This window comes from Sorex fumeus, unplaced genomic scaffold (genome assembly GCF_029834395.1).
Source record: "Sorex fumeus unplaced genomic scaffold, SorFum_2.1 ptg000195l, whole genome shotgun sequence".
NCBI lineage: Eukaryota > Metazoa > Chordata > Mammalia > Eulipotyphla > Soricidae > Sorex > Sorex fumeus.
The window spans coordinates 672,250-954,805 of NW_026606252.1; the positions used below are offsets into that span (position 1 = coordinate 672,250).

General features: G+C 58.6%; 1 protein-coding gene and 1 non-coding gene across 2 annotated transcripts; both read left to right on the plus strand.

Annotated features, from left to right (window-relative positions):
- Positions 1–3,789: 3,789 nt before the first annotated feature.
- CACNA1E (calcium voltage-gated channel subunit alpha1 E) lies at positions 3,790–182,840 on the plus strand. The gene is given in 49 exon segments (XM_056108143.1): positions 3,790–3,921; positions 32,451–32,719; positions 51,975–52,081; positions 53,081–53,220; positions 83,751–83,854; positions 84,720–84,872; positions 85,425–85,610; positions 114,834–114,936; positions 136,232–136,347; positions 141,767–141,820; positions 143,736–143,825; positions 145,098–145,307; positions 146,817–146,929; positions 148,595–148,707; positions 149,824–149,955; positions 150,194–150,266; positions 151,009–151,126; positions 152,533–152,600; positions 152,748–152,845; positions 157,082–157,562; positions 157,564–157,620; positions 157,622–157,701; positions 158,917–159,221; positions 160,389–160,572; positions 160,701–160,830; positions 161,079–161,138; positions 161,544–161,650; positions 163,876–163,887; positions 164,368–164,464; positions 165,481–165,641; positions 166,266–166,403; positions 167,740–167,941; positions 168,056–168,220; positions 168,319–168,429; positions 169,705–169,788; positions 170,139–170,264; positions 170,825–170,890; positions 171,897–171,988; positions 172,095–172,260; positions 172,365–172,492; positions 174,008–174,104; positions 175,880–175,985; positions 176,261–176,368; positions 176,480–176,580; positions 177,858–177,964; positions 178,233–178,335; positions 180,593–180,770; positions 181,790–181,974; positions 182,374–182,840. Coding segments are annotated over 49 exon segments (6,732 nt in total). The 5' UTR covers positions 3,790–3,817; the 3' UTR covers positions 182,818–182,840.
- A 29,963-nt stretch (positions 182,841–212,803) lies between these two features.
- Positions 212,804–212,910, plus strand: LOC130017448 (U6 spliceosomal RNA). The gene has a single exon (XR_008791407.1). It is a non-coding gene; the product is annotated as a U6 spliceosomal RNA (small nuclear RNA).
- Positions 212,911–282,556: the final 69,646 nt, after the last annotated feature.

Genomic DNA, 282,556 nt, shown 5'->3' on the forward strand with positions numbered 1-282,556 from the left:
CACGCACCCCGTCATTTTTTTTTCTTTTTCTGTATCATGATACACACAGGTTACTCCTGGCAGTGCTCAGGGGACCCTATGGGATGCTGGGAATCGAACCCGGGTTGGCCTCGTGCCAGACCAATGCCCTCCCCGCTGTGCCATTGCTCCGGGCCTGTGGAGCCCCGGAAACTGTCCCACAGGTGAGATTCTCCCCGCAAAGGCAGATTTTTATTCTCCGGGAATTCTGTGGCTTCCAGGCAGGTTAATGACACTATCATTATGAGTCATTAAGTGATAAAAGACGCAGCTGGTGACTGGACTGAGGGAGTGAGTTAGCAAGCACAGAGCTGGATGCAGGGGGGAAGGGGGGAGGGACCGAGCCTCAGGGGCTCATCTGGAAGCTTCCGGCTGCTCTTCCTCCTCCTCCCTCTGGTCCTGGCCCTGCCCTGGCCAGCCCTGGGCAACTGGGAACAACCCAGCAAGGAGATGACCAAAGGATAAGGCAGCGTCTTAGTCCAGTCAGTACTCTCTCTTTGCTTTTTTGGGTCCCACCTGGTGATGCTCAGTGCTGACTCCCAGTTCTGCACTCAGGAATCACTCCTGGCGGTGCTCGGGGGACCCTAGGGGATGCCGGGGATCGAACCCGGGTCAGCCGGGTGCCAGGCAAACGCCCTCCCCGCTGTGCTATCGCTCCGGCCCCTCTGGCCTATTTCATTGTCCAGGGTCTTTCCGTCTCTACCTGCCGACATCAGTCTGTGCCCAGCAGAGGGGCATGGGACGAGCCCTTTCTGGCCTTCTGGACACTCCAGGCGCCCACTGTGTGCCCCCGTAGAGCTCAGTCGTGGGAGAGAAACAGGACCTCCCCACCCCTGACCTCCAGGAGCAAAGGGGCCACCAGGTCATCGGGGCAGGGAGGGGGCACTTGCAGTGTCCGGCCGCCTGCGCTGGATGGATGCAGTTCTGGCTCTTCAGAACCGGGGCTGGCGGCTTGTGGGTGGCGGGGGAGACGTGTTGGGCTGATGAGTGTCTGCCTTGATGATGGAAGGCTTGTGGCTCAGGGATTCTCAGGGAAAGGAGATAATTCCGTGTTTTGATGTGTGTAAAATTGACTGTGTGAAAACTGACGTTGTCGGGGCTGAGCGATAGCCCAGCGGGGAGGGCGTTGGCCCAGCACGTGGCCGACCCGGGTTCGATCCCCGGCATCCCATAGGGTCCACCGAGCACCGCCAGGAGTGATCCTTGAGTGCAGAGCCAGGAGTTAGTCCCCTCCAAGAAAGAAATGAGAGATCAGGGGCTGAGATATAGCCCAGCGGGGAGGGCTTTTTACCCTGCACGCGGCGGCTGACTCGGGTTCGATCCCTGGCATCCCATAGGGTCCCCCGAGCACCGCCAGGAGTGATTCCTGAGCACAGAGCTGGGAGTCACTCTCCAGGCGTGATCTAATGCCTCCCCTGTCCCCAAAGAGTAGGGGACCCCACCAAGGGGGCCAGTGGGGGTCAGCCCCAGGGGTTTGCTTTGGGGGGGTTCTCTCTCCTGCACCCGGGGACTGTTCCCTCCCATCCCATGGTGAGTATGAGGGGCCAGCCGTGGGCGTCTGACACTCTCAGCACTTGGACCCTTAAGGTTCCTGCCCTCAGGGTCACTCCCGGAGTCTCTGGGGGACTGGGTGGGCCTCCCACATGCATACAAAGACACAGGGGTCAGGGGCCAGCCCCAGAAGGACACCTGGTTGTGGGGGCCCGGCTGGGGGAGTTCTGTGGCCTGGGGGGTGTGGAGGGGCTGGGGTCTGAGGGGGGGGCGGCAGGTGGGACCCCACAGAGGTGGTTGGTGCCATCCCTTGGGGCTCCCTGTTTCCAGAGGGGAAAATAACCCCCACCCAGGGCCACTTCCTTGTCGGCCTGGAGTGAGCAGGCAGACAGTGCCCCCTGTGGGTTTGGGGGGCTGATGGGGGCAGTAGGGGCACGGACCCTCTCGGGTGGGCCAGTTGGGTGGGGGTAGGGACCAGAGATGTGTGTGTGTGGGGGGTTTCCTCCCGTCTCCCGTGTCAGAGCCCCGCAGTGCCCCTGTAACCTGGTCTTGGGCACTGGGGGAAGGTCGCAGGGGTCCCCGAGGGGATAGAGCCTCCTGGGGTTAGCGCTGCAGCCCCCCTGCCCGCATTTTGGGGCCCGCGCGGCGCCCCCTGCTGGCAGCCGGCTGGTGGTGCAGGACATTAACGTATTTTTCTGTCTCCCTCCCGCCCCGCCCTGTGTCCCCCTGCCGCCACCCACCCGTGCCCCATCTCGCTTGCTCCAACCCTGTCCCCTGCCCTGTCCCCCGTCCCCCATCGCCCGTCTCCCATCCCCTGTCTCCTGTCCCCCGTCCCCCTGTCCCGTCCCCTGTCCCCTGTCCCCGCCCTGTCTCCCGTCCCCTGTCCCCTGTCCCCTGTCCCCTGACCCCCTGTCCCTGCCCTGTCTCATGTCCCGTGTCCCCTGTCCTATCTCCTGTCCCCGTCCCCTGTCCCCCCGTCCCCCTGTCCCCGCCCTGTCCCCCACCCTGTCACCTGTCCCCTGCCCCTCTGTCCCCGTCCCCCATCCCCTGTCCCTCGTCTCCTATCTTCTGTCCCCCTCCCTGTCCCCCGTCCCCGTGTCCTGTGTCCACCATCCCCTGTCCCCCATCCCGCTGTCCCCTGTCCCCGACCCCCTCCCCCTGTCCCCCGTCCCCTGTCCCTCGTCCCCTATCCTCTGTCCCCCACCCTGTCCCCTGTCCCCTGCCCTGTCTCCTGTCCCCCGTCCCCTGACCCCTGTCCCCTGTCCCCACCCTGTCCCCTGTCCCCTGTCTCCCTGTCCCCCTGTCCCCGACCCCCTGTCCCCGCCCTGTCCCCTGTCCCGTATCCCCTGTCCTATCTCCTGTCCCCTGTCCCTCGTCCCCTGTCCCCTGTCCCTCGTCCCCTATCCTCTGTCCCCCACCCTGTCCCCTGTCCCCCATCCCCTGCCCCCTGTCCCCTGTCCCTCGTCCCCTATCCTCTGTCCCCCACCCTGTCACCTGTCGCTCTGTCTCCCTGTCCCCCGTCCCCCATCCCCTGTCCCTCGTCTCCTATCTTCTGTCCCCCTCCCTGTCCCCCGTCCCCGTGTCCTGTGTCCACCATCCCCTGTCCCCCGTCCCGCTGTCCCCTGTCCCCGACCCCCTCCCCCTGTCCCCCGTCCCCTGTCCCTCGTCCCCTATCCTCTGTCCCCCACCCTGTCCCCTGTCCCCTGCCCTGTCTCCTGTCCCCCGTCCCCTGACCCCTGTCCCCTGTCCCCACCCTGTCCCCTGTCCCCTGTCTCCCTGTCCCCCTGTCCCCGACCCCCCTGTCCCCGCCCTGTCCCCTGTCCCGTATCCCCTGTCCTATCTCCTGTCCCCTGTCCCTCGTCCCCTGTCCCCTGTCCCTCGTCCCCGATCCTCTGTCCCCCACCCTGTCCCCTGTCCCCCATCCCCTGCCCCCTGTCCCCTGTCCCTCGTCCCCTATCCTCTGTCCCCCACCCTGTCCCCTGTCGCTCTGTCTCCCTGTCCCCCGTCCCCCTGTCCCCTGTCCCTCGTCCCCTATCCTCTGTCCCCCTCCATGTCCCCTGTCCCTCCGTCCCCCTGTCCCCGCCTCTCTCCGCAGAGCGATGCCCCGCGCTGGGCCCCGACATGCCCGGACTGCGCCCCTGCCCGGCCGCGGGCAGCCCTGAGCGGGGGGGTCGCGAGCCCCCGGCACGCGCTGGCGCCGCCGTCGGACGCGGCCTGGCGGGCCCCGGGCCGCAGCGCGCTGGCCCCGCTGGACCCGCCGGAGCCGGACCCGGGCGCCGAGGCCGAGGGCGCCGTCAGCCCCGACGTGATGCGGCGCCGGCGCGGGGGCCTCGTGGAGCAGCGCGACGTGGTCCGCGCCCACCAGGCGCACAAGCTGCAGAGCACCCCGCAGGCGCGCCGGCGCGAGTGGGAGTGAGTAGGGGGCGGCCGCGACCCCGACCCCGACCCCCGGACCCCCGGACCCCGGGCGGACCCCCGACAACCCACCCCGGGCGGACCCCCGACCCCGGCCAGACCCCGCAGGCGCGCCGGCGCGAGTGGGAGTGAGTAGGGGGCGGCCGCGACCCCGACCCCGACCCCCGGACCCCCGGACCCCGGGCGGACCCCCGACAACCCACCCCGGGCGGACCCCCGACCCCGGCCAGACCCCGCAGGCGCGCCGGCGCGAGTGGGAGTGAGTAGGGGGCGGCCGCGACCCCCGACCCCGACCCCCGGACCCCCGGACCCCGGGCGGACCCCCGACAACCCACCCCGGGCGGACCCCCGACCCCGGCCAGACCCCGCAGGCGCGCCGGCGCGAGTGGGAGTGAGTAGGGGGCGGCCGCGACCCCGACCCCGACCCCCGGACCCCCGGACCCCGGGCGGACCCCCGACAACCCACCCCGGGCGGACCCCCGACCCCGGCCAGACCCCGCAGGCGCGCCGGCGCGAGTGGGAGTGAGTAGGGGGCGGCCGCGACCCCGACCCCGACCCCCGGACCCCCGGACCCCGGGCGGACCCCCGGCAACCCACCCCGGGCGGACCCCCGACCCCGGGCAGACCCCGCAGGCGCGCCGGCGCGAGTGGGAGTGAGTAGGGGGCGGCCGCGACACCGACCCCGACCCCGACCCCCCGGACCCCCGGACCCCGGGCGGACCCCCGACAACCCACCCCGGGCGGACCCCCGACCCCGGCCAGACCCGGCAGGCGCGCCGGCGCGAGTGGGAGTGAGTAGGGGGCGGCCGCGACCCCTGACCCCGACCCCCCGGACCACGGACCCCGGGCGGACCCCCGACAACCCACCCCGGGCGGACCCCGACCCCGGGTAGACCCCGCAGGCGCGCCGGCGCGAGTGGGAGTGAGTAGGGGGCAGCCGCAACCCCCGACCCCGACCCCCCGGACCCCGGACCCCGGGCGGACCCCCGACAACCCACCCCGGGCGGACCCCCGACCCAGGACAGACCCCCGACCCCGGGTAGACCCCGCAGGCGCGCCGGCGCGAGTGGGAGTGAGTAGGGGGCGGCCGCGACCCCCGACCCCGACCCCCCGGACCCCCGGACCCCGGGCGGACCCCCGACAACCCACCCCGGGCGGACCCCCGACCCCGGACAGACCCCCGACCCCGGCCAGACCCCGCAGGCGCGCCGGCGCGAGTGGGAGTGAGTAGGGGGCGGCCGCGACCCCGACCCCGGGCGGACCCCCGACAACCCACCCCGGGTGGACCCCCACAACCCACCCCGGGCGGACCCCCGACCCCGGCCAGACCCCGCAGGCGCGCCGGCGCGAGTGGGAGTGAGTAGGGGGCGGCCGCGACCCCGACCCCGACCCCCGGACCCCCGGACCCCGGGCGGACCCCCGACCCCGGCCAGACCCCGCAGGCGCGCCGGCGCGAGTGGGAGTGAGTAGGGGGCGGCCGCGACCCCGACCCTGACCCCCGGACCCCCGGACCCCGGGCGGACCCCCGACCCCGGCCAGACCCCGCAGGCGCGCCGGCGCGAGTGGGAGTGAGTAGGGGGCGGCCGTGACCCCGACCCCGACCCCCCGGACCCCCGGACCCCGGGCAGACCCCCGACAACCCACCCCGGGCGGACCCCCGACCCAGGACAGACCCCCGACCCCGGGTAGACCCCGCAGGCGCGCCGGCGCGAGTGGGAGTGAGTAGGGGGCGGCCGCGACCCCCGACCCCGACCCCCGGACCCCCGGACCCCGGGCGGACCCCCGACAACCCACCCCGGGCGGACCCCCACAACCCACCCCGGGCGGACCCCCGACCCCGGCCAGACCCCGCAGGCGCGCCGGCGCGAGTGGGAGTGAGTAGGGGGCGGCCGCGACCCCCCGACCCCTGATCCCGACCCGCCAGACCCCGGGCAGACCCCACCCAGATCCCAACCCTTGACCCCGCACCCATCCCCAGCACACCGCCTGCCGGCCCGTGGGTGGAGGGGGTCGTGGGTGCATCACTGCCCTCCCCAGGGAGACCTCTTGAAGCCCAGAGACCCCTCTCCCCTCCCCCACCCATCTGCTGTTCCCCCCATGGTTGAATTTCAGGAGAGTCTTCCATGGATGGAGTGGCCCGACCCGGGTTTCTCTCCCACCCCCCCACAGTGCCCGGGCGGGCTCGAACCCCGCAGTGTGGGAATCGGGGTCCCAGGGTCCCCACGGAGGGGGCATGGCCCTGCCTTAGGGCCCAGCGTCCAAGGATTGCATTCCTTGCCCCTCCCCCCACCCTGCCTCAGTGTCTCCATCACGATGGGAGACCGCCGGGTCTTGTCACAATAGGGGCGGGGTACCTGGGTTTTCCCATCACGATAAAGAGACCGCCGTGGTTTGTCACGATACAGGGGCGTTTCTGTCATGACAGGGGTGTGGTGTACAGGGTCATTGGGCTAGGGGGGACGTGGTGTTTCCATCATGATGGGTGGGGGGGACTCAGTATTTGATACTTCTGTCATAATGGGGAGGAACGCAATTTTTTCGTCACCACGGGGGACGGTGTCACTCATAGAGGGACACTTGGGGTTTCTGTTGTGACAGAGGGTGTGGCATTTGTGTTACGATAGAGGGGGACTGGGTAGTCCCGTCACGGGGAATTCCAGCATGGAGTAGGCGTGTTTGTTATTATTTTTAAAAATTTTTATTAGTGAAACACCATGAGGTACAGTTGTAGACTGAAAAAATTTTGTGCTTGGGTTTCAATTGTACAATGATCAAACACCCATCCCTCCAACAGTGCCCATTTTCCACCACCACTAATCCCAGTATCCCTCCCACCCACGCCCCCCGATCCCACCCTGCCTCTGTGGCAGGGCATTCCCTTTTGTTCTCTCTCTCCTCTTGGGTGCTGTGGTTTGCAGAAGAGGCATTGGGTGGCAATCATGTTTGGTCTATAGACGTGTTTTTTTGCTTACTGGGTCCCACCCGGCGATGCTCAGGGCTGACTCCCAGCTCTGCACTCAGGAATCACTCCTGGAGGTGCTCAGGGAACCCTATGGGATGCTGGGGATCGAACCCGGGTCGGCCGCGTGCCAGGCCAACTCTCTCCCTGCTGTGCTATCGCTCCGGCCCCGGAATAGGCGTTTTCAGCACAGAACCACCCCACCCCGATTTTTATATCTGTGGTCCCACTAGGCTGGCCCTGAGATATGCCTACCCCCCCCCCCCCCAACCCCTGTGATGTCACTGACCCTTGCTACCGGAGAGCGTAAAAGGCAGTGACCTGGGACTTGGGCACCTCCCTGGCCTGAGTCGGGGGGTCCTGGCCTGGCGCCCGCGATGGGGGCGGGCAGGAACCTTACCAGAGGGTGTCGGGGATTTGGGCCACCTCCCCTGAGCCTGTCCCCAGGCTGGCCGTGAACCCCAGAGCCTGCCGCAGGCAGCCAGGACTCACCCATGTCCATGCCGGGGACCAAGCCGGTCACCAGAGCGGAAGGTGCCAACACAAAGCTCCAGGCCCCGTCCAAACCCAGCCGGACCCCCACCCAGCCCTGTCTTTGGGCCCCCCAACCCGCCCGCCAACCCCTCACTTCCCTGCGGGGAATTGGGGTCCTGGCACCCAGGCCTGCCCGGCCTCTGTCTGTCCTTTCTCTGGCTCGGTGCCCACTGCTGCCCTGCAGCGCTGTGTGGGGGCCGAGTGTTGGGGTCTCTGTTCAGGGGGATGGACCCCCCCTGCTCCCCAAGGGGTCTGGGGTCCACTCTGCCTCTGGGTGCCGCCCCCCGCCCCCCAGAGCAGGCGTTGGAGTAGGGGGCGCAGTGAGCCCACCCCTCACCGGACCTGGCCGGTTCGGGTGTTTCTAGGCGTTTGCACCCCCAAATTTTCGCCCCCCTGCGACCCCTTTGAGGAAAACGGGGCTCACAGCGCCCCCTGGTGTCCGTGCCCGTTGGTCGCGGCCCCACGGGCTCTCCAGAGCGTTTTCTCCTGTTTCGCGGCTCCCCCCGGCGGCCGCCGCCCGGTACTGCAGCCGCGGCCTCTGTCTCGGAAGGGGGCTCCCGGGGGTCCCCAGCGCCCCAAGATGCCCTGGTCACGGCTGTGCATCCTTCCTATGAATGAAGAGAAGGAACGGACAGTGCTGTGAGCCCACGGCACTCACACACACTCACACACATGCATACACACACACATGCATACACACACATACTCACATACACACCACATAGACGTACTCACACATACTCATATGCACACATACAGTCATGCACCCACAAGCACACGCTCACACATACTTATGCACACTCACACTCTCATGCACACACACACTCTCATGCACACACATGCATTACACTCACAGTCACACAGTTGACTCGCAGACCTGTGCACACAGTCATGTGCGCATTCCCAGACACACTCGTTCACACACATTCATGCACACACACTGAGGCACACACACTCATGCACACATTCTCAGACTCTGACCCACGCCCTCACACACACTCTTACACTCACACACTCAGGCACGCAGAGTCTCAGATACTCATTCACACTCACATACACATGTGCTCATGCAGACACACACGCACACATGCACACACACTCGTGTACCACTCACACACACTCACATGTTCCCCTATGCACTCGTGTACATAAAAGCACGCACACACTCACCTGCATTCGTCCGCACGAATAGACACAGTTCCATATGCGCTCGCACACACAGACACAGTTCCATATGCGCTCGCACACACGCACCAAAACTTACACACTCGTGCGCATTCTCGACATATACCATACGTACACTCATGCACATTTATACACACACACTCATAGATACACACGTACTCACACTCATACGCTCAAACATACACTGATAAGTTCTGCACACAGACAGACACATAATCCTACATTTATAACACACATACACTGACATGCACTCATATACATACACCCTCTCCCTCTCACATACCACCCCCCTACAAAAAGGGCACTACACACACTCACACACACACCCACATACACTCACACTCACCCGCACACACACACACTCACACACCCGCACACCCGCTTAACGCTCACACCCCAGCAGAGCCGTCAGCACAAGCCCTTTGCTTCTTGGCCGGAGCAGAGGGAGGCACGGAAGCCCCCCACGTCTCCGGGGGTGCCCACCCGAGCTGCCACCCGTCCCCGCGGGCTGTCGGGGCCTCCGTGGCAGGTGGGCTCTGCCAGGCGGCTTCCGGCGGTTCCCTCCGGCGCGGGCCCATGAATTAGTGATGGGCCAGCAGGGGCCGGAGCCCAGAGCCGCTAATTGGCCCCAGGAGCGGATGAGCCTGCTGACAGCCGGGCTCTGACCCCGGGGTGCCGAGGGCCGGCGTGTGGCATCCGGCAGGGGGGCACCCCGGTGCCTTCCTGAGCCTGCAGGGCCCCGTGTCTGTGGGGGCCTTGGGGAACCGTGTGTGGGGAGAAGTGGGCAGGGCCTGGCACGCGCCGACCCGGGTTAACCCGGCCCCCCACAGGGCCCCCAGCCCTGCCCGCAGTGACCCTGAGTGCAGAGCCCGGACCCAGCCCCGAGCCCGGCCCCCCCAACCACCCCTCCCCCAAACAAAGAGAAGTGGGCGGGGCGGGCCGGGCCGAGGGGCGGGACCGGCCTGCGGGGTGGGCGGGGCTGACGCTGCCACCCGGCCTGGCCCTGGACCTCTCTGTGCCCGCTGCATCCTGGGGTGCCCGCGACCCCCGCCCCGGGCGGCGGCGGCGTGAGGAGAGATGGCTCAGGACTCAGCCTGGGGAGGGGCTGGGCCTCTCTGTCCCACCCCCTGAGTTTGTCTCCCTCAGGGGCCAGTGCTCAGGGGGTGGTGCTCAGGGGCCAGTGCTCGGGGGCCAGTGCTTGGGGGTGGTGCTCGAGGATGGTACTCAGGGGACAGTCCTCGGGGATGGTGCTTAGGGGCCAGTTCTCAGGGATGGTGCTCAGGGTCCAGTGCTCAGTGGATGGTGCTTGGGGACCACTGCTCGGGGATGGTGCTCGAGGGCCAGTGCTCAGGGATGGTGCTCAGGGGACAGTCCTCAAGGATGGTGCTCAAGGGCCAGTCTCAACGGATAGTGCTCAGGGGCCAGTGCTCAGGGATGGTGCTCAGAGGACAGTGCTCAGGGATGGTGCTCAGGGTCAGTGCTCGAAGCAGCTGGCTCATTGGTGTTTCCGCTCTTGCAGTTTGGATGAAGCAGCCCAGAGCTCAGCTCACAGCCCCGTGTGGTTCCTCCTGGGCTTCTCCCAGCGTTGTAGGTTTGTCAGAGCCGTCCCACACGCAGCCACGCTGGGTCCCATCTCAGGCACCACCGAGGGGGTCCCCACTCCACGGTCCCCCTCGTGAGCCACCAACCCGGTTGTCTGAGAATGGCCAGGAGGGGTCTCCAGGTCTCCTGAGCACCAGTCGCGAGCCCCCCTGGCATCTCACCCCAGCATTCTCCTTTACGTGGCTGCCTGGTCTTGTTCATTTGTTCCTGGGTTCCACCCGGCGACGCTCAGGGCTGACTCCTGGCTCTGTGCTCGGGAATCACTCCTGGTGGTGCTCGGGGGGCCCTATGGGATGCCGGGGATCGAACCTGGGTCGGCCGCATGCCAGGAAAACGCCCTCCCCACTGTATTATCCCTTGCCCGGAGTGATCCCTGAGCACAGAGCCAGGAGTAAGCCCTGGGCATTGCCAGGTGTGACCTCAAACCTTCTCCTTCCCTCCCAATTAGAAAGGACAGTAAGTGTACTTCTATTTTTGGATAGAAAGAGCCCCAAGATGTGTTTCTGAAACGTTATTGTTGACAGTGGAGGCTGTCATTTGGGGGACACTTTATTTTTCTTCTGGTTCGACTATTCATTTTATTTATTTATTTATACATTTTTCATGAATCACCGTGAGATGCAGTTACAGACTTACAAACTTTCGTGATGATGTTTCAGTCATACAATGCTCGAGCACCCATCCCTCCACCAGCACCCGTTCTCCACCACCAATGTCCCCAGTATCCCTCCCACCACCCCAACCCCATCCCCCTATCCCCCCTGCCTCTGTATTTATTTATTTATACATCTTTCATGAATCACCGTGAGATGCAGTTACAGACTTACAAACTTTCGTGATGATGTTTCAGTCATCCAATGCTCGAGCACCCAACCCTCCACCAGCGCCCGTTCTCCACCACCAATGTCCCCAGTATCCCTCCCACCACCCCAACCCCATCCCCCCATCCCCCCTGCCTCTGTGGCAGGCACATTCCTTCTTACTCTCTCTCTCTCTCCCTTTGGGTGTTACTGTTTGCAATACAGGTACTAAGCGACCATCATGTTTGGTCCATAGTCTACTTTCAACACGCATCTCCCATCCTGAGCGGGCCCTCCAAGCATCATTGACTTAGTGGTCCCTTCTCCATCCCAGCTGCCTTTTCCCTCAGCACGTGAGGCCACCGGCTTCCAAGCCGTGGAGCGATCTACTATCCTTGGGTGTGAGTCTCCCATTCTGTTATTTTATATTCCACCAATGAGTGCAGTTCTTCTATGTCTGTCCCTCTCTCTCTCTGACTCATTTCACTTAGCATGATACTTTCCATGTCGATCCGCTTATATGCAAATTTCATGACATCATCTTTTCTAGGGCTGGAGTGATAGCACAGCGGGCAGGGCGTTTGTCTTGCACAGGCAATTCCTCTGCTTTCGATTCCTCGCCCCTCTTGGAGAGCCCAGCAAGCTACTGAGAGTGTCTCACCCATGGCAAAGCCTGGCAAGCTCCCCGTGACGTATTCGATATGCCAAATACAGTAACAACAAGTCTCACAATGTTACTGGGCCTGCTGGAGCAAATCGATGAACAACGGGAGGATAGTGACGGTGACATCTTTTTTTTAACAGCTGCATAGTATTCCATTGTGTATATGTACCAAAGTTTCTTTAACCCGTCATCTGTTCTTGGGCACTCAGGTTTTTTTTTTCCAGATTCTGGCTATAGTAAATAGTGCTGCAAAAAACATACAAGTGCAGATGACATTTCTACTGTATTTTTTTTGCATCTCCGGGATATATTCCCTGGAGTGGTATTGCTGGGTCAAATGGGAGCTTGATTTCTAGTTTTTGGAGAAACGTTCATATTGTTTGTTCAAAAAGGCTGAAGCAGTCGGCATTCCCACCAGCAGTGAAGGAGAGTCCCTTTCTCCCCACATCCACGCCAACACTGGTTGCTTTTGTTCTTTTGGATGTGGGCCAGTCTCTGTGGTATGAGGTGATATCTCGTTGTTATTTTGATCTGCATCTCCCTGATGATTAGTGATGAAGAGCGTTTATTCATGTGCCTTTTGGCCACTTGGATTTTTTTCTTTGAGAAAGTTTCTGTTCATTCATCGCCCCATTTTCTGATGGGATTGGATGTTTTCTTCTTATAGAGTTCTACCAGTGCCTTGTATATCTTTGATATTAACCCCTTATCAGAAGGATATTGGGTGAATATCCTTTCCTATTGTGTAGACTGTCTTTGTATTCTTTTTTTGCTTTTTGGGCCACACCCTGGCGATGCACAGGGGTTCCTCCTGGCTCTGCACTCAGGAATCACTCCTGGCAGTGCTCAGGGGACCCTATGGGATGCTGGGAATCGAACCTGGGTCGGCTGCGTGCAAGGCAAACACCCTACCTGCTGTGCTATCGCTTCAGCCCTGTGTCTTTGTATTCTGGTCACTGTTTCTTTGGAGTTGCAGAAGCTTCTTAGTTTAAGACAGTCCCCTCATTTGTTTATCTCTTGTTTCCACTTGATTGGCCAGTGGTGTGTCACCTCTGAAGACACCTTTAGATTCAATGTCGTGGAGGGTTTTGCTGATCTTTTCTTCAGTGTACCTTATGGATTCTGGTCTGATGTTGAGGTCTTTAATCCATTTTAATCTGACTTTTGTGCATGGTGTTAGGTAAAGGTTTGAGCCCATTTTTTTTTTGCATGAAGCTGGCCAGTTTTGCCAGCACCATTTGTTAAAGAGGCTTTCCTTGCTCCATTTCACATTTCTTGCTCCCTTATCAAAGATTAGATCATCCTATATTTGAGGATGTGTTAAGGATATTCAACCCTATTCCATTGGTCTGTGGATCTATCTTTGTTCCAATACCATGTTGTTTTAATTATTACTGTTTTGTAGTAGAGTTTGAAGTTGGGGGAGGTGATACCTCCCATCTTTTTTTCCCCCAAAGAATTGCTTTGGCTATTCATGGGCGCTTGTTGTTCCCATATGAATGTCAGGAGTGTTTGATCAATTTCTTTGAAGAATGTAATGGGTATCTTTATAGGGATCACATTGAATCTTCATAATGCTTTGGGGGAGTATTGCCATTTTTTTTTGCTTTTTGGGTCCCACCCGGCGATGCTCAGGGGTTACTCCTGGCTCATGCACTCAGGAATTGCTCCTGGCGGTGCTTGGGGGACCATATGGGATGCTGGCAATCGAACCTGTGTCGGCCATGTTGGCTGCATGCAAGGCAAACACCCTACCCACTGTGCTATCGCTCCAGCCCCAGTATTGCCATTTTGACAATGTTAATTCTCCCAATCTATGAGCAGGGGATGTGTCTCCATTTCCTCGTGTCCTCTTTTATTTCTTGGAGTAGTGTTTTGTAGTTTTCTTTGTACAGGTCCTTTACCTCCTTAGTTAAACTGATTAGAGGTACTCACTTTTCTGAGGCATGATTGTGAACGGGATTTTTTTTTTCATATCACTTTCTTCTCTCATTATTTGCGTATAGGAAAGCCTTGGACTTTTGGGTATTGATTTTATAGCCTGTGACTTTACTGTACAAGTCTATTGTTTCTAGGAGCTTGTTGGTAGAGTATTTAGGGTTCTTTAAATATAGTATCATGTCATCTGCAAACAGTGAGAGCTTGATTTCTTCCTTTCCTATCTAGATGCCATTAATATCTTTTTCTTGCCTAATTGCTATTGCAAGTACTTTCAGTACTATGTTGAACAGAAGTGGAGAGAGTGGGCATCCTTGTCTTGTCCCTGATCTTAGAGGTAAAGCTTTTAGTTCTTCCCCATTGAGGATAATGCTTGCCATGGGCTTGTGGTAGATGGCTTTGACTATATTGAGGAAAGTTACTTCAGTTCCCATTTTGGTGAAAGCTTTCATAACAAAAGGGTACTGGATATTGTCAAATGCTTTATCTGCATCTATTGATATGATCATGATTTTATCTTTTCTTTTATTGATATTATGGATTACATTGATTGACTTGCAAATATTAAACCATCTTTGCATCCCAGAATGGATCCCACTTGATTGTGGTGTATGATCTTCTTGATGAGTTGCTGGATTGTATTATGTTGAGGATCTTTGCAACTGTGTTCATCAGGGATATCGGCCCATAATTTTCTTTTTTTCTTTTTGTGGTGTCTCTGTTTGCTTTGGGTTTTAGGGTAATACACACCTCATAGAAACTGTTTGGGAGTGTTTCTTTTTCTTCAATTTCCTGGAAAAAGCTTGAAAAGAACTGGTCCTTTTTAAATATTTGGAAGAATTCGCTGGTGAGTCCATCTGGACCTGGGCTTTTGTTTTGGGGAAGACTTCTGATTACTGTTTCAATTTCCTTGATCGTAATAGGTCTATTCAGGTATTCCAAATCTTCTCAGCCTTGGGAGGTTGTAGGAATCCAGGAATTTATCTATTTCTTTTAGGTCTTCTTATTTTGTGGCATACAGACTTTCAAAGTAATCCCTGATGATCTTTTGAATTTCTTTGGTTTCTGTTGATGTCTGGGGGACATTTATAATGGGCTCCATTGAAACCTCAATTTGCGGGCCCATTAAGTTCCAGCTGTCACCCACCCCGCCCCATGCATCCCCTTTAACTCCCGTGGACCCACTTCCTTCCACCCTGAGTTGTACACGTTACCGCTTTGCGTTGTCTGGTCCAGAACGTCTGAGTTTCTGAGTGTGCTCCTGTCCCTTCCTCCCCGGGGTCACCCCTGTCTTCTTCTGGAGGGGCTTCTGCTCAGACAGGTAGCCCAGGCACCGAAGCTTGGGGACTGGAAACAGAGGACCCGCGAGAAAGCGCACCTAGCTGTCCCCAGAGCTCTTCACTGTGGCCCCTGCGCTGCCAGGATCCTGGGGGTTCACCAGAGCACGTTAGGGGGCCTTGTCCCAGAATGCACCCCCATATGTGTAGTTGCAAATTTCCAGGGATTCCCCCTTGCCCCAGAGCTGACTGCGGGCAGGACCTGGCGCCGAAAGTTTTGTCCTTTACTCCCAAGATTCCTTTTCTGTTCTCTCCTTCTCAGCCCTCATCTTCTGCACCCAACTCCTTCTGCTCTGACCAGGTAGTCCCCCTGGTGTGGAAGAGGGCCCCCCCGTTTCAGGACTTGCCACCCGGCTCCTGGCCTCGCGCCCCTCTTGACCTCCTGTTTCATTCCCGCCCCAACCGCAAAACTCGCTCTGATTTTTATGTTTGCCTGTGACCCCCGGCATCTCACCTGTTCTCCGGGATTCACAGAAACCCACGTGCCGCGGCACCCCCGTTCCCAGTTCCTGTGCCCACCTCCACTCTGAACACCGGGCGCTTCAATCCAAGTAACCTCTGCCAGCTGGGGCCACCTCATGGGCCCAGAGCGGCACCTCCAGAGCCTCCTTTTTCAGCTTCTTCCTTGTCCTACCTGTTTGTCCTACTTCCTTGTCCTACCTGCTGCTGAGGCCCTTCTCAGGAGTTTGGGGTCACTTGCTTCAAAGGGGAGATGGTGCAGACAGCAGTGGGCGGGACTTCCTGTCCGCAGGAGGCTGTGCAGGCAAGAGTGGGCGGGGCTTTTCCGTCTACCTGCAGCTTGTGGCAATGAAGGGGGGCGGGGCTGCCTGTCTTCAGGAGGCTGTGCAGGCAGGAATGGGTGGGGCTTTCTGTCTACCTGCAGTTTGTGGCAATGCAGGAGGGCTGGGGTTGCCTGTCTTCAGGAGGCTGTGCAGGCAGGAGTGGGAGGGGCTTCCTTTCTGCAGAAGGTTGTACAGGCAGGAGTGGGTGAGTCTTCCTATCTGCAGGAGGCTGTGCAGGCGGGAGTGAGTGGGTCTTCCTGTCTGATGGAGGCTATCCAGACAGGAGGGTCGGGTCTTCCTGTCTGCAGAAGGCTGTACAGGCAGAAGTGGGAGGGGCTTCCTGTCCTCAGGAGGCTGTGCAGGCAGGAGTGGGGGGCTTCCTGTCTACAGGAAGCTGTATAGGTAGAAGTGGGAGGGGCTTCCTGTCCTCAGGAGGCTGTGCAGGCAAGAGTGGGCAGTTTTCTGTCTACAGGAAGCTGTGCAGGCAGGAGTGGGAGGGGCTTCCTTTCTGCAGGAGATTGTACAGGCAGGAATGGGTGAGTCTTCCTGTCTGCAGGAGGCTGTGCAGGCAGGAGTGAGTGGGTCTTTCTGTCTGCTGGAGGCTGTCCAGGCAGGAGGGGACGGGTCTTCCTGTCTGCAGAAGGCTGTACAGGCAGAAGTGGGAGGGGGCTTCCTGTACTCAGGAGGCTGTGCAGGCAGGAGTGGGCGGGGCTTCCTGTTCACAGGAAGCTGTACTGGCAGGAGTGGGAAGGGCTTCCTGTCCTCAGGAGGCTGTGCAGGCAGGAGTGGGCGGGGCTTCCTGTCCACAGGAAGCTGCATGGCAGGAGTGGGTGGGACTGCCTGTCCTCAGGAGGCTGTGCAGGTGGGAGTGGGCGGGGCTTCCTGTCCTCAGGAGGCTGTGCAGGCAGGAGTGGGCGGGGCTTCCTGTCTGTTTGCAGCTTGGGCCAGTGCAGAAGGGGGCGGGGGCCTGCCACTGGGCAGGGTGACCCCAGGTCTTTGGGAGGCAGAGCAGGACCTGGGATGCGAGTTGGCGCGTTTTAATAGAATTTCTTTCAGCCCTGTAGTTTTGTTCCAGTGTCCTTCTCCTCTGATGGTTCCTTTTTTTTTGTATTTTTTTCAATACTTCTTTTATTTTTGTCTTCTTTGCCTTGATCGCCACGGGTATTTTGGGGGGGAGTGGGAGAGTCTCAATCAGAGGCTGTCAGTCAGCTGGTGTTTGAAGCGAGAAATCCCCCGAGAGAAATGGAAACGGGAAGCAGCCCCGCCGCCCTCGCCCGCCCCGTCAGCAAGGGCCCAGTCGGAAGGGGCGAGGCGGGACCCTGAGCGTGGAGACAGGAACTCTCAGATGTTGGGGAGGGGGCGTCGCTGGTGGCAGTGGGAGCTCGGATTGGGCAGTTCCGAGGTCGAGGAGACGGAGCACATTTGTGAGTCGGGACCCTGGAAGGATCCGGGGGTAGAAGCCTTGGGCAGAGCCCTTAGCTGGGTTAGCAGAGGGATGGGCCGCGGGCGGCCCAAGGGTCCACGTCTGTCTTGCAGGCACGAGTTCGATCCCTGGCACGGCCCCACCTTGCCAGCGTGATCCTGGCCCTGCAGGTGTGAGAGCCCCGGACCCCGCGCATCCCAGGGAGGACCGCGGGAGGGGGAGAAGCAAAGAAAGGGGGCTTGTGGGGGGCGGGGAGCCCCGAGCTTCTCTCCCGCTGGCCCCTCAGGTGCTCCGCATTGTGGGGTGTGCATTGTTGAAACCGGGGTGCTCTCAGCCGCCCTCTTGTCTAGAGAATGAGTCTGTGCCTGGCTGCCCCCAGCACCCCTCAACCCGCCCAAGGAGCTGAGCACCTTGCTGGCCCCTCACTGGCGTCTAAGACCCTCTGCTCCGGGCACAGTGCTCCCCCCTGTCCCAGAGGAGATGCCGGCCCATGCGCACCCAGCCAGACTTTTAAACCTTGGCCGTGGTCCTGTGGCTTGGGGACGTGATTCGAAGCCGCTGAGTGTGGGGGGCGGGCGGGGCTCGTTCCCGGGTGTGTGTGTGTTGTGTGTGTGTGTGGGGGGGGTTGTCTCTCGCTCAAGTGGGCGTCGGCGTCTGTACATCAGGACCAGCCCTTTGTGCCCGGAGAAGAATGGGAATAATAAGGATTTACATTTATAGAAGCTTTCTGCCCCGCAAAAGTACTTTCTCACCCATTATCTCAGCGTGTTCCGTGGCGACCACGGGCCCCGGGCAGCACCTGGGGACAGGTGGACTTTTTTTTTCTTTGGGAAAGAGTGTGTGTGTGGGGGGGTGCGTGAGTGGAACGGGGGATGGAGCCTTTGTCTTCCGCGTCCAGGGGAGGAGCGAGTTCCCTCCCTGCCATGAAACCTGACATCAGCCCCGACCCCCTCACACTCTGGCGTGCCCCAGGGGGCCGCACAGCTCTTCAAAGCCAAGTCGCTGTCATTCACTCCAGTTTTTAAAACGCTCCGAGGTTGCGGGCAGGCAGACTGAAAATGTATCCCAGGAGCTGCTAGTTAGGGGGACCCTGCCAATGGGGGGTGCGGGCTCCTCTCCCCCTGAGGGAAAGGTCCAGGCCCTGGACTGGGGCCATCCCCCCCACCACCACCACTTGTTTGCTCTTCTTCCTCCTGGCTGCCTGACACAGCCCTGTGCCCCAGTGGTTAGCGTGGCCTCATGTGGACAGGACTTTTTTCTTTCTTTTTTAGTGTTCAGCTCACACCCGGCGATGCTCAGGGCTGATTCCTGGCTCTGCGTTCAGGGATCACTCCGGGCGGGGCTCGGGGGACCCTAGGGGATGCCAGGGATCAAATTAGGTCAGCTGTGTGCAAGGCAGACGCCCTTCCCGCTGTACAATTGCTTTGGACCCTGTTTGTTTGTTTATTTATTTTTATTTTGCTTTTTGGGTCACACCCAGTGATGCTCAGGGGTTCTTCCTAGCTCTGCACTCAGGAATCATTCCTGGCGGTGCTCGGGGGATCCTATGGGATGCCAGGGATCGAACCCGGATCGGCCGCATGCCAGGCCAATGCCCTGCCCGCTGGGCTATGGCCCTGGTCCCACCAGGATAGTTTTAGATTGCTAAATCGATGCTTATTGTGTGTGTGTGTGTGTGTGTGTGTGTGTGGCGGCGCGGGGGGGGGTTTGGGGGAAGAACCTCCCAAGTGATACTCAGGTAGCTTTGGTGGTGGTGGGGGACCCTGGGATTTTTTTTCTCAGTTGAACCAGGGCCGCTGATTCAATGCAACGAGCTGGGAATGTGGGGCTGGCCTGCACCCAGGGGGGCTTGGGGTCCCCCAGCATCACCTGCTCATGGGGGCTCTCCATCTCACACCCAGCAGTGCTTTGGGGCCCCTGGCGATTTGGGGGAGCTCGGGGTGGGGACTAGAGGCAAGGTGACCGCATCTATGCTGCTTCCCGGGGTGCGTTTCTCTTCCGTGTTGTGCTGGGGGGGGTCTCCAGGGCCTGGGTGGGGTCCAGGCCCTTGGCCATGCGTGGTTTGTGGCTGCCCCTCGCGCCTGCTTGCTTGTATGTCTGTCACTGCCCTGAGAGCCGGCAGCTGCTTCTCGAACCCGGGGCTGTTGGTGTCTCCTTCCTCGCCCCAGACACAAGGTCTCCCTCACCGGCTCCCACCCGTGGGGGGATGAGTCCTGGCCCCTGGTTCACCTCCCACCACCATGGGCGGCAGACTCGGGGGGTGGTGGTGGGCTTGGGTTTGGGCTGGAGGCAGATGGTTGTGTTCTGGGGTCCCTCAGCCCTGTAGGGCAGAAAAGGAGGCAGTAAAGGTGGCTGCCGGGGGAGGTCTGTGTGTGTGTGTGTGTGTGTGTGTGTGTGTGTGTGAACTCTCCTTGGAGGCTTCTATGTAGTATGTGTATGTGAGAGAGAGAGAACCCTCCTTGAATGCTTCCTTGTCGGGTATGTGTGTGTTTGTGTGTGTGTGTGTGTGTGAACTCTACTTGGATGCTTCCATGTAGTGTGTGTGTGTGTGTGAGAGAGAGAGAGAGAGAGAACTCTCCTTGGATGCTTCTATGTAGGGTGTGTGTGTGTGCTTGTGTTCATGTGAATGTGCACGCTCGTGTGCGTGTATGCGTGGGTATGTGCGTGTGTGTGCGCGTGTATGTGCTTACTTGTGTGTGTGCGCGTGTGATGTGCACGTGTGTTTGAATGTGAGTGTGTGATGTGTGTATGTATGTGCATGTGTGTGAATGTGTGTGCGTGCACGTGTTTGTGTGCATGTGTGTGTGTAGGAATGTGCATGTGTGTGTGTGAATGTGTGAGTGTGTGCAGGCATGTGTATGCATGTGGTCGGTGTGTGAATGTGTGAGTGCAGGCATGCGTATGCATGTGTGTGCATGTGTGCATGTGTGCGTGTGTATGCATGTGTGCATGTGTATGTGTGTGCGTGTGTATGTGTGTGTATGTGTATGTGTGTATAAATGTGAATGTAGTACATGTGTATGCTTGTGCGTGTACGTGTGTATGTGTGTGGACGTTGTGAATGTGTGTGCATGTGTGTGTGCGCGCTTGCATGTGTGTGTGACTGCGCGGGCTCCGGTGGTGGCCCAGCCCTGGGGAGGTGATGGCCCTGCAGCCTGTCCCTGGGTCACCGCGGGGCCCGCGGCCAGCCTGCGTGTTGGGGTGACCTGAAAGCGATGCTCCCTTAGGCCCCCGTCCAGTGTGGCCAGCGCTCCCATATCCGGTCTGAGTATTCATGTCCTGGCAGCCTCTAGCTTGCAGAAGTCCAGCGCTCTGGAGACGTGAGGAGCCTGGACAAGTGGACAAGACGGAGCCCTGGGGCCCCCAGTGCAGTGAGAGGCACAGGAGAGGGCCCTGGGCAGGGGCAGTTCTGAGCGAGGGCTTCTGCAAGGCCCAGGGCCTGACTGCTGACCACCACCAAGTGCTGACTGATGGGCAATGGCCGCTGAGAGAGGAGAGGGACAGCAGTGACCATCTCCTCGGCTGAGTGCATGTGAGGGAGAGGTGCTGGCCACGGGGGCCTTCCCATGTCTGTGCACATGCGCCCTGGAGAGTTGGTTTGTGTGGAGAGTTGGTTGCTGAGGAGAGCTGGTCGGTGCAGAGAGTAGTTGATGTGGAGAGTGATGTAGAGCATTGGTTGGTGTGGAGAGTGGTGTGGAGAGCTGTTGGTGTGGAGAGTTGTTCGATGTGGAGAGTTGTTCGATGTGGAGAGTTGGTTGGTGTGGAGAGTTGGTGTGGAAAGTTGGTTGGTGTGGAGAGTTGGTTGGTGTGGAGAGTTGGTTGGTGTGGAGAGTTGGTTGGTGTGGAGAGTTGGTTGGTGTGGAGAGTTGGTTGGTGTGGAGAGTGGTTGGTGTGGAGAGTTGGTTGGTGTGGAGAGTTGGTTGGTGTGGAGAGTGGTTGGTGTGGAGAGTTGGTTGGTGTGGAGAGTGGTTGGTGTGGAGAGTTGGTTGGTGTGGAGAGTTGGTTGGTGTGGAGAGTTGGTTGGTGTGGAGAGTTGGTTGGTGTGGAGAGTTGGTTGGTGTGGAGAGTTGGTTGGTGTGGAGAGTTGGTTGGTGTGGAGAGTTGGTTGGTGTGGAGAGTTGGTTGGTGTGGAGAGTGGTTGGTGTGGAGAGTTGGTTGGTGTGGAGAGTGGTTGGTGTGGAGAGTTGGTTGGTGTGGAGAGTTGGTTGGTGTGGAGAGTTGGTTGGTGTGGAGAGTTGGTTGGTGTGGAGAGTTGGTTGGTGTGGAGAGTTGGTTGGTGTGGAGAGTTGGTTGGTGTGGAGAGTTGGTTGGTGTGGAGAGTTGGTTGGTGTGGAGAGTTGGTTGGTGTGGAGAGTGGTTGGTGTGGAGAGTGGTTGGTGTGGAGAGTGGTTGGTGTGGAGAGTTGGTTGGTGTGGAGAGTTGGTTGGTGTGGAGAGTTGGTTGGTGTGGAGAGTGGTTGGTGTGGAGAGTGGTTGGTGTGGAGAGTTGGTTGGTGTGGAAAGTTGGTTGGTGTGGAGAGTTGGCTGGTGTGGAGAGTTGGTTGGTGTGGAGAGTTGTTGGTGTGGAGAGTGGTGTAGAGTGTTGTTGGTGAGTTGGTTGGTGTGGAGAGTTGGTTGGTGTGGAGAGTTGGTTGGTGTGGAGAGTTGGTTGGTGTGGAGAGTTGTTGGTGTGGAGAGTTGTTGGTGTGGAGAGTGGTTGGTGTGGAGCGTTGGTTGGTGTAGATAGTAGTTTGCTTCTGAGTACTGATGGTTTGGTGGTGGATAGCGGTTGGTTTGGTTTGAACTGGCAATCCTTTTGTGCGGATGGTGGTTTGGTTGTGGATAGCGCTGGTGATTTGGGGGTGCATATACCGAGGGAAGGTGGAAGGTGGCCCAGGTCTCGGTAAGGTGGCTGCGGCAGGAGGCAGTGCAGCTGAGCAGACCCCCGAAGACCCCCGGGCTTTCTGGGGGGCCCTGCGCCCTCCTCCCAGCCCCATTGCATGCTGGACTCCGCATCGAGCCAGCTGCCCCGGCTGGCCGGGTGTTACTGGAAGTGGCCCCCAAATTCTCTGAGATTTCTTGGGATTCTCATCGCTCCTCCTCAAATTCCCCGAAGTGGGGCTGGAGCGATAGCACAGCGGGGAGGGCGTTTGCCTTGCACACGGCCGACCCGGGCTCGATTCCCAGCATCCCCTAGGGTCCGCCGAGCACCGCCAGGGGTGATTCCTGAGTGTAGAGCCAGGAGGAACCCCTGAGTATCACCAGAGGGGACCCAGAAAGCAAATAATAACAATAATATAATAATAATAATAATAATAATAAAATAAAAATAATAAAGGCTCCAGGGCTGGGGCTGGAGCAATAGCCCACAGCGGGGAGGGCGTTTGCCTTCCGCGCGGCCAACCCGGGTTCGATTCCCAGCATCCCTTAGGGTCCCCTGAGCACTGCCAGAAGTGAGTCCTGCGTGCAGAACCAGGAGTAACCCCTAAGCATCACCGGGTGTGACCCCCCCCAAAAAAATTCCCCGAAGCAAATGAACTCTTGGTTTGCACAAATACCCAGCATCGGGTGGAAGAGTATAGGACAGACGGGGACAGGCAGAACCGTCCTGTGCAGGGGTGACACGAGACCCCTCTGGGAGGGTCTGGGACCTGGAACCCAGGACAACACTCACCCCTCCCCCCCCATCTGGTGCGGGCCCCAGGCTCCCTGGAGAGCTTGGCAGAGGCTTTCCCGGACAGAGCAAGGCAAAGAGCCCATGTGTGGGGGTCTCACGGGGCATCCGGGGGCCAGGGGCATCACGGAGCCGAGAGCCAGGGAGGGCCGGAAGTCGGCTTCCAGGCTGGGGGCGTCCAGGGGCAGGCAGGAGGGGGTTGGCATGGCGGTGAGGACCCGAGTCTGGCATGTGGGAAAGGAGATGGCCACGTGCTTGAGAAACTGGAGGGTGACCTGCACGCAGGGGCTGGCGGACTGCAGTGGGGAAATCGGGGCAGCTTGGCCCGGCCCCTCTAGCCGCACCCATCCCGGGAAGCCACCCCCACTCTGCCTGCTTTATACACCCCGGGCCGGGCCGAGGCGCCCCCTCTGCTGCAAGGCCTCACCCCTCCCTGCTCCGGAGGGAGGGAGCTAATATTTACCTGCCCTTAGCGGCTCTGTGGAGGTGGCCGCAGGGGCCGGCGGGCTGGGACTCCCTCCCCATACGCCTGCCTGTCTTGCCCTCCGGTCTTATTTTTTTAATTTTTAAAAAGTTTTTGGCTCTTTGGGTCCCACCCAGCGATGCTCAGGGCTGCCTCCTGGCTCTGCACTCAGGAATCACTCCTGGCAGTGCTTGGGGGACCCTGTGGGATGCTGGAAGTCGAACCTGGGTCGGGCACGTGCAAGGCCAACGCCCTCCCCGCTGTGCTCTCGCTCCAGCCCATTATACTGTTGATTTTGCTTTTTGGGTCCCACCCGGCGATGCTCAGGGCTGACTCCTGGCTCTGCACTCAGGAATCACTCCTGGCGGTGCTCGGGGGACCCTAGGGGATGCTGGGACTCGAACCCGGGTCAGCCAGTCCATGTGCAAGGCCAACGCCCTCCCCTCTGTGCTATCACTACTGCCCATATCTGTCTGTCTCTCAATCCAGCGGTGCTCAGGGCTGACTCCTGGCTCTGCACTCAGGGATCACTCCTGGCGGGGCTCGGGGGACCCTATGGGATGCTGGGGATCGAACCCGGGTCCAGGCCAACGCCCTTCCCGCTGTGCTATCGCTCCAGGCGCTATTTTTTTTTTTAAGATTTGCCATGGTCATGACGTGTGTGAACGTGCCATCGATTATTTCATTCTCCCATGAGCCTCTGCAGGGCAACACCTAAGCTTCAACGCCTGGTGTTGGCACGCCCAGCCCTGGCAGGGGTAGGGAGCTACACGTGGCCTCGTAGGGGGGTCTGTGCTGGCCGCACGGCCGCCATCTGCCGAGTTCCTGTCCCTCAGCACTTCGGCATTTGCTTGCTGACATTGGATGGTCGGAGTGGGGGTGGGGGGTTGAAACGGGCTCTGGTGACTAACGTTATGCATGTTCCCAGGATCCACACCTGTCCCTGCATCCCGGGTGCTTCTCGGGTGTTCTCTGCCTGTCTTTCGGGCCTCAGCCTCCCCCCACCCCCGTGTTCCCCTGTCCCCGCGTGTTTCTCCTGATTTGTGAGAGTTCTCCATGGAGCTGTGATTTGTGGGCCGTAAATACCTCTTCCCCCGCGCACGGCTTGTCGGCAACTCTGGGTTGATGGCACTTTTCTGTCATACACGCTCGCTCCTACTAGGGTGGTCAAATTTATCTGCTCTTCCCCTTCCCGGTGTTGGCTCATTTGGGTCTCTGTTTTAAAAATGTCTTCCAGGGCTGCTGGAGCGATCGCACAGCGGGGAGGGCGCTGGCCTGGCACGCGGCCGACCCGGGTTCGATCCCCGGTATCCCATAGGGACCCCGAGCACTGCCAGGAGTGATTCCTGAGTGCAGAGCTGGGAGTCAGCCCTGAGCATCGCCGGGTGGGACCCAAAAAGAAAAATAATAATAATAATAATAATAATAATGATAATATAATAATAATATTCATGGAACTGGAAAGATAGTCCAGCAGGGAGGGCGTTTGCCTTGCATGCAGCTGACAGGGGGTCGATCCCCGGCATCCCACAGGGTCCCTGAGGCCCCACCAGGAGTGATTCCTGAGCGTAGAGCCGGGAGTCAGCCCTGAGCATTGCCGAGTGTGACCCTAAAAGCCATATAACAACAACAACAAAGCAATAATAATAATAAAGAGGAAAGGGGGCTGGAGTGATAGAACAGCAGGGAGGGCGTTTGCCTTGCATGCAGCCAACCTGGGTTCGATCCCCGGCATCCCCTAGGGTCCCCCTCCCCCACTCCCTGAGCACCACCAGGAGTGATTCTTGAGTGCAGAGCCAGGAGTCAACCCTGAGCATCTCCGGGTGTGAGCCCCCTCCAAAATAAATACAAACAAACAAAACAAAACACTCTCTTCCCATTGTTCATCGACTTGCTCGAGCAGGCCCAGTCACGTCTCCACTGTGAGACTTCTTGTTACTGTGTTTGGCATATTGAATACTCTCTGTAGCTTGCCAGGCTGTCCAAGAGGGGCGGAGGAATCGAACCCGGCTCGGCTGGGCTGGCTGCGCGCAAGGCAAACGCCCTACCGCTGTGCTATAAGTTTAAAAAAATCCCTTCCACTTCCCTGGTTATAAAGTCACCTGTCACTGTCCTCCCGTTGTTCATCGATTTGCTCGAGCGGGCCCAGTAACGTCTCCATCGTGAGACCTGTTGTTACTGTGTCTGGCATATCGAATACGTCATGGGGAGCTTGCCAGGCTTTGCTGTGCGGGCGAGATCCTCTCGGTAGCTTGCCGGGCTCTCGGAGAGGGGCAGAGGAATCGAACCCAGGTTGGCCATATTGGCTGCGTGCAAGGCAAATGCCCTACCGCCGTGCTATCGCTCCAGCCCATAAAGTCACCTACATTGCTTTAAACTATCACATCACCCCACCCACCCCCGTATGTTTTTGTTTTTTTGGTTTTTTTTTTTTTTTTTTTGCTTTTTGGGTCACACCCGGCAATGCACAGGGGTTCCTCCTGGCTCTGCACTCAGGAATCACTCCTGGCGGTGCTCAGGGGACCCTATGGGATGCCGGGAATCAAACCCGGGTTGGCCGCGTGCCAGGCAAACGCCCTCCCCACTGTGCTATCGCGCTGTGTGTACATGTATGTGCATGTTTGTGTGTGTGTCTGTGCCCGTGTGCATGTGATGCTTCTTCCTGTACCCCTTTTCTTTTATTTATCGTCTTTTTTGGCTCATCCTTTTTTGGGGGAGCAGGTATTTGTGGATCCCTTCGGCAGTGCTCAGGGCTGACTCCTGGCGTGCCCGGAGCGTACCACAGAGATTATCATGGCACACCCGCTCCATGGTGGGTGCTGGCAAGTGAGAGGGTTTGCATGGGGGCGTCTGCAGCTCAGCGGGCAGCGCCCACAACGGTGAACACGTTTAATCCTATGGCTGGCACTTGCCCATTTCTTTCTGTTTTTTTTTTCCCGTCGTCCTGAAATGGACTGACTGCATGAAATCTAGACCTGTCGGGTGCAGAGGCGGCGGGGGCGGGGGATGGGGTGAAGCCCAAGACGCAGTTTGCAGGTTGTAGACCAGGGACGGGCACTGTGATGTCGGGGAGGGGAGGGGAGGGGAGGGTCGCTTGGCAGGATGATGGGCCCAAGTGATGGGGGCACCACGTGGAGAATGGAGCACAGCTTGAAGGGAAAGGGTTAAGCTTGTGTGTGTGTGTGTGTGTGTGTGTGTGTGTGTACGTGCACATGCCCCCTTTCACCCGTCCATCCGTCCGTCCGTCCATGGTAGTGCCTTGTCACAAGTCGCCGCGCGGCCGTTTCAGAAACTCTCTCCTGATGGAGGTCTGCGTCTCCACGTTTCAGTTTCCTAAAGGCGTCCTTGGGGGTGATTCTGGCCCTTCCCGGAATGCTGCAGGTGCCCCGTTGGAGCAGTCGTGTTAGTACCGTGTCAGCCCGTGTCTGAAGGCTCCTGGCGTGGTTGGATGCTTGGCGGAATGAGGGACTGGGGCCGACTCGGACGTGTACCTTTGTGTTGAAGGCAGTTCTGTGTGGGTCTGTGTGGAACCCTTCCCGCGGGGCAGAGGGGCGCCAGGCCTGCTTGCTTTGTAGAGGGGAAAGAGAGAGACAGAGACAGAGACAGAGAGACAAGAGACAGACAGAGAAAGACCAATTCAGACTGTGGGCAATGGTTTAGTTTTCTTTTCCTTTTTTTCCCCCTGCTTTTTGGGTCCTACCCAGCGATGCTCAGGGCTGACTCCTGGCTCTGCACTCAGGGATCACTCCTGGAGGTGATTGGGAGACCCTATGGGATGCCGGGGATCGAACCCGGGTCGGCCGCGTGCCAGGCCAATGCCCTCCACACTGGGCTATCGCTCCAGTTCTCTCATGGGGAGGCTTACGGGTGTGAGCAGCTGCGGACAGGTGGGGGCCAGAGAGGAGAGTGGTGGGTGCCCCTGCTCCCGGACAGCCCTGCGGGGCCGCGTGGGGGGCGCGAGGGGGTCGAGACGGCAGCCTGGCCACGCCGGCAGTGGGCACGAGCTTAACTCCTGGATGAGGTGTGTGTGCGTGTGCGTGTGTGTGTGTGTGTGTGTGTGAGTGTGGGTGTGTGTGGTGTGTCCTGTGGCTGCATCATGCACGCACGCGTGTGTGTTAATGGCGTGTCTCGCGCCTGTGCCTGGCCCGCGGTTTGCAGGGACCAGCAGTCAAAGGGTCGCACTGTGCTGAGAGTCGGGGTTTGGGACAAGAGGGACCTTGGAGTCCCCCATTCAGCGCTCGGGCGCCGCAGTACCCACAGTGCCCAGTAGATGGCGCCGTGACAGCAGGAAAACGGGCTCCGGGCAGGAAAGTTTGTGTGGAACCTTCCGGGCCACCAGTGGGACCAGGCGCTGATGTCCACACTTCCGCCGTGGCCTCTCAGGCGGGCAGTGGACTGCGGGCAGCGGGAGGAAGGAGCGTGGCCGGGGGGTCTCCTCGGCCGAGCGTCATAGCTCTGACCAGGCCTCAGTTTTCCCTAAGGATCCTGCGTTTTGTGTGTGTGTGTGTGTATGTGTGCGTGTGTGCGCGCGCGCATGTGTGTGTATGTGCATGCATGTGTTTGTGTGTGTGCGCGTGGGTGTGAGCGCGCACATATATGTGCGTGTGTGGTTGTGTGTGTGCCTGCATGTTGTGTGAATGTGTGGTTGCATGTGTGTGTGCATGTTGTGTGTGCATGGGTGTGTGTGCGCGCGCGTGTGTGCATGCGTGTGTTTGTGTTTTTGCATAGGTGCGTGGATGTGTGCATGTGCGTGTGCCTGTGTGTGCATGCATGCATGTATGTGCGTGTGTGCTTGTGTGTGTGCCTGCATGTTGTGTGCGTGTGTGGTTGTGTGTGTGCGTGCAAGTTGTGTGTGCATGGGTGTGCGCGCGTGTGTGTGCACACTTATGTTTGTGGGTGTGTGCATGCGTGTGTGCGTGCGTGCACGCATGTATGTGCGTGTGTGGTGGCTATGTGTGTGCCTGCATGTTGTGTGTGCATGTGTGTGTATGCATGCGTGTGCGCACACATGCATGTGTGTGGTTCCATGCATGCTTGCGTGTGTGCATGCATGTGTGTGCATGAGTGTGCATGTGTGTGTGCTTGTGTGTGCCTGCGTGTCACGTGTGCATCTGTGTGGTTGTGTGTGCATGCGTGCATGAGTGTGTGCACGCATGTGTGTACATGCATGTGTGTGTGTGTGCTTATGTGCATGGGGGGGCTGTCACAAGCCGACAGGGCCTAGCTTGGCCCCACCATCACTGGGCCACAGGGCGAGTGTACCCGGAAGCCCTCGGTCCGGTATTCCCACCGCCTGGTGCTCCTGGCCCCTGAGCACTGGGAATTCACGGTCCACTGAGGCACGGAGGGGCCAGGGCCCGTCAGATCCCAGGTCCTGCTCTCATGCCCCGACCCACTGCGGTGGGCCAGCCCTGGTGGGCCTCCGAGGTTCCGATTCCGGGGGGCGGGGGCAGCAGTGGCCAGGGGGCAGTGGCGGGTGGGGGGCGGAGCTTCCTGTCCGTTCCCGCAGGGGGACTTTCAGGGGGCCGCGCGTGTTTTTTCTTTTGTTTTATTTTTATTTCCCCTGCACAGGCTGCAGGAGACGAATCGGTGTGTCCTGTGGGCTCGAGTGAGGCTTATGTAACTGCAAATGATTCAACTCGCAGCTCGCACAAATGGCTAATTCGGCCCTTAATGCCGTAGCCCCCCCGGCAGGGAGACGCTGGCGTGGCTGGGCACCGGGGCCTCGGGCCCTCTCCGGAGCTGTGACAGCCGTGGTCAGCGGTGCAGGGGGACCGTGAGAGTCTGGCTCTGCATCCGGTCCTGGTGTCCAGCCCGGCTCCAGGGGGCAGGAAGGCCCACAGGCACCCACACCCCCGAGGGGCTCTGCTGGCTCGGGGTGTCCCCGGCTCCAGGAGGATGGGGGTCCTGCCGGACGTCCCCACAGCACAGGCCAGGGCCCAGTGGCTGCAGGGGCCAGCTAGCGGCCATCAACTTTCGGAACTGCACCGGCCGTGGGCCCGGCGTCTCCTGCCCCCGGCCTCAGAGGTGTCCAGTCTCGACCCCAGGGCCAGGGTGGGCCGATGTGGTACCCAGGCCGCCCGCAGACCACGCGGGTCTGGAGTCGCCGGCCGATGGGGCTTCCGGTCCCTGGTGCCACCGTCCCTGGGCGTGTGGGAGGAGGCGGAAAAGGTGCCAAGTGGGAGAGATGAAGTCACCGTCCTTGGGAGACACGGGGCGCCATGCACCCATGGCCCAGACCTGCACCACGCACACGGACACACACGCACCACAGCTCACGCGCCCACAGAGAGCACACACACACACTACGGACACACACACATAGACACACATACTGTGGACACACACACCATGGACACACACACCATGGACACACACATCATGGACACATACCACAGACACACACCACAGACAGTACACACATACACACACCCCACAGACAGCACACACACACACTACAGACACACACACCACGGACACACACACCACGACACATACACATCACAGACACACAGACAGCACACACACACCACAGACACACACCACAGGCACACACACAGACAGCACCCCCCACAGATAGCACACACATGACTGTACACACACACAACCAGATAGTACACACACACCCCACAGACACACACACACCTCACAGACACACACTTCCCACAAACACACACCCCACAGATACCCCACAGACAGTACACACACCCCACAGACATGCACACATCCCACAGACACACACACTACAGACATACACCCCACAGACACATCCCACAGACACACACACCACAGACGCACTCCACAGACACACACCACAGACACACATACCACAGAGTCCACCGACACACACCCACACCCACACCCACACTCTCCCTCCCACAGGCCTTCCTTCAGAGACACACAGAATTCCTCAACCACCCTGCTCCCACACTCCCTCACACACACATTCTCACACCTTTGTTCGCACGCCCTCAACCACACACACCCCACCTACAAGTTCTCACACCCTAATGCACACACACACCCTCAACGCCCCCTCCAGTCTTCACAAATTCTTACACATTCATACGCACTTCCGCAACCACACACCCCTCACCCCTCCGCACTCCTCACGCCCCCGCACTTTCCCCTGCGGTCCTCACACTGTCCCTTACAACACACTCACACGCCCCCTCCACACATCTCCCCCACACTCCCTCATGCTCACCCTCACCCCTCACACACACACGCACGCACACACGGTGCCTTCACAGCCTGTGGGCGCCCGAGTCCCCTGACTCCATGCATGAATCCCAGTGTCACTCAGCTGTCATTCCTTCCCACGGCTGCATCACACACAGACACGCTGCCACCTGCCCCCGTCTGTGTGTGCGTGTGTGCGCGCGCATGTGTGTTGACAGGGAGAAGTTGGTGTGTGTGTGTTGGTGGAGAGGGTGTGTGTCTAAGTGTGTGTGTGTGTGTGTTGGTGGAGAGGAGTGTTCTGTATGTGTGTGTTGGAGAGGAGTGTGTGTCTGTGTGTTTGAGTGTGTTGTATGGGTGTATTGGAATGTCTGTGTGTGTTGGAGAGGAGTGTGTGTGTTGGGGTGTCTGTGTTGGAGTGTCCTTGTGTGTTGGAGTGTGTGTTGTGTGTGTCTGTGTGTTGGGGAGGAGTGTGTGTATTGGAGTGTCTGTGTGTTGAAATGGGTGTTGTGTGTGTTGGAATGTGTTTTGTGTTTGTATCTGTGTGTTGGAGAGGAGTGTGTATATTGGAGTGTCTGTGTATGTTGGAGTGAGTGTTGTGTTGTGCTGGAGTGTGTTTTGTGCGTATCTGTGTGTGTATTGGAATGTCTGTGTGTGCTGAAGTGTCTGTGTGTTGAAGTGTGTTGCATGTGTCTGTGCGTTGGAGTGTGTGTACTGGAGAGGAGTGTGTGTGTCTGGGAGCATCTGTGTGAGTGTCTGTGTGTTGGAGAGGAGTGTGTATTGGAGTGTCTGTGTGTGTTGGAATGTGTGTGTGTGTGTGTGTGTGTGTGAGTTGTGCGGGGCGGGGGAAGGAGCCTCGGGCAGGCTATGGGGAAAGGCGGGGGTCGCTGCCAGGCACAGGCTGGGCCCCCTCAGGCGCGGTTTTGGTGGGCTGGGGGCAAAGTGAAGGGTGTGTATGTGTGTGTCCGTGTGCGTGTGTGTCTTTGCGTGTCTGTGCGCGTGCAGGATTCCTCGCAAAACTTCCCCGCGGAGGGGCCCCTTCCCCGCGGTGCCCCGACAGCCCCGGGGAGGGGGGCCGCGCCGGGCGCGCGGAAGCCCCCCGGGGCGGGGTCCGAGGGGCGCCCCCGGCAGGCCCCGCGTGCGCCTGCGCGCCCCGCGCCCCGCGCCCCGCCTGCGCCCGCCTCCGCGCCCGGCCCGGCCCCGCGGCCGCTCGGGGGGCGGCGTCTCCCCGCGGGAGGGGGCCCCCCGCGGCTGCAGCGGCCGGCCGGGCCCTTCCAGCGCCTTCCATCCCATCCCACCCATCCCCGCCCCGCCGCGCCGCGCCCCTGCCTCGCTCGCTCGCCCGCCGCTCGCCGGGCCGGGCCTGCGCTCCCTCCCCGGGGGTCGCGCCGGGGGGTCGCGGCGGCGGGGGCCGCGGCTGCAACCTGTTCGCGGGGCGCGGGCGGGCGGAGGCGGAGGCGGCCTGGGGGGTGGGGGGCGGCCCGCGACCCCCCACCCCGCCCCCGCGCCGGGCGCCGCAGCTCGGAGACCCCCGCGCGCCCGCGCGCGCGCGCGCGTCACCCCAACCCGAGCCTGGCCCACCCTATATTTTTTCATTATTGTTTTTTTATTCCCCGCTTTTCTTTCCTTTAAAGTTCTTTTGTGCTCCTTCCCCCCATCCCCCCGATAAATCACCAAACTGTTACCTAGCGGGGCGGGAGCGCCGCGCCGACGCCCCCCCGCCCCCAGCGCGCTCCGAACGCCGCCCCTCATTGGCATTTGCAGGGGTGGGGGGAGAGGCACCGCCTGGGAGCGCCCTGCCCCCAGCACCCCCCAAGATCTTTTCTCTATTCTTTTTTTTTTTGGCTTCCTTTTTTCTCTCTTCCTTTTTTTTTTTTTGTTGAATTCTCCTTCCCCCCATTCCGAGGCATGGGGCTCCGTGCGCCGCGCTTTTAGGCTTTTAGATTCAACAGCTCGGAGGCGGCGCGGGCACCCCCCGGGCAGCCTCGGTCTCCTTCCAACTTTGCAGGATGGCTCGCTTCGGGGAGGCGGCGGTGGTGGCCAGGCCCGGCTCGGGCTCGGGCGACTCGGACCAGAGCCGGAACCGGCCGGGGACCCCGGTGCCGGCCGCGGGTTCGGCGGCCGCCTACAAGCAGACCAAGGCGCAGCGCGCGCGGACTATGGCCCTGTACAACCCCATCCCGGTCCGGCAGAACTGCTTCACCGTCAACCGCTCCCTCTTCATCCTCGCCGAGGAGAACATCGTGCGAAAATACGCCCGCAAGCTCACCGATTGGCCATATCCTTCCTGGCCCGGCTCGTGGGGGGGAAGCCCCCCGGGGCGCCGAACGAGGGCCCCGCGACCCCCCGGATCCCCCCGGGCCCCATTTGGCCAAGCGCTTGCCACCAGGCACCGAACCGGGGTCCTCCCCCCATCCCCAGGTAAGACTTTGCATCGTGCGTCTTTTCCGTGGACCCTCCTGGGTTGCCCCCCACCCCCACCCCGTGCGTGGTGACCCTTGGGGACAGCAGGTGCAACCCCCCATGAGCCCTCTGCACGCTGCGTCCTGACGGCGGTGGCGGCGGTGGCGGTCTCACCCCCGCAGAGCTGCCCGGGGCGAAGTTCAGGCTCCCGGCGGGGGTTGAGTGGTCCATGAACATCCAGGGATGCTCCGGGCTGAGTGGTCCATGAGGATCCAGGGATGCTCCGGGCTGAGTGGTCCATGAGCATCCAGGGATGCTCCGGGAGGAGGAGGAGGAGGAGGAGGAGGAGATGCCTCGGACCCAGCCCCCCCCCCCCCCAGGACAGGATAACGGCCAACTCTCGGCGGGGATGGGGGGCACGTTTAAGTTCGGGCGCCTGGGAGTGTGTGTGTGTGTGTATGTGTGTAGGGGGGGTCTTCCCGCCGTGCCTCCCTGCCTGGCAGAGGGGCTCTGCAGGGCCCTGGGCACGCATGTGTGTTGGGGACTCGGGGTGGGTTTTTTTTTTTTCTGGCGCTGGGCTGCCCTGGATGCAGATGGAAGGGGTCCCCTGAGTTCACCTGTGCGCTGGGTCCCCCATGTGCCCTGGGCTGCCACCGGGGAGAGTTAGTGGCTGTGCCCAGGGCTGCACCCCACTTCCCCACCCCCCCTGAGGCCCCGTGGGGTGCGCTCCACGCCGGCTACTGCTGCTTGCCAAGAACCCAGGCTGGTTAGCAGAGCTTGAGGGACGGGGGTGTCGCGCGGTGGCGAAGCGGCGGGCAGGTGGAGAGGGGGGTGGGGGGTGGGGTGCTGCACCTGCGGGGCTCCCACGCTCCAGGTGTGCCGCGGCCAGGCAGCTGGAGGCCCCCCAATCCCCCCGGCACCCCACCCCGGGGTCCTGCCTGCCCGTCGCCTCCCGCCTGGCGGCGGTTGGTTGGCTCCTTGGAAGCGGGGACCGTGCTCGGCTCGGCGGCGCGCGGCCTCCCCCGCCGCGTCTCCCCGCCTTCCCTCTCCCCATTGCCCCCCGCCGAGGGGTGGGGGGCGCTGCAGTGCGTGAGTCGGAGCGTCTGCTGGGGAGGGGGCGCGGGTCCGAGGGCGGCTCCACGCCCCGCAGTCCGGACGCGCGCGCGCGCGCGCAGCGAGGCTCATTGTGTGCGCGCGCGCGGGTGCGGCGAGCGCGCGCGCGCGCAGCTGCCGGCCCCGCCCTCGGCCGCCCCCGACCCTCCAGGGGCGGGTCCCACCCCACCCCCCAAGGGCTGCGGGGGCTCCGCACCCCGGCTGCACCCCGCGCTCCGCTCCGGAGCGTGGCGTGCCGGCGCCGCCCTGCCCGCTACAGAGCGCCTGCCAACATCCCGGGCGGCCGCCGAGGGGTCCCTCCACCCCCTCCCCCTTTCCAAACCGGGACCCCCCCCCCTTCCTCCCTGGCACTTCCGGCCACCCAGCCCCGGGCCCCCTGAACACGTTTCGCGCACCACGTGGCCGCCTCCGCTCGCGTTCGCGTTTCCGCTGCTCCCCGGGTCCCGGTTGCCAGCGCCCCTTTTCTTGTCCGGGGCCAGCACGGGTTGGGGGAGGGGCGCCCCCATCCCCCCTGCACCCCTCCGGGCAGCTGTGGCCCCTTCCGCCCCCCCGCCGCCCCCTCCCCGAGTTCCGGGAAGCTTCTGCAGCGCTTCACGCAGGGCAGAGATGGGCAGAGATGCCAGGCCCAGCTGGTGCCAAGCTCACGCCCCCTCCCCTCCCTTCCCCTCCCCTCCCCTCTCCTCCCCTACTCTCCCCTGCCTTTGTCCAATAATCAATCGATTCATGCTTGTTTCCCCCACTGGTAACCCCCTCCCCCAGGGAGGATCCGGTTCCCCCACAACTGTCTTCCCTACCCCCCCAAACCTCCAGTGCACCCAGATTCATCTTCCACCTCCTTCTTTAGGGTGCCACCCTGCGAGGTGCCAGGGATGGGTGATCAGGCGGGCTTGGGGTGGGGGGGCTGCGCCGTCCGGGTTCAAGTCCTAGGGGCTGCGCTGTAACCTTGAACAATTATCTGCTTCCCTTGATCCGTGCGCGGGCTGGAGTTCCCTGGTGGGTTCATTGAGTTCCTACGTGTCCGGCTTCCTGGTACCAGCTCTTAGCGCCAGGCCGTGGTGATTAAGGAGAGGACTTTGCATGCGGCCCAGGAGAAGGGGGTGTCCCAGTTCCCCCCGGGGGAGCTCCGGGCATTTTTAGAGGCATGGAAGGGGCTGGGGGCTAGTTAAGAATTTAGACTCCTCCAGAGGCTGGAGCAATAGCACAGCAGGAGAGGACGTTGGCCTTGCACGCGGCCGACCTGGGTTCGATCCCCAGCATCCCATAGGGTCCCCCGAGCACCGCCAGGAGTGATTCCTGAGTGCAGAACCGGGAGTCAGCCCTGAGCATCGCCGGGTGGGACCCAAAAAGTAAAGAAAAAAAAAGAATTCAGATTTCTGGGTCCTTCTCCAGACTCGGTGAGGCCTTCCTTCTTTAGGATGGTTTTGGACGGAAGTTTGGGTCGCCCCGCTCAGCCCGAAGCACGTGAGACCCGGCCTTGAAGGGAAACGGGCGGCTCTGTGGGCCTGCCGCCTCTTGAGTCCTGGGCATCTTTGCTGGCTGTGTCCCGCCGTCACGTTGGACCTTTTGGTCCAACCCGGGCACTGACACATCCTCGGAGACGCCTGTGATCTGTGGGTGCGGGTGGGTGACCGGCCTCACCCGGTTCTTCATGGGAAAGATCTGGATCTTTCTGGAACGGATGCCCGACACAGCCCGGGTTCGGTGGGGCTGGCGGGGGTGTCAGTGGGTTGGCAGCTCGCTCTGAAGGCGCCGTGTTTCGTTTTATCTTTCCTTCTTGCAAGCGTCATCTGCAGAGAGAGAGAGAGAGAGAGAGAGAGAGAGAGAGAGAGAGAGACAGAGACAGAGACAGAGAGATTCAGAGAGAGATTCAGAGAGAGACAGAGACAGAGATTCAGAATCAGAGAGAGAAAGAGAGAGAAAGAAGAGACAGCGAGAGAGAGAGAGAGAAAGGGAGAGAGAGACAGAGAGAGACAGCGAGGAGAGAGAGATTGCGTTCTCCTGCTGGGCTCCGGGCGGCAGTGGGCCCTGTAACCTTTTGGAAAATGCTAATTTAATTTCGGAGGCGATCTGTACGTCTCCAATTCCTCTTTTTCTCCCTTGCTCATCTGAAGGGCCCCTCAAAAGCCTTCCAGGGGGGCACTTGCTGTTCAGGAATGTTTCCTATGGTCTGGGCTGGTCCGTCCCAGGTTCTGGGGCCCTCAGGGGTCCCCCTTCCTGTTTGCAAGGCTGGTGGGGTTGGGGCCCATCCCCGATGCGGGGGGGCAGAAGCCGCACCCCCATCCCCTAATCCACTTTCCAGAGATTCCCCCCATTTCCCACAGTGCTCTGATCTCTGGAGGAGAATTGTTGAGATCTTTTTTGGGGGGAGGGCTTTCTGGGTGGCCCCCCAAGTATTTCTGGCTGTTCACGGTGAAGCAGGGGGTCCCCCAAATCCTCACCCGGGGCCCTCCTGCCTTCCTGAGGCGGGGGATTCTCCATGGTCCTCCCGGGGACACACGGGCGGGGGTTTCGGGCTGGGTGACAGTGATGTTGACCCAAACCCTGGCTGCGGAACGCAGATAAAGCCAACGGGACAGGCAGGTGCCCAGCTTGGGGACTGCGGGTCCGGCGCTATGATGCTCCGGTTCCTGTTTGGCCTCCGTCCTTGCTCCGCGCACGCGCCCAGGGGGTGGGGTTGTCTGGTGGGGACACCAAGGGGCCCGCAGGCCCGCCAGGCCCTCCTGGAAAGCAGGCTGGAGGGGAGGCATTTGAGAGAGACGAAAATATCTCGGAGGTGATAGGGTGTCATGTCCCACCCGCTCGCCCTTCCGCAACGGCTTTCTGAATGCCGCAGCCCAGGTCGCTGTGAATTAGAGGAGGAGGAGGAGGAGGAGGAGGAGTGGGAGGAAGAGGAGGAGGAAGAAGAGGAGGAGGAGGAGGAAGAGGAGGACCCCAGCAGCCTTCCTTAGCTGCAGTTCCCGTAAAACCCAGACTCCCCGCGTTCTTGGCCTCATCCTCAGTTTCTTCTCTCCTTGGAGCGGCGGGGGTCGAAACCAGAAGTGTCTTCTCCACCCCCCTGAACTCTGCAACCCACCCACTCCCCTTTCCCGTTTTTTATTTTATTTTATTTTATTTTATGTTATAGCAACATCTGCCTTCGTTCCATTTTCGTTCTCCCAAAGTGTTAAAACCCCAAACGCTCGTCAGCCCAGACCCGCTTGGGTTCCAATCTCCCCGCGTTGTTGCTCTTCTCGGGGGTCCACGACCCCCTGCCTCTCTCCCCCTCATGCCCTAGCTTGCACTTTCTGCCCCAAGGCGAGGTGGGACGTGGCCCTGTGAACCCCCCTTTCCTCCCTGCCTCCTGGGCACCCCAATTTCTCCGTTCCTTCCCTCTCTGCCCTGGTTCCTTCCCCCCTCCCTGCCCCTCTGTGTGGTTCTATATTTCTCTCTCTCTCTCTCTCTCTCTCTCTCTCTCTCTCTCATTTTTAGGTTCAGCCTTTGTGAATAATTCATTATCTGTGTGGGCTTTTCCTGGGCTTTTCAGAAAAGAGAGGTTACTTGTCTTCCACCGGGAGAGGGAAAGGAGGTCTTCTTGCCGCGGCCGGCCCCGCGAACACCGCCTCTCTTCCGGCCCGCTGTTCCTCGCTGGCCGTTGCTTTGGTGGGTGGGTGGGTTGGTTTTGTGGTTGCGGGGGCCACCCCCAGCGCGGCTCAGGGTGTCCTCCGGGCTCTGCGTTCAGGAATCACTCCTGGTGGAGCTCGGGGTGTTGGTGGCGGGGATCGACCCCGGGTCCGCAGCGTACGAGGCAAGCACCTGCCCTTCTATGCCCTCCTGGCCGGCTTGGTTTTTTTTTTCTTTCCTTTTTGGGTCCCACCCAGCAATGCTCAGGGCTGACTCCCGGCTCTGCACTCAGGACTCACTCCTGGAGGTGCTCGGGGGATCCTAGGGGATGCCGGGGATCGAACCCGGGTTGGCCACATGCCAGGCCAACGCCCTCCCTGCTGTGCTATCTCTGGCCCTTGGAAAAAAAATTCAATTATAACAATTGCGGGGGGAGGGCGGCACCCCATGGAGTGTCGGGACTCGAACCCCAGGCCTCCCCTGTGCCCCACTGTGGAACCTTTTATCCACCAGCCCTGAATCCCACTCTGGCAGCGAACTTGGTCTTGGGGTTCAGGTGACAAGGCCTGACAGCTGCCCCGTGCAAAACGCAGGTGATCTCGGGGTCCCCTGGGGTGAGTGATGGGTCCCTCCCCCCAGGAGTGGCTGGGACATGCCCCCCAACTCCCCCCCCAATCTCCCCCCAATTCCCACTGCCAGCATCGAGCCGGCCCTTGGGGGCTGAGTGATTCATTTTGGGGGTCAGGGCAGACAGGGCTTCCCCGATGACACTTAGGGCATCCGGGTTGCTCTTGGCCAAACCTGCCTTTCCGTTAAACGCCGGGGCCTCGCTTGCTGTGTTTGGGGTGTTGCTTGTAAAATCGGGGTCCCCGAGGGCCCGTCAACACTGATGCATGTCCCCGCTTCCTCTGCCCCACGTCCCGGCCTGAGTGATTTCTTGCTGCGGGCACCCCTGGCAGGCAGCGAGCCGGGGCGCTGGCCTGTGTCCCCTCAGCCCAGGTGCCTGGGTGCTGGCAGGTGGGGAGGCTGCTGGGAGGGGCGGGGCCCGGGGCGCGGGGTCCCGTGGGGACTTGGAAGTGGCTGGGCCAAGCATTTCGTCCTTCCACCTCAAGCAGTTTCCAAGGGTCACGCCTACCTCGGGGTGCTTGGGAATGTTTGGAATTGGCCAGCAGAGGAAGCTTCGTATAGCGCTGGGGCCGGTGGGATTTGGAGGAGAAAGCAGGGAGTGACAGAGAGAGAGAGAGAGAGAGAGAGAGAGAGAGAGAGAGAGAGAGAGAGAGAGAGAGAGAGAGATGGAGGGAGAGAGGGAGAGAGGGATGGAGGAAGGTAGGAAGAGAGAAGGAGAGAGAGGGAGAGAGGAGAGAGAGGGAGAGACAGGGAGAGAGGGAGGGAAAGAGAGAGAGGAAAGAGAGAGGGAAGGAAGGATGGAGGAAGGTAGGAAGAGAGGAGCGAGAGGGAGAGGGAAAAAGGAAAGAGAAAGGGAGAGGGAGAGAGGGGGAAAGAGAGAGAGAGAGAGAGAGAGAGAGAGAGAGAGAGAGAGAGAGAGCCCTGCAGGGAGGTGCCAGCTATGCACTCGGCTGACCTGGGTTTGGCCCCTGGCATCACCTAAGGGTCCCATGAGTCCCAAGTGTGGTCCCAGAACAAAAAAAAAACGTTTTTCTCCGCATCCTTGGATCAAACACACCACCTGGAGCCTTGCCCTCTGACCCCCGTTCGCGACTGGCTATGTAACGTTCCCCGCTTGCGCGGGGCGGATGGTGGGAACCCCCCCAAACCCCCCCCACACCCCAGACACCTCATTGCCCCCGAGGGCCCCATCACTCCTCCTGACCCTGTTCTCTGGTGGGTGCTCAAGGCCGCCGCCTTGAGCTGGGCCGGACCCTCGGACCCTCGGAACCCCACAGCCCTGTGCCCGTCTCCTGCCGTTGGAGGGCGTTTCCGAGCGGGTCCGCTGCTCTGTGGGGTCTCCATCCACCCGTGGGCACGCCATCCACGCCACCGTGTCTGTTCCTGGTGGCCGCAGCGCACGGGATGGGGGTGGACGCCTGCCCTAGGGTCATTCTGCTCCCCACTCCTTCCCCCCGCCCTTCGGTGACGCTTGGCGTGTGGGACGTTGTAGTGGCCAGAGCTGCCGTCCCCAAGACCCTTTCCGGAGTGCGGGGGGAGGTGACCTGGCCATCCACACGCTGGACACCTGAGTCGGCTGCAAGTCGGATCTGTCCAGGGAGTGACCACGTGAGCGTGAGGGGCAGGCCTGTCCCCCCTCTTGCGCAGGGGCAGGCCTGTCCCCCCGTTCCAGACAAGGGCCCCTTTTCCTGCCCACCCCGGGGTGTCTTGGGATGAGGGCAGCTGTTTGCGTCGGGCTGTCCACTGTGGTAGCCCAACTGGCCAGGCCGGGCACCCCGAGTCCCTCGGCTTAGGGTGGCAGGGCAGAGGTGGGGAGGCTGGCTCCGTCTGGCGGGGCCTGGTCGTTGGGCAGTGTTTCCCCCCAATGAGTGACCGACATCACTTTCTCCCTTGGCGCCTGCCTGGTCCCTTCCTGGTGACACCGCCCCCCGGGTCCCCTGATGGGAGGCCGTGATTCAGGGTTCCCTGAATCGCTCACCCAGAGATCCGAGCTGATGGACGGCGGCGTGGACACTGGGGTTTAAGCTGCTGAAAAACAAAACAAAACAAGGGGCCGGAGCAATAGCACAGTGGGGAGGGCGTTGGCCTGGCACACAGCCGACCCGGGTTCGATCCCCGGCATCCCCTAGGATCCCCTGAGCACCGCCAGGGGTGATTCCTGAGTGCAGAGCCGGGAGTCAGCCCTGAGCATCGCCGGGTGGGACCCAAAAAGCAAAAAAGAAAGAAACAAAACAAAACTCAGAAAGTGAGGGCATTCGATTTTGGATCCGAACGGAGTCTCTTGCCAGAAACTTTCGTGTCTTAGAACGCACGGCCGCCGCCTTTGACCCCATGACTCTTCTCATTCACGTCTCTCTTTTTTTCTTTGTGCTTTTTGGGTCCCACACGGCGATGCTCAGGGCTGACTCCTGGCTCTGCACTCAGGGATCACTCCTGGTGGTGCTCGGGGGACCTTAGGGGATGCCGGGGATCGAACCTGGGTCGGCCGCGTGCCAGGCCAACGCCCTCCCCGCTGGGCTATTGCTCTGGCCCCTAGAGCAGTGTCTGGCTGGCACCAGTGTCCCCTCAAGCTGGTGCCCACCGGGGCTGGGGCAGGCGGGGCCTGTCCACTCTGCCGGTGACTATTAGCTGCCCTCCTGGAGGCAGGACTGAGGCCCTGGGCTCTCAGGGCTCGCTTGGCCTGCAGCGTTGCGGTGACCTGTGAGAAAAGCCCCTCAGTAGCAGCCTGCCCCGGCCAAGCCAGCACGCAGGCGTCGGCAGGTAGAGGGAGGTGCCACCTGCGGGCATCGGTGCTGTGTGGGGGCAGGCGGCTCAGGGGGGCCCGGGACGGGCGCCTTCTCGGCTGAGGGTCCCTGAGGGGCTGATGCCCGCGCCCGGCTGGCTCCTGACACCGTGTCCGTCTCTGTCCTTCTGTCAGTGTACCCTGCTTACCCCGTGTCCACCCCACACACTGTGTCCATCCCACATACACTGTGTCCACCCCCCACACACCGTGTGCACCCCACATTCACCGTGTCCATTACACACACTGTATTTAACCCCCACACACAGTGTCCACCCCACACACAGTGTCCACCCCACACACCGTGTCCACCCCACACACAAAGTGTCCACCCCCCACACAGTGTCCACCCCACACACATCACGTCCATCCCAACAACGTGTCCCCTGCACACACCATGTCCGCCCCTACACACCCTGTCACCCCACTCACACTGTGTCCAGCGCCCACACTCTGTGTCCACCCCAACACCACGTTCTCCTCCACACCCTGTGTGTCCCTCAACACCAGGCCCCTGCCCAGGCCCGACCCCCGGCTCCCCATCCCCCCGCTGGCCTCTGTCCCCCTCACAGCGTGTCCCCAGCTGTCCCTCATCACACTCTCCTCCCGCTGACCCCCCCCTTCCACTCCCTCACCACCCCGGCTCCTTCCCCCTCGCTCACCCATCTCTGTGCCGTCCCCCGAGCGTGGCAGCTGGCCAGGTGTGCGTGATGTGATGGAGCATGGCCGCCGGCCGTGGTCACTCGGCACGTGGCCCGGGCGGTTCTCGGATCAGTGCTCCCTCAGGGCCGGGTGCAAGGGGCCAGGGGTGAGGCCGGGGCTGCTGGGGGCCCTGACTCCCGGCTCTGGAAGCCTGCACCCCTCCTTCCCCTCCCCGAATGGTTGGGGTCAGTGCCCACGGAACTGGGCAGTCCATGGGCCCCCGCCCGCCCGTCCACCCTCATCTGCAGTGGTGATGAGCAACAGAAACAGCCATGTATGCATGTGTGCACGTTTGCATGTGTGTGAACATGTGTATGCATGTGTGTGTATGGGTGCGTGTGTGAATGCATGTGTACACACCTGTGTGGGCACATGGGTATGCATGTATATGCATGCATGTGAGTGCACATGTGTATGTGTGTATGTATGTGTGTATGTATGCATGTGTGTGCACATGTGTATGCGTGTATGCACACCTGCATGTTTGTATGCGTGTGTATGTGTATGCATGTGTGCACATCTGCATGTGTGTGCTCGTGTGTATGCATGTGTGCACGTGTGCACATCTGCATGTGCACGTGTGTATGCATGCATGTGTGTATGTATGCATGTCAGTGCACATGTGTATGTGTGTATGTATGCATGTGTGTGCACGTATGTGTGTGCACACCTGCATGTGTGCATGTGTGTATGCATGTATGTGCACATGTGTATGCGTGTATGCACCCTGCATGTTTGTATGCGTGTGTATGTATGTGTGTATGCATGTGTGCACATCTGCATGTGCACGTGTGTATGCGTGTGTAAGCATGTGTATGCATGTGTATGCACACCTGCGTGTGCACATGGGTATGAGTGTATGTATGCATGTGCACGTGTGTATGCATGTGCATGTGTGCATGTGTATGTATGTATGCGTATATGCATTTGAGTGCATGTGTGTATGCATGTGCATGTACACACGTGTATGCGTGTGTGCACATCTGCATGTGTGTGCAGTGTGTGTGCATGTGTATGTATGTGTGCATGTATGTATGCATGTGTGAACATCTGCATGTGCACGTGTGTATGCGTGTGTATATATGCATGTGTGTATGTATGCATGTCAGTGCACATGTGTATGTATGTATGCATGCGTGTGTACACATGTGTGCACATCTGCATGTGTGTGCACGTGTGCATGTGTGTGCACATCTGGTGTGTGCACATGTGTGTATGTATGTGTGTATGTATGCATGTGCATGTGCACGCCTGCGTGTGTGTACATGTGTGTGTACATGTGTAGGCGTGTGTGTGTATGTGTGTGTGCTGGCTTTGTCCAGGTCATGGTGCCCCCGGTGTGGAGGGCCTGGTGGTGGGATCGTGGCTCCCACCCCCCCTCAGTCTGGCCTCTGGGGTTCCAGCCGCCTGACTTCCCGTGTTTAGGGGGTCCCCAGCCATGGGGGGCAGAGAAGGGAGTTGGGATTGAAGGTCGCCAGCCGAGGGGTGCGGGGATGAGGGTGGGGGATGCCGGGACGCCCGCTGGGGGATGCAGGGTGGGGGAGACGGGGGTCCCAGGAGTGCCCTGCGGGTGGACACTGAGCATGGGCACCGAGGAAGGGGCCGCCAGGAGCGGAAGGAGGCGGACCCCTCCTCATCCCCTGCCACCTTGGGCCGAGACTGCCAGGAGCTGGGATAGACATGCTGTGACATCCGCCTGGGTGGGGACACGTGTCCCCCGGCTTCAGGGGGGGTGCTGGCAGGAGCGTGGTCACGTGACTGGGGACACGCCAGGCATCCGGGCGCTTTGGCGAGAGAAGGCAGCTTCCCTAGCAGTCGGGCCCGCAGGTGTGCACATATGTACGCTTGCATGTGTGTTCGTGTGTGCGTGTATGTTCATGTATGTGTGCGCGTTCATATGTGCGTATCTGGGTTCCATCTGCCCCCCAACCCCTTGTCTAAGGATGAGGCAACCTCAGGACTAGAGCAATAGCACAGCGGGGAGAGCGTTGGCCTGGCACAGGGCGGACCCGGGTTCGATCCCCGGCATCCCATAGGGTCCCCCGAGCACCGCCAGGAGTGATTCCTGAGCACAGAGCCAGGAATCGGCCCTGAGCATCGCCGGGTGGGACCCAGACCCCCACTCCCTCCCCCAAAAGGGATGCAGCATCGTCTCTGGGTGATGAGCAGAGAGCGGCAGTCGCCTCGAATGTTCTGGAAGATCCAGCCCCTTCCCACCTTGACCCGCCAGGCCTGTCTCTTCTCTCCCTGAGCCCCTCGGAAGGGACCAAGAGAACGAGGCTGGACCACGCTGTGGGGTGGGACCGGCCTGTCTGCTGTCCCTGCGACCCCCTGTGCTGGCTGAGGTCACTGTCTCTGTCACTGACCAGTGGCCATACCCCCATCCCCGGCTGGGCCCCTTGCCCATTCTCCTGCCCCTTGGCACGTCTTCCCAGATTGTTCCCGGCAGGTGGTTGGTCACCCTGAGGTGCCCTGGGAGGTGCTGCTGCCCTGGCCGATGCTCTGAGGTGCAGTGGAGCCCCATGCCCTGCCATCCGCCTCTGCTACACACATGTGTGCATGTGTGCACATGCGTGTGTGTATGCATGTTTATTTGTACTCGTGTGCACGTCTGCATGTGTATGCATGTCTGCGTGTGTGTGAGCCTATGCATGTCTACTTGTGTGAGTGTGTGTGCACGTGTGTGCATGTGTGTATGCGTGTATGTATGTGTGTGCACGTGCACGTGTGTATTCATGTGTATACATGTGCACATGTGTATGCGTGTGCATGTGTGTATGCATGTGTGTGCACATGTATGTGTGCACATCTGCACATGTGTGCACGTGCATTGTTTATGTGTGTGCGTGTGAACATGTGTGTATGAATGTGTGCATGTGTGGGTACATGTATGTACATGTGTGTATGTGTGTATATGTGCATGTGCACATGTATGCATGTCTGCGTGTGTGTGAGCCTGTGTATGTCTACTTGTGTGAATGTGTGCACGTGTGTGCGTGCATGTGTGTATGCGTGTGTGTATGCATGTGTGTGCATGTGTGCGTGTGCACGTGTATTGTTTATGTATGTGTGTGCATGTGCACATGTGTATGTGAATATGTGTGCGTGCATGTGTGTATGTGTCTGTGTATGTGTGCATGTGCACATGTGTATCATGTGTAAGGTCTGCATGTGTGTACGTGTGCACATGTGTATGCATGTGCATGTGTATGAGTGTGCATGTGTGGGCATGTGTGCGTGTGCACATGTGTATGTGTGCACATTTGCACATGTGTGCGCACGTGTATTGTTTATGTATGTGTGTGTGTGCACATTTATCAAGGTGTGCATGTGTGGGTACATATATGTACATGTGTGTATGCGTGTGTGTATGTGTGTGCATGTGTGTATGTGTGTGTGTGTGCATGTGTGCACTCCCGTGACTGAGGCCATGGAAAGGGCCTTTCTTGGGCTTGTCCGCGGGCCGTCCCGGGAGCCCATGTGGAAAGGACTTTGCTCCCGCCGATGTGACCCGTGTCCCCCCGGCCGCCTCCCGCAGAACCCAGTGCACCGGCCACCCGGGTGCCTCTGCCCGCCCGTGTGCCCCCGGCATGTCCTGCGTTTCCGGTGGGCACGTCCCAGCCCGCCGACCTCCTCACTCCTGGCACCAAAACCGCCACCTGCCACGTCATCGCCATCCCCCCCCCTCCCCTTCCTGTCCTAGTTGCCGTCAGCCGTGCCTGAGCCAGTGTGAGGGCGGGAGTGGGGGGGTCCCGGGAGACTCGGCCGGGGCCTGTTTGCCCCCTTTCCTGAGGGGCTGGACGTGGGGCCGCGCACCCTGCGTCACCTGCCCCTCCGTCCCCCACTGTCCCCCACGGGGCTGCCGGAGTGTGTGCAGAGGTGGCTGACCGCAGGGACCGGGGCCGGCGAGAAGGGGCGGGCGTCCGTCCCCCGGAAAACCCAGGGTCCTGCAGGGCACAGAGGCGGGAGCTCGCGAGCAAGTTTCCCCGAGCTCTTCCCTCAAGAAAACACCAGCCTGGCGGTGCTCTAACCACTGAGCCTCACTGCCCGGGAAGCTGAAGCCTCCTTCTGGGCTGGGGATGGGGGAAGGTTGCAGATGGCAGCGTCCCGGCCTCCCACAGGGAATTGGAGCAGGGGGAGCCAGGCAGATTGATGGGGCAAGCTCCAGGCTCTGCTGTGGGAACCTTCCAGCCGCCAGCCTCAGTCTCCCCTGTCTGGGAAATGGGCTCGTTCAGTAGAACCCAGGGCCGATCTAACACGATTCTCCGATGTTAAAATCAAGTTGGGAAACACCTGAAAAGGCTGCATGGCCAAGATCCACGGAACCAGATGGCGGGTCTTTACTGCTTGTCGGCCGTGCTGTGTCCCACAGCGCAGGTTCTCTGGACCCCGAAGGCTCACGCGGGGGCGATGCCCTTGACAGCCCCGAACCTCGGGGGCGTGTCAGGTCTGAGTCTCTCCTCTTGTACCTGAGCGTCTGCCGTGTCCCGAGCTGAAGAGCCTTTTCTCTTTTTTGCTTTTATTTATTTTTTGGTCCCACCCGGCGATGCTCGGGACTGACTCCCGGCTCTGCACTCAGGGATCACTCCTGGCGGTGCTCGGGGGGGACCCTAGGGGATGCCGGGGATTGAACCCGGGTCGGCCGCGTGCAAGGGAAATGCCTTGCCCGCTGTGCTATCACTCCAGTCCCTATGGATGGATCAGATATTGATCAAGGTGCTGAACTGGGTGATGGACCCGATATGATTATTATTATTATTATTATTATTATTATTATTACTACTACTTTGGTCTTTTGGGCCACACCTGGCGATGTTCAGGGCTGACTCCCAGCTCTGCACTCAGGAATCACTCCTGGCGGTGCTCGGGGGACCCTAGGGGATGCCGGGGATCGAACCCGGGTCGGCCGCGTGCAAGGGAAATGCCTTGCCCGCTGTGCTATCACTCCAGTCCCTATGGATGGATCAGATATTGATCAAGGTGCTGAACTGGGTGATGGACCAGATATGATTATTTTTATTATTATTATTATTATTATTATTATTATTATTATTATTACTTTGCTTTTTGGGTCCCACCTGGCGATGCACAGGGGTTACTCTTGACTCTGCACTCAGGAGTCACTCCTGGCGGTGCTCAGGGGACCCTATGGGATGCTGGGAATCGAACCAGGGTCAGCCGCGTGCAAGGCAAACGCCCTACCCGCTGTGCTATCGCTCCAGCCCCTATTATTATTATTATTATTATTATTATTATTATTACTACTACTTTGGTCTTTTGGGCCACACCTGGCGATGTTCAGGGCTGACTCCCAGCTCTGCACTCAGGAATCACTCCTGGCGGTGCTCGGGGGACCCTAGGGGATGCCGGGGATCGAACCCGGGTCGGCCGCATGCCAGGCCAACGCCCTCCCCGCTGTGCTATCGCTCCAGCCCCCCCGGGACGTGTTTGCTGCCCAGTAGTGGCTGCAGGCCTGCGTGTGACCACGGTGGCCTGCCAGTGACCCCTCACCCCACCGCCAGCTCCACCTGCCCTCCCCCCACACAGGGGCCACAAGCCCAGGCAGGGCCCCCGTCCCTCCCCCCGCTGTCTGCCTTCTCTCTCTGTGGTCTCAGCATCCCACGTGGGGCTGCCCCTGCGTGGTGGCTGGTAGCAACTCCGCCCAGGGCTCATGCCAAGGGGTCCACAGGGGCTGGGCCACCCTGGGGTGCTGTGTGTGTGGAGGGGGGTCTCCCCCACCTCTCCCTGAGAACTGGGGTCAGCAGCTGGCTGGATGAGTGGAAGCCGGGGGGCCGGGGGGAGGCCTTTGTTTGGGGTAACTGAGTTCACTGGCGTCTCCCCCACTCCCTGGTACTGCAGGGTGTGTTTCTGCCGACAGAAGCCCCCCACCACCAGGGACCCTTGCTCCTGTGCACCCCACTTTGTCTTTCATTCACCAGGCTCTGAGGGGGCCCCTCCGTGGCCCCCCGAAAGCGAGCAGGAGGCAAGGCAAGGGCTGGGCCCTGCCTTTTCGCTCCCTCTCTGCCTGTCAGCCGGGGAGGGGGGGACTTTGCACAGAGGCAGCCGTTGCCATGACGACGGCAGGTCGCATCCGCACCGCCATGGAAACCGAAGTTAAGAAACTGATGCTGATGGGGAAGGGGGGGGGGGGAAGGCTGGGAGGTCACGTGGCCGCGTTGTGTTTTGTTTTGTTTTAAAAAAAGAAAAAAGGGGCTTGGTTTTGGGGGTGGATTTTTTTTTTTTTTGCCTCTCATCGGTCTCACTTTTTTTTTTTAAAGGGTTTTTTTTTTTTTCCCCACGTCCCTCCACCCCCACCCCTGGCTGGGCTACTCCTGCTGGGTGCTGGGTGCTGGGTGCTGGGGGTGTCATTCCTGGTGGTGCTTAGGGGACCTCGAGGTGCTGGGGAGCATCCTGCCCCCACACCCCCAAATTTCATGAGCCGGGAACTTGCCGCACGGAAAGGCCCCTGGGTGCGGCCAGCCAGGCCTGGCCCAGGGGTGGGAGAGGGCTGGGGTGTGCTCCCACCCTGCTCCCCACTTCCGTGGTGCCCCCTGGCCCCCAGCACCAGGACGGAACAGGCCTGCGGGCCCAGAGCCAAACTTGATTCCCCCCGAGATGCACTCAGAGGCCAAGACTGACCTCAGGGAGGGGACAGTCGCCCCACAGGACCCCGGCGTCACCAGCTCTCCGTCCGAGGCCTCTTCTTCTTGCGTGGGTGTTCTGGGAGGTCTTGGCCAGTGCTCCAGGGAGCAGAGTCTGGGGGAGCTCCCTGCCCGGTGCTCCCTTCTCTGCTGGGGCGGGGGTGGTGGGGTTAGGAGGGTTTGTGGGTGCAGCAAAGCCGTTCAGGGCTGTCCTCATGGAGGGGAACGGGCGTCCGTCCGGGTGGGTTGATTTTCGTGCAGTCCCAGGGACTGAGACAGACAGACAGGCAGGAGCTGGCCCAGACTGAGGGACAGGTGCTCTGCTGTCCCCCAGGCTGCTAGGACGGTTTGCGCTCACTCGTCTGACGGCTTCACTGCTGCCCTCCCCCCTTCTGTTCCGGCCTGGCCGTTTCCCGCTGACCTCGGGGAGATGGATGGAATGGACACAGCCCACCCCCCCGTCCCCGGGCACCGGCTGAGTTTCATGGCTGGACAGAGCGTCCCTCAGCGGCCTCTGCTCTTGCCAACCCACATCTGCTTCTTCCCTCCTGCCCTCCTGCCGAGTGCCCAGCTGCCAAGCTCCTGTGGTGGTACCGGGGCTCGAACCCATGACCTCAGGCTTGCTCACCGAGCCTCGCGACCCTGCAGATGCCTGGAGTCGGCTGGGTGGGGGACGGGAGCATCTTGGTCCTCCCCACCAGGGGGTAACTGGGATTCTTGGTGTGGTTGGCTTGCTCTGTGGGGCTGCCTGTGTTCTGGAAGATTCTGGAAGATTCTCGAAGATTCTGGATGATTCTGAAGCTCCTCGTGGGGGAAGGGCCGCCTGCACCCTGGCTTCCGGCACCCGTCTCTGGCTCCTGCTTGAAGACTGGCAGACAGGCCAGGGTGCCCCTCACCCAGACCCCAGACCCCAGAGCCGTCAGCTTTATCCCTGCACATGTGTGTCACATTTCTGAGCTGTATGGGGGTCACCGACCCCCCAGCCTGGGGTGGTGAGTGACCAGGGACCTCGGGGGCGGGTGAGCTCTGCATGTGTTCCCAGAGTCCGTCCTGCCACGCAGGTGTTACTGAGGCATGAATACATGCATGTCGGCCTGCACGTATGAGCATGGATGGGTACACACGTGTGTGGGCACAGGGACGCACGCGTGTGCATGTCCGCGTGGGCCTGTCCACGGGCGTGAGTCCCAGCACCCGTGTGTGGGTTTTGTACTGTGTCCTCATGGCTGTGGGTGACATACCACGCCTGAGGCTGTGCGACTCACCCAGGCTCACCCAGAGGGGGACGGTTGCTCACGCACGTTGGCCGGAAGCGTCACGGGCTACCTCAGTTGTGGCGCTAGCCGGGGGTGGTGCCAGCCTGCAGTACTGGCTGTCACTTGCCACATTGGGGACGGCAGAGCGCCCAGCTGCCAGGCCTATGCTTCTGTGGTAGCACTGGGGATCGAACCCACGACCTCAAGCTTCCTGGGCAGGTGCTCTGAGCCCTGAGCTGTCCCCCCGTCCGCAGGGCTCTGACGCCAAAGGCTTTGTTGGGAGCAGAGGGGACACTGAGAAGCAGTAGGTGGGCGCTGAAGCAACTCTGAGCCCGAGTATCTGCACACGCCAGATTTCCCGATGAGGCCTTGAGCTCTCCGTAACTGCATTCTCCCAGGCACGGCCCCTTCCAACGCCCCCAGAACCCCAGAGGGCAACCCAGCCCATGCCCTGCTGCCGGGGAAGAGGCGGGCGGGCGGGCAGGGAGTGTGGCTCACACCAGCCGTGTTGCTAAGGAGACTCGCCGCCCGCTGGAAGGGAGGTGCCGGGGGTAAGGCAGATAAATCAATAAGCAATCCTATTTTTATCAGTTCCCTAATGATCACTGTGAACCCGCCAGATGAGAGAGCTGCAGAACCCAATGGGTCCAGGAGCGGCCGTTCCGCACCGCTCCGTGGGTGTTTGGGGACAGTGCCAGGGAAGTTCATGAAAGGGAACCCCTGGGAGGGCAGGAGCGGGGGCCTCGCAGCTTCTAGATCCTTCTCCCACCCCTCCACCCCCCAAGTTTCGCCAGTGCAGCCCCCTCTTCCCCTCCCGCCCCCCCCCCCCCCCCCCCCCCCCCCCCGCCGGGCTCATTCCCTTAGATCAGGAAGCGGCTCTGGGCTGGTTGTTTTTCTGTTTGTTTGTTTTTGAATTTTTCAGAATCAATGTGGCTGTAATTGATGTTCTAATTTAGAAATTAAACGCATGCTCCCGGGAACACTCAAGACTGGAGCCCAGGAGTAGCGGAGAGAGGGAGGCGAATTCCCCCCCCCCCCACCTCGGGGGAGACGGAGTGCCCTTCCAGATCCCTTATTCCTCGCCGACTCTAGAACGTTATTAGAACGTTGTCACCGTCTGGGGTTTAGGGAGCTGGTCTCTGCACGCTCCTTTTGCCTCCAACAGCTGCTGTGTGTGCCCTGCATGGGACGTTGACATCGGGAGATGGTCTCTGTTCACGGTGATCAGGGCAGTTTTCGGGGACCCCCTTGGGCTGGGCAGGAGGGGCTCAGAGGTGACTTGCTCACAGACCCACATGCAACCGGCTACCAGGATGGAATCATGCCCTTCCGGAATATTCGGCGTCTGGCCGCGGGGGTCAGGGCATCGCAGCCCTGGGCTTGCAAACTCATTTCGTTCCTGGTTTAGGGGTCACACCTGCTGGGGCTCAGGTGGCTTGGTGATGGGGGGGACCCTGCAGTGCCGGGCATGAAACCCCAGGCCCTGGCATACAAGGCGTGTGCTCCTTGTTCTTTGAGGCCTGGACAACTTGGGGAGACCCTGGCCTGCCCCACCTGTCTGGGGCTCTCCTGGACGGTGCTGGGACTGGACACTGGGAGGAGGGGCGGAGTCTGGGGCGAGGGGCGGAGTCTGAGGCGAGGGGGCGGAGTCTGGGATGAGGAGCGGAGTCGGGTGAAATCTGAGACGAGAGGTGGAACCTGGGACCAGGGGTGGAGTCTGGTGCTGGGGGTGGAGTCTAGGATTGGGGCGGAGTCTGTGGCAAGGGGCGGAGCCTGGGATGAAACCTGAGACGAGGGGTGGAACCTCGGACCAGGGGTGGAGTCTGGTGCTGGGTTTGGAGTCTAGGGTTGGAGCAGAGTCTGTGGCAAGGGGCGGAGCCTGGGGTGAAATCTGAGAAGAGGGGTGGAACCTGGGACCAGGGGTGGAGTCTGGTGCTGGGGGGTGGAGTCTAGGGTTGGGGCGGAGTCTGTGGCAAGGGGCGGAGCCTGGAGTGAAATCTGAGACGAGGGGTGGAACCTGGGACCAGGGGTGGAGTCTGAGATGAATCAGGTTGGGGCGGAGTCTGATGCTGGGGCGGAGTCTAGGGCTGTGGGCGGAGTCTGGGGCTGTGGGCGGAGTCTGGGGCTGTGGGCGGAGTCTGGGGCTGTGGGCGGAGTCTGGTGCTGGGGGCGGGGTCTGGGGCGAGGGACGGAGTCTGGGCTAGGGTACAGTCAATTCCCAAGGCAGGGGATGCTCTGTGTTCTGCATCCAGTCTGAGGACACGCTGCCCGTTCTGAGCGCCCTCTGCTGTCCTCCCAAGGGGCAGGGGTCGGAGAGTGTGTGTGTGTGTGTGTGTGTGTGTGTGTGTGTGTGCGCGCGTGCCCCCACGGGCCCCTCTCTCTGGTGACTGCCTTAACTCGCCTGCCTACGCCCTTCGAGTACATGATCCTGGCCACCATCATCGCCAACTGCATCGTCCTGGCCCTGGAGCAGCATCTCCCGGAGGACGACAAGACGCCCATGTCCAGGAGGCTGGTACGTGCCCCTTTGCCCGTGCCCGTGTCCCTCCACCTCTTCCCCCTGGCCGCCTTCCTTCCCCCGTCCTGCCGCCGTTTGGAAGGACCAAGAGAGACGAGGGACCCTTGGAAAGGGCCCATGAAGTGTCAGAGGCCTGGGACATGGTTCCGAGGACGGGTTTGGTCTCCACATGGCATCACTGATACCCCCTTAGTTGGGGGAGTCCCGGGGCGGGAACTCACCTCGGGGCTCTGTGCATGCTGAACTCGCATGCAGTTTCCCCCGGCTCGGAGAGAGACCTCTTGCAAGGGACCCGGTTCCAGCACACGGGACATGCTATGTGCCACCACCAGCCGGGAAGTCTGGGATTCTCTTTCCTCGGGGACTTGGCGAGGGAGTGGGGAAAGCGGGGTGCCGGCTTCCGTCAGGAGGGTGAGGTCACATCCTCCTCCTTAGCTTGCCCTTCCCCGTCCAGTGCAGTTCCAAGAGACACACCACAAGTTTAGTGTGTAGACATGCAGCTGGGCAGGCGATGGCTCAGAGTGGGGGGCGAGGGGGTTGCAGCTTGGCATGTGGCAGCCCCGGGTTCTGTCCCCAGCACTGCATGGTCCCCCAAATACCTCTGGAAGCTGCTCCTTAACTCCCGAGCACTGGGCCAGGAGTAGCCCAACTCTGCCCCTCCCCCCCATTAGTAGGAAATTAACAAATCCAGATGTGTGGGGGAGTAACTTGGGTAATTGAGCCTGGCTGGGCAACCTAGAGCCGGTGAAGCCCGCTGACCTCCGGGAGCCTGGCAGTGACAGCCACTTGCTGGGCGGGGTGCGCTCTGGTCCTGGGGACCCGCCCTCCTTCCCTCCCTCCTTCCTGCCAGCTCCCTGCCCCGGCCAGCTCTGGCTGCTGGCGGCAGGGGACCTGCAGGAGAGGCCCAAGGCGGTGGTCCGGGCTGGCGTCTCCCTTCCTGTCTTACCTCCCTGGACCCCGACCGGAACCTGACCGGTTCTCCGGTTCCTTCCGCAGGAGAAGACGGAGCCGTATTTCATCGGCATCTTTTGCTTTGAGGCGGGCATCAAGATTGTGGCCCTGGGCTTCATCTTCCACAAGGGCTCCTACCTGCGCAACGGCTGGAACGTCATGGATTTCATCGTGGTCCTCAGTGGGTGAGTCATTGCCCCCCCCCAGGTCACCATGGCAACCAGCAACCTCAGAGCAGGGCCGAGGAAGGGGTGAGGCCCCAGGGATCTGACCTCGGGACCCACCTCCCGCAGGGCCAAGCTCTGGGCGCCGGAGGGTGGTACCCTCAAAGATGAGCCCCTTTTGGGGGGTCGAAGAGGGCTCCCCCATCATTTCCGAACTTACCCTGAAGACAGATGAGCGGGCGCAGAGAACTCTCTTCCTTCCGTGCGACCCCAGGGTCAAGACGGGGGGGGGTGTTTTCCAAGGATTCGGGGGTGGGTCTGAGCGTGGAGGAGACCCCAGTTCCATCCCAAGTGGGGGGTAGCACCCCCACCCAAACCCCACTAGGTTGTGACCCCTCCCACACCCACCCCAGCGTGCTAAAACCTTGGATAAAGGATTTATTTGGAAATGAGCAAAATGGCGTGTGCAGGGCTGAGGTGTGTGTTGGGGTGGGAGGGGGAGGGGAGACATCGTGCTAGGGGCAGGGGACACTGTGTCAACATTAGAGGGGGCATGGGCACATGATCCATCCATGTTGGAGGCTGGAGGGACACTCTGTCTGGTGGGTGAGTGGAGGTACGCAGTGTCACCATTGGGGATCAGGGGGACACGATGCCCGGGTCCACCCTAAATGTCCCCGCGAATGGCTCCTTCTGGAATGTTCCAGAATGGCTCCCTTCTGGAATGTTCCAGAATGGCTCCTTTCTCGAACATTCCAGAATGTCTCCTTCTGGAATGCTCAGAACACACCTGGAGTGGGTGACCCTCGGCTACTGAGGGAGTCCCCAGGGCACCCACTGCCCGACAGAAGACACCTCTGAAGACCAAGAGCGAGTCTGTGTCCGGCGGCACCGTTTCTGCCCGCGTTCTGTGAGCTCCCGAGCTAGAATCTTCCTCTCTGCTGCCGGTTGGTTGTCATATCGGGGGCGTTGCTGGGGATGAAACAGGGAGCTGTCCTCCGCGGGAAGCAGGGGTGTGACCATTGGGCCACCTCTCTGGCCCCTTGATTTTCAGCTTCCCCACAAGCCTCTGTCTTTCCCGCACTTGAGTCTGGGGGATCGCTAGCTGCACGATCTGCAGTTTCTTTATCTGTTTTATTTTTTTGGGGGGGTCACACCGGCAGGGCTCAGGCTGCTCCCAGGTCAGTGCTCAGGACGTGAAGCCCGTCGCCCCATCAATTCTCCGGGGGCTCTGCGTCTGCAGCTTTGGGGACACTTGGGTGACTTCATTTGGGGTGTTGGCTGCAGTCATTCAAGGCGTCCCCCCGGACTTTTCCTGGGCCCCCTGGGACAGGCCCGGCCACGTAGAAGGGCTTCCGGGCGCCCCTGGGTGCAAGCGTGTATCTGCAGCAGGGGACAGGCGTGGACAGGAGCGGTAGCCGCGGGCCTCAGGGGATCCCTCTGGGGGCTGGGCCGGCCCCGCCCGCTGCCCAGGAAGCCCTGGGCTATGGCCTTGTCCTCTGTCCGGCTGCCTTTACAGTTCCCCTTCTTGGTGGCTCTCCAGTCACCATGCCTTATGGATGGACCTGGGGCCCGTGGCTGTTGGTGGATGGACCCAGGCCTGTGGCTGTAGGTGGACGGACCCAGGGCCCATGGCTGCTGGTGAACGGACCCAGGCCCATGGCTGTTAGTGGACGGACCTGGGGCCCGTGGCTGTAGGTGAACGGACCCGGGGCCCGTGGCTACTGGTGGATGGACCCGAGGCCCGTGGCTGTTGGTGGATGGACCCAGGCCTGTGGCTGTAGGTGGACGGACCCAGGGCCCATGGCTGCTGGTGAACAGACCCAGGCCCGTGGCTGTTAGTGGACGGGCCTGGGGCCCGTGGCTGTTGGTGGATGGACCCAGGCCCGTGGCTATAGGTGAACGGACCCGGGGCCCGTGGCTACTGGTGGATGGACCCGAGGCCCGTGGTTGTTGGTGGATGGACCCAGGCCTGTGGCTGTAGGTGGACAGACCCGGGGCCCGTAACTGCTGGTGGTTGGACCCAGGCCTGTGGCTGTTAGTGAACGGACCTAGGGCCCGTGGCTGTTAGTGGACAAACCCGGGGCCCGTGGCTGTTGGTGGATGGACCCGAGGCCCGTGGCTGTTGGTGGATTGACCCAAGCCTGTGCCTATAGGTGGATGGACCCGGGGCCCGTGGCTACTGGTAGATGGACCCAGGCCTGTGGCTGTTGATGGATGGACCCAGGCCTTTGGCTGTTGGTGGATGAACCCGGGGCTCGTGGCTGTTGGTGGATGGACCCGAGGCCCATGGCTGTTGGTGGATTGACCCAAGCCTGTGCCTGTAGGTGGATGGACCCGGGGTCCGTGGCTACTGGTAGATGGACCCAGGCCCTTGGCTGTTGGTGGATGGACCCAGGGCCTGCGACTGTTGGTGGATGGGCCCAAGCCTCTGGCTGTAGGTGGATGGACCCGGGACCACGGAAACTTGTGACTGTCCCTCAGGAGTGGGGACCCTGAGGTTCACCTGCCACGTGGTGGGTTGCTTTCGTGGCACCCTGAGATTAGTCTTCGTGTCCTACCCAGGGGTTCAGGGGTATGGCAGATGCCTCGGCTTCCTGTCCATGGGATGGGGGTGCCCACAGCCGAGGGTGGAGTCCAGGTGCAGGGAAGTTCCCGGCGCCCCGCTCTGGGGCAGCCTGATTCTGCCCCTCGATGTAGACCCAGCGGGGCCCTGAGATTCACTCATTCCTCAATGCATTAATTCACTCAATAGTTTATTTACTCAGTCTCTCAGGCAGTTACTCATTCAGCCGTTTTTCATTTGGTCACTCGTTCATTCACTCCCTCACTCAGCCCCTCACTCAGTCCCTCACTCAGTTCCTCCCTCAGTTCCTCACTCAGCCCCTCACTCTGTCCCTCACTCAGTTCCTCCCGCAGTTCCTCCCTCAGTCCCTCACTCAGTTCCTCACTCAGCTCCTCACTCAGCTCCTCACTCAGCCCCTCACTCAGTCCCTCACTCAGTCCCTCACTCAGTTCTTCCCTGAGTTCCCCCCTCAGTTCCTCAGTCCCTCAGTAAGCCCCTCACTCAGTTCATCACTTTCTCACTCCCTCACTCCCTCAGTTCCTCACTCAGTCCCTCACTCAGCCCCTCACTCAGCCCCTCACTCAGTTCATCACTTTCTCACTCCCTCACTCACATCCTCACTCACTCCCTCACTCAGTTCCTCACTCAGGTCCTCACTCAGTCTCTCACTCAGTTCCTCAGTCCTTCAGTCCCTCGCTCAGTCCCTCGCTCAGTCCCTCATTTAGGTCCTCAGTCCCTCAATCCCTCACTCCGTCTCTCACTAAGTCCCTCAGTCTCTCCCTCAGCCCCTCCTCCTTCTTTCCCTCCTTCAGTGTCCCGTGTGCCGTTGTTCGGAGCGTTCGGTGGGGAGAACACCCCCAGCCCCTGCCCTCTCACTCCCTGAAAGGCAGTGAACTATCCCATCCCCCTCTGGACACTCCTGCTGGACACTGTGGGCGTTCCGCTGGGCACGTGCCGGGTGGAGCCCCTGAGCGACTCAGAGTGCCCTGGAGTCATTGGTGCGTCCCGTCATCCTTAGAAGCCTGGACCAGGTGGGGTGATGGAAAAGACGGCGAGTGTTGGGGGCTGAGACCCCAATGTTGAGATGTGCAGACATGACTGGGTGGGGGGCACTCCTCCGGGAGGAAGTGTGAGTCTCTGATCTGAGGGTGGGTGCGCCGGGGGCAGTGGTCAGCGTGGCTGGCCCGGGAGTGCGGGGGTCTGTCCCCCGGCCGAGGGCAGAGGGGAGCCGTGACAGGCTCTGGGTTCGGTTCTCCCCACCGAACGCGGGTTGGTTCTGAGTTTGCCCCATTGGGTGTCTTGTTTAGGTCACAGTCCACTGGGGTGGGATGGGGGGTGAGGGGGTCCCCAGGCTGCGACTGGGGAGGAAGGAGTGGGGGCCGGGGGTCCCAGATCGGGGGCTTTGTCGCGGCTGCCTCAAGCGCTCGGGCTGCCAACACCAATTCCCCTCACCCTCACCCGCGGGGTATTTTTAGCGGGTTCGCGCGGGGCCTCCCCGGGGAGCAGGAATACTCTGGAAAGCTCCGATTCCCCCTCGGAGCCTTTGTCTGCAGAGCTGGGAGTGTGGGGGAGGTGTTGGGAGCAGGGGGGTCCCCCCGGGAAAAGCCTGTGAGACTCCAGCGAGGAGCTGCCTGTCCTCCGGGGCCCTGCGGGGGTGGGGAAACTGAGGCTGACGGGTGGGGAGGGTCATGGGAAGGGCCAGGGAGACTCGGTGCCCAGGGGGAGACCAGGGTGTCGCGTGCAGGGTTGGGGGGACCCCACGATGCCTGAAAAGGCTGCCCCACGCGTGAGGTGCCTTTGGGGGGGCTCGTCCTGGCTTCCACCACTTGGTTGATACCCAGCTCCGAGCCTGGGTGCACAGAGCACCCCTTTTTATTTATTTATTTATTTATGTTTGGCTTTTTGGGTCCCACCCGGCGATGCTCAGGGCTGACTCCTGGCTCTGCACTCAGGGGTCTCTCCTGGTGGTGCTCGGGGGACCCTATGGGATGCCGGGGATCGAACCCGGATCTGCCACGTGCCAGGCAAACGTCCTACCCACTGTGCTATCTCTCCAGACCCTAAGCAGGATAATATTTTTAAAATTAAATTTATTGGGGGGGGGCGGGGTTCTTGGGTTCTTTAATTTTTTTTTCTTTTTGGGTCCCACCTGGCGATGCACAGGGGTTGCTCCTGGCTCTGCACTCAGGAATCACTCCTGGCAGTGCTCAGGGGACCCTAGGGGATGTTGGGGATCGAACCTGGGCTAGCTGCGTGCAAGGCAACGCCCTCCCTGCTATGCTATTGCTCCATCCCCGACCCCCCCATTTTAAACATTTTTAATTTTTTTTTATGTAGGAGAACTGCTGTTTATTCAGCCATTGATTTAAGCTGGTTGAATTGGGCATGAACTCCACAATATTTTATTTTATTTTTTTAATTGGATACACCCTTACAAAGCTGTTCCTGATCACAGTTCAGTCACACAGTGATTTAGCACCCGTCCTTCCACCAGGGCACATTTCCCACCACCAATGTCCTCAGTTTCCCTACCACCGCCCCTCAGTTCCCCACCCCCTCCCTCCAGCCTCCCTCTGTGGGAGGCTCTTTCCTTCTTGCTCTCTCTCCTTTTTCTTTTTCTTTCTTTCTTTGCTTTTTGCTTTTTGGGTCCCACCCGGCGATGCTCAGGGCTGACTCCCGGCTCCGCACTCAGGGATCACTCCTGGCGGGGCTCGGGGGGGGGCCCTCGGGGATGCCGGGGATCGAACCCGGGTCAGCCACATGCCAGGCAAACACCCTCCCTGCTGTGCTCTTGCTCCAAGCCCTCTTCTTCCCCTTTTATTTATTTATTTATTAAGCAATTTACATGGATAGTATTTGCATGTATTTGCATAATATTTGTGGGGCTTTTTTTTCTGGCTTTAAAATGCTTCTATCATGATCACGACCATCCTGTTGTTCGTTGATTGCCTCGAGCAGGCCCCAGTAAGTCTCCTTCATCCTAGCCCTGAGATTTTTTTTAAAAAGTGCCATATTCAAGGCTCTTTCGGGGTTAGGAGAATGAGACCCATCATTGTTGCTGGTATTTGGCATATTGGGTGCGCCACGGGGAGTTTGCCAGACTCTGCCGTGTGGGCAGGTTACATTCGGTAGCCTGCCAGGTTGTCCAAAAGTAAGAATGAGATAATAAGATGTCACGTGGCCGCAAATGCGGCCGCATGCTTCCGGGAGCTGGGTTTTATAGTCTCTGGGTCTTGGCCATTGATGGGATTACATGGCGCAGGGGGGCAGTTGGTGGGTGTGACCCCCGCCTACTGGAAGATGGAGGATCTGGGTGGAGGATGCTCAGCCCCGATCCGAGCAGGCTTGGAGATCTCAGCCCCAGGACCCGCATGCCTTTGTTCCTCTGCCAGTGCCTTCGTGCGTGTGGAGAGTGGTCTCAGCATGGCTGTGGCTGGTTCTGGAGGTCTTCAGTTGCCGGAGCCCTGGTCAGGGCTTCTATATCCATTTTTTAAAAATTTTCTTGAATCACCGTGAGCTATTTCCTTCTCCTTTTGTGCATTGCGGTTTGCAATACGGGAGGGACCCCCTTTCCGGGGTACTGGGTGCCAGTGAATCAGAAGGGGGAGGTGGTTTGGGGGACAGGGGGTGCTCACCCCGAGACACTCGGGCCTTCCTCAGTGGCTCAGAAGGAGCTTGGAGGAGATGCCCCGGGGGAGAGTCTGTCCATCCCCGGCCTCCCATCTTCAGGGGGTCCCCTGGACTCCGCACGAGTGGACCAGGGGGCAGATCTCTCCTATGTTGGCACGCTTGAAGAAGGGGGGATGGGGCTGGAGCGATAGCACAGCAGGGAGGGCCTTGGCCTGGCACACAGCCGACCCGGGTTCGATTCCCAGCATCTCATGTGGTCCCATGAGCACCCCCAGGAGTGATTCCTGAGTGCAGAGCCAGGAGTCAGCCCTGAGCATCGCCGGGTGGGACCCAAAAAGGAAAAAAAAAAGAAGAGGAGGAGGGGGAGAGCCGTTAGGGTGGAGGAAGCTTCCAGAAGAGACTTCCCCCCTCCCCGCCCCTGTCTGTCCCTCTGTCACGCAGGGCCCGTTGATGGGAGGCTCAGCTCGCGCCGTCCGCGCCCCCGCCCGTCCTTCCCTTCCTGTGTCTCGGCTGCCACTCTCGTACCTGGAGCCTGGGCCGCGGTGACCCGCCGGGCACAGCAGGGCTTGGTCCCGGCCTGCATCGTGCATCTCTGGCGAGGGGGCGAGACCCAGGAGGCGGGTGACAGTCTCCCGGCCTTCGCCCTTCAGGCCCGATTTACGGGATGAGGCGTGATGTGTCTCCCGGCCTGGACAGTCTTCCCCCTCCTCCCTCTCACCCCTCGCAGGGGGCTGGGTCGGTCAGCATCACTGTCGGCTGGACGGGTCTTCTGATGCCAGCTGGCATGTCCAGGCCCTGTCCATACACACACACACATACGCAGAAATGCACACACACGCACACACACACGCACATGCACACACGCACACACACGCACACACACGCACACACAGACACACATGCATATGCACACACACACGCATGAAACACATGCACACACATGCACACACATGCACACAAATTCACACACATGCACACGCACGAAACACACATGCACACATGCACATGCACACACATACACAAATTCACACGCACGCATGCACACACATGAAACACGCATGCCCACGCATGCACACACATGCACACACGCACACACGCACACACACGCACACACACAAATTCACACGCACACACATGCACACACACAAATTCACACGCACACACATGCACACACACAAATTCACACGCACACACGTGCACACACGCACACATACACGCACACACGGACACACACATGCATATGCACACACATGCACACAAGCGCACACACGCACATATGCACACACAAACGCACACGTAAATGCACACACGAACACACACATGCCCACATGCACACACATACACACATGTGCACACACATACATACATGGGCGCACACACATACACACATGCACACACACATGCACACACGTGCACACACGCGCAATGCACACACACATGCATACACATACACATATGCATACATGCACACATATGCACACACATGCACACGCACGCACGCACACACACACTGTTTCTCCCCTAGCTGCCCCAGCAGAACCTTTCTGAGTTCTGGGGCCCACGGGGAGCATCAGGGGGCCATTAACAGCCCAGAAGCCTGCAGTGACCAGAGGAGCAGCGAGTCCGCCAGGCAGAGGGGACACGTCCGAGCGCACGCAGCGGCCCCCAACTGGCCCGGGTCGGGGGTGGCAGCTATGGGACAGGGGGACGCTGAGACCCAGCTCCTGGGCAGCCGCCGGCCTGGAGGGGGAGACCAGGACGGGGAGCTGAGGCGGGGGCAGGGTTGGGGGTCTTGGGGGGGACAGATGGACGGGGGAGCTGCCTCGGGGGATGAACGTAGAGGGGGCAGCCTCACCTCCGCGGGCCTCGGGGCCGGAGGTGCTTTTGGGGGACCATCGGCACCCGAGGGTGTGCAGTGGGAGGTGGGGGGGAGGGTCCCTCGGCTTCTGGTGACTTACGGACGGTCAGAGGGCGCTGATTGGCTGGCTGCCAAGAGATTGACAGCAACTGCTGGGGGCGGGACCACGTTGGAGGAGAAGCGTCTAGAACAGCTTCCTGGCTCCGAGATGGGGTCGCAGATTCAAGAATGTTCCTCCCTCCCCCTCCGTCCCGGCCGCCCCCTCCCTGCCTGGGCCCATAGCTATGAATTTGGGAAACATAATAATAATAATTATTATTATTGCTTTTTGGGTCCCACCCGGTATTGCTCAGGGTTCCTCCTGGCTCTGCATTCAGGGATCGCTCCTGACGGTGCTCAGGGGACCCTATGGGATGCTGGGGATCGAACCCAGGTCAGGCAAATGCCCTCCCTGCTGCATTATTGTCCCAGCCCTGTAACATCTTTTGATTGCTTTGGCTTGGTGAGTAAATGTATTAAGTACCATAATTATAAGGTCCGGTGTGAGAAAGATCTATGACCTTATTACGATTCTTTAGTGTTTTTTATTTTATTTTATTTTATTTTTGGGTCCCACCCGGCGATGCTCAGGGCTGACTCCTGGCTCTGCACTCAGCAATCACTCCTGGCGGTGCTTGGGGGACCCTAGGGGATGCCAGGGATCGAACCCAGGTCGGCCGTGTGCCAGGCAAACACCATCCCCGCCATGCTATTGCTCTGGCCCCCAACGTTGAATTTTTTTTTCTTTTTGGGCCACACCCAGCAATGCACAGGGGTTCCTCCTGGCGCTGCACTCAGGAGTTACTCCTGGCGGTGCTCAGGGGACCCTATGGGATGCTGGGAATCGAACCCGGGTCAGCCGCGTGCAAGGCAAATGCCCTACCCGCTGTGCTATCTCTCCAGTCCCTGAATTTTTTTTTTTAATTTTCTTTTGGTGCTTAGGGCTGACTCCTGGCTCTGCACTCAGGAATCATTCCTGACAGTGCTCGGGGGACCCTATGGGATGCCGGGAATTGAACCCAGGTCGGGCAAATGCCCTCCCTGCTGCATTACTGTCCAAGCCCTGTAATATCTTCTGATTGCTTTGGCTTGGTGGGTAAACACATTTAGTAGCATAATTATAAGGTCCAGGATGGGAAAGATCGATGACCTTATTATGACCCTTTTGGTGTTGGGGCCATGCTTAGCAGTGCTCAGGGGTGACTCTTGACTCTGTGCTTTGGGGTCTCTTTTGGTGGTGCTCAGGGAATCATATGGTGCTGGGGACTTTATGGGGTGCGGGGATCAAGCTTAGAACCACTATGTGCAAGGCAAGTTCCCTCCCTGACTCTCTCTCTCTCTCTGTCTCTCTCTCTCTGTCTCTCTCTCTGTCCCTCTCTCTCTGTCTCTCTCTCTCTGTCTCTCTCTCTGTCCCTCTCTCTCTGTCTCTCTCTCTTTCTGGGCCCTGGAAATTGAGAATTTTCCTTCAACACATCTGTTTTTTCCTTCCGACGCTCTTCTCCCTTCTGCAATGAATTTTTTTCTAGTGGGAGTCACAGCTAATGGTGCTCAAAACTCAGTGCTCACAGCTATCCCTCGCTCTCCTGCTGAGTGTTGTTTAGTTTTTTTTTTTCTTTCTGGGTCATACCCGGCGATGCTCAGGGCTGACTCTCCTGGCTCTGCACTCAGGAATCACTCCTGGCGGTGCTCAGGGGACCCTAGAGGATGCCGGGGATTGAATCCGTGTGCCCGCATGCCAGGCCAACACCCTCCCGGCCCTCCCTGCTGTGCTATCACTCCGGCCCCTTGGGAAACTTCTTGGAGCACCACCAGCCAGGACCATAAGTACATGACCATCGGGCCGTGATCTAGAAAGTTCTGTCGGCCTGGCCCTGCCTCTGGGTTCAGCTCGCCGCCCGCTGCTATGGAGAACGGCAGGGGATGGCGCGCATGGGGACTTGTAAATCTTCAGTGCTCGGTGGAGAAATTATTTTATAAAACAAACAAACAAAAAAACGCTTTGCTGAGAACATTGCTGTATGATTATGATCGTTTTTTCCAGCTTTCGGGTAGAACAATTGTCAAAAGATCCCACCAGCCCCCTTGCCTGTTAGTGGGATGTTTCTTTCTCTGACTTGCTGAGCCCATGATACAGCGAGAGAATTACATTCGGTCTTGTCGCGCTGCGGTGATTAACCCCTACGGACAGAACTTGGGGCCTGGGGGCCCTGCTGGGAACGTTCAGTGTGCCCTTGGGTTCTGCCTCACACCCCGGCCCTGGGAGGAGGAAGGGGAGACCCCCTGGCTCCTGGTTTCTCATTGGGGGTTTGTGTGGCGGAGGCAGGTAGCCCGGAGAAGTTCAGTCCCTAGTTCTGGTGCTTGGGGGGGCCAGAAAGGCTGCCTGGCCCCCCTCGGACACTCCCCCCCACACCCTGCTCCTCGGATGGGCCAGTGCGGCCAGCCCTGTCCCCCGTGCCTGCCCGCCCCTCCTCTGACCCCCATGGTCCCCTCGGCCTTCTCGTTTCAAAGCGGAGGGTGGTGTGTGCTGGTTTGGGCCGTGAGCTTCCGGTCAGTGTCGACATTCAGTCCCCGACGCTGTTGTCTGTCCATCCTGGTCACCAGTCCGACCCCACTGTTCATGACCCTCCAGAGTTCAGCCACCCTATCACCTCTCCTTGTCCATCCACCCCCACCGTCCATCCCCCATGGTCCATCCCCCATGGTCCATCCCCATGGTCCATCCCCCATGGTCCATCCCCCATGGTCCATCCCCATGGTCCATCCCCATGGTCCATCCCCATGGTCCATCCCCCATGGTCCATCCCCATGGTCCATCCCCCATGGTCCATCCCCCATGGTCCATCCCCATGGTCCATCCCCATGGTCCATCCCCCATGGTCCATCCCCATGGTCCATCCCCCATGGTCCATCCCCCATGGTCCATCCCTCATCGTCCATCCCTCATGGTCCATCCCCATGGTCCATCCCCATGGTCCATCCCCCATGGTCCATCCCTCATCGTCCATCCCTCATGGTCCATCCCCATGGTCCATCCCCATGGTCCATCCCCCATGGTCCATCCCCCATCATCCATCCCCCGTGGTCCATCCCCCATTGTCCATCCCCCATCATCCATCCCCCATTGTCCATTCACACCCACCATCTCTCCACCCCCATTGTCCATATCCCCCATTGTCCATCCATCCCCACATCCCTCCACCCCCCACTGTCTGTTATCCCCCATTTCCCATCCCCCATTCTCCATCCACCCCATTGCCCATCCCCCACTATTCTTTTATCCCTCATTGTCCATCCATTCCCCACTGTCCATCCCCCATCATCTATTCATCCCTCATTGCCCATCTGTCCCCCATCGTCCATCCACCCCCCCACTGCCCTTCCACCCCCCCACCATCCATTCTCCACCGTCCATTCATCCCTCATTGTCCATCCATCCCCCATGGTCCATCCCTCATGGTCCATCCCCCATTGTCCATCTGCCATCATCCATTCTTCCCTTATTGTCCATCTGTCCCCCATCGTCCATTCATCCCCCACCGTTCATTCCCCACTGTCCATCCCTCATTGTCCATCCATCCCCCATGGCTAACCCCCATGGTCCATCCGCCATCATTTATCCCCCATGGTCCATCCCCCATTGTCCATCCTCCATGGTCCATCATCCATCCGCCATGGTCCATCCTCCATCATCCATCCCCTATCATCCGTTCATCCCTCATTGTCCATCCATCCCCCATGGTCCATCCCCCATGGTCTATCCCCCTTGGTCCATCCCCCATCATCCATCCCCCATGGTCTATCCCCCATCGTCCATCCCCCATCATCCATCCCCCATCGTCCATCCCCCATGGTCCATCCCCCATCATCCATCCCCTATCATCCATTCATCCCTCATTGTCCATCCATCCCCCATGGTCCATCCCCCATGGTCCATCCCCCATGGTCCATCCCCCATGGTCCACCCCCATCGTCCATCCCCCATGGTCCATCCCCCATGGTCCATCCCCCATGGTCCATCCCCCATGGTCCATTCCCCATCATCCATCCCCTATGGTCCATCCCCCATGGTCCATCCCCCATGGTCCATCCCCCATCATCCATCCCCCATGGTCCACCCCCCATGGTCCACCCCCCATCATCCATCCCCCATGGTCCATCCCCCATGGTCCATCCCCCATCATCCCCCATGGTCCATCCCCCATCCTCCATCTCCCATCCTCCATCTCCCATCATCCATCCCCCATGGTCCATCCCCCATCGTCCATCCCCCATGGTCTATCCCCCATCGCCCATCCCCCATGGTCTATCCCCCATCGTCCATCCCCCATCATCCATCCCCCATCGTCCATCCCCCATGGTCCATCCCCCATCATCCATCCCCCATGGTCCATCCCCCATCATCCATTCATCCCTCATTGTCCATCCACCCCCCACATTCCATTCCCCATCATCCATCCCTTATTGTCCATCTATCCCCCATCGTCCATCCATCCCCCACCGTCCTTCCACCCCCACTGCCCATCCCCCACTGCCCACCCCCCACCGTCCATGGACCCAGAACGGGTCTTCGCATGGACCTCGGGGTGCGCGTCTGCTCGGAGCCAGGCCGGAGCTCCCGTCTGCAAGTGGCCAGGATGCCCACTGGCCAGCGCTGGGCTGGGGGTCCCTGGCAGCCCCTGGGCTCAGTCTCCCCCCGTTGCCCACCAGCCCGGGCCGCACTCCGCCGTCCAGCGAGGCCTCACCTGTCTCCAGGAGGAAAATGGATTTTTCCTCCCAGAGCCTTGTTCAGTCGGGACGCGATCAGATTGTTTCTGGAGAGCGGAGGGCGAGCGAATGAGACCTTCAAGGGTGGGTCTGGGTGTCCTGAGATCCGCCGGAGGAAATTGGGGGACTCTTGGCAAGGCTGAGGGGGCTGAGCGGGGCAGGTACAGTCACTGAAGGGTCTTCGTCCCTTTGGCCCCGCGACAGGAGGTGAGGGTGACCCAGGGACCCAGCTCACGGGGCCTCAGTGATGCTTCTCTCGGCCGCCCCTGCCCCCGTCCCTGCAGGCGCCCCACGGCCACACACCCAGACACACCTGTCCTAACGCGCCCGCTGGCTGGATGGCCTCCCTCCCTCCCTCCCTCCCTCCCTCCCTCCCTCCCTCCCTCCCTCTCCTCCTTCCCTGCTTCCTTCCTTCTTCCCTCCTCCCTACCTCTCTCCTTCCCTCCCTCCTTTCTTCCTTCCCTTCTTCCTTCCTTTCTTCGTTCCCTCCCTCCCTCCTTCCCTCCCTCCCTCCTTCCTTCCCTCCTTTCTTCCTTTCTTCCTTCCCTCCCTCCCTTTCTTCCCTCCTTCCCTCCCTCCTTCCCTCCCTTCCGCATATATGCCTGACTTGGAACACCCGTAAAGGTGATTAGAGGCTGCCCCAAAAGCCTCCATCCCTCTCGGAGAGCCTGGCAAGCTACTGAGAGTATCCTGCCTACATGGCAGAGTCTGGCAAGCTCCCCGTGGCGTACTCAATATGCCAAAAACAGTAACAGTGAAGGTCCTCATTCTCTGACCCTGAAAGAGCCCCAATATGCCATCTGACTACACTAGCATGCGACAGGGACGAATGGAGACATTACTGGCACCCGCTCGAGCAAATCGATGAACAACGGGATGATAGTGATAGTGATGGCGAATTTATTATTATTATTATCCTCCTCCTCATCACTATTGTTACTGTAGCTTTGGAACTCACCCAGCGATGCTCAGGGCTGAATCCTGACTCTGTGCTCAGGAATCACTCCTGGCGGTGCTTGGGGGACCCTAGGGGATGCTGGGGATCGAACCCGGGTTGGCTGTGTACAAGGCATGCAAGGCGTGCAAGCCCTCCCAACTATGCTATTGATCAAGTCTTTATGGCAGACACCTCTCTCTCTCTCTCTCTCTCTCTCTCTCTCTCTCTCTCCTTTTCCTTTTGTGCATCATAGTTTGAAGTACAGGATCCAAGAGGTCATATTTGTTCAAGGCATTTTGGCTTTTGGGGTTACCCGGCGATGCACAGGGATTACCCCTAGCTCATGCACTCAGGAATCACTCCTGGGGGTGCTCGGGGGACCCTATGGGATGCTGGGGCTCGAACCCGGGTCGGCCGCATGCCAGGCAAACGCCCTCCCCGCTGGGCTATCGCTCCAGCCCCACACTTGGTATTTTTACCGGGACGGTAAGGCTGGAGTCGTTTTTCAGTTGGGTGGCCGCTTTGGGGTGTGGATGTGACCGCCAAGGCTTCCAGAAGAACCGTGGGGGTTTTCACAGAGGACCCGGCCGGCCGTTGTGAGATGGGACAGATGTGGGGACCTTCCCCGCCATCCCGGGGGACAGCCAGCACACTGCTCTCTGCTTGGCATAAGTAATTGATTCGGGTGCTTTATCAATCATGGCCCAGATGGTGGCCCCTGGGGGAGGGGGGAACGCACGTGCCCCTATGCCCCACCCCTCAGATGAGAGAAAGGTCAAAACCATGTTCTTGGCCAGGAGGGCGGGGCAGGCTGTGTGATCTTCCAGGTGGGTTTCTGGGACCGGGTGGATATTTCCTTAGGGGTCGGGGTCAGTGGGGGTTAGGCCTCTCCTTGCTCTTCAACTGACGCTGCTTTTTTTTTTCTTTTTGGGTCACACCCGGTGATGCTCAGGGTTACTCCTGGCTCTGCACTCAGGAATCACTCCTGGCGGTGCTCGGGGGACCCTAGGGGACGCTGGGAATTGAACCCGGGTCGGCCGCGTGCAAAGCAAATGCCCTCCCCGCTGTGCTATTGCCCAGGTCCCTGGTTCATCACTCCTTATTGATTGATTGATTGATTGCTTTTTGGGTCCCACCGGGAGATGCTCAGGGCTGACTCCTGGCTCTGCACTCAAGAATCACTCCTGGTGGTGCTCAGGGGGACCCTGTGGGATGCTGGGAATCGAACCCAGGTTGGCCGTGTGCAAGGCAAACGCCCTACCTACTGTACTATTGCTCCAGCCCTTTCTTTTTTCTAAAATTATTATTTTTTTAATTTTATAAGGTCACGATCACGACCACGACCATCCTGTTATTCGTCGATTGCCTTGAGCAGGCCCCAGTAACGTCTCCTTCCTCCTAGCCCTGAGATTTTTTTTAAAAAGTGCCATATTCAAGGCTCTTTCAGAGTTAGGAGAATGAGACCCATCATCGTTACTGGTATTTGGCATATTGGGTACGCCACGGAGAGTTTGCCAGACTCTGCCACGTGGGCAGGTTACATTCGGTAGCCTGCCAGTTTGTCCAAAGCAGGAATGGGATAATAAGATGTCATAATAAGATTCGCGGCCGCACGGTTCCGGGAGCTGGGTTTTATAGTTTTATAAATTTATAATTTTATAAGGTAGTTCACAATATTTGATGACATTTAATATTACAACACCAAGCCCACCATCATGATACCTTCCCACCACCCAATTCGGGATGTTTCCATTCCAGACCCCAATCCCTGTCCCAAAGCAGAACCAAAGTGAAATATTTTATATTGTTTGCTATGAAAAACCGCTGAAAATGCTCCAAAAAAATTATCCTTAGAGGAAAGAGTGGGAGGATTGTTCTATTTTTTTTCTTTTTGATCACACCCGGCGATGCACAGGGGTTCCTCCTGGCTCTGCACTCAGGAATTACCCCGGTGGTGCTCAGGGGACCCTGAGATGCTGGGAATCGAACTCGGGTCAGCCACATGCCAGGCAAATGCCCTACCCGCTGTATTACCGCTCCAGCCCCGGATTGTTTTATTTTGACAGGGGCCACTGAGACCTTCTATAAGAGATCATAACATATTGTTAAAGGTTGAACCTTTAGTATCTATATCTGTAATATATACATATATATATATATATATATATATATATATATATATATAAAACCCTCTAAGATTGGTTGCCTACTACTTGAATCCCATCAAATGTGGTGTGTTGCTCTTGGAGTCTGGGTAGGGTGTGAGGTATGAGATGTCCAGGAATAAGTTTCCTCATGGGTGAGGCTTGGCCCGAGTGTGTGGAGAGCGGCCATGAGCCTGGAGACGGTTGGGTTCTGGAGGTTTTTGGCTGCCGGGGCTGGGTCCCTTGGGATGGGGAGGGCTCTGTCTTTCAGATCACCACATAGGAGGTTGGGGGGGGGGCTTCCTGAGGCAAGAATTTCATGTTTTTTTTTTCCCAGGGCGATAGTATAGCAGGGAGGCCGTTCGCCAGGCACACGGCAGAGCCAGGTTCGATCCCTGGCATCCCTTAGGGTCCCCCGAGCACTGCCAGGAATGATTCCTGAGTGCAGAGCCAGGAGTCAACCCTGAGCATCGCCGGGTGGGACCCAAAAAGCAAAAAAAAAAGAATTTTGTGATTTTAGAATTGAGACCTTCAGACCGCACGCGCGTGTGTGTGTGTGTGTGTGTGTGTGTGTGTTGGTTGGGGGGAATGGAGTAGAGGGGACATTTACACACATACATACACACACCCTGTCCTACCCATTGGGGTTCGCCTCGGACCCCGCACGACTGTATATTTCTCCGTGCAGGGCTTAAACAGAGCCACGGAAGGGGGTGTGGGCGCCGTTTGATGCTTTAATTGCTCGTCTGAGCAACCTCACATGTCTGCATCTCTGATCAGACCTCGTGAGTGTACCAGAATGTCACTGGCGGGGTTTGTTGACGTACCCCCCCAGCGGTCTTGCCAATGTGTTTGGAGTTGAGATCGTTCACTTGAAGTTCTCTCCGTTCACTGTATGGAAAGTGACATCATCCTCAAATCACAGTTATGCTGGTGTTTACCATGCACTTACGGTGTGAATACATAGATATGTATTTTCTCTGCCCGTGCTTGTTCGACAGCTGAGGAAATGTTGACTAATGATGGGGAAAAAAAAAGATTTTCTTCTCTTGTTTCTGATACAAATGGAAACGTGATTTTAGAGCTTTCCGTGAAGGCAGATTTGGGTGATAATATTAGGGTGGAGATTCTTTTTTTTAAAATTTTTATTAGTGAAATACCATGAGGTACAGTTGTAGACTTACAAATTTTTGTGCTTGGGTTTCAGTTATACAATGATCCAGTACCCATCCCTCCACCAGTGCCCATTCTCCATCATTTGCATTTTTTAAAAAAATTTTTGTTAGTGAATCACTATGAAGTTCAGTTGTAGATATACAAATTTTTGTGCTTGGGTTTCAATTGTACAATGATCAAACACCCATCCCTCCACCAGTGCCCATTTTTAGGGTGGAGATTCTTTTGAAGTTTTTGTTTTGTTTTGTTTGGGCCACACCCAGCGATGTTCAGGGCTGACTCCTGGCTCTGCACTCAGGGATCACACTCCTGTGGTGTTGGGAGGACCCTATGGGATGCCGGGGATCGAACACGGACCGGCTGGGTGCAAGGGAAGCACCCTCTCCATTGTACTATCATCCTGGTCCCATATGGTGAAAAAATATATATATATATATATATATGGGCTGGAGCGAGAGCATAGTGGGTAGGACATTTGCCTTGCACGCAGCCGACATGGCTGACCCGAGTTCGATTCCTCCGCCCCTCTTGGAGAGCCGGGCAAGCTACCGAGAGTATCTCACCCGCACGGCAAAGCCTGGCAAGCTCCCCGTGATGTATTCGATATGCCAAACACAGTAACAAGTGTCACAATGGAGATGTTACTGGGCCCACTCGAGCAAATTGATGAACAACGGGATAATAGTGAACAGTGAATAGTGATATATATATATGTATATATATATATATATATATATATTGCTTTTTGCGTTATACTCGGAGATGCACAGGGGTTACTCCTGGCTCTGCACTCAGGAATTACTCCTGGCGGTGCTCGGGGAACCCGATAGGATGCCGGGAATCGAACCCTGGTCGGCTGCGTGCAAGACAAATGCCCTCCCCACTGGGTTATTGCTCCAGCCCCATGGTGTAATATTTTTTAAAAGCAAATCCAGAGTAATAAATGAATTTTCCGAATAGCTCAAATTGTGAATATTGAAGTGGGCGAATAGCTCCAAGGACTAGAGCGTGTACTTCTCTTGTGGGGAAGTTCTGTGTTTGATCTCTGGTGGCCTCGTGGCTGGTACCGCCGGAAGTGACCCCTGAGCACTGCTGGGTTGTCCAGATAGATGCTTGGGCAACCCACACCACCCACCTTGGTCAGTTCTCTTCATCCTCCATGAAAAGCTTCTGGGCTGGGTTTGAGTGGTTTTCTCTCTCGGCTGGGACTGGGTCAGGGGGTTCTGACAGGTCCTTGTGGGGTTTTTGGGTTTGAATTTCAGATCCCCAGTTGCGGGGAGACCAGGTCCACACGCGATCATGCAAAAACAAAGGAACTTTATCGCTAGCTCGAGCTAGGGTCCAAGTCTCATCCCACACAGGGGCGTCTTGACGAGGACCCTGAACTCCAAATCACAAGCGGTTTCTATATGGTTCAAAGTTTCAAAGTTGGGGCCGGAGCGATAGCACAGCAGGGAGGGCGTTGGCCTGGCATGCGGCCGACCTGGGTTCGATTCCCGGCATCCCATAGGGTCCCCCGAGCACCGCCAGGAGTGATTCCTGAGTGCAGAGCCAGGAATCAGCCCTGAGCATCGCCGGGTGTGGCCCAAAAGCTGAAATAAAATATTTACTTCCTGGGATCAGAGAGAGATGGTAGCAGCCTGGGTAAGGGTGTTTGCCTGGCACGCAGCCGACCCGGGTTCAATCCCCGGCATCCCATAGGGTTCCCCCAAGCACCGCCAGGAGTGATTCCTGAGCGCAGAGCCAGGAGTCAGCCCTGAGCACCGCTGGGTTCGACCCCAAAAATCAGAAAAAAAAAATCAATGGTCTGTCTGTGTGCGGAGGACCACAGGAGTCAGGATAAGCGCGAGTGAGTTCTGAGCCGGCCAGTCCCGGACTGTGCAGGGCAGGGACCGGGACCCACGTGGACGGGGGCGGAGGACGTGAGGGGAATGGTTTGGACTCGGGGAGCCACGGCACCCCCAACAGCTGCAAATTGATGTTCATCTGCAGATTAGCGTAAGAACAGCCCAATTATGCTAATGAGCACTTCCAGCCCGCTCAGAACAGCCGCCTTCCACTCCCAGCTGCAGCTGGCACGAGCCTGGTGGTCACGCCGGGGCTGCCACCACCGTCGCCTGCATTGCCGCCACCGCCGTGCCGACTCGCGACAGCCGGGCTTTCCCGGTCAGGCCTCGGACGTGCCACGGATGTGCCACGGTTCTGACAGCATTTCACGGCCACGGTCGTTAACAGGTTCGATGCCAAGTGATGTCTTTGTAAAAGAGAAATAGAGGGCGTTGGCCTGGCACACAGCCGACCCGGGTTCGATCCCCGGCATCCCACAGGGTCCCCCGAGCACCGCCAGGAGTGATTTTTGAGTGCAGAGCCAGGAGTCAGCCCTGAGCATCTTCAGGTGTGACTCAAAAAGAAAAAGAATAATAATAATAGTAATCAAAATTCAAAAGTTCCAGGGCTGGAGCGATAGCACAGCGAGGAGGGCGTTTGCCTTAAACACGGCCAACCTGGGTTCAATCCTCGGCATCCCCTAGGGTCCCTCGAGCCCCGCCAGGAGTGATCCCTGAGTGCATGAGCCAGGAGTCAGCCCTTAGCATCACCGGGTGGGACCCAAAAACCAATCAATCAATCAATCAATCAATAAAGAGTGATGAACCAGGGACCTGGGTAATAGCACAACAGGTAGGGCGTTTGCCTGGCATGCAGCCGACCTGGGTTCAATTCCCGGCATCCCATAGGGTCCTCCGAGCACTGCCAGGAGTGATTCCTGAGTGCAGAGCCAGGAGGAACCTCTGTGCATCACCAGGAGTGACAGAGAGAGAGAAAGCAAAAGAGAGAGAAAGGGAAAGAAAAAAAGAAAGAAAGAAAGAAAGAAAGAAAAGAAAGGAAGGAAGGAAGAGGCTGGAGCAATAGTCCAGCAGGTAGGGTGTTGGTCTGGCACACGGCTGATTCGGGTTCGATCCCCGGCATCCCATAGGGTCCCCTGAGCACCGCCAGGAATAAATTCCTGAGTGCAGAGCCAGGGGTAACACCCCTGAGCATCGCTGGTGTGGCCCAAATGCAGAAATAAAATATTTATTTGCTGGGATCAGAGAGAGATAGCACTGCAGGGAGGGTGTTTGCTTGCCTTGCATGTGGCCAACCCGGGTTCAATCCCCGGCATCCCCTAGGGTCCCCCGAGCACCGCCAGGAGTGATTCCTGAGTGCAGAGCCGCTGAGTCGGCCCTGAGCATCACTGGGTGGGACCCAAAAAGCAAATAAATAAATAAAAAATTAACTTACTCCCACAAATGGTTGTTTGGGGCCCACACCTGGGGTGCTCAGAGTTTACTCCTGGCTCTGTACTCAATGATTGCTCTTGGGGGGGTTCGGGGGACCCTCTGTGGTGCCAGGGATCGAACCCGCATCGGCTGCATGCAAGACGAATGCCCTCCCTGCTGTGCTATCACTCTGGCCCGTCAGAAACATTTATTGGATATCAAATGTGAAACTGTTTACAGATCTTTCTTTCTTTCTTTTTTTTTTTTTTTGCTTTTTTGGGTCCCATCCGGTGATGGTCAGGGCTGACTCCTGGGGCTCTGCACTCAGGAATCACTCCTGGCAGTGTTCGGGGGACCCTATGGGATGCCGGGGATCGAACCCGGGTCGGCCGCATGCCAGGCAAACGCCCTCCCCGCTGGGCTCTCGCTCCAGCCCCTGTTTAGAGGTCTTGAGTAAAAGAATTTACTGCTGGGCTCCTGTACCCTTTTCATAAGAAAGAAAAAGAGAAGGAAAGAAAAAGAAAGAAAGAAAGAAAGAAAGAAAGAAAAGAAAGACAGCCACTGTGCTGTCATAATGTCACAGCCATAATCTGCTCCCTTTACACCGACAAACAAGTGCCCCGTTATACTGGAGGCTTCTGGCTCTAACCCTGCTTCCTGCCTGTCCTGAATTGTGCATGTCGGAGAACAGTGACTTCGCCCAAGGTGTCCCCGGAGAGAGAAGGAGGCTGGGTCATGGGGTTTTCTCGGAGAGAGAGAGGCTGTTGTGGGGTCCCAAAAGAGATGGGGGGTTTTCATGGGGTCCCCAGAGAGAAACAGAGGGGAAGAGGCTGGGTCATGGGGTCTCCAGGGGTAGAGGAGGGAGGGAGGGAGGGAGAGAGGGGGGGAGGGAGGGAGGGAGGAGTCTGTCATGGGGTCCAGAGAGAGAGAGAGAGAGAGAGAGAGAGAGAGAGAGAAGGAAGGGGGGACAGCTGGGCCATGAAGTCTCTGGGGAGTAGGGGGTAGAGAGACTGGGTCATGGGGTCCCCAGAGAGGGGGGGGAGAGAGAGGAGAAGAGAGAGGAAGAGAGAGGAGGGGAGAGAGAAAAGAGAGAGGGGGAGAGGGAGAGAGATGGAGGGAAAGGAAGAGAGGGAGAGAGAGGGAGAGGGAGAAAAAGAGGGAGAGAAGAGAAAGGGAGAGAGAGAGGGAAAGAGAGAGAGAGAGACTGGATCATGATCTGGGGAGACTCAGTCATGGGCATCCCTGGGGTGGGCACTGGGTAGTGAGTATCCCTGGATATAGAGGCTGGATATTGTGGGTGTCCCCTGAGAGAGGCTGGGTCGTGGTCCCCAGAGAGGGAGGCCAGGCTAATTGTTATGTGTCCCTGGAGATGGGCTGGATCCTGTGTCAGCTGGAAGTTAGTCTCTTTTTTTTTTCTTTTTGGGTCACACCCGCAGATGCACAGGGGTTCCTCCTGGCTCTGCACTCAGGAATCACTCCTGGTGGTGCTCAGGGGATCCTACGGGATGCTGGGAATCGAACCTGGTTTGGCTGCGTGCAAGGCAAACGCCCTCCCCGCTGTGCTGTCGCTCCAGACCCTGGAAGTTGGTCTCTGTGGTCACTGTGGAGGGTGGGGGGGCAGACATGAATTGCAAGAGTCGGGGAAGGTGTGGAGGGTACTCAGGACAACCATAGGTGGTACCAGGGCCAGAACCAGGTCACCATATGCGATGCCAGCGCCTGACACTCCCCCCCTCCCCCGCCTCTCTCTCCGGGGACACTGACACATTTTCACTGGAGGAAATAAAATGTCAGAAAAGTGGGTGTTAAAGAGGGGGCCGGGAACGAGGTGGGGAGATGTGCATGAGGGCTGCAGGGGGGGGTATGCGTCCTAAAGAAATGCACCCCGCATAATCCCCTGAGCCCAGGAGTGATCCCTGAGTGCAGAGCCAGGAGGCAGCCCTGAGCATTGCTCCCCCCCCCAAAAAAAAAACACGCCATCTCTTTCGATCCCCAGTTCTCTGAGCTTTTTTTTTCTTTTTGGGTCACACCTGGTGATACACGGGGGTTACTCCTGGCTCTGCACTCAGGAATCACTCCTGGCGGTGCTCGGGGGACCCTATGGGATGCTGGGGATCGAACCTGGGTTGGCCGCGTGCAACGCAAACGCTCTCCCTGCTGTGCGATTGCTCCAGCTCCAGTTCTGAGTTTTGAGGAATTGATCCAGACAGAACCCTGTGCTCTTGGGGCTGCGGTCCCAGCTGTTGGCATGGAACCTCCTCCCACTGTCGAGATTGGACACACGTGAGGGCAGTCTGGGCCTCCGTGTGGACGCCGATGTGTGGACTGCCGTGGTTTATAGATGGTCTGGGGGTGAGGGCATTGGGGTGATTTGGGAGATACGCCCTGTGTGAGCAACTGTAACTTGCAGCTGTGCCATCTTGTAGCAGCTTTTAAAAAAACTGACACTTTGTATCACCTTAAAACCAACACTTTGTATCACCTTTAAAACACTGTGATACTTTATATCACCTTTTAAGAAAAAACCCTGACACTTTGTATCACCTTTAAACAATGACACTTTGTATCACCTTTTAAACATAATGACACTTTGTACCACCCTTTAAACACTATGATACTTTGTATCACCTTTTAAAACACTATGATACTTTGGTATAACCTTCAAGACACTGACACTTTGTATCCTTTTGTTTTTTTGCTTTTTGGGTCATACCCAGCCCTGCACAGGGGCTACTCCTGCCTCATGCACTCGGGAATTACTCCTGGCAGTGCTCGGGAGACTCTACGGGATGCTGGGAATCGAACCTGAGTCGGACGCGTGCAAGGCAGATACCCTACCCGCTGTGTTATCGGTCCAGCCCCTGTATCACTTTTTAAACACTGACATTTTTGTATCACCTCTTAAACACTATGACACTTTGTACCACCTTTTAAACACCATGATGCTTTGTATCACCTTATAAACACTATGACACTCTTATTTATTTATTGCTTTTTGGGTCATACCCAGCGATGCACAGGGGTTCCTCCAGGCTCTGCACTCAGGAATTACTCCTGGTGCTCGGGGGACTCTATGGGATGCTGAGAATTGAACCCTGGTCGACCACGTGCAAGGCAACCACCCTCCCTGCTATACTATTGCTCCAGCCCCACATTATGACACTTTGTATCACCTTTTAAACACTGACACTTTGTAGCACTTTTAAAACACCCCATGTTTTGTGTCACTTTTAAAACATGATGCTTTGTATCACCTTTTAAACACTATGACACTTTGTAGCACCTTGAAAAGCCTTTGTGGCTTTGGGTCACTATTTTATAGCTGTCCGCTGGACTGTTTTCTCTTTTGTTCTTCTCTTGTGTTGATCCTGTTTTCACCTTCTGCTCCGTGTGGGCACATAGCTGTTGGGTTCTGACTCTGGTGCCCAGAGCCCTTGTCCGTTTCCTCAGCTCACACCTCTGCCCAGCTCTCTTTGGCGAACTGTTCTGTCTGGACACTGCTTTTGAACATTTTTAATTGGTTTTTTTGAGGTTTGGTTTCCTATTTAGTTTTGGGCAATTCCATTTTTTCCCCCTTGACTCGTAAAAATGTGAATGACAGGATAGGTTCAAACCCTGCTCATTGTAGGGTGCGTTGATCTGAAAATCATTTCCTGAAATGGGAGTGATAGGGTCAGAGGACAGTGGGGAGGGCGTTTGCCTGGCATGTGGCCGACCCAGGTTCAATCTCCCGCTTCCCGTAGGGTCCCCTGAGCACCACATCAGGAGTGATCCCTGAGGGCAGAGCCAGGAGTCAGCCCTAAACATCGCTTGGTGGGACCAAAAGCCAAAACAAAAAGCAAAGAGAGAGAGAGACAGAGAGACAGAGACAGAGAGAGACAGAGAGAACCAGCCTTCTACCTGTCTCCCTTTCCGAGAAAGGTCCCACTGGGCTCCAGTCTCAGCCCTCTGGGCCCGCATTGGCCGAGCGCTTGATTCATCCGCACTGAGAGCTCAGTCAGACCCATGGCTGGTTGCCGAGCCACGTCCATCCAATAGATTTCCAGGCCCCTGCAAGAGGCACTGCATCCGGACGCGCAGCTTTTTCATTATTAAAAAGGTTTGTATTTCACAGAGTCAAATAGCTGCCCGGGGACGCCTGTGACTCAAACGGACTAGACTGGATTTGGGTTGAATGAGTGGAAAAAGTAAAAGGCACTTGATTTTCTGGACAACCAATCTCCCCCCGACACACACACATACACACACCCTCTCGAGCACTCCAGCTGGGGCAGTCAATATCTTGCTTTGTGGTGGCAGGAATTGTGGGCTGCCTTCTGGGCCAACTGGGGCGTAATCCGGTGGTGGGGTTTTGGGAAGTTGTTTTTGTGGTTTTTTTAATTTTATTTTTACAACTACATAGTTACAAGATTGCTCATGATTGGGTTTCTTTTTTATTTATTTACTTATTTATTTTTTAAGTTTTAAATGAATCACCCTGAGATGCAGTTACAGACTTACAAACTTTCATGGTCATGATGCAGTTACAGACTTACAAACTTTCATGATTATGATGCAGTTACAGACTTACAAACTTTCATGATTATGTTCCAGTCAGTGTTCAAGCACCCATCCTTCCACCCTTGCCCATTCTCCACCACCAATGTCCCCAGTATCCCTCCCCCCATGCCACCCCTTCCCACCTCCTGCCCCTGTGGCAGGAACATTCCCTCTCACTCTCTCTGTCCTTTTGGATGTTTTTGATTTGCAGTACAGGTATCAAGAGGGCATCATGTTTGGTCCTTAGTCTACTTTCAGCACATAACATGATTGGGCTTCAGTCATACAGTGTTCCAACACTTGTTATTCCACCAATGAACATTTTCCACCACCAATGTACCCAGTTTCCCTCCTTCTCTTCCCCTTACTCTATGGAAGACACTTTTCTTCTCTCTCTCTCTCTCTCTCTCTCTCTCTCTCTCTCTCTCTCTCTCCCCCGCCCCGTGGACATTATGGTTTGCAATACAGATACTAAAAGGTTATCATGTGTATTCCTTTATCTACTTAGAACACTTAGTTCTTGTCCAGAGTGATCATTTCCAACTTTTACTGTCATACTGGTCCCTGGGTTGTTTTTTGTTTCTTTTTGTTTTGTTTTGCTGCTTTTCCTCCTAAAAGACAGAAGCAGCAGGAGACAGCCCAGTGGGGAGCGCATTTACAAGTTAAGATTCAGTCCTGGCATCCCATAGGGTCCCCCCAGCACCGCCAGGAGTGATCCCTGATCTGCAGAGCCAGGAGTGTCCCCTGAGCATCGCCAGCGATGACCCAGAAATACTTTTTAAAGAAGCATGCGCCACTCACCCAAATCAGAGTCTTGGGCATGGGGGGGGTGTAGGCAGAACTCAGATGGGTCATTGCTTCCCAGAATGCGGGGGTCTCAGAACAAGGGAAGATCTCGTGACCTTGGGGTTCTTTTCACCCCGCTGGGAGGGGGCTCCGGACTCAGTCTGAGTCCCATGGGAACGTATCCTTGTTATGCCCGGAATTCTGGGTTCCCAAATTGCCTCGAGCAGGCCCCAGTAATGTCTCCTTTGTCCTAGCCCTGAGATTCTAAAAAGTGCCACATTCAAGGCTCTTTCAGAGTTAGGAGAATGAGACCCATCATTGTTACTGGTATTCGGCATATTGGGTACGCCACGGGGAGTTTGCCAGACTCTGCCGTGTGGGCAGGTTACATTCGGTGGCCTGCCAGTTTGTCCAAAGTAATAATGAGATACTAAGATGTCGTGTGGACGCATTTGTGTCGCGCGCTTCCGGGAGTTGGGTTTTATAGTCTCTGGGTCTTGGCTGTTGATGGGATTACACGGCGCCAGGGGGCCAGTTGGTGGGTGTGACCCCTGCCTACTGGAATTTGGAGGATCTGGGTGGAGGATGCTCAGCCCCGATCCAAGCAGGCTTGGAGATCTCAGCCCCGAGACCCGCATGCCTTTATTCCTCTGCCGGTACCTTCATGCGTGTGGAGAGTGGTCTCAGCATGGTGGTGGCTGGTTCTGGAGGTCTTCAGCTGCCAGAGCTCTGGTTATTCCAGTATACTGGGGTCAATGATCTCACCCACAGAGGGGTCTCTTGATAGCGACCCCAACTTCACGCAGCGAGCAGTTTATATAGGGTTTGATTACGCAGGCAGTACATGCCTTATTGTTCCAGAAAAATCTTACTTAGTTACCAAATCAAAGGTGTTTTGGAAGTGTCTGGGGTAATAGTGGTCCTCATTTTTTTTTCCCTTTTGGGTCATACCCGGCTATGCACAGGGGTTACTCCTGGCTCTGCACTCAGGAATCACTCCTGGAGGTGCTTGGGAGACCCAATGGGATGCTGGGAATCGAACCCGGGTCAGCCGCGTGCAAGGCAAACGCCCTCCCTGCTGTGCTATCGCTCCAGCCCCACTACTCATTCTTTTAGGGTTAATAAAAAAAACAATTTCTGGGGCATTGTGAGAATTGATGGATTGGCCCATTTGCTGAGCCCAGGAAGGGTTCAGGTTGGCTGGTTACATTGTTTCATTGTTGGGAAACTGAATCTGTTTCAGTCCCAGGAACTGAACCTGAGCCTAGCTGATGTTTCTCATTTCTGCCACCTGTCATGACTGCATCCTGGCTCTGTCTGAGCCTCACAGTTCTCTGTGAAAGGGGGGCATTGGTGCTTTTCTCGGACCACCCCGGCGTTTCTTCTTTTCATGATACAGAAAGGGGCCTTCATGCCCTTAGATTGGGCCCTGGTGCTCGTGTCCAGGTCAACTCGCGTGCCAGGAGCTCGGGCCGGGCTACCTGCCACTCCGATGTCTTCAGTGGTTTCCTGAAGAGAGAAGAAGAGAGGAGAAGTGATTGGCAGGTGCCCAACTCGGATGAGTTTAGGCCTGGAGGGTCTTTTTCAGGGTGGGAGTGCTCCAGGGAGTACTCAGGAGACCTGTGCTCAGACACCCGGATAGTGGTTGCATGCGGGGGCAGTGGGGTACTTCTGGGGACCCCCTGAGATACCTAGGATGGACTCGGGGGCTTCCTGGCGATGTTTGGGGGACCACATGGGCCCGGGGGTTAGACTGGTGTTGGCTGCGTACACGGCAGGTGCTGTAATCCCTGGGGTCTCTCTGGCCCCAAGGAGGGGCTTTTTAAGGAAGGGGTGTCTCAAAACATCCACCACCCTGCAAGCTGCAGAAGTATCTGGAGGAGGCAGATGGCAGGAACAGCAGGATCGAGGCGCTGGCGTTGGTGGGACTCCTTCCTTCCTCTCCTTCTTCTCTCCTACCACCTGGGCTCAGCCGGCCACTTTCTCCCCGCGTCCAGCTTTGTCCTGGACAAACGGAATGGGGTAGCTCCAGAGTCTTGTCAATTTTCCTGGCTCCTCAAACTCCCCGACATCCCAGAAGAGGCAGTTCCTGCCTCTCAAGTCCATGAACTGTGGCCTGTCTTGATGTCACCTAAGAACTGCTTTGGAGGGTGTTTGTCAGCAGAGGGGGGCACAGGGAGCTCAGAGTGGCCACTTGCCCTGGGTCACTTGGCATGCCAGGGGTCAGATCCTGGGCTTCACATGAATCTGATGAGACTGGCATCCGAATAATCTGCTCTGGGCTCTGCAGAGATGCCTCACAAACGCCTATCCTGGGGTAGGGGGCACCTCACTGGGGTGGTGCGCCTCACTGCAGCCTGCAGAACAACTCAGAGAACTTGTATTTCTGCCCACAAGTTCTTCCCATGGGGAATTTCTCTCCCCAACAAGTTCCGTTCCTCTCAGCTCTCGGAAGCTTCCTTGGGCACTGTTGTCAGGAGGCCCCAAGGCCCGGCCCTGGTGGTCAGCTGAGGCAAGCAAGGCCCAGGTCCTGGTGACCCTGAGTTTTCCTTGCTGCACGCAGCTGCTTTAAGTGCTCTTCTGCCAGAAACTCAGTTTCTGGGTCTGTGTCTCCGTGGGACCATTTCTGGGCCTGTGACCCGAGCCGGGCCAAGCTCACTCTCTCCCGGAGCCTCAGTTCTCAGACTCAGAAAGGGGTGGTGGGGCTAATGGTGTCTGAGTGCAGCAGGGCGCGTGGCAGGCTGGGACATGCCCTGTGCTCTTTTTTTTAAAATTTTAACTTTTATATACATATTTTTTATTTTATTATTATTATTGTTGTTATTATTTTGCTTTTTGGGTCACACCCGGTGATGCAAGGGTTCCTCCTGGCTCTGCACTCAGGAGTTACTCCTGGTGGTGCTCAGGGGGACCCTATGGATGCCGGGAATCAAACCCGGGTTGGCCGCGTGCAAGGCCCTACCCACCATGCTATTCCTCCAGCCCCCATGCCCTGTGCTCTTTTAGCATGACCCTCCCATTGCCTCTTCCATCATCATCATCATCATCACCATCATCGCTATCACCATTATCATTGCCATCATCATTAGCATCACCACCATCATCACCATCACCACCATCATCATCACCATCCATCCCCATCATCACCATCATCACCACCATCACATCACCGTTATCACCATCATCACCACCATCATCACCACCACCAGCATCACCACCAGCATCACCATCTCCATCACCATCATCACCATCATCATCAACACACCGTCATCATCACCATCTCTATCCCCATCAACACCGTCATCACTATCATCACCATTATCCACATCACCATCGCCTCATCACCATCAACACCGTCATCACTATCATCACCATCACCATCACCACCATCACATCACCATCACCATAATCACCATCATCATCACCATCATCACCACCATCACATCACCATCACCATCAACACCATCATCCCCATCCCCATCATCACCATCATCATCGACACCATCATCACTATCATCACCATCACCATCACCACCATCACATCACCATCACCATAATCACCATCACATCACCATCAACACCATCGTCCCCATCCCCATCATCACCATCATCATCGACACCATCATCACTATCATCACCATCACCATTATCACCACGATCACCACCATCACATCAAGATCACCATCACATCATCACCACCACCACCGCCGTCATCCCCATCTCTATCCCCATCATCACCATCATCGACACCATCATCACCATTATCACCATCATCACCACCATCACATCACCATCACCATCATCACCACCATCATCGTGACCGCAGCCACCTCTGCCCTTGTCACTGCCACCCTGCTGCTGTCACCTTCAGCACCCGGACTCGAATGACCGGAGCGTCATGGTGGACACATGGCAAACGTTTCCCTGGCTGTGCCTCGTGAGCCACTGGGGGAGAAACCCAGGACCATGGGCAGGAACTTGGCCCTGATGCCCCGAGTCTGGGGGAAGCAGGTCTGAGCCCTCCTCTTCCCTCAGGGAAACCCTGGGGTCAAGGCTTCCCATCACAGCCACAGGGGTCGAGCCTCCCCCCCAGGAAGTGTGAAAGGTGGACTCAGAGGGGGTGGGGTCAGCACTGGGGATGGGGTTCAAAATGATGACTTGGGCCGGAGCCATAGCACCGTGGGGAGGGCGTTTGCCTGGCACGCGGCTGACCCGGGTTCAATTCCTGGCATCTCATAGGGTTCCCCTGAGCACCGTCAGGAGGAACCTCAGCACTGCTGAATGGGCCCCCCAAAAAGCAAAAAAAATGAAGTATGGAGGGAAGTGTGTGTGCATGTGTCTGTGTGTGTAGGAGTGTGTGTGTATACATGTGTGTGTGCATATATAGGCGTGTGGAGGGAGTTGTGCGCTGTGTGTGAGTACGCATGGGCATACAGCCGCCGTAGAGGGAGGCACGCCTGTGTGTGCGTGTGTGCATATGTGCAGGTGTGATTCTGGGGCATGTTGGGGGGTGGGAATCCCATAGCCTGGTGGTGGTGACTGGTAGCAGGAGATGTCCCTGAGGAGCGAGACGGGAGTGAGGGGTTGTTCTCCGGGGCAGGGAGGAGCGAGGTCTGGTTTGGGGGTCTGAGGGCACGGGGACCAGGTTTGGGGGCAGACCTGCAGTGGGGCTGGTGTCACCCCTGGGGGCCTGATGCGTTCTTCCTCCCGGGGATGTGAGACCCAGAATGTGACTGAGTCTACTAGCCTGGGGGACCCCCGCTGAATCACCCCCTCGGCGCCCCCCTGGGAGTTGGCAGCGCCCGGCCTGTCCGAGGGTGGACCGGGCACCCTGACCCTGTGTCTCTGCCCACAGCATCCTGGCCACGGCGGGGACCCACTTCAACACGCACGTGGATCTGAGGACCCTGCGGGCCGTGCGGGTCTTGAGGCCCCTGAAGCTGGTGTCGGGGATCCCCAGTGAGGACCTGTCCATCCGTCTGTCTGTCTGTGTCTGTCTATCCAAGTCTGCCTGCCTGTTTGTCTGCGTGTCTGCCTCTCTGTGTGTCTGTGTCTGCTTGTCTGTCTATCTGTGTCTGTCTGTCTGCTTGCCTGCCTGCCTGCCTGCCTGTCTGTCTTTATCTCTGCGTCTCCGTCTCGTCCCTCTGACCACCCCTCAGCCTCTCTGTCTGTCTCTGTCTCTCTGTCTCTCTGTCTCTCTGTCTCTCTCTCTCTCTCTCTCTCTTTTGCCTGTCCATCTGTCTATCTGTTTGCTCGGGTGCGCCCTCCGTGGGTCAGGAGAATTGGGGAGGAAGAAGCCCCCCCCCCTGCGATGCCCCCCCGCGATGATGAACTATGGGGTTCAGCACGCCCACGCCTCCCGTCCTGTTTAAAAAATTTTAGCAAGGGCCGGAGTGATGGCAACAGCAGGGTGGGCGTTGGCCTGGCATGTGGCCGACCCGGGTTCGATCCCCGGCATCCCATAGGGTCCCCCCGAGCACCGCCAGGAGTGATTCCTTGAGTCAGGAGTCTGCCCTGAGCCTCGCCGGGTGGGACCCCCCAAAAAAAAGCAATAAATAAATAAATAAATAAATAAAACTTCTAGCGGCTTTTAGTTTCGATTTTTTTCTAGATCTTTCTAGAAAGTGCGAAAAGTCGGCCATACCAAGGGGACAGAGGGGGCTCCCCCACCCCCGCCCCCCACATCTCTGGGGGTGGGATGAGAAGGCGGGTTCCCACCGGGGTGGGACAGTTGTAGACCGGGGCTCAGGGCTGGGCCGGGGGGCATTGGGGGAAGGGCCGGGGTCCCTCACAGAGGAGCGCTGACCCCCGCCGGCCCCCGCAGGCCTGCAGATCGTGCTCAAGTCCATCATGAAGGCCATGGTGCCCCTGCTGCAGATCGGCCTCCTCCTCTTCTTCGCCATCCTCATGTTCGCCATCATCGGCCTGGAGTTCTACAGTGGCAAGCTGCACCGCGCCTGCTTCACCAACACTTCCGGTGCGCCCCCCACCCCTCCCCCCGGGACCCCCGACCACAGCTGAGAGCCCCCCATGCCCCCTGCGTGACCCTGGTGTCCCGGTTTGTGTCTGGGGGGTCGCCTTCCAGCCTCCGTCCTCCCCCCATCACTGTGACCCACGCAGAGACCCACCCCTGGGTGTGGGAGGCTGGGGAGGGGGGGCGCGGCGCAGAGACCCCCAGCTCTGGGGCACGTGGGCTCCTTCCAAGCCGAGGAGGGGCATGCAGGGGTGCGTGGGAGGCGCCCGACCGGCCCCTGGTGGCTCCCAGCAGGACTGTGGGGGGACCCGGGGGGCATTTTTCTGTCTTTTCCTCGACTCAAAATTGAGGCTGGGGGAGTACGGAGCTGAGACCCCCACCCTGGGGGGTGCTGTTTTATCGTTGCCCCCCCAAACGAGCAGGAAGCCCCCCAGGGGAGGCTGGAAGGGGGATTCCCCCAGGCGGGGGGCGGGGGGCGCGCTCAGGGGGTGTGGGCGGACCTCCCAGGGCCGTGCTCAGCTGGTGGTCTCCGCTCCCCCCACCCCGCGCCCACAGGGATCCTGGAGGGGTTCGACCCCCCTCACCCCTGCGGCGTGCAGGGCTGCCCTGCGGGCTACGAGTGCCGCGACTGGATCGGGCCCAACGACGGCATCACGCAGTTCGACAACATCCTGTTCGCGGTGCTCACCGTGTTCCAGTGCATCACCATGGAGGGCTGGACCACCGTGCTCTACAACGTGAGTGCGCGCACGCATGTGCGTGCTGTGTGCGGGCGGGGCTGGGGCTGCATTCTCACGCGTGCCAGGCTGCGTGCGTGCGGGGTGGGTCTGCGTGTGAATGTTGTGCGTGTGCATTGCGAGGCTCTGTGCAGGGTTGGATTTGCGTGTGCACGTGTGCGTGTGCACACGTGAGACTGCACGCGTGCGGGGGTGGATCTGCACGTGCATGTGTGCGCGTACGAGGTTGCGCGCGCACACGTGTGCGTGTGCAAGACAGCGTGCAAGGGTGGATTCGCGTGTTCATGTGCGCGTGTGCGTTTGCGAGGCTGTGTGCAGGGGTGGGTCTGCGTGTCCACGTGTGCGTGTGCATGGGCGAGGCTGCGTGTGGAGGTGGGTCTGCGTGTGCCCGTGTGCGTGTGCACACGTGAGACTGCACGCGTGCGGGGGTGGATCTGCACGTGCATGTGTGCGAGTAGGAGGTTGCGTGCACACGTGTGCGTGTGCAAGACAGCGTGCAAGGGTGGATTCGCGTGTTCTTGTGTGCGTATGCATTTGCGAGGCTCTGCAGGGTGGATCTGTATGTGGACGTGTGCACATAAGAGGCTGCGTGTGCATATGTGCATGTGCAAGGCTGTGTGCAGGGGTGGATCTGCGTGTGCACCTGTGCATGTGTATGTGTGAGGCTGCGTGCGTGCGGGGGTGGATCTGCGTGTGCATGTGTGCATGTATGAGGTTGTGTGCGCACGTGTGTATGCAAGACTGCGTGCAAGGGTGGATCCACGTGTTCATGTGTGCATGTGCATTTGCAAGGCTGTGTGCAGGGGTGGATCTGCGTGTGCACATACGAGGCTGTGTGTGCGTGTGTGCATGTGAGGCTGCATGCCTGCGGGGGTGGATCTTCGCGTGTGCGTGTACTCGGGTGGGTCTGTGCGTGCGTGTATGTGTGTTTGCACCTGGGTGTGGGCGTCTGTGCATAGGTGGGTCTGTCTACATGTGTGCGTGAGGGGGTCTCTGCTGACATACGAGCCCACGTGTGCTGTGTGTACGTTGTGTGTCTGCATGCCTGTCATGTCTGCGTGCATCCACATACGTGCACGTCTGTCCGTGTGCTCACGCGTGTGGTTGGAGGCAACTCCTCCCGGAGACGTCCAGTTGCTCTGGGTCCTTCCTCTGTCCCCTGCCGAGGGCGACCCTCCCGCCAGCTGGCTTCCTGCAGCTCTGGGACACGGGTCACACGTCGGGCGTGGCATGGGGGTCCCTGCGGTGCAGATGGGGAGCCGGGACGCCAGCCCTGAGCCCTGTGGGGAGCTGTCACCGCCCCCCCCCACCCCGGCTCCATGCACACACACAGATTTGATGGTTGGGCGGTCAAGGGCGGCCCTGGGCTGTTTCCACTCAGCTCTGCGCTGTCCATGGCCCAGACCCCAGGGGTGCCCCCTTGAGCCTGAATCCCGCCCCAGTCCCCTCTGACCCGGCGTCTTGTGTCTGCTGGCAGAGCCGCAAGGATCCAGAAGGTTCCCATGGGTGGGTGGTTGGGTGGGAGGGTGGGTGTCGGGGGGGGGTCTCTGAGTTCCCAGCAGGGCTGAGGGGGTCGGGATGGGTGCAGGGGGAGGTGGGGGCGGGCTGTGGCCGGGGGACCTGCCCCAGCCTGGTCTGGCTGTCACCTGTCTGTCCCCTCTCCTGTGCCCACCCAGCCCGCCCCATGCCCCGCTTCTTCCCCGAGGTGCCTGATTCCCTGGGACCCTGTTCTGTGGGTGCCAGGGCACCCCCCACTCAGCCGTCCCCTGCACAGCCACCCTGGGGTCACCTTCACTGCCCACCAGGGCACCTGGGAGACCTGTCCAGGGTGGGGACCACTCTTGCCTTCCCCCACGGCCGCCCCCAGACCACTCCCCACCACCCGGCCGAACTGACTCACAGCACGAGTCCCTGGCGACCGTCGATCCAGGGGAGCGAGTGGACCCCCCTGGGTGGGTGGTGGATGGGATGAACAGATGGACAGGGAGGTGCTGCTGCCTTTGGGGGCACAGGGGTGCACACAGCCCCTCCCCGCGCCCCTGCAGTGCTGAGCCAGCCTGCCTCAGCCACTCCCTAACCATTAGGCGGCACTGCCTCTCCCTCTGCCCGCCCCCCCACCCCCGCTGGGGGCTGTTTCTCACAGGGCCCCCCTCCGTTGGGTGGAGGCCACAGGAGGGTACCATGGATTGCTGTTATCGGCTTCCATCAGGGCATGTTCTAGGTGTCAACGGGGCTGCCTCGCCCCGGGGGGGGGCGCTAATAGGCGAGGGTCTCCGGGACTCCATGTGGTGTGGCCGTGAGTGCTGGTCACGAGCTTCCTTCGCCTGTGTGTGGGCTGTCACATGTTCCATGACATGCGTGAGGGACGGACCCCCCCCCCCCGAGTCCCAAGAGTCGGCCCCACCTCCCTACCCAGGGCTGCACCCAGCCACACTCCGGCTCAGCTGTGTCCCAACCTGGTCACACTCCGGCTCGCCTCAGCCTGGCCACTGTCCACCCTGGCGGCCCTTCCTGCTTGGCCATGTTTGGCTTGGCCGTTCGCCGGCTTGGCCACACTCCGGCTTGGCCCCAGTCCAGCTTAACCATATTCTGACCTGGTCACTCTCTGGCTTGGCCATGCTCGGTCTTGGCCAACCTCCACTTGGCCACTCTCCGGCTTGGCCATGGTCCATCCATCTTTCCTGGGTTCCTGCCTCTGGCTGGCAGCACGGCCAAGCACGCCCGGCAGCTACTGCCTTCCTGTGGGCTCTCTCCCCAGAAAGTCTCGACAGAAGCGCCCTCCCCCGCCATGTCCGCCCCCTCACTTGGGTCCTCACCGGTCCCCCCATAGCCTCACTCGGGCCTGGGTCGGTGTTCTCTGCCCCCGCAGACCCACAATGAGGCTGTGGCATCCACAGTCCAGCCTCTTGCCCTGGGGACCCCTTAGCAGTATCTGGCCAGTGGAGCTAGTGGCCAGCAGAGGACAGAGCAGGTACTGGGCAGTCCTGGCGCCCCACAGCAGTGCCCAGGGTCCCCCAGCAGTGCTCATAGGGACCACGCAGCACCGGGGGCTAAGTGACCTAAGTGGCTGTTCTGTGTAAATCAAAAACCGAACGAAAATGTCATGGAGGGCGGGGGGGGGGGGCTGGAGCGATAGCACAGCGGGGAAGGCGTTTGCTGACCTGGGTTCAATCCCTGGCATCCCCTAGGGTCCCCCGAACACCGCCAGGAGTGATCCCTGAGTGCAGAGCCAGGAGGAACCCCTGAGCATCGCCGGGTGGGACCCAAAAAGCAATCAATCAATCAGTCCATCAATTAAGAGTGATGAACCAGGGACCTGGGCAACAGCACAGCAGGCAGGGCGTTGGTCTTGCACGCAGCCGACCCGGGTTCGATCCCCGGCATCCCCTAGGGTCCCCTGAGCACCGCCAGGAGTGATTCCTTGAGTGCAGAGCCAGGAGTCAGCCCTGAGCATCGCTGGATTGACACAGACAGACAGATATGGGCAGTAGTGGTAGCACAGCAGGGAGGGCATTGGCCTGGCACGCGGCCGACCTGGGTTCGATTCCCGGCATCCCATAGGGTCCCCCAAGCACCGCCAGGAGTGGTTCCTGAGTGCAGAACTGGGAGTCAGCCCTGAGCAGTGCCGGGTGGGACCCAAAATTTACATAAAAGAATGGCAAGAGAGGATTTCCTGACCCCCGCCGTCTGTCTGTCTTGAAGTTCGAGTTTCAATCTGTCCAACGTCTCTCACGCCCTTTCCCAGGCCAGATGAAATGCCAGCCGCCCGCGTCCAAGCGCCAGACATTCTCTTGTCTTTGTTTCCCGATTTCTCTCGGAATCTGTGAAAGCGGAGAAAACACCCAGGGCGCTGTAGATTTTTTTTCCCCCTCTCATAATAGATGATTCGGCTCATGTAATTATAGCGATATAAATAATGTACGCGCAGAGGCACAATATTGCTATTAGCAGCTCGGAGCTCGGGGCGGCGGCTTCCGTCCCGGTGACATTGAGCACAAACGTTCCTTACTGGCGGAATTAGCAGTCACTTATGTCTGTGACTTGCCACCGGAGAATGACTTAAGAGCATGCGGCCGACCCGGGTTCGATTCCCAGCATCCCATAAGGTCCCCTGAGCACCGCCAGGAGTGATTCCTGAGTGCAGAGCCGGGAGGAACCTCTGAGCATCGCTGAGTGGGATCCAAAAAGAAAAAAAAATGGGAGCGATAGCACAGCGGGGAGGGCATTTGCCTGGCACGCGGCCGACCCGGGTTCAATCCCTGGCATCCCATAAGGTCCCCCGAGCACCGCCAGGAGTGATTCCTGAGCGCAGAGTCAGGAGTCAGCCCTGAGCATCGCCGGGTGGGACCCAAAAAGCAAAAAACAAAACAAAAAAAAATCTTCGAATACCAGTTCGGTGCATAGCGCATATACCCAAAGAAATAACATAGGGCTGGAGTGATAACACAGCGGGGAGGGCGTTTGCCTGGCACGCAGCCGACCCGGGTTCGATTCCCAGCATCCCATAGGGTCCCCTAGCACCGCCAGGAGTGATTCCTGAGTGCAGAGCCAGGAGTCAGCCCTGAGCATTGCTGGGTGTGGACCCCAACCCACCTCCACCAACCAATAATAATAATAATAATAATAATAATAATAATAAGAAAACATTGGGCAGTGGGTGGTGTTCAGAAGATCAGGTTCTGGGGTCCAGTCCAGACTTCATGCTCTGTCCCCCACTGCCCAGTCCTTGAGCTTCTGTGCGTCCCTGAGCCTGGGTCTGCCCCTGTGTCAGTCGAGATGGCTCTGTGCCGTGCGGGAACTGAGGTGGTATCTGAGGGCTGCTGGCCACATCGCCCGTTGTCAGCCCCAGGCAGGGGGTTCTGAGCGAGCAAGAGGGAGTAGTGCCCTCAGCCCTGTGTGCTTCCGGCCTGTCCCTGTCCCCGAGAGGACAGGTCTGGAGCGTGTGGTGACGCCAAGGACCTCTGGGTCCATCAGGATCTCTGCTGGACCCCGTTGGACGCAGGCTGGGGAGCGGAAGTTGCTGGGGACAGTGACGCCTGGGCGTTCCCGGCTGGGCTGGGTGCTGGGGAGTGTGCGTCAGCACGCAGATGTCCCGATGGTGTGTGTGTGTGTGTGTGTGTGTGTGTGTGTGTGTCTGGGGACACTGTGCACCAGGCAGGTTTTGGGGTTAGGGTGGGGGGCCTCGCTGTCCAGAAACGGAGGCAATGGGAGGCTGGGTGGCGTCGGAAGTGGGGGGCTGTGAGGGGCAGATTGTGAGTGGGGTGCGGGCTGGCTCTAGCCCCGCCCCCTCCCAGGAAGGAGCCGCCTGGGGCGTCAATCATCTCCCAACCCTCGTTCTTCTCCCGCTCTAATTAAATTTCTATTCTCATCTGGAAGCGCCGGCCCCTCCTTCTCGGCCGTGTTGCGGGGGGGTGGTGTGGGGGTGGGTGCGGTCAGTCTCTGGGGACACCCCCCCTTCCTGCCTGCCTCCTGGGATGGGCACCTCTGCTGTGGCCGTGAGGGCCACTACCCAGGTCCCTGCTACTGCCTCTGGGCTCCTGTGCTTAGCTGGTTTCTGGGGGGATCCCAGCTCCCCCGATTCCCGGGCAGCTGTGACCAGCCCTGCTACACTCTTGGGGGTCCACCCTCCTCGCAACACCAGCCTTGCTTTTATTTTTTCTCTTTGGGTCCCACCCGGCGATGCTCAGGGCTGACTCCTGGCTCTGGGCTCAGGAATCACTCCTGGCAGTGCTCACTGGGGGACCCTGTGGGAAGCTGGGGATCGAACCCTGGTCCGTTGCATGCCAGGCCAACTCCCTCCCCGCTGTGCTATCGCTCCAGTCCCTCCTCCCTTCTGATTTTTTTTTTTTTGGTCCCACCTGGTGATGCTCAGGGCTGACTCCTGGATCCTGCGCTTAGGAATCACCCTGGTGGTGCTCGGAGGACCTATGGGATGCCAAAACTCGAACCCGGGTCGGCTGCGTGCAGAGCAAACGCCCTCCCCGCTCTGCTGTGTCTTTGGCCCAGAAGCTGCAGCTAGAGCACATGGTGCGCCGGGAGGCTGGTCTTGGCCTCGATTCCGCCCGTGCTTAGCTGGGCCATGGGCTTTTCTCTTCAGAGGGGCAGTCGCAGGGTGTTGTCCCAGGGTCTGCCCCCGGGCGCTGCGTGGGCTTGCTTTCTGCAAGGGCTCCAGCTAGCCTCCACGCTGCTGTGGTCAGTCGGGAACCTACCCGTCCCGCTAGAGATGGCGCCGGTGAGCCTGGACACGTGTCTCGCACGTTTGTGGAGGGGCTGTGTGGCCGAGGAGACTTGCGCAGGGCCTGTCACTGGACTGCGCCCCTGACGGTCACTGCCAGCTCTGTGGCCATTGCTCTGGTGCCCTGGTGACCAGAGGGAGCATTCTGGAATATACTTTCCGGAAGGTGCGATTGAGAACAGCCAACCCAGAGTGTGTGTTCAAGAGTGTATACTCCCGAGTGTGTGTTCTAGACTGTATCTCCCAGAAAGTGCATCCTGAGCATATATTCCAGAGCAGATACCTGAGTATGTGTTCCAGATGAATATTCTAGAGTGTGCATTCCAGAGCTTGTGTTCTAGGTTCATATCCTAGAGCTCACATTCCAGAGTTTGTGTCCTAGGTGCATATTCTAGAGCATGCATTCAGGGGTGTGTTCTAGGTATATTCTAGAGTGCACACTCCAGAGTTTGTTCTAGGTTCATATTCCAGAGCGCACGTCCCAGAGCTTGTGTTCTAGGCGTGTATTCTAGAGCGCACATTCTAGAGTTTGTTGTAGATGCATATTCTAGAGTGTGAATTCCAGAGTTTGTGTTCTAGGTGCATATTCCAGAGCTCACATTCCAGAGCTTGTGTTGAAGGTGTGTATTCTAGAGCGCACATTCCAGAGTTTGTTCTAGGCACATGTTCTAGAGTGTGAATTCCAGAGTTTGTGTTCTAGGTGCATATACCAGAGCTCAAATTCCAGAGCTTGTGTTCTAGGTGTATATTCTAGAGCGCACATTCCAGAGCTTGTGTTCTAGGTGTGCATTCTAGAGTGCACATTCCAGAGCTTGTGTTCTAGGTGTGCATTCTAGAGCGCACATTCCAGAGCTTGTGTTCTAGGTGTATATTCTAGAGCGCACATTCCAGAGTTTGTTGTGGACGCATATTCTAGAGTGTGAATTCTAGAGTGTGTTCTAGGTGCATATTTCAGAGCTCACATTCCAGAGCTTGTGTTCTAGGTGCGTGTTCTAGAGCGCACATTCCAGAGCTTGTGTTCTAGGTGCGTGTTCTAGAGCGCACATTCCAGAGCTTGTGTTCTAGGTGTATGTTCTAGAGCGTGCATTCCAGAGTTTGTGTTCTAGGTGTGTATTCTAGAGCACGCATTCCAGAGTTTGTTCTTGGCACATGTTCTAGAGTGTGCATTCCAGAGTTTGTGTTCTAGGTGCATATACCAGAGCTCAAATTCCAGAGCTTGTGTACTAGGTGTATATTCCAGAGCATGCATTCCAGAGCTTGTGTACTAGGTGTATATTCCAGAGCATGCATTCCAGAGCATGTTCTAGGTGTGCACTCCAGAGTTTGTGTTCTAGGTATATTCTAGAGCATGCATTCCAGAGTTTGTGTTCCAGGTGCGTGTTCTAGAGTGCAGATTCCCAGTGTTTGTGATCCAGAATGTATCTCCTGAGCTTGCCAGGATGTACCTGTCAGAATGTTAGCAATGCAGAACGTGTTGTCTAGACTGTGCATTTTTTGGGGTGTGCATTCCAGAACGAGCTTTCTAGAAAGTGCCTTCTGGGACTTGGCTGCACAGAACCGCATCTTGGAATGAAAAAACAGACTCCTGTGACCTTAAACCCTCCCCAGGGCATCTTCTGTAGCACTGGGAAAACTGACAGAACCTGCTTGGGTTTGGGATTCGATGATGCCACAAACCCCCAAGGGCTCACGTTAACCAAAGCAGCAGTGGTTCACCATCGGGGCCATGAGGCACCTTGCAAGGGACATGAGGGGGAAGGAACTGTATTTTCAAGGGTGTTGTGTGTGTTTCACCTCCATCAGATTCTGAGCCCGGACACCAGGGCATAGCCTGACCACCATTGGGGAGAATTAGATTGCGTGGACAGCTTGGAGAGAGGGAACTTCCTAATGGAGAAGGAAGATCTCCGCCTCAGGGGGCCTCTGTTCATGTAATTACAATGGGGTGTTTGCTTAGCCAGGCACACCGCAACCATCATGGCGGGGAACAAGGAGGCATAAGACCAGTGGTCCTGTCTAGGTCAGCACCCAAAGCCTTAATCAAGCCCAGGGCACCACCGCAAACTCCTCAGAACTTGGCTTCATGCCCAAGCAATGCAGGAACACACACTGATGGCATCTTATCAGGATGGCTACAGGGAGGCCTCCTAAAATCAGCATTTGGGCCGAAGCGATAGCCCAGTGGGGAGGGTGTTGGCTTGACACACAACCGACTCGGGTTCAGTCCCCGGCATCCCATAGGGTCCCCCGAGCACCGCCAGGAGTGATTCCTGAGTGCAGAGCCAGGAGTCAGCCCTGAGCATCACTGGGTGTGACCCCAAAAGCATAATAATAATAATAATAATAATAATGGGCTGGAGCGTAGCACTGTCCTCCCATTGTTCATCAATTCACTCGAGCGGGCACCAGAAACATCTCACAACAAATTGTGAGACTTGTTGTTACTGTTTTTGGCATATTGAATACATCACAGGGAGCTTGCCAGGCTTAGCCATGCGGGCGAGATACTCTCGGTAGCTTGCCGGGTTCTCCAAGAGGGGCGGAGGAATCGAACCCAGGTCGGCCATGTGCAAGGCAAACGCCTTACCCGCTATGCCATCGCTCAAGCCCAATAATAATAAAAATAATAATTATTATTATTATTAGCATTTTCCCAGCTTGGAACAGGGAAGTTCATCCCCAAGGAGATGAGGACCTTTTAAAACTTCCCACCTGCAAGCCAAAGCATCTCTTTCCAGCACATTCTCTAAATTGATTGTAAAACCAAAGAGCCATATAGTGGCTTTCCATCGTGGCCATCTCCACGGGGCGGTTTCAGGCCAGGGATGGGGGTGGCGGGCACATTCCCTCTTTCTCTCTCCCTTTGGGTGTTATGGTTTGCAATGCGGGTACTAAGCGGCCACTGTATTTGGTCCATAGTCTACTCTCAGCACGCATCTCCCATCCCGAGTGAGCCCTCCAAGCATCCTTTACTTGGTGGGCCCTTCTCCATCCCAACTGCCTTTTCCCCCAGCCCGTGAGACCAGCTTCCAAGCCGTGGAGCGATCCTCCTGGCCCTTATCTCTACTGTCCTTGGGTGTCAGTCTCCCATGATGTGACTTTCTATTCCACAAATGAGTGCAGTTATTCCATGTCTGTCTGGCAACCCTTAGCTGTTTGCTGGAGGTGCGTTTGGTCAATCAATGCTAAGAGAACAGAGAAAAGAAGTTAGTGAGTAGGGAGACCGTGGGGGGGGGGGGGGAGGGAGGAGAGACGAGATGAGAGGAGAGATAGCATCAGTGGGGATGATGGGAACGGTTTGGGAGTAGGAGGAGAAAGGGGGTGGGGTAGCAGAGGCGGTTGGTGCCAGATTGGAGGGGGAGAACGGACCGGAGGGGGGGGGTTGCTGGGACACGCGGGGTGGGGCAGGCTGGAATTGGCTCTACCTGGCAGCGCGTGAGCGGTTTGTAAGTTAATTGCTAACAAGCCAACAGATTGCGGAGCTCCGTTTCTTCTCTGACCAAGCTCTGCGCGGCGTTCCTTTCTGCGTTCTTTTTTGTTATTGTTGTGCGTGTGTGTGTGTGAATGTGTGTGTTGGCAGGGTGTGGGTGCGACGGTCCAAATGGCACTCGAGGGGTCTGCTTGGCAAGTTTCCTCAGCCCCGTGGGCTCGTCAGAGGGAGGCGGCGAGGGCCAGGGAACCAGTCGGAGCCCACGTGCTTGCAAGGCGCAGGGTGTCAACGGCGGCCCCAGCCCCGGAATGCGGGACAGGTGCGGGCCCACAGGCCTTAAAATAAAAGGCCCAAGAACCCAGTTCCAAACCACAGCCCCGGCCCCCCAATGCCCGGCCCCCAATGCCCGAGGCTCAGCTGTGTGTGGTTAACGGGCGCGCAGCTGGTACCCAAAACTCCAGGTGGCTCTTGGGATGCTCGATTGCCCGCAGCTGCGCTGATTGGCTGCGGTGGGGACACTGGGGGCGGGGCCGCCCCCGGGCCCCGCCCACACCCCCAGCTTCCTCTGTGCCTTGCTGGAGGATTGTGTTGGGGGGTGGGCGAGGGGGCGGGGATGCAGCTGGAAAAATGGGGTGTGCAAGGCGCCCTGCGACCCCAGCGAGACCCTCACGGCCCTTCAGGCTCTGGGACCCTCTCTGAGTCTCAGTTGACACAGGTCAAGGCTGGCCGAGAGCTCCCCAGCCTCCCTGTGGCGAGGTAAGGCTCAGTTTCCCACAGGTTTTATCCGTGTATATTCGCGTTGGGTGTTTCCATCCATCTGGGTGAGTCTTTGTGAATAATGCGAGTGGGAGTTGGGGCGGAGGGGGGCTTTTTTTGGTCTATTTTTTAATGTTTTTTTTTTTTGTTTTTCCCCCCTCCTGTCTGCCTATTTATTTTGCTACGTTTCTCTGTCTGCTTGACCGAGGAGAAACTGTTTATCCAAAAACGGTTTTCGGTGACTTGTTGTCCTCACCCTGGATGCGAAGGTTCGGGACCGGCTTCGGGCCGAGTTCTGTTCCCAGGAGTCTGTCTCTGTCTGCCTGCCCCAGCTTCTCCGCGGTAACAACATTCTAATCCATGCTGACACGTGCTAATGCGATTCATCCGACTTCATCTCCCACTTCAAGTGTGGTTTCACCGCCTCCCCCCCCCCGCCCCCCCAGCCAATTTCCATTTGTTTTGATTCTAGAATCAGTTCCTGCTGGGGTCTCATTTTTCTTTTTCTTTTAAATTATTTTTTCAAATTGAATCACAGTGAGATGTACAGTAACAAAGTTGTTCGTGGTTGGGCTTCAGTCATAGAATGTTCCAACACCCGTCCCTTCACCAGGGCACATTTTTCACCGCCAGTGTCCCCAGGTTCCTTCCTGCAAATACCCCCCACCCCCTGCCTCTATGGCTCCTCTGCCTCTTCTTCCTCCTCTTCCTCCTCCTCCTCTCTTCTTCTTCTTCTTCTTCTTCTTCTTCTTCTTCTTCTTCTTCTTCTTCTTCTTCTTCTTCTTCTTCTTCTTCTTCTTCTCCTCCTCCTCCTCCTCCTCCTCCTCCGTCTTCTTCTTCTTCTTCTTCTTCTTCTTCTTCTTCTTCTTCTTCTTCTTCTTCTTCTTCTTCTTCTTCTTCTTCTTCTTCTCCTCCTCCTCCTCCTCCTCCTCCTCCGTTGTCGTCGTCTTCTTCTTCTTCTTCTTCTTCTTCTTCTTCTTCTTCTTCTTCTTCTTCTTCTTCTTCTTCTTCTTCTTCTCCTTCTGCTTCCTCTGCTTCCTCTTCTTCTTCCTCTTTTTCTTCTGCTCCTGCTTCTTTTGTTTCTTCTGTTTCTTCTGTCTCTTCTTCTTCTTCTTCTTCTTCTTCTTCTTCTTCTTCTTCTTCTTCTTCTCGTCCTCCTCCTCTCCTCCTCCTCCTCTTCTTTTTCTTTTTCTTCTTCCTCCTCTTCTTCTTCCTCCTCTTCCTCCTCCTCCTCTCCCTCCTCCTCTTCTCTTCTTCTTCCTCCTCTTCTTTTTCCTCTTCCTCCTCTTCATCTTCCTCTTCTTTTTCTTCTCCTCTTCTTCGTCTTCCTCTTCTTTCTCTTCTTCATTTTCCTCTTCTTCCTTTTCCTCCTCTTCCCATACTCTTCCTCCTCCTCCTCTTCTTCGTCTTCTTTGTCTTCCTCTTTTTCTTCTCCTCCTCCTCTTCTTCCTCCTCCTCCTTTTCTTCTTCCTCCACCTCCTCTTCATTTTTCTCTTCTTCTTCCTCCTCCTCTTCCTCTTCTTTTTCCTCTTCCTCTTCTTTTTCTCCTCCTCCTCTTCCTCCTCCTCCTCTTCCTCCTCTTCTTCCTCTTCTTAATTCTCCTCTTCCTCCTCCTCCTCCTCCTTTCTCTTTCTCCTCTCTCCTCTCTCTCTCTCTCTCCCCCCCCCTTTTAGGAATTATGGTTCGCAATACCGTTACTGAAAGGTTCTCATATATATCCCTTGACCTCCTTTCAGCACTCAGTTCTTGTCCAGAGTGACCATTTCCAAATCTCATTATCCTATTGGACCGTTCTCTAGCCCAACTGCTCTCTGCTCCCCCCACACACACTTGTGGCAAACTTCCCATCACTGACCAGTGCTCCTGGCCCCTTTTGTCCCTGGCCTTGGATATTAGTCTCATACGATTTCTTTTTCTTTCTTTTTTTTTTTAATTAGCCCACACATGAATCCCTGCTGGGCTCTTGATTATTATTATTATTATTATTATAATTATTATGGGGCTGTGCTGAGGATTATTTGGACCTGAGGCCCTGAATCTAATATACCAAGGAGTTTGCATATTCTGGAATGCAGGAAAGCCCTTGTCTGAGATGTGCTGGTCTCTCACCGCCAGCAAATACGGTTGTGTAGTTGTGTTTGGCGTAACTGTCTGATTTGGCCAGGATTTTGTTGCCCTCGTTTTTTTCCCAAGTATCTGGTACTCTGTGTTAGCACGACAGGATCGACTTCCTAAGTTGAGTTTGTAGCCAGCTATCTCGCGAAAGGGTTTTTTTGTTTTTGTTTTGTTTTTATTTGTTGTCTTGGAGCTCTCTGGATTTTTGACAGAACTTAGTCACGCTGCCGGAAATATATCGCTCTTCTTTTTTTTTCTTCACTCTTTATCTTGCTTATTTCACCGGCTAGGCCCTCTGAGTTACAACTTCAATCACTGTCACGGCCCTCCCGTTGTTCATTGATTTGCTCGAGCGGGCCCAGTAACGTCTCCATTGGAGACTTTGTTGTTACTGTGTTTGGCACATCGGATACGTCATGGGTAGCTTGCCAGGCTCTGCCGTGCGGGCGAGATCTTCTCAGTAGCTTGCCGGGCTCTCCGAGAGGGACGGAGGAATCGAACCCGGGTCGGCCATGTTGGCTGCGTGCAAGGCAAATGCCCTACCGCTGTGCTATCGCTCCAGCCAAACGCAACTTCAATAGAAATGGTAAAAATGGAAGGTGTTTGGTTTTGTTTGGGGGGTCCCACCCGGCGATGCTCAGGGCTGACTCCTGGCTCTGCACTCAGGGATCACTCCTGGCGGTGCTCAGGGGACCCTAGGAGATGCCGGGGATCGAACCCAGGTCGGCCGCGTGCCAGGCCAATGCCCTCCCTGCTGTGCTATCACTACTGCCCATGTCTGTAGTGTCTGTCTGTCTGTCTCTGTCAATCCAGCGATGCTCAGGGCTGACTCCTGGCTCTGCACTCAAGGAATCACTCCTGGCAGTGCTTGGGGGACCCTAGGGGATGCCGGGGATCGAACCTGCATTGGCTGCGTGCAAGACCAACGCCCTGCCTGCTGTGCTATTGCCCAGGTCCCTGGTTCATCACTCTTTATTGATTGATTGATTGATTGCTTTTTGGGTCCCACCCGGCGATGCTCAGGGGTTCCTCCTGGGTTTGCACTCAGGAATCACTTCTGGCAGTGCTTGGGGGACCCTGTGGGATGTCAGGGATCGAACCCGGGTCGACCGTATGCCAGGCCAACGCCCTCCCCGCTGTGCTATTGCTCTGGCCAAGACCATCTCCCTTATTCCTGCCTCCGGTGTGGGCCTGGGTGTTGGCCCAGAGTGGGGTCAATGTTCAGAACACCCCAGGACGTCTTTGGGGGCCGCCCCTCTCTCTGGGGAGGGTCTCCATCACTCTCTCCTTCTCCTCAGCTGCCTGGTGCAGGTGTGGGAGCCCCTCCGAGGGCTGAACCTGTGGGGGGGGGGGAACACAGCCACACCCACCCCTCCCCTAGCGGGGTGAGTCAGCCCCGTCACCCCAGCCGGGAAGGGGAGCGGCCCTGTCGCCATGACAGCTCTGGCAGGCGTGCCACGCCCGCTAGTGACAAGTCTCCATCACCCGTGCCGAGCACAGCCACGTGCCGAGACGGGGGTGGGCGTGGAGGGCGGCAGCACGTGCGCTCGGGCGCGCCCCTTATTTCTCTCCGGGTTCACTCACCACCAGCTGACGCCGGCATGCAGAGGGGTCTCGCATCCACCCCTTCCCCGGTCACACAGGTCACACAGGACCCTCAGGGGTTTCTGTGGCCGCGAAGGTATGTGCTCGCCCCGGGTGCAGAACCAGAACGGCCGCTCCTGGCTCACGGCTGGGCATGCAGGAGTACCCAGCTGTCCTTAGTGTGCCAGGCGGTTGGCACTGTCACACTGTCCTCCTGTTGTTCATCGATTTGCTCGAGCGGGCACCAGTAACATCTCCATGGTGAGACTTGTCGTGACTATTTTTTTGGCATCTTGAAGACGCCACGGGAAGCTTGCCAGGCTCTGCCGTGAAGGCGAGATACTCTCGGGAGCTGGCCTGGCGGAAGAATCGAACCCGGATCGACTCGCGGCTGGCACTCGCCTTTTATTTTTTTGTTTCTTTTTGGGCCACACCTGGCGATGCTCAGGGCTGACTCCCGACTCTGCACTCAGGGATCACTCCTGGCGGTGCTCGGGGGACCCTAGGGGATGCCGGGGACCGAACCCGGGTTGGCCTCATGCAAGGCAGACGCCCTCCCTGCTGTGCTATTGCCCAGATCCCTGGTTCATCACTCTTGATTGATTGGTTGATTGCTTGTTGGGTCCCACCGGACAATGCTCAGGGCTGGCTCCTGGCTCTGCACTCAGGAATCACTCCTGGCAGTGCTCAGGGGAACCTTAGGGGATGCCGGGAATCGAACCCTTTGCCCGGGCCTGTGCAGTGTCCCGGCTGGCTCACACGCCCCCATGCGGAGTCGGTTGATGTGGTTGCAAGTGGGGCTGGTTTGCAGAATCCCCACGCCGGCTTGCGTGCTCCTATCCACGGCTCTAGCAGATGGAGGACTTAAGTACTTCCAGGTGGCAGGTGCTGGCAGGCAGGGGGTCCCCTGCTGTGTGTGGGGGGGGGGGAGGGGGACAGGAGCAGAAAGCTTCCGTGCAGTCAGAAAAGGCACCTTCATTCTGGCGATGGGGCTGGAGGCAGGAAGGGACTTGAATCAAGGAAGCAGGACACTGGGGTTACCAGGGACTGAACCGACCTCACTCAGAACTGCATTGGAGACCCTCACGGGGGTAGGGGAGGTATGGGGCAAGCAGGCACTTAAGTTGAAGGAATGTGAGGGTGGGTTGGTGACGCACTGACCGTTGTTTCTGCGGGGGTCTCACACCTAGCTGCCTGGCTACTGGTTATTGCCTGTTTTTTTTTTTGGGGGGGGTCACACCCGGTGATGCTCAGGGCTGACTTCTGGCTCTGCACTCAGGAATAATTCCTGACGGTGCTCGGGGGACCCTAGGGGATGCCGGGGATCAAACCAGGGTCGGGCGCATGCAAGGCAAACGCCCTCCCCGCTGTGCTATCTGTCCAGTCCCATGACTCATTATTATTATTATTGTTAATATTATTATTTTGGCCTTTTGGGTCCCACCCAGCAATACTCAGTGCTGACTCCTAGCTACGCACTCAGGAATCACTCCTGGTGGTGCTCGGGGGACCCTAGGAGATGCCGGGGATCGAACCCAGGTTGGCTGCATGCAAGGCAAACGCCCTCCCCGCTGTGCTATCTGTCCAGTCCCATGACTCATTATTATTATTATTATTATTGTTAATATTATTATTTTGGCCTTTTGGGTCCCACCTGGCGATGCTCAGTGCTGACTCCTAGCTACGCACTCAGGAATCACTCCTGGTGGTGCTCGGGGGACCCTAGGGAATGCCGGGGATCGAACCCAGGTTGGCTGCATGCAAGGCAAACGCCCTCCCCACTGTGCTGTCACTCCAGCCCTTGGGACTTGCTTTTTTCTTTGGCTTCAGGGCCTCACTCCAGTGCTGGTTCCCTCCTGGCTCTGTGCTCAGGGATCACTTCCTGGGATTCTCCGCCGTGCTGAGGATCAAACCTGGGTCGACGGCGTGCAGGACGGGACCCTTCCTTGGTGGCACTTTCCCTCTGGCTCTGGTCCTGGCTGTCCAGCTGGGACGAGTTTGGCCATCACTGGAGTGGAGAGTCATATGGAGGGGGTGGCCGTGTGTGGCCAGGGTCTGCGACTCTGACCCTTGGGCCGGCCAGACCCCGGCTTGAAGAGGCGGGATTAGGGGATGGGGGAGTGCATTTCCAATGTGTTCTAGAAGGATCGCTGGGCTTCTGGAGAGAAAGGAAAACAGATGGGAGTCTTGGAACTGGGCTCATAGAAACATTGTATCACTGTAGCACTGTAACATTGTAGCACTGTTCTCCCATTGTTCATAGATTTGCTCCAGTGGGCAGTGCAGGGCACCAGTAACGTCTCCATGGTGGGTGAGACTTGTTGTGACTGTGTTTGGCATCTCGAAGACGCCACGGGGAGCTTGCCAGGCTCTGCTGTGCGGGCGGGATACTCTCAGGAGCTTGCCGGGCTCTCTGAGAGGGGCAGAGGAATCGAACCCAGATCAGCCGCATGCAAGGCAAACGCCCTACCCGCTGGGCTCATAGAAATGAAGAGAATCTTCTCCAAGCACAGAGCATTCAGGTGCATTCAGCCCAAGGCTCGCTGCCTCGATTGCATTCAGTTGTCTTCAGTCCCTTCTGGCCTATGTCCGCGTGCCTGAGCATCCGCTGCCCAGAGCCGGGGCCAGCAGGGAGAAGCCCAAAGGAGACCCCCACCTCCACCCCCCTCCCCCACCGCGCTCTCTGCCCTCAGTTGTTCAAAGCATCATCACGGGTGGCCTCTGAGTTCCAGCCAGGCTGTCCAGGTGAAGGGACAGAACGCAGACAGGCAGAGAGAGAGACTCAGTGATGGGGCCGGAGCCGTAGCACAGCGGGGAGGGCGTCGCCTGGGTTCGATCCCCGATCCCCGGCATCCCGTAAGGTCCCCCGAGCCCCGCCAGGAGTGATTCCTGAGTGCAGAGCCAGGAGTCAGCCCTGAGCATTGCCGGGTGTGGCCCCCAAACAGAAAACAAAACAAAATTGATTTTAAAAAATTAAGACAAGGGGCTTGAGTGACGGCACAGTGGAGAGGGTGTTTGCCTTGCTCACGGCCGACCCGGGTTCGATCCCCGGCGTCCCCTAGGGTCCCCCAAGCCCCGCCAGGAGTGATTCCTGAGTGCAGAGCCAGGAGTCAGCCCTGAGCATCGCTGGGTGGGACTCAAAAAAAAAAAACAACAGAAAAACAAAAAAGAGAGACTCAGTAATCACGGGGACCACCAACACGCATGACACCAAGTCATACTTTCTCCCTCACCCCCTGCCCAAGGGGGCCGGTGGCAATACCCCCACGGGTGGAGTGGGGGGCAGGACCACATACTGGGGGTGAGGGAGGGGGTCTCCAGAGCCTGGAAACTGTGGAGTGGTAGGGTTGGTCTCCTGGTTCCACGGGGGACTTCCTGCGCCCACGCTGGGTGGGGTGTGACCCCCTGCGAGAGGCAGTGTTGGGGGGCGAGGAGGGGGGTCCCCACCATTCCCCTCTGTCTCTAGGTGAGCCCTGGGCGCCCCCCAGCTCTTTGGGACTGTCGGACTGTAGGACACCCCAGGGCTGTGTCCTACCCACCAGTGCCCACCCGCACCCCCGTCCCGAGAGTGTCCCCTGCCCAGCATGGCCCTGAGGCCTGCCCCGGAGAGGGTCCAGCCACTGCCCCAGGGCACGGACCCTGACCTGGCGCCGCTGCCAATCCCTGCTGCGTCCTGAGAAGCCGGTTCTGGTTCTTCTGGCGCTGGGAGTCAAGCCTAGGCTGTTCTAGCATCTTCTCTGCTGGCGAGGGCACCGTTGGAGGGGTTGGGGGGGGGGGGCTTGGCTTATTAGGGGCGAGCTGACCCCCCACCTTGATCCAGCCCAGAGGCTGGAAGTCCGTGTCGTCCTCATTCTCCCGGGGACCCAAGGTGGCAGCCCAGGTCAACCTGGCCTTGATCTCCCTCACTTGCCTCACCATTGTCTGCTCCTGACCGTGAGATGTGTCGCCTCCACATGACTGCAGGAAGGAGGCTGGCCTCCTCCTTCCTGGAAAACGTCCTCCGAGATGGCTCTGAGAGAGGCTGGTCTCACGCATCGATGGTTCAGAGACTTGCGGGTGTCCCCGGTGTCACCCCTGAGAGCACACACTCTGTGGGAGTTCTCGTTAGTGGAGATTCCCAGTTCGCCAAGGCCGGGCCCGGCCGGGCAGAGCGTTTCTGACGCCATCTAAATGCAGGCAGCTCGCCTAGGGCGTGGGGCTCAGCGTGGTGGGTCTTCGACTCCATGGAGTGTGCAGTTACAGGGTGCGGGCCTGGTTCCTGTCCCTTGCCGCTCCCCTTGTCGGAAGGCCTCTAGGCTGACCGCTGGTCACTGTAGGAAAAAAGCCCAGGGGTGTGTATTTGTTTCCTAAAGTCCTCAGGCTAAGGAACGAGGGGAGTGACTGCAATGTCCAGTGGTGTCCGCTGCCCTTCACACTGACCTGCACGCGGTGTCCTGAGCACTGGGAGGGTTGGAGGAGGGACCCCAGGGCAGAGCTCTGGAGGATTCAACTGTGGAACCTGGCCTTCTGCTGAGAGTGACTTGGAGTGCCGGGGAACCTGGGGAATGTGTGTGTGTTTGTGTGTATATGCATGTACATGTGTATAGGTATGTATATGTGTGTATGTATGTGTGTATACATGTGTATGCATGCGTGTATACATATGTGTATATATGTACGTATATATGTATGTGTGTATGTGTGCACGTGTATTTGTATGTGTGTATATGTGTGTACGTGTGTATATGCGTGTATGTCTTTGTGTGTGTATGTATGTGTATCTGTATATGCCCATGTGGGTGTGTATGTGTGTATATGTGTGCATGTGTGTGTAGGCATGTATATTTGTATGTGTGTATGTGTGTATGTATTTGTGTGTACTTGTGTGTATGATGTATGTGTATGTGTGTACTTGTATGTAGTGTATGTGTGTAGTGTATGTGTGTCTGTGTGTATGTATGTATGTATGTGTATATGTGTATAGTGTGTATATGTGTGTAGTGTATGTGTGTATAAGTGCATTTGTGTGTATGATGTATGTGTGTATGTGTGTATTGTATGTGTATCTGTATGTATGTGTGTATATGTGTGTAGTGTATGTGTGCATAAGTGTATTTGTGTGTACTTGTGTGTATGATGTATGTGTGTATGTGTGTAGTTGTGTGTATGTGTGTAGTGTATGTGTATCTGTGTATGTATATGTGTGTGTATGTGTGTGTCTGTGTGTCTGTGTGTACCTGTGTGTGTATGTTTGTGTGTCTATGTGTATGCAGGGGGAGGACAGGCCACTGACCTCATGGGAGAGGAACTTGGGGCCGAGGGCCCCATCCCTGTGGTCGGACGTTGCCACGTCAGCAGTGTGAAGGCTCAGGAACACGGGGGTCTGTGGGGCCCGGTTGCCATGACCTCGGGAGGGCGGCAGAGCTGAGCCCCGCCATCCTGCAGGCAGAGGACAGGGTGCGGGAGTGCTGGGGCGGAGGGTGTCGGGGTGGGGGAGGGTTCCCATTGTCATCGGTGCCTCTCGAGTGGGGGGCAAAGGTCGAGCCGCTCTGGGGGACGGTGACGCACAGGCGTCTCCTGGTTTTCCCGTGTTGTCTTGCCAACCCACCTCTGCGTTCGTTCCATGTAGCCCCCTCCCCGTGACTGTTCCTCCCTCTCCCTCTGCTGAACGAGCGAAGCGGCTTTCTTGCCCACCCGTGGGCCGTATCCAAGACACGCGGCCCAGGGTCACAGGGTCACCCGCGGAGTCTCACTGGCCAAGAGGAAACCAACTTCGAGGGGCCAGAGAGATAGCACAGCAGGGAGGGTGTCTCTCTGGCACACGGCCAACCTGGGTTCGATCCCTGGCATGCCCCGTGCACCGCCAGGAGTGATTCCTGAGCGCAGAGCCAGGACTCAGCCCTGAGCATCGTCGTCAGGTGGGACCCAAAAAGAAAAGAAAAAAAAATTCAGGGGTTAGAGCAATAGAAGGTTGGCCAAAACATCTGCCTGGCATGCAGTTGACCCCAGTTCAACCCTCAGCATCCCATATGCCTCGGTTCCCTGAGCCCACAAGGAGTGATCTCTGAGTACAGAGCCAGGTGTAAGCCCTGAGCACTGCAGAGGGTCTCACTCACCCTCCACCACCAAGAAAAGAATTTTAGAGCTGGTGGCGAGATAGCACAGCAGGGAAGTCCCTTGCCTTGGTTGCAAGTATCCTAAGGGCCCGATGCCAGCACCATCGACAACCCCCCGAGCACTGCCAGGAGTGCTCCTTGAGCACAGAGCCACGAGTCAGCCCTGAGCATCCTTTGGTTTGACCCCAAACCCCACAGGAGAGAGGACCAAGGGAAAGGAATTCCTGGGGACAGTGTTGGCTCGGTCCCCCGAGCACCGCCAGGAGTGATTCCTGAGTGCAGAGCCAGGAATCAGCCCTGTGCATCGCCGGGTGGGACCCAAAAAGAAAAAAAAACCTCAGCCCTGGCAAGGAGCCAGACTAGCAGGGGGGGTTGACCCACAGCTATGGCGGTCACACCCGGTCAAGGGACAGCAGTGGGCATCCGTCCAGCTCCTGGGGAAGGACCCCACTAAGGACCCCTCTAAGGAAGTGCATGAGACTGGGTTTGGGTGAACAGGGGTCTCTGTTGCTGCAGAAAAAGGCTCTCCAGCACCAGATAGTTCTAGAAGGCAGTGGAAACTCCGTCTCTCAGAGCTCATCTCCTCTCTCCAGCGCCAGATGGTTCTCGAAGGCTTTGGAGACACCCCACCCCCAAGGCTCATAGCCCGGAGTCCCCCGGGAGTTCAGCCATTGGTTCCTGAAAGTTCCTTCTGGAACCTCCGAGCTTGGGGGCCGAGGGGTCAAGTGTGGTCATGTGAGATTCAACGTCATCTTATTTTTTATTCTCTATTTGTTTTTTGCTTTTTGGGTCCCACCCGGTGCTGCTCAGGGCTGACTCCTGGCTCTGCACTCAGAAATCACTCCTGGCAGTGCTCGGGGGACCCTAGGGGATGCCGGGGATCGAACCCAGGTCAGCTATGTGCAAGGCAGATGCCCTCCCTACTGTACCATTGCTCTGGACACTGATTTTTTTTTTTTGCTTTTTGGGTCCCACCCAGCGATGCTTAGGGCTGATTCCCGGCTCTGCGCTCAGGAATCACTCCTGGCGGTGCTCAGGGGACCCTAGGGGATGCCAGGAATCGAACCCGGGTCGTCCGCATGCAAGGCCAACACCCTCCCTGCTGTGCTATCATTCCGACCCCTTCGCTGGAATCTTGGCGCTCTGTTCTCCCCCGTCGACTCACCCTGTCGTTTCATTGGCCTTGACCTTTCCCTCCTGTGATGTTCAGCTCAGCCCCTCAGCGAGACACGCTCACCATCCATGCTTCCTCTCCTAAGTGCAACTCTCAGGCACCAACTTGGGGTTTCGGGAGGTGAATGAGGTGGCTGGGCAGACAGTGAGCGGGTGCACACAGGGAGGACAGCATGGAGGAGGAGGGCTGGGGAGTGGCAGAGGGTCAAAAAGGGCTCGGAGTGACACCCAGGGCCATAAAGGGTCTGCTTGGCGGATCCCGGGGTCGACCAGTTGACCAGCCTCAGTGTTTCAAAGGCAACTTCTTCTGTGGTCTTTGTTTGGCCTCTGGGGTGCCGCTGGGCATGGGTGCGAGGTTTTCTGCAGCTTCCGTGACCCCGGAAGGCCAGGGAGGGCGTTTTTCTCTCTTCTTCCTCCTTCTCCCTCCCCCCACCCCCCCACCTCTCTGTCCAAATAGCGCTTGCTTGCGTGCAGAGCTTTTTCTCTCTCTGCCTGAGAGATCTTCCTGTCAGGAGCAGCCCCAGAGGGAGGAGAAGGGGGAGTGTTTTGACACAGGAACGACGGGGTAGGGATGACAGAGGCCAGTTCCCGCAGCGAGAGAGTCCCCAGGCGGGTTGGAAACCGGGAAACGGCACAGACTGCCAGGTCCTGGCGGAAATGACGGGTGTGTGTGGGGGGGGGGCGGGGTATACACCCAGCGATGCTCAGGGCTGACTCCTGGCCCTGCGCTCAGGAATCACTCCTGGCGGTGCTCGGGGGACCCTATGGGATGCCGGGGATCGAACCCAGGTCGGCCACGTGCCAAGCCAACGCCCTCCCTGCTGTGCTCTCTCTCTGATCCCAGCGAGTAAATATTTTATTTGTACTTTTTGGGTCCCACCCGGCGATGCTCAGGCCTGACTCCCGGTTCTGCACTCAGGAATCACTCCTGGCAGTGCTCAGGGGATGCCAGAGATTGAACCCAGGTCGGCTGCATGCCAGGCCAATGCCCTCCCTGCTGTGCTATCACTCCAGCCCCATCCATGGAGCCTTTATTATTTTTATTTATTATTGTTTTTTCTTTTTGGGTCCCACCTGGCGATGCTCAGGGCTGATTCCTGGCTCTGCACTCAGGAATCACTCCTGGCGGTGCTCAGGGGACCCTAGGGGATGCCAGGGATCGAACCCAGGTCGGCTGCATGCAAGGCAAATGCCCTCCCCACTGGGCTATTGCTCCAGCCCTGACATCACTGAGGGCTGCAGAGAGTGACCCCAGGACCACAAGGCAGAACCAGGGGTCAGAGGTTGTCCAAAGCACCACCCACCCACACCTGCGGGTCAAGCGGTGGCACTTCAGACGGTCCCCCACACACGCACCCAGGCATGGCTTGGGGTGGCCCTGGGGTCCCCAAATACCACATCCTCGGGATCTCCCATTAAATCACTGACCCACTTGGCCAAGAAGCACCTCCCAGCACAGAAGACAAAAAGGCAAATAATCCAGCTAAAAATCAAATCCCGGGTGCTAGATTATCTGGACCACCTGGGGGGTGGAGGGGGTCTGTGAAATGGGGGCTGGCTGCCTGCAATGCAGGATGTGCCCTAACCACTGCACTCTCTTTCTGGCCCCCTGAGACGGTGTTGCGGAGGGCCCAGGAGTCGGACGCGCTTGGTGACTGAGGTCACTCTGCTCCACCCACTCAGGGCTGTGACCCCCGTGGGCCGCCCCTACGCGGTGAATTTTTTGGGGGGGAGGGTGTCACCCATCCCTGAGTCTCAGCTCATGCCCCACCTCAGTGGGCACCAGCGGGTCCCTTCATCCCCCTCCTGTGACGCTGCACCAAGCATGTCCCTTAAACTCGTCTCTCGTCCCCAGAGGTGCAACTGGTCACCTTTCCAATGGCTGCGCCCGAGACTGGCTTTCGTCTGTGGATGTCGATGGTGTGGGCGGCGGGGGTCAGCTTTGGGCTGTTGTAGGCAGCAGAGGTAGCTGTCCCCTCTCCAGCCAGCACTGGCCTCTGTCACCTGCTGTTCCCTGCACAGGACAGAGGCAGGGAAGGCACCAGTTGATCGGTTCATTTCCCAGCAGCCTGAGCACTGAGCCGGGAGCAATCCCCTGAGCACTGAGCTGGGAGTACCTACCCCCACCTTACTGCTGCACTTGGCCCCTGTCCCAACTACCTTTTTTTTCTCTCCTCCGTCCCCAAGTTAAAACACGAAGGTGACAGCTTGCCCAAGAGTGCAAACCTACCGGTGGGTCCCCCAAGCCGCACTCTGACAGTGCTCGGGCCCGTGGTGTTCCGGGGGCCACGGCGTTCCCGGGGCTCAGCTGGGGCCGCCCCAGCCCCCGCCAGGAACATTCAGCCGCCATGAACCGCCACCCTCTCCCTCCATCTGTCACGCCGCGAGCGTTTCCTCCCGTTCTGACTAAAAAAGGATTTTTCTGCTCGCAGGCACGCAGGCCTCTGGAACCCGCTCGGCGCCCGCCCGGGCTGCAGGGCCCAAACCTTCCCGCGGGTTGGCCGGCGCCCCCAGGAGAGGGGCTGGGACCCCCTCGGCAGCCCGGGTGCCCCCCAGGGCCAACTGGTTCTGATGTTCTGTCCCCAACCCCAGTCCCCTGGCAGGACAGTGAGGCTGGCTGGGGGTGGGGGATGGAGGGTCACCCAAGACTGATGAAGACGGGAGGGAGGGGAGGAAGGAGGGAGGGAGGAAGGAGGGAGGGAGGGAAGGAGGGAAGGGAAAGAAGGGAGGGAGAGAAGGAAGGAAGGAAGGAAGGAAGGAAGGAAGGAAGGGAGGGAGGGAGGGAGGGAGGGAGGGAGGAAGGAAGGGAGGGAAGGAGGGAGGAAGGAAGGAAGAAGGAAGGAAGGGAGGGAGGGAGGAAGGAAGGAAGGGAGGGAGGGAGGGAGGGAGGGAGGGAGGGAGGGAAGGAGGGAAGGGAAAGAAGGGAGGGAGAGAAGGAAGGAAGGAAGGAAGGAAGGAAGGGGAAAGGAGGAAGGGAGGGAGGGGAAAAGGAAGGACGGAAGAAGGGAAGGGAGGAAGAGAAAGAAGGGAGGAAGGAAAAAAGGAAGGGAGGGAGGGAAGGAAGAAAGGGAAGGAAGGAAGGGAGGAAGGGAAGAAAAAGAAGGAAGGAAGGAAGGAGAGAGGAAGGGAGGGAAGAAAGGAAAAAGAAGGAAGGAAGGAAGGAAAGGGAAGAAGGAAAGGAAAAGAAGGAGGGACAGGAGGAAGGAAGGAAGGAAGGAAGGAAGGAAGAAACGAAGGAAGGGGAAGGGAGGGAGGACAGAAGGAAGGGAGGGCAAGGGAGGCAGAGAGGAAGGAAGGAAGGAAGGAAGGAAGGGAGGGAGGGAGGGAGGGAGGAGGGGGGAAAGGGAGGGGGGAGAGGGAGGGAGGGAGGGAGGGCCAGGGGGCGTCCATCCTGACCATCCCTCCCACTGGGGCCTGGGGGTTCTGTGTGGGTGGGCGAGGTCTGCACATGGGCCGCTCGCGACTCCCCTGCGGCCTCTCCCGGTCACAGTGCAGGGGACAGGGGGACCCCAGGACGGCACCCACAGCCCTTCACCTGGACTCGCTGCACCCCTTGGCTGCCCGGGCCCGGGGTGGGCACGGCGGTCTCTCTCGCCCCTTCGTTGGCCCTGTCCTGGGCACTCACGGGTGGGGGCGGGGGGTGAGGCGTCGGGCGGAGGGGTGACCCCCGAGGAGTGTCTGGGCTGGGGTACACCGAGCCCCCGGTCCGACCCGGGGTCCCCCAGGCAGGGCAGGTCTGTGGGGGGGCGGAGTGTGAGCTCTGTGTCCGCGGGTGGGACTCCGCTTCACAGGACGCGTGGATCAGAGCCGAGTGTGGGACTCAGAGTTTCGTGGATTGTGTGTCCGTGTTTGTGTAAACACGCAAAAAATAAAAAGCTGGCGGTCAGGCCGTTCCCCCACTCCAGGGAGGTGCATGGCGATGGTCAGGCGAAGGAAGGAAACCAGGCTGGTTGGTCTTAGCAGCAGTTTATTACAGGGAAGATGTCATGGAGGCCTCAGGAGTCCTCAAGCACATGCACCCCGAGAGAGCCCCCCAAGAGCCCCGAAAATCCCCTTATATACATCATGGTACCTCTAAAGGGCCAATATAGTGAGGTCATCAAAAGGAGTTACAGAAAGAACATTGAGGCAGCAAACATACACAGTTTCTTTACATCCACAGGCCAGTAATCTTGGCCTCACCGATTTGGATTAACACACCAAAGAGGAGTCTGCGAGAGCTTGGAGCCTACATCTCCAAGATCAGCCTGCCTGGAGCCAGGCATCTACGTCCCAAAGATCAGGCCTGGCTTAGCACCTGGGATCTGCTTACCCAAGACCAGCTAGGTTCCTGTGAGATAAGGGAAACTGCCTCAATATACTGAGATCATTTACTGAAGGCAGTTTGAAGGGGAGAAAGTTCAGTCTCATCCCAGCTAGTCAGGACACGTAAGAAAACTGCTTCTAGGGCAGATTCTCACTTAGCAGATCAACTCACACTAGAACAGATGTCCCTGGATGTGTTTCTCCTCTCCTTGTCCGACCAACATATAAGCATACATGATATAAATCATTTCATATGGACACAGTAAGAAATACTTTGAGCATATAGAATTGCTCTCCTAGGGCCATCTCGATCTCAGATTGCAGTGCTCAGGCCAGATATCTGTCCTGTTCCTAGCAGCAGGGTCCTAGTCTCATCGTTTCTTTTGGATCATGACAGCATTTGCCTATGACCAAACTCTTAACCTATAGTTAAGAATCGTGGCACCTTGGCCTGGCCCCATCGCGATGCCAGGGTAGCACATAACTTACCGGCTTGCCCTGGTTCCATCCAGTCCCACGTCGGGACCCTGCCCTTGGGGTGCTAGGAAGTGAGGGCAACTGAGGCTTAAGTTGAGAAAGCAGATGCCCGGGAGCGAATAATATCCAAAGCCAATTAAATTCTAAGTTATAAAGCATAATATGAATTAATTGTCTTCCTGTATCTATACAAAAGGACACTGCATTAAAGTAAACGATTCAAAAGACATGAGGAGAGGAGAAAGGCAATATTGACTTACAGTACAGCTTCAGTGTCTAAGAAGGATGAGACCTTACAAATTGGTTGGGGAAGAGAGCATAGAAGAGGTTACAGACAGACAAAGTAATGGGAGTGACTCGGGAGCACTGTGATGGGTGCAACCTGATAAACCTAAGCCCCGTGTACTCCAACATCTCACCCTTTTCTGTTCGTACTCCAACACGTGTCGCTGTGTGGGATTCTGAGCTCGTTTGTTGGTTGTGTGTTTGTGTTCATGTGTGGGACTCTGAGCTTGCCCATGGGTTGTGTGTCCATGTTCGTGTGTGGGATTCTGAGCTCATTTCTGGATTGTGTGTCCGTGTCGGTGTGTGGGACTCTGAGCTCGTCCGTGGGGTTGTGTGGCTGTGGCTCCGTGGGGGACTTGTGGTGCTGGTTTCCCACAGCACGTGTCCGGGTCCGAGAGCCTTGTGCGTGGCTGTGTCCGCCCATGGGCTCTGACTCTAGGGGTGAGCTGGCCCCATGGCCCCCGGAGCCTCCAACCTCACTCTCACGCCTGCTCCCCACACGTGCTCCCTGGACCTCACGGAGCAGCAGTGTGGGGGGTCCCGGGGGGGGCGTGGGGGCCGCTGGGCGTGGGTTCCACAACTTCTCTGATTTTTTCTGTTTACTTTTTACTTCTTCCTAGAAGGTACGATCAGGATTGCTTCTCTCCTTCCTTCCTTCCTTCCTTCCTTCCTTCCTTCCTTCCTTCCTTCCTTCCTTCCTTTTCTCCCTCCCTTCCTCCCGCTACACCCAGCAGCGCCCAGGGGTCCCCTCCTGCCAATGCTCAGGGGCACCATATGTGGCCCCTGGGGTAGAGCCCGGCCTGCCCGCTGCCCCGCTGTCCTGTGTGCCCGCCCCCCTTCATTCCTCTCCCTCACAGGGGGCGCCCTTCAGGGAGAACCCAGGGGCCTCTCCCTGGGCGGGGGCCAGTGCTCCAGCGGGCTTCTGCACGCGAGGCGTGTCCGCCCAGGTCTGTGTCTCTGGGAGACTAACCTGGGGGTAGGGGGGGCCGTAGAGGCGGTTCAGGGACAGACCACGGAGGGGGGGGGGCCTATGTGCCCTCCAGGCAGCCCCTCCAGAGACCCTAACGCCTGCTTCTGGGGGCCCCCGAGAACCCCATTTCGGGTGCCCCCAGCAGCAGAGCTGGGTCCCCCCCCTCCGTTCTCCTTCCCCCCACGCACCCCTGCGCCTCCCCCCGGGATTAATGTGCTAATTGCCGGAGCGGCGGCTCACGCGGTGTGGGGGCGCCCGCCCGCCCCCCAAGGCAGCAGCTCCAGGAGGAACATGGGCTCCCCCGTCTGCTGCGTCGTGGTGGGGGGCTGAGACCTGAGCAGGGCCTGCCGGGCACTGGGTGGGGGGCTGTGGGGGTCTCCTGGGGGCAGAGGGCATGACCCCCACCCCCACCACCCTGCGCTCCTCCCTCAGGGTCCCGGGCCCCCCCTCTGCACCGTGGCTGCCTCTTGGGGTCCTGGTGGTCTGGGCAGGCACTTCCTGGGGAGGAGGCTGGGGGCCATGTCCCAGCTGCCCGCGCTGGACATGGGGCAGCCGCCGGCCTTGTCCCTGGTGGCGATTCACGCGGGCACTGAAGGCCGGGTGCAGGGGTGAGGCCAGACGCAGTGGTGGGCGCACGCAGCTCCCCGGCCTGTCCAGAGTCTCGGGGTGGGCGCCTGTCCCGGTCTGCGGGGCGTGGGCCTCTTCCTTGGACAAATGCTCCTGAACTCGGCCTCGGGTCCGAGTTGGTGCTCCGGGGCGCGGGCTCCCGTGCTCCCGCCCTGCTCCTCCCATCCCCCTATGGGGGTGAGGGTGGCGTCCACGCAGCTTCCGGGGCACTGAGCCAGATCCGAGCCCCAGTCAGTGCTGCAGACTGACCCTGTTGGGCCAGAGCCTCGCGGGGGGCATCTGAGCTGGCGGGGGACACACTTTCCTCCCCTCCCCACTTACCTGCCTCCTTCCTTCCCTCCTTTCTTTCTTTCCTTCCTTCCTCCCTCCCTCCCTCCCTCCCTCCCTCCCTCCCTCCTTCCCTTCCTTCTCATCCTTCCTTCCTTCCCTCCCTTCCTTCCCTTCCTTCCTTCTCTTCCTTTCTTCCTTCTCTCCTTCTTCCTTCCTTCCTTCCTTCCTTCCTTCCTTCCTTCCTTCCTTCCTTCCTTCCTCCCTTCCTTCCCTTCCTTCCTTCTCTTCCTTTCTTCCTTCTCTCCTTCCTTCCTTCCTTCCTTCCTTCCTTCCCTTCCTTCCTTTTCTCCTTCCTCCCTCCCTCCCTCCCTCCCTCCCTCCCTCCCTCCCTCCCTCCCTCCCTCCCTCTCTCTCTTGGGTCCCACCCAGCAATGCTCCTGGCTCTGCACTCAAGAATCACTCCTAGCGGTGCTCGTGGGACCCTAGAGGATGCTGGGGATTGAACCCGGGTCAGCTGCATGCCAGGCAAACGCCCTCCCTGTTGTGCTATGGCTCCAGCCTCCTTTTTTTTCCTTTTCTTATTTTTTTTCTGTTTTTTGGGTCCCACCCAGCAATGCTCAGGGGTTCCTCCTGGCTCCGCACTCAGGGATCACTCCTGGCGGTGCTCGGGGGACCCTAGGGGATGCTGGGGGATGAAACCCGGGTCAGCCAGGCCAGCGCCCTCCCCGCTGTGCTGTCACTGTGGCCCCAGCGGGCAGCATTTTGAACCCTTCTCTCTCTCTCTCTTTCTCTCTCTTTCTCTCTCTCTCTTTCTCTCTCTCTCTTTCTCTCTTTCTCTCTCTCTCTCTCTCTCTCTCTCTCTCTCTCTCTCTCTCTCTCTCTCTCTCTCCTCTCCCCTCTCTCAGACCAACGATGCTTGGGCGCCACGTGGAACTGGCTGTACTTCATCCCCCTCATCATCATCGGCTCCTTCTTCGTGCTCAACCTCGTCCTGGGGGTGCTGTCTGGGTAAGTGACCCTGGGGCTCAGCCCTCTGTCACTGTCCACTGCATGTTCCTGGCAGGGCCCGGAGCTGCGCCTGCCACCTGGGTGGGCGTCCAAGCCCTCGGCAGGCATCCGAGCCTCACCCGGCGGGCCTGGTTTAGCCCCCGGGGGCTTGTGGCCGCGTTTGGGGATTTGGGCACTGGACCCCATGGTACCCGCCCCCAGCACTGCCGGTGGGTGTCGTGAGTGGGGGGCACCGGCCAGCCCATCCCCATCGGGGAGACCCCAACTCCGTGGCTTGCTGCCAGCCTGGCTTTGAGACTTTGGTGGTCGGGTGTCTCGTTCTCCAGCAGGACCCGGGGTGGGGACTGTCAGCTGTGACCCAGATGTTGGGTCCCTAGTGCCCCGGGGGCTGGCAGAGATCCAGCCTCTCCCGTCATCCGCCGTGCAGCGGGGATGGCCCGTCCGCGGCCCCTGGGCAACCCTGCAGGTGACCATAGCCACCACCTCATCAAGCTCTTTCCCTTCCATGCCGTGGCCACCACTGCCCGTCTCGCAGCCTGCTTTTTTCTTGTCAGTCCGGAATTACCCAGCACAGAGCTGGTACCCAGTGTCAGGCACCCCATGGCCTGAGCTAAGCTGCTTTCTCGAAGCACGGCACAATCCCCAGGTTCCAGGAACCTGGGAGGGGGCTTATTTCTCTGCAGGGCTGGGGGACAGCTTTAGACCATTGCTCCCTGCTGCCAAGGCCCCGGGCATGGGCTGAGTTTCCAAGAAGCCTTGGGAACTCGTTTGTTCCCAGAAAAATGCAGGCTTGGGTTTCTTTGTCACAGGGAGCAAGTATGTCCAAGATAAAAGACCCAACACTGATTTTTTGTTTTCTTTTTGGGCCACACCCCGGCGATGCTCAGGGCTGACTCCTGGCTCTGCACTCAGGAATCACACCTCACGGTGCTCGGGGGACCCTATGGGTTGCCGGGGATTGAACCCGGGTCGGCTGCGTGCAAGACCAGCGCCCCTCCCCGCTGTGCTATCAATCTGGCTCCTCATCTTGATTCTTTGTTCTTTTTGGGTCCCACCCGGCCATGCTCAGGGCTGACTCCCCGGCTCTGCACTCAGGAATCCCTCCTGGCGGTGCTCAGGGGATCATGTGGGATGCTGGGAATCGAACCCGGGTCTGCCGCGTGCAAGGCAAATGCCCTACCCGCTGTGCTATTGCTCCAGCCCCTGAATTTTTTTTTTTTATATTTATCACTGTATTACTGTCATCCCATTGTTTGTTGATTTACTCAAGCGGGGTTCCAGTCCCATTGTTTGTTGATTTACTCAAGCGGGTTCCAGTAATGTCTCATTTATCCCAACTGTGAGATTTTATCAGCCTCTCCTTACTCGTCCTTCCCAATGCTGCCGTATTGGGGGCTCTTTCAGGGTCAGGGGAATGAGACCCATTATGGTGACTGTTTCTGGCATCTCGAATACGCCACGGGGAGCTTGCCAGGCTCTGCCGTGCGGGCGGGATACTCTTGGTAGCTTGTTGGGCTCTCCGAGAGGCATGTGTGTGTGTATGTGTGTGTGTGTGTGTGTGTGTGTGTGTGTGTGTGTGTGTATTTCCCGCTAAGATTTGTTGCCTACTGTCTGAACCCCATCAAATATGGTGTGGCAATTATAGAGAAGTGGGTAGGGAGTGTCTTATGATGTGTCCAGAAGTATGTTTACTCATATGTGAGGCTCGGGCAGAGTTGTGTGGAAAGCGGCCTGGAGTATGGTGGCGGTTGGGTAGTGGAGGTCGACTGCCAGGGCAGGGTCCCTTGGGGTGGGGAGGGCTCTCACCCGTCCCCTCTCTGGGGCGTCCTGAGTGAAAACAGCCTGGTGCAGAGTCCGGTGGCATGGTTATGGGGGCTTCATGTTATGCTTTCTTCCGGGGGGAGCAGCTGTGAGCTCTGGAGGGTGGACGATGAGGAGATTATCTGGCGCCGGGAGGAGGTGGCTTATGGGTGTGACCCCTGGGTCACTGGAGACTGGGGGAAGCAGGCAGGGGATCTCTGCTCCAGAGTCCCGTTGAGCCCAGAGTCAAAGGTCACAAATATAATATATTGGGCTGGAGCGATAGCACAGCGGAAGGGCGTTTGCCTTGCACACAGCCAGCCTGACCGAGCCGGGTTCGATTCCTCTGCCCCTCTCGGAGAGCCCGGCAAGCTACCGAGAGTATCTCGCCCGCACGGCAGAGCCTGGCAAGCTCCCCAGGACGTATTCGATATGCCAAACATAGTAACAACAAAAGTCTTCAATGGAGACGTTACTGGGCCCGCTCGAGCAAATCGATGAACAATGGGAGGACAGTGATGTATATATCAGAAAAATGTTCATGGCAGGGAACGGAAACTGTGGGAAGAAGAGAAGATCACTTATTGAAAATAAAAACTGCAGTTGAGGGCTGGAGTGATAGCACAGCAAGGAGGGTGTTTGCCTTGCAGGTGGCCAACCCTGGTTCAACCCCCAGCATCCCCTAGGGTCCCCCGAGCACCGCCAGGAGTGATTCCTGAGTGCAGAGCCGGGAGTCAGCCCTGAGCATCGCCAGGTGGGACCCAAAAAGCAAAAATAAATAAAAAGTAAAAACCGGGGCTGGAGTGATAGCCCAGCGGGGAGGGCATTGGCCTGGCATGCGGCCGACCCGGGTTCGATCCCTGGCATCCCATAGGGTCCCCTGAGCACCGCCAGGAGTGATCCCTGAGTGCAGAACCAGGAGGAACCCCTGAGCATCGCCGGGTGGGACCCAGAAAGCAGGAAAAAAATCAATAAAATAAAAACCAACAACAACAAAAATAAAACCCTGCACTTGGCCCAGGAGGGCATGCTATGCTATGGACTTGAAGGGGTGAGGGTCTGCATGTGGGGTGCAGGTTCAAGTCTGCCAGAACTGAGTGATTCCTGAGCCAAAAAAAAAAAAAAAGAAAGAAAAAACCTCTAGCAACAGGGAAAAAAAAGTAGGATCAGTATCGGCAGAAATAGGAGAGAAATTATGCCAAGCGCCAAATCACAGGTTGCTGTGTGGGGAGGGAAAAAAAAATAATAAAAGGAGAAGAAGAAGTATGTTTTGCAGTTAGCACAGCTCTGGAAATAATAGTGAAGCCGGCTGCCGCTGAAGGCAGGCTTTTCACATCAAGGTGAGAATGAGTCATCGCCATGGACTTGCCTCCCAAGATGCTAGAAAGCAAAGGACTAGAAGTCGGAAGTTTGGAAGTCGGGGCTGGAGACATAGTCCAGCGGGGAAGGCATTGGCCTGGCACGCGGCCGACCCGGGTTCGATCCCCGGCATCCCATAGGGTCCCCCGAGCACTGCCAGGAATGATTCCTGAGTGCAGAGCCGGGAGTCAGCCCTGAACATCACTGGGTGGGACCCAAAAAGCAAAGAAAGAAAAGAAGGAAGGAAGGGAGGGAAGGAAGGAAGGAAGGGAGGAAGGAAGGGAGGAAGGAGGAAACAGGAGGTGAGGGCTGGAGCGATAGCACAGCGGGGAGGGCGCTTGCCTGGGACGTGGCCAACCCAGGTTCGATCCCCAGCATCCCCTAGGGTCCCCCGAGCATCGCCAGGAGTGATTCCTGTGTTCTGTAGGGAGCTCTCTCGTGGGACCCCCCACCCTGTGTTCTTATAGGGGACCCTCTCACTGGGACTCCCACTCCCGTGCTGTGGGACCCCCATCGCTTATCCAGGATGTGGAATACTCAGGCCAGGGGTCCCGGGGGACCAGGCTCCTCCATCTGGCCTTAAGTACATCGGAGCCGCACCCAGAAACACCCAGGGGCTGTGCCGTACCAGGGAGCCATTAAACCGGAGTCGGTGGCTTCAAAGTTCATCCATTCACCAGGTCGTGTAGGGGACCCTCTCGCTGGGAGCCCGCCCTGTGTTCCTGGTCACTGAGAACGGCAGTGGTCACAGGGGACAAGTCCAGCCTGACCATATGCATCCTGGTGGTCACCCCCAGCCTTGGGTGCTCGTCCTGGCCCCCCACTGGCCTTCCTGCCCTCTCTGCTACCCTTTATTTTTTCCTTTGCTTTTTGGGTCCCACCCGGCGATGCTTAGGGCTGACTCCTGGCTCTGTGCTCAGGAATCACTCCTGGCGGTGCTCGGGGGACCCTATGGGATGCCAGGGATCGAACCCGGGTTGGCCGGGTGCCAGGCCAACACCCTCCCCGCTGGACTATCTCTCAGCCCCTGATCTATCTCATTTTTTTTTTGGACAGGGCTAGTGATGCTCAGGGCTGACTCCTGGCTCTGCACTCAGGAATCTCTCCTGACGATGCTCGGGGGACCCTCAGGGATGCTGGGGATTGAACCTGCGCAGAGGCAAACCTTGATCGGAAAATCACGGTGGGGGAAATTTGCAGCGTTTGGATTTGGGGATTTATAGGTGCATCAGTCAGAGTCACTCCTGACATTTAGCCGGACTGGGAGCTACCAGGGGTGGGGTGCGGGGAGTCCCCGGGATGTGGCAGTCCTCAGCCCTGTGGTGCCAGCAGTACTCGGGACGTCGCATGGTGCCCTGGACAGTCGCCTCTGCCGTGTTCAGCCGGGGTTGGCACATGCATGCCACCTGTGTTGGTTCAGGATGTTGCTGGAATGTTCTCTGTGTGCTCCTCTCTGGCTGGTGGGAAAGAGCCCGGGTCACCCGCAGGGTGTGAGTGAGCCCAGGTTCCCCAGTGCAGCTAGACTGTGTCCCCCTGCCCCCATGTCTTGAACTGTTGTGGGAACAGTGCCCAGGCCGACGTGCCCACCTCCTCCAGGGCCCCTTGCTTAGGCTCTGCGTGGCCCAGCCCCCACCCAGATCCACCGGCCTCATGCCTTCTGCTCCCCCCAGCCCTGTCTGTCCTTGTCCCTCAGTGCCATGGACCCCTCCATTCATTGCAGAAGCCTTCACTCGGAATGACACAGTGTAATTTGGTTACGGGTTTTAAACATCATCTGAGCAAGGACAAGCGTGGACATCCCATGAAGGCTTCACCCCTGCCCGCTGCCAGGAGCACATTATTAATATTATTATTATTATTATTATCATCATCATGTATTTAATACATCACTGTGAGATGCAGTTACAGACTCATAAACTTTTGTGATTATGTTTCAGTCATGCAGTGATCGAGCACCCATCCCTCCACCAGTGCACATTCCCCACCACCCATGTCCCCAGTACCCCCCCATCCCAACCCTCCCCCTGCCTCCCTGGCAGACAATCTCCCCCAGACTCTCTACTTTGGGGCATCCTGGTTTGCAATACAGACACTGAGAGGCCATCACGTTGGGTCCTTGTTCTACTCTCAGAACCCATTTCCCATCCTGAGCGATGCCTCCAACCATCACTGACTCAGTGATCCCTTCTCCATCCCAGCCGCCTTCTCCCCCAGCTCACGAGGCAGCTGCCAACCATGGGGCAATCCTCCTGGCCCTTGTGTCTACTGTCCTTGGGTATCTGTCTCACATTATGATATTTTATATTCCTCCGCCCCTCTCGGAGAGCCCGGCAAGCTACCGAGAGGATCTCGCCCGCACGGCAAAGCCTGGCAAGCTCCCCGTGATGTATTCCATATGCCAAACACAGTAACAAGTCTCACGATGGAGACGTTACTGGTGCCCGCTCGAGAAAATAGATGGACAACGGGAGGACAGTGACAGTGATGGCCCACAAATGGCACTTGCCACCTTCCATCCATCCCAGTGTCCTTGTGGGCTCAGGACAATCCCGGGAGACCCAGGGAGGCTCTTGTCACACCCGGTCCCTTGTGGGGGGGCTCTGTGTCCCCCGAGCTCAATGCCATGGGGTCCGGGGGAGGGCCGGGTGGCACTCAGCTTCTGCCACGTGTTCAGACGGGCCCGTCTCACCCGTGGGCTGGGTCTGGCAGGATTGGGTTTGTTTTTGTTTTGTTTTGTTTTTATTTTCAAAAATTTGTTAGTCACTTGCTCTCGGCGCATTTTTTTTCTTTCTGCCTTTTGATCTGTCCCCGTCCGACCCTAAAGCCATATACGTGGGGGGCAGAGGGCAGGTGTTCAGAGAAGACAGTGCAGGGGTGAGAGGGTGAGGGCCTTGCACGCAGCTACCCTGCTTGCTCTGGTGATTCACGCTGCGGGTACTCCGGAGCACTGCTGAGGGCCGCCCCCCAAATAAACACCGCAATCCCAAAAGCGCCTCCCTGACGTGTCGGAGGGTTTTCACACCCGGGTTTATGCCGGGCCGAGCCCTCCAGGGCCTGTTCTGCGAGTCCCCAAAGTAAGAGGGTCCCACCCTGGATTCTCCATCTCCTCCCTCCCTCATCCTCTCCTCCCTTCTCCCTTTTTTTTTGCCCCTTCCTCGGGCCATGCCCCGCGGTGCTCAGGGCTTCCTCCTGGCTCTGTGCTCAAGAGTAACCCTCTCTGGTGCTTTTGGGGGCTCCTCTGCGGTGCCAGGGATCAAGCCCTTTGTCAGGCACCTATAAGGCAAGTGTGCGCTACCCACTGTGCTGTCTTTCTGGCCCCCGTGTCTTGGGTCGCGTTCACTATCCCCAGGGAAGGGGGATGATTCCCGTCCAGCTCATCAGCGTATCTTCCTCTCTCAGGTCATGAGAACGGGGGGCTCCCACGACCCTAGTTGACCCTTTCTTGTTCTCCGGCCCTCTGCAGTGCTGGGGATCAAGCCCTGTGTTGGGCACCTGTAAGGCAAGTGCGCTACCCACTGTGCTATCTCTCCGGCCCCCATGTCTTGGGTCATGTTCACTATCCCCGGGGTGGGAGGGAGGTGACCCTGTCCAGCTCAGCATCCCAGGGGACTCCCCTCACCCCCATAACCCCTTTTCTGGTTCTCTCTCTATTCCCCCCCAGCTGATTCCTCGCAGACCTGATCACCCTAGGACCTGCCCCTCCCCCATTTCAATGATTGGGACCCCCGTGAGCTCAGGGGTTGGGGGATAATTCAGAAGTTGCGACGAGGGGCTGGAGCGATAGCACAGCGGGGAGGGCGTTGGCCTGGCACGTGGCCGACCCGGGTTCGATCCCCGGCATCCCATAGGGTTCCCCGAGCACTGCCAGGAGTGATTCCTGAGTGCAGAACTGGGAGTCAGCCCTGAGCATCGCCAGGTGGGACCCAAAAAGCAAAAAAAGAGAATTTTGTGATTTTAGAATTGAGACCTTCAGACCATGCTGGGGTGTGTGTGTGTGTGTGTGTGTGTGTGTGTGTGTGTTTGAGTGGGGGAAACGGAGTAGAGGGGACATTTACACACATACACACACACACACACACACACACACACACACACCTCATCCTACCCATTGGGGTTCGTCTCAGACCCCGCACGACCATATAAGTGTGTGGAGACCACCCCCCCCCACCGGATGGAGAGTGGGAGGCTGAGGAGTTCCACGGGGCACGTGAGGCTGGGGCTGTTGAGGGTCCCTGTGGCATCTCCGGGGGTCCCTGTGATGGCTCCCTCCGTTTAGACCCTCCACAGAGGGCGTCGGCGGCAGTGTCGGAGGCTCTGCGAGATGAGGAAACCGTTTTCTGTGATTTTCTTTCTCATCCTGGTCAGGGCTGGGGGAGGGGGTGGGGGTGCGGGTGCCCCCACGCCCGGAGATGCCGGCTAGCGTGGGCACCCCGGCAGGGGGGCACGTGTGCCCTGAACCCCCACCCCCACCTTCCCGGCCGCCCGCGTTGTCGGAGCCAAGCCCCCACCCCCCCCTCACTCTTTCTTTCCCCTCCCGATGTCAAGTGCCTCGCCACTTAATTACTGCGCATCCCAAAATACTCCGCATCTCGCAGAAATATTGAGATCGCTCCTTCCCGGGGAAGCCGCGCGGGAAGGCGCGCCTGGGGCGGGAGCCAGAGGGACCCCCGGAGCCCCGCGAGTGTCCCCCTCATCCCTCCTGGCCACCAGGAGGCAGGGCATGATCTCTGGTTCCCCCACCCACCCAGCCCTGTCCCCTTTTTCTCCAGAAGCGCCACCCCCAAGAAAGAGACAGGCCACGGGGACCTCGTGGGTGGTCCACAGGCTGCAGGAGAGTTGGGGAAACTGAGGCCGAGGGGTTGGACTTCCTCTTCGGCCAGCCCAGCCCAGGGTGGGTGCTGGGGCCCCGCCCCTCCCACCGCCATGTCCTCGTGCACCACTGGCCCTTCTTGGTCATGGCACTTTGGGCCACCCCCGGGGGCTGCAGACGCAGGCAGGCGGAGGCTGGCTCCGTCCCGCCTGTTGGGGCCGGGAGGGTGAGCCTGCAGCCCGGGCTCCTGGTGGGTCTTCATAGCTCCCGCCTGCTCCGGCTTTGCCAGCCTGCGCTCAGCGCTCACCTACTATGTGCCGTGAACAGTCAGTGCTCACCTACTGTGTTCCATGAACAGAGAGTGCTCACCTACTGTGTGTGTGACCGGTCAGTGCTCACCTATGTGCCATGAAGTTAGTGCTCACCTACTCTGTGCCCTGAACAGTCAGTGCTCACCTACTGTGTGCCGTGAACAGACAGTGCTCATCTGTGTGTCACAGTCAGTGCTCAATGCTCACCTACTGTGTGTGTGACCAGTCAGTGCTCACCTACTATGTGCCGTGAACAGTCTCTGCTCACCTACTATGTACTGTGGCCAGTCAGTGCTCACGGTGTGCCGTCAGTGATGTCCTACTATTCGCTGGGAACTGACTGCAGAAAGGGATGCGTCTTGGTGACCCAGAGGTGGGAGCCCGGGACCCGGGGCTGGCAGGGCTGGGTGTGGGCGCTCTCCAGGGGCCGGGTGGTGGTCTGGGGTTATGCCCCGGCTGCACAGGCCAGGGGGTCGCAGCCTGTCAGGACCCAGGCCCTGCCTCCTCCTCCTCTTCTTCCTCCTCCTCCTCTTCTTCCTTCTCCTCCTCCTCCTCCCCCCTTCCTCCTCCCCTTCCTCCGCCCCCACCCCTGCCCCCTCCCTGCCCTTCCCCCTCAGCCCCAGGCCCCCCTTCCCTCCCCTATCATTCCTGGCAGCCAGGCCCATCTCCTGCCCCAGGGCCTTTGCCCCTCCACCCACTGACCCTGACGTTGGAGTCTTCCCCACTAGCCCCGCTGCTGTGCTGCTCAGCTCATTGTACCTTGGGGCGCCTTTGCCCTCACAGGTTTGGGGGGCCCCCCAGGAGGCTGGTGTTGGCAGGGCGCACCCCCACCCCTGGCATACCCTCAGAGGGGCCCAGCGTGGCCCCCTGGCCTCGTCTCCGGGACTTTCCCAGGGCGGAGGCAGAAGAAACGTAACAACGCAACAAGGCAAGGCAGCACTTCGGCCGATTACATAAGCGGGAGGGAGCGAGTCTGCCTGCTTGCAGGAGGGGAGAAGGAGGTGCCTGTGTGTATGAGTATGTGTGTGTGTGTTAGTGTGAGTATGAGTGTGAGAGTATGTGTGAATGCGTGTGAGTGTGTGTGAATGTGCGTGTGAGCTGTGAGCATGTGTGTATGTGTGTGAATGGGAGTGTATGTGTGAGTGTGTGTGTGTCAATGTGTGAGTGTGTGTGTGTGTGTGTGTGAGAGAGAGAGAGAGAGGCCCCTGCCTCGTTCCCCGCCTGGCGGGGTTGTGTGGTCTCCGACCCGAGTCAGGGACGTTCCCCTGGGCCCGATGGCCGTGGCGTGTGTGTTCCTCCTTCCTCCGCGGTGTGTCTGTCTCTCCTGCAGGCCCGTGGAGCGTAGTGGGAGATGGGGGGGGGGGTGCGGGGTTTGGGTTTGGAGGGCGTGAGTGGGAGAGTCTAGTCCCTGGAAGGGGGCGCCAGGGAGAAGAGAGAAACTTCAGGGAGAAAAAAGAAGGGAAAAAAAAAGGTTCCTGGTTGCCGTGGCAACGTAATGAGCTTCCAAAAGTGGTATCTCTGGGCCCCGGGTTTTTTTTTTTTTTTTTTGGCTTGGGAAGGCAGCGGTGTGGTGGGGAGGGGCGGGGAGGGGGGAGGGGGCCGGCCAGGAGAGCGAGCGAGGAGGAGCAGCAGGAGAATGACAGTCATGACAGTCGCCGCAGGGACAGGACGAGGCCACCAGAGAGACAGGCCTGGGTGACGACGGCGCCACACGGGGCCACGGGGGTGGGGGCGGTGGGGGGGGAGGCCATGCATTCTGGGGGGCTGTCGGCCCCCTCCCCCTCCCCCCAGGCTCAGGGCTATGCACAGGCTGAGTTCTCTGTGTGCAGTTAAGGGTCCAGAAGCCCAGTGCTCCCCTCCTCCTCCTCTTCCTCCTCCTCCTCCTCCTCCTCCTCCTCCCTCCTCCTCCCTCCCCTGCCTTGTATCTCCCACCCTGCCAGCAAGTGACCGGCAGTGGGGGGTGTGCGCATAGCCAAGCCCCCCCCACCCCTCCCCGAATATCCTGGGACCAGCAGGGTCCGGGGGCTCCTGGGGGAGGAGTCCTGATCGAGGACTCGCCCCACTTATGGGCTCCCCCACCCCCGACATCCCAGAAAGCCCCCCCCCCTGCCCAGGGTCTCTACAGAAACCAGCCGGGCGGCGTGTGGGCACTGGTGGGCAGGTCACGCTCAGGGTCCGAGGGGCACCCGGCGCCCACCAGGCCCCAGGACCGGCTGCGCTCCCAGGGGGATCTGCAGAGGGAGCCCCGAGGCCCCTCCCTGGTCCCCGTGGCCCCGATGTCCCCCAGCCCTGGGCGGTGCATGACCCTCCACGTGCATCCCTGCGTGCTCGGCCATGTCCACTGTGCCAGGAAGCGTTGACCGGGGAGCCTGCTGCCCCCTTGCGCCCGCAGGGATGGCTGCAGACACCCTCAGCCTCACAGATTGCGGGCACAGCTGGGACACTGATGCAGGGTGGGAGAGAGGGAGGGAGGGAGGGAGGAAGGAAGGAAGGAAGGAAGGAGGGAAGGAAGGAGGGAGGGAGGGAGGGAGGGAGGGAGGGAGGGAGGGAGGAAGGGAGGGAAAGGAAGGAAGGAAGGAAGGAAGGAAGGAGGAAGGGGGGAGGGAGGGAGGGAGACAGGCCTGCTCTCCCTGTAAGAGGCAGAATCCCCCGCTCAAGTACAGGACCAAAACGCTAAAACAGCAGAGAAAGTGCTTGCCTGGCACATGGTGACCTGGGTTCAGTCCCAAGCACCCCATCTGGTCCCCTTAGTTGCACAGTCCTGGAGCACAGAGCCGGGAGTCAGCCCCGAGCACTGAGCCAGGAGTCAGCCCTGAACACAGAGCCGGGAGTCAGCCCTGAACACAGAGCCGGGAGTCAGCCCTGAGCACTGAGCCGGGAGTCAGCCCCGAACACAGAGCCAGGAGTCAGCCCCGAGCACTGAGCCGGGAGTCATCCCCTAGCACAGAGCCGGGAGTCAGCCCCGAGCACTGAGCCAGGAGTCAGCCCTGAGCACTGCCAGGTGTGGCCCCAGCACAAAAAAGAGAGGTTCACGTTGTGCAGACGCCAGGCAGGCGACTGAGACGCAGCCCGTCAGCTGACAGGTAGGCCTTTGACTTTCTGATTTTCAGTCGCTTTATGCTTTTGACCCAAATCTTAGAGGGATGTTCTTATAGCCTCTTCCCTAAAGCCCTACAAAGTTTACTTTCCGGAAAGCCTCTGATGAAACCTGTGGGTGGCGAATGGCTTGGGTGAGGGGATCCGTTTTTCATTGATTCCCCTGTGTCGCGAATGGCCTAGTATCAGTCAGTCCCAGGAAACTCGGAGACATTTTATTGCTCTTTGAAAACACACACGTGAAGGGCTGGAGCAATAGCACAGCGGGGAGGGCGTTGGCCTGGCACGCGGCCGACCCGGGTTCGATCCCCGGCATCTCCTAGGGTCCCCCGAGCACCCCCAGGAGTGATTCCTGAGTGCAGAGCCGGGAGTCAGCCCTGAGCATCGCCGGGTGGGACCCAAAAAGAAAAAAAAAACACACAAAACCAGTAATATTATGAGTGTGTTATAAATATATTGTAGTAATAAAAATTGTGTTTCTATATTTCAATATATTATCAGTATAATAGGAGGATTACATTATGTCCCTTGAAAATATTACTTTTTTTTAATGACTTTGGGGGCTGGAGCGATAGCACAGCGGGTAGGGCGTTTGCCTTGCACACAGCCAACATGGCCGACCCGAGTTCGATTCCTCCGCCCCTCTCGGAGAGCCCGGCAAGCTACCGAGAGTATTCGATATGCCAGACACAGTAACAACAAAGTCTCCAATGGAGACGTTACTGGGCCCGCTCGAGCAAATCGACGATCAACGGGAGGGCCTTTAATGACTTTGGGGGCCAGAGAGATAGCACAGTGGGTAGCATGCTTGCCTTGCATGCGGCCGACCCGGGTTCAATCCCCAGCATCCCATAGAGTCCCTCGAGCACCACCAGGAGTGATTTCTGAGTGCAGAGCCAGGAGGATCCCTGAGCATCGCCGGGTGTGAACCAAAAACCAAATAACAACAATAATAAAGAGGGAACAACAACAACAGTAATAATAAAGAAGGAAGGGAGCCGGAGCATTAGCACAGCAGGGACGACGTTGGCCTTGCATGCGGCCGACCCAGGTTCGATCCCCGGCATCCCATAGGGTCCCCCGAACACCGCCAGGAATGACTCCTGAGTGCAGAGCCGGGAGTCAGCCCTGAGCATGACAGAGAGAGAAAGAGAGAGAGAGAGGGAAGAGAAGAAAGAGAAGAAAATGTGAATATCTTTATCAGGTCTCCTGAATATCTGTTTGGCTTTTTACTGGGGTCCGACCCTGGTTCGATTCCTCCGTCCCTCTCGGAGAGTCCGACAAGCTGCCAAGAGTATCCCGCCCGCAGGGCAGAGCCTGGCAAGCTCCCCGTGGCGTCTTTGAGATCCAGACACAGTCACAACAAGTCTCACCATGGAGACGTGACTGGTGCCCGCTCGAGCAAATCGATGCACAACAGGAACACAGTGCTACATCCTACATCGTTTCGTATCGCGCGGTCCTGAGGGCTGGCATTTGCGACGTGAAGTCTCTTCCTGCCTAGATGCATCGCCCCATAGGGATGTTCAGAGTCCCAGAAAACCTTGCAAGTCCTTGGTCGTTTGGTGCCAAGACACCTCGTGACTTTCATGCCTCCCGCAAACGGAACCTTTTCATGACTGGTTTTCCAATGGTTCCCCGAGCCTGGCGTTTTCCTGGATGTTGGCTCGTGTGTGCGTTTGACCTCGAGGTTACAGCACGGTCGGATGAGTGGATCACGGCTTCGTTCTTGGTTCTGTTTTGGAGGTGCCCTTGTGTTTTTTTCTTTTCCCGGCTGTATTGGTGATCATTGCCATCCGGGCTGCCCCAAGGATGCTCAGGCAAAATGGGACAACCCCGGACTCTTTTGTTTTCAAATTTATTTATTTATTGAATCCTATACCACCCGGGCTGGAGCGATAGCACAGCGGGTAGGGCGTTCGCCTTACAAGCGGCCAACATGGCCGACCCGAGTTCGATTCCTCCGCCCCTCTCGGAGAGCCCGGCAAGCTACCGAGAGTATTCGATATGCCAGACACAGTAACAACAAAGTCTCCAATGGAGACGTTACTGGGCCCGCTCGAGCAAATCGACGATCAACGGGAGGGCCTTTACCTTTACCTTTACCTTATTGAATCCTACTCGGATTGGGACTGGGCCTTCTCCACCCAGACCCCTCCCCCCCATCTTCCAGTAGGTAGGCGTCACACCCACCAGCTGCTGCCAGCGCCAGTTTGGTCCCATCAACAGCCAAGACCCAGAGACTATAAAACCCAGCTCCCAGAAGCGCGCGGCCACATTCGCGGCCGCGGGACATCTTATTATCTTATTTTTTCCTTTGGAGAACCTGGCAGGCTACCAAAAGTATCCTGCCCACACTGCAGAGTCTGGCAAACTTCCCGTGGCGTACCCAATATGCCAAATACCAGTAACAATGATGGGTCTCATTCTCCTGACCCTGAAAGATCCTTGAATATGGCACTTTTTAAAATCTCAGGGTTAGGACGAAGGAGACATTACTGGTGCCTGTTCGAGGCAATTGACGAACAACAGGATGGTCGTGATCGTGATTTATTGAATCACTGTGGGAAAAGTTACAAAGCTTTCAGGTTTAAGTCTAGGTCATGCAATCACCAAACACATTTCCCTTCACCAGGATTCATTTTTCATCACCCAGAACCCCAATAAACCCCCCCGTCCCACCCCTCCCAATGCCTGTGAAGCAGATGAATTCTAGTTAACACTCTATCTACTTTGATTAGAGTCACTGTTTCGGCAAAAGATGCACCATTATTATTTAGAGTTTGCACCCCCAAATCAGACCTGCTGAAAAGGCATTGTGGAATAATTTGTTTTCTACAGCTGGTTATAAGAATTAAAAGATGTCGCACGGCCGCTATTGTGGCCACACGATTTTGGATTTCTGATATTTTACTTATTAAGCCTGGAAGTATTTCTGCCGAGAGTCAGATAATTATAAGATTGGTTTCTGTGGCTCTGGAGCCATGGCCGTGCCGGAGAGCCGGGGCAACTCGTGATCTCGGTAGGGCATGAAGGATGAGCCGGGAACGCCCCCCTTCCCATGAGGTTTCAGTTGCCCCGTCACCACCGGCTCATACCTGGCTTTCCAAAAAGCTCCGAGGCAGCTGCCATCTTGCTGTCCAGGTGGAGAAGGTGGAAGGGAGCAACACCCTTTCCCTCCCGGGCAGGCATCAACCCCAGACTCTTGGCCCACAATCCCCCTATGGTATGCAGCACAGAGAATCTAACTCGTGCTTTGACCAAATAAACTCTCTCCTTGGCCTCAAAGTAGTGCTATTTTCTTTAGCTGTTTGGGCCCCACCTGGCAATGCTCAGAGCTAACTTCTGGCTCTGCACTCGGGAATCACTCCTGGCTGTGCTTAGGGGACCCTATGGGATGCCGGGGATCGAACCCGGGTCAGCCGCGTGCAAGGCAAATGCCCTCCCCACTGTGCTATCACTCTGGCCCCTATTATTAGTATTATTATTTTTGTTGTTGTCGTTGTTATTAATGTTTGGAACTGTATTGAAGCACCGTGATTCCCAAAGTTGTTCATGACGCAGTCATTCCAGGCGTTCGATATTCCAGCACCAAATCCCACAAGTGGGTCCCTCTCCCCACCCCACCGTTGTCCACCCCCCCGTCCCCCAAGCCCATTCCTAAAGCAGGCACAAAATAATCAACTTGCTGTCGCTCATCGAACCATTTACTTCTAATAATGGTGGCATTACTAAACCATTATCTGAGCGTTTTCTGAGCTGCGTGTTGCTCCCAAAGCCCGCCCTGCTATTATTTTTTTTACTCCCTGAGCACCTGGTGGACCTGTTCACCCATCTCGTATACTGATTATGCTGTGCTCAGGACTGGGATTTGCAGATTCCGTGTGGCTGCGTATGTGGCCGCATCCTCCAGGAGCTGTGGAATGGGACAGTTGAGTGACCTGGCTTCTCAGGCCGTGTGTGTGCTCGGGGAAGCCGGTGTGGGTGCAGCTCTGTCCCTTCCAGAGGGGAACCTGATTCAACCCCAGACACAAGAAGCTTCAGAGAGAAACCCGGAGCGATAGCACAGCGGGAAGGGCATTGGCCTGGCACGCAGCCAACCCGGGTTCGATTCCCAGCATCCCATAGGGTCCCCCGAGCACCGCCAGGAGTGATTCTTGAGTGGCAGAGCCAGGACAGACCCCTAAGCATTGCCAAGTGTGACCCAAAAAGTAAAAAAAAAAAAAGATGTTAGAGACCTGGGCCCAGAGATGGGACCTTCGTGGTTGGCTCACCCGTGACGCCTCTCTCAGATGGGTGACAGAGCTGAGTCGTTTGTAGGTCGTGGAAGTGAGTGCCGGGTTATTTTTAATAAACTTATTCCTTTCTCTCTACGCCCGTGTGTGCGTGTGTGTACATACACGCCCCACCTTTTTTTTTCTTTTTTTTAACTTGCTTTTCCTGCGAACAACTTAGGCTTATTATTTTTTTTTCTTTCTGAATTAGTTTCCTCCCTTAAAGTACATCCTTCAGAGATTCCTTCAGTTTTGCACTTTGTCTAAAATTATCTTTACTTGGCCTAATTTTGTACGTTGGCGATTGGGAGGGATCTATCAGTTCAGGAGCGCGCTGAGGGTGGAGTTCGGGGTGGGGGGAAGAGTCGTATGTCTTCCGGGTTTGATCTCTGGCACTGCAGGGGGCAAAAAAAATCTGATTCCAAGGTGACAAGTGGCTTTGTTTTGGCCATTCTCGATACTTCCTGCATCCTTGGCTTCTCCATCCTCAAAGAAGCCTGTTATTCCTTAGAACTGTTTTCATCTCTGTGACTTCTTTTTTTTCTTCTTTTTTTGGGTCACACCCGGCATTGCACAGGGGTTCCTCCTGGTTCATGCACTCAGGAATCACTCCTGGCAGTGCTCGGGGGACCCTATGGGATGTTGGGAATCGAACCTGGGTTGGCCGCCTGCAAGGCAAACGCCCTCCCTGCTGTGCTATGGCTCCAGCCCTTCTGTGACTTCTTTAAGGACCGCGTGGGTTGGGTTCCGAGTGGGGAGGGAGTTGGCCTTGCACGCAGTCGACCCGGGTTCGATCCCCGGCATCCCCTAGGGTCCCCCGAGCACCGCCAGGAGTGATTCCCGAGTGCAGAGCCGGGAGTCAGCCCTGAGCATCGCCGGGTGGGACTCAAAAAGCAAAAAAAATAAGGCAGAGGAGAAGAAGGGAATGCCAGGGGTGAGGCACTTGCCCAAATAAGGCTCCTGCCAGGACCCCAAGTGGTCCCCAAGCGCAGAGCCAGGAGTAGCGAGTGAGCACCTCTGACTGAGCACCTCCGTGTGGGCCTCCCACAAAAAAGACAAAAGGCAGAGGAGGGAGCACAGAGGCAGGAGCTGAGCCGGGCGGGGGCGGAGGTGTGAAGCCGCGCTGTAATCTCAGGCGTCACTTGGCACAGCCCAGAACGAGCCCCTCGGGGCCCCTTAGCGGGGGTCCGAGGGATATTGGCCTTGTCTCGCTCTTGCGTTTTACGGCCCTGAATGGGTCTTTGAAGACCCCTTGGCCTCTTTTTTTGAAATGAGCTGATGCCGCCCGCCCGCCCGTTTGATGCTTCCCTGAGAATGAGCCGGGAGCGTTTGGAAAAGAAACGGCCCATCTGGGGGGCTCGGGCGCGGCTCACGTGGACGGAGGGAAAAGGCTGTTGCCCCCGTGGATGGCGCGTCCCTGGCTCTGCGCTGAGAATTACTTCCCAGGCCCCTCCTGGGTGTGTGTCTGTGTGTCTGTGTGTCTCTGTGTGTGTGCTCTGCAGCCGAGAATCACTTTCAAGTCCCCCCAGCCTGGGGTGTGTGTGTGTGTCTGTGTGTGTCTCTGTGTGTCTGTGTATCTCTGTGTCTGTGTGTGTCTGTGTATACTCTGCGGCCAAGAATAACTTTCAAGTCCCCCACGGCTGGTGTGTGTGTGTCTGTGTGTGTCTGTGTGTGCTCTGCAGCCGAGAATCACTTTCAAGTCCCCCCAGCCTGGGGCGTGTGTGTGTGTCTGTGTGTGTCTCTGTGTGTCTGTGTGTCTCTGTGTCTGTGTGTGTCTGTGTATACTCTGCGGCCAAGAATAACTTTCAAGTCCCCCACGGCTGGTGTGTGTGTGTGTGTGTGTGTGTGTGTGTGTCTGTGTGTGTCTGTGTGTGCTCTGCAGCCGAGAATCACTTTCAAGTCCCCCCAGCCTGGGGTGTGTGTGTGTGTCTGTGTGTGTCTCTGTGTGTCTGTGTGTCTCTGTGTCTGTGTGTGTCTGTGTATACTCTGCGGCCAAGAATAACTTTCAAGTCCCCCACGGCTGGTGTGTGTGTGTGTGTGTGTGTGTCTGTGTGTGTGTGTGTGTACTCTGCGGCCGAGAATCACTTTCAAGTTCCCTCAGCCTGGTGTGTGTGTGTGTGTGTGTGTGTGTGTGTGTCTGTCTGTTTCTGTGTGAGTCTGTGTGCACTCTGTGGCCGAGAATCACTTTTAAGTCCCGCAAGGCTGGTGTGTGTGTGTGTGTTGCTATGCAGCCAAGAATCCCTTTCAAGTCCCCAAGGCTGATGTGTGTGTGTGTGTGTGTGTGTGTTTCTTTCTCTGTGTGTCTGTGTGTACTCTGCGGCCAAGAATCACTTTCAAGTACCCCGGGCTGGGTGTGTGTATGTGTCAGTGTATGTGTGTGTTCTGTGATCAAGAATCACTTTTGAGTCCCCCCAGGCTGGTGTGTTGTCTATCTGTGTGTGTGTATGTGTGTGTGCTCTACAGCTGAGAATCCCTTTCAAGTCCCCCCGGCCTGGGTGTGTGTATGTGTGTTCCTGTTTCTGTGTGTCTCTGTGTGTACTCTGTGGCCAAGAATGCCAAGAATCAGTCCTCCAGCTGGGGTGTGTGTGTGTGTGTGTGTGTGTTTCTGTGTGAGTCTGTGTGTACTCTGCGGCTGAGAATCACTTTCAAGTCCCCTGGGCTGTTTGTGTGTCTGTCTGTGTGTGTGTGTGTGTGTGTGTGCTCTGCACCAAGAATCACTTTCAAGTCTCCCCGGGCTGGTGTGTGTGTGTGTGTGTGTGTGTGTGTGTGATTTGTTTACAAACTGCCCTTGTAGCAAAAAAGGGACATACATTCCAGGAGGTGATGTGTCATGGAGCCTGCCAATTATTAGTTTATTTTTGTTTGTTTGGGTTTTAATTTCCTTTGATTGGGGGCCACACACGGTGTCCCGGGGGCCACTGCTGCTGGTGCCTGCTAGGCTGTGTGATCCCAGGGATCAAACTCAGGTTCCCCCGTGGGGAAGCACACGTGCCCCCCGCCCCGGGCTGCCCCCCCAGCCTTGATTTCCTTTCTCTGCCCCCAGATGTAACCAGCTCCGTTTGCTCACTGCATCTCGCTTGTGATGCGTTTGTGGTTCTCTCAGCTGCAGATTCCCAAATGGATCAGTCCCTCTGGCCCTTTCCAGGAAAAAAAAAAAATGTCACTCAGCATTGCCATCCCCACGTTCCTCACAGTGCAGCCCTGGCCACGGTCTCCCCACGCCCCTGGGGCTGTGTCTCCACTTTGGAGAATTCCCTTCTCAAGCCCCTTCCACTCGGAGGAGACTGGGGGGGGGGGGGCGGTCTCTGCTCGCACCTCTCATACGTGCCTTCATGACACAGGATGCCGCCCCCCCTCCCCTCCAAGGCAGTTTCCGGCGAGCTCAGAAAGACAGGTTCTAATGCTGCCAGCTCAGTAGCCTGGAACTGCCTGGTGCTGTGGGTTTGGGGACATCTGTCTCGAAAGCATCAGAGGCACCCGGTCCGCACACACACACGCTGAGCACAAATGCTGGGCCATGATCAGGGTTCACGGGGGCCTGATGGTTTGGGGTTTGTTTTGTTTTTTTGGTTGGGGACCGCACGCCACGGTGCTCAGGGCTGACTCCTGGCTCTGCACTCAGGAATCACTCCTGGCAGTGCTCGGGGGGACCCTAGGGGATGCCGGGGATTGAACCCGGATCGGCCGTGTGCCAGACCAGCGCCCTCCCCGCTGTGCTATCTCTGAGCCCTTGATCTGTCTCCTTTCATTTTTGGAAGGGGCTAGTGATGCTCAGGGCTGACTCCTGGTGGTGCTCAGGGGACCCTAGGGGATGCCGGGGACCGAACCTGGGTTGGCTGCATGCCAGGCCAATGCCCTCCCCGCTGTGCTGTCACTCTGCGTTGCAGTCTCCAGCAGGGAGGCGATGTTGAGACGGTGGGCGCCTCAGGACCACCAGCGCCGGCAGTGGGGGTGGCGGGAAGACCCCCCACCCCAGCTATCCAGAGGCCAGAGGAGACGAGGAGAGGACAGAGACCGTGGGGGTGGACTGGGCCCCCACCTGGCCGCTCTTTGTGCTGCTGGGGGAGGGGATGGGAGGATGAGCTTGGGGGGGGGGGGCGGGCGAGGGTGACTCCACACTTGGGTTCCAGCCCAGCATGTGTGGGGGTCAGAGGCCTCGTCCCAAGCCGCCCTCTCCGCCGCTGCCCCCGCCCTTCCCCCACCATTGAGCGGAGCAGCTGCAGCTGGCCTTTACATGTTGACCACCTAAGTCCCCCGAAATCCCTTCCTGAACAAGGGAGGCCGTGCCCGGTGTACATAGCGCAGCCGGCGACCTTCAGCAACTGTTTGCCTCTTCAGAACTGCCTTAGCTCTTCTGCAGAGGCGGCATGGGGGCGGGGGGAATGCTCTGCAGGCCCCAAAGGACCTTGTGTGCCCCCGACAGCCCTCTCTTCTCTCCGTGCCCTTAGGGTCTCATACCCTGTGCCACGGAGCAGCTTTGTGGCCTCTGCTCTGGGCTGACCTGCCCTCAATTCCACTCAGCCAGGTGGTTATGACCCCTTTTTCACCCCCTGACTCTGCCCACCTCCCTCATTCTCTTGGACCCTCGTGTGTCCTCTGTGTGGCCTGTCCTTCCTTCATGGCCATCACTGCTGCCTGCATCCGCATGGGAGAGCCTGGCCCGGGGCTCAGGTCCAGAGCACATCTCAGCACTCTGATGCAGTTACCCCTGTCACTCTGATGGAGTTACCTCCATCACTCTGATGCAGTTACCCCCATCACTCAGATGCAGTTACCCCATCACTCTGATGCAGTTACCCCCATCACTCGGATGCAGTTACCCCATCACTCTGATGCAGTTACCTCCATCACTCAGATGCAGTTACCCCCATCACTCTGATGCAGTTACCCCCATCACTCAGATGCAATTACCCCCACCACTCAGTTGCAGTTACCCCCATCACTCAGATGCAGTTACCGCCACACACTACTTAGGGATTCTCCACCAACCCTGTTACTTATGGGGGCTGAGGAAGGTCCTGAGGGCTGGTGGGGAGTCTGTGCCCAGCATGGGTGCTCGAGACGGGGTGCTCCATGCTCAGGGCTGGAGTGATAGAACAGCAGGCGCTGGCCTGGCTCGCAACAGACCCAGGTTTGATTCCTAACATCCCATGGGGTCTCTTGAGCTAGGAGGGATTCCTGAGCACAGAGCCTGGAGGAAGCCTTGAGCATCACAAGGTGTGGCCCCAAACCCTACCCCCACCCTAAATAAAGACCCTTTCAGAGCTGAGCAGGTGAGGTGTTTGCACACAGCCAGGGGGACACAAGCGCCTGCATATCCCGTGATGCGGTCTTGGATGTGACTCCAAGGTCCCTTGAACCCTCATGTGTGTGAGGTCACAGTCCTGTCTCTGGCATCAAGGAGGAGGAAGGTAACGAAGCCGGGAGTGTCCGCACAGCGGGGAGGGCATTTGCCTGGCACGCGGCCAACCCGGGTTTGATTCCCGACATCCCATCAGGTCCTCCGAGCATTGCCAGGAATGACCTCTGAGTGCAGTGGACAGATTCTGTGACTCAACCATTGCCCCTGCCAGTCCAGATGCAACCCCCCCCCACACACACACCCAGGCAGACTTGGTGACTCACGCGTGTCCCCCCATCCCCAGGGAGTTCGCCAAGGAGAGAGAGCGTGTGGAGAACCGGAGGGCCTTCATGAAGCTGCGGCGTCAGCAGCAGATCGAGCGGGAACTCAACGGCTACCGGGCGTGGATTGACAGGGCAGGTGTGTGCGGGGCAGGCCCGGGGTCTCCAATGGGCCGGGGGCGGGGGCACTGCTAACCAACAGCTCTTCCCTGAGTCCCTCTGAGTCTCACTGTGAGCCCCACTGCCCGCATGCACCCCAGAGGCGTGGAAGAGAAGGTGTAACTCAGATGCAGTTACCCCCATCACTCAGATGCAGTTACCTCCATCACTCAGACTGATGAGGCCCGGCTGAGGCCGGGTCATGGGTTTTTTTTTGGGGGGGTGGGGTCCTGCTGTTTGAAATCGGGGTGTCAGGGCAGAGCCACTGAGGCAGGCCCAAAGGACAGGGGGTGGGCGCAGAGCGTGAGGCCGTACATGGACACCAGCCCCGGGGGTCTTGTACCTTGATGCGTCTGGGCACTGAGGAACAGAGAGCCCGGAAGCCGGAGGGGCTTAGCGCCCAGGACCAGATGCCCAGCGGGCAGCGTTTCTTGTCCCCGGATACCCGCCTGTCCACGAAACCACTCTCTCTTGGCCTCGTACAAAGGTCATTGCACGGGGCCCCTCGCCCTCACTGCCCCTCCAAGCCAGCTTGACCCAGACCCCTTCTGTTAGCACAGAGAAAGGGGCGTCCCACGGTGCAATTCACACAAAGGTGGCTCCCATTTCTCCAGGCAGGGACTGAGGTGCATTGTCTGGGTAGAAGTATCACCCAGGGGGGCTGGAGCGATAGCACAGCAGGTAGGGCGTTTGCCTTGCACGCAGCCGACATGGGTTTGATTCCCAGCATCCCATAGGGTCCCCCACCCCCAGTCCCCACCCCCAGGCCCACCCCAAATGTCCTTCCAGAGATGCCATTGCCCCAGCACTGCAAATCTTTCACTTTCTTCCTGAGCAAACGGATCTAAAACACCACAGAAACTCAGCAGCACCAACTCCTCCCCCAGAGAAGAGGCAGAACTCCCGAGGGCCATTGGGTGGGGCCAGAGCAGTAGCACAGCGGGCAGGCAGGACGCTGACACCCCCTAGGGTACCCCCTGGGGCCTGGCCAAGGGTGATCTCTGAGTGCAGAGCCAGAGACAGCCCCATGTGGTCTAATGCAGAATCGCCAGCGTCACCTGACACCTGTTTTCCTGGCCACCTTCTCCTGGGTGCCACTTTTTAAATTTTCCTTTCTTTTGGGGTCACACCTGGCGATGCACAGGGGTTCCTCCTGGCTCTGCACTCAGGAGTTACTCCTGGCGGTGCTCGGGGGACCCTATGGGATGCTGGGAATCGAACCCATGTCGGCTGCGTGCAAGGCAAACGCCCTCCCCGCTGTGCTATCGCTCCAGCCCCCCTGGGTGATACTTCTACCCAGACAATGCACCTCAGTCCCTGCCTGGAGAAATGGGAGCCACCTTTGTGTGAATTGCACCGTGGGACGCCCCTTTCTCCTCCTGTCGGGGTGCATGGCAGACCACCTGCCTCTCCAAGCCTCCCTCCTTCCTCCAGGGTGGTGGCCCAGTGCACTTGGCACCGGGCATTGGGGGGGTCTGCACCTCTGGGGTCTGGAGCACTGCACAGAGCGTCTCTGCCCACCTCACGCCCCTCTCGATACCCCTGAGCCCAGATGCCACCCACCGGATGGCTGAGCTCTGACCGAGGGCTCTGTGTGCCCACAGAGGAGGCATTTCTGCAAGCACCTAATCAGGCTCCAAGAAACCTACAGTGCTTCCGCCACTCCTCGGCCAGCCACGCCTCCTGATTCACTCAGCCAATCACGCCTCCCAGCTTGCCCGACCAGCCACGCCTCCTGGTTCACTCAGCCAATCACACCTCCCAGCTTGCCCAGCCAGCCACGCCTTCTGGTTCACGCAGCCAATCACACCTCCCAGCTTGCCCAGTCAGCCACGCCTCCTGGTTCACTCAGCCAATCACACCACCCGGCTCACCTGGACAGCCACGCCTCCAAGCTTACTCAGCCAATCACACCTCCCGGATTGCTAGACCAGTCGGGCCGCCCGTCTCGTTCAACCAATCACACCTCCTGGGTGACTCGGAGCTTCCCCAAAGGCTGTGCTTAAAGATAAGACAGACAAGGAAGCTCGGCACTTCCGGTTTGGCTTCCTGAGGCCTCCTCCCTGCTGCATTCCTCATCCGCAAAAGTCGTCGTGCAGTTGTCTCCCCCGCACACACAGTGTCCACTCCAGGAGAAGCGCTGGACTCAACTCATAGTCTACACCTGAGGAATCATGGTAATGGCTGAGACACTTTCCATGGTCTACACCCGAGGAATCACAGTAACATCTGAGAGAACCCCTCATGGTCTTCACCAGAGGAATCACGATAAAGGTTGAGACGCTTTCCATGGTCTACACCAGAGGAATCACGGTAACATCTGAGAGAACCCCTTGTGGTCTTCACCAGAGGAATCATGATAAAGGCTGAGACACTTTCCACGGCCTACACCAGAGGAATCATGTGAGGGCTGAGATACCACTCATGGTCTTTATCAGAGCAATCACAATAAAATTTGAGACACCCTTCATGGTCTACACCAGAGTAATGATGGTAATGGCCGAGACACCCCTCATGGTCTACACCGGAGAAAACATGGTGACATCTGAGAGAACCTCTTGTGGTCTTCACCAGAGGAATCACAATAAATGCTGAGACACTTTCCACGGTCTACACCAGAGGAATCACAGTAACAGCTCAGACACTTTCCATGGTGTACACCAGAGGAATCACAGTAACAACTGAGACACTTTCCAGAGTCTACATGAAGAACCACATAAGAACTGAGATACTCCCCATGGTCTTCACCAGAGGAATCACGATAAAGGCTGAGACACTTTCCATAGACTACACCAGAGGAATCACAGTAACAGCTAAGACATTTTCTATGGTCTATACCAGAGGAATCACAGTAAAGACTGAGACACACCCCCTCACAGTCTACACCAGAGGAATCATGATGAAGGCTGCACACCCCTTATGGTCTACACTAGAGGAATGTCAGTAGTGACGGAGATATCCCTCCTGGTCTGCACTGGAGGAATCACAGTAAAGGCTGAGACACCCCTCATGGTCTACACCAGAGGAATCACAGTAAAGGCTCTGACACCCCTCGTGGTCTTCACCAGAAGACTCATGATAAAGGCTGAGGCACTTTCCATAGTCTACACCAGAGGAAGTCACAGTAACAGCTGAGACACTTTCCATAGTTGACACCAGAGGGACCACATAAGGGCTGAGACACTCCTCATGGTCTTCACCAGAGGAATCGTGATAAAGGCTGCACACCCCTTAGGGTCTCCACCAAAGGAATGACCGTAGTGACTGAGATATCCCTCATGGTCTACCCCGGAGAATCACAGTAACAGCTGAGAAACCCTCTTGGTCTATACCAGAGGAATCACAGTAACGGCTGAGACACACCCCTCATGGTCTACACAAGAGGAATCACAGCTGAGACACCCCTCATGGTCTACACAAGAGGAATCACAGTAACGGCTGAGACACCCCTCATGGTCTACACTGGAATAACCAGTCACGATACTGCAACACTCCCTGTGGTCTATACCAGAAGAATCCCACGATGGTTCAGCGGCTCTGCTCCTTCATTTGCTCCAAGTTCCCACAACAGACCCACCTCATGACGTCTGCGGCCAGGGCTCCCCCAGGGGCTGCTGGGTGGGTGGGGGGGTGTGAGGCTCAGGCCCTGCCCCCGCTGTGGAACTCACACCCCCTCTCCCCCCACACGTGGATGGGATACAGTAAGCAGAAAGGCCCCTCGATGGAGATGGGGCCCACTGCAGGGTGCACCGCTGCCCCCATGAGAAAATGGAGTCATCTGGCTGAGCCCTGTGGACCCTTCCCTTGTGACACCAGTGTCCCCGTGGACACTGCCACCGCCCAGTGCAGCTCTGGTACAGAACCCTGGAAGTCAGCAGAAGACACAGGTCATGGAGCCTGACCCCCTGAATGGGGCGATCATTGCAGGGGCCGAAAGGCTCCGTCAAGAGAAATTCCCAGGGAGCTAGAGCGATAGCACAGCGGGGAGGGCGTTTGCCTTGCATGCAACCAACCCGGGTTCGATTCCCAGCATCCCATAGGGTCCCCCTGAGTATCGCCAGGAGTGATTCCTGAGTGCAGAGCCAGGAGTCAGCCCTGAGCATCACTGGGTGGGACCCAAAAAAAACAGCAAAAAAAAAAAAAATTTCTGGTGGTGAAAAAGGTTTCAGGAGTTAGAGCAGGAGGCCAACGGGAAATCGACATTTCTGGCAGATTAGGGGGCTGGAGTGATAGCACAGCAGGGAGGGTGTTTGCCTTGCATACAGCCGACCTGGTCGGCCCAGGTTCGATTCCTCCACCCATCTCGGAGGGCCCGGCAAGCTACCGAGATTATCTCGCCCACATGGCAAAGCCTGGCAAGCTCCCCGTGATGTATTCGATATGCCAAACACAGTCACAACAAGTCTCACCATGGAGACGTTACTGGTGCCCATTCGAGCAAATCGATAAACAACAGGAGGACAGTGCTACAGGGAGGTTAAAGTTGACTTTTTGACTTTTTCTCAGGGTCTTCCCGACCAGGGCATCAGACTCCAAGCAGAACTGTACCCCCGTGTCCCCTAATGGAAGCACTTCCTTTCTCTGTGTCCCACACCTGGTGTGCCAGGCCTCAGCCCCGTGGTCTGATTTTTGCCTGGAGCCACCGACCCAGGGGAATGGGGTGGGGGCGAGGGTCAGAAAGGGGGGCTGCATTTTTCCTGCAAAAGTGGTTGGCAGAGGGGCTGGAGCGATAGCACAGTGGGGAGGGTGTTTGCCTTGCACACGGCCAACCCGGGTTCGATCCCCAGCATCCCCTAGGGTCCCCCAAGCACTGCCAGGAGTAATTCCTGAGTGCAGAGCCAGGAGCCCTGAGCATCGCTGGGTGGGACCCCAAAAAGACACACACAAAGAAAGATGAAGGAAGGAAGGAGGGAGAAAGAAAAAGGAAGAAAGGAAGGAAGAAAAGAAAAGAAAGAAAGAAAGAAAAAAAGAAAGAAGAGAGGAAGGGAGGGAGGGAGGGAGGGAGGGAGGGAGGGAGGGAAGGAAGGAAGGAAGGAGAAAGAAAAAGGAAGAAAGGAAGGAAGGAAGAAAAGAAAGGAAGGAAGGAAGGAAGGAGAAAGAAAAAGGAAGAAAGGAAGGAAGAAAGAGAGGAAGGAAGGAAGGGAGGGAGGGCGGGAGGGCAGGCAGGCAGGCAGGCAGGCTCTTGTGGGGGAGCCATAGTCCAGTGGGGAGGGCGTCTGCCTTGCACGCGGCCGACCGGGTTCGATCCCCGGCATCCCCTCGGGTCCCCCGAGCACCTCCGGGAGTGATCCCTGAGTGCAGAGCCAGGAGTCGGCCCTGAGCATCGCCGGGTGGGACCCAGAAAGGAAAAATCAGTAAAAGTGTTTGGCAGATAACGGAAAGCCCTTTTGTTGCAACAGAGGAAGTCATGCTGGCTGAGGAGAACAAGAACTCGGGGACTTCGGCCTTGGAAGGTAAGGGCACGGGTGTCGGGTGCGGCACCGGCGTCTGGGTCTGACTGTGGCATCCGCCCGCCACCTCAGTCCCGGCTGTGTGGATGATGGTTGTGTCGGGAGGATGGTCGATGAGCTGTGAGGGGGGTCTTCCGGGGACCACGGGCATATGCTGGGGTGTGCGGCCCTGTTCAGAGGGTGTGCGGGTCACCCCTGAGCTAGAGTCGGCCCCCACGGGAATCGATCCCGGCTTTCATGAGGTGGTGGGGCCCAGAGGTGTGTCCTGTAGGTGTTGGTGGTGTCAAGAACCCCAGCTCAGGTGAATCCTGTCCACACTGGCGGTTCCCAGAGCCCTGACTTAAAACCTGTCCTGCAGACAGTGGCGGTTTCTAGAACCCCGGCTCAGATGGGGCCTGTAGGCTTTGGCGGTTTCTAGAACACTGGCTCAGATGTGTCCTGGAGACAGTGGCAGTTTCTAGAACCCCGGCTCAGATGCATCCTGTACTCGGTGGTGGTTTCTAGGACCCTAGCTCAGATCCGCCGTGCACAGTGGCAGTTTCTGGAACTCCAGATGCATCCTGTACTCAGTGGTGGTTTCTAGAACCCCAGTTCAGATGTGTCCTGGAGACAGTGGCAGTTTCTAGAACCCCAGCTCAGATGTGTCCTGTGCACAGTGGTGGTTTCTAGAACTCCAGGGCATATGCTTCCGGTAGACAGTGGTGGTTTCTAGAACCCTGACTCAGGTACATCCTGTAGGCTTTGGCGGTTTCTAGAACACTGGCTCAGATGTGTCCTGGAGACAGTGGAAGTTTCTAGAACCCTCACCCAGATGCATCCTGTGCACAGTGGCGGTTTCTAGGACCCTAGTTCAGATCCCTCCTGTGCACAGTGGCAGTTTCTGGAACTCCAGATGCATCCTGTACTCAGTGGTGGCTTCTAGAACCCCAGTTCAGATGCGTCCTGGAGACAGTGGCAGTTTCTAGAATACCGGCTCAGATGCATCCTGTGCACAGTGGCAGTTTCTAGAACTCCAGATGCATCCTGTACTCAGTGGTGGTTTCTAGAACCCCAGTTCAGATGCGTCCTGGAGACAGTGGCGGTTTCTAGAATACCGGCTCAGATGCATCCTGTGCACAGTGGTGGTTTCTAGAACTCCAGTTCAGATGCATTCTGGAGACAGTGGCGGTTTCTAGAATCCTGGCTTGGATGCATCCGCTACTCAGTGGAGGTTTCTAGAAAAACCCCAGTTCAGATGTGTCCTGGAGACAGTGGCTGTTTCTAGAACCCTGGAGGTTTCTAGAACCCCAGCTCAGATGCATCCTGTGCACAGTGGTGGTTTCTAGAATTCCAATTCAGATGCATCCTGGAGACAGTGGTGGTTTCTAAAACCCCAGGGCAGATGCGTCCTGGAGACAGTGACGGTTTCTAGAACCCCGGCTCAGATGTGTCCTGAAGGCATTGGCGGTTTCTGGAACCCCAGCTCAGATGCATCCTGCAGTCAGTGGTGGCTTCTAGAATCCTGGCTTGGATGCATCCTGGACTCAGTGGTGGTTTCTAGAACCCCAGTTCAGATGCGTCCTGGAGACAGTGGCAGTTTCTAGAACCCTGGCTTAGATGCATCCTGTACTCAGTGGCAATTTTTAGAACCCCAGCTCAGATGTGTCCCGTGCACAGTGGTGGTTTCTAGAACTCGAGTTCAGATGCATCCTAGAGACAGTGGCAGTTTCTAGAACCCCGACTCAGATGCATCCTGTAGGCATTGGTGGTTTCTGGAACCCCGACCTAAACGTGTCCTATAGACAGTGGCGGTTTCTAGAACCGCAGCTCAGAGGTGTCCAGTCGACACTGGCAGTTTCCTGTGCCCCTCTGCCCACCCTCCCCCATTCTGAGCCCCGTGAGCTTGTCCTTGTCCTCCTCACCGTCTGTCCCCTCGCAGTGCTCCGCAGGGCCACCATCAAGAGGAGTCGGACAGAGGCCATGACCCGAGACGCCAGTGATGAGCACTGCGTGGACATCTCCTCTGTGGGTGAGTGAACGCCGGGGTGGGGGGGGCCACGTCCAGGCGCCAGTATATCCCCCCGCCGGGTGCTCTGCCCAGATCCTCTTGTCCGAACCCCCCACACATGGCCCGTCTCTGGGAAAGGCCCCGGCAGGAAGCAAATCCCAGAGGTCAAGGGGTGTAGGGGACTTCAGGGGCATTACCGTGGTGGCTTCATGTCCTGGCTGGTCCCAGGATCCCACAGAGTCCGGAGGCCCCCCTCCACGGCTGGACCCAGGCCCCGCGTACCCCCCCCAGGCCAGGAAGGAGACCCCAGAGAGAACAGACAGTGCGGCCCAGACTGATGAAGGCAGGATGGAAGATGGGGGCTTGAGAGGAGGAGAGGGGGGCTCCCAGGGCAAGGCACAGACGGAGGGGGCGCGGGGCCAGGGGCCATTGGCTTCAGGGTCATCAGCAGCAGCCGTGACCCCAGGGGGCAGAGCTGGGTATGGTGATCTGGGAAGCAGAGAGGAGCTGGGGGTTCTGGGGCCGACCAGGGTCCTGAGGTCTGTCCAGGATGCTGGGGGCTGTCCAGGGTGTTGGGGTCTTTGCAGGGTGTTGGGGTCTGTGCAGGGTACTGGGGGCCACCCAGATGCTGGGGGCCATCTAGAGGGGCCATCCAAGGTCCTGGGGCCCATCCAGGGTACTGGGGCCTGTCCAGACTCCTGGGGCCTGTCCAGATTCCTGAGGGCCATCCATCCAGGGTCCTGAGGTCTGTCCAGGATGCTGGGGGCTGTCCAGACTGTTGGGGTCTGTGCAGGGTACTGGGGGCCACCCAGATGCTGGGGGCCATCTAGAGGGATCATCCAGGGTCCTGGGGACCCGTCCAGGGTCTTGAGATCCATCCAGAGTCCTGGGGGCTATCCAGGGTCCTGGGGCCCGTCCAGGATGCTAGGGGCCATCCAGGGTCCTGGGGACCAATCAGGGTCCTGGGGACCGTCCTGAGGGCTGTCCAGGATCCTGGGTCCCGTCCAGGATCCTGGGGCTCATCCAGGGTCCTGGGGCCCATCCAGGGTCCTGGGGACCAATCAGGGTCCTGGGGGCCGTCCTGGGGCCCGTCCAGATTCCTGAGGCTCGTCTAGGATGCTCGGGGCCATCCAGGGTCCTGGGGCCCGTCCAAAGGGGGCCCATTTCAAAGGACTGAAAGGGCCCTGGAGGAGGAAAACGCCCCCTGGGGAGCCCCCTGAGCCCCCGGCCTCGCGGGGGCCGTGGGAACGCTGGTCGCTGCAGCCCGCTGTCCCCTCCCCCCACCCCGCCCAGGCACGCCCCTGGCCCGCGGCAGCATCAAGGGCGCCAAGGTGGACGGCGCCTCGTACCTGCGCCACAAGGAGCGGCGCCTGCGCATCTCCATCCGCCACACCGTCAAGTCCCAGGCCTTCTACTGGACCGTGCTGGGCCTGGTGGCGCTCAACACCGCCTGCGTGGCCATCGTCCACCACAACCAGCCGCAGTGGCTCACGCACCTGCTCTGTAGGTGCCCAGGCGGGGGAGTGGGCGGGGCCGGGCCTGGGCAGTGTCTGGGGCGGGGCCTGGAAGGGGGCGGGGCCATAGTCGGGGTGGGGCGGGGCCTGGGCAGGGGCGGGCCAGGGTTTGGGGCGGGGCCTGGAAATGGGCGGGGTCAGGGTTTTGGGCGGGGCCTGGAAAGGGGCGGGGCCAGAGTCGGGGTGGGGGCGGGGCCTGGGCAGGGGCGGGCCAGGGTTGGGGGCGGGGCCTGGAAAGGGGCGGGGCCTGGCGGGTATGGCCCTCCAGATTGAGGAGTCTCGCCCCTCATACACATACACACACACACACACACACACACACACACACCCAAACACACACACCCAAACACACACACCCAAACACACACACCCACATACACACCCCATGCACCCACACACACCCACTCACATGGCCTGTAGGCTATAACACCTCTCACATATACACACATACCCCCCCAACCCCCCCATGGAAGTGTGTGGGGGTCTGTGGGTGTGGGGGGGTGTGAGGGGCCCAGACTTTATCCATGTCCTACCTGAGGGCCTTGTGTGGGCCTGCGGGTGTGTGGGGGGTTTGTGTTGTAGGGGGGGTTGAGTCTGTGGTGTGTGGGGGGTTTGTGTTGTGGGGGGTGTGGTTCTGTGGGGATGTGTAGGGTTTGTGTTTGGGGGTGTGGGTCTGTGGGGGTGCGTGGGGTTTGCGTTGTGGGGGGTGTGGGTCTGTGGGTGTGCATGGGGTTTGCGTTGTGGGGGGTGTGGGTCCGTGGGTGTGTGTGGGGTTTGTGTTGTGTGGGGTGTGGGTCCGTGGGTGTGTGTGAGGTTTGTGTTGTGGGGGTGTGGGTCTGTGGGTGTGCATGGAGTTTGTGTTGTGAGGGGAGGTGTGGGTATGTAGATGTGCGTGGGGGTTGTGTTTGGGGGGGTCTGTGGGTGTGTGTAGTTTGTGTTGTGGGGGGTGTAGGTCCGTGAGTGTGAGTGGGGTTTGTGTTGGGAGGGTGTGGGGTTTGTGTTGTGGGGGGTGTGGGTCTGTGGGTGTGTGTGGGAGTTGTGTTGGGGTGAGTGTGGGGATTGTGTTGTGGGGGGTGTGGGTCTGTGGGTGTGTGGGGGGGTTGTGTTGGGGTGTGTGTGGGGATTGTGTTGTGGGGGGTGTGGGTCTGTGGGTGTGTGGGGGGGTTGTATTGTGGGGGGTGTGGGTCTATGGGGATGTGTGGGGTTTGTGTTGTGGGGGTCTGTGTGGGTCTGTGGGTGTGCGTGGGGTTTGTGTTGGGAGGGTGTGGGGTTTGTGTTGTGGGGGGTGTGGGTCTGTGGGTGTGTGTGGGAGTTGTGTTGGGGTGTGTGTGGGGATTGTGTTGTGGGGGGTATGGGTCTGTGGGTGTGGGGGGGTTGTGTTGTGGGGGGTGTGGGTCTGTGGGGATGTGTGGGGTTTGTGTTGTGGGGGTCTGTGTGGGTCTGTGGGTGTGCGTGGGGTGTCGGGGGCCCTGACCCGGCCCCTGCCGCTCCCACCCAGACTACGCCGAGTTCCTGTTCCTGGGCCTCTTCCTCCTGGAGATGAGCCTGAAGATGTACGGGCTGGGGCCGCGCCTCTACTTCCACTCGTCCTTCAACTGCTTCGACTTCGGGGTGAGTTTTGGGACCCCCCGTGCTGGGTCCCCCCGCAGGCGGCCAGTCGGGGCTCAGGGCCATCTGCACAACGCCAGGCGGGGAGGCCACAAAGCACCGTCCTGGCGAACGGGGCCGTGCATGAGACCTGCCTGACCTGTGACCCCGGGCCCCGGGACGGTGTCCATGGGACAGTCTCCCACGCGTCCCCACCGCCCGCAACCCGGCCTGGCCTTGTGCTGCGACACCAGTTCTTGATCGCACACTTGGCTGTGATGCGTTTGTGCTTCTCCGTGTTGCCCTCATCCATGAGTGTGTGTCCGTGATGTTTGTGTCTGTGATGCTGGCCCTTGCCCATGGCACCCTCGTCCGTGGCTCCCTCTTCCGTGGCAGCCTTGTTTGTGGCTTATCCGTGGCTCCTTTGTCCGTGGCCTCCTTTTTGTGGTGCTAGTTCTTGCTCATCCGTGGCACCCTTGCCCGTGGCAGCCTGGTCTGTGGTGCTCACTCACCCCTAGTGCTCATCCAAGTCGCTCTTGTCCGTGGTGCTCCTCCGTGGCACCCTGACCGGTGGGACTCTTATCTGTGGTGCTCTCATCCACAAAACCCTGGCTTGTGGCATTCCTGTCTGGTGTCGTGCTTGCGGGAGAGGACGAATGTCTCGGGGTGTCTCGGTGACAAAAGAGCCCCTCCGGTGTTTTCCTCACGGCTTCAGTCTGGCGGGGACAGCTGCATAGGGCCACCACAGCCCTTGGGCCTTCCTGTTCTCGGGGGTCCCACGTGGGGGGACTCAGGGCCTGTGGGGGGACGTGGCACTAGCTAGCTCCTGCCTCTCCCCTTCTGCATGTGCCTCTGAGCGCCCCCTGACCTGCCCTTGGGCTCGGGTGCGAGCCCCTCCTGGGGTGGTGACGTGCAGGAAAGGGGCCTCGGAATCCCGGCCCTGAGAATGACCTCATGGTTTCCCTGGGCTCCGTGGGTGGGGTGCACTGGGCGCTAGGTGGGCAGGGCGGGGAACTCGGGCGCGTTTGGTCCTTGCCCCGGCCAGGGGCTGCTTCCTAAAGTGCTCGGGCCTGAAAAAGACATAAGAAAGGGCCAGAGAGATAGCACAGCAAGGGAGGGTGTTGGCGTGGCACGCAGCAGACCCAGGTTCGATCCCCAGCATCCCATAGGATCCCCTGAGCACCGCCAGGAGTGATCCCTGAGTGCAGAGCCGGGAGTCAGCCCTGAGCATCGCCGGGTGGTACCCAAAAAGCAATCAGTCGATCAATCAGTAGTGATGAACTGGGGGCCTGGGCAACAGCACAACAGATAGGGCATTGGCCTTGCATGTGGCCGACCCGGGTTCGATCCCCAGCATCCCCTAGGGTCCCGTGAGCCCACCAGGAGTGATCCCTGAGTGCAGAGCCAGGAGTCAGCCCTGAGCATCACTGGGTGTGGCCTAAAAAGCCAAAAAAAAAAAAAATTAAGTGCTCAGGCCTCCTGCCACCACCGGCCGCCGCCACAGTGTTTGGGGACAGGGGCGGGTGGGGACAAGAGTGACCGAAGCCACTTTCACCTGCGGGGGGGGGGGGGTGAGAGACAGCTGGGGATGGTGATGCCACCGTGTCCAGCCCGGGAAGAAAGGCTCCTTTCTCCCCGCGGCCTTCACGGGAGGCCCTATGAAGCCCCCCACCGGCCGCCCCCCGCCAGGTCACCGTGGGCAGCATCTTCGAGGTGGTCTGGGCCATCTTCCGCCCTGGCACGTCCTTTGGCATCAGTGTCCTGCGTGCCCTGCGGCTTCTTCGGATCTTCAAGATCACCAAGTAAGGGGGCGGGGCCTGAGGCGGGTGGGGCGGGGGCGGGGCGTGGTCTGGGGCTGGGGCGGGGCCTGAGATGGGTGGGGAGGGGCCTGGGAGCCAGGCGGGGCCAGGATGCGACAAGGCCTGGGGGCGGGGCCTGGGGGTGGGTGAGGCAGGGCATGGGGTGGGGCTGGTCTGGGGGCAGGGCTTGAGAGCAGGATGGGGAGGGGCCTGGGGTGGGAGGGGCGGGGCCTGAGGCGGGGGTGGAGCCTTAGTGGGGCGGAGGGCGGGGCTTAGGGTCTGGGCGGGGCCTGGGCTAAGGCGGGGCAGAGGGCGGGGCCTGGGCAGGCTGGGTAGGACCTGGGTGGGGGTGGAGGGCGGAATCTGGGGCCTGGACAGAGCCTGGGTGAGGGTGGGGCAGAGAACTGGGCCTGGGCAGGGCCGAGGGCGGGGCCTGGGCAGGCAGGTTGCGACCTGGGTGGGGTAGAGGGTGGAGCCAGGCCCAGTGAGGGGAAGCCTGGGCGGGGCCTGGGTGGGGTGGAGGGCGGGGCCAGGGATGGGCGGGGCCTGTTGGGGGCAGAGGGCTGGGCCTGGGCAGGGCCGAGGGCGGGGCCTGGGCAGGCAGGTTGCGACCTGGGTGGGGTAGAGGGTGGAGCCTGGCCTGGTGAGGGGAAGCCTGGGTGGGGCCTGGGTGGGGTGGAGGGCGGGGCCGGGGATGGGCGGGGCCTGTTGGGGGCAGAGGGCTGGGCCTGGGCGGGGCCGAGGGCGGGGCCTGGGCAGCTGGGTTGGGACCTGGGTGGGGTGGAGGGCGGGGCCTTGGGATGGGGCGGGGCCTGTTTGGGCAGAGGGCGAGGTCGGGGCAGAGGGCGGAGCCTGGCCCGGTGAGGTGGGGCCTGGGCGGGGCGGAGGGCGGGGGAAGAGGGCGGGGCCTGGGTGGGGTGGAGGGCGGGGCCTGGGTGAGGGCAGGGCTTGGCAAGGGCCGGGCAGAGGGCGGGGCCTGGGCAGGCGGGCTAGAAACTGGTTGGGGTGGAGGGCTGGTCCTGGGGACGGGGTGGGGCCTGGCCCAGGATGGGGTGGGCAGGGTGGGGCCTCCGGGCAGCCCTAGGCTGGGCCATGCCAGCCGCCGGCTCTCGCACCCAGGTACTGGGCATCCCTGCGGAACCTGGTGGTGTCTTTGATGAGCTCCATGAAGTCCATCATCAGCCTCCTCTTCCTCCTCTTCCTCTTCATCGTGGTCTTCGCCCTCCTGGGGATGCAGCTGTTCGGGGGCAGGTGAGCGCCACGACCTGTCCCCCCTGCACACCCCGAGGCACACGGGCACTTTGTTCTGGGGGACTACCCCTCCCCCCTAGAGTACTGCCCCAGAAGTGGACACAGGGCTGGCCCCAGACTCTCCCTCCCACCCTTGGTGGAAGCGGGGGCCCCCGGGGGCAGGGGAGAGGAGGAACCGTGATGGGAAGGATGCTGCTGTGGTCTTTGTGTCATGCACGTCCCCTGAACTCCGCTCCAGGTTCAACTTCAACGATGGGACGCCGTCGGCAAACTTTGACACCTTCCCTGCAGCCATCATGACCGTGTTCCAGGTACAAGGTCCCCCACCACCCCGGCACGAGGCGGACATCTGGGCAACCCTCCCCCCCAGACCCCACAGCTAGTGGGGGACGCCCACCCAAGTGCCTCAGGGCTTGCTCCCTCCTGCCATGGTTTTGGGGGTGGGGGGCTCACCCAGACCCCACCTTCACCTGCCCTGGGGAGCACAGGCCCAGACACCTGGTTTCCCAACTCTAGGGGTGCCGAGGGTTTCCTGCCCACCCCTACATGTCAAATGCTGAAACCTTGAAAAGCTAAGTTTGGGGCAGTGTGGATGGTCCTGTCTCAGCACTTAAGGAAGAGCAGGTCAGGGCCAGAGAGATGGGACAGAGGGTAGCGTGTTTACCTTGCACAGAACCAACCCGGGTTCGATCCCCGGCATCCCATAGGGTCCCCCGAGCACTGCCAGGAGTGATCCCTGAGTGCAGAGCCCTGAGTCAGCCCTGAGCATCACTTAGTGTGACCCTAAGAGCAAAAAAATAAGATCCGGGTTAGCCGCCTGTGTCCAGCCCTAGACCCCCCTGAGGCTTGGCCCCTTGGAGACCACCAGGCAGGGGCCGGAAGTTGGGCTTCCAGGATTTGGGGGCTGTTTGGCGTTTGTGAGGACCTGGATTTCACAGGCTGGGCCCCAGGACTTGAGCGCCCCTCTGGAAGTGACATGTGTCCCCTCCCTGGGGTGGACGGGAGTGCCCAGTGCGCGTCTTCCTCCGTCTCCTCCTCGTGTTCGTTGGCTAGATCCTGACGGGTGAAGACTGGAACGAGGTGATGTACAATGGCATCCGTTCCCAGGGTGGCGTCAGCTCGGGCATGTGGGCCGCCGTCTACTTCATCATCCTCACCCTCTTTGGCAACTGTATCCGCCGGGCCGGGCGGCCCCGGACCTGGTGGCCCCTAAGCCCCGTGTGTGCCTTGTGACGGGGGCCTGGGGCAGCAGAGAGGGCTGTGGACGGAGCAATGAGGGGATTGGGATTACTGGAATGGCGGGATTGGGGATACGGGGATGTTGGAATTGGGGATATTGGGATGAGATTGGGGATATGGGGATGTTGGTATTGGAATACTGGGATGGGATTGGGGATACAGGAATGGGATTAGAGATACGGGGATTGGTATTACTGGGATGGCGGGATTGGGGATATGGAGATGTTGGAATTGGGGATATTGGGATGAGATTGGGGATATGGGGATGTTGGTATTGGAATACTGGGATGGGATTGGGGATACAGGAATGGGATAAGAGATACGGGGATTGGTATTACTGGGATGGCGGGATTGGGATACTGGGATGGCGGGATTGGGATTACTGGGATGGTGGGATTGGGGATATTGGGATGGGATTGGGGATACGGGGATGTTGGGAATATGGGGATGGCGGGATTGGGATTACTGGGATGGTGGGATTGGGGATACAGGGATGTTGGGATTGGGATTACTGGGATGGTGGGATTGGGGATATTGGGATGAGATTGGGGATACGGGGATGTTGGTATTGGAATACTGGGATGGGATTGGGGATACAGGAATGGGATTAGGGATATGGAGATTGGGATTACTGGGATGGCAGGATTGGGAATATGGGGATGGGATTGGGGATACAGGAATGGGATTAGGGATATGGGGATGGTACGATTGGGGATATTGAGATTGGGGATATGGGGATGTTGGGATTGGGGATACTGGGATGAGATTGGGGATACAGGAATGGGATTAAGGATATGGGGATGGTGGGATTGGGAATATGGGGATGGTGGGATTGGGATTACTGGGATGTTGGTATTGGGGATATTGGGATGGGATTGGGATACGGGGATGTTGGGATTGGGATACTGGGATGGTGGAATTGGGATTACTGGGATGGTGGGATTGGGGATATTGGGATGGGATTGAGGATACAGGGATGTTGGTATTGGGGATATTTGGATGGGATTGGGATACGGGGATATTGGGATTGGGATACTGGGATGGTGGAATTGGGATTACTGGGATGGCGGGATTGGGATTACTGAGATGGCGGAATTGGGGATATTGGGATGGGATTGGGGATACGGGGATGTTAGTATTGGAATACTTGGATGGGATTGGGGATACAGGAATGGGATTAGGGATACGGGGATGGTGGGATTGGGGATATTGGGATGGGAATGGGGATACGGGGATGGCGGGGTTGGGGATACTGGGTGGTGGGGGTAATGGGTGCTCAGGGTGGGGAGGGGGTATCGGGCCTCTGCCCTGGCCTGGCCACCTTAACTGCCCACCCAGACACGCTGCTGAACGTGTTCTTGGCCATCGCTGTGGACAATCTGGCTAATGCCCAGGAGCTGACCAAGGTGGGCATTGTTCTTGGGGGGAGGGAGCGCGGCTCTGGCCTTTGCGGCTTGTCCCGGCTGCCGCTGCAGGCCCTGTGGGTGCCGTGGACAGCAGGGTGGGAAGGGGCCGAGCCCCCAGCAGCCCGGCCACCCCTCTGTGTCCTGCAGGACGAGCAGGAGGAGGAGGAGGCCTTCAACCAGAAGCACATGCTCCAGAAGGCCAAGGAAGTCAGCCCCATGTCCGCGCCCAACATGCTGGCCATCGAGTGAGTGCCTGGGCCCTGGGGTGGGGGCGGGGCGGGGGGAGGGGCGCCCCTTGGGACCGAGACTCAACTTCTGCCCCGCTGAGGCCTTGGCTGGGTCCCCACATCACCACACCCTCTCTAAGGTAATACTGGCCCCGTTCTTTCTGGGTTATTATTTTTTTTTCTTAAAGCTTTTGTTTGGGGGCCGCACCCGGCGATGCTCAGGGCTGACTCCTGGTTCTGCACTCAGGAATCACTCCTGGCGGTGCTCGGGGGACCCTAGGGGATGCCACGGATCGAACCTGGGTCAGCCACGTGCCAAGCAAACGCCCTCCCCGCTGTGCTATCACTCGGTCCCCTTAAGTTTTTAAATTAATTTTGTTTTCTGTTTGGGGGCCACACCTGGTGATGCTCAGGGCTCAGTCCTGGCTCTGCACTCGGGAATCACTCCCGGCAGTGCTTGGGGGACCCTAGGGAATGCTGCAAACACTCTCCCTGCTGGGCTATTGCTCTAGCCTCCCATTTTTTTCTTTTCTTCTTTTTTTTGGGGGGGTCCCACCCGGCGATGCTCAGGGCTGACTCCCAGGGATCGCTCCTGGTGGTGCTCGGGGGACCCTATGGGATGCTGGGGATCGAACCTCCTGGGTTGACTTTGTGCCAGGCCAACGCCCTCCCTGCTGGGCTATCGCTCCGGCCCCCAATTTTTTTTTTCTTTTTTGATGCTTTAAAAGCTTCCTGAGAGCCTCACACCCACTTCAGGGGCAGCTCAGGGCATCGAGTCCAGGATTGGTAGCGGCTCTGCCGGGGGGGGGGGGGGGGCGGAAAGCCAGCAGAGACCTCAGGGGGGCCTTCTCAGGGTTGTGGGCATGGGGGCGTCCCTCTGAGTTCAGCTTTGGGAACTGCACTCCGTGGAGAGGGGCAGTGGGATGCGGGGGCAGGTTTGCTGTCCCTGGTTTGGGCCCAGGGGTGCTGGGCTGTAGGGAAGAACCACCCTCGTGTCCTTTTGGGCCACAGAACCCAAGGGGCCGGTGGTGGGTCACGTGGGTTAGGGTCTGGGGGACACGCCCTGGGGGTTCCCTGTGCCCATGGGGACTCCCCTCGAGAAGGCGGGTGTCAGGTCGGATGCCCTAATAGGCCTTGGAATGGGGGTGTTGGGCAGGCCGGTGGCCACGGGACTCACAGCCGGGGGGGGTCGGGGGTCAGGACTTGGGGAAGGGGTCCTGGGGTCGGGGGTCACTGAAACCGCCAGTGGAATGTGCTGCCCCTGAGGGCAATGGAGAGGTGGGGGGACTTCTGGGGGTCCGGGAAGAAGGCCCCGAGACCCTGATGCTTGGTGCATCTGGGGGTCGGAGTGGGTGGGGGGCCCCAGTCCCAGGGGGGACGGCCACCAGCGCTGTTGCGTGGGAGGGACTCCGGGAGGGAAATGGGGGTGACGTCACAGATCCGCGGGGACCTGTGACTCCTTACCGTTGCCCCAGGGGAACTGGAGGGGGGTCCCGGAGCCGGGAGCTGTCAGACCCCTTCCCGGGCTGCCGGAAGTGGAGTGAGGAGGTCCCGGGTCCAGCTGTCTGAGACCCCTTTTTCCATCTTCCTCCCGGAGGGGCTCCGAGGGGCTCCACGCCCGTGTGTGAGACCCAGTTGGCTTGGGAGTGACCCCTCCTCCCCAAAAGCCCCAGTTCCCCACAGGCATCGGTGGAGAAAAGCAGAACAGGCTTCCTCTCCAGAAGGTTCTCTGGGCGTGGGCTAGTTTCCACCCTGCCTTTCCTGAACTCAGCAGAGTGGGTCGGACGCCCCTGCAGGTGCCCAGACACGCCAAGGGGGGGTGCAGGGGACGCCCACCCTTGCAGTTCTTTCTGACGGCCCTTTTGCAGAGAACAGACCTGGGGCTGCGGGCCGGGAGGGGACACGGGGGCCGTGAGTGCAGGGTTTGGTCCAGGTGGGAGCCCTGTGTCATCCTCACCTGGAGAAGGAGAGGGAGGGAGGGAGAGGGAGGGGCGAGGGCCAGGGCGAGGGTGAGCTCAAGCCACCCCAGGCAACTGTTCCCCCGGGTTCCATGCGTGGCGCGTGGGCTGGGGTCCAGAGGGCATGTGGGGACGTGGGGACCCTCACCGTGGACGGGGGGGAGCGTGAACGTGCGTCTGGTCTGTGCAGAACTTGGAGGGGCGCGTGTGTGTGAGGGTCTCTTGGCCCAGAGCATGTGTGCATGTGTGTGCGTGTGTGCGTCGGAGTGTGTCCCGGTTCCTATGTGCACGTGTGTGTGCGTGTCTGAGTGTGTCCCAGTTCCTGTGTGTGCGTGTCTGAGTGTGTCCCGGTTCCTATGTGCATGTGTGTGCGTGTCTGAGTGTGTCCCAGTTCCTGTGTGTGCGTGTCTGAGTGTGTCCCAGTTCCTATGTGCATGTGTGTGTGCGTGTCTGAGTGTGTCCCGGTTCCTATGTGCATGTGTGTGTGCGTGTCTGAGTGTGTCCTGCTTCCTATGTGCATGTGTGTGCGTGTCTGAGTGTGTCCCGGTTCCTGTGTGCACGTGTGTGCGTGTCTGAGCGTGTCCCCCTTCCTATGTGCACGTGTGTGTGCGTGTCTGAGCGTGTCTTGGTTCCTATGTGCACGTGTGTGCGTGTCTGTGTTCCGGTTCCTATGTGCACATGTGTGCGTGTCTGAGCATGTCCCGGTTCCTATGGGCACATGTGTGCGTGTCTGAGCGTGTCCCCCTTCCTATGTGCACGTGTGTGTGCGTGTCTGAGTGTGTCTCGGTTCCTATGTGCACATGTGTGCATGTCTGAGCATGTCCCGGTTCCTATGGGCACATGTGTGCGTGTCTGAGTGTGTCCCGGTTCGTATGTTGTCTGCATGATCGCATGCAGGTGCGTGTCTCAGCACATCCTGGTGCGTAGATGCATGTGTGTGTCTGAATGTGCCCTGGTTCCTATGTGCGCATGTGAGCATGTCCTCTGTGTGTGTGTGCGCGTGCGGATGCATGTTTGAACATGTTCCTGTGTGTGTGTGCGTGCGTGTGCGTGTGTGTGTGTGCTTCCAGAAGTTTCCCACGAAGCTTCCCAGAGCTGGGTCTGGCGTTTTGACCCGAAGGATACGCCAGCTCTGCCCACACGCTGGGTGTCCACTTTGGGGTGTGCTTGGGGTTTGGGGGTCCCGGGAGCCCCTGGGGCCCAGTCCTCTCACATCCCCTGAGTGTGGCTCTCACCCATCCCCCTCTTGGGCCCCTCTGCCCACTCGCTGCCCGTGACCACTTGAGGATCCTCGGCCACTGGTTCCCGACACTGACCCACGTGGGGTGGCGGCCGGGAGGGCGTCGGTGCTCCAGCCTGTCCGGGGACGCCCTAAGTGATGCCGCCATCGGTTCTTCCAAGTGGGGGGCAGAGGACGCCTGGGTCCGGCGAGGGTCCCGCCCCCCCCCACAGAGCAAGCCGGGCTGGGGGCGGGGGTCCCGCGCGTGGGGCACGCTGAACCTCTCCCGATTCTCTTCCGCAGAAGGAGGCGACGTCATCACATGTCGATGTGGGAGCCGCGGAGCCGGCACTTGTATGTGCATCCGCGGCGTGTGTGTGTGTGTGTGTGTGTGTCGGCCCGGCCCGGCCCGCGTGGTCCCGCGTGGCCACGGCACACCCGTGACCACGACCCGCCCACCGTGTGGGGGGGGGCGCGCGGGTGTGCGTGTGTGCGGGGGACCCGGTGCCGTGTGCGTACACGCTTGATCCATGTGCGGCCGTGTGTGTGTGCGTGCGTGCGCGTGTGTACACGCGTGTGTGCGTGTGTCCGCGCACGCCTCCGCCCGACCATCCGTCCGTCCGTCCATCCATCCATCCATCCGCTCTCTGTGTGGCCCCAGCGAGCGGCCTTTGTGAGCGGGGGAGGCTGTGCGCTGTGGACACCCCCCCTGGCACCATCACGGGGGACGGCGGAGTGAGGGGTCACCTCCCCCCTGGTGGAGGTGCCTCCTGGCCGCGTGGCCGTCGCGGGGGACTCCGCTGCCCGTTCTCCGGGGCCGTCGGCGGGGTCAGCCGGCGCGAGCGGCTGCCCTCAAGAAGGCCAGGGCCACTCCTCCGCGGACCCGGGGCTCTCGGTGGACACGGCCAGGGTGCGGGCCTCCTGGGGGCCGCAGCCTCCCCGCGGGGCCCGTCTGCGCTTTCCTGTCTGCAGGGGCGGCCGCCTCCTGCTGTCCACCCCCGCCCCTCGTCTGTGCGTCCCCTCGCCCTGCCCCTGGCGCTGCCCGCGGCGCTGACCGGCCCTTTCCGCCGCCCGCAGGAGGGAGCGTCGTCGCCGGCACCACATGTCCGTGTGGGAGCAACGCACCAGCCAGCTGCGCCGACACATGCAGATGTCCAGCCAGGAGGCCCTGAACAAGGACGACGGGCCCCCCCTGAACCCCCTGAACCCGCTGAACCCGCTCAGCCCCCTGAACCCGCTCAACGCCCACCCCAGCCTGTACCGCAGGCCCCGGGCCGGCGAGGGCCTGGGCCGCTGCGAGGAGGAGCGCGTGGGCCGCGGGGGGTCCCTCAAGGTGGGCTTCGGGGACCGGCCGCACAGCCCGCTGGCCCCGGGCCGGCGGGAGCCGCCCTGGCCGGCCCGGCCGTGCCTCGGGAACTGCGAGGCGGCGCCCGCCGAGGCCGGGGCCGGGGGCGGGGGCGGCGCGGAGCCCCCCGCGGCCTTCGAGGACCGGGCGCGGCACCGCCAGAGCCAGCGGCGCAGCCGGCACCACCGCCGCGTGCGGCTCGAGGGCCGCGACCCCCGCGTCCAGCTCCCGCAGCCGCTCGGCCAGCCAGGAGCGCGGCCTGGACGAGGCGGGACCCCCCGGCCGACGGGGAGCCCCTGGGCGGCAAGCAGCCCCCGATCCAGGAGGAGGAGCGAGGCCCGGACCTGCGGCGGTGCGTGGCGGCGTGCCTCGGTTTGCCCTTCCGCCAGGCAGGATGTGGGACCCCCCCCTCCTTGTGCCTCGGTTTACCCTTCTGCCAGGCAGGATGCGGGCCCCCCTGCTTGTGCCTCGGTTTACCCTTCCGCCAGGCAGGAGGCGGGACCGCCTCCTTGTGCCTCGGTTTACCCTTCTGCCAGGCAGGATGTGGGACCCCCCCTCCTTGTGCCTCGGTTTGCCCTTCCGCCAGGCAGGAGGCGGGCCCCCCGCTTGTGCCTCGGTTTACCCTTCTGCCAGGCAGGAGGCGGGCCGCGTCCTTGTGCCTCGGTTTACCCTTCTGCCAGGCAGGAGGCGGGCCGCGTCCTTGTGCCTCGGTTTACCCTTCTGCCAGGCAGGATGTGGGACCCCCCCCTCCTTGTGCCTCGGTTTACCCTTCTGCCAGGCAGGATGCGGGACCGCCTCCTTGTGCCTCGGTTTGCCCTTCTGCCAGGCAGGAGGCGGGCCCGCCTCCTTGTGCCTCGGTTTGCCCTTCTGCCAGGCAGGAGGCGGGCCCGCCTCCTTGTGCCTCGGTTTACCCTTCTGCCAGGCAGGAGGCGGGCCCGCCTCCTTGTGCCTCGGTTTACCCTTCTGCCAGGCAGGAGGCGGGCCCCCCTGCTTGTGCCTCAGTGTATCCTTCTGCCAGGCAGGATGTGAGACCCCCCCTCCTTGTGCCTCAGTTTACCCTTGTGCCAGGCAGAATGTGGGACCCCTCTTTGTGCCTCAGTTTATTTTTCTGCCAGGCAGGATGTGGGATCCCCCCACGTTGTGCCTCAGTTTACCCTTCTGCCAGGCAGGATGTGGGACCCCCTCCTCCTTGTGCCTCAGTTTACCCTTCTGCCAGGCAGGATGTGGGACCCCCTCCTCCTTGTGCCTCAGTTTACCCTTCTGCCAGGCAGAATGTGGGACCCCTCTTTGTGCCTCAGTTTACCCTTCTGCCAGGCAGGATGTGGGACCCCCCCTCGTTGTGCCTCAGTTTACCCTTCTGAAAGGCAGGATGCGGGACCCCCTCCTTGTGCCTCAGTTTACCCTTCCGCAAGGCAGGATGTGGGACCCCCCGCTTGTGCCTAGTTTACCCTTCTGCAAGGCAGGATGCGGGCCCCCCTCCTTGTACCTCAGTTTACCCTTCTGCCAGGCAGGGTGTGGGACCCCCCTCCTCCCGCCTGCGCCCGACCCTGAGCCCTGCCCCCCACAGGACCAACAGCCTGATGGTGGCCGGCAGCGCCGGGCTGGGCCGGGCCCTGGAGGACGCGGAGAACCCGCTGCTGCCGCCTCCGGCCGAGCTGGAGGCCGGCAGGGAGGCGGAGCCCGAGGCGGAGGGCAGCAGCGAGCAGGCCCTGCTGGCCGACGTGCAGCTGGACATCGGCCGTGGCATCAGCCACAGCGAGCCCGATCTGTCGTGCGCCACCAGCCCCACGGACAAGGCCGGCACCGAGAGCACCAGCGTCGCTGTGGCCATCCCCGACGTGGGCCCCTTGGTGGAGTCCACCGTGGTGCACAGTGAGAGGCCCCGCCCCTCTCCCCAGCCCCGCCCCCGCCTTAAGCCCCGCCCCAGCCTCAGCCCCGCCTCCCACCTCAGCTCCACCCCAGCCACGCCCCATCTTAAGCCACGCCTCAGCCCCGCCTCCAGCCTCAGTTCCACCCCAGCCACGCCCCCATCTTAAGCCACACCCCAGCCTCAGCCCCGCCTCCAGCCTCAGCTCTACCCTGGCCACTCCCCTATCTTAAGCCACGCCCCAGCCTCAGCTCCGCCCCAGCCCCGCCCCCGTCTTAAGCCCCGCCCCAGACTCAGCCCCGCCTCCCACCTCAGCTCCACCCCAGCCACGCCCCATCTTAAGCCACGCCTCAGCCCCGCCTCCAGCCTCAGTTCCACCCCAGCCACGCCCCCATCTTAAGCCACACCCCAGCCTCAGCCCCGCCTCCAGCCTCAGCTCTACCCTGGCCACTCCCCCATCTTAAGCCACGCCCCAGCCTCAGCTCCGCCCCAGCCCCGCCCCCATCTTAAGCCCCACCCCCTCAGTTCCAGCCACAGCCTTAGTCCCGCGCCCCAGCCCCGCCCACCCAGTATGCCTCAGTTTCCCCCTGCCAATGTTTTCCCCCCCGTAAGTTTTTGGGCCACACTCGGTGATGCTCAGGGCTGACTCTTGGCTCTGCACTCAGGAATCACTCCTGGGAGTGCTCGCGGGGGGACCCTATGGGATGCTGGGAATCGAACCCTGGTCCACTGCATGCCAGGCCAACGCCCTCCCTGCTGTGCTATCGCTCCGGTCCCTCCTCCCTTCTGATTTCTACCCACAAAACTGCTTCCGGTGGGGTTGTGATCCGGCTGGACAGTGCCTGAGTGGACAGCCAGCGTGGCCAGGCTCCCCCTCTGCCACTGGGGGGTGGGATCAGATTGGGGGGGCTTCCAGGGTGCCTCTGGGATGGGGGTCGGAGCATGCGAAGACTCTGGGTCTCCCATCGAGTCTGGACTTGGCCAGCCCGAGACAGCCCGCGGGGACCGCCCGCTCCTAGGGCGACCCCCACCCCACCCCAGGACCTCGAGGCCAGGCAACATGGGGACCCTGCTCCCAGCCCCCTTCCCCGACCCCCCCGCCCCCAGAGCCCACGGCCAGGGCTGCTGAGTCTGTGCCCTTTCCCCCCCCGTCCCCCCACTTCCCCGGGCAGTGAGCAACAAGACGGACGGGGAGGCCAGTCCCCTGAAGGAGGCCGAGATCCCGGAGGAGGACGAGGACGAGGATGAGGAGGGGGCGGAGAAGAAGAAGAAGAAAAAGAAAAAGAAAGAGAAGCGAGAGACGGGCAAGGCCATGGTGCCTCACAGCTCCATGTTCATCTTCAGCACGACCAACCCGTGAGCACTGGCGCGCCCGGGGCCTGCGGGGCTAAGGCCAGGAGCCAGGGGGCGGCAGGGCAGCTAAGACAGGGGCCGTCCAGGGGTCTCGCAGCAGCTCAGGGCGCCTGTCCCCCACCCCACCCCAGAATCCGCCGGGCCTGCCACTATATCGTCAACCTGCGCTACTTCGAGATGTGTATCCTCCTGGTCATCGCGGCCAGCAGCATCGCCCTGGCCGCAGAGGACCCCGTCCTCACCAACTCGGAACGCAACAGGGTGCGTGACCCCCGCCCACCCCACCCGGCATCAGGGGGACCAGCTCTCTTGCACCATTGGAGACGTGGGGTCCCTTCCCCCACCACCCGGGGAACCAACCACCCCACGGTTGGCCTGGACAAAGGCCACATCCGTGTCCGCCCCCCACCCCGCCGAGGGACAGGGTCAGGGGGACCCCGACGACACAGGGTGCGGGGGATCTGGCCCCCAGGACGCCCACCTACCACCCACCTCCATGTGTCCCATAGGTCCTGCGGTATTTCGACTACGTCTTCACCGGCGTGTTCACCTTTGAGATGGTCATTAAGGTATATGAGCCAGCGCCCGGCTTTTGGTGTGTGGGGGTCTCACGGCTCATTTCCGCTGACTGGGCCCCGGGTGCCACCCCTGGCCTGTCTCAGCCCCTGGGGGGCTTGGGAACTGGGTGGGTCGTGCGGGTTCGGGGAGAACCCGAGGGGGAACCAGGACCCCATGGGCAAGCCACAGTGAGTGAGAAGGGGCCCTGCTTCTGGGACTTCCTGGACCCCGAGCCGCGACCTGACTGGCCCCTTCCGGCCCCATCTCTACCTGGTTCCATGCACTGTGGGCTATTTCCGGTGCTCCGAGCCCCCCTCCCCCCACCCGCCTCCTCCCTTCCCCAACCCCTCCCCCACCCCTGCCTGGGCATTGACTGACCTGAGACCTTGCATTCTCCGCCCCCCCCCCCCCCCCAGATGATCGACCAGGGCCTGATTCTGCAGGATGGCTCTTACTTCCGGGACCTGTGGAACATTCTGGACTTCGTGGTGGTGGTTGGCGCCTTGGTGGCCTTCGCGTTGGCGTAAGTCGAGCCTGGTCGTGTCTGAGTCCCTCGGGCCCATCTCGCCGGCCTCCCGGGCCCCTGGAAGGGACCCTGAGTGCCCACACCTGTCTCTGAGCTGGCCTGGCTCCTTGTGCCCCCCCACCCCGCCCTCCTGCTTAGGGTCACGGGCGCCCCACCCCACCCCTCCTGCTTGATGTGGTTTGAAAGGAAATTTCCCGAAATGCTGGTGTTTGCCTGAATGTCTGAGCCTCCCTGGAGTGTTGTCCCAGCAGGCGTTGGCCTGGCACACGTCTGACCCGGGTTCGATCCCCGGCATCCCATAGGGTCCCCCGAGTACCGCCAAGAGTGATTCCTGAGTGCAGAGCCAGGAGTCAGCCCTGAGCATCACCGGGTGGACCCCAAAATTAAAAACAAAACAAAAATACTCTTTGCAGGCTGTGGAATGATCAGGTTCCTTCATTCCTGCCAGTTGGTTCACCGGCTTTGGGCTCTTGGGGGAGTCCGGCCTGGTCCGCCTGGTTCTGTGCTTGAGACACTGCCCCCCTTTGAAGGTGAAGGGGAGTGGGGCTCTAAGGAAGACCCCCACCCCCATCCTTAGGAAGGTCAGAGGCATTGGGGGTGCCACAGAGCACAGAGACCCTCAGATGCCCAGTGAGCTCAGTGGGGTTTGAACAGACCGTTTGGTCATTGCAAGTCCAGATACCGCCATGGCCATATGAACTGTGATATAAGAGATGGGGTCCCCCTTCTTTCCTTAGAGATTCTTCCCCCCGTGGGCCGAGCCGGGCCGAGTCTGCCTTCCCATGGGCCTGGGCTGGTCACTCTCATGTGTGACCAGGTCACCCCCAGCCAGAAGCGCGCTGGCGTGCGTGTCAGCTCCGTCCCCACCAAGACCCCCATCTCGGGTGTGTGAGAGACACTTCTCCGTGTTGGGGTGTGAGGCCTCGACCCCCCCTCTCCCGCCCCCCAGCCCCATATCACCTCTGTCGGCACCTGGAGTGGAAACTGAGGCAGCCTTGAGCTTGCATCGTTTCCAGAGTTACCAGAGTCTCACATCTGTGGGACAAAGGGCATGTGACATGTTTCAAAGTTGGAAGAGGTAGGGGCCAGAGCGATAAAACAGTAAGGAGGGCATTTGCCTTGCACACAGCCGACCCGGGTTCGATTCCCGGTATCCCATAGGGTTCCCCAAGCACCGCCAGGAGTACTTCCTGTGTGCAGAGCCAGGAAGAACCACTGAACATCACCGGGTGTGACCCAAAAAGAAAAATAAAAGTTGGAAGAGGCCTGGGAGCTAGTACGGGGTCTGGCCACATGTACCCCACCCAGCTCTGATCCCCAGAACCATGACACCCCTGAATATCGTTGGGTGCAGCATTTCCAGGGTGCCTTCCTCAAACCTCAACCCTGGCGGTGGGTCTTCACCCCCCAAATGTCAGGCAGATGGGGGAGGCACAGGGTCACTGCCCACAGCTGAGAAGCCAGGCCCTGTCCCAGAGCTGTCCTTTCATGAGGCGGGAACTGGCACGGGCCTCAGTTTCCCTGTTGGTCAGCGGATCCCAGGGCCTGTGACCGGACAGCCTGAGTGCAGGGGTGTGGCTAAGCCCCATCTGGGGGACCCTTCCCCTTCACCCTCTTTTCACTATGTTCTGCCCCCAGCGTCAAGTTCCTCCAAGCTGGCCAGTCTGCCGTGGCCAGTGGCCAGGTGGCCACGTTCTGGGTTACCCAGATGGCTTGGTGTAGGATTCCCCCCCCCCCACACACACACACATACACCTCCCGGTGTTGTGAGGTGGATGGAGAGGTGGCCAGATGGGCCAGGAGACAGGTGGGGGGACAGGTGTTGTCCGGGGCCCTTGGAGATGTCCAAGAACCCGTCCAAATGGCCACCAGCCCCTTGCTCAGAGAAATCAGTCCCTGCCTCAGTGGCCCCTCTGTGGGACTGGGCAGGTTGATTTCTCCTGCTCAGCGTCCTCGCGAGATCGGGGAGGAGGGAAGTGACCGGAGCAGAAGTTGGGGTTGGCTGAGTTCCCCGGGGGCAGGAGGGAAGTGACCAGAGCCTGGCGTCAGCTGGGTTCCCAGAGACTCAGCCCCGCTGGTGTGTGTGTGTGTGTGTGTGTGTGTGTGTGTGTGTTGGGGGGGCTGAGGGTCACCTTTTGTCCCTGTTCCCGTGTCCCCAACCTCCCCGCCCCCCTCCCCATCGCTTCTCTCTGTTTCTCTCCTGCTCTCCTCCGGACCCTCAGGAGCGCTCTGGGGTAAATATCTCTGTGACTTTGGGGGTTGGCCAGGGAGCAGGGAGCTCCAAGAGGGGGTCTCCTAGCCACCCCCCGGGGGTCTCGGGGGCATTTTGGTGGGGAAAGAGCTCAGGATGAGATGCATGAGGTGAAACCTGAGGATTTGGGGTTCCCTAGGGGCGGGGGGCAGGCCGCCAGAGCAGCCCCTGCGAGTACCTGGCCCAGGCGCAGGTCCTGGGAGGTCAGTGGGGCAGGGTGCAGGGAGTGGCCAGCACCGGCCTCCTGCCCCTGAGGTGTGTCCCCCCCACACACCGCCTTTGCAGCGGGCCCTGCCCCGCGCTCTCCAAGGTGCCAGCCCGAGTGGGAGCCGGGCCAGGGTCCCGGAGTGGGGTCGTGCAGAGAGGGGTCCTGGGTGCACACTCTGGGGGGACCCCGGCCCGACCCCTGGTGCCAGTGTTCCTGTTGTCTCTCCGCCCGCCATGCCCGGGGACCCTCCCGCAGCACCAACAAGGCCCGTGACATCAAGACCATCAAGTCCCTTCGGGTGCTCCGGGTGCTGCGGCCGCTCAAGACCATCAAGCGGCTGCCCAAGCTCAAGGTGAGCCCCTGCCCCGGGCAGGCCACGCCCCTCTGGGAAATCCCCGCCCACTGGACCTGACCACGCCCACCCAGGCAAATTCTTTGCCGGTGGTGCTGGCCACGCCCACAGGCAAAACCCCGCCCACTGGTCCTGGCCTTGTCCCTCTGGGTAAGCCCCTCCCATAGCTCTGGCCACACCCATCCAACCAAATCCTGCCCATGGGTGGCCACGCCCCCAGGCAAGCCCCGCCCACCGGTCTTGGCATGTCCCTCCGTACACGCTCTGGCCACGCCCTCTGTGTAAGCCCCGCCCCTCCGGGCAAGCCTAGTCCAGAGGTTCTGGCCACGCCCCTCCGGGAAAAGCCCCATTCACAGGCCCTGGCCACGCCCTTCTGGGCAAGCCCCGCCCATAGGTTCTAACCACGCCTTTCTGGGCAAGCCCCGCCCATAGGCCCTGGCCACGCCCTTCGGGGCAAGCCCCGCCCTTCTGCCCAACCACATAATCCCAGATGGGCTCAGTGAGGTGCCCTGTTCTTGTCACGTGATACTGAAATCTGTTTTGCTTTTACTGAAAAAATAAAAAAATTGTGGGAGGGGTGTGCAAGGTAGAGCCGTGGCAAGGCGCATGCACTGAAACACACAGGACAGGGGACCCCAAGGCTTTGGGCAGCTGGAGGGCACTGGCGTGGGGGGCGGGGGGCTGAGCCCCCAAAGTTAAGTCGGGGCCTCTCCCCTCACTGGGACGGGACAGCAAAGGTCCCTTTCTGCAGGGGCAGCTGCACTTAGGGCCGGGAGAGTGGGCAGGGGTTCACATTACCACCAGCTGGGGCGTGGCCCCGCCCCTCTGGAAGGCCACGCCCACGGGTAACGGCCACGCCCACTGTCCTGGCCACGCCCATTCAGGCAACTCCTGCCCTGGGTGGCCACACCCCCAGGCAAAATCCGCCCACCGGTCTTGGCCATGTCCTCTGGACAAGCCCTGGGTGGGCCACGGTGACCCCCAGCCCCCATCTGGGCCCTTCCCCTCCCCTCCAGGCGGTGTTCGACTGCGTGGTCACGTCCCTGAAGAACGTCTTCAACATCCTCATCGTCTACAAGCTCTTCATGTTCATCTTCGCCGTCATCGCCGTGCAGCTGTTCAAGGGCAAGTTCTTCTACTGCACAGACAGCTCCAAGGACACGGAGAAGGAGTGCATGTGAGCCCGCAGCGCCTACCTGCCTACTCTCGCCCTCGTGCTCTCTCTTTTTTCTCTCCCGCATACTATTCCTTTGGCCCACACCCAGCAGTGCTCAGCGCTGACCCCTGGCTCTGCACTCAGGAATCACTCCTGGCGGTGCTCAGGGGGACCCTGTGGGATGCCGGGGATCGAACCCGGGTCAGCCGTGTGCCAGGCCAACGCCCTCCCCGCTGTGCTGTCTCTCCGGCCCCCTTCATTATTTTGGAATGTCAGTGTGTGTTGGGGGCCTGTGTGTCCCTGTGGCCATGGCATGAACCCTGGTGGTCCACAGCCTGGCAGGGCCCAACCATCTGGCCACGAGGCTGAGGCTCTCCAGGAGCGCCCACCCCAGGCCCCCTGAGCACTGTTTGGGAAGGGAAGAGACCCCTCCCCAGAATATGCCAAAGCAGTGATGTGACCCCACACACACCTCCCTCCCTCCCACTGCAGCTCCGACCTGTACCCGCCCTGTGGTCCATTCATTCCCGTGACCCACACGTGGCCACACCCGCCCCTGGGGGTCACACCACCTCCCACGCTGCCCCCAGCCACCCCCACATCCCTGGGCAGCGGAGGGCGCACCCCCACCTGCCCACCTTCCAGAGGGAACTACGTGGACCACGAGAAGAACAAGATGGAGGTGAAGGGCCGCGAGTGGAAGCGACATGACTTCCACTACGACAACATCGTCTGGGCGCTGCTGACGCTCTTCACCGTGTCCACGGGGGAGGGCTGGCCACAGTGAGTGACCGGGACGCAGGAAGGTCTGGTCACAGTTGACCAGGACATGGGGAGGGCTGGCCGCAGTGACCGGGACACAGGAGGGCTGGCTGCAGTGAGTGACCAGGACATCGGGAGGGCTGGCCATAGTGAGTGACCGGGACACAGGAAGCTCTGGTCATAGTGACCAGGACACGGGGAGGGCTGGCTGCAGTGAGCGACCAGGACATCGGGAGGGCTGGCCATAGTGAGTGACCAGGACACAGGAAGCTCTGGTCATAATGACCCGGACACAGGGAGAGCTGGCGCAGTGAGTGACTGGGACTCGGGAAGGTCTGGTCACAGTGACCAGGACACGGGGAGGGCTGGCCACAGTGACCAGGACACGGGAGGGCTGGCCGCAGTGAGTGACCAGCACACAGGGAGGGCTGGCCACAGTGAGTGACTGGGACGCAGGAAGCTCTGGTCACAGTGACCGGGACACGGGGTGGGCTGGCCGCAGTGAGTGACCAGCACATGGGGAGGGCTGGCTACAGTGAATGACCGGGACACAGGAAGGTCTGGTCACAGTGACCGGGACACGGGGAGGGCTGGCCGCAGTGAGTGACCGGGACATGGGAGGGCTGGTCGCAGTGAGTGACTGGGGTGCAGGAAGGTCTGGTCACAGTGACCAGGACACGGGGAGGGCTGGCCGCAGTGAGTGACCGGGACATGGGAGGGCTGGTCGCAGTGAGTGACTGGGGTGCAGGAAGGTCTGGTCACAGTGACCAGGACACGGGGAGGGCTGGCCGCAGTGAGTGACCAGCACATGGGGAGGGCTGGCTACAGTGAATGACCGGGACACAGGAAGGTCTGGTCACAGTGACCAGGACACGGGGAGGGCTGGCCGCAGTGAGTGACCAGCACATGGGGAGGGCTGGCTACAGTGAATGACCGGGACACAGGAAGGTCTGGTCACAGTGACCAGGACACGGGGAGGGCTGGCCGCAGTGAGTGACCAGCACATGGGGAGGGCTGGCTACAGTGAATGACCGGGACACAGGAAGGTCTGGTCACAGTGACCAGGACACGGGGAGGGCTGGCCGCAGTGAGTGACCGGGACATGGGAGGGCTGGTCGCAGTGAGTGACTGGGGTGCAGGAAGGTCTGGTCACAGTGACCAGGACACGGGGAGGGCTGGCCGCAGTGAGTGACCAGCACATGGGGAGGGCTGGCTACAGTGAATGACCGGGACACAGGAAGGTCTGGTCACAGTGACCGGGACACAGGGAGGGCTGGCTGCAGTGAGTGACCGGGACAGGGACGGTGCATCCCCCCACTAGGGCGGCCCCGGGGCGCTCACCGGCACCCGTCCGCAGGGTCCTCCAGCACTCGGTGGACGTCACGGAGGAGGACCGCGGGCCGAGCCGCAGCAACCGCATGGAGATGTCCATCTTCTACGTCGTCTACTTCGTCGTCTTCCCCTTCTTCTTCGTCAACATCTTCGTGGCCCTCATCATCATCACCTTCCAGGAGCAGGGGGACAAGATGATGGAGGAGTGCAGCTTGGAGAAGAACGAGGTGGGCGGGGGCGGGGGCGGGGCGGGGCGGGGGGGCGGCGCCCGGCTCCGCAGCCCCCCAAACGCGCCCCTCCCCGCACACGCAGCCCCCGCTGACGGCCCGTGCTCCCCGCAGCGGGCCTGCATCGACTTCGCCATCAGCGCCAAGCCGCTCACCCGCCACATGCCGCAGAACCGCCACACCTTCCAGTACCGCGTGTGGCAGTTCGTGGTGTCGCCGTCCTTCGAGTACACGATCATGGCCATGATCGCCCTCAACACGGTCGTGCTCATGATGAAGGTGGGGCCGGGGCGGGGGGTTGGGGGAGGCGTTGGGGGGTGCGCACGGGGCGCTCGGGCAGCCCGCAGCCCTGACGGGGCCTGGGGCCGTCCCCCCAGTACTACTCGGCCCCCTGCACCTACGAGCTGGCCCTCAAGTACCTGAACATCGCCTTCACCATGGTCTTCTCCCTGGAGTGCGTCCTCAAGGTCATCGCCTTCGGCTTCTTGGTGCGTCTGGGCCCTGTGTGTGTGTGTGTGTGTGTGTGTGTGTGTGTGTGTGTGTGTGTATGTGGGTATGTGGGGGGGGTGGCACACAGGTTCGGAAGGGCCCCCTGGGAGACTGGGTGCATGGCGGGGTTGGTGGGCGGGGAGAGGAGACGGGTCCGTGTGTGGAAAAACGCAGCCAGGGAGGAGGCAAACCCTGAAGGCGGCTTTCCTAGGGGCACAGCTGGGGGCGGGTGGGGGGCCCCAGGGAGACGGTCTCCTGCCCCGTTGCTGTGCCATAAGCCAAGCCAGGGCTGTGTCTGTGTGTGCGGGGTGTGACACTGTGTGAGTGTGAGTGGGGTGTATAGGAATGTGTACTGGAGGGGGGTTACGCAAATGTGAGTGTATGAGAGTTGTGTGTGTGCAAGAGGATATGAGCGTGGGCGTATGTGTGTGTGTGTGTGAGCGTACCGTGAGTGTGTGAGTGGAATATGTGTGCATGCATGTGTGCGTGGAGTGCGTAGACATGGATAAGCGTGTGCATGTGGGACGCATGTGAGTGTGAGTGGAGCACGTATGTCAGTGTGCATGTGTGTATATGGTGTTTGTGTGGAGTGTGTACACGTGAATAAGCTTGTGCATGTGGAATGTATGAGTGGAGTATGAAAGTGTGCATGTGAGTGAAATGTGTGTATACGAGGGTGTGCATGTGTGAGTGGAGTGTGTACATGACTGTGTATGTGTGTATATGTGTTGTACACGTGGACAAGTGTGTGCATGTGGAATGTATGTGAGTATGCGTGGAGCACGTACGTGAGTGTGTATTGTGTGTACACGTGGACGAGCGTGTACACGTGGGATGTATATGAGTGCATGGAGTGTACATGCGTGTATGTGTGCGTACACGTGGACAAGCGTGTACATGTGGAATGTATATGTGTGTACACGTGGACAAGCGTGTACATGTGGGTGTGCACGTGGACAGACATACATGTGGAATGTACATGAGTGGAGCATGTATGTGAGTGTGCGTGTATATGTGTGTACACGTGGACAAGCGTGTACATGTGGAATGTATATGAGTGTGTATGCGTGTATATGTGTGGAGTGTGCGTGTGGAATGTATACGCGTGAGTGGAATACGAGCACGTGTGGGTGTGTGTGTGTGCATCTCGGGCGAACCGTTCCTGGCCCCCGGGGGCTGGCGTTTCCGGTCAGCGAGGGCCGTTTTCGGTCAGTGTTAGGCCGAGCCGGGACGGAGCGGGCGGGTAAGAACCGCGTCCCCCGTCCCCTGCTCAGAACTATTTCCGCGACACCTGGAACATCTTCGACTTCATCACGGTCGTCGGCAGCATCACGGAGATCGTCCTCACCGACAGCAAGGTGGGCCCCGGGGCCCCTGGCTGGGACCCCCACCTAGGTTGGGGATGCGAGGGCCCCGCCTACCTGCTGGCCGGCAGAAGCCCCCCCTGGTCCTGCAGTTCCTGCCACCCCCACTTAGGGGGGCACGAGACGTCAGCCCCAACCCCCCACCCTGTTCCCCAGAGCACTCGGCCCTGGGCTCAAGGTGCCGTCACCCGTGGGCGTCTGGGTGTCGGGGGACGCGTGGAGTGGCCGGAACTGTCCCTGGGGCATCTGCCTGGGAATCGGGCAGGACGCAGGGGTGGGGGGTCAGCGTGGCAGCTGGATGCAGCCGGGGGGGCATCCTGACGTGTCCCCCCCACCCCCCACAGCTGGTGAACACGAGCGGCTTCAACATGAGCTTCCTGAAGCTCTTCCGGGCTGCGCGGCTCATCAAACTTCTGCGCCAAGGCTACACCATCCGCATCCTGCTCTGGACCTTCGTGCAGTCCTTCAAGGTCCTGGGGTCGTCCCCGGCCACCCGTGCAAATGGCCTGTGGTTCTCAGGGTCTATCCCCAGCCCTGTCCACCCACGCGAGTGGCCTGCGGTCCTCGGGGTCCTTCCACTTGCATAAACATCCTATGGTCCTCAGGGTCCAGCCCCCAACCCCCGATCCCATGGTCTCCTGGACCCGGGTTCGAGCCCCAGCACCCCATGGCCCTGAGCACTGTGAATGAGCCCCATCAGAATGGCCCAGGTGCTCCCCACTGCTGGGCGAGCTCGCAGGAAAGGTTGCCCTCTGCGCATGGGACCCCCCCTAAGAGCCAGACCCGAGACCCCGCTCAGGGCTTCAATCCTGTTCCCACGCCTGAGCACGGATTGGGGTCTTGTGGGGGTCCCCCGCGGCTTAGCCCGGGGAGGGGCCCTGCCAGGTTCGGGCGCCCAAGGCTGCCGGGGTGAGTCTCTTCCGGGCAGGGGGCGCCGTTTAGATGAGCGAATTGCCCGTGGTCTTGGGGCGGGGAGGGCCCAGGGCCTGCACGGGGCTCAGGCCTGTCTGTCCGTCTGTCTGTCCCACAGGCCCTGCCCTATGTCTGCCTCCTCATCGCCATGCTCTTCTTCATCTACGCCATCATCGGCATGCAGGTGAGTTGGGAGGGGTGGGTGCTAAGGGCTGGTGCTAAGTCCCTCGCTACCCACTCAGCTACCCGGCCCTTTCTCAGCACACTCAGCGGGGGCCTAAAGGTCTCTGCGGCCCGACTCCTTCATTATTTTTTTGACTTTTGGGGTCCCACCCGGTGATGCTCAGGGCTGACTCCCGGCTCTGCACTCAGAAATCACTCCTGGCGGTGCTCGGGGGACCCTATGGGATGCCGGGGGTCGAACCCGGGTCGGCCACGTGCAAAGCAAACGCCCTCCCCGCTGTGTTATCGCTCCAGTCCCTATTTTATTTTTAAACTATTGTTGTTTATTATTTATTTGGTTGGAGGTTGTTCCTCACTTGGCGATGCACAGGGGTTCCTCCTGGTTCTGCACTCAGGAGTCAGTCCTGGTGGTGCTCGGGGGACCCTATGGGATGCCGGCGATCGAACCCGGGTCGGCCGCGTGCAAGGCAAATGCCCTTCCCACTGTGCTATCGCTCTGGCCCCCTTCATTATTTTAGAACGTCAGTGTGTGTTGACGGGCGGGGGGGGAGTCAGTCCTGGTGGCACTCTGGAACCCTGCGTGGTATCCGGCATGGACCTGAAACCTGCCGGCCCCCAGCGGGCCCCCAGTTCCAGGACCTGCCAGATGCATTTCCTATCCTGCTCCGAGCTGTTGGCGACCCCCCTCGCCTCGACCTCTGACCCCCAGCCCTCTCTCGGTTCAGACTGACGCCCTCTGCAGCAGGGCAGGGTTGGGGGGGGGGGTTAACGGGTCCCCTGGGGGCTGGAGTGATAGCATAGCAGGGAGGGTGTTTGCGTGGCACGTGGCCGACCCGGGTTCGATCCCCGGCATCCCACAGGGTCCCCCGAGCACTGCCAGGAGTGATTCCTGAGCGCAGAGCCGGGAGTCAGCCCTGAGCATCACTAGGTGGGACCCAAAAAGCAAAAACAAAAAACCAGGCCCCCCCTGTCATCCCCCATGAATGCCTCACCTGCGTCCCCCCCAGGTTTTCGGGAACATCAAACTGGACGAGGAAAGTCACATCAACCGCCACAACAACTTCCGGAGTTTCTTCGGGTCCCTCATGCTGCTGTTCAGGTGACGCCCAGGGGAGGGTCGGCTCAGGGAGGGGGCAGGGTCCTGGCCACCTGCTCGGGCCTCTCCCACTGACCTGCGTGGTGTGTGTGTGTGGGGGGCGGGTCAGGAGCGCCACGGGCGAGGCGTGGCAGGAGATCATGCTGTCGTGCCTGGGTGAGAAGGGCTGTGAGCCGGACACCAGCGCCCCTGCGGGACCCCCAGGCCAGGAGCGCTGCGGCACCGACCTGGCCTATGTCTACTTCGTGTCCTTCATCTTCTTCTGCTCCTTCCTGGTGAGCAGCTCGGGGGCAGGACCCCCACGGGTGGGGGAGGATTCTCCCCCCACCTCCCCAGCGGACGCTAAACCTTCCGGTCACCCCCAATCCCCAACCCCTAGATGCTCAACCTGTTTGTGGCCGTCATCATGGACAACTTCGAGTACCTGACACGGGACTCGTCCATCCTGGGGCCACACCACCTGGATGAGTTCGTCCGCGTCTGGGCCGAGTATGACCGAGCTGCCTGGTGCGTGGGGGGCGGGGGCAGAGGGCGGTGGTGGTGGTGGGTGGGGGTGGGAGACGCCGGGGTCTCCCACGCTGACCGTGTGTGACCACCCGCTCCTCTCTCCCACCGGAGCTGGGGTGCACATGGCAGAAGCAGCTCTGCTTGTCAGACCCTCGTCACCAGAGCTGACTGGCTGCAGGTGGGACTCCCTGTCAGGAGAGAGGAAGTGGGTGTTCCGGGGGAACTTCACTGTATCACCGTCATCCCGTTGTTCATCGATTTGCTTAAGTGGACGCCAGTCACGTCTCCTTTGTCCCAGCCCTGAGATTGTAGCAGCCTCTCCTTACTTGTCCTTCCCAACGCTGCCATATTTGAGGCTCTCCCAGAGTAAGGGGAATGAGACCCGTTATGGTGACCATTTTTTTTTTTTTGCATATCGAATACACCACGGGCTCTCTTACGGGAGGAAAACAATCTTGGGGTCCAGAGCAGAGTGAGAGCACAGCAGGGAGGGCGTTTGCCCGGTACCCATAGGGCCCCTCCGAGCCCACCAGGAGTGATTCCTGAGTAACCCCCTGAGCATTGCCGGGTGTGGCCCAAAAAATGGAGTGAAGGGTTGGAGTGAGAGCACAGCGGGGAGAGCATCTGCCTGGCATGTGGCCGACCCGGGTTCGGTCCCCCGAGCACCGCCAGGAGTGATTCCTGAGCGCAGAGCCAGGAGTCAGCCCTGAGCATCGCCAGGTGGGACCCAAGAAGCAAAATAATAATATTGGGTCCATCACCCAGTTCAGCACCTTGATCAATATCTGATCCATCCATAGGGGCTGGAGCAATAGCACAGCGGGGAGGGCGTTGGCCTGGGTTCGATTCCCAGCATCCCATTGGGTCCCCCGAGCACCACCAGGAGGAGTGCAGAGCCAGGAGTCAGCCCTGAGCATCGCCATCGGGTGGGACCCAAAAAGCAAAAAAAAAAAGAATAAAAAAAAGGAAAAGAAAGTTGTGCCCAGCCTGGGGGTCACCGCCTGTCACTCTCAGGGGTCTCAGAGTGGGTTTGGCTGCTGCCACCATGTCAGAGGCTGCAGCTTGGGGGGATGGGCCTGGCGTGGGCAGGACAGCTGGACTCTGCTTCCCGACCCATGCCCGGGGACCCTCTGCCCCCTTCACCCACGAGGCTGTTCTGGGGGGGACCCCAGTGTCCCCCTGGCTGGTGACAGTGCTGGATGGGCCCCCACTGTTCTGGTGCCTCCAGAAGGGGGTGGTCTCGCCGGGGGACCCCCTCCAAAGGACACCCACCTGCAGACCCCCCAGACCCGGGCCAGGGAGGGCCCCCGTTCACCCTCCTCCCAGGAGGAAGTGGAAGGCGCCCCTCGAGGGACAGGTGTGGGCTGCCCGGGCCCCTGCCGACGCCCGTCCACTGCCAAGGACACCCCGGCCCGCCCACCAGCAACACGGACACCCGGGATCCTGGCTGGCGGCGCCCCGGGAGGGCCTCGCCGACACGCAGGGGCGCGGCGTGACCCTGTGCTTCCGTTGCAGCGGCAGGATCCCCTACAAGGACATGTACCGGGTCGTGCGGGTCATCTCGCCGCCGCTGGGCCTGGGAGAGAACTGCCCACACAGGGTGGCCTGCAAGGTCGGCCCGGCCCGCGGCCCGGCATGGGGCACCGGCACCCGCGCCCCCCACCTTCCTGCTAATGCCACCCGAGTTGAAAGAGGCCCAGCCCTCCCCCCTCCCACGCTGCGGGTCTCCGGACCCCGCCCCCAGCTGCGGCCAGAGCAGGGGCGCCAGGCAGGGCGGCCGGGTGTGACGGGGACGCCCGGGGACAGGGCGGGTGTGCCCTCCCTGGGGGTGTGAGAGCCGCGCCCCCAGACACATGGACACTGACACACACCCATACTGACACACCTACACACTGACCCCCATACACAAACCCCACATGCACACACACACTGACCCCCACACACACTGAGCCCCATACACACAGAGCCACACACACACACCAACCACCCATACACACACACTCTCCCCCCCACACACACTGAGCCCCACACACACACTGACCCACACACACACACCAGCCACCCATGCACACACACTGACCCCACACACACACACTGACCCCCATATATACACACTGACCCACACACACCAACCACCCATACACACACTGAGCCCCATACACACACTGAGTCTCATACACACTGACCCCCCCCCACACACACTGAGCCCCATGCACACAGACTGACCCCCCCACACTGATCCCCCATACACACACTGAGCCCCACACACTGACCGCCCCCCACACGCTGACCCCCATACACACACACAGCCCCACACACCCGCCTCTCCTGGGTGCCGCCCTCCTTTGGGCCTGCGTCCTGGTCCTGCTCTATCTTCTAGAAGCCGCCACCCGGCGTGGGGAAGACTCAGAACAGGGACCAGGCGGCCGGGGGGTGGGGGTCCCGTGGGCTCAGCCCCCGCGCCCGGGCCTTGGGGGGACGCTGGCCTCTGCTCGGTCTCCTTCCACTCCGCGACCCTCCCGCATCCCCCCGGGATCACGGCCTCCCGCCGGCCCGAGGCCCGTGGATCCGGTTTATCGCGCCCGGGGCCTGGTCGTGATAAACCCAGGGCCTTGCCGCACGCCCCTGCTTGGATTAACAATGTCCTGTTCTTCTCCTGTGTGTCGTGTGTCCTCCCGGGGGGCCCTGGGGGTGCCCGCCCGCCCCCGCCCCGTCCCCGCGCCGCGCCCCCCTGCCCGCCCGCCCGCAGCGGCCGCATCCATTACACTGAGATGTACGAGATGCTGACACTCATGTCGCCCCCGCTGGGCCTCGGCAAACGGTGCCCCTCCAAGGTGGCCTACAAGGTAGACGCCCCCTTCGTCCCGGACCCCCACCCTCCAGCGCGCAGGGGGGCAGCTGGCGGGGCGCTGTGAGCCCCCCCACAACTCCCGGGCTCCAGAGAACATCTCTTTACGGCGGTCCCCCTAAGAAGCCCCCAAGGGCTCCCTAAGTAGCCCCCACAAGCGCGTGGCCACTCACGGCCACTCCCGGGGTCCCAGGGGTGCGTGCGAGCACTGGGCTACTCTCTGCAAAGGATCTGGCCGTTCCCCCTTGCACCTCCCTGGGCGGGGCTGCAGCCCACCCACCCCACTCACCCCCCTTCCCTGCACCTGCTCCCTGGCACTGGCCCCGCCTGCATGCACGTCCCTGCAACACCCCCTGTGGGCACGCTGGAAGTGCATGTTCCCCGCCCCTCCCCCCGTGCCGGGCTCCTCCACGGGGCGCGCCGAGCCCGGCCGGACGGGGGTGTCCTGGGGCTGCGGGGGTCCCGGGCCGGCCGCCTGCGCGCTGACCGCGGTCTCCCCGGGGCTGTCTCCCGCTGCCGCTGTGGTGTCTCTCACGCAGAGGCTGGTGCTCATGAACATGCCCGTGGCCGAGGACATGACGGTACACTTCACGTCCACACTCATGGCGCTCATCCGCACCGCGCTGGACATCAAGATCGCCAAAGGTGCGGTGGGGACACGCGTGCGCCCTGCCTGGGTCCTGGCTGGGCTCGGGCCTGGCAAGTCGCGTCCCTCTCCCCCCCCCCAGGTGCCCCCTGCAGTCCTCGAGGGCTGGGGCTCTGTCCCTGCACCCCTGTGGTGCCTGAGCATCCTGGGTCCCCCACCCCAGGAGAGGAAGCAGGGGCTAAGCGGCCAGCCCTCTGCCCCCTGCAAGGTCCTTTCCAAGACCAGTGGCCGCCGGGTGGCCGCTCAGGGCCTCTCGCCGGCTGCATCTCCACAGGCGGCGCTGACCGGCAGCAGCTGGACTCGGAACTGCAGAAGGAGACGCTGGCCATCTGGCCCAACCTGTCCCAGAAGATGCTGGACCTCCTGGTACCCATGCCAAAAGGTGGGGGTTGCGCGCGCGTGGCGGGGCCCGGGCGGGGCCTGGGTCTGGAGGCCGCGCTCACGGTGGGCTCTGTGTGTGTGTGTATGTGTGTGTGTGCGCGCGCGGGGGCAGCGTCCGACCTGACCGTGGGCAAGATCTACGCGGCTATGATGATCATGGATTACTACAAGCAGAGCAAGGTCAAGAAGCGGCAGCTGGAGCTGGAGGAGCAGGTGAGGGGGAGCCCGGGCTGGGGGCGTGGCCCGGGTGGGGGCGTGGCCCGGACTGGGGGCGTGGCCCGGGGCTGGGTGTGTGTGGCCTGGGCTGGGGGCGTGGCCTGGTCTAGGGGTGTGGCCCGTGCTGTGGGCGTGGCTCATGCTGGGTCTGTGGCCTGGGCTGGGGGCGTGGCCTGAGGCTGGGCGTGTTTCTCTGGGTTGGGAGGGTGGCTGAGGCTGGGGGCGTGGCCTGATCTAGGGGTGTGGCCCGTGCTGTGGGTGTGGCTCATGCTGGGTATGTGGACCGGGCTGGGGGGCGTGGCCCGGGCTGGGGGCGTGGCCCGGGCTGCGGCATGGCCTGAGGCTAGACGTGTTTCTCTGGTTTGGGAGGGTGGCTGGGGGCGTGGCGTGGTCTAGGGGTGTGGCCCGTGCTGTGGGCGTGGCTCATGCTGGGTATGTGGCCTGGGCTGGGGGCGTGGCCTGGGCTGGGGGCATGGCCCGGATTGGGTGTCTGTCCTAGGCTGGGGGCGTGGCCTGAGGCTGGGTGTGTTTCTCTGGGAGGGTGGCTGGAGCTGGGGGCGTGGCCCGAGGCTGTGCGTGTTTCTCTGGGTTGGAGGGGGGCTGGGGGCGTAGCCTGGGCTGGGGGTGTGGCCCAGGATGGGGGCATGGCTCATGCTGGGTGTGTGGCCTGGGGGCGTGGTCTGAGGCTGGGCGTGTTTCTCTGGGTTGGGAGGGGGGCTGGGGCTGGGGGCGTGGCTCATGCTGGGTGTGTGGCCTGGGCTGGGGGCGTGGCCTGAGGCTGGGCGTCTTTCTCTGGGTTGGGAGGACGGCTGGGGGGGGGTGGCCTGAGCTGGGGGTTGTGGTCTTGGCTCATGCTGGGGGCGTGGCCCATGCTGGGGGCGTGGCTGTTGCTGGGTCTGTGGCTCGGACTGGGGCGTGGCCTGAGGCTGCAGGCGTGGCCCCAGGCTGGGGGCTGTTTTTCCCTGTCTGGGTTGTATTTCCCTGAGTTGGGAGGGTGGCTTGGAATGGGGGCTTGGCCCGTGCTGGGGGCGTGGCTCTGGGTTGGGTGTGTCACCCCACGCTATGGGCGTGGCCCCTCTCTAGGGGTGAGGCCCGGTTGGGAGCGTGGCTCCGGGCTGAGGACGTGGCCCTGCACTTGGGCATGGTCCCAGGTTGGGGCGTGGCCTCGGGCTGGGCGTGGCTCCTTGATGGGGGCGTGGTTTCGTGCTGGGGGCGTGGCTCCAGGCTGGGGGCGTGTGCCCCGCAGTGCAAGTCCCGACTTCTCGTTTTCCCAGAAAAACGCGCCCATGTTCCAGCGCATGGAGCCGTCGTCGCTGCCCCAGGACATCGTGGCCAACGCCCGCACCCTCCCCTACCTGCAGCAGGAACCGGGGCCCGGCCTGTGAGTGCCTCGGGAGGGCTGTGCCCCACCCCCACGGCTGCCCAACTCCACCTGCGCTGGGGGTTCCGGGGAGCCAGCATCATCCCCAAAGCTGGGGAGTGGTGCAGAGGGGCAAGACCTTCTGGAACGTTCCATGCAGGGCCCCCGGGGGAGGGGGAGCCTCAGAGCAGCTCAGCCCCAGTCTCGGGCGTCCCTGTAGGACGCGAGGGCGTGGGAGCACTGTGGGAGGAGCCCGAGCGTCCCTGCTGAGCGCAGCTCTGCCCTGCAGGAGCGGCTACGTGTCCGCCAGCCCCCTGTCGCCGCAGGAGCTGTTCCAGCTGGCCTGCATGGAGCCGGCCGACGACGGGCAGCTGCGGGAGGAGGACGCTCTGGTGAATGGCCGGGCCGGGGCGCAGGGACCCCGCAGAGGGCCACGCGGCGGGGCGGGGCGGGGGTCCGCGCCCCCTCCCAGCCCGCCGGACGCTCCCCGGGCCCTGCTGCCAGCCCGCACGCCCCACCCACGTCAGAGGCTGTGTCCGTCCCGGTGTCGGTGCCCGTGTCCGTGTGCGTGTGTCCACCCCGCGTGCCCCCTCCCCGCCCCCCGCCCCCCACCCGTCCTGCGGATGGAGCCGCCGAGCCAGCCGGGGCGTGAGGCCGAGCCCCCCCAGCGTGGCTGTGTTTGCTTCCAGGAGCCCGCGGGTAGTGCCTTAGGCAGCGGGCAGCCCTGTCCCCTCGGCCACCTCCCTCCGGACGCGCAGCAGCCGGCGGGATCCGGGAAGGCGTCCTCTATGCCACGCCTGACCGTGGGTCCCCAGGTAACGCGCGACCGCCACGCCGCCCGGGCTGCAGTGAGCGAGCCGGTGGGCGAGGACAGGGGTCCAGGACAGGGGAGCAGGGGGGCATGGCTGGGACTGGGGATGTGGCCTGGGCTGGGGTGTGGCTAGGACTGGGGGCGTGGCCAGGGGGTTGTGGGCGTGGCTGGGACTGGGCGTGGTCAGAGTTGGGTGGGCGGGGTCTGGGCTGGGTGATATGGGGGGGGCCAGGACAGGTGGGTTACGACAGGTCAGAGTGAGCTAGCCAGGGGGGCCAGGACAGGGGGGCTGGGGGGCATGGCCAGGACTGGGGATGTGGCCTGGGCTGGGGCGTGGCTGGAACTGGGCGTGGCCAGGGTTGGGTGGGCGGGGTCTGGGCTGGGTGATATGGGAGAGAGACAGGTGGGTTACGACAGGTCACAGTGAGCTAGCCAGGGGAACGAGGACAGGAGGGCAGGGACAGGAGGCCTGGAACTGAAGGAGCAGGTGAGGGGGAGCCCGGGCTTGGGGGCATGGTAAGGTACTGGGGGCGTGGCCAGGGACTGGGCGTGGCCAGGGCTGGGTGGGCATGGTCTGGGCTAAGTGACAGGGGGGCGAGGACAGGTGGGTTAGGACGGGGGTCTGGGACAGGTCAGAGTGAGCGAGCCAGGGGGTGAGGACAGGGGGACCAGGACAGGGGAGCAGGAACAGGGGAACTGGAGCTGAAGGAGCAGGGGAGGGGGAGCCTGAGCTGGGAGGCGTGGCCAGGGACCGGGGGCGTGGCCAGGGACTGGGGCGTGGTCAGGGAAGGGTGGGTGTGTCCCGGGCTGGGCGATAGTAGGGCGAAGACAGGTAGGTTAGGACAGGTGGGTATGGACAAGGTGGGCTAGGAGAGCTGAGTTAGGAGAGGTCGGAGCGAGCCAGGACGGGGGGCTGGGACTGAGCTGGAGGAGCAGGTGAGGGGGAGCCCAGGCTGGGGGGCGTGGCCCGGGTTGGATGGGCGTGGCCAGGAACTTGGGCGTGGCCTTACTGGGGGCGTGGCCTTACTGGGGGCGTGGTCGGGGAAGGTGGGTGTGTCCCGGGCTGGGTGACAGTGGGGCGAGGACAGGTGGGTTAGGACAGGTGGCTAAAGACCAGGTGGGCTAGGAGAGTGAGTTAGGAGAAGTCGGAGTGAGCCAAGCCAGGGGGCTAGGACAGGGGGGCTGGGGCTGAGATGGAGGAGCAGGTGAGGGCGAGCCCAGGCTGGGGGCGTGGCCAGGGAGTGGGGGCGTGGCCCTGGCTGGGTGGGCGGGGTCCGGGCTAAGTGACAGGCGGTGAGGACAGGTGGGTAAGGACAAGGTGGGGTAGGAGAGGTGGGAGTGAGCCAAGCCAGGGGGCTAGGACAGGGGGGCAAAGCACAGGGGGGGCTGGGGCTGAGATGGAGGAGCAGGTGAGGGGGAGCCCGGGATGGGGGCGTGGTCTTTGCTGGGGGCGTGGTCGGGGAAGGGTGTGTTCCAGGCTGGGGGCGGGGCCAGGTTGGGTGGGCGGGGCCCGGGCTGTGTGACGTGGGCGAGGACTGGGGTCCAGGCCAGGGGCACCAGGACAGGTTCGGAGTGAGTCGGGGACTCGGCCAGGTCGGCACCGGCCCCCCCGGGGCCCTCCAACGCGCGCACCCTCCCGTGTGTGTGTCCCGGCCCCTCTTCTCGTCCGTCTGTGTCGCGTCCCGTCCAGACAGACACGAGTCCTGTGGGTCTGCGTCAGCCTCTGACGGATGCGGGGGGCGCAACCGGCCTGGGTGGGGGGAGTTGGGGGGGGGACGGGGGTCGCAAGCCGGTGTCCCCGGCCCAGGGCCGCCACGCGCTGACCGCCGCGCCCGCAGGTGCTGGACTCCAGCCCGATGCGCCGCTCCTTCTCCACCATCCGCGACAAGCGCTCGGGCGCGTCCTGGCTGGAGGAGTTTTCCATGGAGCGCAGCAGCGAGAACACCTACAAGTCCCGGCGTCGCAGCTACCACGCGTCCCTGCGGCTCTCGGCGCAGCGGCTGCACGCGGACACGGGTGAGCGGCACCCCGGCCAACGCCCCCCACGGTGGGCACCCCGGGCGCGCCCCCAGCCAACGCCCCCCACGCGTGCGCCCCGCACTGGTCACCCAGGGAGCGCCCCCCAGTCACTGTCCGCAGGCGCTGGACACCCCGGGCGCGCCCCCGGCCAACGCCCCAAGCCAACGCCCCCCGCGCACACCCCCTGCACTGGTCACCCAGGGAGCGCCCCCCAGCTGCTCTCCGCAGGCGCTGAGCACCCCAGGCGCGCCCCCAGCAAACGCCCCCTGCACTGGGCACCCCGGGCACGCCCCCGGCACTGGCAACCCAGGGAGCGCCCCCCAGCCACTGTCTGCAGGTGCTGGGCACCTCGGGCGCGGCCCCAGCCAATGCCCCCTGCACTGGGCACCCCGGCCAACGCCCCCGCACGGGATACCCAGGGTGCGCCCCCAGCCAACGACCCCGCTCTGGGCACCCTGGGCGCGCCCCCGGCCAATGCCTAAGCGCTGGGCACCCCAGACCCACCCCCTGCGCTGGGCACCCTGGGCCGCCCCCTGCGCTGGGCACCCTGGGCTGCCCCCCGCACTGGGCACCCTGGCCAACGCCAACGCCCCCGCGCTGGGCACCCCTGGTGCGCCCCCAGCCAATGCTCCCCGTGCTGGGCACTCCCGGCCCGGCCCCCGCGCTGCGCACCCTGGAAGCGCCCCCCCCAGCCAGTGCCCCCTGCACTGGGCATTCCGAGCACACATCCCCGACATGCGTCCAGATGCCGCCTGCAGGCGCTGAGCAGCCCACGCTGGGCACCGCGGGTGCACCCCCAGCTGCCGCCAACGTGGGTGCAGGTGACCCCGGGCGCACTCCTGCGCAGGTCACGCCGGGCCACACCCAAGGAGCGCCCCCCAGACACCATCTGCAAGTGCTGGTCAGGTCATCCAAGGAGCTGGTCACCACCCCAGCGCGTCCCCCGCCCGCTGCCAAGAGGGGCACAGGGCACCCCGGGCACGACACTGACCAGCGCCCGCCTCCGCTGCCCGCAGGCCACAAGTCCGAGAGCCACCGCGCTGGCCGGGAGCGTGGCCGCTCCAAGGAGCGCCGGCACCTGCTGTCCCCCGACGTGTCCCGCTGTAACTCGGAGGAGCGCGCCCAGCCCGACGAGGACTCGCCCGAGCACCGGCCTTCGCGATCACCCAGCGAGGGCAGGGAGGCCACCCCTAGCCGTCAGGTGCGCACGCGTGCGCAAAGACCGGGACACACGCCTTCCACCCCCTGTGCGCATCAGGGACCCCCAGGACGTTCCCGTGTTCATCCCCTGGACCCCCACCTTGGAAAGGCCACAGCCCCCCAGTGCCGGAAGCCCGGGATGATCAGGCGGGGGAGGCGAGGGCAGGGAGGGCCACCCCCAGCTGACAGGTGCGCGCGCAAAGACGGGACATGCGCCCTCCACTCCTGCGCGCATCAGGGACCCCCAGGACGTTCCTATGTCTGTCCCCTGGACCCCCACCTTGGAAAGGCCACAGCCCCCCAGTGCTGGAAGCCCGGGATGGTCAGGGGGGAGGTCTGTCCACCCCAGGAGCGTTGGGGGCTCCCACGCCTTCTTCTAACGGGCCTGTCCTCCGCCCAGGGCACCGGCTCCCTCAGCGAAAGCTCCATCCCTTCCGTGTCGGACACCAGCACCCCAAGACGCGGCGGCAGCCGGCGGCAGCTGCCCCCGGTGCCCCCCAAGCCGCGGCCGCTCCTCTCCTACAGTTCGGTGCAGGGCAGCCGGGAGGGCTCCCCGCAGGCGGCGGCGGTGGCCGGCGCGCCCGCCTCGCCGCAGCGCTACATCTCGGAGCCGTACCTGGCGGGCCAGGAGGACACGCAGGCCTCGGACTGCGGCGAGGAGGAGACGCTGACCTTCGAGGCGGCCGTGGCCACCAGCCTGGGCCGCGCCAACACCATCGGCTCGGCGCCGCCGTTGCGCCACGGCTGGCAAATGCCGAACGGCCACTACCGCCGGCGGCGGCGTGGGGGTCCCGGGCCGGCCGGGGACGCGCTGAGCGACACGGAGGAGGACGACCGATGCTAAGAGCCGCGCGCCCTGCCCCCTGCATGCTCTCGCGTGGGCCCTCGCGGGGGCCGCACCCCCCTCGCTCCGCTGCTGCTGCGCGCACGGCGGGGACCCCCGCCCCGCCTGCCCGCCCGCCCGCCCGCCCCCTCCCCGGCCCCACGCGGCAGGACCGAGCCAGCCAAGCCATAGCCCTGCGCCGTGGCCGCCGCGGGGGGAGGGGATGCCGTGGACGCTGTCCCTCGGGGGGGTCAGCCTGGGTCGGGGTCACTCGCAAATATACCTCAGCTTCGACCAGCGGCTACACCCCCCGACCCGGTCCTCCCCGGGCGCCCCGGCGGCGCAGGCTCTGGGTTCTAGGTTGTTCTCTGCGGAGGGCACCTCTGGGCTGCAGCTGTCCGGGGGGCTAGAACCGGCCCGGCCAGCACCCCAGGCCCAGGGTGGACGCCCAGCGAGAGGACAGCCCCCAGGCGCACGGGGGGTGCTGTGGTCCCCCCACCCGATCCCAAGGCTCCTGGTGGAGCTGGGACCCGCCCGCGGCGCCCACCCCAGCGAGCAGGCTCCGTGGAGGACTGCCCCGTCCCTGCACTGACCATAAAGGCCACTCTACTCTTCGCCGCTGCCCCCCGAGTATTTCTTGAGGGGGGCCTGACCGGCCGGCCGCCTCAAGTCTCCCTCCTTGCCTGAGAAGGCCAGGCAGGCGGCTGGGAGCACTGTCCGGCGAGTCCTGATTGGACCTGGGCGCGGCAGAGGTCACTCGGGGCCAACAGCACGCACATGGGTGTGACTGCTCGCGGGATGGGGGGTGGCCCCAAGCCAAAGACGCCAGGCCTGAGGGGGTCACCCCGGTGGGTGGGGCACACCCCAGACTGTTTCCTGCTTCCTTCCGCCCCCCAGCAAGTGCTACCCGGGGGGCCGGCCAGCATGCCCGCCCCACGCCCGCCCCCTCCCCCCAACAAGCCATGGACTGGACATTAGTTCTCGAAGCTCGAACCCGCTCCCGGGAGATGGATGACCCAGGCGGGCCTCGGGGTCGCAGGGGCGATGGAGGGACGGACCAGGCTTTGGGGTGGAGGGGGGTCTTGCAGGTGACACACCTGCCGTGACCCCTCCCATGGCCAGAGGGTCCATCTGGGCGCCCCCAGCTCCAAGCCTGGGGACGCAGGACAGGAGCTAGGCTGGGGGACTGTCCCCAGCGACTCACGAGTGGATGCGACACGGTGACAGTGACGGAGTCCTCATCGGCTCGCTAACCCGCCTCCCACAATACCTTGTGCCTTCAGCCTGAGCGGTCAGCGGCTGCCCGCGGCCACCCGGGTCTGGGCTCGGCCCCTGCCTCTAACGTCCCAGGAGTCCCGGCATCCCACCCTGGTGCCCTGGTTCCCCTCGTCCACGGCGGCCTCCGGTTACCCCGCCGGGCACTCACGCCAGCCTCTTGCGAGTCCTCCCCGAACAGTGCTCGGCGACCTGCTCCTGGCCCCCCAATGTCCCCCCGCCAGCCCGAGAGAGAGAGAGAGGGAGGGAGGACTGGGCAGACAGCTGGTGCCATTCCTGCCTCCTCTGCAGTACGTGGGGGGCTGAGGAAAAAGGGGCTCAAGCCCCCCCAAATGGCTTGAGCCGGGCTCGGGGTGGGATGTCCACTTCCCCGAGAACTACGGACGTGTGTCCAAGTTAAGCAAACGCCACAATGACCCGGGGGCCGCTGGTCCGTGGCATCGGGGAGGTGGGCTGCAGGGAGGAGCCCCGTCCCCGGACCCTCCCTGCGTGGGTCTGAGCAGCATCAGGAAGCAGGACATGACCCAAGGGCGGCTGTCCAGGCAGGGGGACAGAACAGCCAAGGGGGGGTGTACCCCACTTCCGCTCCGCTTGGGTGCAAAGCCAGGTCGGGAGGGAGGAGGAGAAGGGGAAGGAGGTGGAGACCCCCCAAGCACATGGCCGGGGTCCAAGTTCATGGAGGACGTTTGCAGTTCCTCAAAGCTGGACTCACCCCACAGTGCTCTCCGACCTGGACGGCGGGGCAGGGTTGAAGGTGACAGATGGGGGCTGGACTTTGTGGGGTGACGGGGGCTTGGCTGGGAGTGAGCGGGGGGGAGGGATCCTGAGGTGGCTGGAGCAGATTCCAGGCAGGGTCAGGGGTCGTAGGAGGCCCCTGTAACCAACAGCCTTGCCAGGAGTGACTTGGGGAGGAGCCTCAAAAGCAAAGACCACCAGGAGGGCCCGGGCCTGGCCACAAGGTGCCCCCCAACCCCCCTCCTCCACCCAGACCCCCGCCTCCACGCTGCCCTCCTGCCTGCCCGGCGGCCGCCCTGTAATATAAGTGCTCGCTTGGGTCCAGAAGGAAGTTGACCAACCCGGAGAGAGGGACCAACGCTCTTGGGGGGATTTTTTTGGGGGGGTGGGGGGCTTGGAGCGAAGAATTAATAGACAAAAACAAACAAAAAAAACACCTCGTGGTAACGGGCTGGTCTGGTTCTGCTTCGTGTTTCTTGACTCGCGTGCGTGTGGGGATTTCGGGGAGTGTTCAGGATCCTGGGGGCGGCGGTGTGTGTCGGGGGGAGGGATCTAGCCAGTGTCCTTGGTCTCCATGGATACGGGGGGGACTGGAAAGGGCCCCACAGAGGGCCCAGGGGCCTCCCAAATGCGGGGGATTGTGGGCCAGTGGCCAGCCGGCCCGCTGCAGAAGGACGGGCGCCCGGAGACTGTCCTAGGTCACCAACCTCCACCTTTACACCATCCTGGGCCAGGGGGAGGCCTCTGGACCTCTCTGGGGGAGTGTCTTTCTATCCCGTGGGGTGCTGAGGGTGAACCCCAGGGGGCCCTGCCGGCCATCTCCTCCCCCCCACCACCACCAGGACAGGGGAGAAGGTTCTAGCAGCCTGAAGTGCAGATGGTAGGGCTGGAGCGATAGCCCAGTGGGGAGGGCGTTGGCCTTGCACACAGCCGACCTGGGTTTGATCCTCGGCATCTCATAGGGTCCCCCGAGCACTGCCAGGAGTGATCCCTGAGTGCAGAGCTGGGAGTCAGCCCTGAGCATCACTAGCCCCTTCCAGACATAAAATGAGATAGATCAGGGGCTCAGAGATAGCACAGCGGGGAGGGCGTTGGCCTGGCACGCAGCCGACCTGAGTTCGATCCCCAGCATCCCCTAGGGTCCCCCGAGCACCGTCAGGAATGATTCCTGAGTGCAGAGCCGGGAGTCAGCCCTGAGCATCGCTGTGTGGGACCCAAAAAGTAATCAATCGATCAATCGAGTGATGAACCAGGGACCTGGGCAATAGCACAGCAGGCAAGGCGTTGGTCTTGCACGCAGCCAACCCAGGTTCGATCCCCGGCATCCCCTAGGGTCCCCCGAGCACTTCCAGGAGTGATCCCTGAGTGCAGAGCTGGGAGTCAGCCCTGAGCATCACTAGCCCCTTCCAGACATAAAATGAGATAGATCAGGGGCTCAGAGATAGCACAGTGGGGAGGGCGCTGGCCTGGCACACAACTGACCTGGGTTCGATCTCCGGCATCCCCTAGGGTCCCCCGAGCACTGCCAGGAGTGATCCCTGAGTGCAGAGCTGGGAGTCAGCCCTGAGCATCGCCGGGTGGGACCCAAAGAGAAAAAAAAAGTGCAGGTGGCCCAGCTCTGGGGGGCTGGCCTGGACACCTTGGGAGGGGTCCAGCTCACGCTCTGATTTGCTCCCGGTCCCCGCCCCGCTGAGCTCAGGGACACGCCCCTTATCAGGGCGAGCAGTTCTGGGTGGGACCAGCGGCCTCATTGCAGATCCTGGGTCCAGGAGACCCGGGGTTGGGGACCCCGGAGTTGCCTCGGGGGTGATTCCTGCAAACCAGCCTTCCCCATGGCGACTCTGCCCTTGCTTGGGGCTGGGGGCTCATCTCAGGGCTGCTGGCTCTACTCCTGAAAGCCCGGCGAGGAGCTGCAGAGTGGCCGCAGGGGAGGGTGCCGGCCCGGGTCAATTCCCGACACCCGCTAGGGTCCCTGGGATCCCACCAGGTGTCACCCAAAAGCTAAGAATGGGAGAAAGACAGCGGCCACCTGGGTGGTAAGAAAGGAAACAGCTGCCCTCCCCAGCACGTCCTGATGCAGAGAGGGACCCACCAACGCATGACATTGGGTGAGCAGAGAAGGCCAGGCCCTGTCTCCCTGGAACAGGCGCCAGTTTTGCCAAGGACAGCCCTGAGAAAGCCCCCCGGGAGCCCCCAGACCCCAAGACCTACCGAGCACTGTCAGAGAGTCCTCCTTGGGTGCCAGGTTCCAAGAGCTGGAGTCTGATTTTATTTATTTTTTATTTATTTTTGCTTTTTGGGTCCCACCCGGCGATGCTCAGGGCTGACTCCTGGCTCATACACTCAGGAATTACTCCTGGCAGCGCTCGGGGGGACCCTATGGGATGCCGGGGATCAAACCCGGGTTGGCCACGTGCAAGGTAAACGCCCTACCCGCTGTGCTCACTCTGGCCCCCAGATGCATATATTTTTATTGATTTTTCTCTTTTTTTTTTGCTTTTCGGGTCACACCCGGCAATGCACAGAGGTTCCTCCTGGCTCTGCACTCAGGGATCACTCCTGGCGGTGCTCAGGGGACCCTAGGGGATGCTGGGAATCGAACCCGGGTCGGCTGCGTGCAAGGCCAACGCCCTCCCCGCTGTGCTCTCGCTCCAGCCCCCAGATGCATCTACTTTTAAAGGAGGCCTCTGCTCCTGTCTCGGAAACGGGGGCCCTGATCTGCTTATTCTTCGGGGCTCATTTCATAACAAAACAGGAGCAACATTCGTGGGAGGGAGTCATTGTCTCTTTGTGACAATAAAGTTAATGACAACAGTTAAAAATTCCCCCCATAGACACCAACAGACCCGGATTCCTGCCGGGCCTCGCGGCCTCCTTGGAGGAAGGGAAGTGAGGAACAGACCTTGCAAAGCCGGGAGGCCTCAGAAGCTGCCTCACTTTCAGGCACAGAATCCAGCAGACCTGGGGGGCCCGGTGCCTTGGCCCAGACCCTAAAAATCCATCCACAGGGACCCACCCAACCAGCTTCTCCCTTTCACTGCCTATCCACACGGGGGCCACAGAGATGGCTCAATGGTTAGCGAAGGACCCATACCCCAACCCCAGCAATGCAGGGGGTCAGCCCTTGCCCCCCCCCGAGAATTCTCCAGGATAAGGTCGGGGTTGGCCACATGCCAGACAGGCACTTGGGCCCCTCAGCCAACCCTGAGTCCCAACATGGCCTTAGAGGTACCCACGTTCCAAAGGTTTGGATGTGTTGGCGGTTGAGTTAACCCTGCAGACGTGAGGGTGTTGCTAAGCTCAGCTCATGTCTGACTGGTCCTGGGTGCGGCCTCGCCACCCGGGGGCAGCATCAGGTGCCCAAGGGGTCACACCAGAGTCCCAAGGGGTCATCCATGTCCCCAGAAGCCAACACTAGGGTCCCTCCCATCGGAAGCGGGAGACATGTCCCCGCCCACTTGCAAAAGGAGAAGTAGGCAGATAGGAAAGACCCCCCGCCCCAAGGCAATGGCAGAAGCCCACCCTGCAGAAAACAGGAAAAAAAAACAGGAACTCAGCACTGAGGAGACCCTCACCCACCTACAGCAACAGACCCCAGAAGAGCACCAGCAGGAACAAAAGGAATTCCAGGAAAGGAATTCCAGAGAAGCCCATCCCCACTCCCAGCCACCCTGGCAACCACCCTAGCAACGGAGTCTGACCTGGGTAGCAGCCCCAGGTGGGGGCAGGTGGGAGAGACCCTATAAAGGCCACCTTGGACCAAGGGAGGGCGCAGCTGCTGCCTCAACCCAAATGCTGCTTGCACCCACGTGACCGAGCACATGTGGTACCCAACCGAGCACACGGGTCCCCTGCATCTCCCCTCTTGGGATGGGGATTTTCCTGCTCTCCTGTCTGATGCTGGGGGGTGTGTAGGGGTCTCTCCGCCCTTGGAGAAGCCCGGGTGGGCTCTTTCTTTCTTTCTTTCTTTCTTTCTTTCTTTCTTTCTTTCTTTCTTTCTTTCTTTCCTTCCTTCCTTCCTTCTTTCTTTTTTCTTTCTCTCTTTCTTTCCTTCTTTCTCTCTTTTTTCTTTTTATTTCTTTCCTTCTTTCCTTCTTTCTTTCCTTCTTTCTCTTTTTTCTTTTTTCTTTCTCTCTCTTTCCCTTCTTTCCTTCTTTCCTTCTTTCTTTCTCTTTTTTCTTTCTCTTTCATTCTTTCCTTCTTTCTTTCTTTCCTTCTTTCTCTTTTTCTCTTTCTCTTTTTTCTTTCTCTCCTTTCTTCTTTCTTTCTTTCCTTACCTTCTTTCCTTTTTTCTCTCTCTTCTTTATTTCTCTCTCCCTCTCCCTCCCTTTCCATTCCTCTCCCCCCTCCCCCTCCACACCTTCAAAAACCCTCCAAATAAATTCTATTTACTTCACTGCCCGTCTGCTCCTGAAATTCCTTCCTGCGAGGCGAGACAAGAACCCAGTGCCCCTGGGTCCCGGGGGGCAGAGGCGGATGGGGAGAAAGTGACTGTCTCTTCCTCCCCACTCCACAAGCCACCCGTGGGGCCCCCCACATCAAAGGGAGCCACCAACTACCCTGAATCCAGCCGAGAGGCAAAGAAGACACCAGGACCAGTGTGGGGGGAGGGGTGGGGGGTCCCCATCCACCGTGAGGCGCTCGGAGCTGGCGACTTGGGGGTCACGGGGAAGGCTGGGGCGATTCCAGGGTGGGCCGTGGATGGAGAACGGAAGACGGGTCTGGCTCCAGATGTGCCTTTCTCGAGCCCCCTGGGTGCCCCCCGGGACATTCGGGGGGTGTCCTGGCCACGGCGTGTGGGGGGGACAGGGCGAGAGGGGGTCACGGTCGCCGGACAGAGGTGGGCAGGCCTGGCCCTGACCAGGACTCCACCAGGACAGCGGGAGAAGGAAGCGGCTCTCCTGGGCCTGTAGCACACGTTGGGGGGCCACGGGGAGATGGGCCGGGGGCTCCGGGCTCAGTGCTCAGGGCCAAGCCCTGGCAGCGGTGGGCCAGGACGGAACCCGGGTCAGCCGCACGTGGGGTAAACGCTGTCCCCAGCCCCTCCCGGGCACCCCCGAGGGCTGAGAGGGGGCACGACCCCCAGGTGGCCCGGCTGTGCCAACCATGACGGTCCCCGGCCCCTCCGCCAGGGAACCGAGGGCCGTGCCCCCAAGCAGGGTTAAGATGGGGTCCGGCCTTCAGAGTGGCCCCCCACAGCCCCGAGAAAGCCCCCCTGCTCCCCCATCTCTGCAGGCACCACTGCGGGGAGGGGCCAGGCTGGGTGCCGGCAAAGGGAAACTGAGTCTCAGGACGAGGATGAAGCCATGGGGAAGGAGCTGTGTGCGCGTGTGTGTGCATGTGTGTGTGCTTGTGTGCTTGTGTGTATGTGTGTGAGTGCGTGTATGTGAGTGTGTGTATGTGTGTGAATGTGTGCATGTGAGTGTATGTGTGTGAATGTGTCTGTGCGTGTGCAAATGTGTCTACATGTATGTGTGCGAGTGTGTATATGTTTGTATGTATATGTGTGAATGTGTGTGCGTGTGTGTGTTTGTGTGCATGTGTGCGAGTGCGTGTATGTGTGTGAATGTGTGTATGTGTGTATGTGAGTGTATGAGTGTGTGCCTGTGTGTGAATGTGTGTGCATGTGCAAGTGTGCTTACGTATATGTGTGTGAGTGTGTATGTTTGTGTGTATATGTGTGAATGTGCGTGTGCGTGTGCGCATATGTGGGCATTTGTGTGTGCATGTGCGTGAGTGTGTGTATATGTGTGAATGTGTGTGCATGTGCACATGCGTGTGTTTGTATGTGTTGTGTGTATATGAGTGTGTATGTGTGTATGTTAGTATGTGTGTATGTGAGTATGTCAGTTGTGTGAGCGTGTGTATGTCTGAGTGTGTGTGAGTGTGTGTATGAATGTGTGTGCATGTGCGTGTGTGTCTCTGAATGTGTATGTGTTTGAGTGTATTTGCGTGTGTTTGTGTGTATATGAGTGTATGTGTGTATGTTAGTATGTTTGTATGTGAGTGTGTGTGTTTATGAGTGTGCTTATGAGTGTGTGTATGTGTGTGAATGTGTGTGCATGTGCATGTGTGTGTCTGAGTGTATGTGTTTGAGTGTATTTGTGTGTGTTTGTGTGTATGTGTGTGTTTGTATGTGTATGTCTGTGCATGAGTGTGTGTATGTGCGTATATGTGTGTTTGTGAGTGTTATGAGTGTGTATTTGTGAGTGTGTTTGTGTGTACATGAGTGTGGGGGTGTGCTCTGCTGTCCCCAAGGGTCCCCCGACACGCACTGTTTCTCCCCGGGTTCGGGGAGCAGCACCCAGGGCTCACGCCGGAACCAACCAGTTTCTGTTCCCTGCACACAAACGGGGAAATGAGGAAACGGGGAACCGTCTTGAGAGGCGAGAGGCGCGGGGAGGGGGGTCCGGGGGTGGAGTGGGTTCGGCTCCAGTGGCGGGGAATAATGGCTCGAGGCTGCAGTGCTCCTGAGAAACCTTAACCGCAAACCGGAAAGGATTTAAGTGCTTCCAAGGACCCATCCTACATTCCGGAACCGAGCGCCGGAGGACCAGGGAAGAGCAATTCAGGAGAAAACCCAGACGGCCGGGCAGTGGGGGGGTGGGGGGTGGGCACCAAAGGCTGAGCCTGGGCCTCAGAGATCCGAGACAGGGAGTCGAGTGCCCCAGGATAGCCCAGAAGGAACAGACAGTCACACGGCACAGCGGCTGGAGACACAGGACAACGCGGGGCCAGGCCAGCGGGGAGGGCATTTGCCTGCATGCGGCCGACCTGGGTTCGATCCCCGGCATCCCATAGGGTCCCCCGAGCACCGCCAGGAGTGACTCCTGAGTGCAGAGCCAGGAGGAACCCCTGAGCATCGCTGGTGGGACCCCAAAACCCACTCCAGAAATGCAAGACACAAGTGGGGAAAAGGTGTGTGCGGGGTGGGGGTTCGATCGGTCACACACAGGATAACCCAAACCCGGCGGGGCCTCCGTGACTAGGAGGATCAGGGCAGATGTTTCCTGGGTGATTACTACAGGCTGATCCGCCAGAACCGAGTGACCAAACTTCAAAGGGCTGAAGTGAAAACTCAGCAGGGACAGAGACAGGCCCGATAGGACAGTGAAAGGGGCCGAATGCTTCCCTCTCAGAGAGGGAGGGAGGGAGGGAGGGAGACAGACAGGGCCCATCACTGCCCGGTCCTCCCACTGGGAGCAGCCCTAAGGCACCACCAGGTCCAGCCCAAGTGAGGGGGAACTAGAGATGAAATAGATGAGAATATTCAAGATTTGAACATCACCCGTCAACGAGAACCACTGGACATCCAGAGCCCCAGTGCCTGACCACAGCAGGGAGAAACAGCATCAGCATCATTATTATATTATTATTTTTCTTTTTGGGTCCCACCTGGTGATGCTCAGGGCTGACTCCCAGCTCTGCACTCAGGGATCACTCCTGGCGGTGCTCGGGGGACCCTACAGGATGCCAGGGATCGAACCCACGTCGGCCACATGCCAGGCAAACGCCCTCCCCGCTGTGCTATCTGTCCAGTCCCATGACTCATTATTATTATTATTAATATTATAATTTTGGCCTCTTGGGTCCCAACGGGTGATGCTCAGGGCTGACTCCCGGCTCTGCACTCAGGAATCACTCCTGGCGGTGCTCGGGGGACCCTGTGGGATGCTGGGAATCGAACCCGGGTCAGCCGCGTGCAGGGCAAATTCCCTCCCCGCTGTGCTATCTGTCCAGTTCCATGACTATTTATTATTATTATTATTATTATTATTATTATTATTATTTTGGCCTTTTGGGTCCCACTCGGCGATGCTCAGGGCTGACTCCCGGCTCTGCACTCAGGAATCACCCCTGGCGGTGCTCGGGGGACCCTAGGGGATGCCGGGCATCGAACCCGGGTCGGCCGCGTGCCAGGCCAACGCCCTCCCCGCTGGGCTATCGCGCCAGCACCAATTATTTTCACGGGTACGATGGTCCCCGTGCTGAGACACGAGACAGTCTCAACATGTTTCCAAGGAAGCAGCTCGAGAAACGTCTCCGACCACATGAGGATGAAGCAGGACAGAGACGCCCGGGCAGCCCAAATATTTGGGACTCGTGACCCCTGGGATGCGGCTGGGGCCAAAATGGAAACTTCATACTGGGAGATAAAGTCCAGGGAAAACACAGTGTCACAGACAGTGAGTTGCGACTCAGCAGAGGAAATTAACTCGGTGTGTTTGGGCCACGCTTGGCAGTACTCGGGGCTGACTCCCAGGTCTGTGCTCAGGGCTGACTCCTGGCTCTGTGCTCAGGGATGACTCCCAGGCGCTGTGCTCGGGGCTGACTCCTGGCTCTGTGCTCAGGGCTGACTCCTGGCTCTGTGCTCAGGGATGACTTCCAGGCTCTGTGCTCGGGGCTGACTCCTGGCTCTGTGCTCAGGGATGACTTCCAGGCTCTGTGCTCGGGGCTGACTCCTGGCTCTGTGCTCAGGGCTGACTCCTGGCTCTGTGCTCAGGGCTGACTCCCAGCTCTGTGCTCAGGACTCACTCCTGGCTCTGTACTCAGGGCTGACTCCTGGCTCTGTGCTCAGGACTCACTCCCGGCTCTGTGCTCGGGGCTGACTCCCGGCTCTGTGCTCGGGGCTGACTCCTGGCTCTGTGCTCAGGGCTGACTCCCAGGTCTGTGCTCAGGGCTGACTCCTGGATCAGTGCTCAGAGCTGACTCTTGGCTCTGTGCTTGAGGCTGACTCCTGGCTCTGTGCTTGGGGCTGACTCCTGGCTCTGTGCTCAGGGCTGATTCCTGGATCAGTGCTCAGAGCTGACTCTTGGCTCTGTGCTCGAGGCTGACTCCTGGCTCTGTGCTCAGGGCTGACTCCCAGGTCTGTGCTCAGGGCTGACTCCTGGCTCTGTGCTCAGGGCTGACTCCTGGATCAGTGCTCAGAGCTGACTCTTGGCTCTGTGCTCGGGGCTGACTCCTGACTCTGTGCTCAGGGCTGACTCCCGGCTCTGTGCTCAGGGCTGACTCCTGGATCAGTGCTCAGAGCTGACTCTTGGCTCTGTGCTCGAGGCTGACTCCTGGCTCTGTGCTTGGGGCTGACTCCTGGCTCTGTGCTCAGGGATGACTCCTTTGGGGCTTGGGGGACCCTGTGGGGTGCTGGGACTAAGCCCAGGCCAGGCCCCTCCCCACTATGCTCTTCTCCGCCCCCTTGTGAGGCGGGTGCCAGCTGGTTCTCCTCAGGTCTGCAGTGAGGCGGGGGAGGGGCGGGGAGGAACCGGGGCAGCGGAGGGGGGTGGTCTGCCCTGTGGGACCCGCACGCCATCTGTCACCGCGGTGACCAGCCGCACGCCAGGCGCCTGGAGCAGCTGGGCACGACGGAGAACAGATGGATGAGCAGACCCCAGGGGCCGGCAGACCCACTCGCTCTCCGCCCAGCACCCGAGGGGCTGACGAGACCAGACGGACAGACGGACAAAAAGGCCCCAAGAATCAGTGTTTTCCCTCCCAGACATGCGGCCTGCTGCCTGCAGTTCCCAGGTCCCGTGGGCGGGGGTCTGCAGGGGCAAACCCGTCTGTCACCTTGGAACCAGACAGACACCATCCGCCCAACTGTCTGTCTGTCTGTGGGGGCATCCAGGATGCGTCTCCCTGGGGTTTGGGGCTCAGTGAGAACCCGCCTGACTGGGGGGCTTGAGGGCCTGGTTGGAAAGAGCCAGAACCCCCGGAACACGGGCAGAGGGCAGAGGGGGAGCCCATGTGCTATGAGGCTGTGTGGATTCTGGGGGTCGTGAATGGGGGGGTCTTCCAAACCTGTGTCCTGCGCTCTGATGCTTCAGGGGGTCAGGCACGTGCTCAGAGTATCCCCAAGGACCCGCAATCTCCCTGGTCACTCGCCAAGCTGCAACGCCGCCCCCCGATTTTCACCCAGCACTTCTGGGGGCCCCATCCTCAGAAGCTCTAGCGTTCACTCCCTCGACGGGGGCCAAGGACTAGAGCTGGCTGAAGACTCAGGCATCCAGGGGGGCAGAGACCGGGAAGGTCCGGCCCAAAGCCATGTTGGGGGCAGGGGTGGAGGGTCTGAGGGCATCAAGAGTGTCCCCCACTGGCTGGAGAGATAGCACAGCGGGGAGGACGTTTGCCTTGCACGCGGCCAACCCGGGTTCGATTCCCAGCATCCCATATGGTCCCCTGAGCACCGCCAGGGGTGATTCCTGAGTAGAGAGCCAGGAGGAACCCCTGTGCAATGCCGGGTGTGACCCAAAAAAAGAGTGTCCCCCTGAACTCCAGAAAGCTGCCAAAGTTCCCACAGGGTGGGGGAGACTTCTGGGGACGGAGCCCCCTGCCTGCTAGCTGGGGCCACTTCTTCTTTTTTTTTTTTTTGGCTTTTTTTGGGTCACACCTGGTGATGCTCAAGGCTGACTCCCTGCTCTGCACTCAGGAATTACCCCTGGCGGTGCTCGGGGGACCATAGGGGATGCTGGGACTCGAACCCGGGTTGGTTGTGTGCCAGGCCAACGCCCTCCCCGCTGTGCTATCGCTCCAGACCCCTCTTTCTCTCTCTCTTCTTTCCTTTCCCTTTCTTTCTTTCTTTCTTTCTTTCTTTCTTTCTTTCTTTCTCTTTTTTTGGGGTCACACCCAGAGATGCTCAGAACTGATTGATCCTTTCTTTCCTTTCCTTCTTTCCTCTCCTTCTTTCCTTCTCTTTCTCTCACTCTTTCTTTCTTTCCTTCCTGGTCACACCCAGCTGATGCTCAGGGCTGACTCCCGGCTCTGCACTCAGGACTCACTCCTGGCGGTGCTCGGGGGACCCTGTGGGATGCCAGGGATCGAACCCAGGTCGGCCTCATGCCAGGCCAACGCCCTCCCTGCTGTGCCATCGCTCCAGCCCCAGGACCTGGGCACTGCCCGCCATGTGGGCGCCCCAGCCCTCACCCACAGGCCGGTCCTCCCTGCCATTCTCGCCCTCCTCCTCCTCCCTCCCCCATGGCCTTTGCTGCAGTCAGAGGCGAGTGACCCGCGAGGATTTATCTCGTTCCCTTCAGGGAACAAGTTCTTCTCTGCCCTTTAAGGACGGCAGTGGCGGCGGGTTCGGGGGCGGGGGGGGGACTTAATTTTAGCCTCCTTGGGAGGGAGACATCAATTATGTAGAAGACCCAAGTCTCCCCCAGCTGCCCGCCTGCTCTTGGGAGTGTTGTCGTGGACAAACCCCTGGCCAGGCCCGTCTCGGTCTGGCGCCAGGCAAACGGCTATTAGGCGGGGAGAAATGTTCCAGGTGCTAAGAATACCAGGCTGGGTGCGGCAGGACCTGATGGACAGGGCAGGGGGGAGGGGTGTAACGGAGTGGACGTGGGGGACAGGCAGAGGCAGCTCAGGGCCGAGCTGACCCCAAGCACCCAGCTGGGTGTGGCCCCCAAGGGTGGCCCCTGGCCCCAACTAAAACCGAGCTGTGACAAAGATGAGCTTGACATGGACAGTGCTGGACTCAGGGGCCAGTGACCCCAGCCAGCCCCTTGGGGTGCAGGACAGAGGGGTCTGCAGAGAAAGGCCAGCAGGGAGGGCGTTGGCTTTGCACACAGCCCACCTAGGATCGATCCCTGGCATCCCAGAGGGTCCCAGAGACTTGCCCCGAGGGACTCCCTGAGGTGTGTCAGTCCCAAGCATCACTGGGTGCAGGCCCCCAAAAACAAAAATAAGCGGGTCTTGAGCTGGAGTGACAGCACAGTGGGGACGGCATTGGCCTGGCATGCGGTCAACCCGGGTTCGAACCCTGGCATCCCCTAGGGTCCCCCCACGAGCACCGCCAGGAGTGATTCCTGAGTGCAGAGTCGGGAGTCAGCCCTGAGCAATTCTAGCTCCCTCCAAAAATAAATGAGATAGATTAGGGTCTGAGAGATAGTACAGCAGGGAGGGTGTTTGCAGGGCACGTGACTGACCCGGGTTCGATCCCTGGAATCCTCTAGGGTCCCCCAAGCGCCGCCAGGAGTGATTGCTGAGGGCAGAGCAGGGAGTCAGCCCTGTGCATTGCCAGTTGAGACCCAAAAAAGAAAAAAAAAAGAATAGTTTGTAAGTCTAACTATCTCATGGTGGTTCTTTAAAAATATATATTAAAAAAATACACTTGGATTTTGAAAAAAAATTTTTTTAAAAACCTCCCTGGCCAAAAAACAATTCCCAAAGCACTGTTTTCCTTTGGCAAAGACCTGGGGGTCTGATCCTGGTGTCTGCATGGGTGTCTGCTTTTTTTTTTTTGCTTTTTGGATCCCACCCAGTGATGCTTGGGGGTTCCTCCTGGCTCTGCACTCAGGAGTCACTCCTGGCGGTGCTCGGGGGACCCTATGGGATGCCGGGGATCGAACCCGGGTCGACTGCGTGCAAAGCAAATGCCCTCCTCGCTGTGCCATCGCTCCAGCCCTGGAACTGCATTTTCTGCGCGACTTTGATTTGCGTGGCTCTTCCTGGCCGGTGATGGACAGATGTCCCTGGGCTGGACACCAGCTATCCTCCTCTCTGGCCGGAGTGACTGCCCACGCAGCCCTCAGTGGCCGGCACCGACCCGGCTTTATATTGGCTTGTTAAGAGTCGGGACCCGCCGGTCAGCCTCTGAGCACAGACCCAGCCAAGGGACCCCTCGCAAATCCCTTCTGCCAAGGGGTGGCGTGCACCCCCTTTAGGGGGCTGCATGTCTCTCCCGGGCAGTTCTGACGTTTGGGCCAATGGACTGTTTCTGGGGGGGCCTGCTGGTTTTTTTTTTTTGGCATTGGATATTCCCGCTCCCTGGGGAATTCTGCGTCTGGCAGGGCCCCAGGGCGCGAGCGGAGTGTGAGGAAGGGAGAGGACTTGCTAAAATTAACCACGGGCTTGGCGGCTGTGGCGGTGAACTCGTGCAAGGGATTAGTACAAGGAGTTCCTGGGTCTGTGGGTCTGTCTGTCTGTCTCTCTGTCTCTCTCTGTCTGTGTCTGATAGAGAATGTCTCTGTCTCTCTGTCTCTGTCTCTGTCTCTATCTCTCTGCCTCTGTCTCTCTGTGTCTCTGTGTCTGATAGAGACTGTCTCTGTCTGTCTCTCTCTGTTTCTGTCTGTGTCTGATAGAGATTGTCTCTATCTCTGTTTCTGTCTCTGTCTCTGTATATCTCTTTGTCTCTGTCTCTCTGTGTCTCTGTCTCTTTGTCTCTGTCTACCTCTGTCTCTGTCTCTATCTCTGTTTCTGTCTCTCTATGTCTCTGTCTCTTCATCTCTGTCTACCTCTGTCTCTGTCTCTATCTCTTGTCTCTATCTCTCTCTGTCTCTCTGTCTCTGCCTCTCTCTGTCTCTGTGTTTGATAGACTGTCTCTGTCTCTGTCTCTCTTGGTCTCTGTCTCTGTGTCTCTGTGTCTCTGTCCCTGTGTCTCTGTCCGTGTCTCTCTCTGTCCCTGTCTCTCTCTTTCTCTCACAAATACAGACACACACACACAGAGTTTCCAACCAGCTCCTGCCCCAGCTCCCAGTGTTGCGTCCAGCCTGCTGCCCGGCCGCGTTCCCATGTCTCCACTGGCTTCTCGTCCTGGTGGGCACCGAGACTCACCAGGGGTCAGAGGCGCAGACCTGGGCCTGACCCTTGGTGCATGTTCTGGGGGTCTCTGGGCCCCGATGGTGTCGGACTTGGTGCTGCAGCCGTCGTGGCTGTGCCGTGAGCGAGGGGGGCTGAGCCCTGGAGCTGGGAGCAGGGGCGCTGTGGGTGGGTGCGCCCTGGAGCTCCGAGGAAGGTCAGTGGCAGGGGCTGCACTGAGCCACCATGCGTGTCCCCAAACACACACACGTACACACAAACATGCACACACATACAAACACACGCATGCTCAGTGCACACGTGTACACACATATGCGTGCTCAATGCATACACATATGCAGCACATGTGCACACTTAATGCACACACGTACACACATGTGCACACAAGCATGCACACATGTGCATACCAATGCGCGCACACACATACAAACACGCGCGGGTGCTCAATGCACACATGCAACATACATGCACACTCAACACATACACACACGTGTGCACACATGCGCACATATACGAACACACATGCTCAATGCATACACACACGTGCATACAAATGTGCACACACATACAAACATACATGTGCGGGTGCTCAATGCACACACATGCACACATGTGCACACACATGCATGCTCAATGCACACGCATATGCAACACACGTGCACGCTCAATGCACACACGCACACTCAATGCACACACACATGCACACACATGCGCACATGTACACACGTGTGCACACATGCACACACACGCACGCTAAATGCATACACACATGCATACACGTGCATACAAATGTGCACACACATACAAACATACATGTGCGGGTGCTCAATGCACACGTGCACACATGTGCACACACGTGCATGCTCAAGGCACATACATGCAACACATGTACACAGAGTGCATACATGCACACACGTGCACACTCAAGGAATACATGCATGCACATGAACACACACACATGCTCAGTGCATACACACATGGACACACACAAGCATGCAAGCGCACACACATGGGGCCTGGGCCTCTCTCCAACACCTGTCCCCATCTCGCACCTGAGCCGGGTCACTGTCCCTCTCCCTGCCCTCGGCCCCGCACACACCGCGGCCGGCAGACGGTGGTGGCCCTGGCCAGTGTGGGCGCTGCGGGCGCCCCCTGGTGGCCGTGACTGGTACAAGGCGGAGCAGGAGCGCTGGGAAGGGGCCCGGGTGGGACACGATGCCCACTCGGCCCGGCGCCTGGGAAGGGGGAGGCAGGGTGGGGCACTGGCTCCAAAGACGCGCCTTTTATTTATTTATTTATTGACTTTTTGGGTCCCACCCGACGATGCTCAGGGCTGACTCCTGGCGGTGCTCGGGGGACCCTATGGGATGCCGGGGGTCGAACCCGGGTCGGCCGCGTGCAAGGCAAATGCCTCCCTGCTGAACTATCCATCTAGTTCTGTGACTCTATTATTATTATTATTATTATTATTATTATTATTATTTTGGCTTTTGGGGTCCCACCCGGCGATGCTCAGGGCTGACTCCTGGCTCTGCACTCAGGGGTCACCCCTGGCGTTGCTCGGGGGACCCTAGGGGATGCCGGGGGTCGAACCCGGGTCAACCAGGTACAAGGCAAATGCCCTTCCTGCTGTGCTGTCTCCCCGGCCCCACTAACCCTTTGGGTGACAGATAATCCTGCCTAACTGTATTTAGGGGACAGTATGTCTAGACGTAAGGGCTGGAGCGATAGCACAGCGGGTAGGGCGTTTGCCTTACAAGCGGCCAACATGGCCGACCCGAGTTCGATTCCTCCGCCCCTCTCGGAGAGCCCGGCAAGCTACCGAGAGTATTCGATATGCCAGACACAGTAACAACAAAGTCTCCAATGGAGACGTTACTGGGCCCGCTCGAGCAAATCGACGATCAACGGGAGGGCCTTTATCTTATCTTTATCTATGTCTAGACGTGTGAAGAGAATCGTAGCCCTCTAGCACTGTCCTCCCGTTGTTCATCAATTTGCTCGAGCGGGCAACAGTAAGGTCTCCATTGTGAGACCTGTTGTGACTGTGTTTGGCTTATCGAATATGCCACAGGGAGCTTGCCAGGCTCTGCCGTGCAGGCAGGATGCTCTCAGTAGCTGGCCGGGCTCTCCAAGAGGGGCGGAGGAATCGAACCCGGGTCGGCCACGTGCAAGGCAAATGCCCTACCCGCTGTGCTATTGCTCCAGCCCATGAAGAGAATCGTAAGCACAATAATAAAGTTGTGTTGAAAGTGAAAAGTTTCAACAGACCCAGCAGGTAAGCAGGTAAATGCCGTCAGAGAGGTGACAGAGTGTTAGTTCCCCCTGGAGAAAATAAATATCTTAAAAAGATCATGTCTAAAAAAGAAAACATTTTCTCAGACTCGTCAAATATTCCATTGATCACATACTAACCAGCAAAAAAAAAACAAAAAGATAATTTCTGCAATATGACCCTGATATCTGGTCAAGAAAATCATGGACTCTACATCATTAGGGAGCTTAATGAGCGATAGCACAGCGGGGAGGGGCATTTAATTAGGAGACCCTAATTATCTAAAATTTTAGAATTCCAAGAGTATGCGGCCACTCCTATGTCCGCACAACATCTTACGCTATTCGTAACAAGCAATACAAAATAAACTGTCTTGGGGGCTAGGGCGATAGCACAGCGGGTAGGGCGTTTGCCTTGCACGTGGCCGACCCGGGTTCGATTCCCAGCATCCTGTATGGTCCCCTGAGCACTGCCAGGAGTAACTCCTGAGTGCAGAGCCAGGAGGAACCCCTGTGCATTGCCAGGTGTGACCCAAAAAGGAAAAAAAAGAAAAAAAAACAAATAATAATGGTGGGACTGGTGTCGAAATATTGAATGTAATCAAAGTAGAGAGAGAGTATGGGGGCAATTGTGTGCCACACAGGCAGGAGGAGGGTTGGTATGGGGGAGGGGGGATACCGGGGACATTGGTAGTGGGGAATGTGCACTGGTGGAGGGATGGGTGTGTGATCATTGCGTGACCAAAACTCAATCATGAAAGCTTTGTAACTGTGTCTCACAGTGATTCAATTTTTTAAAAAATTCTCTTCACACATCTAAACATAAATACAGTCAGGCAGGTAGGATTATGTGTCACTGAAAGGGTTAGGGACGGGCAGAGAGACAGGACAGCAGGGAGGGCGTTTGCCTTGCATGTACCTGACCTGGGTTCAATCCCCGGCATCCCAGAGGGTCCCCTGAGCCCCACCAGGAGTGATTCCTGAGTGCATCCCATCAAAACACGATCTGAGCATCACATCAAAGTGCTGGGTATCACATCAAAAATAAAACAAACAAACAAAACCCATGAGGCTTTATACTGGCTTTAGATTTCGGTTTTTCATTTGGGACTGTCTGGGTGGGGGGGTCACACCCAGCGATGCTCAGGGCTCACGGCTGGCTCTGCAGATTCACAGTGTATGAAGACCAACTCCTGGTTTCCTGATCATCTTAAATGAACTTCAAGGTTTTCTTTTCCATATTGACGCCACTGTTTTCATCCCTTTGACCCTGAGACCCACCAGGCTGCAGTGGCCGACTGTCACCAAACGCAGAGGCAGGCCTATGTGGGTGTGTGTGGCCCTAAAACCCGTCGGTAAACCTGACAGAGACCTGGGCCCTACGCAAACAGGATGAGAACGCTATTCGGGTCTCCCAAAGAGGAATCGAAAGAGCTATGCTTGGAGTATCACGCTTCACTCAAACGAGAGAAAGAATCCAGAGTTCCGACCTCCGCCAACGATCAAGAATCAGGGACGCTGTCTCGCTTGCCAAGGCGTCAAAAATCAGATGGGCTGGACACGTAATGCAATTTGGAGACGACCGCTGGACTAGAGCCGTCACCGACTGGATTCCACGGGAAGTCAAAAGACCGCGTGGCCGCCCCCCTACGAGATGGTCAGACTTCTTTGTCAAGACCCTGAACGATCGGTTTGAGGCTCTTCGTGTTCCTAGAACGAGCAGACGCCATGAGGCTACGCTAGCACGCGACAGGAACGGATGGAGGCGTTACTGGTGCCCGCTCGAGCCAATCGATGACTAACGGGATGTCAAGTGATCGAGTGAAACCTGCCAATCACATCCCTGCCAACCACCTGCCACTCACATCCCTCTGCTCTTGAGTGACAGCTCGATGCCAGTGAGGACACCAGCTAGTTGTAGTGGCAGACTAGAGTCCTCAAAACTTGGGGCTGGAGTGATAACACAGCGGGTAGGGCGCTTGCCTTGCACGTGGCCGACCCGGGTTCGATCCCCAGCATCCCCTAGGGTCCCCCGAGCACTGCCAGGAGTGATTCCTGAGTGCAGAGTCGGGAGTCAGCCCTGAGCATCGCTGGGTGTGACCCAACCCACACCTGGTTCCCCCCAAAAAAGATTCCATTCTCCGGCTCCTGACAAGCCAAGACCCCCTGGGCTTTCCGGGACCCCTGAAGGACGGCCAAGTTCCTATTCCCAGTGGGGTTCAGGAAGGATTTTGAGGCATCTCCTAAGTTGGTCCCTCCTCTTCCTCCATGCAGAAAAAGGCAGAAAAAAAACTCCGGCTTTATTTTTCACACGTTCAGGGCAAGCTCAAGTTATTTTTATCTCTTTAAATTATTTCCAGCCTCTTTTTAAAAATGCTATTTCTACGTGTGTATGTGTGTGTGTGTGTGTATATATATATATATATGTATATATATCTCATTTAATGAGGTGCATTGCTAAGTGTGTTGGGTTGTACGTATTTCAGAAGGCTGAGCGCCAAGCCTGATGGGAATGTGCCAATCCCAGAGTCACTGCTTGGGGCACGGCCTCGAGCCGGCTGGCAGCCGAATCCCGGGAGGACAGTGAAGATGGAGAGTGACAGAAGGTGGGCGGAGGGTCCCTTCTGGGCGGCCTTTCTCAAAAACGGGTGAGAGTGCGCAGGGCACAGCGCCCTGTGAGGGACAAGAAGGGGACCAGGGAAAGAGCCTCACAGGAAACTCCCACCACTGAGAAGGCGGAAAGGGCCGGAGTGATAGCACAGCGGGGAGGGCGTTTGCCTGGCACGCGGCTGACATGGGTTCGATCCCCGGCATCCCATCGGGTCCCCTGAGCACCGCCAGGAGTGATTCCTGAGTGCAGAGCCAGGAGTCAGCCCTGAGCATCGCTGGGTGGGTCTCGAAACCCAAAATATTTTTTTAAAAATTAAAATAGGGGGGCTGGAGCGATAGCACAGCGGACAGGGCGTTGGCCTGGCACGCGGCTGACCTGGGTTCGATCCCCGGCATCCCACAGGGTCCCCCGAGCACCACCAGGAGTGATTCCTGAGTGCAGAGCTGGGAGTCAGCCCTGAGCATCACCGGGTGGGACCCAAAAAGCAAGAAATAAATAAAAGACAGACAGGTAATAAATAAATATGACCAGGGGAGCACAGACAAGCTGGAGAATGTGGCAACCCAAGTCTGAGCCCTCACGGCATTCGGTCTGGTGAACACCACGGGGAATGGCCCTGGGTGTGGGGTGTAGCCCTTTGCCACAATGAACAACACTGGGAACAGGCGGACAAGGGCGAGGAGACAGGGGTTGGGGAGCACAGAGACCACAGGAGGGTGCAAACTAGTGACAGGCTGTGCCCCGACCTGAGTGAGGGAGTGTGTGACTGTAACAGGCTGTGACTGACCCGGGTGACTGTGTGGCTGTAACAGGGTGTGACTGATCCGGGTTAGTGTGTGATTGTAACCAGGTGTGACTCACCTGGGTGAGTGTGTGACTGATCTGAGTGTGTGACTGCTACTGGGTGTGACTGACCCGGGTGAGTGTGTAACTGTAACTGGGTGTGACTGACCCTGGGGTGTGTGACTGTAACTGAGTGTGACCGACCCGGGTGAGTGTGACTGTAACCAGGTGTAACTCACCTGAGTGAGTGTGAGACTGTATGAGACTGTAACGGAGTGTGCCCTAACCCGGGTAAGTGTGTGACTGTAACAGGTTGTGACTGACCTGGGAGAGTGTGTGACTGCTACCGGGTGTGACTGACTCCTGGTGACTGTGTGACTGTCACAGGGTGTGACTGACTCCTGGTGACTGTGTGACTGTCACAGGGTGTGACAGACCCTGGGGTGAGTGTGTGACTGTTACCGGGTGTGAGTGATCTGGGTGAGTGTGACTGTTACCGGGTGTGACTCACCTGGGTGAGTGTGTGACTTTAACAGACTGTGACTGACCCAGGTGAGTGTGTGGCTGTAACCGGGTGTACCCTGACCCAGTGACTGTGTGGCTGTATCAGGCTGTGACCGACCCGGGTGACTGTGTGAGTGTAACAACAGGTTGTGGCTTTGTGGGTGAGTGAGTGTAACCGGGTGTCTCCTGAGGCCAGGTGGGTGTCATAGTAAAGGGGGGGCGCCTCTTTACGGCTTTACGGCTCACAGGTCTTCCCCGGGTTGTCTGGAAGCACCGTTATTCCGAGCTGGGTGGAGATCAAGAAGCAATCGGCCCCCCAGGTCAGATGCGGTCACTTTGTTTACCAGTGACCATTATGCTGCCGGTTTTTGACCAGTTGTAGGGCCACAGCTCAACCCTGGGGGCTGCCCGGGCCCGTGGTTTTGGGGTGGACCCTACACAGCCCCAGCCCCCTCTCCTGCCCCCACCCCCAGCACCAGCCTCTTCCCCCTCAGCTCCCTGGAGACCCCCGGAGCTGCTTCTAGCCCATCTCCTCGGGGTCCCTGGGACCTGCCCAGTCCCCATGTGTCCAGTCATGGCCGAGACGGGTCAGCCCGCACACACGGCGCCTCACTGCCAGGTCAGTGATATCAGCGAGGCCCTTGGCCTGGCGCCCTGACCCTGCTGGCCACTGCTGATGGAAGGACCTCCCCGGGGGACTGAGCCCGCAAGTTCCCTGAATGAATGAAGATGGACTTGGAGGGGCTGGAGCGAGAGCACAGCGGGGAGGGCGTTTGCCTTGCACGCGGCCGACCCGGGTTCGGTTCCCAGCATCCCATGGGGTCCCCGAGCATCGCCAGGAGTGACTCCTGAGTGCAGAGCCAGGAGTGACCTCCTGTTCATCACTGGGTGGGACCCAAAAAGCAAAAAAAAAAAAGATGGACTTGGAGGTGAGGGTCTTCGCGGCTGGGGACGGTCACCGCCAGGGTAGCAGATGGAATGTGACCAGCTGAGGTCAGTTGCACAGGACAGTGGCCTTGGAGCTCTGGGCTGGATAGGGAAACGGGGCCAGAGGGGGACATTGGGAAGAGTCTCAGAAAGGTTGTCACCCGGCGGGCAGGGCAGTGGGCAGGGCCAGTGAGGGCAGCAGACAGCTCCCGGGTGACCCTGCAGGTGTCCCTGGGGGAGGGGTGTTGCCAGGTCCCACCCCAGGCTGGCCCATCTGGGGACGCCCTGCACTCAGGACCCCCAGGGGTCCTGCCTCATGCCCCCCACCCTGGGAAGCACACGCCAAGTTCCACCTCCCCAGGACTGGGGCAAGCGGGAGGAAACGCCCCCTGACCACACCCTGACCAACATAGGGGGACTCAGGTACCCTCCTGGGCGCTGGACACAAGACAGGACCAGGGTATGAGGCTTGGGGGCAGCTGGCCTGCGGCAGGGACACCCCTCAGAGCCCCCCAACCCTTGCAGAGGGGAGAGGGTCCCGGGGGACCCAGGCTGGGGTCCGGGCTCCCAGCTCTGCCTTACATAAGCCACGACAGCGCCTGGAGCTGCCTTCCTGGCTCTTCCCGGAGACTTCGGTGCTCGGCTAAATTTAGGGCGGTGACTCAGAAGACGCCCTGCAAGGCACACGCGCGCCCCCCAGTCTCGGGGCCCCCGCAGGCAGGCTCACTGCGCCTCCCGGCTGGCGGCTTTCTCTCCCCCCACCCCCCACCCCCGCCGCCCGCCTTCTGCCTCCAGCCCAGGGGCTGGCGGTTCATTCTGCAAAGTCTTGAAGGGGAACCGCACCCCGGACAAGGTGGAGAGATGTCCGCGGGGAAAAGGGTGCGAGGGATGGGGAGGGTCCCTTCCTGACTGTTGGCGGCCGGAGCGAGAGCACAGGAGGGAGGGCGTTGGCCTGGCACGCGGCCGACCCGGGTTCGATCCCCGGCATCCCCTAGGGTCCCCCGAGCACCGCCAGGAGTGATTCCTGAGCGCAGAGCCGGGAGTCAGCCCTGAGCATCGCCGGGTGGGACCCAAAAAAGCCAAAAAATAAAATAAAAACACACATACACAGCCCAGGACTTTGCCTGTTCCTTGCACAAACCCACACGGCCCCCAACATTTCAAACAGGGCCGGGCCCTGGAGGAAGGGACCCGGGTGTCCGCCCTGGTGGACGCCACCCCCCCATGCTGTGTGACCCCCCGGGCACTGTGACACCCTCTCTGAGTCAGGGATGAGCCGCAGCTCGGGCGGGGAGAGGGGGTGGTCGCGGGATGGGGGTGGGGTTGCTCAGGGCCTGTCCCTGTCCAGCTGCTCCGTCACCACCACCCCCTGCACCTCCCCCGACAGCGCTTCTCCAGAAGGTTCCAGAAACGCAGCCGCCCCCCTCCCCCCACTTCCAGCACCCCCCCTTGTGGGGGAGACAGCACCCAGGGCTTTGCATGCCTGAGCCCCGGGTTTGACCCCCCAGGACCTCCACCCCACTCCCCGAGCACTTGGGGAGCACTCCCCCGTGTACTTGGGAGACACTCCCCGAGCACTTAAGGAGCCCTGAGCACTTAAGGAGCACTCCCCGAGCTCTTGGGGAGCACTCCCCCAGCTCTTGGGGATCACTCCCCCGTGTACTTGGGGAACACTCCCCAAGCACTTAAGGAGCCCCGGGCACTTAAGGAGCACTCCCTGAGCACTTGGGGAGCATTCCCCCAGCACATGGGGAGCACTCCCCCGTGTACTTGGGAGACACTCCCCAAGCACTTAAGGAGCCCCGGGCACTTAAGGAGCACTCCCTGAGCACTTGGGGAGCATTCCCCCAGCACATGGGGAGCACTCCCCATGTACTTGGGGAGCATTCCCCAAGCACTTAAGGAGCCCTGAGCACGTAAGGAGTACTCCCTGAGCACTTGGGGAGCATTCCCCCGAGCTCTTAAGGAGCACTCCCCGAGAACGTGAACACTCCCTGGGCACTTTGGGAGCACTCCCTGAGCACCTGGGGAGCACTCCCTGAACACAGAGCTGGGAGTCGCCGCCGAACAAACCTCGGCGCCTCTATTTCCTGTGTGTGGGAAATCTTCTTCCCTGCCAAGCCGTCAGCCACGAACCCACGCGCTCCGGGCCCCGAGTTAGACCAGAACCTGTCCGGAAGACGAGTGACCGGCACACGGCACACGGCACACGGCAGCCTGGGACTGTCAAGGGCGCAGAGGGAGGAGTGGGACCCGCCCTCTTGTGTCCCTGTAGGAAGGTTTCACCTCGGCTCCCAGGGGTGAGAGAGGAGCGTCCCCCCTTCCTGAGGGATTAGAGTCAATGCACCCCAGCAAGGGGACCCCAGCCCCTTCTGCCCTGGCCTGGGGGGTCAAGAAAAGCACCTGCACCCCCAAATAATCACATCCTGATACTCACAGTCTCCCATCCAGACGCCCCCTTGAGGGGTGTTTTAGGCAATAATACACAAATCTCAAGCAAATAGCAAGCAAAACCCCCAAAGGCACCCAGAGCCAGAATCCTAGCACAGCGGGGAGGGCGTTGGCCTGGCACACGGCTGACCTGGGCTGGGTCCCCGGCATCGCTTAGGGTCCCCTGAGCACCGCCAGGAGTGATCCTTGAGCACTGCAGGTGTGGGTACACACACACACACCCCTAAGTGTATTTTAAAATGGGCCAAGGTCCCACCCAACCTGAATAAATGCACCCTGTCACCATTCGTGAGCTATATGGTGGGGGAGGGGGGTTCTTCTACCAGCACGGGGGATACCCACAGACAGTCGGTCTCTGAGCAGGCTCAGACCCCATGGTGGCGCCCCGCATGGGGTCTGCTGCCAGGCTGATCATCTGTCCCCAACTTTATGTATTTTTATTTCTTTTTTATTTTTTCTTAACGTTTTTATTGAACCACTGTGAGATAGACGCTTACAAAGCTGTTCATGGTTGGGTTTCAGTCACACAGTGCTCCAACACCCGTCCCTCCACCAGGGCACATTTCCCAGCACCAGGGTCCCCAGGGTCCCTCCCATCACCCCCCACCACCTGCCTCTATGGAAGGGGCCTCTCTCTCTGTGTCTCTCTGTCTCTCTATGTTTCTGTCTCTATCTCTGTCTCTCCTTTTGGGCATTGTGGTTTGCAATATTGATACTGAAAGGTTATCCAGAATATTCCTTACCTACTTGTAACCCTCAGCTCTTGCCCAGCGTGACCCTTCCCAACTATTACGGTCACCCTGGTCCCTTTTCTCTCTCACCCACCCTCAGCCCCACACACCCTTGTGGTCAGTTCCAACCACTGACCAGTCCTCCCAGCCCGTTTCCCCTGGCCGTGGATATTAGTCTTCTACTATAATTTTTTTTCTGCTTTTTTGGTCCCACCCAGCGATGCTTAGGGGTTCCTCCTGGCTCTGCACTCAGGAATTACTCCTGGCCGTGCTCAGGGGACCCTATGGGATGCTGGGAATCGAACCCAGGTCGGCCGCGTGCAAGGCAAACGCCCTACCTGCTGTGCTATCGCTCCAGCCCCGACTATAATTTCCCATACCCCACAAATGAGTGTGATCATTCTATATCTGTCCCTCTCCGTCTGACTCATTTCACTCAGCATGATACCCTGCATGTCCATCCATGTAGAGGCCAATACTATCCTGACAGCTGCATAGTATTCCACTGGGTCGATTCCAGATTTCATGTCTTAAGCACCTTGTTTATTTTTTTGCTTCACTCCCGGCGATGCCCAGGGGTTCCTCCTGGCTCTGCACTCAGGAATTACACCTGGCAGTGCTCGGGGGACCCTGTAATAGGATGCTGGGGATCGAACCTGCGTCAGTTGCATGCAAGACAAAAGCCCTCCCCGCTGCACTATTGCCCGGGCCCATTAAGCACCTTATTTTAAAACCCAATGACCCTGAGTGACATGCCCAGAAGCAGGTCTCAGAGGAGAGCAACACGGGGCATCCGAACTGCATCGGGAGAGAAACGCTCTGTAAACTTCATTACATGCCAGAGCTAAAGCCCTCGTCTGGCGCACAGCTGACCCGAGTTCCAGGCTCAGCACCAAGCTGGCTCTTCACCCCCCATCAGGAGTGATTCCTGAGAGCAGAGCCAGAGGTTAGCTCTGAGCACTGCCCCTTGAGCCCTCCAAATCACGCCCCTCCAAAAAACCCGAACCATTACACTGTCCAGCAAAAGGAGAACCCACGCATTCCACCAAGCTATTTCTCTGAACTGCAGACTCTTCCTTAACCCGGGTCCTGGCACTGCAGAAAATAATTCTCAGGGTCCTAGGTCCACTCAAGGCCATTGCCCACTTCTGCCCAAGCGGACGGAAGTTCAGTGCCGGGGACACAGACCCAGGCATCCCCTGCCCACGTGACTAAAGGCAGGGGCCAGGTGCGGAGGCCTGAAGCTTGTGTAGAGCTGTCTCCAGTGCTTCCGGTTAGTTCCAAGGCCACCCCGTTGGGGTCCCGGAGTGTCCAGCAGGGTGGGCACTGGACTCAACCCCCAGCACCTCACAGGGTCCACCAAGTCCTCCAGGAGTGACCTCCGAGCACAGCGGCAGGAGTCAACCCCCAGACCCGAACAAAGCAAACACCACTCTCTTGCTCCACCGGGCAACAGAACCTTCTGGAAGGTGGAATTAAGCTCCGGGCCTCAGCTGCAGGCTCAGCCTGGCTGAGCTGGACATTTCTGCCCCCTGTCCAGTCATGCCCCGCTAACACTCCGATGGCCCAGACCTGGACACCCATGGGCACAGCCCGGCCAAGACCACACGCATCCCGGCTGCCCCCCACAAGCTGAGCAGGACCTACCTGTCGGCCCGGGGTCCCCCGATGTCCAGCCAGTGAGTGAGCTGTCCACCCCATCCCCCGGAATCACAACCTCGGTGACCATCCTTACGGCAATGCCCAGCTTAGCTGCCTGCAAACGGAGCCCAGAGCCCCTGGGAGCTGGTTTCAACGGTTCTTCCACACCAGAAAGCCGGACCAGAGAGCGGGACCCACAAAGACCCCCGCGACAACCCTCGGCCCATCCCCAACGCAGGTGGTCCAGCCCCGAGAAAGCGCCTGATGCCAGCTCTACCCTGGACCGGCGTCCCATTGGTCGAGATCCGCAGAGGGGGCGGGGCCAGCTGCTCCGCGAGGCTCCTGATTGGCTGGGAGTTTTCCCGTTAGAGGCGCACCTGGGGTGAGATTCTTTGCCCAGATGTGCTCGGTGCCCTAACGAGCATCCAGGTGCGGCTCCCCCAAGGCGTCCGCCCCTGCACGTGACTGTTTCTTAAACCTTAAAACAAGGTTTGGAAGGAAAACCCCGGGAAGCTGGAGGCAACACTGTCTCCGATTCACAGACCAGGAAGCGAGAGTTTAAATCGCTTTATTGTAATTCCATAATCATCGGTCTTTTTTTTTTTTTGACTTTTTGGGTCACTCCTGGCAATGCACAGGGGTCACTCCTGGCTCTGCACTCAGGAATCACTCCCGGCGGTAGCTCAGGGGACCATATGGGATGCTGGGAATCGAACCCGGGTCGGCCACGTGCAAGGCAAACTCCCCACCCGCCGTGCTATCACTCCAGCCCCAATCATCGGTCTTTTGAGGGTGCAATAGGCTTACAGATTTTTTGCTGATTTTTTTGGTTATATTTTGGCGTTTGGGGGCGCCACACCTGGCTGTTCTCAGGACTTATTCCTGGCTCTGCACTCAGGAATCACTCCTGGCGGTGATCAGGGGACCCTATGGGATGCTGGGAATCGAACCCGGGTCGGCACATGCAAGGCAAACACCCTCCCCGCTGTGCTATCGCTCCAGCCCTGATTATAAGGTTTTTTTTTTTTTTTTTTGCTTTTTGGGTCACACCCGGCAATGCACAGGGGTTACTCTGGGTCATGCACTCGGGAATTACTCCTGGCAGTACTCAGGGGACCATGTGGGGTGCTGGGAATTGAACCCGGGTCAGCCGTGTGCAAGGCAAACGCCCTACCCGCTGTGCTATCGCTCCAGCCCCTGATTATAGGTATTTTTTTAAAGTCTCTGCACATTTAACCATAAAATGGATGCACAAGCCTCCATCGATATTAATAAACTTGGAAATTCAAAGCAGAGACTTGAGGAATTAACCAAATGCGCTCAGACTCTGAGTTTTAAACGTTTGGCAGTAAGATTGCCACGGGGTATAACTGTCAGTCTTATTCCCTAAATATTCTTGATCTCGCTTGTATATTTTGTGCGGTGGTGGATATCAACGAAGAATCTGTTGGAAATGCCTCAATTCCTTTCAGTAATCAGTATTTCGACATCGGTAGCAAATTCTCCGTTAAGGAATGGAGACACGGGAAATTCTGTCTCGCTGTGAGGTGAGGGGTTAAGAGACAGTAGGATGGGGCGGGAGCGATAGCACAGCGGGTAGGGCGTTTGCCTTGCATGCGGCTGATCTGGGTTCGATTCCCAGCATCCCATAGGGTCCCCTGAGCACCACCAGGCGTAATTCCTGACTGCATGAGCCAGGAGTCAGCCCTGAGCCAAATCCAATATATACATTAAATAAACGTATCGTGAATAATAACTAGTTTCACCGACTGTATGTTGACATCTTGTTATGTAACAACTATTACCGTATTACACAGATGAGCAGAGACAGATCCAGGGAGGTTTATGGGTTTGCTCAGCTCCCAGAAATCGGATGGGGTGGCGCTAGGGGCTGACACTTGGGGGCCTTGGAAAACTCCTGCCCGGAAGTTTCAGGGACAAAGTCAAATCGTGGGGTGCCCGGCTATACAGAGACTTACGGCGCCGTGGGCTCCCAGTGCAGGGAAAGACATTTTCCACCTTTGCAGTTTTCTGACAAGAGCCAAACTTGGAAGCAACGGAGGGGATGGAAGATTCCACCCAGCACTGACTCACGCAGCGTGCCACCGAGCCGGAGGACTGTCAGACAAGGCGGAGACGTCATTAATAACGGCCTGCTAGGAGAAAAAAAAGATGTGTCTGCACGCAGGGGCCCGGGGCTGACATCAGGCCGGAGACTTGAGTCCTGGGGGCAGCCTGGGCACCGGTTCCTAAGATGAGAGCGGGAGCCGTCACCATGGCAACCACTTGCCCTGGACCACGGCAGGCCCGCGGCTCTTTCTCCCCCACTCACCGCTTCCCACCCTTCCAAATCCCTCGCTGAATCTCTCTGCTCTCCCCCCCCCCCACACCCCTGGGTCGCCCTCAACAGACAAAGAGCAGCTTAGGCCGTTGTCAGGGTGCCGCGGTGTTGAGTTTGGACAGCGTTTCCAAACTCCTTTGAGATAGGAACCAGGTCCCCTTGGACAGCTGTGAGGAAATAGAATCATTTCAGACCGATGCCTAAGGTCGTTTCGGCAGCACCTAGGACTAAAATTGGAAGGATACAGAGGAGATTAGCATGGCCCCCTGTGCAAGGATGACACGCTACTTTGTGAAGCGTTCCATATTTTGGGACTGGAGCGATATAGCCCAGCGGGTAGGGCGTTTGCCTCGCACACGGTCGACCTGGGTTCGATTCCTCCGCCCCTCTCGGAAAGCCCGCAAGCTACCGAGAGTATCTCACCTGCATGGCAAAGCCTGGCAAGCTCCCCGTGACGTATTCGATATGCCAAACACAGTAACAACAAGGCTCACCATTTGTCGTGAGACGTTACTGGGCCCGCTCGAGCAAATCGATGAACAACGGGAGGACAGTGCTACCGTGATACAGTGCCTAAGGTCCAACGTTCAGGACCCGAGAGATAGAACGGGGGTGGGGGCGTGGGAGGGAGGGCACGCGGTCGACCCGGGTTCAGCGCCCCCTGAGTCCCGCCAGGAGTGATCCCTGAGTGCAGAGCCAGGAGTCACCGAAACAAACAGAAGAAGACACATTTCCGTCCAAAAGCAATTGAAATAAGTGAAAATGTTCTCTCTGGCCCTCATCCCCTGGAAAGTGGTGAGAAGGGAGGAAGGGGGTCTTCCAGATGCTTAAAACATCTTATTTGCCTTCAACTATGACACGTTGTTCCTCGTTCGAATTTTCCAAGTGAGGGACCCTGATTCCATTTTCACTCACTTTCCTAGAAGAAATTTGCATTTTCTTGTTCTTTTTTTTTTTTTTTTTTTTGCTTTTTGGGTCCCACCCGACGATGCTCAGAGCTGACTCCTGGCTCTGCACAGGAATTACTCCTTGGCGGTGCTCAGGGAACCCTATGGGATGCTGGGAATCGAACCCGGTCAGCCACATGCCAGGCCAACGCCCTCCCCGCTGTACTATTGCTCCGGCTCTTAGCTCCACCTGGGTATGGGATGACAAAATTATGCACTTCTTGAACAAAGAAGAAAACCGGATGGAGGGCCCCACAGCTCCCAGAGAATGCTCCGGGCCCCAAACAGAGCCGATATCACTGGGAGGTCCCAGATGGGGTAGGTGCTGCTGTCCCGCCTTCTCCAGATGGAACCCCGGTGACCATGAGTTTCTACAAGCATGGCTCTGGCATGCGGGTACCAGGACAATTTTTCCGCTATATAAGACATTTCCTTATATGCAAAGTGATCAACGGAAAGTAAATGACCCTTTCACAGAGGCAGGGTGGGACAGCAGAGATGGGGGTGGGAGGGATACTGGGACCCGTGGTGGTGGAAAATGGGCACTGGTGGAGGGATGGGTGTTTGATCATTGTACAATTGAAACCCAAGCACAACAATTTGTAAATCTACAGCTGTACCTCATGGTGTTATACTAACAAAAATTTAAAAAAGAAAACGTAAATGATGGAGACTGGGCGCTGGTGGAGGGATGGGTACTGGATCATTGTATAACTGAAACCCAAGCACAAAAACTTGTAAGTCTACAACTGTACCTCATGGTGTTTCACTAATAAAAATTTTTAAAAAATTTTGCACTTCTTGAAGAAGTGCTGTCTGAGCCATACTCCGAATTTCTCTCCTGGAAGATACTCAGAAGATTTCATTGGAGAATTCTTCTGCCCTTGCTGATAGGAGCTCAGGACAGCTCTGGCTGGGGGTGGTACCCCCACTCTTGCCAGTAATAAACAGCCTTAATAATAGCGTCTGGAGGGGCTGGAGCGATAGCACAGCGGGGAGGGCGTTTGCCTTGTACGTGGCTTGACCCGGGTTCGATCCCTGGCATCCCACAGGGTCCCCTGAGCACCGCCAGGAGTGATTCCTGAGTGCAGAGCCAGGAGTCAGCCCTGAGCATCCCCAGGTGGGACCCAAAAAGAAAAATAAATAAAAACTAGAAACCTAAAAGTCTTTTTCTTCAGCGGAGGAAGAGAACCCTTTTTCCCCTTGAAAATGTGAAATCAGGCCCCAGAAGGAGGAAAACCAGGGAACCTGTTATAGAACCCAGACTCCCTTTTCTATTTTAACAGCAAAAGAGATGTCGGTTTGGGGCTGGAGCAATAGCACAGCAGGTAGGGCATTTGCCTTGCATGCGGCCAACCCGGGTTCAATTCTCAGCATCCCATATGGTCCCCCGAGCACCGCCAGGAGTAATTCCTGAGTGCATGAGCCAGGAGTAACCCCTGAGCATCGCTGGGTGTGACCGAAAAAGCAAAAAAATAAAATAAAATAAAGGAGGGGGCTGGAATGATAGCACAGCGGGTAGGGCGTTTGCCTTGCACACAGCCAACCCAGGTTCAAGTCCCAGCATCCCCTAGGGTCCCCCGAGCACCGCCAGGAGTGATTCCTGAGTGCAGAGCCAGGAGGAACCCCTGAGCATCGCCGGGTGTGACCCAAAAAGCAAAAAAAAAAAAAAAAAAGGGAGAGAGATGTTGGTTTAATCAACTCTGCTCAGTTTCGTCTTCCCAAGCAGAGAACAATTTTAACACTCTTGGGTTGTGGCTTACAATCTCCTCATTAAGAAAGAGAAGTAAAAAATCCCCATCCGTCCCCTGAGATACTGGGGCAATAAGCCTGATGAACTCGAACTGGTTCCGAATCAATCACCCAACCTCAGAGGCCTCAGAATAAACGTGGCCGGGGAATTAGTTTTCATCTAGGCTCTGTGAAGAAATCACAAATCCAGCTTTGGAGCAGCGTGAGTTACTGACTGCACACAGATAGCCCGTTTGGAAAGCGTTTTATTTTCTTCGCCTTTATCTTCAGACGCTATTATATACTTTTTTGTTTGTTTTGTTTTGTTTTGTTGCTCTTTGGGCCACACCCAGCGATGCTCAGGGCTGACTTCTGGCTCTGCACTCAGGAATCACTCCTGGCGGTGCTCAGGGGACCCTAGGGGATGCTGGGAATTGAACCCGGGTCGGCCGTGTGCCAGGCAAACGCCCTACCCAGCTGTGCTATCGCTCCAGCCCCTGCCTTTAATTTCTTTTTTTTTTTCTTTTGGGTCACACCCGGTAATGCTCAGGGTTACTCCTGGTTCTGCACTCAGGAATTACTCCTGGAGGTGCTCAGGGGACCATATGGGATGCTGGGAATTGAACCCAGGTCGGCCACATGCAAGGCAAACGCCCTCCCCGCTGTGCTATCGCTCCAGCCCCCGCCTTTGATTTCTTGATATTTGTCCTGTATGTTTTCAAACTGACTTCACCTCCCTAAAATGACTCACCGTCTTTTGTCTTATCAATTTGTCAGGTCGTGCCCTGTGTCCCTTGCGTCCTCTTTCATTTCCTGTCAAGACTTATTTTGGCTGTTTATGGTTCTGTGAGGCCCTTAGAAATACATGCAATGGGGGCTGGAGCGATAGCACAGCAGGGAGGGCGTTTGCCTTGCACATGGCCAACCCGGGTTCAATCCCCGGCATCCCATAGGGTCCCCCGAGCACCGCCAGGAGTGATTCCCGAGTGCAGAGCCAGGAGTCAGCCCTGAGCATCACCGGGTGTAGCCAAAAAATAAAAAAGAGAGAAGAAATACATGCATTTTATTCAGCATTGCAAAGGCTTCCTGCCCGACAGCTCTACCATCGTGATATTGACTCTGAACTCTGTTTTTCTTCTCCTTTGCTTTTGGACAACACCTGGATCAGGGCTGACTCCTGGCTCTGCACTCAGGAATCGCTCCTGGCAGTGCTCCGGGGACCCTATGGGATGCCGGGGATCGAACCCGGGTCGGCCGCATGCCAGGCCAATGCTCTCCCCGCTGTCCCTCGCCCTGGTGCCTGATCTGTCTTTCCAGCTGAGTCTACCCTTCAAGTTCTTCCATCACAGTTTTTGAATTTTCTCCATGAGTTCTGCTCATCTTTGATCAAATTTTATTCCTTAACATGCCCAGAGGGTCTTGCTCATGATCAAATATTTTGTATAACATTTTTTCTTTTTTGCTTTTTGGGTCCCACCCGGCGATGCTCAGGGCTGACTCCTGGCTCTGCGCTCAGGAATCACTCCTGGTGGTGCTCGGGGGACCCTAGGGGATGCCGGGGATTGAACTCGGGTCAGCCGTGTGCAAGGCAAACGCCCTCCCCTCTGTGCTATCGCTTCAACCCCTATGTACAACATTTCTTTATAATATATATATTTCTCTGCCCAGACTGGATTATCTGTGCCTTCTCCCCCCGATCTTGGGGTGTCTTTCCTGAACCCCCTTCTGCCTTCATAACAGACCTGCAGAGCCCACTTTAAAAACCCACAAAACCATGAGAAAGTTCAGTTACTTTTCGCTTGAAATTTAGGGGCAATGCCTGCATCTTTCCTGTAGGTGGCAGCAGAGGGCTGCAAAGCCGATACCGTGGGGAAATTCAAATTCCCTCCCTGCCTCAGTGAGACCCTCGAATCCCTCTGGTTCCAGAGGTGAGACCACCAGCCCGGCTGCCTGAGCATGGCCCTCTAGACATCCCCTCTAGATAAAGCAGTTCCTGGGGCTGGCGCGATAGCCCAGCGGGGAGGGCGTTGGCCTGGCACGTGGCCGACCCGGGTTCGATCCCCGGCATCCCCTAGGGTCCCCCGAGCACCGCCAGGAGTGATTCCTGAGTACAGAGCCGGGAGTCAGCCCTGAGCATCGCCGGGTGGGACCCAAAAAGAAAACAAACAAACAAAAATGATGAAGCTGCCCCTCTGTTGGAATACCCCCTTTCTCATTCTTGGTTTATTTTTTTCCATGGAGCAAGACTGTTCATCCTTTTAGGGTTCAGCCCCACGTCCCCAGGGGGTGCGGGGAGAAGTCCCCCAGCCCCACGGGTCAGCCCACGGAAGCTGGGGACACTCAAGCTTGGGGGTCAGCAGGGGATGGGCACGCCAGCTTCAGTGAGGGACTTCAGGAGACTTAAGTGCAGGGTTTGGGGTCCCGGAGCCCCTAGAATGGGGAAGGCAAGGTAGGCGGAGGCTTCTCCGAGTGCCCAGGGGCCGGAGCGATAGCACAGCGGGGAGGGCGTTGGCCTGGCACGCGGCCGACCCGGGTTCGATCCCCGGCATCCCATAGGTTCCCCCCAGCACCGCCAGGAGTGATTCCTGAGTGCAGAGCCGGGAGTCAGCCCTGAGCATCACCGGGTGGGGCCCAAAAGAAAGAAAAGAAAGAGACAGAAAGAAAGAAAGAAAGAAAGAAAGAAAGAAAGAAAGAAAGAAAGAAAGAGAAAAAGAGGAAGGAAGGAAAGAAGGAAGGAAGGAAGGAAGGAAGGAAAGTAGAGGGGCTGGAGTGATAGCACAGTGGGAAGGTCATTTGCCTTGCACACAGCTGGCCCGGGTTTGATCCCCGGCATCCCCTAGGGTCCCCCGAGCACCGCCAGGAGTGATTCCTGAGTGCAGAGCCAGGTGTCAGCTCTGAGTATCGCCAGGTGGGACCCAAAAAAACAAAACAAACAAGCAAACAAACAAACACAGGCCATGCAGACTGTCACCTGGATCCAAAGGGAAGAAAAGCACCCAGAGGCTCCGTGACGGGACATTTTCCAGACCCACCAGCAGGGGGCGGAATTGCCCCTCGGACGAGGCCTCCCAAGGCTGCTGCAAAAAGTTTTTGTTTCAGCACAGAGACCTCCTGGGGGGGGGCAGCCTTGGGGTGCGTTGCCCCCCACAAACAGGAGGAACCCCAACTCCTACGTGGGATCTGGAGGGCAGGGGGACCCTCCGGGGTCTGTCCCCACCCCGAGGACCCCCAAAATGAACACGAAACTCCCCCATGGATCAGGGTCTCGCCAAGCATAATATTAGGGCTTGCAAATGCTCGTCCACATTTTCAAAAATTAGAATTTTTTTTGTTTATTTTTGCTTTTTGGGTCCCACCCGGCGATGCACAGGGGTTACTCCTGGCTCTGCACTCAGGAGTCACTCCTGGTGGTGCTCAGGGGACCTATATGGGATGCTGGGATTCGAACCCGGGTCAGCTGCGTGCAAGGCAATCGTCCTACCCGCCGTGCTATCTCTCCAGGCCCTAGATTTTTTTTTTTTTTAAAGACACGCAGACCTCATGGAACCCACAGAAGGGAGCGGCCGAGTGGCTGGTTCCGGGGGTTCTGGAGACCCTGAGGCAGCCTTCAGGGAAGCGAATGTCACCTGCCCTGTGTCTTCCTGGAGTCCCGTACCCTTGCCCCTGTGCCAGCACAGCTGCCCTTGAAGCAAGACACGGGCACAAGGGCAGAGCACTGAGGAACGGGCATAAGTTAGCGGGGGTAGGCAGGGAAGTAGCACCTGGATCCATCCACAGCCGACCACATGGATCACGTGGACTGAATGCGCCATGCAACTACACGCACCACAGGAACTGCATGCGTTTTGCAACTACACGAACCATGGGAACTGCATGCACTACACAACTACACACACAGACCACGAGAACTGCATGCAGCACACGACTGCACGGACCAGGGGAACTGAATGCACCATGCAACTATGCAAACCATAGGAACGGCATGCTCCATGTGACTACACAAACCATGGGAACTGCATGCACCACGCAACTACACGGACCATGGGAGCTGCATGTGCCATGCAACTACACGGACCACAGGAACTGCATATGCCATGCAATAACATTGACCATGGGAACTTCATGCACCATGCGACTACACAGATTATAGGAACTGCATGCTCCATGCGACTACACAATCTATGGGAACTGCATGCTCCATGTGACTACATGGACCATGGGAACTGCATACACTATGTGACTACACAAACTATTGGAACTGCACACTCCATGCAACTACATGGACCACGGGAACTGCATGCACAATGCTACTACACGGGCCACAGGGACTGCATGTGCCACGTGACTACACAGACCACTGGAACTGCATGCACCACAAGACTACAAAGATCACGGGAACTGCATATGCCATGAAAACTACATGGACCATGGGAACTGCATGCACCATGCAACTACACAGACCATGGGAACTGCATGCACCATGTGACATGGGCGACAGACCACAGGCACTCTGTGGGCCGTGCTGTTTCCATGCACCATGCACACCACACAGACCGCGTGGATTACCTGGGCCACATGGACCACACGAGCCACAGAGGCCCCACGATCCCCAGGGACCAGTAAACTGCATCAACCTCATGGCCACACGGACTCACAAAACACATGCACCCCCTCACCCACCAACCCACACTGGCCACATGGACCTCACCAGCCCCACGGACCACGTGGCCCCCCTCAACCACAGACCACAGTAGGGGCCACTTCCGCCATAAGGCCAGAGCCACCGCGGCCTGGAGGACCGTCCCCATCCAGGAAGGTGAAGCCACTCAGGGCCCAGGAGTGGCTGAACAGGACCAGGTTCTGCTGACCGGAAGCACCCTTGCTCTGGAAGGATCCGCAGACAAAGCCGTTGTCTGGGGCTGGAGCGATAGCACAGCGGGGAGGGTGTTGGCCTGGCACGTGGCCGACCCGGGTTCGATTCCCAGCATCCCATAGGGTCCCCTGAGCACTTCCAGGAGTGATCCCTGAGCCTGAGTGCAGAGCCAGGAGTCAGCCCTGAGCAGCGTCAGGTGTGACAAAGAACAAAAACACAACACAACACAACAAGACTGTTGTTTGCCCTGATTTCTACACGGGGCAGGTGGGGTGGGGGGTACCGCTGCCAGAAGATTCTTCTGGAGTTTCTCAACCGCACAGCGAGCTCGGGCTTGCACACGGGTTTTAGGGCTCGAGTTACAGATGCCACATTCTCCCCGCTCTCCCCTGGGCCCGGCGAAAAGTCATGTCAAGGGGCCACGGGGAAAACATCTCTGGAATGCGACTCTCCACAGCAGATGTCGCAAAGCCGGGCAGGGCAGACGCGTGTGGGCGAGCGTGCGGGGGTCCCGGGGGCAGGCCGGGGTTTGCCAGGCACGGGCGGGAAGGGCTGGCGCTGGCAGCCAGAACCGGATGGGAAGATGAGTGCCCGGGGCCGGAGCGATAGCACAGCGGGGAGGGTGTTGGCCTGGCACGTGGCCGACCTGAGTTCGATTCCCAGCATCCCATAAGGTCCCCTGAGCACTGCCAGGAGAGATTCCTGAGCGCAGAGCCAGGAGTAGCCCCTGTGCATTGCCAGGTATGACCCAAAAAGCAAAAAAAAAAAAAAAAAAAAGGCCTCTTCGGGTTGCCTCTGACCCCATTGCAAAGGGGTGCGGCCTCTCTGCCTCACCCCTGCCCCCCCCCACCGTACAGAACCCCCCGGTCCCCGAGCACACACGGCTGATTTACCAGCACACAGTGACGTGTCCCACCCTGGTCATCACCTCTTAAACCCCCCAAGACGACGCAGTCTCATTGGAGGCCCTCCAGACGCTGCCCCACCGCTGCCTGGCCCCTGGGGACTCGTTGTGGCCCCTCTCCCAGGATCCCTGACTGTCCCTGCTCCAGGCCTCCTCCTTTCCTCTGAAGACACAACACAGCAGTGGCCTGTGGCCTCCCAGGCCTGTGTGAGTCCAGTGGCCACCCAGCTGCCGGCCGGGGTGGGGGTGGGAGCGAGCAGCAGCTCCGTGGCCCCTGTCCCAGCCCTGCCCACTGCCCTACCCTGCCCCATGATGCCCTCTCTGCAAGGTGTTGGCAGGGGCCGGGCTGGAGGGTCAGTGCCTCCCCACTGACGCACGGACAATGTCTGGCTCGGTCCATGCCGCCCCGTGATTACGGGATTAGCCGCCACCATGACCACTGGACCTGGCCACCCTCACCGGGCTGCGGGAGGTGTTGTCTGGGGGAGGAGGACCTCGGATGGGCATAAGGGGATGGTCACTGGGCTCCCACAAAGGCGGCATTTTAGTGGGGCGGGGAGGAGAGTGGGGAAGGGGAGAGGAGGAGGGGTGGGGGAGGGGACTGGGAGGGAGGAACGGGGAGGGGGAGGGGAAAGGGCATGGGGGGGCTGGCGGGATTGGGGAGGCGGCTGGGGGTCTCCTCCTGGGAGAAGGCAGTGAAATCCGGGCGGAGGCGGGTCCCACTCCCTCCCTCCCCTCCCTCCCTGCACCTTTGCCGGAGGTTGCCTGGCAACGGGGAGGAAGTACATAGTGCCCCCCACCCCCCCACCCTGTGCTTGGGGAGTGAGCCGGAAACCCCCCCACACCCGACCCCCAACTCCGCTGGAAAGCGAGAAGGACTTGGGGGCGGAAAAGCCACCCCGGGGGTCCCTGAGCATCTGGTGCATGGAGCGGAGCAAAGTGCTGAGGTGGGCAAAACACAGCTGGGGGTGCCGGGGGGGCTGGGGGAAGCCCCGGGGCCCCTCCTGGGGACTCTCGGTCACTGTGAGCCCCGAGGGTGTGGTTCTGGAGGCCTCCCTGGAGGCAGGGCCAACCCTGGGATGCTGGGGTGGGCGCAACCAGCCGACACCCGGTGTGTGGAACCAGGGCTGGAGCCAGGCTGGCCCCCAGCAGGGCTCACACCCTCCTCCCTGCGCCCTCCTCCGGCCCCTGGGACCCTTCCTGCCTGGAACTTCCGGTGAACAACGAGAGAGACCCTAAGGGAAAGGAAGACGCGGGTGGTCGGCCGCACCGTGGACCCCGGAGCAAACACGCAGAAGGAAGAACCAGGAGGTCTGGAGAACCCGGGAAGACTCCTGACGGGCCTCGAGCTCACGGCTCATCTGTTGCCTTCAAGGGACACACACACACACACACACACACACACACACATGCACCAGAAGCAAAGTGCCTTTAAGGGACACACACACACACACACACACACACACACACACACACACACACGCATGCACCAGATGCAAAGTACTCTCAAGGAAAATACACACCCTCACACATACACACATACACACACACACACAACACACACACGCACCAGAAGCAAAATGCCTCCAAGCTTATGCTCCCACTTGGAGGATTCTGAGTTTGCGTTTCCCTGACAATCCCAGGGTCCGAGAATCACCCCTTCCGACGTGAGCATCTAAACGTGCTCTCCAAGCGTGGAAAAAACAGACAGTGAGACCCTGCGGGAGACACGCTCTGGCTAGGCATTAGGAGGACCCCTAGGTCTTGTTTTGTTTTCTTTTGTTTGGGGGACACACCTGGTCGCGAGCAGGGCTCACTCCTGGCTGACTCAGAGGCCATACGCGGTGCTGGGGATTGAACCCGGGCCCACAAGTCCCCTGGTACCAGTACCTAGAAACCATGAGTAAAATCTGATTTCTTGGTCCTGAATGGCCTGGATTAGGAAATTAGGAATTGTTGATTGGGACCTGTGGAACGATGTATTTTCAAAGAAATTAACAAAGGAAACAAAAAAACAGAGGGCCGGAGCGATAGCACAGCGGGGAGGGCGTTTGCCTGGCACGCGGCTGACCCGGGTTTGATCCCCAGCATCCCATAGGGTCCCCGAGCACTACCAGGAGTGATTCCTGAGTGCAGAGCCAGGAGTCAGCCCTGAGCAGCACTGGGTGGAACCCAAAAAGCAATCAATCAATCAATCAATCAATAAAGAGTGATGAACCAGGGACCTGGGCAATAGCACAGCAGACAGGGCGTTGGCCTGGCATGCGACTGACCTGGGTTCGATCCCTGGCATCCCACAGGGTCCTCCGAGCACTGCCAGGAGTGATTCCTGAGTGCAGAGCCAGGAGTCAGCCCTGAGCATCGCTGGTGGGACCCAAAAAGAAAAAAAAATAGTTTATTGAGTGGGAGGCCAACATTACTGATTCTTCACTGCATTGCTTATGAGGACGAGAAGGCAAGGCTGGTTATTATCTTACATCAATATTGGGAAACATTAAAATTTTTGCTTATGATTTTTCCAGAAGCAAAAGCCAGAAATGACCCCTGTCAAGTTAGTCTTGAAATATAGGCTGAATTCAGCTTTTTTTAAATGACTAATTTTTTTTTTCTGCATGGGGGATTTACAAGGCTGGTCTTGATTTGTTTTTCATTTTCACAATTAAATCTACCTCGACATTTTCTCTGCGGAAGGAACTATAAAGTGTTTAGTGGACATCTTTGAGGGCTGTTATTCGTTCAGCTACTTTTATATATTTTCCTTAGATACTGTTGGCCCAAAACACACAGTAACAATTGTCACCATGGAGACGTTACTGGGCCCGCTGGAGCAAACTGATGAACAATGGGAGGACAGTGACAGTGACAGTGACTATTGGCCCAGAACATTGCATATATTTCATGTATACAGCTGTATACTTCAAAGTCTCTGTGTGTTACATTATAACACTGTAACATTGCTAAAGTGTTACAATGTAATTACATTGTAACACTGTAGCACTGTCCTCATCAATTTCAAAGAGCTGGATGCTCTAGGTAGCTTGCCCGGCTTTCCGAGAGGGACGGAGGAATCGAACCCGGGTCAGCCCAAGGCAAACGCCCTACCTACTGTGCTATTGCTCTGCCCATTATAATCACCACCAAAAATATATCATGTCAATCTGACACCAAATAATTCATCCGCTTTCCTCACTCTCCTTCCTCTGCCTTCCTGGTAACCGACATTCAAAGGTCATGATCTGTTTTTTTTTTTTTTTTTGCTTTTGCTTTTTGGGTCACACCCAGCAATGCTCAGGGGTTCTGGCAGTGCTCGGGGGACCCTATGGGATGTGAGGGATCGAACCCGAGTCAGCTGCATGCAAGGCCAACGCCCTCCCCACTGTGTTATTGCTCTGGATCCCAAATAAGGATTATTTTTTTCTTTTTGGGTCCAACCCGGCAATGCTCAGGGCTGACTCCCAGCTCTGCACTCAGGAATCATTCCTGGCGGTGCACGGGGGACCCTATGGGATGTTGGGAATCGAACCCGGGTTGGCCGTGTGCCAGGCCAACGCCCTCCCTTCTGGATTATCATCCCATTCCCCATAAACTATTTTAAAACAGCGTATCTTTCACCGGCAAACCAGGGGCCTGGGTCCCGTTTTCAGTTCCATGAGGTACGCTGAGCACCACCAAAAGTGACCCCTGAGCATTCCATCAGGGTAGCTCTGAATATCACTAATGATGGCACACACACACACACACACACACACACACACACACACACACACACACACACACAGAAAATAGCCGGGCTCGACTCTGGAAACAACCCGAGTGCCCAAGAACAGATGACTGGTTAAAGAAACTTCGGTCCATCTACAAAATGGAATATTATGCAGCTGTTAGGAAAGAGGAAGTTATGAAATTTGCTTTTAAGTGGATGGTCATGCTGAGTGAAATGAGTCAGAAAGAGAGGGACAGACATAGAAGGACTACACTGATATGTGGGATATAAAATATCGTAATATGAGACGGGCACCCAAGGACAGTAGAGACCAGGGCCAGGAAGATTGCCCCATAGATGGAAGCCTGCCTCATGAGCTGGGGGAGAAGGCGGCTGGGATAGAGAAGGGGTCACTGAGTCAGTGATGGCTGGAGGGATCTCTCAGGATGGGAGGTGTGTGCTGAGAGTAGATCAAGGACCCAACGTGACGGCCTCTCAGTATCTGCATTGCAAACCATGATGCCCCAAAGTAGAGAGTCTAGGGGAGATTCTCTGCCATGGAGGCAGGGGGAGGGTTGGAAACGGGGGGATACTGGGGATATTGGTGGTGGGGAATGTGCCCTGGTGGAGGGATGGGTGTTGGATCATCGTATGACTGAAACTCAAACATAAAAGCTTGTAACTGCATCTCAGGGTGATTCAATAAAAAACAAAACAAAACAAAACAAAACAAAAACAAGCAGGGCTGGACAATAGTACAGTGGTAGGGTGCTTGCCTTACATCGGGCCTACCCAGGTTCAATCCGCAGCATCCCATAAGCCCGTACGGTCCCCCAAGTCCACCGGGAGTGACCCATGAGTACAGGGTCAGGAGTAAGCCCTGGACACCACTGGATGTGAACAAAAATCAAGTAGGTAGATATCTATGAGTGCATGTGTGTATGCGTGTATTTATAGTCTCTTCCTGTGACTTACACAGTCCCTGTATTTCATGCACAATAAATTTTCACTAAATACCCCGTTAGTGGCTCATTGCTTCCACTTCTGTTATTACTTTTGACAGAGCAATTTCGAAAGGGTCTTGAAATGAGGGATTCACTCTGGCTTATCCAGGGAAGCCTATCTATAATCCCCAGACACTTAAGAAGGGGACTTCTGGGGCCAGAGAGATAGCACAGTGGGGAGGGCGTCTGCCTGGCACATGGCCAACCCGGGTTCGATCCCCGGCATCCCATAGGGTCCCCTGAGCACAGCCAGGAGTGATCCCTGAGTGCAGAGCCAGGAGGAACCCCTGAGCATCACCGGGTGTGACCCAAAAGCAAAACCAACCAACCAACCAAAATCAACCTCAGAAGGCCATGAACTGCATCCCAAGTGATGGGGCCCAGCTAGAGCCCTCAGTACCCTGGGAGACCCCCTTAAAATGCTCATTGGGTGGCTGGAGCGATAGCAGAGTGGGTAAGGCGTTTGCCTTGCGTGTGGCCAACCCGGGTTCAATTCCCAGCATCCCATAGGGTCCCCCGAGCACGCCAGGAGAGATTCCTGAGTGCAGAGCCGGGAGTCAGCCCTGAGCATCACCAGGTGGGACCCAAAAAGCAAAAAAAAAAAAAAAAAAGCGGAATTTCTAGTGGGAGTTGGAGGACTCGCTTGGGCCGGGTGGGAGGGGACAGTCTGTCCTTCTAGAGAACTGAACTCCAGGGCGCTGAGCCGGACAGCCCAAGGCGGGCAGGCTAGTCCGAGGGGGGAGGCAGGCGGGTGACTGGCAAGTGGCGAACTCTCTCTCCCTCCCCCTCCGTGGGTCCCGGCTGCCCCCAGCACCCCCCTGGCTCTTGCTCTCACGCCTGTTACATAAGCCCCCGGGCCGCAGGGAACACCTAGCCGAGGGCGGCTGACAGCTGGACAATGGGTGGACAGAGGCCGGCCGAGAAAAGGGGCCATTCATGGCCACTGAGAAGGGATTCTGTTCTAGCCTTGGCTCGGGGGAAGCGGACAGAGTGGGGGGCCTGAGGGGGGGCCTCGAGAATTTCTCACAGCGCCCGCGGCTCCCAGGAAAACAAACTGGGGTTGGCACCAGGACCCAGGGCGCTGGGGGCCCCACTTGGCGCTCTGTTCCCGGGCAGGGACTCGGGCCAGCGCTCAGCCCGGCCGAGGGCAGGCGGCGAGGGTCACCTCTGCTTTCCCCGTTGGGGGTGTCACTTCCTGGTGTCACGGGGCTGGGGGTCACCCCCAGGGCAGGGCACGAAGCAGAATGGGGTGCCCGGGTCAGCTCAGCCAGCCTCCCTCCTTCCTTCTCTCCTTCCTTCCTTCTCTCTTTCTTCCCTTCCTCCCTCCCTCTCTCTCTTCCTTCCTCCCTTCCTTCCTCCCTTCCTTCCTTCCTTCCTTCCTTCCTTCCTTCCTTCCTTCCTCCCTCCCTCCCTCCCTCCCTCCCTCCCTTCCTTCCTTCCTTCCTTCCCTTTTTTCCTTCCTTCCCTCTCTTTTTCTTCCTTTCCTTCCTCCCTTTTTTCCTTTCTTCCTTTCTTCCTTTTTTCCTTCCTTCCTCCCTCCGTTCCTTCCTTCCTTCCTTCCTTCCTTCCTTCCTTCCTTCCTTCCCTTTTTTCCTTCCTTCCCTCTCTTTTCCTTCCTTTCCTTCCTCCCTTTTTTCCTTTCTTCCTTTTTTCCTTCCTCCCTCCCTTCCTTCCTTCCTTCCTTCCTTCCTTCCTTCCTTCCTTCCTTCCCTTTTTTCCTTCCTTCCCTCTTTTTCCTTCCTTTCCTTCCTCCCTTTTTCCCTTCCTTCCTTCCTTCCTTCCTTCCCTCCCTCCCTCCCTCCCTCCCTCCCTCCTTCCTTCCTTCCTTCCCTCCCTCCCTCCCTCCCTCCCTCCTTCCTTCCTTCCTTCCTTCCTTCCTTCCTTCCTTCCTTCCCTCCCTCCCTCCCTCCCCGCTCCCTGGCATGGCAGAACCAGAACCGTCTGTGCCCTAAGCGAGTCCTGACCTCTGATCCTGCAACGTGACCCCACGTCGCCACAGCGAACACTCATCCTCCCTCCTCCTTTCACACCTGCCGACCGACCATGGAACTAGTTTTTCATCCCAACTGGGAAAGAATTCCTTGGGTAATTAAGTCCCTCTTCCTGGATCTATTTGGAATATAAGTCCTGCGAGATGAGGATGGATGTAACCAGGGGTCTGTGAGCACTGGGGCTGGAGTCGGGTCACTGTGGAAGGGGCGTCTCCATCACTGAGGTCAGACTGTCCTGAGCACAGGGCGCCCCCCCCCCCCCGGAGCCGTTCCTGGGTTAGCACTGCTGCACTCTGCGCATATGTGGGTATTTCTGCATACATGCATGTTTCGCACTGTCGCATTGTCCTCCCGTTGTTCATCGATTTGCTCGAGCGGGCACCAGTAACGTCTCCCTCCATTGTGAGACTTGTTGTGACTGCGTTTGGCATCTCGAATACGTCACGGGGAGCTTGCCAGGCTCTGCTGTGCGGGCGGGATACTCTCGGTAGCTTGCCGGGTTCTCCGAGAGGGGGGGAGGAATCGAACCTGGGTTGGCCGTGTGCAAGGCAAATGCCCTTCCCGCTGTGCTATCGCTCCAGCCCACATGCATGTATTACTGCGTATATATATATATATATATATATATACATATTGCTGGGTATATACATATATTATATACATATATTGCTTCATAGATGTGTCTATCACAGGGTATATGTGTCTATCGCTGGTTATATGCGTATATTGCTGTGTATATATGTGTATATTGCTGCATATAAGTGTATATTGCTGGATATAGGCAAATATTGGTGCCTATTTATGGTATATTACTGCATATATAGAATATTGCTGCTTATATGTGGATATTGCTGTGTATATGTATATTGCTGGGTATATGCGTATTTGCTGCATATATTTGGATATACTTGGCCCTGGGCTACAGGCTAAGTGATTTAAAAAGAATTTTTTTTTTATTTTGGATTTGCACCACACCCAGCGATGCTCAGGGCTGACTCCTGGCTCTGCACTCAGGAATCACTCCTGGCGGTGCTCAGGGGACCCTATGGGATGCTGGGAATCGAACCCGGGTTGGCTGCGTGCCAGGCCAACGCCCTCCCTGCCGTCTTATTGCTCTGGCCCCTAAGTGCTCTTTTTTAAAATTCAATACACATGCACACACACACACACACAAGATGCTATCGTGATTCTCACTTTGCTGCTGAGTAAAAATGACACTTATTACAGCTGGAGAAATAGCACAGTGGGGAGGGTGTTTGCTTTGCACACATCCAACCTGGGTTTGTGTGTGTGTGTGTGTGTGTGTGTGTGTGTGTGTGCGTTTTGGGTCACACCCAGCAATGCACAGGGGTTTTTCCTGGCTCTGCTCTCAGGAATTACCCTGGCGGTGCTCAGGGGACCATATGAGATGCTGGGAATTGAACCCGGGTCGGCCGCGTGCAAGGCAAATGCCCTCCCCGCTGTGCTATCACTCCAGCCCCCCGACCTGGGTTCGATCCCTGGCATCCCAAAGCGTCCCCCAAGCACTGCCAGGGGTAATTCCTGAGTGCAGAGCCAGGAATCAGCCCTGAGCATCGCTGGGTGGGACCCCAAAAGCAAAATAAATAAACAAATATATTTTTTTAACATTTAAAAAAATAATAAAGCGTTTTTGAGAACAGCGCCTTTGAGATGTAGGCTTGGGGGGGCTGTTTCCAGGCTGGATTTCCACACCCCTGATGCAGAAGCACGTTTTTTCCCCTTGCAGAATAAAAGTCTCGGCCAAGCAGTGCTCTAATCAGCGTTTGTTCCAGGAGGCAGTAACGGAGATCCCAGCCAGAGCAGCCCAGAACGTGTTTCTGTCATGGAAAGTCTGAGCTCAGATGTCCTGGGAATGTAAACTGGCCTCTTGCTTGGCAGGGAACGCAGCAGGAAGATTTCTCAAAGAATTAAAAATAGAGCCCCTCCAGTGAGCCCCCAGCCGGGAGCGGGAACGGGGGTCAGGGTGATGTGCCCAACAGAGGCCAAACGGTGCATGTGGAAACATCTTTGCACCCCGGGGCTGACGGCGGAGGACACACTCGGAAAACAATCCAAGAGCTTGGAGGCAGATGGGATGTCGTGAGACGTGCTGGGAAGAAACCACTCCACTGAAAGAGAGAGAGAACACACAAAAACTGCTTCCCCCCCCCCACACACCCAGCATGGAGGGGGTGGGGCTAAGGGAAATCAGAAAATCAGGAGAGTGTTGATCTCAGTCCCCCAGGGTGAGCTCTAAACAAACACAGTGTCCAGTGCAAACAAATTCACAGCCTCGGAACTGAGATTATCCGGGGTGGGAAACTGGAATGATTCTTTCAGCAGGGCTGGAAGGATGTTGGAAATTGGGGATAGGGGGCGGGGAGGGTGTATGGTGTGGTAACTCTGTACCCCGGAACCTGAAGGACAGTGGCGCTCTCTGAAACGGATGCTGCCTCAATAAAGAATACATTAAACGGGGCTGGAGCGATAGTACAGCGGGGAGGGCGTTGGCCTGGCAGGCAGCCGACCCAGGTTCGATTCCCGGCATTCCATAGGGTCCCCCGAGCACGGCCAGGGGTGATTCCTGAGTGCGGAGCCAGGAGTCAGCCCTGAGCATCGCCCCTCTCGGAGAGCCCGGCAAGCTACCGAGAGTATTCGATATGCCAGACACAGTAACAACAAAGTCTCCAATGGAGACGTTACTGGGCCCGCTCGAGCAAATCGACGATCAACGGGAGGGTGGGACCCAACAAGCAAAAAATAAAATAAAAAGAATAAATTAAACAGGACTGGAGCAACAGCACAGCAGGGAGGGCGTTGTGGCCTGGCACGCAGCCGACCCAGGTTCAATCCCCGGCATCCCTTAGGGTCCCCCGAGCACCAGCCAGGAGTGATCCCTGAGTGCAGAGCCAGGAGTCAGCCCTGAGCATCGCTGGATGTGGCCCAAAAAGCAAAATAAACAGCAACCACAACAAAAATAAAATAAAATAAATTAAACACGAGTAAGCATTCCATTTCCTACTGAAACCTGCCATGATAACGGGAGTGATAAGTGACTCGGAGGGTTTGACTGTGTACTGAAGTGAAATTCTCATCAGATAAAATCTGCCATGTTGACTCAGACCCTTCGGTGGCACCTTTGTCTATCCAGGTGGCCCAAGCCCTCTTGCCCTCAGACAGGGAAGTTTCCAGAAGGAACCAGATGCCAACTCTTCCTCCCCCAAACCAATAGATTGTTTTCAGTCTATAACAATCTACACCTGCTTGGTGCTGAATAATATGTCATTACGCAACGGATGAGAAAATATTTGTAGTGTTTTTAAACACCACGCCCTGGAGTGTGGGTTTTACTTGGTCGTTCGTGGTCAGGGATAAGCCGCATTAGGAAGTTTTGTGTGTTGTGTTATGTACGGGCTACGTGAACCCCAGGTTACCCCAGGGAGGGACGTTTCCGCTGCAGTTTGCCTGCAAATCGAGAACTTGAAGTTAAATAAATAAATAAATCAGTACATCAAGTGTCTGTGGAAACTGCTCGTTCCCAAGGCTTTGAAGTCTTTAGAAACTTCTAGAATCACTTGATCTACTAGAGGTAAAAAAAGACGGAGCTGTAATTAGTAATTAAAGTTTAGTGGGCAGGAGCGATAGCACAGGAGGGAGGGCGTTTGCCTGGCACGCAGCCAACCCGGGTTCGATTCCCAGCATCCCATAGGGTCCCCCGAGCACCGCCAGGAGTGATTCCTGACTGCAGAGCCCGGAGTCAGCCCTGAGCATCGCTGGGTGGGACCCAAAAAGAAAAAAAAAATGTAGTGCAGAGTGTTACACAGGAGTGTTTGTGTATCTCTAAATCTGTGTGTGTGTGTTTGTGCTTCCTGGTGATTTTTCAAAGATTCTTGTAGACCAAGAACAGTTAAGAAGGGGCCGGTGTGATAGCACAGCGGGGAGGGTGTTTGCCTTGCACACGGCCAACCAGGTTCAATTCTCAGTATCCTGTAGGGTCCCCTGAGTACCGGCCAGGAGGAACCCCTGAGCACTGCTGAGCGGAGTCCCCAAACAAAAACAAGGTCCGGGGTTGGGCTTCTCTGGGGTCACCAAGAAGTGACTCGGAAGCTGGGCTTGCGTGTCTCCAGAACCCACGTGGGTTCTTCGCTCTGGAGTGAGTGTGTGTGTTTGTGTGTGTGTGTTTGTGTGTGTGTGTTTGTGTGGACCCTCAGCCCCTCCCCCGCCCTTCAGGTGGCCAAAGAGAGTTTTCTAGAATCAAAGCTCTGGGAATAAGGCCAAACAAACGTCTTGTTCTGGTGCACCCACCCCGCTGAGCGGAGCCCAAAGATCCCCAAACACAGGCCACCGCGCTTGACCACGGTGACATCAGGGTTCCGGGGCCCCCCTTGGCCGGACGCTCCAAGGAAAAGGGGGCCCAGGCTGGGCGAGACGTCACTAGAGCCCTCAGGCTGCGGCCAGCCCGGCCTTACATAAGCGCTTGGCCAGGCAGAGCTGCGGTTCCAGCAACATATAATCATCTTTGATTTCCCTGTTTGCTCAGCGGGGTGGAGGGGGGAGGGGGGAGGAGGCACAAAGCACCCCCCTCCCCCCCTGCAGCCTCCGGTTCCCTCAGACAGCCCCCAGCGGGCCCCCCAGGGCAGGCCGGGAGGAGTGACAAAGAAAGGGGAGTGGGAGTGGGAGTGGGAGGCAGGAGGCAGGGGTGCGGGGAGGGGGGGCAGGCATGCTCCAGCCTGACCGCTGAGGAAGGTCACCGGGAGGCCACTTGGCCCAGGGCGCAAAGTCACCGGTCCCGGCCTTGTGAGAACCAGCCCACCTCCTTATCTCTCTCCCTCTCTGTCTCCCTCCATGTCTGTCTGGTCACCTCTGCCCCCCCCCCATGCAGGAGAGAGATCTCCCTGGTCACTCGCTCGCTGGACATGGCACACCGGGGTCCCACAGCGTTCGCCCGCCACCTGCCTGGAGCTGGGGGCCACCGACCCCTAGACGGAGCGCAGACTCACCGTTGGCCCTTCTCCCCACCCCTCCCTATCGCCTCGCAGAGGGAGGAATTCAGTCCTTGGCGGCAGACACAGTTCCGAGGTGGGCCCCGCTCCAACTTCGCTGTACCCGACACGGTACCACTGTCCCCCTCGCCTCTCGGGTCTCATCCCTAAAGCGGGCCCCCGTAAAACATATTCATTCATTCACGCATTCATTCATTCACTCATTCCATTAATTCATTCACTCCCTCTGGTCCATGGGGGTCCTGCCACCTCCGGGGCTCTCTGGATGTGTCTGGACGGGACAGTCACTTCTCCCCCTGTCACTGGGCAGGGGCTTCGGCCTGTCCCCCCGCCCTGTGCTGTCATGTCCTGGAAGGGCTTCCCCAGAGGGTCCCCCCAGCCTCACAGACCACCGCAAGGGCTTGGAGAGGGGCCGGCTCGGGGGGGTCCCAATATTGGGGCTTCTCCACCCACCCCCTTACTCCAACCCAGGATTTCTCACTGTGTCCACACTCAATGCCCCACCTGCCAGGGGGTCCCTGCCTGGCCGCGATGCCCTTGTCTGGACCTCCAGCCCCGAGGCTGTCCATCTGCCCCCTGGGCAACTTCTGGTCAGTTCTGTCTTGTTTTAGGGCCACAACCTGGCTGTGCTCAGGCTGACTCCTGATCAGTGCTCAGGGCTGACTCCCAGCTCTGTGCTCAGGAATCATGCCTGGTGGTGCTCGGGGGACCCTATGGGATGCCAGGGATCGAACCCGGGTCAGCCATGTGCAGGAAAACACCCTCCCCACTGTGCTATCATTCCAGCCCTTCTTCCTTCCTTCCTTCCTTCCTTCCTTCCTTCCTTCCTTTTTCTTTTTCTTCCTTTCTCTCTATCATTCTTTCTTTCTCTCTCCTTCCCTCCGTCCTTCCTTCTTTTTTTCTCTTCTTTTTCCTTTCTCTTTCTCTCCTTTTTCTATCTCATTTCCTCTCTTTCTCCCTCCCTCGCTCCTTCCTTTCTTCCTTCTTTATCTTCCTTTCTCCCTTCCTTCCTTCTTTTCTTTCTTCTTTCTCTTTTTTTTTCTGTTTTGTTTTTTCTTTTTGGGTCCCACCCGGCGATGCTCAGGGGTGACTCCTGGCTCTGCACTCAGGAATCACCCCTGGCGATGCTCAGGGGACCCTATGGGAGGCCGGGGATCGAACTCGGGTCGGCCGTGTGCAAGGCAAATGCCCTACCTGCTGTGCTATTGCCCAGGTCCCTGGTTCATCACTTTTTTTTTTGCTTTCTGGGTCCCACCCGGCGATGCTCAGGACTGACTCCTGGCTCTGCACTCAGGAATCACTCCTGGCGGTGCTCAGGGGACCCTATGGCATGCCGGGGATCGAACCCAGGTCAGCCACGTGCCAGGCAAACGCCCTCCCCACTGTGCTATCACTTCGGCCCCCAAGTGAAGCACTTTAACAACCATTTCCGGGTGAAAGGGTGAAAACCCACATTCTCCAAAGGGCCCTGGGTAAATCCACAGGGTAGAGACCATTTTTCATAATCCTAATCTCTCAACCGAGGGGAACTGGGAGAACTGGGTGATTTTAGGTTTGACTTGCGGGGGGAATAGGAGATACTCAAAATAAGACTCCCACCTCCTCTCCCCCGCCCAATACTCTGCATCCATCCCGAAGTCACATGACTTCACACCAGGTTCCTGAGGCCCAAGGCCTGGGTACTGGATGACCCTATCCCTTATCTCTTACTGCCCACCTGTGAGCCCTGAGTGACCCCAACACACAGATGGAGGAGAAGGTGGTCCCCTGGGCACCTTCCCTGCGAGACTGGCGTGGGCGGGCCCGGGTGATCCCCGAACATTTGTTCATGGTCAAGTTTAGGTATTGAGTCAACTTTCAGCTTCCGAGGTTGGAGCGATAGCACCGCGGGGAGGGCATTGGCCTGGCACGAAGCCGACCCGGGTTCGATCCCCGGCATCCCCTAGGGTCCCCCGAGCACTGCCCCGACCCTCTGCCAACCCGGGTTCGATCCCCAGCATCCCATATGGTCCCCTGAGCACCGCCAGGAGTAATTCCTGAGTGCAGAGCCAGGAGGAACCCCTGAGCATCGCCGGATGGGACCCAAAAAAGCAAAGGAAAAAAAAAGAAGCAAAAAAACAAAGCCAGTAAATATGAAGCAGGAGGTGATTTCATGCGTCTCTGTTCTTGTGTCAAGTCTTTGTTTAGCCAAGTTTTGGATCCAATGCATTTCCGTGTGTTTAGTCTTTTCTAAGACTCTCTGTAGGAATTTATTCACACTCTGAAATAGTGTGTGTGTGTGTGTGTGTGTGTGTGTGTGTGTGTGTGTGTGTGTGTGTGTTTACCAGAATTGGAGTCTCAGGGGTGAAGCCGGGAATCAAGGCAGGGGGATCCCTCCAGCTGCTCAAACTCAGACCCGGACTTCGGGGAATTCGTTGTTTGTCAAAAAGTGGGACACGTATCTGCCCCTTTGTCAAGAACCCAAGAGCGAGGTTGCAAAAAAAAAAAACCTCCACCAAGACATTCAGATGGGAAATTCCAAAGTTTCGATTTTCTTCCATTGGGGGGAAGCTTATTGTATGACTTATTGTGGACTAGAAACCCCATTTTTGACTCATATATTAAAGGAGTCGATGGATGGGCCTTAGAGAAAGAACTCGGAGAACTCACAGAAACAGCCTCACTGCATCAGGCCAGAGAGATCGCGGGAAGGCGTGTGCCCTGCATGTGTTTGAGATGGGTTGGCTTTGCAGCACCTCACGTGGTCTCCGGAGCCCACCAGGAGTAAGCACTGAGCACTGCCAGGTGTGCCCCCCTTCAACCTCCAAAAGAAAAATAAAGGCAGGGCTAGAGTGATAGCACAGCGGGGAGGGCGTTTGCCTTGCATGCAGCCGACCCGGGTTCGATTCCCAGCATCTCATAGGGTCCCCCGAGCACTGCCAGGAGTAATTCCTGAGTGCAGAGCCAGGAGGAACCCCTGCGCATTGCCAGGGGTGGGCGATGGGAAGTCATAGCTCTGAAGTTGCGAAAGCCAACCTTGCAGAAAACAGGAACTCAGGCCTGATAAGACCCTCACTGGAGCCAGCAACGGACCCTGAGGAGATGGGACCCCTCCCCGTGACGGAAATTCCTCGAATACCCTCAGACCTCTCCCTTAATCTGATTAACCTGAGTGATTCAGCCCAGAGAAGACTCCAGAACAACCCAGACCAAGGCATCCCGAAGAGAAGCTCTATAAAGGCCCCCTTGGACCAAGGAAGGGCAGATGCTGCCGCAGCCCGGGTGCTGCTGGTGCCCACGTGGCCGAGCACATGTGGTACCCAACCAAGAACACGAGTCGCCTGCATCTCCCCTCTTGGGATGGGGACTTTCGTGCTTTCCTGTCTGATGCTGGTGTGTGTGTGTGTGTGTGTGTGTGTGTGTGTGTGTGTGTGTGTGTGTGATTTCTCTGCCCTCGGAGAAGCCTGGATTCTCTCTTGAGCACGAGAGAACTCAAGAGAGCACTCTCTCTGTCTCTCTCTTTCCTCTGTCTCTGTCTCTGTCTCTCTCTCCACCTTCAAAACCCCTCAGATAAAATCCATTTACTTCACTCACTGCCCGTCTACTCCTGAAATTCCCTCCTGCGAGGCGAGACAAGAACCCAGGCATCTTGGGTCCCCGGGGGGGGAACAGAGGCGGATGGGGAGGAAGTGGCCATCTCTCTCCTCCCTGACTGACACAGGTCACCCCCTCCTCTCCCCTCCTCCCCGACATCAATCCCATGGAGAAATGCCCATCCTAGTGGGGGAGATGGGGAGGGTGAGCTTCACCTGATCTCTGAAGGTGGCTTTGAGGCTTGGGCTGGGGACCTAATGTCACACACACACACACACACACGCACACACACACAGATGCACACACACCAACGAGCTGGCGTTTGCCTGGGCACTGTGGTCAGTTATGTAACCACAGCCAGCAGTGCTACCAGCATGAGCAAGGCAGTGTCCCTTGCCCTGCCCGCGGGCCCGGGAGCTCACATGGCAGGGTGCCCAGACACTGGAGAGCGGAGAGCGTTAGTTTTTCCCTCCTTCCCCTGACCCCCACCTGGCCCGAGCTCCCAAGCCTGGCTCACACTGTCACCCGCTTCGAGGCACCCAGGCCCAGGAAGCCAGACCCTGGGGGACCTTCCGGCGCTTGCCCGGGCCTTGTCCCCGTGCCCGGGGACGTGCCCTGGGACGGGAAGGGCATCCAGGCCGGCCCTTGTTAGCTCAGTAATTGGGACGCTTGCTCGTGATGTTTCCTGCCCGGTGGCCAAAGTTATTTCCAAGTGGCACTCGGAGATGAGGGCTGGGGACTCGTGGGGGGTTGGGAGGTACTTGGGGGGAGGTGGGAGGGGGTCTTGGCCCTTCTCCTGGGGCTCCACCTCCCCGGCCTTGGCCATCCATCTGCAGACTCGCATTTCCATGTCAATGCGGGCGTTTTTAGGGGCCTTTCATTCTCTTTTCTTTCAAAACTTGGACCCGGGCCTCTCAGCTCTTTCCTCCCCAACTGCCCCGCTGAGGCCCCTTCTCTGGCTAATGGGGCTCCAGGCAACACTGATCTGGTGCCTAATGAGAGGCCCCCTCCCTCACCCCCAGCCCCTCACCCCTGCCCGGGGACTGAGGATCAAACACCCGTTGAAAATAGCCCCTCCCCCTCCCACCCATCCATCCCGGTCATCCCAAGGCTCTGTACCTGGCCAGCATAGGTGACCTGCCAACCGGACAGGCCAAGAGTTGGGGGGTGTGAACACCTGGGGTTCACCCCCTGCTCTGAACCTCTTTCAGTGGCCCAGCCGCTGCCAAGCCCGGGTTCAAGCTGGTGTGCGTGGCAGGGGGTGGGGGAGTTGGGAGTGTGGGTGGCAAGGAGGAATGAGAACAGGGGTCACATGCCTTGGGGTGGTCAGACCCCCATGGGCACCCAAAACCCATCCTGAGTGATGTCTGCACTGACGAAGAAATGCCTACGGGCTTTTAGCATGATATTATTATTATTATTACGATCACGGCGAGCTACCGGGACGCTATTATTATTATTATTATTATTATTTGTTTTTTGGGTCACATCTGGAGATGCACAGGGGTTCCTCCTGGCTCTGCACTCAGGAATCACCCCTGGTGGTGCTCAGGGGACCCTATGGGATGCTGGGAATCGAACCCGGGTTGGCCGTGTACAAGGCAAATGCCCTCCCCTCTGTGCTATCGCTCCAGCCCCTAAGCATGATATTTTTAAAATTAAATTTATTTTAGGGGGGTTCTTAGGTTCTTTTTTTTTCTTTTTGGGTCACACCCGGTGATGCTCAGGGCTGACTCCTGGCTCTGCACTCAGGAATCATTCCTGGCGGTGCTCGGGGGACCCTAGGGGATGCTGGGAATCGAACCCGGGTCGGCTACGTGCAAGGCAAACGCCCTACCCACTGTGCTATCTCTCCAGCCCAGGGTTCTTTAATTTTTGGGGGGGGGGGGGTCTCAGCCAGTGATGCTCAGGGCTGACTCCTGGCTCTGCACTCAGGAATCACTCCTGGCAGTGCTCAGGGGACCCTAGGGGATGCTGGGGATCGAACCCGGGTTCGATGTGTGTGAGGTGAATGCCCTCCGCGCTGTGCTATTGCTCTGACCCCTTGGGTTCTTTCATTTTGATTTGGGCTCTAGAATTTTGATTTGGGTTCTAGAATTTTGATCTGGGTTCTTTAATTTAACTTGGTGGGGGCGCGGGTTCTTGGGTTCAACCCCTGGCGTTGTTCAGGGCTGACTCCTGGCTCTGTGCTCAGGGACGATCACGCCTCAGTGATACTCAGGGGACCCTATGGGGGCTCTGGGGATCAGACCTGGGTATGGTTTGAGCAAAGCAAGTGCCCTGGTTGCTACTGGCAGGATCTTTGGTCAGAAGGGGCACGGGGGGGGGGGGGGAGGGAGGGCAGGTAACAAGGAGAAGATGGGACCAAGACTCCCACCCAGGGCACGTTGGCTAGAAGCAGGGGATGGCACTGACTGGGTCCCAACTCTGCAGGGGAGGGTGAGGGGCAGGAGAGAGCTGGGGAAGGTTCTGGGGGGGAGGTGGAGTGCGAGCGAGGCCGGGGTGAGAGCAGCCAAGCTCCAATGGGTACAGTGATGCTAGTTAAACCCACACTTTGGGGCCAGAGCGATAGTACAGTGGGGAGGGCATTGGCCTTGCATGCAGCCGAGCCGGGTTCAATCCCCGGCATCCCCTAGGGTCCCCCGAGCACCGCCAGGAGTGATCCCTGAGTGCAGAGCCGGGAGTCAGCCCTGAGCATTGCCGGGTGGGACCCAAGAAGCAAAATAATAATAATAATAATAATAATAATAATAATATTGGGTCCATCACCCAGTTCAGCACCTTGATCAAAATCTGATCCATCCATAGTGGCTGGAGCAAGAGCACAGCGGGGAGGGCGTTTGCCTGGTACGCAGCCGACCCGGGTTCAATCCCCGGCATCCCATAGGGTCCCCTGAGCACCACCAGGAGTGATTCCTGAGTGCAGAGCTGGGAGTCAGCCCTGGGCATCGCCGGATGGGACCCAAAAAGCATAACTAACTAAATGAATAAAATAAGAATGACAGTTTTGCCCTTGTGTTTCCTGCAGGGGGGACCCAGGACGTGCGTTTGCTGAGTGTTGGGTAAATTAAATTATGGACCAAATGCTTTTTTCCCCTGCCTTGAAGTTAGGAGAGATACTGAAATGGTAAGCATTAGTTTAAAACAAACGAACAAACATGTATCATGCAGGAGCAATAGCATAGCGGGGAGGGTGTTTGCCTGGCACGCGGTCAACCCGGGTTCGATCCCCGGCATCCCATAGGGTCCCCCGAGCACCGCCAGGAGTGATTCCTGAGCACAGAGCCAGGAGTCAGCCCTGAGCATCGCCAAAACAAACAAACAACCTAATGCTTCACGTTCTGAAAGATTGAACTGGTCTGAAGAGACAGCAAAGCAGGGAGGTTGTTGGCCTTGCATGTGACCAATTTGGGTTCGATTCCCAACATCCCACAGGGTCCCCTGAACACCCCCGGGAATGATCCCTGAGTGCAGAGCCGGGAGTCAGCCCTGAGCATCGCCGGGTGGGACCCAAAAAGCAATCAATCAATCAATCAATCAATCAAGAGTGATGAACCAGGGACTGGGGCAATAGCACAGCAGGTAGGGCGTTTGCCTTGCATGCAGCCGACCTGGGTTCGATCCCCAGCATCCCCTAGGGTCCCCTTCGAGCACCGCCAGGAGTGATCCCTGAGCCTGAGTGCAGAGCCAGAAGTCAGCCCTGAGCATAGCTGGGTACAGCCCCGAAGCCAAACAAATAAACAAACAAGTGAGATTCTTGGCACTCAGGGTCCCCAAGCCCCTCCTTGTCCGGGTGCAGCCTCGGAGTCCCCCAGCACCATGGGGTTGGCCCGGGGGTCCCCCATCGTTGGGCTGGGGGGTGTCCCAGGCCTCCTGATTGCACTGGGAGCTGTGTCCCCCCCTCCAGAGTGTCCCCTCTCCTCAGTCACCACCCGGGAACCACACGGGCAGAAACACATGAGACGCAGCTGGGGGTCCCACGGGGCCACGCTGATGGGTGAGGTGCTCACCAAGCCCTCGGGGGGACCCCAGGGACCCTCGAATGGAGGCAAATGGCCACAACTCTTCAAGACCTTGAGTCCAGGGGAAGTAGGCAGATAGGGAAGGCCCCTCCCACGGCAATATGGCAAGAGCCTGCAGAAACCCTGCAGAAAACAGGAAAAAATACAGAAACTGAGGCCTGAGAAGATCCTCACCCACCTACAGCAACAGACCCCAGAAGCTCTTGCAGGAACAAAAGGCCAGGGAAGGGATTTCAGAGAAGCCCATCCCCACTCCCAGCCCCCCTGGCAACCGCCCTAGCAACGGACTCTGACCTGGGTAGCAGCCCCAGGTGGGGGCAGATGGGAGAGACCCTATAAAGGCCACTTTGGACCAAGGAAGGACTCAGATGCTGCCTCGGCCCAGGTGCTGCTTGTGCCCACGTGGCCGGGCACTTGCGGTACCAAACCAAGCACACATGTCACCTGCATCTCCCCTCTTGAGATGGGGACTTTCCTGCTTTCCTGTCTGATGGTGGGGGGTGTATCGGGGTCTCTCCGCCCTTGGAGAAGCCAGAGTTCTCTCTTGAGTGCGTTACTCTCTGTCTCTGTCTCTGTCTCTCTCTCTCTCCCTCTCCCTCCACACCTTCAAACACCCTCCAAATAAAATCTATTTATTCACCGACCATGTACTCCTGAAACGCCTTCTTGCGAAGTGATACAAGAACCCAGTAATCCTGGGTCCCAGGGGGCAGAGGTGGACGGGGAGGAAGTGACCGTCTCTCTCCTCCCTGTCTCATAGAATCCCCCCGACATCAAAGTCCGCATAGAACATGGTGGGGTGGAGGGGTGCGCACTGAGCCATCCTACCCCTCCACGTCTGCGAGATTTCCCCTCTGAGGAAGCTTCACACACAGCCTCGCCCTGCCCAGACCACACGGACGCCCCTTCTCTCTGCTGGGGACTGCCCTCCGCTATTTACCCCATCTATCCAGACGGGAGTCCCCTCAGAGGGTGGGACCCAGGCTCCCCGCCCCAGTGGCTGCAGCTCACGCGGGCCAGGGGGGTCCCCCCAGCCCACTGCATGCCATCCTGGAGTAGGACCCCCCCATTCCTGGGCCCCCCCTGCTCCGATGTGACGCCACTTGGTCACAGCACGGTTCCTCCAGTGCAGGGAGTGACCTTTCGCCACGTCCTTTGGGCTCAGAGGGGGCGTCCCCTGCTTCGAAGTGGCCCAGAGCTGGAAATCCGTGGAGCATGAGACAAGAGTCGTCTGCTCACCCCCAACTCCTTTTTTTATTTTTTTTCTTTTTTTTTTGCATTTTGGGTCACACCTGGCGATGCTCAGGGCTGACTCCCGGCTCTGCACTCAGGAATCACTCCTGGCGGTGCTCGGGGGACCCTATGGGATGCCGGAGATCGAACCCAGGTCGGCTGCATGCAAGACCAACGCCCTACCTGCTGTGCTATTGCTCCGGCCCCCAGCCCAAACTCCTGGGGGATCACGCAACCCCCCTTCCATATGTCACTAGGCCCCTTCCCACCTGAAGGTGACGAACTGACCATCCCTTGGGCATTTTCAAATGCCGCGAGGTACCTGGAGGTGTCACATGAAAGCCAGAAAGAATTCTGATATTCTGCTGACGCTGTGCAGTGACAGTCCAGTGAGGTGACCCCGCAGGGGGCTGGTCAGGACATCCCTACCCACCCCTGTACACGCACACATGGGCACACGGACACGAGGAGGCCATAGAAAGTTGAGTGCCGACAGGTGGAGTGATGGCTGGAACACTGGGCCCACACGGGCAGGTGACAGGTCACACACCAGGGACACCCCCAGCTGCCCCCCCCCCCACTCAGTAAAATGATCAACTCACTGGCCTTTATTTATTTATTTATTTATTTATTTGCTTTTTGGGTCCTTCCCCGGCGATGCACAGCATTTACTCCTGGTTCATACACTCAGGAATCACTCCTGGCGGTGCTCGGGGGACCCTATGGGATGCCGGGGATCGAACCCGGGTCGGCCACATGCAAGGCCAACACCCTTCCCACTGTGCTATTGCTCTGGCCCCCTATCAGTTTTTCAAAATGGAATACTAATTGAGGATATTTTAAGGAGTTCTTCGGCATAATATATGCATATAGTATGCATATTACCTTATAAGTTTTAACATCTTACCACGTGCTTGGGAAGTGGTGTTTCTTAGTACTTTATATACAATTTTCTCCAAATGTGTAAAGTAAAAACAACAACTTCCTGGGGCTGGAGTGATAGCACAGCGGGTAGGGCATTTGCCTTGCACGTGGCAGACCCGGGTTCGACTCCCAGCATCCCATAGGGTCCCCAAGCACGGCCAGGAGTGATTCCTGAGTGCAGAGCCAGGAGTGACCCCTGAGCATTGCTGGGTGTGACCCCAAAAGCAAAACAAAACAAAAACAACAACAACAACAACAAAAAGTGAAAGCAACAACTTCTAAAACTATTCAGCCTAGCATTTCCTGTTTTCAAAATGAGAACACAAAACCCAAACGTATTGCTTTTTTTCCTGTTTCGTTTTTTGGTTTTTTTTTTTTCTCCTTTGAGTTGAACTCGGGTCGGCCATGTTGGCTGTGTGCAAGGCAAACGCCCTACCGCTGTGCTATCGCTCCAGCCCTGTGGTGGGGCGTTTGCCTTACATGCGGCCAACATGGCCGACCCGAGTTCGATTCCTCCGCCCTCTCTCGGAGAGCCCGGCAAGCTACCGAGAGTATTCGATATGCCAGACACAGTAACAACAAAGTCTCCAATGGAGACGTTACTGGGCCCGATCGAGCAAATCGACGATCAACGGGAGGGCCTTTACCTTTACCTTTACCTTTGAGTTGAAATCCTAACAAAGTCTTAGAATTCTCTGGACTCCCGATGTAGTGCAGTGGCAGAATCATGCTTTGGTACCAAGATTGTGGGACTAATAAAAAAAAATCACGATTGAAATACGGAAAAACGAGACACACAAACGAATCTCGGACCCGAGCAACTCGCTGCAGAGATGGCCCTGGCCTCTGCAACAGGTCTTTTTTTCCCCTTTGCTTTTTGGGTCACACCTGGCGATGCTCACTCTTGAATTTACACTCAGGAGTTACTCCTGGCAGTGCTCGGGGGACCCTATGGGATGCTGGGAATCGAACCCAGGTCGGCCGCGTGCTAGGCAAACGCCCTCCCCGCTGTGCTATCGCTCCCGCCCCTGCAATAGGCCTTTTCCTCTGGGCAACTCCAGACAGGGGCAGGTGCTGTCCCTCGGCCTGTCCTCCAGGAACCCTGGTGGCTGCCTTTTTCTAGAAGCCATAGAGAAGCTCCGGGTACGAGTGGCGGTGACGGCAAATGCCAAGTCTCCCAGGACAGGGGAGGACTGGGCCCTCCTCCCTCCCCCGACCCCATGGGACTCCGAGATGACACCACATCCGGCCACCGTCCACTTAAGCTCCCGCACGGCCACGATCCAGAGACACACAAACGAGCCTCGAACCTGAGCAACTTGCCACGGCGATTTCTTCAGACCCTTATTATTAAAATCTTAGAATTCCTAGAGCTTGCGCCGCCATGAGACATTCTATTGTATCCATAACAAGCAATACAAGACACATTGTAGCATCGCCTTTTCCGCAATGAGAACAGCGCGGAGTCTCCTGCCCCGGTGCCTGGCTGTCCTCGCCAGGGCCCCTTGGAGGGGGGAGGATGGAGTTTCCCTCCCCCCTGCCCCCAGCAGAGCCCTGGCAGCCGAAGACCTCCAGAACCGCCACCACCATGCTGAGACCACTCTCCACACGCGTGAAGGTACCGGCAGAGGAACACAGGCGTGCGGGTCCCGGGGCTGAGATCTCCAAGCCTGCTCGGACGGGGGCTGAGCATCCTCCACACAGATCCTCCATCTTCCAGTAGGCGGGGGTCACAGCCACCAACTGGCCCCCTGGCACCAGGTAATCCCATCAACGGCCAAGACCCAGAGACTATAAAACCCAGCTCCTGGAAGTGCGTGGCCGCATTTGCAGCTACATGACATCTTATTATCTCATTCTTGCTTTGGACAAACTGGCAGGCTCCCGAATGTAACCTGCCCACACGGCAGAGTCTGGCAAACTCCCCGTGGCGTCCCCAATATGCCAAATACCAGTAACAATGATGGGTCTCTTTCTCCTAACCCCGAAAGAGCCTTGAATGTGACACCTTTTAGAATCTCAGGGCTAGGACGAAGGAGACGTTACTGGGGCCTGCTCGAGGCAATCAATGAACAACAGGATGATCGTGATTGTGATCATGTCTTTTTGGCAGATATGAGGAGTGGTGGGACTGGTCTCAAAATATTGAAGGTAACTAAAGTAGAGAAAGAAAGTATTGTGCAAATTGTCTGCCACAGGCAGGGGGAGGTGGGGAATGGGGGGTTGGAGTGGGGATATTGGGAATTTTGGTGGTGGAAAATGTGCACTGGTGAAGGGATGTGTGTTTGATGACTGTATGATAGAAGCTCAAACATGAAAGCTTTGTTACTGTACCTCACGGTGAATTGATAAAAAAATAAAAAGAAAGAAAGGGGAAAAAAAGAAATACTAAAAAAAAAAACAACAAAGAAACAAGAAAAAAAAAAAAGGTCCAGGGCCTGGAGTGATAGCACAGTGGAGAGGGCGTTTGCCTGGCACGTGGCTGACCCAGGTTCGATCCCCGGCCTCCCATAGGGTTCCCCGAGCCCTGCTAGGAGTGATTCCTGAGTGCAGAGCCAGGAGTCAGCCCTGAGCATCGCCGGGTGGGACCCAAAAACCAAAAAAAAAAAAAAAAAAAAAAAAAAAAAAAAAAAAAAAAAAAAAGGAAAAGAAAGAAAGAAATAGAAGAGGTCCCAGAAAGATAGTCCAGGCGTTAATAAGGCATTTGCATGATTTGCATAACCAGCCCGGGTTCGATCCCCAGCATCCCATAGGGTCCCCCGAGCACCACCAGGAATGATCTCTGAGCACAGAGCCAGGCATCAGCCCTGAGCATCACCGGGTGGGACCAAAAGAAAAAAAGAAAGAAAGAAAGAAAGAAAGAAAGAAAGAAAGAAAGAAAGAAAGAAAGAAGAAAGAAAGAAAGAAAGAAAGAAAGAAAGAAAGAAAGAAGAAACAAAAAAAGAGTTAATGTCAGGAGATACTGCGGGGGTCCCTCCGGGGGTTCTCTGGGACCCCCCCTCCCCACACACACATACCAACCCCCAAGCCCTGGGCCGCTGTCCTGAGCCCTCGCAGCCCCCAGGGGGCGCCCTCACTCCAGCCCTGCCCTGGGCCCGGGCACCAGCTTTGCGGAGGGCTGCCCAGTTCCTGTCAAACTGTCCTGCTGGCTTCTGGGCCTTTGTTGCTGTCCCTTTGCTCACCTTGAGGTTGACCCCGGATCTGTTCAGCTGCCTCCTGGGAGGCCCAGGACCGGCTGCCCTTCAAAATGCCCACATCCCCCCCCCCCCCCCGCCCCCGCTCTGGCCTGTTCCTGCAGGCCCCGATCACTGCCGCCGTCTTGCAGGGCGGTTCTGAACACCCACCCCACACCCCCTACCCCCCACCCAAAAGAAACAAATGTGGGAGCAAAGATTTGGGGAAATCTGGGGATTTTTCCCTTCTGGGTGGTACCCCCAGCCCGGGCGGTTAAGGGAACACACTCATCTATACCTGGAGCAAATGGAAGGGACTTTGGGGGTGCCTGCCTCAAAGGGGTGTCCCCCCACCCCAGCAGGGCCCCCGCGGAATGCAGACACAGCCGGTAAGTGAAGGGCCAGGCAAGACCCCCTTGGAGCAAGACCCCCTTGGGGGTTATAGATCCTAGTTGAGTTCCCATTGTCTTTCCCAAGGGGGTCCCGGGAATAATTTGGGGGACAAGGGGAATGCCTTTTCTATTGCTTTTTTTAGTTTTACTTTTTGGGTCCCACCCGGCGATGCTCAGGGCTGACTCCTGGCTCTGCACTCAGGAATCACTCCTGGCGGTGCTCGGGGGACCTTATGGGAGGCCGGGGATTGAACCCAGGTCGGCCATGTGCCAGGCCAACGCCCTCCCCGCTGTGCTATGGCTCCGGCCCCCTCTATTGCTTCTCTTAAAGAAGGTAGATTCACGGGGGCCAGAGAAATGGCACAAGGGTTAGAGCTTGCCTTGGATGCAATCGACCCCAAGTCGATTGTAATCACTACGGGGGTCTCCTGAGCACCACCAGGAGTGACCCCTGAGCACAGAGCCAGGAGTCAGCCCTGAGCATCTCCGGATGTGGCCCCACTGATAAAAAGAATAAAATAAAAGAATAGATTTTTCAACGGGGGTGGGGGAAACTGATTTTTTTTCTAAAAAGGGGGGGAAGGGACTGGATTGATAGTACAGCGGGGAGGGCGTTTGCCTTGCATGCAGCTGACGCGGGTTCGATCCCCGGCATCCCATAGGGTTCCCTGAGCACTGCCAGGAGTGATTCCTGAGTGCAGAGCCAGGAGTCAGCCCTGAGCATCGCCGGGTGGCCCAAAAAGCAATAATAATAATAATAAAGGTAAAGGTAAAGGCCCTCCCGTTGATCGTCGATTTGCTCGAGCGGGCCCAGTAACGTCTCCATTGGAGGCTTTGTTGTTACTGTGTCTGGCATATCGAATACTCTCGGTAGCTTGCCGGGCTCTCCGAGAGGGGCGGAGGAATCGAACTCGGGTCGGCCATGTTGGCTGCGTGCAAGGCAAACGCCCTACCCGCTGTGCTATTGCTCCAGCCCAATAAAATAATAGACAATAAAAATAAATAAACAAATAAAAAGGGGGCGGTAGGTCGGAGCATTTGGGGGCGCTCTGGTTTGGAGCATGGAGCAGTGGGGTTGGCTTCTCCCTCTGGTCTCTGACCTGGTGAATGTTTCCAGGGCCCCCAAAGTCCCAAGACCCACACCCTGAGCAAGAGTCTTCGGAGCAGGAAGTTGGTGACACAAGGACCAAGAGACCCCCGGACCCAAGGCTTCCTCTCCCGGGGCCTGTTCTGCAAAGGACAAGGACATGCTTCAGTTCCGGGCTGAAACCAGGGAAGGCCACGGGGCGGGAGAAGTCAGCCCGTGCCCAGGCCCAGGCCTCCGGGGCCCCGCTCAGGGAGTGGAACAGAACATTCCAGAATCTGGGAGTTCCTGGTGGCTGGGCTGGGATTATCCTCCCTGGCTCCTGCCTCTCCTCGGTGATGTTCCATACCAGCAGGGTGGGGCCGGACCGCAAGTGCCGGCTTTGTTAGCCAGAGGAGGACCCTGCCCACTGCACCGCCGGCCAAGGAAAGCGGAAAAAATGTCGCCGGCAAAGGGTCCAACACTCGAGCAAAGGAGGACCCAGAATGCAGGGGCCAGAGCCCTGCACAGCCGGGAGGGCGTTTGCCTTGCGCTCGGCCAATCCGGGTTCGATCCCCAGCATCCCCTAGGGTCCCCCGAGCACCGCCAGGAGCGATTCCTGAGTGCAGAGCCGGGAGTCAGCCCTGAGCATCACTGGTTGGGACCCAAGAAGCAAAATAATAATAATAATAATAATAATAATAATGGGTCCATCACTCAGTTCAGCACCTTGACCAATATCTGGTCCATCCATAGGGGCCGGAGCGATAGTACAGTGGGGAGGGCATTTGCCCTGCACGTGGCCAACCCAAGTTCCATCCCCGGCATCCCCTAGGGTCCCCCGAGCACCGCCAGGAGTGATCCCTGAGTGCAGAGCCAGGAGTCAGCCCTGAGCATCGCCGGGTGGGACCAAAAAATCAATCAATCAGTCAATAAAGAGTGATGAACCAGGGACCTGGGCAATAGCACAGCAGGTAGGGCGTTTGCCTTGCATGCCGCTGACCCGGGTTCGATTCCCGGCATCCCATAGGGTCCCTGAGCACGGCCAGGAGTGATCCCTGAGTGCAGAGCCAGGAGTCAGCCCTGAGCACCACTGGGTGGGACCCAAAAACGCAAAACAAACAAACCCTCAAACAAAGGGTCCAAACCTGAAGCATAGAGCCAGGAGAGAGGCCGGCCAGGAGGGCACTTACCTGGCAGGTGACCAGCTCAGGTTCGACCCCCCTGGCATCCCACAGGGTCCCTGAGCTCAGAATGAGGCCTAAGCCCTGAGCACCGTCCCAAAAACAACACAAGCAAAACCCCCCAAGAGCCAGGAGGCAAGACCCGGAGGGTTTGGAGGGTAAGAGAATCCATGTGGAAGCGGGTGGGAGATGACCCCTAAGAGTTCACCTGGACAGTAGCACAGCAAAGTGCTGTGGAACTCGGCGGAACTTTCCCTGTGTCTCTGTAGTCGTTTGAGGCCCACAGCTGAGGTTGTAGAAAACAATTTTTTTTTTAAACCTTTGGGGCCACACCCGGCGATGCTCAGGGCTGACTCCTGGCTCTGCACTCAGGGATCACTCCTGGCGGTGCTCGGGGGACCCTATGGGATGCCGGGGATCGAACCCGGGTGGGCCACGTGCCAGGCCAATGCCCTCCCCGCTGTGCCATCGCTCCAGCTCTGATTCACCACTTTTCTTGAATAACAGTGCTCGGGGCTTACCATGGGGCTGAGCTCAGGGGTCACCCCTGCAGTCGTAGGGGACACAGGGAATCAAAACTGGGTCGGCCGTCTGCAAGGCAAACGCCTTCCCTGCTGTCCCTGATATTTTAATAATTTGGAAATAAATAGAAAATAAACAGCAAAGCTGATTGATTTATTTATTTCTGGAAAGAGCCTAATTTACTAAAACGGACTCAGGAATCTATATAAAGCCTTAGGAATTGCTGAGAAAAAATGAATTTGGAGGGAAAAAAATGAGTTTCTCAAAAAAAAACAAAACAAAACTTTATTTTTCCTTCAAGAACATGCCCCATCTTTCAAGTGTTTCAAGGGGGAAGTTCTACCAGTGAGGCAAGGGAGAATGACTCCCGACCGTATTGGCACGCATTTGGCAGACATGTGACCCTGAAGGGCATGTGCAAAGGCACTGAGGCCCAGAAGGACCCCGTGACTCTGGGAAATAAGGACCCAGTCTGGCTGACACTCAAGCCGAGAAGCAAGACTCAGGCAGAGCCAAATCTTCCCTAGCCATGCCGAAAACGCTGCAGAATCCGGCTGTGCTTTAGAATCGGGAAGGTCAGAATTAACTGCATTTGGCCCCGGTGCCTTGCCATGCCAGGAACTGCTTTAGGTCGGATGGGGACCAGTCAGAACCTGACACGGGCAGCGGGAACTGCCGGTTGGCCAACCTCAGGCGGGAGCCTCCTCCCCCCAGGGGCCCGTGAAATCTGTGATAATAACAGCCAATATTTACCGAGTGCTCCAGGCCTGGTGCTAAGCCTCGGTGCTAAGTCCCAGCTAAACTGCATAATTAACCCCATTTGGGAGGACCAGTGCGCTCATGAACCAGCCTGAGGACCAAGTCCCAAGGTGGACACCCGAGGTGATGGGGGCCCCAGGTCACCCGGCTGGGCAGGACGCAGGCCCAGAACCGTGGCCAGGGCAGGAATCACTAGTCAATCACGACTGCATTTCCCCTTTTTTTTTTCTTTCTTTTTGGGTCCCACCCGGCGATGCTCAGGGGTTCCTCCCAGCTCTGCACTCAGGAATCACTCCTGGCGGTGCTCAGGGGACCCTAGGGGATGTGGGGGATCGAACCCGGGTTGGCCGTGTGCCAGGCCAACGCCCTCCCTGCTGTGCTATGGCTCCAGCCTCCCTTGGGCATGACCTTTTGTCTTTCAGATGTCGGCAGGTAGATAGAAAAAGGCCTTCTGCAATGAAACTCAGGTCAACAAACATTCCGGGAAGAAAATTCTAAGGCTGATCCACCCTGTGGAGACGGAAAACCGAGGCCTGATAAGACCTTCAGCAGCCGACCCTGAGGAGGTCGGATCCCTCTCCATGCAGTTCCTCAAACCTCTGGCCTCTCCCTTAATCCGATTAACTTTAGTGATTCAGTCCCGAGTAGACTCCAGAATTTTCTGGATCGAGATAACCCGAGAAGAGCCAATAAAAACCACCTTGGACCAAGGAAGGGCAGATGCTGCCGAAACCCGGGTGCTGCTGGTGCCCACGTGGCCGAGCACATGTGGTGCCCAACCAAGCACACGTGTCCCCTGCATCTCCCCTCTGAGATGGGGACTTTCGTGCTTTCCTGTCTGATGCTGGGGGGGGTATAGGGGTCTCCCCACCCTCGGAGAAGCCTGGGTTCTCTCTTGAGCACGTTTCTCTCTGTCTCTCTGTCTCTCTCTCTCTCTCTCTCTCTCTCTCTCTCTCTCTCTCTCCCTCCATACCTTCAAAAACCCTCCAAATAAATTCTATTTACTTCACTGCCGGGGCTGGAGCAATAGCACAGCGGATAGGGCGTTTACCTTGCACACAGCCGACCCGAGTTCGATTCCTCCGCCCCTCTCAGAGAGCCCAGCAAGCTACCGAGAGAATCTCGCCTTCACGGCAAAGCCTGGCAAGCTCCCCGTGACGTATTCGAGATGCCAAACACAGTAACAACAAAGTCTCCAATGAAGACGTTACTGGTGCCCGCTCGAGCAAATCGATAAACAACGGCAGGACAGTGACAGTGACTTCACTGCCCGTCTACTCCTGAAATTCTTTCCTGCGAGGAGAGACAAGAACCCACTGACCCTGGGTCCCGTGGGGCAGAGGCGGATGGGGAGAAAGTGACCGTCTCTCTCCTCCCCGCTTCACACAAGTCCCCCAGACACCAGAATGAGGCCGTGTCTTCCCTGTGACAGCAGAGGTGCTGAGTACTGAGTGTGTCTTGGCCTGCATCCCAGGGCACCCTCGGGTCCAGCGAGGCGAGCATAGGACCCTCCTGGGACCCCGTCTGCCGCTTTCTCTCCCGAGACCCCCTTCAGGGGCAGCGCGTTGGTGGCAACAGCTGGGCCATCATAGGGGTCTCCCAGAACAATGCCAGGAAAGCATGTTGTGGACCCCACGGTGGCCCAACGTGTCGGGAGGAGAGAGACGGTCACTGTCTCCCGCTCCATCTCTGCCCCTGGGATGACCAGGACTGGAAAAGTCCGTGATGAGAGGACTCACACCTGAGTCCCCTTGGTCTTCTCTGCATGGGAGTCAATCACCGCCGCCCAGTTTCTCATGGACTCAGGCTGGAGTGAGGATTTGCTCTTCGCAGGAAAGGAGGAACCGGTCCCAGGCCTGATGACCCAGGGTCACTGGGTTCTTGTCTTGCCTCGCAGAAAAGAATTTCAGGAGTAGACGAGCAGTGAAGTAAAACAGATTTTATTTGGAAGTGGGTGTTTTTTTTTTTGGGGGGGGGGGGGAGGGGTTCCTACCCGGCGATGCTCAGTGCTGACTCCTGGCTCTGCACTCAGGAATCACTCCTGGCAGTGCTCAGGGGACCCTATGGAATGCTGGGGATCAAACCCAGGTCGGCCGCGTGCAAGGCAAATGCCCTCCCCACTGTGCTATCACTCCGGCCCCTATGGATGGATCAGATATTGATCAAGGTGCTGAACTGAGGTGATGGACCAGATATTGTTATTTTATTATTATTATTATTATTATTATTATTATTTTGCTCTTTGGGTCACATCCGGCGATGCTCAGGGCTGACTCCCAGCTCTGCACTCAGGAATCACTCCTGGCGGTGCTCGGGGGACCGTAGGGGATGCCGGGGATCAAACCCGGGTCAGCCGCGTGCCAGGCCAATGCCCTCCCTGCTGTGCTATTGCTCCAACCCTCTTTGGAGGGATTTGGAAGGAGTGGAGGGGGAGAGAGTTGAGAGAGAGGGAGAGAGAGAGAGAGAGAGAGAGAGAGGGAAAGAGAGAGAGAGTGTAACAAGCTCAAGAGAGAACCCGGGCTTCTCCAAGGGCGGAGAGACCCCTACACACCCCCCAGCATCAGACAGGAAAGCAGGAAAGTCCCCATCTCAAGAGGGGAGATGCAGGGGACACGTGTGTTTGGTTGGGTACCACAAGTGCTCGGCCACGTGGGCGCAAGCAGCACCTGGGCCCGGGCAGCATCTGCCCTTCCTTGGTCCAAGGTGGCCTTCATAGGGTCTCTCCCACCTGGGGCTGCTACCCAGGTCAGAGTCCGTTGCTAGGGTGGTTGCCAGGGGGTTGGGAGTGGGGATGGGCTTCTCTGGAATTCCTTTCCTGGACTTTTGTCCCTACAGGAGCTTCTGGGGTCTGTTGCTGTAGGTGGGTGAGGGTATCCTCAGGCCTGAGTTCCTGTTTTTCTCCTGTTTTCTGCAGGGTGGGCTGGAGCGATAGCACAGCTGAGCGGGGAGGGCGTTTGCCTGGCACGTGGTCAACACGAGTTCGATTCCTCCGTCCCTCTTGGAGAGCCCGGCAAGCTCCCGAGAGCATCCCGCCCGCATGGCAGAGCCTGGCAAGCTCCCCGTGGCGTCTTCGAGATGCCAAACACAGTCACAACAAGTCTTGCCATGGAGACGTGACTGGCGCCCGCTGGAGCAAATCGATGAACAACGGGAGGACAGTGGGAGAGTGGGCTTCTGCCACTGCCTTGGGAGGGGTCTTCCGTATCTGCAGGACAGAACAGGGACAGGTTCCACTGGGACCCAGGCAGGGGGAGCTGCCCAGCACAGCCAGGAGGGGTCCCGGTGACACCCCCCCCCAAAAAAAAACAGACCCGAGAAACACAATTTGATGGAGCCCTTCTGGAATGTCACAGTTCCCGGATCTTCGAGGCTTCCGTGCTGTTAGCCCAAGACTCCCAAACGGTGCCCATTTGTCACCAAGTATTTATAAAGCACAAATGGCACAAGTGGCTTGTGTGGGCTTGGGAAGAGGAAGGTCAAGTTCAGGCGGGTGTGACCACAGCGGGGGTGGAGCAGGGAGGACACCTCAGGCCGTGGCCCTTGGAGAAGGGAAAGGGGGATGACCAGGCCTGGGGTGGAGTTGCATGATCGATCGCAAGCCCCTGAGAGGGAGGGAGGGAGAGGGAGGGAGGGGGGCTCCTGGCAGAGACCCTGGGACCCGGGTGAGGCCACGGCCAGCAGGGGGCGCAGGACCAAGCCCAGCCCAGGCCCAGGTGGGGGAGGGGCAGGGGCCTCTGGGGTCCCACCCAGTGGGCTGGAGGCCCCGGATGGACAGATGGACGTGGTGAAGCCCCTCCCTGGCGCCCACAGGTCGAGTGTCCCGGTCCGGGCTGGGCTACGCAGCTCTCTGGGGCTCCTTAGTGGCCAACATTTCCTTCAGGGACCCCAATGTGTGTGTGTGTGTGTGTGTATGAGTGTGTGCATGTGTGTGTACCTGTGTGAGTGTGTGTGTCTGTGTGTGATGTATGTGAATGTGTCTGCTAGCGTGTGAGTGTGTGAGTTTGAGCGTGTGTGAGTGTGTATATGTGTGTGAGTGTGTGAATGTGTCTGCTAGTGTGTGTGTGTGTGAGTGTGTATGCGTGTGTTTGAGAGTATGTGTCGTGTGTGGTGTGTATGATTGTGTGCATGTGTGTGTCCGTGTGAGTGTCTGTGCGTGAGTGTGCCTATGAGTGTGTGTGAGTGTGTGTGTGCATGTGTGAGTGTGTGTGCATGTGTATGTGACTGTGTCTGTGAGTGTGTGAATGTGTGCATGTGTGTGTGTGCATGTGTGAGTGTGTGCATGTTTGTGTGCATGTTTGAGTGTGTGCATATGTAAGTGTGTGTGAGAGTGAGTGCATGTGTGTGCGCATGTGTGTGTGTGCGCATGTGTGTGTGGAGTGGCGTCATGGATTTGGGTGGGTGGGGCGGCTCCCCCATCCCATCTGCCTCCCAGGCTGCCCACCCACCCTGGACCTCCCACCCCTCCCCCAAGCTGGGCTCACAGCCGCCACCCCCCAGCTCCCTCCTGCCCGCGCCTGCCTGGGGGGCCCAGCCCCGCCCCTCACCCCCATCCTCAATCCCCGGGGGGCCCCTTCCCCAGCTGGGGGGCCCCAGGCACAAGCAGGGACTTCCCTCCCCTCCTCCGAGGGGCAATGGGGACAGCCCGTCCCTACCTAGGGGCCCCATCTCTGGGCTCATCTGGGTCTCCCGATGCAGTGGACAGCCTGGTGGGCGCGGCCGAGATGGGGTGACCTGCGTGAGGCCGTCCCCCCCTCACATCCTCCCAGGCCTCCCTGGGAGCTGGGAGCCGGCCAGGCCAGTGGGCAGCGGCCCGGGCCAGTGGACAGGCTGCCGAGGGCCGCGGAGGCCAGGCCAGACCGGCCTCTGGCCAGCTCAACTGTCCCCTTGGGTTGAGGTTGTACCTCCCAGCTCCGTGCTGAACTGTCATGTCTTTGTCGGCCCTGGGCCCTGTGAACTTCTGGTCCTCCCTGGCCAGTCTGGCGGACCCCCACCCCAGACCCCCGCCCCTCACCGACGCTTGGAGGAAATGACAAAACACAAAACACAAAACACACAACAAAGCCTCCCGGGCTGCCAAAGCCCGGCATCTGGCAGAAGGAGGCGAAGTCTCAGATTCCTGGCGGATGGACAGTCCGGCCAGCCAGCCGGGCGGACAGGCGGGCAGGGAACAACGGACTCCCACTCGCTCCCACCCCTCCCGCCCTCCCAGTTCTTGGCCTCTTGGCTGTGGCGGATGAGGAATCGGGTCCGAGGCCACCCCGGATGCCACTCCCCCTCCCAGAGCTGCGTGGAAATCAGTGTTTTCCAGAAGAACAGGAGAAAGGAATCGGGTTTGGGTGGAATGGTGCGGGGGATGGGGACCTCCCCCTGGGGTCCTATCAGGCTCTGGGAGTTAGGGGCAGGGATGGAGGCTGTGGGCAGGGGGTCCCCCACCCGCCCCCTCCAGGCTTCCGACTGGGTCTCAGTGCCCCCTGCAGTAACCCCCTGGCTCCTGGAAGAGTTGTCACTTGTTTCGACTGGACGGTAGAGGGGCGGGCGGCTTCAGCCCGACAAACTCCAAATGGACACAGGGGAAGATGCCAGGGGCGGGCCGGTGTGCGGCCTCGCTGGCTTATCTCCGTCCCCGGGTCACAGATGGGCAGGCGGGTCCCTTGGTGACAGAAACAAAACGGTTTGGTTTTGGTTTTTTTCGGGGCTGGAGCGATAGGACAGCAGGTAGAGCGTTTGCCTTGCAGAGTGTTGGTCTTGCATGCAGTCGACCCGGGTTCGATCCCCGGCATCCCCTAGGGTCCCCCGAGCACCGCCAGAGTGACTCCTGAGTGCAGAGTCAGGAGGAACCCCTGTGCATTGCCGGGTGGGATCCAAAAAGCAATCAATCAATAAAGAGTGATGAACCAAGGACCTGGGCAATAGCACTAGCAGGTAGGGAGTTTGCCTTGCACGCAGCCGACCTGGGTTCGATCCCCGGCATCCCCTAGGGTCCCCCGAGCACTGCCAGGAGTGATTCCCGGGTGCAGAGCCAGGAGTCAGCCCTGAGCATCGCCGGGTGGGACCCAAAAAGTAAAAAGAGAAAGAAGAAGCAACAAAACGGTTTCTCATCTTTTCCACCCAAGACAGAGCTGGGGTGCCCAGGGAGGGGGGCTGGGAGGGTACGGGTTGGAGGTTTGGGGGGGGGATGCAGCGTTTCCACCCCCGTGTTTGGACAATGGGCCTAAAAATAGCACAAGGCTCCGAGTTCTGACAATGCCCCGGGGAGGAGTGGGACGTGGCAAACGCTTTGTACCGGCCGCAGCCCACGCTGGGCGCCAGGTGCGACAACAATCAAACGGGCAGGCGAAACAGTGGCGGTCCCAGAGGCGACATTCCAAGGCGGGGACCCCCCCCCCTCCCGGGCAGCTGTGTTGAGTTGAATCCCTGACATCCGCCTGGACACGTAGTCCCAGGGGAACTAAGCATCAGCACCTGATGCAGTACCTCAACCAAGTGTTCCAGTCAGTACCGCCCCCCACCCCCAAAGGGAAAGGGGGTCTCCTGTTCCCTCGGGCACGGGGGACTGTGGGGTCCTCATGGGGTTCCCTGGGGGGCGGAGTTGAGGACTCAACTCCTCACCCAAGTCTCCACTCCACCAAAGACTTTTTTTTTTTTTGCTTTTTTTGCTTTTTGGGTCCCACCCGGCGATGCTCAGGGCTGACTCCTGACTCTGTGCTCAGGAATCACTCCTGGCGGTGCTCGGGGGACCCTAGGGGATGCCGGGAATCGAACCCGGGTCGGCCGCATGCAAGGCAAACGCACTCCCCGCTGTGCTATCGCTCCGGCCCCCTCACGCTATTCACTATTCGTAACAAGCAATATGAAAGAAACTCTCGCATGGTGCCTGAAAAGGCAGGCTTGAGTGGTGGTGGGAAGGGGGTCACAGGGGGTGGGCTTGGTGCTGGAATATCGAATGGACAAAAGGGCAAATTTTGTGGAAAATGTGTATCATCGTATCCAAGAAAATCAGTCAATCCCCTGGAGGCTGAATTCAAAGCGATCCATCCATAAATGCAACATAATCACTGGAAAAACGTAACAAAGAGGAAACTCCAATTACACAAGAGAGGAAACGGACGGTCCGGATACCACGGTGCATCTTCAATGTCTGTCATCTTTTCATCCTTTCTAGCTAAAATGCAAGTAAAACTTAAAGGATGAATGCACTTTGCTTAATGGCATTAAAAAGACAAAACTAAATCACGGTCCTCCCGCTGTTCATCGATTTGCTCGAGCGGGCCCAGGAGCGTCTCCATTGGAGACTTTGTTGTGACTGTGTTTGGCATCTCGAAGACGCCACGGGGAGCTTGCCAGGCTCTGCTGTGTGGGCGAGATACTCTCGGTACCTGGCCAGGCTCTCCAAGAGGGGCGGAGGAATCGAACTCGGGTTGGCCGTGTTGGTTGTGTGCAAGGCAGACGCCCTACCCGCTGTGCTATCGCTCCAGCCCAAAAAGACAAAACTAAAATAAATTTAGGAAAAAAAAATGCATGGAACTATTGAACGGAATCCAATACTGTGAACAACTTCATGAAAATGAAATATTTAAAAAGGGACTGTAGGGACAGCACGGCGGGGAGGGCGTTTGCCTTGCATGTGGCCAACCCGGGTTCGATCCCCGGCATCCCCGAGGGTCCCCCGAGCACTGTCGGGAGTGATCCCTGAGCGCAGGACCAGGAGGAAGCCCTGAGCATCCCTGGGTGTGACCCAAAAACAAAAAGAAAATAAAAATGGGCGTGTGTGCCCCATGTGTGTGATGTTTGTATGTGTGAGAGTGTGATGTGTCTTTGTGAGTGTATATGTGTGAGAGTATGTGTGTATGAGGTGTGAGTGTGGTGTGTGTGTGAGTGTGAGTGTGTATGAGTGTGTGGAGTGTGAGTGTGTGTGGTGTGTGAGTGTGAGAGTGTGAGAGTGTGAGTGTGTGAGTTTGTGTGTATGTGGTGTGTGTGGAGTGTGAGGTTGTGTGTGGTGTGAGTGTGTGAGTGCGTGTGTGTGAGAGTGCGGTGTGTGTGAGTATGTGTGAGTATATCAGTGTGTGTGCATGTGGTGTGTGTGGTGTGAGAGTGTGTGGTATGTGTGAGTGTGTGTGGCGTGAGTGTGTGAGTGCGTGTGAGTGTGTGTGAGTGTGTGAGAGTGTGTGTGGTGTGTGTGAGAGTGTGTGGAGTGTGTGTGGTGTCCGTGGTGTGTATGTGTGAGCGTATGTGTGGTGTGTGTGGTGTGTGGTGTGAGAGTGTGTGGAGTGTGTGTGGTGTGTGGTGTGAGAGTGTGTGGTGTGTGTGTGAGTATGTATGGTGTGTGTGTGTAAGTGTGTGTATGTATGTTGTGTGTGAGTGTGTGTGGTGTGTGTGTGATGTGTGGTGTGTATGACTGAATGAGTGTGAGTGTGTGTGAGTGTGTGTGTGAGTGTGAGTGTGAGTGTGAGGTGCAGCTGCTGGCCTCGGGCACAGGCCTGCAGACACACAGCCCGGCGCTCACACCCAAGGCCTTCCCTCTGTGCAGTGTGTCCCCCATGGGATGCTCCCAGCTGCCCTCTGGCTCGGGCTGGGCCCCTGGGTGGGCCGGGAGGGGCCGAGGGGTCGGGTCGCTCCTGCTGGGACCCCCGGGCCGGCTCTGAGCCCCGCCGTGTCCGCCCCAGCCCCTCGGTTCCTGGAAGTCACCTTCCAGCCGCATAACGGAAACGTTGATTCATTTTTTTCTCTTTGAAACAATTGGAAAAATCGGGCCCAGCCCTGCTGGCCAGGGAAAAGGGAGACCGAGACCCTCCCCGAACGCAGACCCACTTCCTGGTGCGTGACAGGTCCCTGCGGTCGGTCGGCCAGTCGGTTGGTCTCTAGCCAGGAGCAGTTGGGCTGTATTCACCACCCCATGCCGGACCCTCAGACCCAGTCATTCCTGCTCTGCGCTCAGGAATCAGTCCTGGCGGTGCTCGGGGGACCCTAGGGGACGCTGGGGATCGAACCCAGGTTGGCTGCATGCAGGGCAAACGCCCTCCCTGCTGGACTATCTCCAGTTCCATGAATATTATATGAATATATATGAATATATGAATATATATGAATATATGATTATTATTATTATTATTATTATTATTATTACTACTACTTTGGTCTTTTGGGCCACACCCGGTGATGCTCAGGGCTGACTCCCGGCTCTGCACTCAGGAATCACTCCTGGTGGTGCTTGGGGGGACCCTATGAGATGCCGGGGATCGAACCCGGGTCAGCTGCATGCCTGGCCAACGCCCTCCCCGCTGTGCTCTCTCTCTGATCCAAGCAAGACGCAGAGACTCAGAGACGCAGAGACGCAGAGACGCAGAGATACAGAGAAGCAGAGACTCAGGGATGCAGAGACACAGAGATGTAGAGAAGCAGAGACGCAGCCTGGAGAGCGGGCGAGGGTCCAGGAACCCCCAAGGCAGGAATGGAACTGGGGTGATGGTGGGTTTGCGGTAGGGCATTTGCCTTGCACGCAGCCAGCCCGGCCGACCCAGGTTCGATTCCTCCGCCCCTCTCGGAGAGCCTGGCAAGCTCCCCGTGGCGTCTTCGAGATGCCAAACACAGTGACAACAAGTCTCACAATTTGTTGTGAGACATTACTGGTGCCCGCTCAAGCAAATTGATGAACAACGGGAGGACAGTGACAGTGATTTCAGGCCCCAGTGGAGCTGGGACGCACCACAACGGCCGGTGGCCGCGGGCCAAGCGGTGAAAAACTGAAAGTGGAATGTCGCTGACTCAGCGCCCCTCAGGGCTCTGTGAGGGAACAATGAAAGGGGAACCGTGAGGGCCACGGTGGGGGCGGGGAGAGAGAAGGCAGCCAGAGGGGCCTGGGAAGGCCCTAGGGTCGGACAGACCCTGAATGAGGGGAAGGGAAGGAGGCTGGGGAGGCCTAGAGCAGCCAAGATTGGCTGTGCAAAGGCCCTGCGGCCGCCAATTCACTGCAGAGGCCTCTGGATCTGGGGGCAGGTGGGCAGGAAACGGGCAGAGCCAGGCCTAGAGGGCAGCAGGATCTCTGAGACCCAGAGTCAGGTCAGGCCAGGCCGGGTGTGTGCCCAGCTGGGGCAGCTGGAGGAAGTGCCTGGTGGCCAGGGGGATGGGTTGGAGGGTGCGGGGAGGGGCAGGGTCAGAGCCAGGAGGATGAACTTGGTTTGTCATGTAAAGCCATAGGGGTCAAGCCCCTAGGATGGCTCTGTGTGTGTGTGTGTGTGTGTGTGTGTGTGTGTCTCTGAGTATGTGTGCGTGTGTGTGTCTGACTATCTGAGTTTCTGTCTGAGTGTGTGTGAGTGTGACTGTCTGTGAGGTATGTGTGCTGAGTGTGTGTCTGAATGTGTGTATGTGTGTGTCTGTGTGTACATGTGTCTGAGTATGTGTGGATGTGTGTCTGAACGTGTATGTGTCTGAGTGTGTGTGTGTCTGTGTGTACGTGTGTGTCTGAATGTGTGTAGGACATATATACGTGTCTGTGTGTGTTTGAGTGTGTGCGTGTGTGTGTCTGAGTGTGTCTGTGTGTCTGAGTGTGTGTATGTGTGCATGTGTGTGCGTGTGTGTTGCTGAGTGTGTCTGTGTGTCTGAGTGTGTGTATGTGTGTACATGTGTGTGTCTGAGGGTGTGTCTGTGTGTCTGAGTGTGTATGTGTATCTGTGTGTCCGAGTGTGTGTATGTGTGGTGTGTATGTGCGTGTCTATGTGTACATGTGTATGGCTGAGTGTGTGTCTGTGTGTCTGAGTGTGTGTCTGTGTGTGTTTGAGTGTGTGCGTGTGTGTGTCTGAGTGTGTCTGTGTGTCTGAGTGTGTGTATGTGTGCATGTGTGTGCGTGTGTGTTGCTGAGTGTGTCTGTGTGTCTGAGTGTGTGTATGTGTGTACATGTGTGTGGCTGAGTGTGTGTCTGTGTGGCTGAGTGTTTATGTGTGTATGTGTGTGAGTGTGTGTACGTGTGTGTGTGTGGGCCTGTGTGTGTCTGTGTGTTTGTGTGTCTGCGCCTTTCACAGCCGCTGCCCTTGCCCCTCCCCCCACCCTGACCGGCTCCCGGGTCAGCTGACACGCAGCCTGTCCCCTCCCTTGGCAGGGCTGATGGGGGAGGGAAGGGCCTGGAGATGCCTGGAGATGTTCTAGAAGGCTGCCCTGGGCACTGCGACCCCCTCCCCCCACCGGGCCAGGAGCACTCGGGGTTTCCCTGGCCCCAGAGGGTCCCGGAACACGGCCGGGTTTGCCCCCCGCGTCCAGATCAATTCAGAAGGGAAATGAAACGGAGCCGGCCTGGCTTCCTCCCCAGAGAGGCTGGTCACCGGGGGTCTGGGGGATGGGGGTCACAGACAGGAGCTGGGGGGAGAGAGAGAAGGGGGGAGGGAGCTTCAGTGAAGCAAGGAAACCGAGGGACCCCAGACCCCACCCGGGATGCAGCGTCTCCAAGATGGGGTGGGGACCACTGGACGGGGAAACTTCTCGGAATAAGTGTCATTGTTTTTTTTTTCTGGCTTTTGCTATTTTGGGTCCCACCCGGCGATGCTCAGGGCAGACTCCCAGCTCTGCACTCAGGGGTCACTCCTGGCGGTGCTCGGGGGGACCCTAGGGGATGCCGGGGATCGAACCCGGGTCGGCCGTGTGCCAGGCCAATGCCCTCCCCGCCGTGCTGTTGTTCCTTTGCCCTTTTTTCAATTTGTGTTAAATTTTGCAACACAGGGGACCCAATCTAGAGCCCCCCTCCATACACACACACACACACACACACACACACACACACACACGCAAAGTGGGCACCTGCGACTCTCCTTCCCAGCCCGGAGGTTGCAGGCTTTGAAAAAAATAAAATAAAATAAACCAGTTAAAAAAAAATGCAGCTGTTTGTTAGTTAAACGGAGTCACGATATAGGGATGGACGTGGAGAGTATCACGCTGAGTGAAATAAGTCAGGGGGAGAGGGAGAGACACGGAATAGTCACACTCACATGTGGAACATAAAGAAATACAGTTTGGAGGGGCTGGTGCAATAGCCCAGCGGGGAGGGCGTTGGCCTGGCACGCGGCCGACCCGGGTTCGATCCCCGGCATCCCCTAGGGTCCCCCGAGCACCCCCAGGAGTGATTCCTGAGTGCAGAGCCGGGAGTCAGCCCTGAGCATCACCGGGTGGGACCCAAAAGCAGAACCAACCAACCAATCAAAACCAACCTCAGAAGGCCATGAACTGCATCCCAAGTGATGGTGCCCAGCTAGAGCCCCCAGTGCCCTGGGAGACCCCCTTAAAAACACTCATTGGCAGAGCTGGGAGTCAGCCCTGAGCATCATTGGGTGGGACCCCAAAAAGCAAAATAATAAATAAATAAATACGACGGACAAATAATGACAAACTGACTCTCAGACCTCATTAGGGGTCAAGTGCGTACAGTAAGTCATTGCCAGTGTCCTGCTATTTGCGTTGTCGTGACTGTACTTTGCTTTTAAAAATACATCGAAACTATTATTGTTAAAAATAAGAAAAGGAAGGAAGGAAGGAAGCCAAGCTTTCGACCCTCATTGTTCGTACCAGCGATTGGTCCCGGGAGACGGGGGAGTGTGTGGGCTGGGTGGTGAGGGGGAGGGTCTGTCAACATGGGAATGAAAAGTAGGGGCCGGAGCGATGGCACAGCGGGGAGGGCGTTGGCCTGGCATGCGGCCGACCCGGGTTCGATCCCCGGCATCCCCTAGGGTCCCCCGAGCACCGCCAGGAGTGATCCCTGAGTGCAGAGCTGGGAGTCAGCCCTGAGCATCGGCGGGTGGGACCCAAAAAGCAAAATAATAATAATAATAATAATCAAGAGTGATGAACCAGGGACCTGGGCAATAGCACAGCGGGGAGGGCGTTGGCCTGGCACGCGGCCGACCCGAGTTCGATCCCCGGCATCCCCTAGGGTCCCCGAGCACCAGCCAGGAGTGATTCCTGAGTGCAGAGCCGGGAGTCAGCCCTGAGCATCGCCGGGTATGACCTGCCATCCCCCCTTGCAAAAGAAGGAGGAGGAGGGAGAGGGTAGAGGAGGAAAAGGAGAAAAAACAAGAAGAAAAAAGGAGGAGGAGAAGGAGGAGGAGGAGGAAGAAGAAAAAGAAGGAGGAGGAGGAGGAGGAAGAAGAAGAGGAAGAGGAAGAGGAAGAAGAAGAAGAAGGAGGAGGAGGAGGAGGAGAGAGGAGGAGGAGGAAGAGGAAGAAGAAGAAGAAGAAGACGAAGAAGAAGAAGGAGGAGGAGGAGGAGGAGGAGGAGGAGGAGGAGGAAGAGGAGGAAGAGGAGAAGAAGAAAATAAAAAAGAAAAAGAAAAGAAGAAGAAGAAGAAAAAGAAGAAGAAGAGGAGGAGGAGGAGGAGGAGGAGAAGGGGAAGAAGAAGGAAGAGAAGAAAGAGAATGAGAATGAGAACAAGGAGAAGAGGAGGAGGAGGAGGAGGAGGAGGAGGCGGAGGAGGAGGAGGAGGATGAGGAGGAGGAGGAGGAGGAGGAGGAGGAGGAGGGACTTCCCTGGGAGGAGGGGGAATGGTGGGCCAGCCCTAAGCAGGTGAAGCAGCAGGGCTGAGCACTGTAGGCTGAGGCCCGGTAGAGTGAGGCGGAGCGGGCGCATGTCCCCAGCACAGGTGGGGACAGGACTGGGGTTCCGGAGGGGACACGCCCCCTCTGGGAAGTGGCCACTCGCTGGAGCTCAGCACAGCCCCCTCTCCCGGGTCTCCCCGGGAAGGCTGAGGGGACGCGGCTCAGGGCCCTGGGGCCGAGGCCGAGGCCCGAGTGGCCTCTGGGGTCCGGCATGAGTTAGGGCGATTCGGGGCCCCCCACCCCCTCACTCACTCTCCACCCGCCCACGGCCGCCACAGTTGATAGGACCAGGAGAGATGGGCTGGGGAGATAGTCTTGGGAGTTAGTCTCTGGGTGAAGGGACAGCATGTGTGTGAGTGTGTGTGTGAGTGTGTGTGAACATCTGTGTGTGTGTCTGTATGTGCGTTTGTGTCTGTCGGTCTGTGTCTGTGTGTGTGTGTCTGTGTGTTTCTCTGTGTGTCTCTGGTGCCTCTGTGTGTCTCTGTGTGTCTCTGTGTATGTGTCAATGTCTGTGTATGTATCTGTGTATGTGTGGTGTGTCTCTGTGTGTCTGTGAGTTTGTGTGTGTCTGTGTGTATCTGTGTATGTCTGTGTATGTATCTGTGTGTGTCTCTGTGTGTATCTGTGGATCTGTGTGTGTGCGTGTGTGTGAACGTCTGTGTGTCTGTATCTGTATGTCTGTGTATGTGTCTGTGTATGTGTGTGTCTCTGTGTGTCTGTCTGTATGTGTGTGTCTCTGTGTGTATCTGTGTCAGTGTCTGTGTATGTATCTGTGTATGTCTGTGGGTCTCTGTGTGTCTGTGTGTGTTTGTGTCTGTGTCTTTGTGTGTCTGTGTGTCTTTGTGTGTCTTTGTGTGTCTGTGTATGTCTCTATGTGTATCTGTGAATGTCTGTGTGTATGTCTGTGTATCCGTATGTGTCTCCTTGTGTATCTGTGGATGCCTCTGTGTGTGTGTGTGTGTGTGTGTGAGAGAGAGAGAGAGAGAGAGAGACCGTCATGTGTATCTGGGAGGGGTGCCGGGGATGGAACCCAGACCCTCACACAGGAAGCACTTACTCCCCACTATGCCACACCTCCCCCCCCCCCCCGCGAATGCATTTCCTTGGGGGCCTGCGAGGGGGTACTCAGAGCCCGGGGGGTCCCTCCTGGTCATCTCAGCCAACCGGGCCATTGGGTCAGCGCCAGGACCAAGGTCGCAGTGCTTCAGGCCCCGGGGTGCCCCGACAGTCCTGGGGCCCTCCCTGGGCTGTGTGGCGCCTGGATCAAACCCAGCCTGAACCCTCACCCCGGGCTGACTCCGGCCCTGGAAACAGTTTCTGATTAAGGGAAAGAATCATTTCTCTTTTCGCTCTGTCTGGGGAGAAGCACGTCCAGGCCATCATGCCGGAACCGGAGCTGCCAGGGGCCGGCCCGTTCCCAGGGCCAACTGCGCCCCTGCCCTGGCCCGGGGTCTGACCTCGAGCTGGACTCTGAGTCCTTCCCAGAGGGGGACGAGGGCAGGACAATGGGTGTGAAAGTCTCACAGCTAATCTCATGCCGAGATTCTATATCGCTTCTGTGCTTGGGAATTTTCTTTCTTTTTTCTCTTTTTTTTGCTTTTTGGGTCCCACCCAGCGATGCTCAGGGCTGACTCCCGGCTCTGCACTCAGGACTCACTCCTGGCGGTGCTCGGGGGACCCTATGAGATTCCTGGGATCGAACCCTGGTCGGCCTCGTGCCAGGCCAACGCCCTCCCCGCTGTGCTCCAGCCCCCAGGCCTCATGTGACCCCCAAAAAACACTGCCAGGGTTGGAGAAAGCCTCAGGGTCTGTCTCCTAGGGCAGGGGGTGCTACAGATTAGGCCTCATCAAACCTCGCTGCAGTGAAGGCCGTGGTGGGAAGGGGGGGTTCACTGGCAAAGGGCAGGCAGGGGGCAAAGCTGCGGGACCCTCTGAGACCTCAGGGGCGAGCCCATAGGGCAGGTTCCGACCTGGTCCGGGACGGGCACGTGCGCTGACACAGATCACTGCCTCCCTTCCTGTCACGCCATCCCAGCGGCTGGGGCAACTCCAACAACGGGACCATTCAACAAGGCTGCCACCGGCCAGCCCCTTCTCCTCTCCCTGCTCCCTCCCTGCCCCGGGACCCTCCAAACCCCTTCAGGGAGGGGGTCCCTGTGGATTGGCCAGTCACTGCCCTCCAAATCCCTTCCCAGGGGTGGTGGCAAGGAAATAAAGGCTGGGAGACATCCCAGCGGCTCCTTCCTGCCTGTGTGAAGTTTAATGACCAGAAAGCGGGTGGGGCTGCGCTTGCAGGTCTGGGGGGGGGGGGTGGGAAGGGAGGGGGAGGGGCGGGGAAGGGGGGGCGGGTGTTGTTCTATACCGTGAGGCCCCACTGACATCATAAATCGTGGGACGGGAACACGGCGTGCAGAACAGCCAGAGGGACTGGCAGTTCCGGAGGGGAAGGGCCAGCGCAGGGGGGTGGGGGTGGGGGTCCGCTGAGGGGGGGGTCACTGCCCCCCCATCCCCGGAATCTCCACTCCCACCTCCCCCAGAGGGCCCCCCGCCCCTCCCCCGCCCTGCTGGTCCTGCAGAGGCTGGGCAGGGGGCCCTGTGAGCTGGACAGGGGAAGTGGCTTGTTTTGATGATTTGCAGGGACAGCAGAGGGGGGACCCTCCCCCCCATCTGTGACCTATGACCTATGACCTATGACCTATGATCCCGAATGCTGAGACCAGCCGCCACCACCACCAACAGAGCCGAAAAACTCCCCCGCCACCCCCATGAGGGGCTTCCAGTGTGCCCCCCATGTCCTGAGCGTTCCCTGCCTCCCGGGGAAGGACACGTGAGGACACGTGGCATCAGTGTGTGCAGATGCGTTTGCCAGGGGGCCGGGAGGCTGACACCCATGCCCGAGTCCGCTGCGGGCAAACCCGCAGTCAGAAGTCAAGAGGCACCGCCAGGTGTGACCCCAAAAACAAAACAAACAAGACCTGGAGGGGGGAAAAATTCTTTTTTTTGGGGGGGGTCACACCCGGCGATGCACAGGAGGTACTCCTGGTTTATGCACTCAGGAATTACTCCTGGAGGTACTCGGGGGCCCCTATGGGATGCTGGGAATCGAACCCAGGTCGGCTGTGTGCAAGGCAAACGCCCTCCCTGCTGTGCTATTGCTCCAGCCCCTATGGATGGATCAGCTATTGATCAAGGTGCTGAACTGGGTGATGGACCCAATATTATTATTATTATTATTTTGGCCTTTTGGGCCCCACCCGGCGATGCTCAGGGCTGACTCCTGGCTCTGCACTCAGGCATCACTCCTGGCGGTGCTCGGGGGACCCTATGGGATGCTGGGGATCGAACCCAGGTCGGCTGTGTGCAAGGCAAACTCCCTCCCCGCTGTGCTATTACTCCAGCCCCCATGACCATGCTCTTATAGTTAAGTATGATGGTGCTTTGGCCTGGCCCATTTCGATGCCAGGGTAGCTCACAGCTTGCCCTGGGTCCATCCAGTCCCTCGTCGGGACCCTGCTTTTGGGGTGCTAGGAAGTAAGGGCAACTGAGGCTTAAGTCGAGAGAACAGATGCCCGGGAATATCATTCGGAGCCAATGAACTCCCAAGTGACAGAAGCATGAACTGTCTTCCTGGGTCTCTGCAAAACAGACAGTGCTCTGAATTAACTACGCAAAGGACTTCAGGAGAAGAGCAAAGCGATTATTTACAAGGTGACCGAGTCTGATTAGGAGATAAAGGGGATTGACCGGTTGGGGAAGCAGAGCACAAAGAAAGGGGTGACAGATAAACACCAAGGGATGGGAGCACTGTGATGAGAGTCACCCAATAAACCTAAGCTTCCTGCAGTAAGGCGGAAAGGACAAACCAATGTCATCCTACAGGCCCTGAGTCCTGAAACCCTCATGGCTGCCCAGAGAGGCGTGTCCACTGAGAGGGGCTGACATGGCCCCTTGGGAAGCTCCTCACACCTCCATGCAGAGACGAGAGCCCTGGGCAGTGGGTTCAGGAAACTTCAACTCCCAGTTCCGGTTCCCCGTGGGCTGTGGTACTGCAGGCCTGAGGTGGGCCGGGCCCTGGAACCAGGCCTTTCCGGATGTCTCTGTGCTTGGCGGACCCGGGCGTGGGCCTCTGAGCTGGCCAGCCACCCTAGCTCTGATCTCTAAGCCTCAGTTTCCTCATCCCTAAAGTGGCCTCGGAACAAAGACGCCTTCTGCCCGCCCTCCGCAACAGGCCTGGCGTGTGGGAGGAGGATTTGCGTGATGCTGTTGACGTGGGTGGGGGTGGGGGGATTAGCTGCTCGCTCAGAAGCGCCCAGAGGCTCCTAATCCCTGCCTGCCTCGGACTGTTTCCTGGTGGCCCGGGTGGAATGTGGTCCAGAGCCGATCCCGGAACTGCATGCTGGGGCGGAAGCACCCGTGTGAGCTTTACTGCATTCTTGGAGATGCTGAGGGCAGCAGCAGGTCCTGCCTGTGCTTCGGAGTTAACTGAGGATGGGTGTTCTGGGGCAGTTAACCCAGCCTGGTGGTGCTCTGGGCTGATTCCCGGCTCTGTGCTCAGGGCTCACTCCTGGCTCTGTGCTCAGGGGCTCACTCCTGGCTCTGTGCTCAGAGCTCACTCCCACTGTGCTCGGGGAACCCTAAGTAGTGCCTGAATGGACCCTGGGTCAGCCACATGCAGGGCAAGAGTCTCCCCCTAGATCTTCTCTCCAGCCTGTGTGTGTGTCCAGGCTTCCTGCCTACACACTTAGACGGTTCCTTGCTCTGCGCTAGCTCAGGGCTCACTCCTTTCCTCTGGATTCTGGGGTCCCGAGACCTCAGGGCCCCCTCCCTGTCCACCCCAGAGGCCTCCTAGGGAAGTGGGGTCCACCCTAGGGGCTCACGGGGGGCCACTATTGTCGGAGGGCCAGGGAGCTGCCGACGCCACTTCCAGAAGCTCCGAGCGGGGGTCTTCTCGGGGCTCCCTGTGGCCCGGTCCAGTTTTCCGCCTTGAACACCCCAAATTGGAAGCCGTCCAGGGCCGCGGTCAACTGAAGGTCACCTGAGTCAGCGCCAGAAGCCACAGGCCCCCACGCCGGCCCGTTTCTGACCACTCAGAAATGAGGGTTCCAGCAGCCCCTGGCCTGAAGGGGACCACCCCATACTGACCGCCCAGTGCCCCAATGACCGCCCCCTACTTACTGCCCCAGTGCCCTGCTGACTGCCCCATACTGACCGCCACAGTGCCCTGCTGACCGCCCCCTACTGACCATCCCAGTGCCCTGCTGACTGCCCCCTACTGACCGCCACAGTGCCCCGCTGACCGCCCCCTACTGACCGCCCCAGTGCCCTGCTGACCATCCCATACTGACCGTCTGGTGCCATGCTGATCGCTTCATACTGACCGCCCCAGTGCCCCGCTGACCGCCTCTGTACTGACTGCCCCAGTGCCCTGATGACCATTTCTGTACTGACCGCCCCAGTGACCTGCTGGCCGCCTCTGTACTGACCGCCCCAGTGCCCTGCTGTCTGCCCCTACTGACTGTCTCTGAATTGACCACCCCCGTGCCTCTGCTGACCACCCCTGAGCATCCCTGCTGAGTGTCCTGGTACTGACAGCCTCAGTACTGACCACGCTGTACTGACTGCCCTGTACTGACAGCCTCAGTACTGACCACGCTGTACTGACCGCCCTGTACTGACCATCCTATACTGACCAGCCCTGTACTGACCACCCATTATTGGCCATCCTGTACTGACCATCCCATACTGACCAGCCTTACTGACCACGTGGTACTGACCAGCCTGTACTGACCACCTGGTACTCACTAGCCCTGTACTGGACACCCTATACTGACCGCCCCTGCTGACAGTGGCCAGGCCAGGGAGCCTTTTCCATCCTCGGCACAGTCTCCCCAAGCCCTTGCCATCAGGAGCCAAAAACCCTCCCCCAGGTCAACCCAGGGAAGTGACCTCGAGGTGGGGCGGGGCTGAGTCCCCCCCATAGGGACTGCTCCGAGGGGCACCCGATGGGTGAGCTCAGGCCCTCCCGGGACACGATGGCTGCAGTGTCCAGTCTAGCCGACCTTCCTGACCCCACCACCTCTGGGGACGGCCGGCGGGAGCCCCAGGCTGACCAGAGCAGCTCTGCCCAGCGAAGTGTCACTGAGTCACAAATCACGCTTTTCCCGAGGGTTACACATGAGCACAGGAAAGGGGTGAGTTCGTCCAGGGCTTTGAGCTGCCCACTCCCCCCACACGTGGCCTGAAGGACAGGTGCAGTGTCCACCATCGTGGGAACCCCGGACTCCGTGGAGTGTCCACCATCATGGGACCCCCGGACTCCGTGGAGTGTCCACCATCGTGGGACCCCCGGACTCCGTGGAGTGTCCACCATCGTGGGACCCCCGGACTCCGTGGAGTGTCCACCATCGTGGGACCCCCGGACTCTGTGGAGTGTCCACCATCGTGGGACCCCCCGGACTCCGTTGGAGTGTCCACCATCGTGAGACCCCCGGACTCCATGGAGTGTCCACCATCGTGGGACCCCTGGACTCTGTGGAGTGTCCACCATCGTGGGACCCCCGGACTCTGTGGAGTGTCCACCATCGTGGGACCCCCCGGACTCCGTTGGAGTGTCCACCATCGTGAGACCCCCCGGACTCCGTGGAGTGTCCACCATCGTGGGACCCCCGGACTCCATGGAGTGTCCACCATCGTGGGACCCCCCGGACTCCGTGGAGTGTCCACCATCGTGGGACCCCCGGACTCCGTGGAGTGTCCACCATCGTGGGACCCCCGGACTCCGCGGAGTGTCCACCATCGTGGGACCCCCGGACTCTGTGGAGTGTCCACCATCGTGGGACCCCCGGACTCCGTTGGAGTGTCCACCATCGTGGGAACCCCGGACTCCGTGGAGTGTCCACCATCATGGGACCCCCGGACTCCGTTGGAGTGTCCACCATCGTGGGACCCCCGGACTCCGTGGAGTGTCCACCATCGTGGGACCCCTGGACTCCGTGGAGTGTCCACCATCGTGGGACCCCCGGACTCTGTGGAGTGTCCACCATCGTGGGACCCCCGGACTCCGTTGGAGTGTCCACCATCGTGAGACCCCCAGACTCCATGGAGTGTCCACCATCGTGGGACCCCCGGACTCCATGGAGTGTCCACCATTGTGGGATCCCCAGACTCCATGTAGTGTCCACCATCGTACTGAGTCACACGCTCCAGACGCCCCGTCCAGCCAACCCACGTCACCGGCGCCCCAGTGACCAGACACTGCCCACAGAGACTCCCCAGGCCCAGCTCCGCCGACCCCCAGAGCTGCTGAATCATTTCGGGGCCCCCTGAGAGGGTGGACAGGAACCAGCTGTGGCCGGTTCTCTGCCAGGCTGAATCCAGCGTGGGGGGGGGGGGGGAGAGGAGCCAACTCCACCATCCCCCACCCCCAACAACCTGAGGAGAGGCGGGTGCCGGGGTAGGTAGGGGCCCCTGAGTCCTTCAACCTAAGGAGCCAGTGTCCCCTGCACCAGCAGGGAAGGGGGTTGTAGCAGCTGACCAGGAAGCCAGGGAGGGCTTCGAGGCATGGGGGGGGAGGATATTGGCCTTGCACGCAGCCGACCCGGGTTCGATTCCCGGCATCGCATAGGGTCCCCCAAGCACCGCCAGGAGTGATCCCTGAGTGCAGAGCTAGGAGTCAGCCCTGAGCAACGCCGGGTGGGACCCAAAAGGCAAGAAGAAAAAATAAAAGAAAGAAAAAAAAGAACGTCCTGTTCTAGGGTTAATGAAGTGAGGCTAAGTGGGGTGTGGTGGGAACTGCATCACTGGCTGATGTTGGCCAGGGAGTCGGGACTTGGGTTACAGGCAGGAGCAGAGAGTTTGGAGTCTAGAGGTTAGACCACTGGGACCATCTACGGCCGTGATGCTAACATCTCACGCATGCGCTCCCCACGTCCCCAATTCCTACTCATGTTGGCGGACCCCACGGGTGGCTCTTGTGGAGTGGGAAGGAGAGAGACGGTCACTTTCTCCCCATCCGCCTCTGCCACCCGGGACCCAGGGGCACTGGGTTCTTGTCTCGCCTCGCAGGAAGGAATTTCAGGAGTAGACGGGCAGTGAAATAAATAGAATTTATTTGGAGGGTTTTAAGGTGTGGAAGGGAGAGAGAGTGAGAGTATAACGCACTCAAGAGAAAACCTGGGCTTCTCCAAGGGCGGAGAGACCCCTACACACCCCCCAACATCAGACAGGAAAGCATCAAAGTCCCCATCTCAAGAGGGGAGATGCAGGGGACACGTGTGCTTGGTTGGGCACCACAAGGGCCAGGGCAGCATCTGCGCCCTCCCTTGGTCCAAGGTGGCCTTTATAGGGTCTCTCCCACCTGCCCCCACCTGGAGCTGCTACCCAGGTCAGAGTCCATTGCTAGGGCGGTTACCAAGGGGGACGGGAGTGGGGATGGGCTTCTTTGGAATTCCTTTCCGGACTTTTGTTCCTGCCCCAGTTTCTGTTGGAGGGGGTTGGTCCAACCTCCTGAAGGTCTGTTACAGTTCCCCATGAGGTCAGGGCTATGACTTCTCTGGCCATTGCCTTGACTAGAGCGATAGCACAGCGGGGAGGGCGTTTGCTTTGCCCGCGGCCGACCCGGGTTCGATTCCTCCGCCCCTCTCGGAGAGCCTGGCCAGCTCCCGAGAGTATCCCGCCCGCACGGCAGAGCCTGGCAAGCTCCCCGTGGCGTCTTCGAGATGCCAAACACAGTCACAACAAGGCTCATCATGGAGACATCACTGGTGCCCGCTCGAGCAAATCGATGAACACTGGTGCCTTGGGAAGGGGCCTTTCCCATCGGCCTGGCTACATCACTATCACCGACCCACACAAAAATGAGCAAAGCTCACTGGTCTCTGACCAGGAAGTCGCCGTCCCACGGAACTGCTGATGATTCAGACGTCACGGCTGCCAGAGTCAACCAGCCCAGCCCCAATTCTGTCCAGGTCACTGAAGCGCGTTTCCCGTTCTGCAGACACCTGGTCGCCGCGGCCGCGGGTCACACTCCCGATGAGCCCTGGAATTCATTCTGCAGGCAGCCCTGGCAACGCAAGATCCAGGGGACTGAGGGCAGCGCTGGAACCCGTGTTCACACAACCCACAGCCCGATCTCCCACCCTCTAACTGACTTCAGTATCTCCTGCTGGGGGTCATGCCTGGCAGGGCTGACTCCTGACTCTGTGGCTCAGGGATCACTCCTGGTGGGGCTCAGGGAACCCTATGGGAGTCTGGGGATCGAACCGGGGTCGGCCACATGCAAGGCAAAAGCACGGACTATTTCTCTGGCCTCCCTTTAATCTCAAGTGAAGGTGATGATTCAGAAGCGAATCCACTGAGTTGCCTTCAAATTCAGGAGCGATAGCACAGCGGGGAGGGGCGTTTGCCTGGCACGTGGCCGACTCAGGTTCAATCCCCGGCATCCCCTAGGGGCGCCAGGAGTGATTCCTGAGTGCAGAGCTAGGAGGAACCCCTGTGCATTGCCGGGTGGGACCCAAAAAGCAAAGAAAATAAAATGAAGGGGAGAACAATTGTATCGTGAACCACTCTGTACACCACGGGGTTTAAATAAAGTTTTTTAAACTTTAAATTTTTTTAAATAAAGTGTAAAACATGAAGGTCCTGCCACAGTGACAGCACAGCAGGGAGGGCGTTGGCCTGGCAAGTGGCCGACCCGCGTTCAATCTCCAGCATCCCATTGGGTCCCCCGAGCACCGCCAGGAGTAACTCCTGAGTGCAGAGGCAGGAGGAACCCCTGTGCATTGCTGGGTGTGACCCCAAAAAGCGAAAAAAAAAAAGAGAAAGAGCTGCACCAAGAACAGTGGCCAACCCCCAGGGCCGGGAGGGGAGAGGAGATTGTTCCCTTTGGCGAGAGGATGAGCCGCAGGGAACTTGGAGAGAAATAGAGTCAGGCCTCCAGAGCCCATGGGGCAGAGCCTTTGGTTCTCACCTCACAGTGACAGAGTTCCTGGCACACCAACAGCCCTGGCCCAGAGACACAGCAGCGAGTCCTGGAAGACACCACGGCACCGGAGTCTCTCCTGGACTCATCACGATCATGATCACAACCATCCTGTTATTCGTCGATTGCCTCGAGCAGGCCCCAGTAACGTCTCCTTTGTCCTAGCCCTGAAATTTTTTAAAAAGTGCCATATTCAAGGCTCTTTCAGGTTTAGGAGAAAGAGACCCATCGTTGTTACTGGTATTTGGCATATTGGGTACGCCACGGGGAGTTTGCCAGACTCTGCCGTGTGGGCAGGTTACATTTGGTGGCCTGCCAGGTTGTCCAAAGTAAGAATGAGATAATAAGATGTTGTGTGGCTGCAAATGTGGCCGCATGCTTCCGGGAGCTGGGTTTTATAGTCTCTGGGTCTTGGCTGTTGATGGGATTGCACGGCGCTGGGGGTCAGTTGGTGGGTGTGACCCCTGCCTACTGGAAGATGGAGGATCTGGGTGGAGGATGCTCAGCCCCGATCCGAGCAGGCTTGGAGATCTCAGCCCTGGGACCCGCATGCCTTTGTTCCTCTGCCGGTATCTTCATGTGTGTGGAGAGTGGTCTCAGCATGGTTGTGGCTGGTTCCGGAGGTTTTCGGCTGCCGGAGCCCTGGTCAGGGCGGGGAGGGAAACTCAACCTGCTCCCCTCCAAGGGGCCCTGGCGAGGACAGCCAGGCACAGGGGCAGGAGACTCTGCACTGTTCTGGGCCCCATACCAAGCCAATTTCACTGGGGCACCCCAGATGGAGCAGATGCAGTCTCCCTGCCTACTCCAGATGGAATCCCGGTGACCAAGAGCTTCCACAAGCAAGGACCAAGTATGCAGGGGGGTCCAGGACTAAATCTTCAGGCCGTATGGTGGCAGAGGTGCCCGGTTATCCCTCCCCAGGTCCCTGCCCGCTCATTGACCTGGTTGTTACCCCCATAATGTGCCTCCAGGCACCATCTTAGTGCACAAACATCCCTGGTCCAGAGACGCCCAATTGAATCCCCAAATGGATCAGTGCCCTACAGAGATGTCTCTGGAACCCAACCACCTACAATCTAGGAAGTCTCATGATATTCCAAATGATCACTCCATCACCTGACATCCTGTTACTCATCGATTTGCTTGAGCGGGCGCCAGTAACGCCTCCATCCATCCCTGTCGCATGCTAGCGTAGCCCCATGGCGTCTGCTCGTTCTAGGAATACGAAGAGCCTCAAACCGATCGTTCATGGTCTTGAAGAAGTCTGACCATCTGGTAGGTGGGCGGCCACACGGTCTTTTGACATCCCGTGGAATCCAGTCGGTAACGGCTCTAGTCCAGCGGTCGTCTCTAAATCTCATTACGTGACCAGCCCATCTGATTTTCGACACCTTGGCAAATGAGACAGTGTCCCTGATTCTTGATGACAGAAGTCGGAACTCCAGATTCTTTCTCTCATTTGAGTGAAACGTGATACTCCAAGCATAGCTCTTTCGATTCCTCTTTGGGAGACCCGAATAGCGTTCTCATCCTGTTTGCGTAGGGCCCAGGTCTCTGAGGCATATGTTAATGCAGGAAGAACAGTGGAATCAAAGAGATGTGCCCGGAGCCGGAGGTTCTTCGTCCTCTTAGCTATTTCTTCGGTGCTCTTGAAGGTGTTCCAAGCCACTCTCTTCCTCCTGCACAACTCAAGTTCCAAATAAGCAAGGGAAAAATAAATGATTTGGCGTCTGCCCGGCAGGTAGGCTCGAATGGTGGTCGGAAAATTTGGGCAAACCATAATGCCCAAAAGGAGAGAGTCAGTCTGGGGGAGATTGTCTGCCATAGAGGCAGGGGGAGGGTGGGATGGGGGGATACTGGGGACCTTGGTGGTGGGGAATGTGCCCTAGTGGAGGGATGGGTGTTCATCATTGTATGACTGAAACTCAAACATGAAAGCTTTGTAACTGTAGCCCATGGTGATTCAATAAAATTTAAAATAATAATGATCACTGTCACACTGTCAACTGTCCTCCCGTTGTCCATCGATTTGCTCGAGTGGGCCCAGTAATGTCTCCATTGTGACACTTGTTACTGTGTTTGGCATATTGAATACGTCACGGGGAGCTTCCCAGGCTTTGCCGTGCAGGCGAGATACTCTCGGTAGCTTGCCGGGCTCTCTGAGAGGGGTGAAGGAATCAAACTTGGGCCGGCCATGTTGGCCGCTTGCAAGGCAAACGCCCTACCTGCTAAATCTAAAAAAAGAAACTGGGGTCTGGAGCGATAGCGCACTGAGTAGGGTGTTTGCCTTGCACACGGCCGACCCGGGTTTGATTCCCAGCATCTCCTATGGTCCCCTGAGCACCACCAGGGGTAATTCCTGAGCGCAGAGCTGGGAGTCAGCCCTGAGCATCGCCAGATGGGACCCAAAAAGCAAAACCAAACCAAACCAAACCAAAAAAAACCAGCAATCAACCAAAAGAGTCTGGGTAATGTGAAGCCTTATCCCCAACTTGTCACTGGCCATGATGTGAACCAGCATCCCAGATAAAACTGCCAGATCAGCGTTCCCGCCCCACTGCCCCTGCCCAATTCAGTCAGAAGAGGAAGATTCAGAACTATCCAGACAATATGAACTACCAAGCCCAAGTGAAAATGCAAGGACGTGTGTGTGTGTGTGTGTGTGTGTTGGGGGGGGCGGCTTTATTATACTCACTGGGGAAAGAATCAAACATAAACTGTCACACTGCACCCAATCTGGGTTTGATCCCCGGCACCCGGGATGTTCCCCCTGAGCACCGCCAGGAGTGATCACTGAGTGCAGAGCCAGGAGTCAGCCCTGAGCATTGCCGGGTGTGACCCCAAATTGAAACAAAGGCTAACTTCCACCAAACAAAACACAATTGTCCTCAGATGAGTGGGCCCGAGACTTAACCCCGTGGCTATCCAGCCATTGTACAGTGAGTGAGGTCATCTGGGTTCCTCAGAGTTCACCTGGGTCTCCTTTATCCCGGCACCAAAGAGGGTTCTGTGTTCACCTCGGAAGGAGGCATTCTGTGAAGTCTTACAGAAATTTTCTCCAGCTCCCAGACCTGAGGTGAACTAATCCTGCCTGGGGAATTGGGAGCTTTGTGGTGAGAACTGACAAGCTTTGCATTGACATATGGCGAAATGACCTTCCCACTCCTTCATCTGGGCCCGGCAAGCTACCGAGAGTATTCGATATGCCAGACACAGTAACAACAAAGTCTCCAGTGGAGACGTTACTGGGCCCGCTCGAGCAAATCGATGATCAACGGGAGGGCCTTTACCTATCTTTTATTATTATTATTATTTAATTTTTGGGTCCCACCCGGTGATGCTCAGGGCTGACTCCTGGCTCTGCACTCAGGAATCACTCCTGGCAGTGCTCGGGGGACCCTGTGGGATGCTGGGAATCGAACCTGGGTCGGCCATGTGCAAGGCCAACACCCTCCCTATCGCTTCCGATCCTCATCTGGCTTTCAAAACTTTAAGCATTATGGTCCTAAGCAAAATAGAATGCGTTCCTGAGAGGCCAACCTCAAACCCTATCTGCAGGGCTGGAGCCATAGCACAACAGGGAGGGCGTTGGCCTTGCATGTGGCCGACCTGGGTTCGATCCCCGGCATCCCATCGGGTCCCCTGAGCACCGCCAGGAGTGATTCCTGAGTACAGAGCCAGGAGGAACCTCTGTGCATCGCCGGGTGTGACCCAAAAAGCAAAAAAGCAAAAACAACAACAACAAAACCTATCTGCTATCAAGAAGCGACCCAACAGTGTCTCCCTTGTTTAAAAGGGGGTCAGAGAGATTGTGTACAAAAAAAACCAAGAACAAAAACAAACAAAAAAAACTGATCTAGAGGGGGTAGGTGCTTGTCTTACACGCGACCAAACTGGGTTCAATCCCCGGCACCCCATAGGGCCCTGCAAGCCTGGGGGAATCACACCAGGAGTGGTTCCCCGAGCACAGAGCCAGGAGTCATCCCTGAGCATTGTTGGGTGTGCCGCCCTCCCCCCCAAAAAACTAGTTTATATATTAGAAATGAGGGACCCAGTTCACATCAGCCTGTGGTGTTGCTTTCTTTGGTTTGGGGTCTGAGGTCCCCACCAGGTGGTGCTCGGGGGTAGGGGTGTCCGGAGTCAGGGGTCAGGCGCAAACTTCCTGCTTGTAAGTCTCGTCCACGGCCCACGAAGCATCTCCCTGACCCCAACACCTGCTGTGGCTGGTTCATCCCAGTCCCCCGGCTGCTGTGGGGGTCCCTGAGGACCGAGGTTCACACACTCTGACCCACATCCCCCCGTCACATGCCCACCAGGGGGCGCTCATGGTTGCGTTACTCCTATACTCTCCCACAGTGCTCACCAGAGCAGCGGGCACTGTAGCTCTGACGCTGCCATACGTATACTCAGGCTACAGGGAGCACTCAGGAGCACTGCGGTGCTCCCTCCCGAGCTCGTCGGGACCACAGTGCTCACACGCGTATTGCTGGCTGAGGTCCGGGCCAGGAGGTACCCAGTCTGGTCACAGTGCTCATGCATGCCCACCCGCCTGCGGGAGATCGCCACCCCACCCCCACTGCCTTTTCTTTTCTTTTTTTTTTGCCTTTTGGGTCACACCGGCAATGCACAGGGCTGACTCCTGGCTCTGCACTCAGGAGTTACTCCTGGCGGTGCTCAGAGGATCATGTGGGATGCTGGGAATCGAACCCAGGTCGGCTGCATGCAAGGCCAATGCCCTCCCCTCTGTGCTATCGTTCCGGCCCCCTCATCATTGCCTTTTGGGGGTTCCGGGAAGCAGAGCTGCTGCCCAGACTTTGTGGGTACAACATGGGCAGCCCTGGGAATGGATGCAAAAGCCTAGTGCCACCAAGGGTCTCTGTGCCCCACGCCCCATCTGCCGGACCAGCAAACATCAGTTGCTAAAATCAGCAGATGGCGAAAATGGGAAATCTGTTTTCACGCCATCTCTGGTGTGGGGCAACCCGCAAAGACTCATTCACTTTCATGTCATGAAACGCCACAGCCACGGCCACTGACCCTGTAGTAATTCACTGCAACAGTGCAGGAGGTAGGGACCAATAATTCACTGCAGGGGCTGGAGAGATAGCACAGTGGGGAGGATGTTTGCCTTGCACGCGGCCGACCCAGGTTCAATTCCCAGCATCCCATAGGGTCCCCTGAGCACCACCAGGAGTAACTCCTCAGTGCAGAACCAGGAGTAACCCCTGTGCATCACCGGGTGTGACCCCAAAAGAAAAAAAATTCACTGCAACAGGGCAGGAGATAGGGGCCCACAGGGAGTTAAATCCTCTGCACACACAGCAGCTCTGTGCAGATTTTCCCACTCCCCTTCCTGTCTGCACGCTGGCAACCGCGCATACCTGAGCTCCTGCCAGCCTCGTAGGTGTGAGAAGGAACTTGCTGGTCTTCTTTGCATTTCCTTGTTTGTCTCTGGTGTCCAGTGTGTGGGTGGGGCAGCGGCCTCGGTGTTTCCTTCTATGGAAACAGCTGCTCCCGCCCGAGGCCCGTGCTCCGACTAGCTACAGGTGTGTCCATTTTGCTTTTTTGTTTTTGCTTTTCTTGAGTTGTGTTTTTGAGCCCTACCAGGCAGTGGTCTGGGCTTACTCCTGACTATGTGCTCAGGGATCACTCATAGAGAACTCAAGGGACCACACAGGGTACTGGGGACCGCTCCAGACTCCTAGATTACTTTTTTTTTTTTTGCTAAACCCAGAGGTACTCGGGGGTGCTGGAGTGATAGCACAGTGGGGAGGGCGTTTGCCTTGCACGCGGCCGACCCGGGTTCGATTCCCAGCATCCCATAGGGTCCCCCGAGCACCACCAGGAGTGATCCCTGAGTATAGAGCCAGGAGTCAGCCCTGAGCATCGTCAGGTGTGGCCCAAAAAGAAAAAAACACAACAACAAAAAGAGAGGTTCTCAGGGATTAGCAGTGTCCTTGGCAAGCTCCCAGTGACGTATTCGATCTGCCAAACACAGTAACAATTCTCACAATGTTACTGGGCCCACTTGAGCAAATCTATGAACAACGGGAGGACAGTGACAGAGTCACAGTGACTCAGGGACAACTTCTGACCCTGCGCTCAGGAATTATTCCTGGTGGTGCTCAGGGGACCATACAGGGTGTTGGGAATTAAACTCTGACCAGTTGTGTGCAAGGCCAGCACCTTCTCACTGTGCCATAGTGAGACTCTGACCTCATAGTCTTAAATTTTTTTATTCATTTTTTGTTTGTTTGTTTGTGGGCCACACTTGGTGATGCTCAGGGGTCACTCCTGGCTCTGCACTCAGGAATCACTCCTGGTGGGCTCAGGGGACCCTATGGGATGCCGGGGATCGAACCCGGGTCGGCCGCGTGCCAGGCCAACGCCCTCCCCACTGTGCTATCGCTCTGGGCCACGAATTAAATTTTATTTTATTTATTTATTTTTGCTTTTTGGGTCACACCCGGCGATGCTCAGGGGTTACTCCTGGCTCATGCACTCAGGAATTGCTCCTGGCGGTGCTCGGGGGACCATATGGGATGCTGGGAATCGAACCTGTGTTGGCCATGTTGGCTGCGTGCAAGGCAAACGCCCTACCCGCTGTGCTATCGCTCCAGCCCACGAATTAAATTTTAATGTGAATTTCTGTCATAGATCCTGCCTCCTAACAGTCTGTCCGTGACATATTTGCAAATATGTACCCATATTTTCTTTTCTTTTCTTCTTCTTATTTGCTTTTTGGGTCTCACCCGGCGATGCTCAGGGCTGACTCCTGGCTCTGCACTCAGGAATCACTCCTGGCGGTGCTTGGGGGACCCTATGGGATGCCAGGATCGAACCTGGGCTGGCTGCGTGCAAGGCAAATGCCCTCCCTGCTGTGCTATCACTCCAGAGCCCTGTGTTTTGCTTTTCCTAAGATTTTGGGGTAACAGATTTTAAAGCTTAAGGTATTTCAGTTTAGAAACCTTGACTGTTGAGCAAATGCTGGGCTTGGTTTAAGAAAACCTTCCCTGCTTCTAGCTCCTCAGGCTTCTTCTAAGTCTCTCCAAAGAATGCACTAATTCCGCCTTTCGCACCGAAAAGTTTCTGTGTTTTCCCAGCTGTGATCAGTCGCTGGGAATGGCTGATTCAGGGTGGTAAAACCCAAGAACGGTTCACTTGTTCGTCCAGAGAGCCTCTCCCTATCTGCTGAAAACCCAATCCTGAGAAGCTGAAATTCTTCCCAGAGGGCCTGTTTTCTGTGTTTGTTTTATTGCCTTGATGAATTTGCCTGTCCTCATTTTTTTTTTTTTGTCTTTTAAGCATACTCCAAATGTACTAATTAGATCGGCTCCTCAGCCAGCATCCTGTAATTATTTGCAAACGAGCCTTGGCTATTCTGACATGCTTCCGTTTCCATCTGGATTGCAAAAAACAGCCCATAAAGTTCTTCATCAAGAAGTCCTCTGGGTATTTGGAGTTTCAGATGCCCCAATTTTTTACTGACACATGATCATATCGGAGAACCTGGAAACCTAAAATCTTCAGGTCTTCACGGGGTCAGGGATGGGCTACCTGCCCCCACCTCCCCGTAGTTCCTGAAGCCCCACCAGTCACTCACAGACCCCAAAAGCTGCCACCCAGTTAAAAAATCTAATTCCAGCTGTATCACCCTGTGAAAATTTTTGGACATCCTGGAGACATCTCAAAAATCTGCAGGACTGTAGCACTGATCTCCCGTTTTTTCTTTTTTTTTTTTTTTGCTTTTTGGGTCACACCCAGCGATGCTCAGGGCTTACTCCTGGCTCATGCACTCAGGAATTACTTCTGGCGGTGCTCGGGGGACCCTATGGGATGCTGGGAATCGAACCTGGGTCGGCTGCGTGCAAGGCAAACGCCCTCCCCGCTGTGCTATCGCTCCAGCCCCTGATCTCCCGTTTTAAATCAATTTGTTTGAGCGGGAACCAGCAACGTCTCCATTGTGAGACTTGTTGTGACTGTTTTGGGCATCTCGAATACACCACGGGGAGCTTGCCAGGCTCTGCCGTGCGGGTGGGATACTCTCGGTAGCTTGCCAGGCTCTCTCTCCGAGAGGGACTGAGGATCGAACCCAGGTCGGCTGCATGCAAGGCAAACGCCCTACCCGCTGTGCTACCACTCCAGTCCATTCTCAAACTCTACACGCTGACTAACCAGGAGTAAGTACCGCACCAGATTGGACGGGATGCCATGCAGAAAGCAACCAATCTCAATGAAGAAAATAGAGACACGGAAAACTTAACCTGCCACAACGTTTCAGCCATCTCTTATGCAAGAACCTGATTGACTCTGCGGTGAGAGACAAGCATCTTCCTCGCTTTCTTCTAAGAAAATATTTTCTGATTGTTCTGTTAGCAAATTATGGATAACACGCAATCTAAAATAAATTACGGAGGGCCTGCTTACGGGGGCAGGCTTAAGGAGTGGTTGGGAAAATTGGAGGCAATGGTTTAGGGAGGGTGCAATGGTGGTGGGTTGGGGTTTGAAGACTGTTTTTTGTTGTTGTTGCTGTTGTTTTTTTTTGTTTTGTTTTGTTTTGTTTTGTTTTTTGCTTTTTGGGTCCTACCCGGCGATGCTCAGGGCTGACTCCTGGCTCTGCACTCAGGGATCACTCCTGGCGGTGCTCGGGGGGATCCTAGGGGATGCTGGGAATCGAACCCGGGTCGGCCACATGCAAGGCAAACGCCCTACCCGCTGTGCTATTGCTCCAGCCCCTGTTGTTTTGGTTTTTTGCTCTTTGGGTCCCACCCGGCGATGCTCAGGGCTGACTCCTGGCTCTGCACTCAGGGATCACTCCTAGCGGTGCTCGGGGGACCCCAAGGGATGCCGAGGATCGAACCCGGGTCAGCCACATGCAAGGCAAACACCCTCCCCGCTGTACTATCACTCCAGCCCCTGAGGTTGTAATACTGAATGCCTGGACCAAATCAGCAACTTTGTAAACCACAATGTTTATATAAAACGGGGGGGGGATTTATATAAGGGGTGGGGAGATCAATAATACCCAGGGCTGGAGCGATAGCACAGCGGTAGGGCGTTCGCCTCGCACGCGGCCAACATGGCCGACCCGAGTTCGATTCCTCCGCCCCTCTCGGAGAGCCCGGCAAGCTGCCGAGAGTATTCGATATGCCAGACACAGTAACAACAAAGTCTCCAATGGAGACGTTACTGGGCCCGCTCGAGCACATCGACGATCAGCGGGAGGGCCTTTACCTTTACCTAATACCCAGGCAATCCTGTTCTTTTTGTGGAGGGTGGTTGGGGTGACACCCACTAATGCTCCTGGCTCTGTGCTCAGGGCTGACTCCCAGCTCTGTGCTCAGGGCTCACTCCCTGTTGTGTGCTCAAGGCTTACTCCTGGCTCTGTGCTCAGGGCTCACTCCTG